This window comes from Neofelis nebulosa, chromosome 13 (assembly GCF_028018385.1).
Source record: "Neofelis nebulosa isolate mNeoNeb1 chromosome 13, mNeoNeb1.pri, whole genome shotgun sequence".
Lineage (NCBI taxonomy): Eukaryota > Metazoa > Chordata > Mammalia > Carnivora > Felidae > Neofelis > Neofelis nebulosa.
Window position 1 is genome coordinate 25,970,819 of NC_080794.1, and position 288,358 is coordinate 26,259,176.

The 288,358-nt window shown below is 40.8% G+C and overlaps 3 protein-coding genes, 1 long non-coding RNA gene and 1 other non-coding gene across 10 annotated transcripts; all 5 read right to left on the bottom strand.

Annotated features, from left to right (window-relative positions):
* Positions 1 to 12,624: 12,624 nt before the first annotated feature.
* Positions 12,625 to 72,669, bottom strand: SLC16A9 (solute carrier family 16 member 9). Of its 3 annotated transcripts, XM_058696382.1 has the most exons (6): positions 72,411 to 72,669; positions 48,243 to 48,475; positions 30,324 to 30,467; positions 18,451 to 18,546; positions 15,000 to 15,917; positions 12,625 to 14,600 (listed from the first exon to the last, which is right to left on the bottom strand). In XM_058696382.1, the coding sequence occupies exons 2-6, from the start codon at positions 48,436 to 48,438 to the stop codon at positions 14,422 to 14,424; spliced, it is 1,533 nt and encodes a 510-aa protein (XP_058552365.1). In that variant the 5' UTR covers positions 48,439 to 48,475; positions 72,411 to 72,669; the 3' UTR covers positions 12,625 to 14,421. The 3 variants fall into 3 exon arrangements, with proteins under 3 accessions (XP_058552365.1, XP_058552366.1, XP_058552367.1); XM_058696383.1 differs by lacking the exon at positions 30,324 to 30,467; XM_058696384.1 differs by lacking the exons at positions 18,451 to 18,546; positions 30,324 to 30,467.
* Positions 72,670 to 92,161: 19,492 nt separating this feature from the next.
* MRLN (myoregulin) lies at positions 92,162 to 104,065 on the bottom strand. Of its 3 annotated transcripts, none has more exons than XM_058696385.1 (4): positions 103,698 to 104,025; positions 98,551 to 98,604; positions 93,938 to 94,049; positions 92,162 to 92,398 (listed from the first exon to the last, which is right to left on the bottom strand). In XM_058696385.1, exon 4 carries the CDS (start codon positions 92,376 to 92,378, stop codon positions 92,238 to 92,240), a length of 141 nt encoding a protein of 46 aa, XP_058552368.1. In that variant the 5' UTR covers positions 92,379 to 92,398; positions 93,938 to 94,049; positions 98,551 to 98,604; positions 103,698 to 104,025; the 3' UTR covers positions 92,162 to 92,237. The 3 variants fall into 3 exon arrangements, 2 of the variants coding, with proteins under 2 accessions (XP_058552368.1, XP_058552369.1); XR_009252240.1 differs by lacking the exon at positions 92,162 to 92,398 and adding an exon at positions 93,254 to 93,629 and having other exon boundaries at positions 103,698 to 103,994; XM_058696386.1 differs by lacking the exon at positions 98,551 to 98,604 and having other exon boundaries at positions 103,698 to 104,065.
* A 28,558-nt stretch (positions 104,066 to 132,623) lies between these two features.
* Positions 132,624 to 242,564, bottom strand: CCDC6 (coiled-coil domain containing 6). 2 transcript variants are annotated; one of them, XM_058696387.1, is made up of 9 exons: positions 241,455 to 241,786; positions 190,832 to 190,981; positions 173,103 to 173,231; positions 158,413 to 158,516; positions 156,421 to 156,581; positions 150,636 to 150,792; positions 149,197 to 149,297; positions 137,973 to 138,097; positions 132,624 to 136,932 (listed from the first exon to the last, which is right to left on the bottom strand). In XM_058696387.1, exons 1-9 carry the CDS (start codon positions 241,761 to 241,763, stop codon positions 136,738 to 136,740), a joined length of 1,431 nt encoding a protein of 476 aa, XP_058552370.1. In that variant the 5' UTR covers positions 241,764 to 241,786; the 3' UTR covers positions 132,624 to 136,737. The 2 variants fall into 2 exon arrangements, with proteins under 2 accessions (XP_058552370.1, XP_058552371.1); XM_058696388.1 differs by lacking the exons at positions 132,624 to 136,932; positions 137,973 to 138,097 and adding an exon at positions 143,454 to 147,323 and having other exon boundaries at positions 241,455 to 242,564.
* Positions 141,769 to 141,872, bottom strand: LOC131494228 (U6 spliceosomal RNA). Its single transcript, XR_009253273.1, has one exon. It is a non-coding gene; the product is annotated as a U6 spliceosomal RNA (small nuclear RNA).
* On the bottom strand, positions 169,739 to 173,096 carry LOC131492692 (uncharacterized). The gene is made up of 2 exons (XR_009252241.1): positions 170,520 to 173,096; positions 169,739 to 170,275 (listed from the first exon to the last, which is right to left on the bottom strand). It is a non-coding gene; the product is annotated as an uncharacterized LOC131492692 (long non-coding RNA).
* Positions 242,565 to 288,358: the final 45,794 nt, after the last annotated feature.

The window sequence follows — 288,358 nt, forward strand, 5'->3', positions numbered from 1 at the left end:
CCCTCAGCCAATGGAATCCTCAGTTTCCTCCTCTGTAAAATGGTGATAGCATCATTGTCTGGCCTACAGCATATGGTTGTTATGAGGATCAGATGAGATAGTGGATAAAAATCACTTTGTAAGCCAAGCAGTGCTGTAGAATCAAAAGGGGGTTATTCTGTTCCACACTCACCTATAGCACCTGCCACCCCACAGGCCCAATGGGAATGGCTTGTCCCAATTTGCTCAATGCAATAGAAATAACTTTTATAGGAAATAAAGCCAGGGATCATCTGTTAGACAAACATTTCAAGTTGTTTTTCCAGGACTGTGGATGAGTTCGTAATGATCTGTCCACACTCTCTCAGGCCATCCTCAGGGGTGATTATCCTAGATAATCAAAGTCAGTATTTCATTTTTGGCCAGGAGACAAAGCAAAACTAATTGTCCCTGTATTTAAACTTCCCATATTAACATAAATAATGATTTGGGGCTAATTAGCACCGTCCCAAGTCAGTCAACACAGTTAACAATATTTTCATCACACATAAGAATAAAACTCCTCAGGAGTGATTTGCATTCCTGATCCCCCTCATGTTTCCCCATTCCCTGTTGAACCACTTGAGCAAGACACTCATGTACTGACTGATCCTCCAGACCACTTATCAAGATCACCAGATGGTGTCCACACTGGGGAAGACAATAACATTTGTGGCCCTCCCCTTACTTGTTACCTCCCCTTACCTGTTACCATCAGTTAGCACAGGTGACTGTCCTTCTTTCCTGAATCACTTTCTCCACTGGGCTTCAGAGATGCCATTCTTTTTCCTCCTATTTATTCACTTGCTTGTTCCTTTTTGGCCTTTTTTCTTGGTTCCATCTTATCTTCCGAATTCCTAAATGATGGAATGCCCAGACCCAGTCTCTGCTCCTCTTCTTTTCTCTCTCTCTACAATGACTTCCTAGTGATCTCACCAGACTTGAGGTTTTACTTCTATAGGACTGATAATTCCTAAATGATGGACAGTGACCCTGAACTCCATTCCTGTGTATCAACCATCTGCCCAATATGTCCACTTGGATGTGGAATAGATATCTCAAACAACATTCCGTAGCAGAAATTTGATCTTACAACCTGCAAAATTTCGCTGATTTCAGCAAATGGCAAATCCATCCTTTCAGTTGCTGAAATCAAAAACCTTGGAATCATCCCTGCCTCTCCTTTAATTCCCCATGTCAAACCTGTCAACAGATCTTCCTGCTCTACCTTCAAAGTATATCCAGAGTATGGTTACTTGTCACCACCCTTGATCAGTTCCAGGTCACCCTCATTTCCCAACTAAATTACTACAATAGCTTCCTGCCTTGTCTCTCTGCTGTTCCTCTAGTCTTCCTATAGTCCATGCTCAACACAAAACCCAGAATAATCCTCTTAAAACATTAATCAGATATCCCTTCCTTGCTACACTCCTTCTTTCCTTCACTCCTTCCTTTCTTTCCTCCTTCTTCCCTTTGTTCCTTCCTTCCTTCCTCCCTCCCTCCCTCATCCTCTCTCCTTCTCTCTGCCTCATCACTAGGTGCTGTCAACCTCATTTAGAGAAGAGCCAACATCCTTGCAATGGCATATAAAGTCCCATATGAAAGCCTATAAGCACCTTCACTCTCTGCTTTCTGGTCTCATGTCCTCACACACTCCACTCCATCCACCAGTGCCAAGCACACTCCTGCCTAAGGGTCTTGGCACTTTGTTCCCTGCCTGGACTGATTTCTCTTAGCCACATAGCTCCCGTTCTTGTTCTCACTATGACTCTATTCACAAGTCACCTAATCAGGGAATGCTTTCCAACAATCATATTTTAAAGTTTATTTATTTTCGAGAGAGAGTGAGCAAGCACAAGTGGGGGAGTGGCAGAGAGAGAGGAGACATAGAATCCCAAGCAGGTTCGCATTGTCAGTGCAGAGCCTATGTGGGGCTCAGACTCACAAACTTGCAAGATCATGACCTGAGCCAAGATCAAGAGCTAGATGCTTGACCGACTGAGCCACCCAGGCAACCCAAACAATCATTTTAAAAACTCCTCATACCCTGGCACTTGCATCCCTCTTAACTGCCTTTCATCCATTGTATGCATGCATATATGTACATGTGCGCACACACACACACACACACACACACACACATATGCAGGTAGACATACACATGTGTGCGCATGGGTACACACATGTACCTACACATGTGTACACGTATGTACCTACACGTATGTACACATATACATATACACGCATATTTACACACAAGATATTTGCTTTTGTCTCTCACCCTTACTTAAAATCTATGCTTCTAAAGGATACTATGTGCCTGGAAGATAGTTGGCATTTGGTTATTTTTATAAAAATAAGACACAAGTATATTTAAGCATTCAATTTTCAACACACAAAAAAAACTGCTAGCATTTCACACGACTTCTCAGCATTAGATTCATGATTTTTAAGTTGTATTCCATAGTGTTTGTCTAGGCTTCAGATGGAAAGAGAAATCACATCTCAGGCCCTCACATGTGGACTTGGTAGGTGTGAGCAATCCAATTTCAAAGTGCCACCTCGCAGGAGTTTACATGAGATCATGGACTTTAAAGACTTCATCAAAAATTCCCATGAGATCAGCAGATTTTTTTCCTCAGTGTTTCCTTTTAGGAACTCTCATAAGAGAGCTGATTAAAAAGATATATTATTTAATAAATAGGACATGTAGCTAGTTATTTAGGAAAAAATAATAAGCTTGATCCCTAGCTCACTGCTTACATCAACATAAATTTTAGGTAGATCAAAGATTTATGTGTAAAAAAAAGAAAAGAAACTGCAAAATTACACACTAGTGATTTCTTCTTTCTCTCTTGCTCACAAAATCCAGAGGGTGCTCAGATATGTTGTGATCATTTGCTTCAGGCCCTTCCCAAGTCCCAGGGTTAAATCTTCATTAGTCACTCCTACAGATTTGATCTCCAGGGCCAGTCATTGCATTGGAAATGAGCGTAAGAGACTGTTCAGACTTGAGACTCACCCTGGGACTTCTGAGAAGTATTTTTCATATTCTCAAAACCCGAAGTGTGAGGAGGGACCTCCAATGCCTACATCTGTAGTTGTTTGAATGTGATACCTGAAACAGGGGCGACCCTCTGAGGCCAGCCTGAAAGGTCAACTGTTATGATTGTGAAACAAAATGGTAAAAAGATTCTGTGTTTTTGATGACATTCTCGAGCCACAAAATTAATGAATGCTGGGATTTTCATACCTCCAGATTTTTTGCTATGCAAAATAATAAATATTCTTAATATACTCACAACTTTTAGTTTGATATTCTATAGCTTATAGCCAAAAACATCCTGATGCATTTTTCTATCCTCTTGGAGTTGTGAAAGCCTTCCTAAGCATGACACAAAACTCACAAATCAAAGTATTCATTAAGTTCACTCCATAACATAAAACTTTATAATTATAAGAAGTAAATACATGTTTAAAAGCATGCACATAGCTAATATCTAAAATGTACAAATTTGTATTTAAAAATAAGTTTGGGGCACCTGGGTGGTTTAGTTGGTAAGGTGTCCAATTTCAGTTAAGGTCATGATCGCAGTTTATGAGTTTGAGCCGTGTCGGGTTCTGTGCTGACAGCTCAGAGCCTGGAGCCTTCTTCAAATTCTGTGTCTCCCTCTCTCTCTCTGCCCCTCCCCTGCTCATGCTTTGTCTTTCTGTCTCTTTCAAAAATAAATAAACATCTAAAAAATTTTAAAAATCAATTTGAAAACATTCAATAAAAAAATCTGTCAAATACAAACATAAAAAACTTTCAACAGGGCAAAAGATATCATAAAGTACAAAGGCAAATGACAAACTGGGAAAAATCACTTTAAACTTATAGTACAAAGGGCAAATATCCCTAATATATAAAGAGTTTCTAAAAAATAGAGAATAAAAACACCAATAACCCTATAGAAAAACAGTTTACAAAAAAGAAATTTAAATATCCCTTAAATACATGAAAAGATGTTTAACCTCACTCATAATAGGAAGGATGCAAATTAGAATGGCAGAAATAAACCCAACTGAGTAGCAAGTTGGTGACTTCACACAGAGAGGAACTATTTCTTTCTTTTTTTTTTTTAACATTTATTTATTTTTGAGAGAGAGCACACAAGCTGGAGAGGGGCAGAGAGAGAAAGGGAGACACAGAATCTTAAGCAAGCTCCAGGCTCTGAACTGTCAGCACAGAGCCCCTCATGGGGCTCAAACTCACAAACCATGAGATCATGACCTGAGCCAAAGTTGGACACTTAACCAACTGAGCCACCCAGGCACCCCAAGGAACTATTTCAAAGGACTAAAATATAATAATCTGAGCACACATCTTGAATAGGTTACTTTAGGATGAAATGAACTGAAAAGCAATTTTAAAGTGTTTCAGTAATCATGTTACTAGTAATAATAGTAACATCATTATTTTGAAAATGTTATACACATGATAGGATAGAGCAAATACTATCATTAGAAAATCAGGGTTGTCAACATCAAAGAAAAGAGTTTAAGTATAAAATCAATGAAGTTAGGTAAAAAAAAAAAAGTGACCCTCAATTTAAATTAGAATTATCAGTATTAACACATGATCCATTTCTGTTGAAAAAACAAAAAAATATCTATTTTGTAGAAACAATCCCCAACCCACTAGCGATGAGAATCCCAAGTGCCCAGATTGTGGTCTAAAAACCATCCCCTTGCTGTCCTTGGAGGAATGGCTAATTCCAGATCTGGGGTAGAAAATGTAAGAGTGTGGGGCGCCTGGGTGGCTCAGTCGGTTGGGCGTCCGACTTCAGCTCAGGTCACGATCTCGCGGTCCATGAGTTCGAGCCCCGCGTCGGGCTCTGGGCTGATGGCTCAGAGCCTGGAGCCTGCTTCCGATTCTGTGTCTCCCTCTCTCTCTGTCCCTCCCCTGTTCATGCTCTGTCTCTCTCTGTCTCAAAAATAAATAAACGTTAAAAAAATTTTTTTTAAAAGAAAATGTATGAGTGAGCCTAAAACATTTTGTCATATCAGAGGGTAAAGAAACTGGCAAAGACTACTGAGCTTGTGTTGTTAGTGCTTGTCAACTTGATGGGAAAATCTAGGCATCAAAAAACCTCTGTAATTGCTGAAACCTCCCCCTGACACCCCAAAATTTAAAATCCATAAGTTCATAATGATATATTCTCCCAAAGCAGGGAGGGGACTCATTGGTGACATTTGGGGGATGCCAGAAAAAAAACAACTTATTTTTCTGAAACTAATAAAGAGAAAGAATTAAATCCGTAAAGTAAGTATCTTGCTCTTCTTGTATCCACTATTCCTTGGGGAAAGTGATAGTTGACAAGAGGAACCTTGTCTTTATAGAAGTAGGTCAGTTAATGAGTGAAGGAATGATGGAATTAGAATATCACCATTTGCAACCTCTAAGTAATAATGGACATAGGTAATGCTAATAACTAGCTACAAAAGTCATTAAATGAAGAAAACATGGGGAAATTTATAATGGATAATCACCCTGCTCAATCTTAACACCAAAAAAAAAAAAAAGAAAGAAAGAAAGACAACCAGACATCTAGTGTGTCTTGATGGAATTACACATCCACCAATTACTTTTTCTTTCCAAAACAATAAAACCTAAATGTGATCAAGCTCTAGATATAACTACTACTTTCCAGGTAATACAGGGTAAATATATTAAATGATACCAGGTGGTTGTAATAAACCAGAATAACTCTGCAGGACAAATAATCTGATTTTTTTCAACAAATAAATCAAAAGAAAATCTTTAAAAGAGACTCAAGATTTATATCAACTAAGTATAATGTGTGTAAAAATGTTTAAATGTGTTTTTGGATAGCAATATCTACAATTGCACTGCCCAATAAATATATAATATGATATATAATCTTAAATTTTCTTATAGCCACATTAAAAAAGTAAAAGAAACAGAGAAACTTAATTTCATTAATATATTTAACCTAATATATCCCTATTATCATCTAATCATAAAATAATCATTAAATATATAATCAATATTTAAAATTATTCAGTTATTTTACTTTCTTTGTACTAAGGCTGAAATCCAGTGTACTGTGTATTTTATACTTAAAACACATCTCAATTCAGACAAATCACAGTTCAAGTACTCAGTAGCCCCACACGTTTCTAGTGCCTACCCCATTGGTAGAAAAAAAAGAAGGTTCTTGCTAATAATAAAGTTCTGGTTACATATGAAATGAATGTTCTAAAGGGACAGGAGTGGTGTCATGAATTTCTGGGTATAAATAGTGATGCAGAAGAGCTCTGTTCTGGACCCTGGCTCACAGTGTTTTCTTCTGTGAGGTCATGGGGTTGGATCGGATAATTTCCGTATGCACAGTCACTTCCCCATCTCCATAAATAGACAGGATCTGGGCCTGGGCCTGAGACACTGGCTGGGTCACCTTGAGCATATTGCTTAGTGTGTTTGATTCCTTGGTTTCCTCATCTGTCTCATGGTGATGGTGACTCCCTCAGCAAAAACCTGCCCATGTAGACTGCCTTCTGAGCAATGTCATTTGCAGCAAGCCTCTGAGCAGACGTTTGCCAGTGGCTCTGACCAGTAGCATGTAGCTGTAGCCTGATTAAATTTAGTAACATATTGGGGAGAGAACAGGGTCACTGTGGTCAGCCACAGTGCATTTGTATGAGGATTGCCATGGGGGCAAATATTGTCTGTGCCCAACTATGCACTGTCTAGAGGCAGTTCCTTAGAGTGGCAAAGTTTGAATGAAGCTGTCTTCTCATGATGCTGTTAAAAACTCATACCACTGAGTGAGCCACCACAGCCTCATCCCAGGAACCTCAAACACCTTCCAATTAGTGGTATTTGGCTTCCTGTGACCTTACCTACAGGGAAAGGGATATGACCAGGTGAACTGGAAAGTCAGGTCCTCCTGGCTATTGTATTGCTCATATAAATCAAAATAATTGGCATTTTGGCTTCTATATTCATTCTTTTGGGAATTTTAGCATGAGTCAGAGGTAACAACTCAATTGTGACAACGCTGAAGGGCCATCCCAGCTCCAGAGCTTCCCATAGGAGCTGAGGCTTCTGTTGCAACTAGCTTCGGGCCCCAACAAGCTCCAGGAGGACAGGAACCTTGTCTATCTTATACACAGTTACATATTTGGTGCCTGAGAGAGTGCCCAACACATACTAGGTGCTTGGTTAATGTATGATGGATGAATAAGAAATGAAGTACCTGGACTTCCCACAGGAGAGCCATACCTGAAATGTCCCAAGATAAAATACAGCTTTGTGCCATTTTTGATAGTCAAGCAGCCAGCCTCACCTGATGACATCCAATCTTTGACAGAGTCTGGAAGTTAAATAGGACAATATACAGTTGCGAAGTACCTGAAAGAATACCAGGTATATACAAGCCCTCAAGAATCATGTCTCTGAGGCCCCCATGTGCAGGGCATTATCCCACTGTATTGAAATTACAGGTGTTTTCAGTCAAGTTTCCTGATTAAAAAAAAAACAAACAAAACTATGCAATGGAGTTTGCATGCAGCAAGTTTACTGGGGAGTATTTTCCAGAAAAACACCTGTAAGGAAGTAGGGGAAGTAGCATGGGACAGAGGGAAAAATTGAGATCCTACAGGAAGTTCTAGAGCTGGGATGGTGCTCTGGAGTTGTCCCCATTGAGTCGAAGAAGCCATTCATCAGCCAATGAGGCCAGAGTCACTGAAGTCTAGCTTTCCTAGAGGGGGGTAGAATAATACCTTCACCTGAAGGCAGTTCCCAGAGCAGGACTCAGCTGTGAGCCCTCAGCAGCCAATCCCAGCCCATGGAGGACAGAGTACCCAGGTCCTGAAGGGCATCTGGGTGGCACACTACAGTATCTACTATAACAGCAAGCATACATGTATACCTTTTCCTCCCCTAGGACAATCTCATAGAGAGAACTGACCTTAAAGCACAAATACTAGAGTACCATGGGATCTATTTTTTGCTTTAAGAAATCATTGTGGGAACACCTGAGTAGCTCACTTGGTTGATCATCTGACTCTTGATTTCAGCTAAGGTCATGATCCCAGGGTTATGGGATCAAGCCCCACACTGGGCTCTGTGTTGAGTATGGAGCCTGCTTGAGATTCTCTCTCTCTCTCTCTCTCTCTCTCTCTCTCTCTCTCTCTCTCTCCCTCTGCTCATACCCTCTCTGTAAAATAAAAAAAGAAATTAAAAAAAAAGAAATCATTGTGAACAAAAGGACCACATTTGTCTTGCTTATCACCATTACCTCAATAACTGTATCTGCCACATGGTGTGTGCTAAATGAAAATTTGTTGAATGAATACATAAATTAACAAGCAAATATTTAAAAGTGAGTTCTGCATTTATACTTACTTCAATATCAGTTGGTCCTACTGAACTGTGAGCTTCTCAGGGTAAGAGACTTTCTTATTTATTCTTGTATTTCTGGAATTTAGGACAGCCCCTAGGAGTGATACACTGTTGCCTACCACACCACCACTATGCACACAAATTATTTGCAGAATAGTTTGACAACATGCCCACAACATATACCAGTGAGATTAGAATCCAATCTACCATATATGTTGTGTATCTACTATTTTATCATATGGGATTCACTTTATGGGAGCAGAGGTTAAAAATAATTTCCATTTTTTTTAGAAACACTGGACATTTTGCATCTATTATTTCTAAACCTTCCAGCAATATAGTTCACCAATAACAAAATTGAAGCTCAGAGAATTTAACAAATAAAACTAAGTTTACTCACCTAGTAAGACAGTAGCTAGAGAATCTAGGAAGCCAAGCCTGCTCTGTTGGACTCCAGATCCCATGCTTTCTCCTCTGTGATGGGCTATTGTTAACATCCATCCCTGATGTTCAGCTTACCAGGCCCCAGGTAGTTACAACAACCCTTGGTTCTCCACAGATTTCCTGGGGGTATGCTCCTTCTCCCAGAACTGTTCTAGCTGACTAAGCACTGAACTGCTGTCTCCTCCATCACTGAGTCCCAACCCTTCCTGAAGATTTCTCAAGGAGGGTGGAGTTGGGCAAGTTCCCCTAAGGCGAAGTCAAGAACCCACAAAGGAAGTTTACCTCTAGCTTCCTGATGAAGCCCAGCTGAAAGGAGGCTTCCTCTTGCCTAAAAGCAACCTGAAGCTTTTCAATTTTCTGGAAAGACTCGGATGCTTCACATCCTGAAACAGGTCTTCCTGAGATGTTTCATAGCTGTTGCGTCAATGGGTTGTAGGTTGAGGTAATAGGAGAATCTCTCTCTCTGTCTCTCTGTCTCTCTGTCTCTCTCTCTGGAACACCCACAGTTTTAGAACTCTCTCTCTCTCTGTGTGTCTCTCTCTGTCTCTCTCTCTCTCTCTCTCTCACACACACACACACACACACACACACAAAAATGCACACAGTTTCTCTCAGGTTTCTCTGGGGCATCCGTTCCCAGTTCCATCAGAGCTGCCTCCTGGGGTTCCTTGATGCTTCTGCTGTCACCTTTCCTTGGTTCACACCACTTCCCAGGGCTTTGAGAACAAAGCCCAGGCCCAGCTCTTGTCCCTGCTTATGCCTCTCAGCTAGTGACTGCTAAAATGCCCCTTGGAAATTAGAACTGTTTCCAGTCTTGAGCAGAGGAAAGTCCCATATATTATCCCATTTTATCTGACAGTCTATAGTTCCGTCCAGGGACCTGAGCTCATCCTGACTCTGTTTCTCACTGGCAGTCTCAACTGTGCAGCTCAGTCTCAGTGCAGCCCCTGTTCATACTTGACCTTCAGGGAAAATTTCCTTCAGGAGGGGATCCTGCCCAGGAGTTCTCAAAATGGCACCCTCCCAGCAGCCATAGAGACTATATGAAAATGGACTGTTGAGCCTGGCCTGTCATCTTTTAGAGGTTGATATAGCCAGTCACATCTGTTCTTTGTTGTTATGGTCCTAGAGTCATTTGAGCTACTAAAGCTGTAGGTGGTGAGGGGTTTTCAGATCTAAGCTGGAGGAAAAACAACTTGCCTTAGCACATTAGGCATTTTCCAGGAAGGAAAAACAGTCATGTCCCTGTGACTTTGTAGTTTTAATGTGACCTACAGCAGGACAGCACCTTGACCACAGTTAATTATTCTTTATTGAGAATATGCCATTTACCAATGTTTGTAGACTATCACTTAGAAAAAAACTATAAAAATTATATATATTTTTTATTTTTGCAAGGAGAGAGAATAAAAGTAAATGACTCCTTAAAACAAGGAATCCATACAGTAAGAAGCAACTAATGTGACAGACCTACTAGGAACAGAATCCCGGAAGAACTGGAATCACACTCTCCCAAGAGTAAGTCTGAAGGATGTCCCGGGAAGGCAGAGGGATGTAAGGGCCCTGGGCCGAGGCCAATTAGCGCTCAGTAAACAAATGAGAGCACTTTGCTTTCTGCCTAATTTTAGGCCCGCCTTCCAAACAGCTCGGGTGATGAGTTCTTAAGGAAATAAATAAAAGTCCAAATTCCCATAGCAATTCAATTTACAAAGTGAGTTCTATTTGATTTGTGGAGGAACAGCTTGTGTTTTGTTTTGTGTCAGAGCCTCTGAATGGCAATTCCAGAAAAAATGTGCTGAGTCATGAATCCCTAAGGATAAAAGATTTTGACAAGAACATGCCTGGGGGAGGGTAATAGCCGTGACAGCTGTACAAGTTAGGGATAACAGAAAGCTCATTCTTCTTCTAAATAAGGCCCTTCAACACAAACATTTACCCCACACCTGTGCCCAGGAACACTTGACACGTCCTTCGGATACGGAGAGGGAGGTGTCACACACTAAGGAACAATGATAACAACAAAAATCATAAGAGTTAATATTTACTGAACAGGTGCCAGTAACGTGTATGGGGTTATCTTATTTAATTCCCATAACAGCCCTATGACATGTTTGACAAATGAGGAAACTAAGGCTTTGAGAGGCTAAATGACATGTTCACAATCACCTAGCCACAGGAACTGAGCTAGGATTTGAACCCAGAAACCATAACCTTAACAAGTGTATATACTGCATCTCTGAATATTATCCATGTATTCGTACATCTCCGATCACCTTTACTGATTGTGCAAAGGGGCATTTTATTTACCAGCATCCTTCAGCCACAACTGACAGCAGAGCAAAAGGTCCCAGGATTGTTATTAATGAAGGAGAAATTGTGTGGCACTGCTAATGTAAGCTGTGTATTTTATGTGTTTAAAATAATACTCCTAAGTAAAAGAAAAAATGAGACATTCTTTCCTTCAAAACAGAGCTCTCCTTTATTTTCCAGAATGTCCTGAGTTAAGATAATCTTAGACTGATTGCTAGAAGTTGAGGCTATCTGAGACCAGAGGACTTTCCAGCCAGCACAACACAACTGACCTACCATGTGGTCATGACCTCCCAGCGCTGCAGCTGCAGGTTCTTGGAAATTGTTCCTCATGGGGCCTTTAAAAGTTGGTGGCTGAAACTTCTCTCTTGATGACATAGTCACCCTCGAGAAAATGAGTTCACCAACTGGCTCCTAGGAGGCTCATCAGAGAGAGAGAGAGAGAGAGTGAGGCACGAGGGCTGAAAGGAAGAAAGAGGGTCCCTAACAAAGTTTCTTTCCCCAACTCAGCTCCAGCTGCTTGGAGGGTCAAGAAGTGTCTTTTGAGTCACAAAAGAAAGATTATGTCCTAATCAGTATAATTTCATTATTAAGGATGCTTTTAAAATGCTAATTCTTGGGGCACCTGACAGGCTCAGTGGGAAGAACCTGTGTCTCTTGATGCTGGGATCATGAGTTCGGCCCCTTATGTAAATAAATAAATAAATAAATAAATAAATAAATAAATAAAGTTTAAAAACTTCTAATTCTTAGGAAATGGGCAAGCCTTGAATAATTATTCACATACACATGACTTCTCTATTCACTAAAGGATTGGCTCTATAGCAACACATCCTCCTGAGCCCCATTTCCCAGCCATGTTAGAAACCAAAGCATTCACTAGACACTTTCATTCTGCTTTTGGAAGTTGCTTATATATTTTGTCCATATCATGACAATTATGTTTTGTACCATACAATGAAGATTAGCATCCTCACCTCACAGAGCTATTATGAAGGATAAATAATATAATGTGCCTAAGAGCATAGTAAGAATTCCACCAATGATTGACAAGATCATCATTAAGATTTGCAGAGGAATCTGTCCCCTTTTTCCTCAAAAGGATTCTGTAGGATTGACATGTTAGTTTTTTGGGAGCCAATGGTCAAAATAGTTTAGCAAATTTGACTTTTGAATATGCTGAGGTCCAATCACCAATTCGGGGGTCTGAAGTGAACATGTGATCATTTTTTTTACATTCAAGTGAAATATCACTGTAATTCAGAGAAGGGGGACTCGTTAAGAGAAAAAGCAGCCAAACCAATGCAAAACAAACAAAAAAATATTTTATTGCAACTCAAAATTCATTCCCTAGACAATTGAAAATGCACACGCTGGATGGTATTAGTAGACATGGTGAAGATGCATTTGGACAATTATCAACGTTGATGAACATGGGGATTTTTCAGGTTATTGGACTTCCTGAATATAATGTTGGCAAAAAGGAACTTTCAACATAAAAACACTTAGTTTAGCTTTTTAAAATGTCACTTCTTATATTTATTAACCTTGACAGTGACTGAAGAATGAGGTACAGAAAACTTTCCAGAAGTCTGAGAATGGAGAAGTCCAAGGCACTTTGAAGCCCCATTATTGCATTATTAAGTAGGATTAACTCAGTTATGAAATTCCCCCACACTCCAGGTTTATTGCATACAAAAGATCTATTTACGGACCTCACTGAGGTGTTGTGGGGCTTCATGCTTATAAAGTGCTTCAGGCGCCTTTGAAGAAAGGCAACATACAAGTATAAAATCATATATTTCAAAAGAAATGAAGAGACAATTTTGGCACAATAGGAAGAGTGCGTCCTATTTAAAGAACCACAGTTGGCTATTTATAAAAACCCCTCACCTCAATGGTTTATTGTTTTTTTGTTTTTTACTTAAGAGAATGAATGTTTTCTGTTGCCAGTCTTGTAACCCTCATTTTCGACCTGGCTGTGTCGTCAGAATTCCTTGAAGAGTTCGCTAAAAATACAGACGCTTGGCCCATAGCCAAACCTACAGAATCAAAATCTCTAAGAGTAGTACTCAGGCAACCATATTTTTAAAAGGATCTAGAGGATTCTGACACACAGCAAAATTCAAAAAATATTTCTTCAGAAAGATGCCCATTTATTAAACAGTGATTTTCTTTCAAAACATTTTTCTTAAGATTGAATACAGTTGGATCAGAGTATCAATTTCTTATTGCTTTTTTGTCTTCCCATGTCCCACACAGACTCGGAGTTCATCACACACACATGCACGCACGCACGCGCACACACACACACATTTTAGTTCTGCCCTTGAATTAAAATCTGATAGTGGTAAAATCTCATAGTAGCAAATAAATGCTTCATCAAGAAGACACGCAGGGACTTGCAATTCATCCCCACTGTGCCCAATGCAAATAGATGTTTCCCATTTGCCAGAACGGAATGGTTTACGCATTTCCAATTTGGAAACAGGTAAAATCAGCACTTCCTGGGAAACATCAGCTGAGTGGATGCTGACAGAGAAGAGTGAGTGTGCTTTTGGCAGCCAACCGTGAAGCAAGTCTGTGGTGAGTGCTCCAGTTTGGAGACTGCCTGCCTCTAGGCAAACACCTTAGGAATTGAAACGATTTAAGCGCAGTGGATACCAAACATGGAGTGCTGCCTCAAGGTAAATAAAATCAAATAGTGAAAACCAGTGACTGTAATTTAAAATATCTTTGAGGAAAAAAAAAAAAAGATCAGCTTGCTCCACTGCAATTCTTAACGCCATTTTAGTAACCACTTTCATCTCTCCTGACTGGCCTGAAGTCTTCAACATACTAGCTAGTCTAACATAGAGAAGAGAGTGATTTCGCCCCTGGTGGCCTTCACATATATCTCATCATGCTGCCTACATCAGGTTTAAAATAGAAGAGCTCCCTCTGGGTGCCTTTCAGTGGAACTAATGGATCCTACAGAGAAATTATATTTCTTTACACAGAGAAAGCCTTTCGGGGCTGGCCAAAATGTTTACAATGTCAGGAACTCACGAATAAGGGTAAAACAGAATAGTCCCACTTCTTGGAAAAAGAAAAAAGGGGGGGTTGGTAAATACAGGCGATAGAAGCTACATATACAGTACAAAGAGAATAGGATTTGTAACAAACAAAAAATTCATTCAGAGTCAGCCACAGTGAAATTTCGCTATGAGAAAACAGTCTGTAGTTCCTTCCAGTATCCTCTAAACATTAGAGGTAACTTTGTACAGAAAGGTTGTTGGAGCTGGCTTGGGCAGCAGCCTGCTGCATGTATGCCAGGAGGGTAAGGCGGCCAGAAGCAAGATAAAACCTCCCAGCAGGACACACAAGCCACTGAAATAAAATGCAATGTCATAGGTCTGGGTCCAGTCATAAAACCAACCTGAAAAGAGAGAAAGAAAAAAGTGAATTTGATAGAAATAGTAAGACTTGGAAGCCATCCTCTAATTTTACCAATTTTATATACAGTAAGGATTAGGATAGATAAAACTCCATGTACTCTATAGCAGACTCTTAGGAGTTAGCAGAGGAGACTCTCCCAAATAATCTGAACAAGAATAAGCAGGCATTTTGAGTTTCTCCTGAACACAAAATGAACATAAATCCCTAAGCAAGTATACTGGCTTTTTTATCAAACTGATTATGAGTAAATCATTACCATCAGACATCTATGCAGATTTACTTTGTGCTAATCTGTGCTACTATTGTAATCTGGATTTCTATACCTGGAGATGTTACAAAGAAGAACAGTAAAAATGGGTTGCTTTAAGAAATATCTTACCAACAACTGGTGGTCCAAGGCTATTCCCAAGTCCAGCAAAGAACATTAATATCCCATAGGCATGGGCTAATTTTTCAATTCCCACAGTCTTTGTGGTCACATATGGGAAGATGGACCAGTTACCAGTAAGAAACCCTAGAATCCCAGAAAGTATTGCCAATGTGACATAACTTTTGGCAAATGGAATTGCACACAAGGCCAGGCCCATGATTATTAAGGTAGCTACGTAAAGATATAAGGTATTAATCCACTTGAAGTCAGCCAGTATCCCTAGAAGGAGTTTACCAACTGCTGTCATAATGCCAATAATGGAAATAAGAGGCATAATGAGTTCTTCTTCTTTCACATTTGAACTTCTTGCCACATCTTCCATAAGTAATGAAGGTGGAAATCCTCCAATGTCAAAAAGAAAGATAGCAATGAAAAGTGCTAAAAATACTTTGTTTTTAAAAAGAGCCACAGTCTCTCCACAGTAGTTTTTATATAATTGCCACTTCCTCTTGGCAAGCTGTTTGCAAAAATATGTCTGTTCTGCAACTTTCTTTTTGTACGTTTCAGTCTCTTTTGAATGTGCTATTGTTGTTGGGCTTTTATGAAGTAGGCTCTCCTGTTTCCGGCCACCACTGCCAAAGGTGCTCTTGCATGTTTCCTCAGCACTGTAGCTCTTTCCAAGAATGTTTGTGTTTTCTTCCAGGTCCTTCTCTTTTTCACTGTAAATGGAGTATCTATCTGGTGCACTTTCCAGGGCTGTTTTTTCAGGCAAAGGGCAATCAGAGGGCTGGAGGGGTCTCATCAGGCTGCCACAGGCTAATATATTTAAAGCTAAGGCACCCACAATCAGCAGGCATCCATCCAGCCCATAGAACTCAATCAGCAACCTCTGCAGAGCAGCATATATAAAAAGTCCAACACTTGAACCTAAAAAGAAATGGGAGATGTTCAATCTTAATCTCTTATAATTCAGGGTTCTCAGAACAACCATTATTGATATCAGCCAAAGAAGAATTGTAAAGGAAGGAGCATGGTTATATTCCAATTAACTTTTATTTATGGACATAGAAATTTTTATTTCACATAATTTTCAGATGCCCTTTTGATTTTTTTAACTGTACAAAAATGTAAAAATCATCCTTAGCTCATGAGCTCTCTAAAAACAGGCAGTAGACCAGATCTGACCCATGGACATTAGTTCACCAACCCCTGTTAACCATGGAACAAAATTGCTTCCCCAAAAACCTTTGTTTCATGCTCACGTTCCTTTTTTTTTTCCCAGCAATGTCAGAATATTTCATGTGGGTTTTTTTGTTATTTCTTTTCAATTTTTAAAAAATTCTACTGTGAGGTTTTTTTTTTTTTTTTTTTGCTTGTCATCTTTTTCACTGAAGGTGGATGCTATAGGCTGAATGTTCATGTCCTCCCAAATTCACAGGTTGAAATTCTAACCCCCAATATGATGGCATGAGGAAGTGGGGCCTTTGAGAGGCAATTAGGTCATGAGCCCACTGAGCACTCGTGAATGGGATTAGCACCCATATCAAAGAGACCCCTGAGAGCTTCCTTTCCCCTTCCACCATGCACACATGCCACACAGCAAGAAAATGGCAGTCTGCAGCTTGGAAGAAGTCTGTCACCAGAACCGAAGCATGCTGGCATCCTGATATCAGACTTCCAGCCTCCAGAACTGAGAAATACATTTATGTTTTGTGGAAGTCACCTAGTCTATGGTATCTTGTTACAGCAACCCAGAAGGACTAAGTAGATCCACAATTGTCCTTAATTTTGCTTCACCTAGTTCCCTGTGAGTTGAAACTGAAAATTCCTTAATTCTGCCAAATCTTAACTGTCCAGAGTCGATCCATTTTTATTTCAGTGTGCCATGATCCAGTCTCTTATGCCCTCCTTTCTAGGCAGAGTGAAAGCATGTAGCATACAACTTCTGGCATCTTTGGCACACATACAAATTTGGGCATTAAGGGAAACCCTAGTTCATAATGATAATATCTCATGCTTTTAGTACCCTGCTATGTGCCTTACATGTATGCTTCTTTAAGATTCCCAATAACTTGATGTGATGAGTACTATTATTATCCCCATTTTACAGTTCAGAAAACTGAGGCTTAACTCAATAGTTAACAGGACTGTTAGAAAGTCTGTCTATTTCCAGACAGTAAGTGAGTGACACAGGCAGGATTCAGACCTAGGTGGTCTGGCTCTGGCGTCTGTGCTTGTTGCTACATTACAATGCCTCTACAAAAATGTAGTGTAGGCAAGACCTATTGTCCTTCAAGTTCATGCCTACCTTCACACTAATGCCTACCTTGGCACTCCATCACACTCACACACCTGTGGGAGATCCTGTAAGGTTCTTTGAACTGCATTCCAACTGCTTTGGATTCTCTATCTCCTGTTTTTGCTATTTCTTCTTCAGTTCTGCCTTAGCCCAGCTGTGTCCTCAAGACTCTGGCCCCATCTCCTCTTAGATCATGATTCCTATTTCCCCCCTGCCAATACTTCCTTAAACCACCTTTGGGAAATATCCAGCTCAACTTAATTCAATCGGGAATCACTTTGTTGCTACTAGATTGATCTCAAGAATAAACATTAGTTTGGCTCCTGCTGCCAGACAAATCATTGTATTTACTCCATTTACCTCAAAGTCTGACCTCCCAGGAACACCGGCTCATTAACAAGTAGCATATGTAAATGTGCCACTTTCACTAAACTTGGCAGCTCTATTTCCTAAGCAAACTGGTAAAATACTGGCCACAGAAAATTTTGATAAGTTCTCTAAGGAAAAGTTTGATAAGTTTGATAAGTTCTCTTAGGAAACAAATCCATCTGAAAAGTGAAATGACACTTTAAAACATCAGAGGAAGTCCAGAAGGCTTTTATATTTACATTTCCCTCAGTGATCATCTCTTGATTATTAAAGGAAGAACAAGAGTGAAGAGTCTGTCGTTTAGATATGCACATGGCCAGGGGAATGCATTCATAAATAAGTACTTTAGAAAAATTGTACATTCCACAGTAAATGGAGATGGCAAGATGCCAACAGCAGGCTTTTCGACAGAGCCCTGGAGTCTCCATTTTCCTGGCATTTCTCCTACCTTTCTCAGGGAGAAGGTGCCTTACCTAAGTACAGGCTGCTTCTTTTACTGAAGCTCTCACCAACTTGTGACTCTCAATGTACGGGTCCCATAAGCTTTTCTTTCCTTTAGTATATTGGCCATTGAATGCCCCAGATTTTTTATGTATGCATCCTAGGGTTTTCTGGAAGCACTACTCTTATTTACTGTGGAAAATAAAATTTCCTTCTCAGGCTAGAGTAAAAAAATATGCTACCTAAGTGGTAGCTGGGAAATGGTTGGTTAAACATATCTGTGTTCAGTAACTTTTAACTTTAATTAGAAAACTGAATAGTGACAATGCTGTACTTATTTTGAAAATGTACCTGTTGAAATTAGGCCAAGAGCAAGGCCTCGGTGGCTGTCAAAATACTGGCACGTAATGGTCACTGTTGCAGTATATAATAAACCACATCCGAGTCCTAAACATAAGAAGACATTACATAAATCAAGACAGATTATACTACTTCAATGCAAAAAAAAAAAAAAAAAGAAAGAAAGAAAGAAAAAGAAAAAATAACATCTCCAGTAGGTTGTTCTGTTACTGATTGGCTATAACTCTTCAGAGTATGGACTCGTAGTTTCTTTGATGTCACTCGTACAGCTCCAATGGACATATCTGTGCAGGCTCAGTTTTCACTCCACACCCATAGGGTTGGAATCAAGTGAAAAAAAAAGTCCAATTTCTGAAGCATGAATGAATAATGCAAATTTAAATCGCGACATTACAGGGAGATAGAGATAATGGTTAAGTCACCAAATAACACCAAATAGTAAAATTTAATCAAACTTTCCCATTCAGTCTCACTTCCAAGTTCTTGCCCTCAGTTCAGTGTCCTTCTTCCTCAAAGTGCTCTAAATAATTTTAGAAAGTTCTCTTCATTATTCCATGCTATTTTGTGAGAGCTTATAGCTTGCACACCCCCAGTCTGCAAAACAAAGGCCTCTGGGGTTCTCAGGTCATCGCATCACAGTAAAATATATATTTGTAAGTTTCCTCCTTCAGAGATGCAAACTACCTTATTTACAGTAAAATGTATTTGATTTAGTTTGAAATATGTTTGCAAAAAAAAGGAAGCAAATACACTAAAATCTTAACAACTGTTAAATTTAAGTGGTGAGCATACAGTTGTTTGCTATACTATCCTCTACTTTTCTGTAGATTTGAAATTCTTTTATAACCCAAAAGAATACCTTACTAAATTTCCTTTTTTTAAAAAAATTTTTAACATTTATTTACTTTTGAGAGACACAGAGAGATAGACCATGAGTAGGGGCGGAGCAGAGAGAGAGAGACAAAGAATCTGAAGCAGGCTCCATGATTTGAGCTGTCAGCACAGAGCCCGACGTGGGGCTAGAACTCAAGGACTGAGAGATCATGACCTGAGCCGAAGTTGGACGCTTAACCGACTGAGCCACCCAGGCGCCCCTAAATTTACCTTTCTTGAGACCCAAGGACTATATTCATCTCCAGATCTTCTCCAAGGCTTTTGTTTGTTAGCTTAATCTTTTCTTCCCTATTTAGCACCTATTAAAGCCAGTTGGTTTTTCATAAAATTTTCCTCTAGCTTCTAACTCATGACTTTTTGCCTTTCTTCTGCAATATCATCTGTTCTTGAGGATCATTCTATAAACAACACATAAGCCATAGTCTAAAAACTGGATTTGAAACCACAGCCCATTAAATGAGTTAAGATCATTGTCATTGCCTTTCATTGGCACCTAAACTATGATTAGAAAGAATACATGGGCTTAACAAATATATTACATAAGTGTTTTAGTAAATTAATAATTTAAACAACCTAAGACTCTGAGGATTATGTGTGATTCCATAAAAAGTCTTCTTAAAGAAATGAGATAGACTAAAACAATTATATTTTAAGTAAAAAGATTTTTTTCTCCTTAAAAAAATTTTTTTTAATTTTTTTTTTCAACGTTTTTTATTTATTTTTGGGACAGAGAGAGACAGTGCATGAACGGGGGAGGGGCAGAGAGAGAGGGAGAAACAGAATCGGAAACAGGCTCCAGGCTCCGAGCCATCAGCCCAGAGCCTGACACGGGGCTCGAACTCACGGACCACGAGACCGTGACCTGGCTGAAGTCGGACGCTTAACCGACTGCGCCACCCAGGCGCCCCTAAAAATTTTTTTTTAATTTTAGAGAGAGAGAGAGCATGAACAGGGGAGAGGGGCAGAGTAAGAGAAAGAGAGAGAATTCTAAGCAAGCTCCATGCTCAGCATGGAACTCAACCCAGGGCTCAATCCCACAACTCTGGGATCATGACCTGAACCAAAATCAAGACTTGGATATTCAACTTACTGAGCCACTCAGGCACCCCTAAATAAAATGCCCTTCATGTTTGATTTAAGGGAAAAAATATTATCTCATGAACTAAAACATGAGTTGCACTGATTTATACAGTTGTCATTACTATTCATATATAGGACTCTTCAAGATATGAAACAAAACTGTTTCTGGGGCACCTGGGTGGCTCAGTTGGTTAAGTGTCCAATTTCAGCTCAGGTCACGATCTCATGGGTTCAAGCCCGGCATGGGGGACTGTGCTGACGGCGCAGAGCCTGGAGCCTGCTTCAGATTCTGTGTCTCCCTCTCTCTCTGTTCCTCTTCATGCTCTTTCTCTCTCTCAAAAATAAATGAACATTAAAAAAATTTTTTTTAATGTTTCTGAATAATCAATTTTGAAACCAAAAAATGTCACCCTTGACTAAGACTGTATACCTCAGAAAGCCTTTGGAGGCAGAATGAATTTACTTTTCTGTGATTTGGTTGTCAGGACTCTGTAAAATGTTAGGCATGAGAGACAAAGGGGAAAAAGACATTTCTGATTACTAAATGTCAATGTCAGAAAAGTTGAAACAGCAACTTTTAAATTTTTAGCCTGAAACCAAAAAAAAAAAAAGACATTTAAAAAAATTATTTCAAGGCCCTTCGTTTAATAGTTAATGTTATTTCACTTTTTTTTTTTTTTAATGTAGCAGAAATTTGAAATGCTTTCTCCTTAAACTTTTCAAAAAGGTACTACATCTGCATCAGGACAACCTTAAACTGGAAGTTATTAGAGAGGGGTCCCTTGAATCCCCACGATCTCTCACAGAGTCTGTAAATTCAAAACTATTTTCATAATACACTAGTCCCCCACTTTTCTGCAGTTTTGCTTTCCATGGTTTCAGTTACCTGCAATCAACCACGGTCCAGAATGCTCAGATGATCCTCCTCCTGACATATCATCAGAAGGTCAGTAGTAGCCTAATGCTACGTCACATGCCTATGTCATCCATTTTGCTTCATCTTATCACTCAGGCATTCTACCATCTCACATCATCACAGAAGAAGGGTGAGTACAGCACAATAAGATATTTTGAAAGAGAGAGACTACTTTCACATAACTTTTATTGTAGTATGTTATTACTGTTCTATTTGATTATTTGTTATTGTTGCTGATTTATTATTGTGCCTAATTTATAAATTAAACTTTATCACAAGTGTGTACATATACATAGGGGGTGTACATATACATAGGGTTCACTATTATGAATGCTTTCAGACATTCATTGGTGGTCTTGAATGGTATCTCCTGTGGATAAGTATCCCATGGATACTAATATGTTCTCTGCTTTTTTCACTGTGTTTACAATTATGCTGATGGAGCAAAAGAGATGGTGATAAAACCAGAAGTGCCTTAGCACAAATCAAGGTATTGGTACCAAATTTTGGTATCAAATTATGCTACATAATCATACACTCATAATAAAAACAAACAAAAATATTTTAAAAATTCTTCATTTGGATTACAACAATTGCTGCAAGGAAAACCCTTTACACAATTATTTTAGTAGCCAGCTAAAAGAGCCCCCTTTTTATCTTGTGACCTTATTTTTATTTGAAAGAATATCTGACAGACAAACTAGGGTTACCCAGACTTGGGTATTTGGTATACACTTTTTTGAAAACAAACTAAGAAGGGAGAAAACTGGCAGTAATTGTTAACAATAATAAAATCCAAAGTTTCCAGAAAAAGAATTTTTGAAAACTGATATCCATTACCATGATTTTGACAGCTTTCCAATAAATAAAGATTTTCTGATGAGTCTGCTGGTGAAAGTAACAAAAGTGATTTTTTGATGTTGTATAATGAAATTTGCCAACATTTAGAATTCTTTCATAACTTAGTGAATCAGTATTTTTCAAATAACCAATTCATGATATTACAAAATTAGGTTTGAATGAAGATCCATTCAAAGTGCAGAATAAACAAATATAAGAGTATGAAAAGTATATTGATGTAGTACCAAGTTCCATATTACAATTAACTTTGGAAAATCATCACTCATCAAGTTTTTGTAAAGTATCGAAGAAGAATATCTACAATTACCTGAAAAGGCTATTAAAACTCCTTTCTTTTCCAACTACATCTTTATGTGTGACAAGATTTACTTCATACATTTCAATTAAAAAAAAAAACAGATTGCAACAGATTGTGTACAGAGCAGATATGAGAATCCAGATGTCTTGTATGAAGCCAAACATTAAAGAGATTAGCAAAACTGTAAAATAATGCAACTCTTCTCACAAAAGTTTGTTTTTCTTTTGGAAAGTAGAGCTATTTTTCATAATAAGTACATTATTTATGTTAACATATATTAGGTTTGTTATTATCTTTAAATGAATTACTCAAATATTTTCAAATTTCTTAGCTTTTAATAGTTAAACTTAACAGAACAAATATCAGTAAGTATAATCCATATATTCAAAAGCTCCTCAGGGTCCTAAACAAAAGAGTGTAAAGGGTCCCAAGGCTGTAAAGTTGGAAACCACTATCTTAAAGCATCCCTTGACCAAGGGATTTGACCAATCATTTTTGACCATTTTTTTGACCAATCACTTTTTATCAAACACCTATCAGTGAAAAAAATTCTGACCATCAGCCTGCAGTATAAGCGTAATGATTTTTAAACTAAATACCTATATTACTAACAATTCAAAGCATAAACATTAGTATAATATTATTGTTTCCCTTTACTTAAATAGGTAAAAACTAAATATTTTTACATGTTCTAACATTTCCTTTCCACATCTTATGTTCCATTTCACACATCTCTGGGCAAGATCACAACTTCAGAGGCCACTATTCCCTCATCTCTGCCCATCAAACCAGGCAGAAGTTCTTTATCATACCCACTGCCTAAATTATCAACCTCCCTCCGTCTTTGTACCACCACTGCCTCAGTTCATCTCATGTTTTCTGAGCTGAACTCTGGCTTCCTGATCACTGTCTCAGCTTCCAGTACTTTTTCCAAAAATCTATCTTCTAAGCTGCTGCCATACAATTCTCATCACATCATGCTCCTACAGTAAAGTCCATATAAAAACATTTTGTCATCTGGCCTCTGTTGCATGCCAATCTTTGATGTATTTGCACCTATTCACATGACTTCCTCAGTCCTTAAACAAATACCTATAAAAACACTGTTATCAGGGCATCTGCGTGTTCAGTGAGTTAGTGTCCAACTCTTGGTTTTGGCTCAGGTCATGATCTCACGGTTCATGAGTTTGAGCCCTGCATCAGGCTCCGTGCTGACAGCACTGTTATCCATGGCACCTCACACCTCAGAGCATTTGAGCTCCCACAATGTCCCCCTCCCACCCACTCAACTCCCCTTCAAAACCCATGCCCATCTGACCACATCCTACCTGTCCTTCCAGACTCAGCTCAAGCATGAATTCCTGCATGAAGCCTGCTTCAGCACCCCTCTTCCCACAGGCACAGGATGTTGGTTTCATTTTATCAATGCATTTATTTTGCTGTGTTACGTGTTATAAATTTACACGTTTATTCCTCCAACTAAACAGCGAGCTCTGAGGGCAGGTCGCGTCTTATTCATCCAAGTATCCTGGTTCCAGGTCTGAGCCTGGCACAGAGTGAGTGTTCTTAAAAGTCTGTTGAATGAACCTCCCCACAGAAGTTATCCTACTGCCATTCCCCGTAAATCTCATTTGAGTTCTTGCATTTTTCTCTTCCTGTCTATGTCTCTATTCATATAACAAACACAAACACACTTATATGTATGTATGCGTGTGTGTATATATATTTTTAATAATATCTTTATACCTACTCCCCACTTAAATGATGCTAATTTTTTTACTTTTTACTTTAGCCAGAAACTAAATCTTAGCTTTAAGAATATTAAAGATTTTTTAATTTCGTAATAATTTACAAAGATAACATCATTAGAAAGACAGAATTAGAATTATATGGTTTGAAAAAAGATACAACTAATTTACAAATTCTATGCATTATAGGAGGATGCTTTGGGCAAATCACACTAAACTTCCTCATTTTCTCATTTTTTCTCAATCTTTACCGATAAATCAAAAATGCATAGATCAATTAAACTGGTAAGACAGTTATAAGGAGAAAATGTAACTGAAGTAAAACACTCTGCTATTAAAAAATGCTTCTAATTTAGAATACATAAAGCAAGCATCTCTAAAGAACTAGCATGTGAATAAAAGCATGCAAAGTGGAACTTTGATTTATTTTAGGAAGACAAGCATTAAAACATTTGAAATCGTATACATATTTTTAGATGTCTATGAATTCTTTTAAAATACCCTTTATTATATACATATATTTGTGTGTAAGTGAATAGATATCTATCAAGCTCCTACATCTGTATATGAAACTTCTCCCTGAATATTATTTTTAGGAAAAGGAAACATTTAGTAACAGTGCATTTTAGCATGGCAATCTTAAAAAGCAATATGGGTGAAGCTATAGAATCCAGATTCTGTGTGGGGTGGGGATAGGGTACTGCCCAGGACATTCCCGGTTTGGCCACTAAAAGTATCAGATCCTGGGAAACCTGTTAGCCCTGGGAAAACGAAGATAGTGGTCACTGTAGTGTGGGGACCTGTCTGTCAGTCATTTGGGAGAATTCCCCTTATGTATGTTTTAAAGCAAGTATTTGAATCACCTCTTAGAATAGTTGAGTCAATATGTTTTTTTAACCTAAACTTGGGTTAGGATAAGCAATTACATATAGTATTCCAGAAATATCTACTTCTAGAAATGAAATTGTGGGAAGGTAACTTAGGATGCCAAAAAAAGATAAGTAACTTTAGCATATCCAAATGCAGTTACTTTTATGTTTCTAGCTTCAAACATCTGCGTGGAGAGTTAAGAAGTGCAAGCAATTGGCTAGCTTTTTTAATAAACTGGCTCTGACTTTTGTATGCTTAGCATGAGTACTCATGAGTACTCTGAACATGACATTGACTAGTTAAGAGCACAGGCTTGGAAATCAGGCTTGGATTCAAATCCCAGCTCTATCAGTTACTGGCTAGGTGACTTTGGGGATTAGAGAGTTTACTGAAAGTCTCTAATTCTTAGTTTCTTTATCTTTAAAACAATCTCACAAGACAATTGTAAAGATTAAGAGACATAAGTGTGCCTGGGTGGCTCAGTCGGCTAAACATCCAAGTCTTGATTTTGGCTCAGGTCATGATCCCAAAGTCGTTGGATCAAGCCCTGGGTCAGGCTCCATGCTGAGTGTGGAGTCTGCTTGGAATTCTCTCCCTCTCCCTCTCCCCCACTCACTCTCCCTCCCTCTCTCTCTCAGAAAAAAAAAAAAAAAGATTAAGAGACATAAAAAATGTAAAAGATTTAGTATCTGTGCCTGGAATATAATAAGTACTAAAAAAAAATAACGATTATATTGATATATGTTTTCACTTTTCACCTGAGTATTATGACATTATGTCGATAATAGCTTCAGACTAATTAGAAAATCATAGTTCCTTATTACAATTGAACATCTATGAGAGAAAAAAGACTTTCTTTAATGATATAACCATTAAAAACAAAACAAAACAAAAAAGCTTATAAAACTCTAACTGCTAAAATGAATGCCAGGAAATGACCTTTATCTCATTTGCCATAATTGCAGTAGGAGAATCAGACTCTGCAAATGTGTTTTTTTTCCTCCCAGTCTCAATACACTGTGCAGATTCAGTCCATAGGCAGATATTACCATGAAAACAAAGTTAGAGAAAATTGAACTTTTCCAAAATCCAAAAGGGAATAGCAAGCAAACACTAACCAGGTAGCTAAAGAATAAAGTCTGAAGAAAAGAGAATGTAAGACATTGATCTTGAGTTGTGCTTTCCAGAAAAGCAAAAGGAAATTATTGGGGAGAAGCCTGAGCTCATTAAGCACTGATTTCCTGCTGGCCCCCCTGCACTCCAGCCTCCCACATCATACTTTCTTTTTCCTGATTTGGTAAAGTAGTTGAGAAAATAGAAGCCTGAATTACCAGGATTGGCAGTGTGGCTTACAGTCCCTTGAAAAAGGGGAAACTTCCATTTTATGTTAGCTACAAAAACTGAACAAGATAACATCGTATCTTCAAGATGATACTTTTTAAAGTATCAATTAAGGCGTAAAACAGAATTATGCCAATTAATAAACTTTAGTATTCTTTTTGATATTGTGTATTATAACTAAACATACTAAAAAGCTTTAATTTCTCTTTCTATCTTCCCAATCTGTTATACAAATATTGCTGATTCAATAAAGCTTCCTCATTAGCAAAAAACTGCTGCTGTGGTCTTGAACTAAGTGGTCAGCAAGGAATTTAAGGGAAGGGAAAAACATGTATGAAACACCTCTTTGTGCCTCTGTAGATACATTTGCTCATGAATGGGCATGATAGCTCTGTGAAGTCATATTAGTCCCATTTGATAAAAAATAAAAACAGAAGCTCAGAGAGAATAAATAATTTTCCAAGGTCACAAAACTAATAATAATGGTAATGCTAGCTAATATTATTGCATTACTTCATCAATTCACAAAATCCTGAGGTGGATGTCATTATTATATGTAGTTTTAAAAATGAGAAAACAGAGGCGCACCTGGGCGGCTCAGTGAGGTAAGCTATGGGCTCTTGATTTCAGCTCAGGTGATGATCTCACGGTTTGTGAGTTTGAGCCCAGCATCGGGCTCCACAATGAGAGTGCGGAGCCTGCTTGGGATTCTCTCTCTCTCCCTCTCTCCCCCTCCCCCACTCGCACTTTTTCTCTCTCTCTCAAAATAAATAAATAAACTTAAAAAAAAAGGGAAACAGAAGTTAAATAACTTGTCCCTCTGCATATTGTCTATCTTAAGACACCATCTAGTTCATTCTAGACAAATGAAAATGCTTAGTATACAATTCAGCACAGAGGTGGTGCTCAGTGAATGTTATCATCAGACTGAATCTTTCTTGCTATTTCTAAGAAATTCAATACTAAAAAGGAAAATGAGTTTAGACAGTAATAATTTCCTGTCACTTCCTTTTCAACTGGATACTCTAAAATGGTGACAGAATGGAAATATCATTGTTCACTATTATCTCACTTATTTATCCCACAGATATTGTGAGCCCTGTATTATAAGCCGAAAGAAAGATGAAAGAAGAAAGAAAGAAAGAAAGAAAGAAAGAAAGAAAGAAAGAAAGAAAGAAAAAGAAAGAAAGATGACGTCAACCATGGTAATAAGTATTAATTGTCTGCTGGCTAGGAGTAGCTCATGGGGCCCCAATAGATACCAGAGAGAGTGATTTTTTTATTAACTGAAATCCAACTCAACTCTTTTTACTTATTTTTTTTTTTTATTTTGCTTGACTTCATTTTGTCCTCACAAAACCTGTGTGAGGTAGGTTTCCCAGCCTGCTTTCATAGATGAAGGAACACCATTTGTGATCAAGTGTACTCAGGCTCATAGAATCTATGTCTTCTGACCGTAAGCCCAGCACTCTCTCTTTGAGCTCACAATTTCTTCTCAGCTGCAGGGATTCAGAACCTATGACCAAATCAGAGTCTTCAAGAGCTGAGTCTGTTTTCTTACCTACAATCCACTAAGTGAAGGAGAGGCTGGGATTCCAGGAGGAAGGACATTGTAACAAACACTATGACAAGTATATGGATAACAGTACCCTAAACATTTCCCCAAAGACAACTATGGCCACTTATTTAGGGAAAGTGGGATACCTTTAGAGCACTATTGGACACAGAACATGAGCTGGCATTATTAACTAAGGGCCTGAAGCATTTACATGCCCTTCCCTTAGAGTGGTCATATGGGGGCCAGGTAATATATAGGATCATGCCTCAGGTCTGGCTTACAATGGATCCACTGAGTCCATGGATGCATCCAAGTTCCTGATATTTCATTGGCTCACATATACATGGTGGTTGGTATAACTCCCTACATTGTTCCTTGGCCAGGGTGAGAGTTATCATAGTGGGGAAAGCCAAGTGGAAGGCCTGTAACACCACCACCATCACTACCACCACCACGAGCCAAAAGGGTAAGCCAGACCAATCTCAAACCCTATCTGATTAATTAAAGATTATGGATTCAGGAGGTCAGGAGTCATGGTTAGTTATCAAAAGGTTCCAACAACATAAATCAAATCAAAATTAACTTCACAAGTTGATAAAGCTCCCTCCATTGATACAGAAATTTTGAAACTTAGTTTTGGGAGTTAGTTAATATTGTCTTTTTTTTCTATACATCCTTATTCTTCCAACACAGTCAATTGTATATAGATCCTAGACATTGCAAGCCAAATTTTTCTTCCTAAAAATTCATTTTTATATATAGGTAATGCAAATGCTATATATCACTCACTGCTCATCAATTTTTAAGTCGGTAAAAATTTTGTATGTCTAGATTAACCTTGAAACCAGGTGAAGCAGTAAAATCTTATGCAATTTTAAACATGTAGTCCAGAGTTTGAACTAGATCATATCAATGGCATAATGATTCAATTTTCTATGTAAAAAGGGATTTGTCCTAAAGGGAATAATCCAATATTCATGCATAAACACAGATACCTACATTTTTATTTTTATGATTTTAGACAAGAATGAAAAATGATTATCAAATGAAAACTCTCAAGTTTACACCAGAGATTAATGTGTTTGTACCCACAGGTCCAAAACTGTATTAAGCACCACAGGGAATATAAAATATCAAACATACACTACATGCTCTCAAGGAACTAACATGGGGCTTGCTTATTTAGATTCAGGTCTCAGCAGTATTAGGGTATGTTGTTGCATTTAACAAGACACTTTAAGGGTTCTAAAAGCACCAAAAATAACTACAAAAATGTGAAAGAGGTTGGGATCTGACTCAGGTCAGGTCAGACTGCTCTGACTCAGGATCTGGTGTCAGACTAAGTGCATTCAACCCCAAATCTCCTTTGTAGCTTCAATCCTCTGAGCTTCACTTTCCCCCTCTGTAATATGGGTTCTTGTGAAGATTAAATAAGGTCAGATAAAGCATTTAGCATAGAACCAAGCACATGGTTAAGTATTCAGTGCATATTAGCCACTATTATTTCCATCAGGTATTATTCTGGAAATAGTCCCAAGCGAAAAAGAGGAATATTAATAGCCAACAAAATTAGGTTCTTCCAGACGCTAAGAAAAACTTGGAAAGCTGGAATCATCTGTTTCAAATTCCCCACCAACCGCCCCTAAGAACAGTCTGATCATGTCGAACACCAAACACAATTAGTACAACACATCACAAAGGCCACAAAGGCATCTACCCAGAGCCGTCGGTGCTGTCAGTCACCCTCTACTTTTCCTCTCGTGTAACCAGGATCACCATCAATTATCCCCACCACTCAGTTTTCTTCACCTGTGCTTTATCTTTAAAAAAAAATAATGATTGTGTGTTTTAAAATCTACTTTTTAATTCTGCTGTAACTTTGTGATGTGGGCCCTAGAAGCACAGGATGTTTAGAACACAAACAACCCAACAGAGCCCTGCTTAGCCAGCCAGAATGAAAAGGACCACTTCTTAAGTCAGAGAGAAGTGACATCAGCCTCAGACTCCCTCCTCTTTCTTTTCCTTTGTGTGCATTAGAGACCAGCACTGAAATGAAAACCCTTCTTATGCCTTGTCGGAGAACTCAGTGTGTGTTGATAAAACATGTTTATCCTTTCAAATATGTTGATTCGCTGGGCAAACATGTTACTAAGGCAATAATTTTTGGTGAAGTGGTCATTGAAAGCAAATTATTTTTTTATCATTTTCACACCTTATATTAACTGAATAAACCTGACATTGATAAAATGATGTTTAACTCTTGAAGCTTAGAAGAATTATAGTGACCAGATTTCTTACCTACAACAATGCCATAGGAAAAAAACAGAAAGTAGATATTGGGGGCAAAACTGCTCAACATCAGGCCTCCAGCTACCATGAAGCCACTGAAGATTGTCACAGGTCTTGCTCCAAAAGAGGAGACACAGAGGCTGCAGACAGGACCTAAAATAATAAATGAAACCTTCACTTATTTAACAGTAACCTCCTTCCCACAGTCCTAGGATCCATCCCATCATAAATTTAAAATGATTCTTTCCATCATACAATAACAACACTAACAGTAAACATCTACTGTGTATTTACTATGTGCCGGACACTCTATGAGATACTTCATAGAAACAATCTCATTTCACTTTAATCTCCCTGCAGCCCTGAAAGGGCTATTAACCTCACTTGTTGATAAGGAAATCAAGGTTTCAGGATGGTAAGGCCATGTAGGTAAGAAACAGGCATTCTGGAGTCAGGCTTTATTCAAATTCAAGTTCTACCACTTGCTGGCAGTTCGATCTTAGGCAGCTTATCTGATGTCTCTGGGCTTCAGTTTCCTCATCTGCAGACTGGAATAATAATCATACCACCTTGTGGTGCTACAGGCAGGACAAATGAGAGCACAGGTGTCAAGCTGATCACAAGGCCTGGGACAAGGAAGTCTCTGATTGGGTCCAGCACCTCAGTGACAAGAGCAGCAACAGCAGCCACCAGAGTGGTAACAGAGAGAGAAGTAACAACCCAGGCAGTCTGACTCCTGAGCCCAGTGTCTTAACCACCATACTATTCTGAGGACTTTTCCTCCTGCATGTTCCATGCATATTTCCTCCCCAGCGCTCCTTCTCAGCACGGAGCAGGTCAGGTAATTGATGAGGAAAATAAACTTGATGACTGACTGACCACAACCAGTCGCCACCCTGTAGAGTGATGATGTGGGCGTGGGGTGGGACCAATGGAGGTGGGACCAATGGAGAAGCACCCTACCCATTCCAGCACGGGTCTGTCAGTACCACTGTCCTACATCCTACATGTAATCTGGAATTTGGGGGGTGAAGTGCACTGTTGAGTGGCAGGCTACAGTGACCACTACCTGGATCTGTTCTATGCATACGTGGGCAACTGCCCATGTAACGGGATTTAAGTCATAGTGAAATTCTCTTCCACTAGCAGTGTACCTACAAAGCATGTAACTACAAAGCATGCATATCAGAAACAAAAGGACATTGGGGATTATTCAGCACATTAGTCTCATTTACACGAAGGAAACTGAAGCTCACAGAGGTTGTCCATGCCCATGGTAGAAGGAAGAGCCCAGGTTTCAAAAGCAAAGAGAAACCCTAGTTAAGTTGACAACCTTAAGTTGACAACAACCTTTCAAGGTACAGATTATTATTCCCAATTTTTAAAAAGTATAATCACCAAGATGGCTAAAGGCAGACAACAGTGAGTGTTAGCAAGGATATGGAGCAATCAGAAGTCTCCTAAACTGCTGGTGTTTTCTCCTAAAGCTGAACACAGCACATGGTTCAGAAATTCTGCTTCCATGTATACACTCAATAGAAATACCTGTACCAAAAGTACATAAATGTTCGCAGCAGAACTACTCATGGTAGCCTAGAACCCCAGACGTTCATCAGCAATACAATGTGTAAGTGAATTCTGGTGTAGTCACACAGTGGACTATTGAGAATGAAGGATCTATTGCTACACATATAGAAGTGTCTCATAAACCTACGTGGAGTGAAAGACAACATGAGAAAGTATAGATTACATAATTGCAATTATAAAAAGTAAAAAAAACAGGCAAAATTAATCTATGATTAGAAGTCAGAATAATGGTTATCTTTAGTAATGGGTAGGGAGTTGTAACCAGAGGGAGCCCAGCCCAACTTCCTAGGTAGTGCCAATGTTCTGTTTCTTGATGTGAGTGTGCTTAGTACATGGGTATAATCTGGTTTGTGAAAAATTCATCAAGTAATACTCATGATATGTACACTTTTATGTATATATCTTTTTTAATGTTTATTTTTGAGAGTGAGGGAATGAGCACACACATGCGTGAGTGGGGGTGGACAGGGGCGGGGTGGGGGGGAAGAGGATCCCAAAGTAGGGCTCAAACTCACGAACCATGAGATCATGTCCTGAGCTGAAACCAGAAGCTCAACTGACTGAGCCACCCAGGCACTACTGTATATATCTTTTATTTAGATTTTAAAACATTTTAAGTAACCTCAAACTGAGAAATTAGTTAGTAAGTGATAGAACCAGGATCTAACCACCCAAGTCCAACATTCCTGTCAGGACCAGAGAAACTCTCAAGTGCATTCTTAAAACCAGGTTATGACCACTAAGATACTACATAGCTCTCAACATGCACAGCTCTCCCACATTTCTCCCTGGTCATGAACTGGCCCCTGACATTTCAGGCCTTCTATGTGAGCCAATACAGAAAAGCAGGCTGATATATTTACACGATAAACAGAGGGGAATATTCTGTGCCAGTGTTTTAAAAGGAAAATAAATTTGAAAGACCAAACTTATCATCCAAGAGTTGAGCTGCCTATATACCCAATTAGAAATACTTAGATACTTCAAAAATATAAGTGATTTTAAGGGCCAAATTTCATAAATGGATATCTGACATCATAAAGGCATGACCCTTCTGTGTTGTTTACCAAACTGCACTGACAGAGAATCAGTGTCAACAAATTTAACAGGCACAATAGAATTAAAACAGAGATTATTGCTGGCATACCTGAAAAGTTTCAAGTTTCACCCTCAAAGTAGGACTTTAAATTTATGCTCCTTAATGTATAATTATTCCACAAGGAGACGCAGAGTTTGGGAAGCTAGGGGTAGGGATGGAGGGTCATAATTTTCATAGCATGTACAATAACACTGTAACTATTACATGCTAAAAAGTACATAATTATTATCAATTACATGATAAGTTCATAAATTATTTTGTGTAATACACAATTCACAGAAAACAATCAAGCTTAAAGAAGAAATGAGCAGAAATTCTTTGACCAATAAAAACAGTAAATTGAAAACTCTTTTTAAAAAATTCTCTACTTTCATACTGCCATCTGCTGCTTACTTAGAGAAAAATATCTTGATGTCAGAGATTGAAAACAAAGAATTTTAGAGGAAAGAGGCCTTGGAGAGGGTCCAAACACCTCATTTTAAAAAGATAAAACTGGAAGTCAGAAAGATCCTGCTATTTGACCAAACATTCATAGCCAATCAATGACAGGGCTAAGGCCAAAGTCAGCTTAGCATTCTTCCAAATAAGAACTATTTCAATTGATGCCTTAATTTTTTCCTAAAAATCAAAATATTAGTAAAGAACACCAATGTACTTTTGTTAATATGTTACAACTTAAGCAGTTTTATGAATTGATAGCAAATGAAAGTATAACATTCAAGCTCATCTTCGTGTTTAAAAGTTTAGGGCAAATAATTTTTTTCCCATCCTCAGAACCAGAGTATTTCCAGATTGTATTTACATAGATTCAAACCACATTAGCCCCATATTTCATCAATAACAATTACGGCAAAGTATAACTGGAATTGACCATTAAGTCACATCCGTAAAACATGACACATTCACATGTTTAGCTCTTTGTAATAACAGGCAAGTTTTCCAAGATGATAAACCATGGAGTACTGGACTAGTTTCAAGAGATAAATTCAATAAAAAGACTGCTCTCAGAGGAGATTTCATATAATGCTTCAGGTCTTATGCTTTGCAGAAGGGGCTTTTGGAACAAACATTAGTTAACTCATAATAAGCCAGTGATTCCACTTCTTGAAAGCTGTAAAATTTTAGAAAAAAAAAAAGCAGAGAGAAAGCTTCACCATCTGGTTGCCAGGTTTTTGTTTTAACAAGTAAGGTCATTCTTTGAATGTAACAACTCTACAATATCACTGCCATTTCATTAAAGAGCAAGAAGGAATATTTTAATAAGGAAGTAATGAGCAAGATATAATTTCAGAATAAAATGTAAGATAGTAAGAAGATAGTGGGAACTTTATACACACACACACACACACACACAGTATCATTGCCTTTATATTAATTTCCCCTTCAGTGAAAACTTTTCTTGAAATTACAGTTGTAAGTACATTGGTGTTTGGGAGCCATTATTACTATTACTACATTCTGTTGAGAGATTAATATTGACTGGTTGGTTGAACTGAAAGTCCTCAGCTGAGTGTTAAGTAGCAAAGCTTGCAATAAGCACAGAAGAAAGCTCTAAGGATGGTTAGATGGCAATGTGGGGCACTAATTGCTGAACAGCTCTACCCTTTCCAGGTTATGGTATGCAGACCTCTTAAGAGATATTCTGTTCTCTTGCACGGGGGCCCTGGCAACATTTTTGGCACAATGGGGACACATTCACTCAAAAAATGTAAGAACCTGTGTGTTAGGGAATAACTCTACAAACCAAAAGAAGGAGCAAAGAAAGAAAGGAAGATAAGAATACGATTTTGAGAACTGCAACCTCTTAAATACAAAATGAAACAAAAATATGAAATAATTTCTTAATAATCATCTGCACATCAGACTGATTGGGGTAATTTTCATCCAATGAAGGGAATAAAAAGGGAAATGAAAATGAACATTCTAACTGAAAAAGTGTTTTGTTATGATCATGGGTAAATTTAAAAAATGAGAAGAATGAGTTGTTACAAGGAAGTCAGAATGATCCACAAGTAAGTGATGAAATTGTTTCCTTGAGCCCTCAGGGTACTGTAGGAAGAAACAACAGAACTAAATTGTTGCTGGCTCTTAAAATTAGCATGGAGGAAGAATATACTTCTTAAAATTTAGAAGTATGTTAGTAACGTTCTCTTTAGGTCTGCATTAATCAAACAAAAAACAAAATATTTGATCACTGTCATTCCTTCACTATTGACCAAGTGTCCAGTAAAGCAACACTCCACAATAGAAATACAAGGAGTTACACATGTGATCCACATATGGAATTCTAAACTCTCTAGTAGGCACATTAGAAGAATAAAACAGGTAAAATTAATTTCAGTGATACATTTTATCTGACTCAATAAGCCCAAACATTATCATTTCAATATCATTAATGAGATATTTTACATTCTTTTGTGAATGAATCCAGTATGAATTTGTTGCACTTCTAGCATGCCTGAACTTGAACTAGCCACACTTCAAGTGCTCAATAACCACATGTGACTGGTGGCTGCTGGTGGGACAGCATAGCACTAGAGTCTCACTCATATCATGGTAGAAGACAGAGGGCACACAATCCAATACCTAAATCGCAAGGCAAAATAAACACACAAGAGTTAAATTAAAACCCAAGGTCACGGGCAAGAGGCACCAAAAGAAAGGTTCAAATCATATGTTTTGAGATTTCAGAAAAGGGAGAGCACCATGGGTCAAGAAACTGCACCTTGACCTGATGGACCATAAAGGGTGGTTATATCAGTGAAAGGAATGGAAATACATTCTAAATGGAAACAGAAACATAATGTGGTTTTCCCCAATTTATAATTATTATAAGATACCTTTGGGTAATTATTATAAGATAGCTTTGGGTAAGAAATGATGGAAGGGGCATGCCCCTTCATGCACTTATTTCCCCTAAAAAGTTTCAGAATCCCAAGAGTGGTAGGATGGCCAGGCCTACTGCACTGAAACCATAAATAGGCTGACAGTACAGTGAGAAATAAAATATAGCAGTAACCAGGTTGTATGCCTGCAGCATAGCAAGAATTTCCTAATAGAGCAGATGATGGGGCCCATGAGAGTCTTAACTCTCTACCCACAATGCATGGAGCCCAGCGAACCCTTGTAGATTCCTCACTCCTTGCTCTTGCTGAGACCAGAATTTTAAGTTCATCTCCCTACGGGAAGAGAAAGGCCACACCCACTCAGTCCTTGATCTCATGAATATTGACTAGCTTGCTTGTTGGTTGGTTTGGTGAGATATAGAGAGTAGGGAAAGCTTAACCAAAACCCAGAGTTATTCTCACCAATCCTGGAAAAGCCTACCACACTGGGAACTGGCCAATATGCAACAGAATCCTTGTAGGAGGCAGAAATTCAGTCCTACTTGCAGGAGTTAACAGGACTTGAGAGTAAAATTGTACAGATATCCTCAAATACAATTCTGCCAGCACTCACAACTCACCCAGCAAGCCCAACTGGCTATAGTGACCTACTCCATCAGCCTGGGGATAGATTTATTGACTCATTATCAATTTGAAGAACTTTGGAGGAATTAAGGAGAAGGGGGGCACTGTTAAGTCTGCTTATAGTACAAAAATATAGAACAAAAGGTCTGCTTGTTTCAGCAACTCTGTTATCTGAAAAAACAGCCCCACCTTTCTTGAATTTGAAGAATGACATCTAACTGTGCTTTAGCTCAGCTGAAAACAATGCAAGGCCACGACAGCCCGTGAGTTCACTTAAGTTCCATCCCTCCTGTATCAGTCACATTTCAACCAGAGAAACAGACCCAGAAGTTTTGTGTTAAAAAATTTATTGCAAGGAATTGGCTTCTGCGATTATGAGACCTGGCTAGGCAAGTATAAAACCCACAATGCAGCCTATCAGGAAGGGCAGGTTGAAACTCTCTGGCACAGGCTGACCATACAGCCAAAACATGGAATTTCTTCTGGGAAAGCTCAGTTCCGCTCTTAAGGCATTTTAAAGGATTGAATCAAGTTCACCCAAATTGTCTAGGATAATCTCCCTTATTTAAAGTCAGTTGATTATGGACCTTGAGCACATCTATAAAATATCTTTACAGCAACACCTACACTAGTGTTTGACTAACTGGGGAACATAGCCTAGCCAGGTTGACACTGACCATCACATCTCCCAAAGCAATGCCTCCTTCTCCAGCCAGATATACTCTTCCAGAATGCAACTCTGTGGTGCAGGCTCCAGGCCTTTGCATGGTGCCTGTTCCCTGATGGTCTACCTTGCACAGCCCATCCTCCCATCTAGCCCACCTCACAACCTATCTCTATAAAACTCCAGACATTGCTTTCCCCTTGCCTTTGTGAAGTCTCAAATTATCAGTAAGTCTTCTTTCTGTCTCTTCCCTGAAACTAAAATCCCTTGTAAGCACAGATGATGTCTTCTGTGTTGGAATCCCAAGCACAAAGGACACTCTATGGATGTATGTAATGTTAACTTATATAATGATAGTGAGCTTGTACAACCCAAATTCCCAGCTTTATTCATCCCAAAGATCAGCTGTATAAGCAAATAATTCAGACAGAGGAAGAAGTATTTTCTCTTCAATTATTCCAGTTTCAAAGAGAAGGAATGAAGAATTAAAATTATGAAGACTATAAAGTGAACATATGCATGTCTTGCATTGTTTGCACGTTACTGTGAGCTACCATTCAAATCTCAGTTTGCCAGAGACCAGGGGTGTGCCTTTAAATTCGAGATGCTTAGGCACAATCTCAGTAAAGTTCTAGTTTTCCCTCCAGCCCATCCCCCTAGAAGTATCTTTGTCTTTCATTCTGAAAGGTCTCATTTTTTTGTGGATTCCACAGTTTGGTTGCAACTGCTTGGGAAAGTAATTTTATTTGTGGGTGATTCTTGTTCTTTAATAGCTAAGGTTTGTTGAGCACCTACCATATAGCAAAAACCATCTCAATTACTTTATACAACAATCATATAAGGTAGTACTTTTATTGTCTCCAATTTAAAGATGAAGAAACAGGCTTCTCAGGTTAGAGAAACTGGAGCTTGGGTGCCACTTCTCCTCTTAGAGAATGTGCTTTATCTTGGGCTGCGTCTTCATGTGGGCATCCTGGGCACTAAACTTGAGGACAGTAATGCCTACCTCAGTGCACTGTTGTAAGGACCATACAATCTGTATGCTGCTTGGCAAATAGACTTACTCTTCCATGCCTTGCTCAGTTATAAAGCTCCAGAGTTTGGATCACAGAACTGAGACTCCTACTACGTCTTCTGTGAACAAAACTGGGTAAAGACAATAACTCATGTTTCTCAGATATAATACAGCCTACCTGCATCATAGTCATCTGGGCAGCCAGTTAAAATGAAGACCCCCCCATCCCCACCCCACTGCACTGATAGGTAGGAAATTGTCTTTTTAGACAACCTTGAGTAATTCGTATATAGTCCTGAATGTAAGAGCAAATACACACATGCACACACACATGCACATATACATCTATATGTGTATATACATATGTATAGGGTATATACATATGTATATATTTATATATGTATGTATGTATACATATAAAGCTCATCTTTATCAAAAAGATGTATGAATATAGATATATATACACATATGTATAAACTATATTTTATCAAAAAGATGCAAAGATGTCCACTTATGTGGTTTTTTTCCACCAGAATCAGAGTCACTGGACACTATTTTTCATGTTTTACATGGCACGAGCAGTGCTACAACCAAGCCAAAAAAACCTACAGCAGTCCCTTTTACAAGTGAGTCAAAGCAAATCACACATTGGAGAATTATCGACAAGTGCAAGATTAAAATCTAAGTCAAGAGGTAAGCCAGTGGTGGTTCCCAACTGAAAATCACTTTTTGGGCTTTAAAAAAATTTACATATGTGGGCCTCTTCATAGACCAACTGAATTAGAATGTCTGGGGTCAAATAGAGGCCTTTAGATGCTGAACTGTTTCTATAGATGATTCTAAATATCTTCCCAGTTAAGAATTGCTGATAACCATTTGGGTCACCAACATGAGACCTACTTTTCCCATTTCCAAGGTAATATTAATCTGTTTATTTCTCTGCAGAACAAAGTTGTCAACAAAGGGCTGATGTGGCTCACACATGCTAGACACATCTTGCGAATACTTCATTACCATTGTTTTCAGGATCTGTCTTTTAATTTATGCTATGAAGAGCATAGCATATGGGAGGCCAACATCACACGTGTTCAGCACACACATGCGCGCGCGCGCACACACACACACACACACACACACACACACAAACACCTATAAGTGGTAGCTGTTCAGCCATCATTTCTTTCCTATCACTTTCTCCTTGTTTAGCCCTCTGTCTCTTTATTCTATGGTCATCTTCACAAAGGGTTTCATTAGCTGGGTGCAAGTGCCTCCTCATCTAGCAGATGAAACTGAAGTTAAGTGACTTATACAAGGTAACTCAGCTAACTAATCTTGATGCCAGGACTTAAATTAGCCTCTAACTTCAACCCAATGCTCCCCCCCCCCCCAGTACTTGTTCTCCCCCCTGAACTTTGGTGAGATGCTCTATTTTCCCAGCCCCTGCAAGCAGAGCTGGTTTCAGGGCTTGAGTGCCACACACTTGATTTACTGCTCTGCTGTCTCTGTCTTAAAATTCTTAAGTTTTAACAAGGATCCTTGCATTTTTATTTTGCATTGGGACCTGCAAATTATGTAGCTGGTCCTGCTACAAGTTAAGGGGGAAGCTCCTGGTCCTTGAAGCAGTGGGAACTTGGAGAAAGTGCAAGCTGCTGCTCAGACCACCAATGTCCCATCCATCCCGAAGGAGCTCTCAGCTTCTCTGAACCCTCAATGCCCACCTGGACGGACTTAGTGATAAAATTTGTTCTCTGAATATGTGCTATCATTTCAAATGTCCTTTAACTCTTGCTGGAAGACAGGGTAATTACCTTTCTGTTTAAGTATTTGCTAATAGAAATGGTGACTAATTGGAGGACATTTAAAAAGATTCTGTCTTCTTTGTACCACATCATTTTGTAGAAATCAATGCTTGCAAACTCCTATATTAACATATCAATTATCCATTTGTACTTTGACAGCTTTGGAAACAATCCACATTTTGAAACACTCTTTGAAATAAGTCTTGAGCAAACTTTTCCTGTTTCTCCTGAGTTCCTAATGACAGTATTATTTTCATTTGTTTAGTTATGTTACTTATCTTATCTGACATGGCCACAGTATCCACTATTGTGTTTTCAAGTCTTGCTTTTATTTTTTTATTTTATTTATTTATTTTTTTAATATATGAAATTTACTGTCAGATTGGTTTCCATACAACACCCAGTGCTCATCCCAAAAGGTGCCCTCCTCAATACCCATCACCCACCCTCCCCTCCCTCCCACCCCCCATCAACCCTCAGTTTGTTCTCAGTTTTTAACAGTCTCTTACGCTTTGGCTCTCTCCCACTCTAACCTCTTTTTTTTTTTTTTCTTCCCCTCCCCCATGGGTTTCTGTTACGTTTCTCAGGATCCACATAAGAGTGAAACCATATGGTATCTGTCTTTCTCTGTATGGCTTATTTCACTTAGCATCACACTCTCCAGTTCCATCCACGTTGCTACAAAAGGCCATATTTCATTTTTTCTCATTGCCACGTGGTATTCCATTGTGTATATAAACCACAATTTCTTTATCCATTCATCAGTTGATGGACATTTAGGCTCTTTCCATCATTTGACTATTGTTGAGAGTGCTGCTATAAACATTGGGGTACAAGTGCCCCTATGCATCAGTACTCCTGTATCCCTTGGATAAATTCCTAGCAGTGCTATTGCTGGGTCATAGGGTAGGTCTATTTTTAATTTTCTGAGGAACCTCCACACTGCTTTCCAGAGCAGCTGCACCAATTTGCATTCCCACCAACAGTGCAAGAGGGTTCCCGTTTCTCCACAACCTCTCCAGCATCTATAGTCTCCTGATTTGTTCATTTTGGCCACTCTGACTGGCGTGAGGTGGTATCTGAGTGTGGTTTTGATTTGTATTTCCCTGATAAGGAGCGACGTTGAACATCTTTTCATGTGCCTGTTGGCCATCCGGATGTCTTCTTTAGAGAAGTGTCTATTCATGTTTTCTGCCCATTTCTTCACTGGGTTATTTGTTTTTCGGGTGTGGAGTTTGATGAGCTCTTTATAGATTTTGGATACTAGCCCTTTGTCCGATGTGTCATTTGCAAATATCTTTTCCCATTCCGTTGGTTGCCTTTTAGTTTTGTTGGTTGTTTCCTTTGCTGTGCAGAAGCTTTTTATCTTCATAAGGTCCCAGTAATTCATTTTTGCTTTCAATTCCCTTGCCTTTGGGGATGTGCCGAGTAAGAGATTGCTACGGCTGAGGTCAGAGAGGTCTTTTCCTGCTTTCTCCTCTTTCCTGTCTCACATTCAGGTCCTTTATCCATTTTGAGTTTATTTTTGTGAATGGTGTGAGAAAGTGGTCTAGTTGCAACCTTCTGCATGTTGCTGTCCAGTTCTCCCAGCACCATTTGTTAAAGAGACTGTCTTTTTTCCATTGGATGTTCTTTCCTGCTTTGTCAAAGATGAGTTGGCCATACGTTTGTGGGTCTAGTTCTGGGGTTTCTATTCTATTCAATTGGTCTATGTGTCTGTTTTTGTGCCAATACCATGCTGTCTGGATGATGACAGCTTTGTAGTAGAGGCTAAAGTCTGGGATTGTGATGCCTCCTGCTTTGGTCTTCTTCTTCAAAATTACTTTGGCTATTCGGGGCCTTTTGTGGTTCCATATGAATTTTAGGATTGCTTGTTCTAGTTTTGAGAAGAATGCTGGTGCAATTTTGATTGGGATTGCATTGAATGTGTAGATAGCTTTGGGTAGTATGGACATTTTGACACTATTTATTCTTCCAATCCATGAGCAGGGAATGTCTTTCCATTTCTTTATATCTTCTTCAATTACCTGCATAAGCTTTCTATAGTTTTCAGCATACAGATCTTTTACATCTTTGGTTAGATTTATTCCTAGGTATTTTATGCTTCTTGGTGCAATTGTGAATGGGATCAGTTTCTTTATTTGTCTTTCTGTTGCTTCATTGTTAGTGTATAAGAATGCAACTGATTTCTGTACATTGATTTTGTATCCTGCAACTTTGCTGAATTCATGTATCAGTTCTAGCAGACTTTTGGTGGAGTCTATCGGATTTTCCATGTATAATATCATGTCATCTGCAAAAAGCGAAAGCTTGACTTCATCTTTGCCAATTTTGATGCCTTTGATTTCCTTTTGTTGTCTGATTGCTGATGCTAGAACTTCCAGCACTATATTAAACAACAGAGGTGAGAGTGGGCATCCCTGTCGTGTTCCTGATCTCAGGGAAAAAGCTCTCAGTTTTTCCCCGTTGAGGATAATGTTAGCTGTGGGCTTTTCATAAATGGCTTTTATGATCTTTAAATATGTTCCTTCTATCCCGACTTTCTCAAGGGTTTTTATTAAGAAAGGGTGCTGGATTTTGTCAAAGGCCTTTTCTGCATCGATTGACAGGATCATATGGTTCTTCTCTTTTTTTTTGTTAATGTGATGTATCACGTTGATCGATTTGCGAATGTTGAACCAGCCCTGCATCCCAGGAATGAATCCCACTTGATCATGGTGAATAATTCTTTTTATATGCTGTTGATTTCAATTTGCTAGTATCTTATTGAGAATTTTTGCATCCATATTCATCAGAGATATTGGCCTGTAGTTCTCTTTTTTTTACTGGGTCTCTGTCTGGTTTAGGAATCAAAGTAATACTGGCTTCATAGAATGAGTCTGGAAGTTTTCCTTCCCTTTCTATTTCTTGGAATAGCTTGAGAAGGATAGGTATTATCTCTGCTTTAAACGTCTAGTAGAACTCCCCTGGGAAGCCATCTGGTCCTGGACTCTTATTTGTTGGGAGATTTTTGATAACCGATTCAATTTCTTCTCTGGTTATGGGTCTGTTCAAGCTTTCTATTGCCTCCTGATTGAGTTTTGGAAGAGTGTGGGTGTTTAGGAATTTGTCCATTTCTTCCAGGTTGTCCAATTTGTTGGCATATAATTTTTCATAGTATTCCCTGATAATTGTTTGTATCTCTGAGGGATTGGTTGTAATAATTCCATTCTCATTCATGATTTTATCTATTTGAGTCATCTCCCTTTTCTTTTTGAGAAGCCTGGCTAGAGGTTTGTCAATTTTGTTTATTTTTTCAAAAAACCAACTCTTGGTTTCGTTGATCTGCTCTACAGTTTTTTTAGATTCTACATTGTTTATTTCTGCTCTGATCTTTATGATTTCTCTTCTTCTGCTGTGTTTAGGCTGCCTTTGCTGTTCTGCTTCTATTTCCTTTAGGTGTGCTGTTAGATTTTGTATTTGGGATTTTTCTTGTTTCTTGAGGTAGGCCTGGATTGCAATGTATTTTCCTCTCAGGACTGCCTTCGCTGCGTCCCAAAGCATTTGGATTGTTGTATTTTCATTTTCATTTGTTTCCATATATTTTTTAATTTCTTCTCTAATTGCCTGGTTGACCCACTCATTCGTTAGTAGGGTGTTCTTTAACCTCCATGCTTTTGGAGGTTTTCCAGACTTTTTCCTGTGGTTGATTTCAAGCTTCATAGCATTGTGGTCTGAAAGTATGCATGGTATAATTTCAATTCTTGTCAACTTATGAAGGGCTGTTTTGTGACCCAGTATATGATCTATCTTGGAGAATGTTCCATGTGCACTCGAGAAGAAAGTATATTCTGTTGCTTTGGGATGCAGAGTTCTAAATATATCTGTCAAGTCCATCTGATCCAATGTGTCATTCAGGGCCCCTGTTTCTTTATTGACTGTGTGTCTAGATGATCTATCCATTTCTGTAAGTGGGGTGTTAAAGTCCCCTGCAATGACCACATTCTTATCAATAAGGTTGCTTATGTTTATGAGTGATTGTTTTATATATCTGGGGGCTCCGGTATTTGGCGCATAGACATTTATAATTGTTAGCTCTTCCTGATGGATAGACCCTGTAATTATTACATAATGCCCTTCTTCATCTCTTGTGACAGCCTTTAATTTAAAGTCTAGTTTGTCTCATATAAGTATGGCTACTCCAGCTTTCTTTTGGCTTCCAGTAGCATGATAAATAGTTCTCCATCTCCTCACTCTCAATCTAAAGGTGTCCTCAGATCTAAAATGAGTCTCTTGTAGACAGCAAATAGATGGGTCTTGTTTTTTTATCCATTCTGATACCCTATGTCTTTTGGTTGGCGCATTTAATCCATTTACATTCAGTGTTATTATAGAAAGGTACGGGTTTAGAGTCATTGTGATGTCTGTATGTTTTATGCTTGTAGTGATGTCTCTGGTACTTTGTCTCACAGGATCCCCCTTAGGATCTCTTGTAGGGCTGGTTTTGTGGTGACAAATTCCTTCAGTTTTTGTTTGTTTGGGAAGACCTTTATCTCTCCTTCTATTCTAAATGACAGACTTGCTGGATAAAGGATTCTCGGCTGCATATTTTTTCTGTTTAGCACACTGAAGATATCGTGCAAAGCCTTTCTGGCCTGCCAAGTTTCAAAGGAGAGATCAGTCACGAGTCTTATAGGTCTCCCTTTATATGTGAGGGCACGTTTATCCCTTGCTGCTTTCAGAATTTTCTCTTTATCCTTGTATTTTGCCAGTTTCACTATGATATGTCATGCAGAAGATCGATTCAAGTTACGTCTGAAGGGAGTTCTCTGTGCCTCTTGGATTTCAATGCCTTTTTCCTTCCCCAGTTCAGGGAAGTTCTCAGCTATAATTTCTTCAAGTACCCCTTCAGCACCTTTCCCTCTCTCTTCCTCCTCTGGGATACCAATTATGCGTATATTATTTCTTTTTAGTGTATCACTTAGTTCTCTAATTTTCCCCTCATACTCCTGGATTTTTTTTATCTCTCTTTCTTTCAGCTTCCTCTTTCTCCATAACTTTATCTTCTAGTTCACCTATTCTCTCCTCTGCCTCTTCAATCCGAGCCGTCGTGGTTTCCACTTTGTTTTGCATTTCGTTTAAAGTGTTTTTCAGCTCCTCGTGACTGTTCCTTAGTCCCCTGATCTCTGTGGCAAGAGATTCTCTGCTGTCCTGTATACTGTTTTCAAGCCCAGCGATTAATTTTATGACTATTATTCTAAATTCACTTTCTGTTATATTATTTAAATCCTTTTTGATCAGTTCATTAGCTGTTGTTATTTCCTGGAGATTCTTCTGAGGGGAATTCTTCCGTTTGGTCATTTTGGATAGTCCCTGGAGTGGTGAGGACCTGCAGGGCACTTCCCCCGTGCTGTGGTGTATAAATGGAGTTGGTGGGCGGGGCCACAGTCCGACCTGATGTCTGCCCCCAGCCCACCGCTGGGGCCACAGTCAGACTGGTGTGTGCCTTCTCTTCCCCTCTCCTAGGGGCGGGATTCACTGTGGGGTGGCGTGGCCCGTCTGGGCTACTTGCACACTGCCAGGCTTGTGGTGCTGGGGATCTGGTGTAATAGCTGGGGTGGGTAGGCAAGGTGCACGGGGGCAGGAGGGGCAGGCTTAGCTCGCTTCTCCTTGGGTGATCCACTTCAGGAGGGGCCCTGTGGCAGCGGGAGGGAGTCAGATCCGCTGCTGGAGGTTTGGCTCCGCAGAAGCACAGAGTTGGGTGTTTGCGCGGAGTGAGCAAGTTCCCTGGCAGGAACTGGTTCTCTTTGGGATTTTGGCTGGGGGATGGGCGGGGGAGATGGCGCTGGCGAGCGCCTTTGTTCCCCACCAAACTGAGCTCTGTCCTCCGGGGGCTCAGCAGCTCTCCCTCCCTTTGTCCTCCAGCCTTCCCGCTTTCTGAGCAGAGCTGTTAACTTATGACCTCCCAGACGCTAAGTCGCGCTTGGTGTTGGAACACAGTCCGTCCGGCCCCTCCGCTTTTGCCAGCCAGACTCGGGGGCTCTGCTTGGCCGGCGAGCCGCCCCTCCGCCCCGGCTCCCTCCCGCCAGTCCGTGGAGCGCGCACCGCCTCGCCGCCCTTCCTACCCTCTTCCGTGGGCCTCTCGTCTGTGCTTGGCTCCGGAGACTCCGTTCTGCTAATCCTCTGGCGGTTTTCTGGGTTCTTTAGGCAGGTGTAGGTGGAATCTAAGTGATCAGCAGGATGCGCGGTGAGCCCAGCGTCCTCCTACGCCGCCATCTTCCGGAACTCCCTCAAGTCTTGCTTTTAATTCAGCAAGATAATACATCAATTGCACATGAAAAGATGCTCAACATCGCTCCTCATCAGGGAAATACAAATCAATACCACACTCAGATATCACCTCACACCAGTCAGAGTGGCCAAAATGAACAAATCAGGAGAGTATAGATGCTGGCGAGGATGTGGAGAAACGGGAACCCTCTTGCACTGTTGGTGGGAATGCAAATTGGTGCAGCCGCTCTGGAAAGCAGTGTGGAGGTTCCTCAGAAAATTAAAAATAGACCCACCCTATGACCCAGCAATAGCACTGCTAGGAATTTATCCAAGGGATACAGGAGTACTGATGAATAGGGGCACTTGTACCCCAATGTTTATAGCAGCACTCTCAACAATAGCCAAATTATGGAAAGAGCCTAAATGTCCATCAACTGATGAATGGATAAAGAAATTGTGGTTTATATACACAATGGAGTACTACATGGCAATGAAAAAGAACGAAATATGGCCCTTTGTAGCAACATGGATGGAACTGGAGAGTGTGATGCTAAGTGAAATAAGCCATACAGAGAAAGACAGATACCATATGTTTTCACTCTTATGTGGATCCTGAGAAACGTAACAGAAACCCATGGAGGAGGGGAAGGAAAAAAAAAAAAAAAGAGGTTAGAGTGGGAGAGAGCCAAAGCATAAGAGACTGTTAAAAACTGAGAACAAACTGAGGGTTGATGCAAGGTGGGAGGGAGGGGAGGGTGCGTGATGGGTATTGAGGAGGGCACCTTTTGGGATGAGCACTGGGTGTTGTATGGAAACCAATTTGAAAACAAATTTCATATATTGAAAAAAAAAGATAATACATCAATTGGAAACAAATGATTTTGTTTTGTCTTAAGAAGTCCCCTTTAGATATCAAGAAAAGACAGCATACTTAAAAGAAGGAACAGCTAATGTATTTTGTGTTCATGAAATCATTTCAGAGCTGAAAATTACCTTTCAAATCATCACATTCAATGTCCTTATTTTCTCCTTATGTTCCTACGATGTCTGTATATCCCCACAGAATAGAGATTGTGATTTTCTCAATGAAGCAAGCCAACCTCATAGCATACAGGAAAAGACCCCAGGGATACTGACCCTAAGAAGTCACCATCTTAGCACACCTGTGCTTAAATAGTTTCAAGTAAATCAGATTGATGGTCACTAAACATTACTGCAGATTTCAAACTATTACTCCAGAAATTGAAGTGCCATAATGATTTTCATCCTTTAAAGGTAAATGAAAACCCCTCTACTCTTCTTTCTAAAGATGAATCTAAGATTTCATTCTAGATTCATTCTAAAGATTCTTTCTAAAGAACGAATCCCTACTCCATCATATGTAAACATTTATCAAGAATATTACTTATGGAGATATTATACAAAGGCCACACAAAATTCATCACATCTATACTATACATAACACTGCATTAAAATTCTAAATAGTGTCATCATTGTGAGATGGGACTACCTTTGCCATGTCAAATTTTCCTCATGAAGGTGACACAAATGTAGTTCATGCAATTTGATCACAGTGGACCTGAATCAAAGAGGAGTAATTTCGAATCGAATAGGAACTGCTTACAGGACAGTGAACATCGTGTGGTCCTTTGCTCACCAGCATACACTGGACATGCCAGGTTGGATGCCTTCATCTCCCTGTATCAATCTTACTCATGGAAGCATGGGTGTCTCTCACTAGACTGTGAGTCTCTTAAGGCAGGTACAGCGTGTTTACTGCTCATCTTTTTCTATCTAGCATCTAGCACACTGCCTGGCACACAATGGCAAATAAATGCATCAAGAAATGAATGCGTATCTTATGGAACTCTGTATTTTCACATAGATTTATTATAATCTCAAGGAAGGCAGGAAAATATGTGCTAGTTAAAAAACAAAACAAAACAAAACAATAGCCTCCTATGCCTTGCACAGTGTTGGCAATGCAACAAATCTAATTAAATGATAAAGGAATTAGGAGAAGCATAGATTTATCCACTTACTTGCAAGCAAGCCAACTCCACTTGCAAGGGATCCGACCCAGGCTGTTTTTCCTTTTCCTTCACCAAAGGCATCCAGCCATTCTATGTACAAGACTCCAACAGCCAACGGTGACCCGTAACACAAAAACTGAGTGAAAAAGGAGACAAGCACGATCACCCAGCCCCATCCACCATCAGGTGACTTTTTAAATTCCATCGTAAGGTGAGATCAAGGAGGTGTTCCTCTGTCGGGCCTAAGCAAAAACAAAAGGAAAAGAAAAACATATTTAGAGTGTGGTGGGGCACATTATTTTGGATTAAAAATATCTTCTAAATTAAATCAAAAAGCTTCTCTAAAAATATACATGGATGGGGCGCCTGGGTGGCGCAGTCGGTTGGGCGTCCGACTTCAGCCAGGTCACGATCTCGCGGTCCGTGAGTTCGAGCCCCGCGTCAGGCTCTGGGCTGATGGCTCAGAGCCTGGAGCCTGTTTCCGATTCTGTGTCTCCCTCTCTCTGCCCCTCCCCCGTTCATGCTCTGTCTCTCTCTGTCCCAAAAATAAATAAAACGTTGAAAAAAAAAATTTTAAAAAAAAATAATAAAAATATACATGGAGAAGCATAAAAATCACGGACATATCAAGTTAACTTTAAATTTTGTGCTGATGATTTGAGTAAGTAATATTTCCACATGGATCAAAAAAAATTTTTTTAATTATAAAAAGGCACAGAGTGAAAACCTTGTCCCCATTCACTAGGTCTGGTTTCTTGTCACATGTTGGGTTCCCCAGGAGGCAGACTATTAGTAAGAAGGAGGTTTATTAGGACTGTTCTCTTCCTATGGAAGGTAATAGGGGAGAGAAAAAGTAAGCTGCCACGTGGTGTTAAGGAAGGGGACTTCTAAAGCTGGGATGGCCCTTCAGAGTTGCCCTGAGTTGGGCATGAAGAGTTGCCCTGTCTTCCCCCCAGTTGCTCTTTCACTGGATTTGGACCATCCAAGAAGAGTGCATGACCTTAGGTGAGGCTGTCATTCCTGTAGGACAGTCAGCTGAAGCCCCAGCACCCCCCACCCCACCACCTGCCTTGGCCAGCACTCTCAACAGCTGGGGCAAGGAATTTCTCATTCCCAAAGGGGTCTGGGGGGGAATTGGCAGCACATCACCATGTCCACCAACTTAAGTATCCTCCCAGACTTTGTTCATGAAGGTACAAGCAAAACCAAGCAAATAGTCTTAGATTTCCCTCTTTCTTAAAAAAAAAAAATTTTTTTTTGACATTTATTTATTTTTGACAGAGTGAGACAGAGCACAAGTGGGGGAGGGGCAGAGAGAGAAGGAGACACAGAATCTGAAGTAGGCTCCAGGCTCCGAGCAAGCGTTCAACACAGAGCCCAACATGGGGCTCGAACCCACGAACCATGAGATCATGACCTGAGCTGAAGTCGGTCACTTAACCGACTGAGCCACCCAGGCGCCCCTAGATTTCCCTCTTTTTAGACAGAAAGTAGCATATTGTACAATCTATTCCAAACCTTGTCTCATGCATTTAATACCCCCAAGATTTTTCCCTGTCAATACACAGCTTCCTTAGTCTTTTTTTTCTCAATAAGCACAAAGTAGCTCACCATATGGCTGCACACATGTTCGTTTATTCATTTATTAAATAGGCAAAATATTTACATGGTTCAAAACTGAAAAAGAAGGACCAAAGGTATACAGTCCATACCTATTTCCCACCTAACTCCCATATCCTCCACAGAAAACCAATACTTCTTGTTTCTTTTATATCTTTCTAGAGTTGGTTTATGTATACATTGTTCACTCAAATATAGATTTCCTCTATTTTTTACACAGAAAAATATTCTGAATGCATAGCGACCTTCCTCATTCTCTTGTTTGTGCTGCATTGTGTTTCATTATAGGGCTTTCTCTTAATTCAACCAGTTCCCTGTGACTTACAGTGAAAAACAATGCTGCGATGAATAATCTTACATATCCATAGACCTTTTTGCACATATGCATGTCTGTTAGATAAAACCCAAACGAGGAATTGCTGAGTCAAAAGGTAAGAACATTGTATCTGTAACTAGTATTACGAAATTGGCATCAAAGGATTAAACCAATTCATATTATCCCCAGCAATTTGGGGTGTGTCATAAAGCTTTTGCATTTTTGCCAATTTGGTAACGGTAAAACAGTATTTCATCATAGATTTAACTTGCATTTCTCAGCTTTCCCTGAAAGTTGTGTGTCATTACATAGATAAAAAGCCATTTGTAATTCCTATCTAATTCTTGGGTATATATGTGTGTATTTCTGTAATTTCCATTCTGTTCCATTGATCTGCCTTTCACTCAACATTACAATAGCTTAATTACTAAGTCTGAATTACATTTGTAAGTTGACTTAAGGAAAATTGATCCTTTTGTGATGTTGAGTCTTGCCATTGAAGAACATGGTGTGCTTCTCCATTTGTTCAAGTCTACTATTCTTAATAGAAGATATTAAGTGTTCTTTATGTTTAAAGTTTTCCCTAACATTTCTTTTTATTTTAAGTATTCTATCCTTTTTGTTAATATTAAAATCAGGGTTATTTCTTTGTTTTGTTTGTATGTGTAAAAGTTATTGATGTCTATAAGTTAATTTTGTATCCAATTACCCTACTACATTCTCGTTTGCAGTAGATTTTTGGATGATTCTCTTGAGTATATAAAATACATAATACAATAAAGTTACACAATCATCTACAAACAGGGATAATTTTACGTTCTTATTTTGAATTTTTATACTTCAAAATGCTTTCTTTTGTATTTGCATCTAACAGGGCATACAGAATAATGTCAAATAATAAGAGTATATGTCTTTGGTTCCTAACTTAGAATACCTTCAAATGCCAACGTGCTGCCTCTGGAGCTTAGATAGATTTCTTTCACAAAGAAAACATTCACATTACTCTATCTTGAGTGTTACCATAAAAAAAAATGCTTACTACATTTTAAAAGAATTTGAAAATATTACTTTTTTTGAAGATCTGAAACAGTTTACATGGCAATAGATTTAGAGTCCCAAGCCTTGACCTTCCTGCCCCCAACAGGGCCATCCACTTAATGTATGCTTTTTATATCACTACATCATGTCAGGTTTACAATCAGTTTTAACTGAGTCTTCTTTGACCTCAGATTTTTCCAAGCCATTCCCTTGGCTGTGGAATGGCCACAGCCTAATCAAATAATAGGTGAAGACAGTAGAAAATGTCATTCATCCGTTCATGCACATCTCTAATTAGATGACGGAGCACTTGGCTACCTTAAGAGAGTCATAGTTACACCCATCAATTTATATGGGCTTCACTGAATTTCTTCACTTTGACATTCAGAACGCTAAGGCAAAATCATGTCATGACCTGCCACGGGCCTTTAAAGTGTATAAATTAGCTTTCAGTATTTCATAACTGACAATTGAAAGAGGTTACAATTTGTACACAGAACTGTAGAGTCTAAAAGCCAGTCTTTCAGACCAAATGATTGTGTTAGCAGACAGAATACTCCAAATTTCCAAATATCTAAGTCCTTTGAAATAATCAGCTATGTCTCTTCTTTAGAAGTCAACTCTCTCCAGTACCTACTCTAATGTAAAAGTAAACAATATCATTTTGGTCCTTCGAATGACAATTTAGTCCTTTGCAAATTTCTTGTTCAAAATCCCTTTTAAAGAAAATATAGTCTTAATTCCCTAAACTAGATTACTATACGATAGCAACAGCCAAACATCTAAAGAGACTAAAAGGCTGTATAAGAACAAATGCATATAAGATTGTCCTTCGACTAAATCTTCAAATTATCGCACTTCAGGAAAAGTACACATTTATATAGGCAAAGCACCAGAATCATGAAGAAAGCCAGTATTTTCTTTTTTTTTTTTTTTTTTTTTTTTTTTGAAAGCCAGTATTTTCTGAAGGGTCAGGGGAGGAAAAGGGTGAGGAGTATCTCCCTTGCCAGTTTGCAGACCTAAGTAGACAGAAGTGCTTTTATACACAAAATACCTTGGCCTTGCTTCACTTTGCCTTGCCTTGGGTGACATTTCAACACACAGGACAGGAGCCAGAGAAATTCTTCTCACAGTAAATATTTGGGAGAACAAACCTTTGAAATACAAAGTTCCCATATATATCAACTCTGACTAGAAAGACAAGTTTTTATAAAGAGTTGGCTAATAGCTTCTAACTTTTAATTGTCTCACAGTTTGATGTACATGTAGTATACATAGAACATGGTGGAAAATACCATTTAGTGATGTCTTGTTTTCTGTCAGGGTAACTAATACCTTTCCCCTATAGTTTCTTCTATTCCTTGTTTCTCACCTGCTATTTCTCTGACATTATATATTCTCCAAGGTGATTTCACAAATAGACTAATCTTCATTTTCCCCCTTTTGTAATGGTACCCAATTTCCTTTGGGGGACTTGGGGTCTTCTCTATGAGTGGATAGGTGGTAGGACTGTTGATCAAGATTCTTTAATCTTGACCCATAGAGTAGTATGTGATCCAAGCAAAGCCAGCAGGACCTCTTTCCCAGGACTCTGAATTTTGACTGAAATGCTATAAGGAAATATATATTTGAAGTTTACTGATTTCAATGGTAGTACATTGAAGAGACCACCTTGACTACCTTGGGGTATACCCAAGATGGGTTTCTCCAGCCTTTCATTTCACAAACCTGTTTGTTCCTGTGAACAAACCCAGGAAATTATTTTGTTAATTTGTTTTTGTTTCTTGTACTTGGAACAGAATAAAATTTGAGTGTGAAGTAATTTCAAGCTGATTATTTTACCTTTCTATACCCCACTTGGTCCCATTTGGGCCAAAAGGGTAGGTTTAGGAGCACAGTCTATGACTGCACAATATGGGAAATATAGAATATGCCATATCTCTTTTTCTTGAAATTTCTTATTATCCCTCCTTCTTCACATCTTATGATTCAATATGATAAAATCTCTTCTCTGGCATTCTTTTAACTAAAAACTTCAAATTAACTGAAATTTCCACTAAGTCCACTTATACTAATATTTAGAGAAATACAGCATTATAAAAGTGATCTTTATTCAAGTTTTATGATCACTTACAAATTAAAATATATTGACTAGATACCAAGAAGAAGAAGAAATAGCAGAAGAAATAGAAAGCATGGCTTTTGCTCCCTAGGAGCTTATAACCCAGTTAAGATGTAAGATAGCATGCGAATGAGTGCCAAAGAGGTGGCTGGATGTGAAACGTTTGAGAGTCAGAGGGAAAGGAAAGCAGGAGTGGAAGGCCCTGTGAAGTAGGTCGGTCCTAATGAACAATGGAGAGATTCAGGAAAGCATGGCTCTAGTAAGAGAAACACGAACATGGGTGTGGAATCAGGATAGGCCTGCTAAATTTGGTGAAAGTAAAGAAGGCAAGTCTTAGAGGGATCACAGAGGAAAACAAGATTGGAAAGATGGTACTCTCAGTTGAAATTTAAGAAGAAAATGTCTCAATAATCCTATACTTACAACGCCAAGATATATTATCTAAGTGATGGATTTTTCTTGTCCTAAAAAATAACAAAATCTGTAAGTATCAGAAAGTGTTGTTTTGTTTGGACTAGTGTTCCATGAGTATACTCAAAATTGGGGGCTCTTAATCATATAACTGTATAAAAATATGCTTTTAGGAAACACACACATTCTGGTATATTCTGGTACATTCTTTGAAATTTTGGAAACTTAAAAAAAAATTTTTAACATTTATTTATTTTTGAGAGAGAAAGAGAGACAGAGCATGAGCAGGGAAGGGGCAGAGAGAGAGTCACAGAACCTGAAGCAGGTCAGGCTTTAAGCTGTCATCACAGAGCCTGATGCAGGGCTTGAACTCATGAACTGTGAGATCGTGACCTGAGCTGAAGCTAGCTGCTCAACCGACTGAGCCACCCAGGCAACCTGGAATCTTTTTTAATCAGAGTGTTCACAAACCCAGACTTTGCATGATGAGACATCTTATCAAACTCAAAATTGCAAGCCATTTTGAGAGACCATTTGAAGAGCCCTATAATTTAAGGGCAGTTCTGTCACAGCACAGGATCTAATGGAACATTACAAAATTAACTTTAACTTATAATTTAAGTGCATATCTTATTTTTAACCTAAACATTAAATATGTTATAAACCTCCCTTGGAGTGGGGAGAGATATCATTACTCAAGCAAATGAGATTATCACAGTATGAAGGATAGCAGATCTCTTAAAGCTAGCATTTGTTTTGTGAAAGGACAAATTACAAGACACTTTCTTTGGAAATGTTGATAGAAGTCTACATTTTACTGTTGATTTACAAAGTGATTAGACTCCAATAGTCTATGCATTTACTTCTGCTCAAATAATGCCAATCCTCTGTTATTTTCTCAAATCTACACTGGCTAAAAATGTCTATTCTCCCCACATAGAATGCTAGAATTACATATTTGACGTTTATGAACATTCAGTGTTGACACAGAAGTTTTCTGTCTCTGAGGTGTATACATACATATTACACTATTTTTTGCCAAGTTGGGAGTGATTTACAGTTTACCTTCCTTTCAGTTGATGGTTCCTCTTGCCTTTTCCCCCCAATAATAATCATTCTCTAATAACCCTTTTTGACTGTTACCTATATCTCACTAAAGATTTCTAGGTGCATTTTTCACTTGAATCATAGGAGGTAAAAACAGAACTCTTTTTTTTTTTTTTTGAATCTCAGTCACTGCCAAATTATCTGGTGCTTAAGCACTTTATTTTTATGTCTTCTCTTTTTTGTGTGTTTTTATTGAAACTCTAATTAGTTAACATACAGTGTAATATTCGTTTCCGGTGTATAATATAGTGATTCAACACTTCCATACACCACCCCGTGCTCATTACAAGTGCCCTCCTTCATCCCCATCACCTATTTAAACCCTCCCCCCACCCACTGCCCCTCTGGTGACCATCAGTTTGTTCTTTATAGTGGAGAGTCAGCTTCTAAGTTTGTCTCTTTTTTTTTTTAACCTTTGCTCACTTGTTTCTTAAATTTCACATATAAGTGAAATCATCTGGTATTTGTCTTTCTCTGATTGACTTATTTCACTTAGCATAATACTCTCTAGTTCCATCCATGTCATTGTAAATGGCAAGATTCCATGCTTTTTTCTTAATTTTTTTTTAAAGTTTATTTATTTTTGAGAGATAGAGACAGAGTATGAGCAGGGAAGGGGCAGAGAGAGAGGGAGACACAGAACTCAAAGCAGGTTCCAGGCTCTAAGCTGTCAGCACAGAGCCCGATGTGGGGCTTGAACCCACAAACTGTGAGATCATGACCTGAGGTAAAGTTGGATGCTCAGCCAACTGAACCACCCAGGTGCCCCAAGATTCCATTCTTTTTTTTCTTCTGAGCAATATCGCATCAAAGCACTTTATTTTAAATAAGGGCCTAGGATCATGTGATTACATCCTGGGGAGGTGGGCGCAGGAAATGGTTGATTCCATGTTGATTTTGTCTTGACCTGGTCATCCACCAGGTGTGTCAAAAGTCAAAATCATCCTGGGCTTTGTGAACTTCCTTCAGTTACATTTATGTATCCTGTTAAATGGAAGGTTCCAAACCAGAGGCCAAGCTGAAGAAAGCTGGAACGCTTGTGTGCTGCTGGTGGGAATGAAAACGTGGCAGCCACTCTGGAAAACAGTTTGATAGGTGGGCATGAATACGCACAAGGTTTTTGTTGAGGTAACAAAAAGGTTTTTAAGTTATTTTTTATGGTACAGTTTGCACAACTCATGAAAAAAAAATCCACTAAACCATTCAGATTAAATAGGTGAACTCCAGAGGCACCTGGGTGGTTCAGTCGATCAAGTGTTGGACTTCAGCTCAGGTCATGATCTCGTAGTTCGTGGTTTCAAGGCCCGCGTCAGGCTCTGTGCTGACAACCCAGAGCCTGGATCCTGGTTTGGATTCTGTGTCTCCCTCTCTCTCTGCCCTCCCCCTGCTTGTGTTCTGTCTCTCTCTCTCAAAAATAAATAGACTTAAAAAAAAGTTTTTTAATAAAAATAAATAGGTGAACTTCACCACATCTGATTTATATCTCCAAAAAGTTGTTAAAGTAAAATGCATTCAAAAGCTACTGGAAATTATGTTTTTGTTCTGACTCTAACATGGGTAACAAGTTTTATAAACTACAGAGCAGACCCATTCTGCCAGAAGCAGTTCTAGCACTGATACTGCTGTTTCCCTCCTGTGACACTTGCCCTTCCAAACATGTATCATGCATCCTCCACCGCTGACTGCGGTTTGGGTCAAGGGATGCTAGGAATTGAGAAAAAACTGGGAGGAATTCTCATTTAAAAATGTAGGTAAACAAATCATTCTTTGTGAAAATAAAAAATAAGCAAATAATTATTTGGGAATTCTAATAAAATACAGGTAAAAAAAAATACCCTTTAATACACACAGAGACTCATGATTCAAATATAAGTTAATTAGATTGCATTTAATGGGAGACAAGCAGCATAGAGGCCGTTCTGGTGTACAAGTAGCCACAGCTGTTGCGGGGGCTGGAGTCCGCCTCTACCACGCTACCACTCAGCTGGTACTTTCACTTTCCTATGTCTGGAGGAGCTGCGTTCCACAGCGCGCGCCAAGTAAAAAGTGCAACACGTGCAGTCACTTGCCAAAGAGTCAGCATGGCTGTTTGTTGACCATTTACGGGTAGCTTAAAGCTTTATAACAGTGTCAGTTGTCTCTGGGTCAAAGATACAAACTTCCAAGTGAATCTGCTCCATTTGTTGTTTCGGATATTGGAAAACACACTCACATGAACACCAGTGTTACTCCTTTAAAAGTTATAGACACTGGATTAATTTTGTCCTTTTCCAGTGATATTATTTCATAATGAGTAGAGTTTATGATTTCTCTTCTGAAGCAAAATAAATTTTGGTATAGATCAATGTCATTTTTAAAGGAAAAGAAGAACCCAGCCCCTGTCCTTCTTATAAACTATTAAAACTCTTCACAAAATCACACAAAGAAATCCTTGTTTTATATGTATATACACACACACACACACACACACACACACATATATATACGTATACACATATACGTGTGTGTGTATATATATATATATTTTTTTGTTTTAAAACCAGTTTTTGTTTTAGAGACAGAGTGTGTGCACACAGCATGGGAGGGACAGAGGGAAAGAGAGTCTTAAGCAGGCTTCACACCCAGCGTGGAGCCAATCTCACAACTGTGAGATTATGATGATCAATAATCATCATAATTCTAAAACATTTTCATCATCCCCAAAAGAAACCGAATACCTATTAGTAGTCACTTTCCATTTCCTCCCAAACCTCCTAGCCCTAGGCAACCACTGATCTACTTCCTGTCTCTATAGATGATCTATTCTGGAAGTTTCATATAAATGAGAATCATATAATATGTAGTCTTTTGTGTTTGACCACTTTAATTTAGCATAATGTTTTTAAGGTTCATCATGTTGTAACATGTATTTGTATTTCATTCCTTTTTTTTAATGCTTATTTATTTTGAGAGAGGTTGAGGTCACCATGTGATCACCACGTGATTTTGAGCCAATTACTTAATGTCTCTAAACCACACTTTTCTTGTCTTAATATGGGATAACAGTGAATTTCAAGTGCAAAGCTCAGTGCCTTGCACACAGTAAAAAGCTTTAATAAATGTTAGTGGGGCACCTGGGTGGCTCAGCTGGTTAAGCATTGGACTCTTGATTTCAGCTGAGGTCATGATCTCACAGTTGTGAGATTGGCTCCACGCTGGGCGTGAAGCCTGCTTAAGACTCTCTTTCCCTCTGTCCCTCCCATGCTGTGTGCACACACTCTCTCTCTAAAACAAAAACTGGTTTAAAAAAAATAAATGTTAGTTATTATTACTTTAAAAACCATAAAGGATTTCTGGTAACTTGATAGCCTCTTTAAGAAGTAGTTACTACTCACACCAGAGTTCTACAGCAACTAGTTACTGAATTATATATAAACCTAGGGTTTCTAAAACCTTTTAATCTTTAGTTATTTCTTAATATTTAGAAAATGTAAACCAAGATCTGGATATTTCCAGATTCTAGTTTGGAATAATTCAAAACTCATGTTTACTGCTAGATTTGGTTTCCTTTTATTTTGGGTTCAAGGCTTATGTATTTTTAGTGTGTTAGGAATCACAGAAATCAGATTTTTTAAGAATCACCCTGTGATTCTGACCAAGGTCATCCACAGATACACTCAAAATGGTTGCCCAACCACAATGGTTCTCCAGCCTGAATGCGCTCTGGGGAGCTTAAAACATCTCTGATTGAGGTCCCACCCCAGACTGCTCTGGGGTACAGCCTGACCCTTCCTGTCACTCGAATGTGCAGCCAAGGCTGAGAATCACTGTCCTACAGGAGAGAAGGACCACCTCTGACTAACTGTCACATCCTCTTTCCCAGTGGAGAAGGGACACAGGTGAGGAAAGGAAGAGGCTAAGAGTTGGGGATGAAGTGGGGACTGGAGCATGTGGGAACTCATCGCCCTGAGCCCACCCACCCCAGTGCAGCTGCCAGCACTGTGCTGTCCTTTTAACTCAACCCTGTCATCTATAATATGGTCAAGGACAAAGCTTATTACCCCTAAATCTCCACTGATCAAAGCAAAAATTCCTATAGGAGTGATAACCATGACAAAAGCTATTTTCTTGATCTTCTATAAAATGAGAAAATGCAAAGGGGATCATTGCCTGTGATACAAAATTTAAAAGATGATTATTACATCAATTTATCTGAAGATTTGCAAAAGTTGTTTTTAATGCAAATAGGAGAAAATGGTGTCAGAAAGTGTATTAACTCAAAAAACAACTTGCAACATGGTAATGTGCCCTAGTGAATTGGAAGCCTATAGAAAAGTAAGCATCTCTCTCCAAAGAATCCTAACTTTACAAAACAAGAGGGCAGAATAAATGGACCTTCTCAGAAGAGCATGACTTTTATTTTTCTAAGCACCCTGGAGCGCAGACAGAAAACAAAGGAATGGACGGTTGCCTGCTGCCTCTTCATTTGTGACATTTGGCTATATCCCCACTGGTGGTGGCAATGCTATTAACCCCACACTTTGATGTGGCAACCCCCCAGAATCTGTTGGCTGGTTTCCAGCTGGAGAAGGAGCCCAGTTCCACCCCTGTGGCTCCAGAGAGAGCAAGTACACACCATTGCCAGCCAGAGGAGAGAAAAATCTTTCCCTGTCTCTTTTCCATTGTCCCCAATGGCCAAGCCTAGGCGCTCTACTTCTAGAGAATCATCCAATCGCCCATAATGTCATCCTTCTGCTGTACAGCAGCCCAGGAAAAACCTGGGGAGAAGCAGCTCCAAAAATCTCCAGATAGTCAATGCTAAAATGGTCACTTCACCTCTCCAGATCTAGGTCACATGCCCCAGCCAGCCTCCATAGTCCCCAGTGGAGCAGGCATGCAGCTGGCAGGTAAAACTCTAAGAAGATTTTCATGATCATGATAATGTTGCTGCTGATGGTGATAATTATAATTATAATAAAGCTGTCAATATAATGATGGAGCCACCTATTAATTTGTTCAAATTAGCCAAACAATCTCTGAGTTTGGGAAAGGTAGTGAAAGAGAAGTCAGGATCTTCTAGTAATGGTATTATGTGGTCCCAAAGAATGGTTGATAGGGTTTCCGCTTTTTTGTTATGTCAAAAGCTATAGTTTCATACAAGTACATACACAGATATTTATATCTATAAATATGTGAAGATATCTGTTCTAAAAAACTGAGCATAAGGAATAAGAGTATGAGCTTGGGTCCTAGATAACCTGAGTACACGTCCCACTTCTGATACTAGCCAAGCATGTGACCTTCAGCAAATTACTGCAATATCTCTGGGCCTCACTTTCTTCATCCAAAAAATGAGGGAAATGATATTACTTACCTCATCAGACTATTGTGCTATTAGTACAGTGCCTGGCACACAGTAATTTCAGTGTAAATTATTTCTTATCCTTGTAAACATAATTGTCATAAAAATATTCTTTTTATCTCGGCAGAGATCCTCTCAAAATCTCAAACTACCCTCCCTACAAATACACCTGGCCAGAACATCCACGAGCCCCCTCCCTCCCTGCCACAACAGTGTGCACATGCACACACACCTACACACACACATACTCTGCTATGAAATTCCTCCCTCCAAAAAAAAGGGGTGATATGGAAGTGACATTTTTCAAATCTCAGATAAGAAAAAGTAAATGGGAAGAGGGAAGTCTCAGTGAGGAAAGAGCATAAGGACAAGGACAGTCTACTCTTAGGTCACCAACAGTCAAGAGAAGACAAATCCAAACGAGGGTTGCTTTCATCTTGCTTTGAGGGTTGCTTTGTTCTCTTTCTCCCTTTCATTGCCATCCTTCCTTTTCTTCCCAACTCAGGAAACCACACAGCTTTCCAGCACCTTCCTAGCCACCGGATGGTTCATAGGGTGCCCGTGGGTAGAACGGTGGTGAGCATTGATCATCAGAGTTAACAAGGGCTACAAGTGTCCTTAAAAATCAACTACTTTGTCTCTTAAAGTGCTACATGAACTCAAGCTTCTTTCTCTTTGTATTTTTCACACCCCAGTTTTCTAATCTTCCCAGTTCAAAGAACCCCTTTCTTATTCCAAAATCCCCGAAGATCTTCCTTTCTAAACCAGTTCTCAAGAAAAGGTGGTAACTCAATGTGCATCAGAAGGGCAAATGAAAAACCCCGTTTTAAGGTTGTATCTCCACATGAGCTTGTTTCTAATCATCAGAGCATATTAAGCACGCTTCCTAAGCACATACTTCTATACTAAGCACTTAGCACACTAAGACTTGCAGGGGATTGCAAAGTGGATTACACGGTAGAATCAATCACTTTGGGAGGTTAAAAATCCCTGATGTCTGGGTCTACCCTACAGCAATGAAAGCAGGATGTTTGGAGGGGAGGCCAGGCTATTAGAGCACTCCAGATGATTTTAACATGTGGTTACTGAGCAGAAGGGGACAACAGCACTATAGGTCATCTTAAACAACTTCACGTCCTAATATACAGTCATAAATTGAAAGACTTGGCTGCCCTTAGTTATTTAAATTAATTCTCTTTTTTTTTTACCCACTCCAATCATGGCTATAGAAAAATATTTCAAGTGTCCTTAAACCCCAATAATGATGTCATGTTTTCTTAGGAATCCCCTAAACAGTAGAATTAAGAAAATTTTCTAAGGTTTAAATGTACTGTTATTTAGCCATATCATGAATAACTTCTAATTACCATTTTTTATGAACACTTTCTGTATATCAGACACAATGCCAAGGACTTTCAAATGTTATCTTTTTAATCTATGTACAACTCTACATAAAACCTAGGTAGGTATTGATAATTCTCATTCTATCCCTGTGTCCCTAGGCTTTTTGTTAGATTCTACTTCAAACTCTCTCCATGTAACCCAAGGAGTGACCACCTAATGCAGGTTCTTTCTTAAGTGGTCTGTATAGTTGCATTGCTTTACTTTGGGAAGTTGATGGTAAATTTTTTTAATGGATACCCTTTCATTTTAAAACTTTTTTAAAAATGTTTTAAATGTTTTTATTTACTTTTGAGACAGAGAGAGACAGAGCATGAGCAGGGGAGGGGCAGAGAGAGAGGGAGACACAGAATCCAAACGAGGCTCCAGGCTCCAGGCTCCAAGCTGTCCGCACAGAGCCCAACACGGGGCTCGAACTCACGGACTGTGAGATCATGACCTGAGCCGAAGTCAGACACTCAACCGACTAAGCCACCCAGGCACCCCCATTTTAAAACTTTTTAATGGATATACTTTAAAATGACTGAACTTGCTGACGTCACCCAAGGGCTTATACTAAACAAACTGATATCTAAGTAATAATATTTTGACCACCTCAGGACCTTTGAGAAAAATACACAGAATATCATGGTCTTAAATCTCCTTTGACCTTTATTCTTTTTTTAATTTATTTAACTTTTAGTTAATTAACATCCAGTGCAATATTGGTTTCAGCAGTAAAATTCAGTGATTCATCACTTAAATACAACACCCAATGCTCATCACAAGTGCCCTCCTTAATATCCATCACCCATCTAGCCCATCTTCCACCCACCTCCCTCCATTAACCTTTGGTTTGTTCTCTATCATTAAGAGTGTCTTGTGGTGTGTTTCCCTCTCTCCTCTTCCCCTCTTCCCATACGTTCATCTCTTTGTTTCTTAAATGCCATATATGAGTGAAATTATATGGTGTTTGTCCTTCTCCGATTGACTTATTTCACTTAGCATAATACATTCTAGCTTCATCCACACAGTTGCAAATGTCAAGATTTCATTCTTTTTTATGGCTGAGTAATACTCCATTGTGTGTGTCTGTGTGACACAACACACATAAACACACACCACATTGTATATATATATCCATTCATTAGTTGATGGATATTTGCACTCTCTCTATAGTTTGGGGCCTTTATTCTTAAAAGTCTTTGCCAAATACATTTCTATTAATTTCATAAAAGTTTTTTAATGTTGTCAAAGCACAAAAACACTAAACACTACTAGTCAAATCAATATACATTTAGAGCCAGCATTAATCACTCTATGCACCCATGATATATTGCTTATACCTCTCTTTTCTTATTTCATTCTAGTATGCATTATAATTAGGCATTTACTTGCTTTCTGCCCATCCTCTTCACTAACAGAAAATTCCTGGGATCAAGGCACATCTTATATTCTTTATGTTCTTTCCACATCTATGCATATAGTGGGCACTCAAAAAATGTTTTGTTGAATGTAATAGAAAAGAGTATTAAGCTCTAGTTTGGGAAGCAATGCAAAGCAGTGGGCTAGAGCAGTGTTGTTCAAACTCCAATGTATCATGGGTCATGAAATCAACTGTGGATTATGAGTAACATTTTTTTAAATTGGAATTTAGAATAGAATAAATTAGATAAGCACCAAAAATATAAGAATACTTCCTGCATGGTCATAAGGCTTCAGTACCATTGTGTGAATCTGTGCTTCAGTGTTTGTATGTGTGCCTGTGTGTGTGTGCACGGCCAGGTTCACAAACACATATTACTGCACGTCATATTCTAAAACACTGAAAGTCCCTGGTCTACAACATGAACCCTGGAGTCATTTCTCCTGGGTTCATGATCGAACTCTGCCATCAGCCGTGTGCCTTTCAGTGAGTTAACAACCTTCTCAGTTTCTTCATCTATAGAATGAAAATAGTAAGAACTCCTTCCTCTTAGGATTTTTAGGAGGAATATAGGAAATCATCTCTATGAAACACTGGGCATGGTGCTCAGCCTAGAGTAAATGCTTGCAGCTGCTGTTACTGTTGTTGCATCTTTCAAAGGTCTTAGAAAAACTTGCAAGAACACTCTCCCTGCCTCTGTTTTCTCACATCCTGACGATTTCTCAACTGTTCTCTGGTTTCCATGCATCCAACAAGAGAAATGTTCTTATTGTGGAGCCCCCACTGCCTTATCACTGAGTCAGTTCAGGCCTGCATTCAACCGCCATCTTGACACTGTTCACCTCTCTCTTCTCTGCAAACCAATGCCCCCCCGTGACATTCCTGAGCCCACTCCCACAGGACCCCACCAGCTGTCTTTAGCCTCACCAAGTGATTGCATGCATGCAAAGGAATGAGTCCCAAGTCTCCATCCGCAGGCCTGACCTCCCCTCAGAACTCCAGACCCATATGTCCAACCAATTTCTTACTAGTTTTTATGTCAAGATCCCACCTGGCTGTGCTCAAGACCCTCACAATTAACACATCCATAATTCCTCCTCCTAAATTTCATCTGGAGAACAAACACAACCAGACCTGCAATTGCCCAAGCAGAAAGCCCCTCTCTCCATCCCCTCCCTGTTCCTTCTTCCCAACACCCATGTCAGCCAGGACCAGGGTCCTGACAATGAGCTCTGCAGTCTGACTCTTCCTCTACCTCTTCTTTGCAAATCTTTGCACTATCACAGCCACCTACTCATGGACCCCTCTGCTTATGCTCTCTTCCTGCTGCCATTCATCTGGCAGGCTGCTGCCAAACCATGCTTCTCATCTTCTCCAATTCCACCTCCACTTTTCAAATCTCTCAGTGGTTCCTCACCACCCACAGTGTATCCACTAGCAGAGGGGAAGTTTAATTCATTATTATAAGCGTATAAGAAAACCAAAGATAATTTTTCCTGCCTCATGGAGCTTATAGTTCCCCATCAATAATGTTATTCAAAAATTATAAATGAAAATGAAAAATTGGTTTTACACAACCATGTTTTGTCTATATATTCAATATTTAGATCTTTAAATACCCAGCAAGCTATTGAATTCTGTTTTTTTCTCTAAAGATCTGCAACAATCCAGCCCGCAACTACACCTCTGTAGGATGTCCCAACAAACCAGTGGTCCCCAAGCCACTGCTGCAAGTCAACACGTGAGCCTAGGGAGAGGTTGTAATGCCTGTCTCCAACTTGCCTACCGGCAAACTCCTGCTTTTCCTTTAAGACTTAGCCTAAAATGTCTCCTCTTACTTGATGCCATCTTGACTCTCCAATGGTCAGTCATTCCTCCTCTAAGATCTCACATCAGTTTGGGCAATCTTGCTATTATAACATTCATCACAATATATTGCTACTCCTTGTTAAGGTATCTAACCTCCAAGCCCATCTCACATCCCTAACACTAAGAATTGTGTTTGGTGCATAATAAGAGCTCAATAAATCTTTATGAAATTAATGAATATTGGAAAAGCTGCTTACCTAACTCTCCTGTATATTAAAATGATTAATCAAACATCTCTCATTCAACAAAATGAATTAAGTGCATTTAGAAGGCATCGTGCATTTTTTTAGAAGAAAATGAATGGAATGCACTTAGAAGACAATGCGGTCCCTACATTCGCGGAGCTTAGAGCCTGCTTTCATCATTGAATCGGAAGGACTAGCCAAATACATGGGTAAAAATACAGAAGTAGAGTTTTTTTATTCAAATTTTTTACCAGTATAACATCAAATGGTATGTCTTTAATGGTCAGACAGTAACCTGGCTCTCTCAGATTTGGTTCTAAATGTTAAACATCCAGAGATGCTTCACACACTCTCTGAAGTGCGGGGAGGTGGGGGGAGGCAGGAGGTTGACTCACTACTGGAGCCAGAACAAGGACAAACTGTGGCTGAGAATTGTCATCCAGAGCCTTCTGTTCATTCTCTTGAAATCAGCTCAGTCTCAAGAAGATATGTGGTTTCTCTAAACATGACATTCTTGTTTTATTTATTCGGACACTTCCTTCTCATTGTCAACATCTGCTCTGAACTTTTCAGTTAGAGTCAGACTCACCTGTTTGTAAAACAGCTCATTGACGTAAAGTGAGGAACACATCTTAGCAAGTCAAATTCAATAAATGGAGCTTTTAAAAAAATTATACTAAAGAATTTCACTGCGAAAGAACCAGTGTTACTAAAAATAATTTGGGGTTGGGATCATATGCAAATCTGTTACTTTGGGGCCCATATAAGTATGCTTTCTTAAAAAGAAACCTAAAGTCCTGTATTAACACAACTCAAAAGCCAAACCCTTAATTCAGTTTGCAGTTCAAGAATGTTTTTCCCAGACACTTCCAAGTTTAAAAAGAGAGAGAGACTCCATGGTGAAATCTTGGCAGGGTAAAGACGATGAAGATTTCTTTGAGCACCATAAGTCAGGCTACAAATATACCTTGTCCAATTGGGAACCAGGATCAATTTCCCAACTGGTTATTATCTCCTACTGGGGTGAGAAGGAAGAGCAGAAAGGAAAGGAAAGAGAAATAATTCTGGGCTCTGGAATTGAATCACATTAATTGTCCCTGAAAGGGATAATTAACACAAGTACTTAATTGCTAGAGCCTATGAATTATGAAACCAGCATGGCCATCAAAAAAGGACATCCTTTGACCAATTAAGGCCTTACAGATCTATCATAGTTCAGCACTTGCCAAAGAACTCCTCCAAAGCTAAGTTATCCCCAAAGCATAACTTAGATATGGTGAGTACCAGGCTATGGTTTAGTAAAGTAGAAGAAATAGGTTAGAGATAAAATGGATTCAGTGTAGGATCATAGAAGCCTGAAGCCAGAAGGAGGCTTGGAAATCATTCAGCAAATTGACAGCTCTCAGGCCAGATCTGATCTTTAGATCAGTAGTATTCTGTTTGGCCTGCACAATTTTTATTTTATTTTATTTTATTTTATGTTATTTTATGTTATTTTATTTTATTTTACTTTACTTTTGGCAATTTTGAATGAATTGCCACTGATTTAACACTGAAAGATTTCACATAAAAATCTGAATTTTTTGATTCTTTTAAAAAAATCAGAAGATCTGGTGACACTGGGCTCTTGTTCTTACACAACAATTGGCTGGAACTGAGTAACATTCACCCTCATCGAATGGACATGTTCTCTCCAGTTCCTTCCACTCCCTAAAATCTCCCTGACACAGGACCAAGGTTGACCTGCATTTAGAGTTTCACCTGTGCTCTCCCTTCCCACCACCCCTTATTTACTTATTTATGATGCCTGTCTCCCCCGGGTGAACCCTGTGAACTTGCACCACTGATCTCATCAATGACTCAGTTGCTTCGTCTATATGAAGACACTGAGGTTTAGAGATGTCACTCTAGAGGAAAGACCAGTACCAAGGTCCCTCACTGACCAATCCAGTGAAAGGTCATTTATTTCTAGTCCTGTTCTCAGGCTCAGAAGAGAAAAATAGCAGAATTTGTAAACCACTCAGAGCCTGAAAAAAGATGAAAACATCTAGATTTAACAATTAAATATAGGCAAAATGAGGGCCAGACACTTCAATACAAGTTGGTATAATCATTTCCCTGCCTCCATCCCATACTCTTGCCATGTTCCCTATGCTGCTGGGCTCTTGCTTCAGCTATTCTCTCTTCCACACAAACCATATCACTCACAGCCTGGCCCAAGTAGCAGTGTTCTGAAAGAAATCTATGATGATGCCATCTACACTGGTGTGTTCTTTTGCTTAGTATATGTTTTGCATAATTTGTACATGATTATGTGGAGTCTAGTGTGTTGTCTGAACACACACGAGTATATTGTGTCCAAGCTAGTATATTGCTATATTACTTTCAGAATAAAAAGACACAAGGCAACATTTCCAGGATGCTGGAATACAAAAAGATCTAGTGCATTTGGGGGTGGGGGTTACTGGGAATAATGACAAGAATATTTGAAATTGACACCCTTCCAGAGAATCTGGAAGATCTAGCCTTTGTATTTGATGCTGTCACTCTCGCTAGAGTTTGTCTCATCCATATCCCATCTCTTCTCAAAAAGCTAAAGAGTTTCTTTTGAGTGGATACTAAAAGCACAAGATCATATAATAGTTTAAAGATGTGTTAAAACATTTACACATCTCATTGTTGATTTGTAGTGTGAAATTAATCAGAATGATGGATAATGTACAATATGAGGACTACAGTTAACATATTATATCTTATATTTGAAAGTTGCTGAGAAAGTAGACCTTAAAAGTTCTCAATACCAAAAAACAAACAAACAAACAAACAAAAACCTGTGTAGTGATGGATATTACTAAACTTATTGTGGTAATCACTGCACAATATATACATATATCAAATCATTACATTGTACATGTAAAGGTAATACAAAGCTATATGTCAATATTAACTCAATAAAAAAAATAAAATAAAACTGGGGCACCTGGGTGGCTCACTGAGTTAAACATCAGACTCTTGATTTCAGCTCAGGTCATGATCTCATGGTCTTAAGATCTAGCCCCATGTCAGCCTCCTAGCTGGGCATGGAGCCTGCTTAGGATTCTCTCTCTCCCTCTCTCTCTGCCCCTCCCCTGCTTGCACCCTCTCTAAATAAAGAAACAAACAAAATCAAAATAATGGGAATGAAGGTGAAAATTTAAAAACAGAGAAACACTTCTACAGTTAGTAGGCTCAATTTCTAACTTCTTTTACTTTTTTAAAGTTTATTTATTTTGAGAGAGAGAGAAAGCAGGAGTGGGAGAGGGGCAGAGAGAGACGGAGAGAGAGAGAATCCCAAGCCCAATGTAAGGCTCAAACTCACAAACTGTAAGATCATGACCTGAGTCGAAGTCAGATGCTTAACCAACTGAGCCAGGTGCCCCTATAACTTCTTTTAATTTTTTTTAATGTTTATTTATTTTTGAGAGAGAGAGAGAGCACAAGCAGGGCAGGGGCAGAGACAGAGGGAGACACAGAATCCTAAGCAGTCTCCAGGCTGCAAGCTTCAGCACAGAGCCTGATGCAGGGCTGGAACTCAGGAGCCATGAGATCATGACCTGAGCCAAGGTTGGACACTCAACAAACTGAGCCACCCAGGCACCCAGCCCCTCTAAGTTCTTTTAATAAGTTGTCATGTATTATGCCCTTGTTACATGATAGCACAAAAGCTCAAAGAATAAGCTTTTGAGAGACACTTCTTGGCTTCACATCCTGGTTCCATCATTTACTCAGCTGAGTGACCTCATTAAAATCATCAGCCTAAGAGCAAAATGATGCCTCCCTAGATGAAATAAGGCATGTAGCTTAAATGACATATCACATTTAATAAACAATAATAATAGTCATTATTATTATTGGCAATTGAAACAGAAGACAGTGGCTCTACTCTGCATATTGCCCAGGAATGTGGAGGTGTTTTCCTATACAAAGTTTTCATCAAACTAAGAGTTGGTATACCATAAGACTAGTATACCTTAAGTCCATAACACTGCAGACTTGGGGGGAAAAAAACTGTTGGACTTAAAGCATTAAAGGCTATTTGAAATACATTACTCTTTTACAGTAATGTTTACAGGAAGCAAATACCATTGAGATTTTATCCATTTATTTATTCTAGGATATAAACAGGGGCATCTGGGTGGCTCAGTTGGTTAAGCATCTGACTTCGGCTCAGGTCATAATCTCACTGTCCGTGAGTTTGAGCCCCGTGTCAGGCTCTGTGCTGACAGTTCAGAGCCTGGAGCCTGCTTTGGTTTCTGTGTCTCCCTCTCTCCCTGCCCCTCCCCCACTCACACTCTGTCTCTCTTTCTCTCTCAAAAAAAAATATTATTTTTTTTTATTTTAGTGTATAAACAAAATTGAACTTTAAGGTATAAACTACAGTTAAAGATGCTGTAACATTGGTAGTATAAATACAATAATAACGTTCAAGCACATTTTTAATTTCTTCACGTGGCTTGTTATATTCTCCACAATCTAGCCCCATCCTACCTCCCAGCCTTATCTATCTTAAATTCCAGGCTCTAACCACTCCAAACTATTTTGCTTCCTTTGGACACATCAGACTTCTAGGACTCTGTTCTATTTGCTTCTTCCAGTGAGGATCCTTTCCACGGAGGAAATCTCTTCCTTCTTCAGATCCCAGCTCAAATGCTCCACCTGCCACATAACTTTTTTTAGTTCTTAACCTTGAATGAACCTCTCCTTTTCTCTGCCATTCAATAGCACGCTATTGATGTTACTGCCATATGACTCCATCTATATATACTATCTTGTACTGTAGATATTTGTAAACATACCTATCTTTCCCACCAGACTAAACTCTTTAACAAAATTTTTAAGGTTTATTCATTTTTCAGAGACAGAGAAAGACAGAGCATGAGCAGGGGAGGGGCAGGGAGACAGAGGGAGATACAGAATCTGTAACAGGCTCTGTTACACTGAGCTGTCCACAAGAGCCTGACGCGGGGCCCAAACTCATGGACTGCAAGATCATGACCTGAGCCGAAGTCAGATGCTTAACCAACTGAGCTACTCAGGTGCCCCTAACTAGACTAAACTCTTTAAAGGTGAGGACCATGTGTTCTTTGCTTGAACTCACTTGTAAATTCTAGTTCAATCTCATTATCTACAAGGAATACTTCAGTATCTGCAAAGAACCCCCCAAAGAAAAAGCCAACTAGCTCAAAATATATGCATTCTTTCAATCTTTAATTAAAAGTGAAGTCACTAGGCAAACTTTCTTGAAAAACTATAGTTATACAAGCAAGTCATTGTGGCTTTTTGCACTTCCCACGGTTTTTTATACTCAATTTCTTTCTATAAATTAAATTGAAGAGATATCTCACTTGAGAAAAAGACCACAAAAACTAGGGGTCAAAATATTGGAGTGAGGAAATAAAACTTGAAAATCTGGGAGCACCCGGGGAAGGTTCAGTCTGTTAAGCCTCCAACTCTGGATTTGGGCTCAGGTCATGATTCAGGAGATCAGGCTCCTCCTGGGGCTCTGCCCTGACATCACCACACCTGCTTATGATTCTCTCTCTCTCTCTCTCTGCCACTCCCATGCTCTCTCTTCCTCTCTCTCTCAAAATAAACAAACATTAAAAAAAAAAAACAAGAAAATCTGACCACATGTTTCTAACTGTCATCCTCTAGCTCCAGTTTCATGACCAGATCCAACCCAAAAGCACTGTATCAGTCTGCTCTGACACAGATTCAGGCACCACCCAACACACACCATCACCTCCATCTCTTTAGAGTCACAGCCAGGAGCTGGAAGAGGTTTTCTAGTGTCCTGATGCACTTCCCCATATCACCTGTCCTTCCCTGTATTCATCCTATACATAGGAAAGGTCCTGGTTCCCCTTAAACACAAACGGGAAGCAACAGAGAAGGATGTTCTCAGTCAGTGGTGCTAAAATTATGAGTTGTTGCAAAATGGCAGGTTAAACTATTTTATTATGTAATTTCCATTTTCTAGGGTCTTGAAACAAAAAACTTTTTTTAGCGATGGTATGGATACTAACCCTGTTATCTGCATTCACATGTTAATTAAAAGAAGGTGTGATCGGTCAATGAATATGGGTACTCTCACCTCAGAATCTTCTCTGGCCAGAACAATTTCCCAGAGCTAAAGCCAACCAGAATCAAAGAAACTGTTAGGACTACCACCTGAACACAATGTGATGGAACAACTAAATATCCTACTGCGGGAGTAAAAATCCATCTATAGTCTGAACTACTATCCAGATAATCCAAGATTTAAACAAAATAAACTACTATCCGGATAATCTATCTGATAACAGAAAAAAAAAAATACACTACTATCCAGATAATCCAAGATGTTAAAAAATACACCCAAATTGTAAGCCAGGAAATTGGCCCAAAAAACTGTTATATCAAATAACTTACTGTGTAAGTAATATATTTAGTGTAAAGCCTGCCTAAACCTGCAGGATGGATTGACCTGTGCTGAATTAGACATGGGACCCCGAGAAGCATTGCTTTGTTTTTTTGATGGCCGAGCTTTTAAATAGTTGTCAGCTCTTTCCAAAACCTCTGGGTGCTGCTGAAGCCAGAGTCGGCTACCTGGGACGAACCACAGCTGCAGCGTTAAGCACCAAGTTCTCCCGAGGTCCCGCTCGGCGTCCAGGCGGCCCAGGTGCCCGTGCCTCCAGCGGCGGTCGCCCGGACTGACCCGGTGGTGCTGAACCTGGCGCCGCGGCTCAGAGGCCTCTAGCTCCGCGCGCCGCCTTCCTCCCAGCCCTGCAGCAGCGGGGCGCCCCAGCCGCGACTCTCCCTGGGCAGCTGCGCGCACCGGCTCCCCACCCGGGCACCTGGAGGCCTCGCCGCCCTCTGAGGAACAGGGGCCCACCTGGTCGCACTCCCCACAGCCCCGCTCTGCCACCAGCAGCCCCAGAAGCTGTCTTGGGAGTTCCAGGACAGACCACGGCCCCGAGCCCAGCCCGTGGGTACCGTCCTCCCTCTAGGACCCCCTTTCTCTCTCTGTATCTCTGTCTCTCTTTGCGCTCCGTGCAAAATGCCTCCCTCGGATTCCTGGGGAAACTTGCCCACCGCGGAGAGGCACCCCATCAAAAGGGGAGGGGGGTGTCCAGGGATGGGCGCACCGAGGACGCTCTTGGCTCCCGGTACACAGCCCAAACCAGAAACCCGTTCCAAAGTGCTGGCCGCCAGTGACAGCGTCGTCGCCGCCGCCGTCTCCCGCTGCTCCGAGCCCAAGGAGTCACTTCTCGCCTCCGGGAGGCGAGGCAGCGCGGGTGGCCGCCCAGCGTCGGCGCCCTCCCGCGAGCTCCAGCCCTTTACCTGGGTAGCGGCCTCGGCTGGGGGCTCCGGGGCGCAGCACCGGGCGCAGTGCCCCGGGCAAAGCCGGGCGGGTGGTGCGGGGAGGACCGCGGCCGCAGCTCTCCCCTGCTCCTCGGGGCCCGCCGGGCTGTATTTATCCGGGGCCCGGACCTGGCCCCGGCCCCTGCCGGAGTATTGGGCAATCGGTCCCGCTACGCGCGACCCCGGGAGCCGCCGCCCTCTGCCCCCGCCGAGCCCCGCGGCGGCGGCGGCGGCGGCGGCGGCGGCGGCCGCGGCCGCGTGCAGGGAGAGGGGGATCCGGCCCCCTCCTCTGGGCTCCACCTTCTCTCCCTCCTCCTCCTTCCCGGGAAGTTCTTCCCCGCGGTCTGGCCCCTCTCTCTAACTCCTTTGCGGGGCACCCTGGCCAGTCTGAACCGGTTGTGACTGCGCGGGTGGCTGGGGGGAAGGAGGAGGAGGCGGAGGAGATGGAGGCGGAAAAGCGAGCGGTAGGGGCGCTGCTCCCGCTCTCGAGGCTCGGGCCGGGCTCCGGCCGGCGGGGCGGAGGGGAGGGCACTGCCGGGGCCGCGGTCCCCGCCCGGCCCGGGGCCACCGAGGCCTCAGGAGAGCTGGGCACCGCCGTCCAGGCGCCTTGTTGGTGCGCACACGCGCGCGTCCCCCGGCGCCGCCGCGCCCCTGCCGCCCACCGCGTGCCCGCACCAGCTCGCCAAAGAGCCAGCGCACGTGGTTGGGAGCCGGGGTGTAGAGATGAGTGCGAGTCGCCCCCGGTCTCCCAGGCTCCTGGGGCCGCCGGGCGCCCTCCTGGCCGGAGCTGTATACCCAGCTGGCAATGATCCCAGAGAAACAGGCACCAGAACTTTGTGTAGCCGGTGCTCCTGGGCTACAGGAGTGAGGATGCCAAGTGCTGTCCTTTGTGACAGCTCCATGGGAAAGGAGGGCGCTCCGCAGTGCAACACAGCGGGCCGAGAGGGAGGGCGCATCTAAACACAAGTTCACACTGTCGGGCATGGGAGCTGAACTGGACGTGTGCTGTAACCCCACAGAGGGTCACCGCAGCAGACTGGGGACAGTTTGTAGGTACCAGAGGCTCACTGGGTGAGGGGACGCTTAAAGTGATATGCACTTTTGGTGTTCCCATGTCTGTACATGTTTCTGGGAAGGGGCACCGTAGCTGGTACTAACTTTTCAAACAGGCATAAGGCCATCCAACACTGGAATGAGAATTCCGTTTATAAACCGAGGCCTCTGGTGCTGACCTAGACAAAGACTCTACACCTTGCATAAAGTTGCTTTCTGAAGTCCAAATTAAGCTGTCTAACCTTCCTGAACCTCTGTTTTCTCATCTTGCCTGCATGGTAGAGTCGATGTGAAATGAGAGTTCCAAAAATCTTAAGGAGCCTGATCACGCATGTCAAGTTTTCTTACAGATATGAAAACTGTGGTTCATCCCCTTCTACCCAATTTACTGACTTTCAGGTTATGGGAAAGGGAATGGCCAGAGCTAGTTGATATTACATATTTTGTTTTAAGAGGAAGAAAGATTTCGGGGTGGGGGGTTGGTGGGGATGAAGGTACAGTAAGAATGAGAGGGAGGTGTTCCCAGGAACGGTTTCTGGAAGGAAAAATGGAGGGGTGATGCTGTCCACGCCATCAAAAATTTACTTCTGAGAAGGACAGAAGATAAAAAAGGAGGTTCTCATTATGTTCTATTTTTGAGCTAGTTTGTGGTTACTCGAGTGTATTCACTTTATAATGATTCATTGACCTGTACACTGATAACTTGTGTTTGATAAGAGATATTTTAGAAAGTTTTTTCTTTGTTTCAAATACTCTCTAACCACCAAAGCAAGTGTCATCTTGTCAGTTAGTTTGGTCAAACCAATCCATGCATGTAAAATTATATTTTGAGGACAAGGAATCCCTGCTTGAAAACTACTTGTGTTCACGAACTGGTTTCTGAAGGTGCCTTGTTCCTGTTCTCGTCTCCACCAAGTTTCCCCAGATTTCCTTTACAGATGGTATATGACCAACACTCCCGTGTCTGCTCAGGCCAGTTCACACCTATCAGTTAAGAACAAAATGAGTTCATTCTTAAACACTAGGGTATGGTCCCAATTTTAGTGTAGGACTAGAGCCCAGGGGTCAAAAACTCAAATGGCTAGGGGTCCAGACTCATAGTGTAATGAATGAAGTGGGCAGAAGGCAGCCTGGAGAACTTAAGGAGTGTGTAAGGTGACTCTGGGAGCAGTGGCCACCTGGCTTAGGGAATTGCTTCCTTGCTAGAATGTGAGAATTGCCCCTACCCCCTTGTGAAGTTTCATTTATCAGTCACACCTCAGCAGAGAAATTAGACATGCGAGAGAACTCAGAAATCTAATCCAGCTCTGACACTTTACCTATGAATGGAATTTGACCTGGAGAAGCTAGGGATGTTCTGATCACCTGGCTCCCACACCACCCAGCCCACAGCACAGAATGGGGTAGAGAGCAGGTTGACAGAGACAGTATTAAAACCACCTTGCTACCATCCAGAGTTTTCATCCCCAATGACAGGAAGAAGCAAGATTTGCTAGCAAGGTGAGGATCAGATAGTTTAATATTGCTGGCCTTATAGCTCTGTGCAACCCGTGCCCTTTGGGTCTCTCTTGGGCCCAAAAGTATATGTACGTTCAAGAGAGAAAGAAAAAAGTCATTAAATAAGCTGGATTTAGGGGTGTCTGGGTGGCTCGGTCAGTTGAACATCTGACTTCAGCTCAGGTCATGATCTTGTGTCCATGGGTACAAACCCCACATAGGGGGTCAGAGCCTGGAGCCTGCTTAGGATTCTGTCTCCCTCACTCTCTGCTCTTTCCCTGCTTGTGCTCTGTCTCTCTCTGTCTCTCTAAATAAACAAACAACTGTTAATTTTTTTTTTAATTAAGCTGGATTTAATGAGACTCCCTTGGGAAGAAAGAAAACTGAATGTGCATTTAAAGGAAAATTGATACAGAAGTGATGCCTTGGCCGAAGAACTTCATTCCTTGCCTTGTATTATTATTATTGTTATGGAGCATTTATTAAGAACTTTGTGATTTGTGAAATAGCTTAAGGTCCACCCCTTCTTAGGCCATTTGCTGACTCAATCCTTTAGAGAAAAGACAGAGAAGTTAACCTAAAATTGCTCTGAGGACCTCATCCTAGCCAGGAGGCCAGAAATGCGGAGGGCAGGTGAAGGCATCAGTTGGTCAGGGGAGGGTAAGACATTTCCACAGCACCTGAGTCACCACTCCAGTGCCTGCCCAGCTGAGCAGACTTTCCTCCCTTACTACACCAGGACAGATTTCTTTCCTTTCCACATGCTGTTCTTCCCCTCTTTATGAGTGACAGCATAGCTACGTGGACACTACATTTTAAAATAAAAATAAAGAAAATAGACATTAGAGTTTTTATAGCAGTTGGCTCAAATCTAAAGCCATTAATTCAATTTCATTCATTTATACTCTAACAGATAAAAGACCAAAAAATACTAGAAGTGGATAAATCGTTCTCTCTCATACTTACAGAGATATGTTTAAAGAGACAAATTTTCAAATGTTAGACATGAACTTAAAGACATACTATATCATATTTTTGCTTGTAATTCTCCAGAATGTTGTTTCATCTTTTTCTTCCCTTTACTTTTGTCATGTTATTGGGCTGAGATGTTTTTAATCTTAGGAGATTATTTAACCCTCTTAGGGTTAAGAGGGATAAATGCTGTTCTCTGAGTGTCTGGTAATTGCCAAGAACTATGCTATCTCCTGGCGTTTGGTATTGTTATCTTCATTTCACAGATCAGAAAACTGGAATTCGGTTACTTGCTTAGTGGGTAAGTGATGGAGTAGGGTTCAGGCTCTGGTCTGACTGATTGCTAAGTCTGTGCCCTTCCCACTCTACCTTAGAAAAAGGATTCAAGGCTGGTAAGAGCTAACACTACCAGCTCACTAAGCTCACTATGACCCATAATAAACCTAAGAAGCAGGTACTATGATTATCATCCACATTGGCTGCTGATGAAAATGAACTAGAGAGAAATTAAATAACTTGCCCCCAGTCACACAGTTCACAACAGGTAGGCTAGAGTTCAAATCCAGACATCCAGGGTACAGAGAACCATGCTCTGCACTAGCATTTTATATTCTTAAGAAAGTGGAAATAAGAAACATAAAACTACATGGAATGTGTGTGTCCTTCTGTGGTGTGTGTGTGTGTGTGTGTGTACACATATATATATACTTTCCACCTTGTATCCTTCTGGCTAGCATTGCACAGTTCCAAGGCCATAACCAAAAATAACTTGCATTTTTATATGTACCAATTTCCAAAGCACCCAGCATATATCCACGTGTAGGACTCCCAACGTCTATAATGTACTCATTATTTGTTTGCATAGAGAAACTATAAAATCTTGGTAGCAGGTACTTGGTTGGCCTATCCTGTTAATCACTACTCCCTAAAGTACAGTGGCAACAATAGAGTAGAAGTTTGTTTAATGAACTTTTGTTGAATGAATAAGTCACCAAAGGAGCAATGAATGCATGAATGCATGCTCAAACATTTTTTTGTGAAAAGTAAGTGACTTGCTGCATCAGACCATTAATACTCTTCAATTGCCTTACTCTGCCGAGCTTTATTTTATTCTATTTTTTTTAACTGGAGACAATTGACGTATAATATTGTATTAGTTTCAGGTGTACAACATAGTGATTCAATATTTATGTACATTATGTAATTGCCACACAATAAGTCTAGTTACCCTCTGTCACTATACAAAGTTGTTACAATATTGTAATAACCGTGCTGTATACAACATCCCTCGTGTCTTATTTATTTTATAACTGGAAGATTGTACCTCTTAATCCCCTTCACCTATGTCATCTATCTCCTACCCTCTTCCCCTCTGCCAACCACTGGTTTGTTCTCTGAATCTATGAGTCTGTTGCTATTTTGGCTTTTCTGTTGTTTTTTTAGATTCCACATATAAATGAAATCATTTAGTATTTGTATTTTTCCGTCTGACCTATTTCCGTTAGCATAATACCCTCTAGGTTCATCCATGTTGTCACAAATGACAAGATCTCATTCTTTTTTATGGCTCGGTAATATTCCATTATGTATATATGCCACATCTTGACCCATTCATCTATCGATAGACATTTAGTTTACTTCTATACGTTGTAAATAATGCTGTGATGAACACAGGGGTGCGTATATATCTACCTTTTCAAATTAGAGTTTCCATTTTATAGACGGTAAACTAAGGCCCCATGAGGTTCAGTGAGCTGCCCAAAGTCGGAGGGCAACAAAGCAGCAAAGATGGAAGCAAACAGGCAGCATGAGTGCAGGGGCCATGCTTATGAGACTAGGCCATACGTCTGCCTATAGTGTATTGAAGGAGGGAAGAGAAAATCCCCTCCGGTGTCCAGGACAGTTTCAGACCATTTCTTACATTTTAATCCACTCATGGAATTGTTTATGTTGCAAATTCAGCTCATATCATCTAGGATGTAATCAAATTGGATAATAGATCACCAGAGAAGGGTTTAATCCCAAAGGCAGCCTATCAAGTTCAAAGGTACCAGTGAATTCAATTTCTTTTTTTTTAATACAGGTGGAATTGATTATTATTTTAAAATAAACATAAGACCATTGAATTGAATATTTTTTGTGAGACAGTGCCAATTTTTTTAATGTGCCTCTGCCTGAGTGTCTGACTTATGTGCAGTATATAACAACATTTCAGACAACCCCAAACAATATTTCAATTCCAAATGTTAAGTTTTAGCCTTCTTCTCTTCTCTGTTACATGATGTAAGTGAAAAAAGCCTGACTTCTACATTGTGCACAGGATCTATACAGTCCAAAATCTGTGGACAGTCCAAATAGTTTGTCCCATGGTTTCAGAGAGTAAACATTTTTGTTTTTCTTTCTTTTTTAAAAAAAAAACATGGTCACCTTAGAACTAATCAGCATGCTGCAACCTTGGCTTATTGAGCACAATTTTGAAGATGATACCTAACCCATGAAACTAGAAGTTATAAAGAAAAAAATCCAGTTTGGACATGGACTGGGGCCACTGCAGACAGAATAAGCCCAACAGTGCTAGTATATTTTCCCCCATCGACCAACCCCAGGCTGTGCTCACATAAAAAGGTGCTCAGCTCTCTCCCTCCCCCCTGCACACTGTACAGCTTCTTTAATTTTCCATCCAGGTACTCAACAGTAATTCCAAACCACAAGCAAAACAACCAGCTATAGAATTGAAATGTGTTGGAGGTCCTCTGCTTTCCTTTAAAGATGTATGTGAACCCTGCTTTGACTCAATAGCCATAAGTGTTTTCATATCATAACAATATTCAGTAGCAATAATTATCTATTTTATTTAATTTAAATATTTCCATTAATAAAATTTAATATTAATTTTTTAATTTAATAATTAAACAGTTAACAGAGCCAGGAGCCTGCTTCAGATTCTGTGTCTCCCTCTCTTTCTGCCCCTGCCCCCCATCTCTCTCTCTCTCTCTCAAAAATAAATAAACATTAAAAAGTTAAAAAATAATACTAATTAAACATTTAATATTTATAATTTACCATAATAATGGCTCACATTTCTTTGGATTGTTTTAAGTTTATTTATTTATTTTGAGAGAGAGTGCACAAGTAGGGAAGGGGCAGAGAGAGAATCCCAAACAGGGTCTGCACTGTCAGCACAGAGCCCAATACAGGGCTCAAACTCATGAACCGTGAGATCATGACCTGAGCCGAAGTCAAGAGTCAGATGCTTAACTGACTGAGCCACTCAGGCACCCCAATAGCTCGCATTTTTAAGCAATTTATATATGTAGTGTATTAGTCAAGGTCCAGGCAGGAAACAGAATAGGCCCAAGATAGTCTTAAGGGAAAAAATAATTATAGCAATGTGGGCAGGATTAAAGGAATAAACAAGAAGCAACCAGAGACTAGACAGTGGGAAGTGATTACTACCTCTGGGCTTTAATAAGGGAAGACGTAGTATTACCAGCACCTAGGACAGCAGAACGTGCAAAGGAGGGACCCCCTGAGGGGAGATGGGATTGGGAAGAGATACAGTTTAATTGCCAGACACAAAGTGCCAAAATGAGTGTGGAGAGAAGTCCCCTGCCTCTCTTTCTGCTCTCCAGTCTTTTGATGGTGCTTACCATTGGCCAAGGCCAAGCAGAATCCAGGCACTGAGGGAGCCCAAGAGGTGTTGCCCACAAGTGGTCAGCCTCCCAGGCACAGAGCAGGACAAAGATGGGCAGAAATTGAATTGGGTTGGAGAGAGTGGCAAATGGAGATGACCAGAACCTCTAGGCACTGTGCTAAGCACTTAAGGAGTAGATACCGTTTTACAGATGAAAAAAACAAAGATATGGAATTCAAATCCAGCCTGATTTTGGAGTCTGTGCTCTTAAGTACACACTATTTAACCAAGCTGTATTTAAAATGATGTTTTAAAATTACTTACTTAGTTAAAAAAAAAAAAAAAAACTTCACTAGTTAAACAAATGTCCTGTGTTTGTCACAAAACTTAGTGATCACCACAACCCTTAGTCTCATAAATTTGCCTTAATCTCGTCAGCAATTTATCTTATGGTTAGTCTCACGCAATTTATGTTGATTTTATGATCTACAATTTGCAACCCATTTCTTGAAGTCTGTTGTCTATAACATAAATCCCCATGCATGAACTACAAAATATACTGTCAATTGTTATTTATTCTTATTTACTAATTCATCTAATATTTCTTAGTCATTTATTTTGAGCCAGACATTATATGAAAACAAAGCGTCTCACCATCTATGAAGGAATACTGACAGGTAAATAGTTACTGGAATGTGCCAAGTACCTTAGTCAAGGTATTCATGCCACTTTGACAGAACACAGAAATAGAAACAGCTTGGGTTGAGAAGGAGGCATCCCAAGACAGAGTAAAGAGCATTTGCAAAGCTTTAATGTCATGAAAGCTTCTTATGTTAGGCTAGAGAACTACAATGGATAACTACACAGGATTAAAGATAAGGGTATTTGTGAGAAATAGAAAGTAAAAAAGAATAGGGCCTTTGATTGCAAGCAATGGTTCCCATCTCTGGACAGGATTGCATAAATGGACAACCCAAGAGGACATGGGTCCACTTAGAGATCAAGTTGGCAGGGACTCATAGTCTTATCAGCAAATGAATGGGCTCTATTTTCTCCATTCTTACAGGCTTTTGTTCAAGATTCAGAGTCCCAAAGGAAAGAGTTAGTGATCTGGCTTGGGCACTATAACCATTTCCCAAGGGAACATGGGGCACTTTGAGAGCACTCAATGAAGGAGAAGTAATTCTCCAAAAGCAAATTGGGATGCTAACTAGCCAAAACACACACACACAAAATGTCTTCTCCAGTGGGTTAGACCATGTGAGTTCTTATCTCTGTATGAAGGCTTTAGCAATGAAGCATTGAAAGGTTGAAGGAAGCATTGAAGGATTCCAAACAGCGGGATGACATGGTAGGATTTGTCACAATGATCACTCTTCAAAACCACATTGGAGGGTACACTGGGAGGAAAACTAGTTAGAAGGCTGATCAAATAGCCAAGGAAAAAACTTATAAAAATGTAAAACCTCTAAAATTATTTAAAAATTAGGGGGACCAATTTGAGAGATTACAAAGTACCATACAAGGAAAAGAAAGGTTGGTAAAAAGAAAGGTTTGTGATGGCATCCAGGTTTCCCATAACAGCTTTATAGGGAATGGTGGGAAAATTAGGGAAGTGTGCCTCTACACTGCAGGATCCTCCACAATAGTCCAAATTTCAAATACTTTATTCATTGTTCCAATAAGACCCCCAAAATTCAAAAAAAACCTCCAAATCTAAAGTAGATCTCCAAGATTTATTTCACAATTTGAAACGGTACAAAATTCTCTTGTCAGATTCAAATTTTCAGATTTGTGGTCTGGATAACATGGCGACAAATGAGTGAGCACATGCAACAGAAACAGAAACTGAGGAGTCTATTCAGTACCAGTACTGTGAGTAGTGGTGTCTGCAAAGTAAATACTAAAGTTTCACTAGAAATAGAACTGACTTGAGCAAGAAGAATCAGGGTTGATTATTAGGCTAAAGAGACCATAGTGGCAAGCCAGATCCTTTGTCAGTAACAGGCAAACATCAAGCAAACACCAGGTGTACAGCTGGCTCAGACAGAGGCATGCCAACAGCCCCATTACCCACAAATCCAGCATTCTGTACTTAGAGAAAAGTCATTACATCTCTAACCTGAGAGTGGTATGACCCACAGTACAAATACTTGGATTCATCACATAGACTCTGGCACCCACCAAGGAAAAGCTGAATTAATTAACTCTCAACACTACAATGATAATGATGGGCATTTCCTTCCCCTGAACCTGGTCCTTCAAACATCCTTGGAGGCTTGAAGTGGCTGCTTTTGAGTATTTTAGCATTCCCAGGCTACTTCATGGCTTGATAATTTCTCTTAGCCACCCATGGTCATGAATGCTCCTTTTGGGACTGCTGGATCTGAACAAGAGTCTTAGAACTGGAATGGACCTTGGAGATTAGCAGGTACAACCTCACACTCAATGTAACACTTACTCTACTAATTTTTCAGATGAAGAAACAGAAGCTCCAAGGGGTTGAATGATAAAAGGCAGAGGGAATAGAGGGTAAGAGCACGAGCCAAGACTCCCTGTTACTTTGTAACCTTGATGACACTCCTTATCCTTTCGTGCTTGTTTCCTCATCTACAAAATGAAGAGAATAATTTCATATGGTAGTTGTGAAGGTTCAGTGAATGAAACCAAATTAAATGCTTAGAATAAGCCTAGTACATAGTAAGTGCTATTTGATGTTCTCATGTGTACACCAAAGAAACCCAACAAGAGTTCAGATCCCACGTCTCCTGCACAGAGTTAGAAGAGGAAACTTCTATCCATTAACAAATTTACAATGGTTATGAATGGTTGTCATATATAATATCTTTTAAGGTGCCTCATCAAAAAACCTGCATCTAAGCTCTTGAAATTCATTTAAGAAGAGTTTCTCTAGTGGCAGTCAGGTATGATAACCACTCCAGGGAATCAACAAAGTCCAGCGACTAAGTCTGAAAATTAGCCTTTTAACCAAGAAGACTTGAGTCATTCCTCAGGTGTCAAGATGGGTCCATTCTCTGTCAACTGTGGTCTTAATGAACTCAAGGGCTGGATTCTGGCTTAGATGTAATTCTTGGAAAGGCTGTTAGCTCAACTTTTCTTTGGAAGGTCAAGATTGTTTTTCAACAGATTCTTTAGCCAATAGTGTTACAATATACCACCAAAAGAAATGAAGATTGCCATGGGGTGGATAAAGAAACACCTATTAGAACTCTTGTCACGCTGGAAACTATAATCTGCAGTCAGTTTGACTCACTAAGTGCAGCCCAAATAGTATATTTTATAAAAAGCATGCAGCCAATGAATACTGAAAGCCAAGAATTCAGTCTGCAAAGGGTCTGCTTATGGAAAATGAACGATAAGAATCATTTGTACTACACAGTATTCCTCCAACCACACAACTAATAAAGTGAGGCTTCTGAAATAGAAAACAGCAAGGAAAATATCCAGCACCGTGAACGTGACTGGCTTGAAGTAAGTGTCCAAGGAATAGTAGTCAAATAAATCTAATCTCCATCAGTGAAAAAGTGTCTCATGTTAACTTGGATATTTTTTATCAGACCTAACGTACTCAAAGGAAATGTGAGGAATTTTTTACATAATTAACTTCTTGAGATGAAATGAGTAATAAAGAACCCAAACAATAAGCTGTAATTGCCAGAGAGATAAAATAGAGATTTAAAGAAAATACTTGAGGGTTTTGAAACTCAAATTAAGAGGAAGGGGAAAATGGTTTCATCTTTAGCCTTTATTTTGTAATCTACCTAGTTCATATTTGAAATCCTGAGGATTATTAAGGTGACAAAAATGTTCTTTTTCCCCCTACATATCAAGACAAAACTTTTTCAAAAATGGTAGATGTGGGGCAGCTGCTTTGTTAAATAGTCTGGCAGTTCCTCAAAAGTTTAAAAAAAGTAAGAAAGAAAAGTAAAGAAAATTAAAAGAAATGAGAAAAATTTAAAGTAAGAAAAAATTAAAAGTAGAGTTATCATATAACCCAATAATTCCACTAACTGATATATACCCAAGATAACTAAAAACATATGCCCTCACAATAAATGTATACAATTATAATTGCCAAAAAGTGGAAACAATCCAAACATCCATCAACTGATGAATAAACTGTGATGTATCCATATTATGGAGTATTATCTGGCCAATAAAGAAGCCAAATACAAAAATACTATATGTTTTATGATTCTATTTATATTAAATGCCCAGAATAAGAGATCTACAGAAATATAAAGTCTATTAGAGGGGCACCTGGGTGGCTCAGTTGGTTAAGCCCCCGACTTTGGCTCAGGTCATGATCTCAGGGTTCATGGGTTCCAGCCCCGAATCGGGCTCTGTGCAGACAGCTCAGAGCCTGGAGCCTGCTTCAGATTCTGTGTCTCCTTCTCTCTCTGCCCCTCCCTCCCTCTCTTTCTCTATCTAGCTCTCAAAAATAAACGTCAAACAAAATTTAAAAAGAAAGTCGATTAGAATTAAGCTGTTATTAAAAAAAACTACAGTAGATGCAATTTTTGCTCTGCTTATGTTTTTTTTAATGTTTATTTTATTTTTGAGAGAGAGAGACAGAGTGTGAGTGGGGGAGGGTCCGGGAGAGGGGGACAAAGCATCTGAAGCAGGCTCTGCACTGTCAGCACAGAGCCTAATTCCGGGCTTGAACCCACAAACCACAAGATTGTGACCTTGGACACTCAACCCACTAAGCCACACAGATGCCCTTGCTTATAGTTTTTAAAAGCTGTCTGGGGCACTTAGGTGGCTCAGTTGGTTAAGTGTCTGACTCTTGATTTTGGCTCAAGTAGTGATCTTGTGAGTTTAAGCACCTTGTAGGGCTCTGCACTGATAGCAGGAAGCCTGCTTGGGATTCAGTCTCTGCCCCTCCTCCCACTGCTTGTGCATGCTCTCTCTCTCTCTCTCAAAATAAATAAATAAACTTAAAAAAAAAAAAGCTGTCCTAAAAGCACAGCTTTTAAAATTAATGAGTAGAGGGGCGCCTGGGTGGCGCAGTCGGTTAAGCGTCCGACTTCAGCCAGGTCACGATCTCGCGGTCCGTGAGTTCGAGCCCCGCGTCAGGCTCTGGGCTGATGGCTCGGAGCCTGGAGCCTGCTTCCCATTCTGTGTCTCCCTCTCTCTCTGCCCCTCCCCCGTTCATGCTCTGTCTCTCTCTGTCCCAAAAATAAATTTAAAAAAAAAAAAAAAAGTTGAAAAAAAATTAAAAAAAAATAAAATAAAATTAATGAGTAGAGCAATGAAGCTGCTTAATGTTGTGACAAGTTAAGAGCAGACACAATCAGCCTAGAATAACCATGGAAAAATGGCAATCCCCACAGAAGGAAGGATTGTTGTTTAATGTACACTGTGATGTGTACCAGTACAAAGAATGCAGAATATGACATATGCTCACATTCTTTCTATAGTTTGCCATGAGAAAATTTCACTAACCATCTAGGTTGTGCGACAAATATCAGAGAATTTAGGTAGAAGCTGATTTTTATCAATGCTGGAAAACTAACTCCCTACTTCGTCTCTAATCTGTAGTCACACTGGCCTTCCTGACTTCTACCTACCTCAGGGCCTTTGTACCTACTGTTGTCTATACCTGAAGTCTTTACTCCCAGCTCTCCATCTAGCTTGTTTCTCATTAACCAAGACTCTGCCCCAATGTTGCTTTTTTTTTTTTTAAAGTTTTATTTATTTTGAGAGAGACAGAGAGAGCCAGTAGGGAGGGGCAGAGAGAAAGGGAGAGAGAGAATCTGAAGCAGGCTCCACGCTGTCAGTGCAGAGCCTGATGCAGGGCTCAAACTCATGAACCTGTGAGATCATGACCTGAGCTGAAATCAGGAGTGGGTTACTTAACTGAGTCACCCAGGTGCCCCTCCAATGTTGCTTTCTCAGGAAACATTTCTTAGATCCTCGTAGCTAAAGTACTTTTACCCCACATAAACCCTCTTTCTCATTGCTTTGTTTTCTTCACAACACTTAGTACTACCTGAGATTCTCATGACTTTATCAGATTGTTGTCTCCCTCCCCCACCCACCAGAAGGCATGCTCCATGAGGACACGGCCCACAGTCTTTCCCTGTGCCTACACCACCACCAGATAGGCAATGAGTGCTTGCTAAATTTTTATTGAGCAGATGCTCTCCATGGTGCAAGTCATAACCAACTTTGTAAACAACACCCAAAAGGTCAGTTCCTGTACCTTGAGGTCATACCAGTCCAGGGACACTGACCATCCAGAAAACAGTCTGTAACAAGCTCTTGGCTGAAACAGCAAATGGTTCAGGCTGGAAACCCAGTTGGCCATCAAGGACTTCCCGTGCTCTTTCACTAATCTTCTCTCGCCATGGTCCCAGGTCAGAAGGCAGGAGCACACTCAAAGGGCCTTTCCTGTGGGTTTATAAATAAGTCTGGGCTCGTTGCTGATCCTAGACTGACCTACATGGCAACTTGCCTTCCGCCTGCTCAGCTCAGTTAGTAGGACTGCTCCCAGGAAGCTTAGCAAATAACAGTCATGCAGAGAGCAGCCCAGAACAAAAACCTGGTCTATGTGGTCACACAAACACCACACAGTTAGAAAAAAATTTTTTAATGTTTATTTATTTTTGACAGAGAGAAAGAGACAGAGCATGAGTGAGGGAGGGCAGAGAGAGAGGGATACACAGAATCTAAAGCAGGCTCCAGGCTACAAGCTGTCAGCATAGAGCCTGATGTGGGGCCTGAACCCACAAACCATGAGATCGTGACCTGAGCCAAAGTCAGACAACTAATCGACTGAGCAACCCAGACGCCCCACAAACACCACACATTTAAGATCTTCTCTCAAATCTTCACCCCAGGCTCTACAGAAGCAGATCAGCCCAATCCTACCTCAGAGTTAGCAACTGTCCACTCAAATGCAGAATGGCCATCTGGCTTATTTTGTGTGTGTGTGTGAGCCATCATTCAAGTGAACATTTAAGTGCTGCATACACTGTAGACTGCTTGTTACTCAAAAGATGCTATTATTAAGCCCCAGAAAATGGCACATTTATCAAGATATCACTTTTGTGAGTTCTTTGGGAGCAAATTGCTCAAAATGGTATTTGAGACTTGTCAGTCATTACAAAATTCACATTAAGTGATTTTATGGACACAACTTAAATTTCTTTGTATGTTGAATGCAGAACAATGATCCGAGACTCCCTTTTATAAAGACTGACTTCATATTTGGTACCATCAAACAGTGGAGCTCAACCACTGGAGAGTGAGCACATGTGCCATTTTACTACAGAAGCCTTAGGAAAGAGAGTTACCTGTAAGATGGATAGTCATTGCAACACAATAGCTTATATGCAACAGGTCGTATTTTACTTGTATGATTGGGACACTTCATTTAGTGCACACTTCTTGCCCTTCCAAATGAAGAGCCAGTGAGGTAATTAAATTCTTTTGTTTGACCTGAGGCATATAACCAAATGGTCAAAACAGGGTTCTAGCGGCAGATAGTTTTCAGTGGAGGGTCGTGTTTCTTTCACTTTTAGCTCTATCACCACAATCACGATATCCTATGCGAACTTGGGCCTTTAATTCCTCTGAGTATGTATCTCCTCATCTGCAAAATGGAAATACCTCATTGATCTGTTAGTCAGACAAAATTACATAATGTATGCAAAACACTCAGCACAGTGCATTCCAACTCCAGGTATTGGCATTTATAAATTATGAGGACCCCAGCAGGCAACTTCTGAACTCTCCACTCAAATTTTTCAAGGGCCACAGAACTGGGAAGGATGCAAGGCCATTTGCATTGATATCAAGAGAGATTATAAAATTAACAGCATGGAGGCACCTGAGTTCACGTATGGCCAGAAAATTCATATGTGTTAATGGCAAGTTAAAAAAAAAAATCCAGTTCAGCTGGAGGGTTGATTATAACAGTGCTTGTGGACCTTAAGTTCTATGAAACTCCACAGAAATGCATCCAGGAAAAAGCATGTTACCTAATCCAGGCTACAGAACACATCCATGCTGTGGATACTGTTGCCATTGATGAGAACCATCCTTTTCCAGTTCTCCTGAAGGGAGTTACAGATCTCTTACCTCACAGAGCGCCTCCTGTCTTCTGGGTGCTTATAACAACATCTTAGACTTATATAACTATTTTCTGTTATGCATTTCTACGTGTTTCAGTTCAGTTCGCTTAAAGTTCACAAAATTTCTATGTGATATGCAAAGTCGTAGTGTTAATGCCATTTTTGGGTTTTCTTCATTCTGTTCTATTTTAATGCAGGAGGAGTATGAGACCCAGAGAGTTTAAGCAACTTGCCCAGAGGTCACATGTCTTTCCAGTAGCCAAACAGTAGGAACACTTAGTCCAGTGGGCCTCCCTCCACATAAGTGCTTGTCAACCTGTAGTGTGCATATGAATCACCAGGGATCTGATTACAATGCAGCTTCTGAATTCAGTAGGTCTGGGGGAAGCTAGGGTTCTGCATGTCTAACAGGACCCCAGGACTTGCTGTTCCTGGCAGTCCCCAGAACATCCTCTGCCACACCTTTCATAACAGCCCAGGCATGTCCTCCTGCTTCCTCCAATTTGGAGTCCCATCATCTGGGTATCTACTCATTCCCCCCTCCACCACCACCACTGGACTATGAACTCCCTCAGAGCAGAAACTATGTTTTGGTCGTTATTTTGACATGACTGTTCAGGACCACACCTGGCAAAAAGGAAATGAATGAATATTTTTGAAGAGTGAAAAAGAATGTGTTGTATTTCCAATTAAAAAACCCCAACTCTTGGGGCGCCTGGGTGGCGCAGTCGGTTAAGTGTCCGACTTCAGCCAGGTCACGATCTCGCGGTCCGTGAGTTCGAGCCCCGCGTCAGGCTCTGGGCTGATGGCTCGGAGCCTGGAGCCTGTTTCCGATTCTGTGTCTCCCTCTCTCTCTGCCCCTGCCCCGTTCATGCTTTGTCTCTCTCTGTCCCAAAAATAAATAAAAAACGTTGAAAAAAAAAATTTAAAAAAAAAAACCCCAACTCTTGCATATTAAGGCTGTGATTACTTATTGCAAAAAGATATTTATCAATTTCCTTCATTGTCTCCAGTTGTATTATATCTAACTGTAATTGCCAGGTCCCAAATAACATAACCAGAAGGAGCCCTGCAGGGTCTACCAGTTAGACCTACACCTTGGGCAGAACTATGCTAGGGTCCAGTGGAAAACCATCACAGTTTCTGGCTAAGGGAATGGGTCCATGTGAGGTCATTCCAAGGGCGAGAGGGAAGTGTAGTATAGGCAGGTGACTGAGATCCGCTAGCCTTCAGCTTGAGGAAGCCATGTCACCTGTGATCCCAACTGAGGATGCTGATAACACCAAGTTACGGTTGCAGGTTTTCCATATGGCAAGCACTGTGCTTAGCACTTTGTAGCAGTCATCTTTCATCCTCTCTACAAACCTACGACATAGGCACTTACTTTGTAGGTAAGGAAGGGGACACATAGGATTATTGAACTGTAAGAGGTGAAGCCAAGATTTGGACCAAGCCAGTCTGGCTTCAGAGTCAGTGCTTCCAACCATGTCCTAAACTGGCTGAAACCAAACGGCGGGAGGCAAGAACCAATTTTCAGAAGATGGAGTGATTTTACTTTCTTGCCAGAAACCTGATAATAGACCCTAACAAATCCCAAATAGAAGTGGGGAGAAACACATCACATCAACAGGACGTGACCCTTATATCCAAAAGGAAGGGTGTGAATATAATGTAGAAACAAACAAACAAAAAAACCCAAGATTTTCTGTAACAGCAAATGTTCAAATAGTTTGACTCTATTTGGCTTATGGTTAAATATACAATTCCACTGAAAGGTTAAGTAAGAGTCAGTTAAGTAATAAGTCTCAAAGGTCCCAGATTCCTTTCACACTTCATTAGGCCTCTTATGAAATCTTGCATTAATGATTGGGCCAAATCTGAGAAAATTGTCATCACATGAAAGAAATCAGAATTTTCTGAAGCATCTGTGTCCAATGTAAAAAGTCAGAAAGTCTAAAGGACAGAGTGACCTTTGCTTTTCAGAAGCTTAAGAAGCAGAAATCCAACAGTTATATTTTAACACCGTCAGAAAATGAGGAAATCAAAGAAACAAGTGAAGAGAATGCATTGTCAAACAGGGTAAATGAGCTGTCTCTTCTTTCATCAAAGATTTTTAAATGTGGAATAAGAAAACAAACAGGGGCAATGCTCAAATACAGCCCTAGGGTCTTGAATAAAACATTTCCATGAAAAAAAGTGGAGCCTTACAGATTGCTTTTTAACCACACTTGTCTTATTATTGACCTTGGGATGGCAACATGACATGGATTGCCAAGGTCCAAGACCTGGTTCTGCTGCTTCCTGGTTTTGGCCTCAAGCGAGCATATTTCTCCCAAAATTCTCTTTTCTCTTCTGTAAAATAAGGGCAACGAACCCGCCTCCTAGGATTGTTGTGAGCTTTATGTTGAATGACACACTGGGAGAGTTTAGACCCAAATAGAAAACCAATGTACATTGCACCTGTTTTCTCTCCTCCCTTATGAGTTCTATTTTCTTAAAACAATCTCCTTTAAATATTTTTATTCTTAAGTTTTTGTTTATAGAAACATAAAATTGTCCAAGGTTAATAATACCATATCTACACCTCCACGCAGATGCAATATGTGTATAAGAAAATGAGTATAAAGTGTTGGGATATCGTATGGAAAGCTTATCATATGTTAAGCTTGGTGTGTTAAAAATAGAACCATATAAAATTCCACATAGGCATGCATCCTGAAAAAGATCACTCGCAATTACACCTACAAATTTTGGTCAATCTACGAAATTACAATCATGTTAAAAAATCAAGAAGTTTTAACTTGTATGGAACCGCAAAAGACCCCGAATGGCCAAAGTAATTTTGAAGAAGACCAAAGCAGGAGGCATCACAATCCCAGACTTTAGCCTCCACTACAAAGCTGTAATCATCAAGACAGCATGGTATTGGCACAAAAACAGACACATAGACCAATGGAATAGAACAGAAACCCCAGAATTAGACCCACAAAAGTATGGCCAACTAATCTTTGACAAAGCAGAAAAGAATATCCAATGGAAAAAAGACAGTCTCTTTAACAAATGGTGCTGGGAGAACAGGACATCAACATGCAGAAGAATGAAACTGACCACTTTCTTACACCATTCACAAAAATAAACTCAAAATGGATAAAGGACCCGAATGTGAGACAGGAAACTATCAAAACCCTAGAGGAGAAAGCAGGAAAAGACCTCTCTGACCTCAGCTGCAGCAATTTCTTACTTGACACATCTCCAAAGGCAAGGGAACTAAAAGCAAAAATGAACTATTGGGACCTCATCAAAGTAAAATCTTCTGCACTGCAAAGGAAACAATCAACAAAACTAAAAGGCAACCAATGGAATGGGAAAAGATACTTGCAAATGACATATTGGACAAAGGGCTAGTATTCAAAATCTATAAAGAGCTCACCAAACTGCACACCCTATAAACAAATAACCCAGTAAAGAAATGGCAGAAGACATGAATAGACACTTCTCTAAAGAAGACATCCAGATGGCCAACAGGCACATGAAAAAATGCTCAACGTCGCTCCTCATCAGGGAAATACAAATCAAAACCACACTGAGATACCACACCTCACGCCAGTCAGAGTGGCTAAAATGAACAAATCAGGAGACTATAGATGCTGGTGAGGATGTGGAGAAACGGGAACCCTCTTGCACTGTTGGTGGGAATGCAAACTGTTGCAGCTGCTCTGGAAAACAGTATGGAGGTTCCTCAAAAAATTAAAAATAGACCTACCCTATGACCCAGAAATAGCACTACTAGGAATTTAGCCAAGGGATACAGGAGTGCTGATGCATAGGGGCACTTGTACTCCAATGTTTATAGCAGCGCTTTCAATAATAGTCAAATTATGAAAAGAGCCTAAATGTCCATCAACTGATAAATGAAGAAATTGTGGTTTATATACACAATGGAATACTACTTGGCAATGAGAAAGAATGAAATATGGCCTTTTGTAGCAACGTGGATGGAACTGGAAGGTGTTATACTAAGTGAAATAAGTCATACAGAGAAAGACAGATACCATATGTTTTCACTCTTACGTGGACCCTGAGAAACTTAACAGAAGACCATGCGGGAGGGGAAGTAAAAAAAATAAAGGTTAGAGAGGGAAGGAGCCAAACCATAAGAGACTATTAAAAACTGAGGACAATCTGAGGGTTGATGGAGAGTGGGAGGGAGAGGAGGGTGGGTGATGGGTATTGAGGAAGGCACCTTTTGGGATGAGCACTGGGTGTTGTATGGAAACCAATTTGGCAATAAATTTCATATTTTAAAAAAATCAAGAAGTTTTATGACTCAGTAATATAGGTTTTTAGAAACAAAATACCTCCATGTCAATTTTTATGATGTTTTATAAGTCTTAAGGTAGTAAACAATACACAGTATTATTTTTATTGTAATGTCCTATTGGCTTCTAAAACAATTGGAGATCAAAATCACCCAACATATTAAACTCCAAATTTTTATTCACTAGAATTAATGTGAAATTTACATGTAAAGTAAGGAAAGTAGGCTCTCTAGGAAGTTATAGCAACATATATAATAGACATACAGTCAACAAAGATAACAAATAAAATTTTTAGGAGTCTTCCAACAATTTCATCCTCCAGACTTGTGGGAGGAGTAGTAGACATTAATATCCAGTTTTTACACGTCATATCCAGGCTGCTCTTGCTCCCTAGGGGAAAGAAAGAGAAAAATATCCTCCAATAAATATATTTATAATCTTGATCCTTTAAACTCAATTGAATATTTGCACTGTAAAAAAAAATAGTAATGAGGAAACATCCATACACATCTGTAACCCACTAATAAATTAAAATACTTTGCTCCCTAATGAATTAAAATATTTTCCATCCACTCATTTTGGCCATTTTATATCATAATCATACATTTTTCTACATGGCAAACATGCCTTTCTTTCTAAAAAGACACAGCTCGAGGAGCTATCAGAATGACCACTCTCTTGTCATGTTATCAGTAGTCTAGTCATGAAATCTTCTCTGCAAAGTTATTTACAATCATTTATATTGGCATTGGTGAAATTGCCATTCTTCCAACTTGTATGGACAGTATTAAAGGGAAATGAGAATTTGGACACATGGAAAAAGGTAGATGATAAATTTTTTTTTAATTAAACAGCAAAAGGTCTTTTTAATTTTCTTGATCTTTCCTCAAGATCCTCTCTCTCATTATTTGATGTAATAAAACATCAAACATTTAATTTCCTCCACATTTCTGTGTTAACCAAATAATTTTTAAAAATAAAGTATTTTACTTTAAAATGCTTTCCAAAAAGTATTATGGAATTTTAAAAGGTATTAACATGCTCTCTGTTTAGCACACTGTTGGAACATCTTACCAAATGCCTGTCAGGTAGGGAGTTTAGAACCATTCTGAACTCCTTTTTCAGGAATGCAAGGTCAAATAAATGCAGTAATTTTCAAAGCCTTGCATCAAAGTTCCTTTTATATACTCAAAAGGAGCATCAGTACTTTTTAAAAGTGGCAATATTGGGGAGGTGCCTGGGTGGTTCAGTTGGTTAAGCATCCCACTCTTGGTTCCTGCTCAGGTCATGTTCTCACTGTTCGTGAGTTCAAGCCCTGCATCTGGCTCTATGCTGACGGCGTGGAGCCTGCTTGGGACTTCTCTCTCCCTCTCGCTTCTCTCCTCCCTAACTCATGCTGTCTCTGTCTCTCTCAAAATAAATAAATAAACTTTAAAAAAAATTTTTAAAGTGGCAATATTGGGGTAGGAAAATATTTTTTGCTATTTTTACTAAAAAAACAAAAGGCAGGTTGAGTTGCAAGAGAGAATGAGGCGGGGGCGGTGGATAAATGAGGTTTGTGCAGTGTTACCTTCTTCCATCCTAGCACCTTGGTTAATTTCTGTAGTAACCAGCCCCATTCCTGGAGGAGGGAATGGCATGCTCCAAATTACACAGCAGTCACTAGCAAAGTAAACACCTAGAATTTCCCCGACATTCAACAATTCCTTTTGCCTATGTTTCAGAAACAAAGGGTGAGAATAATATATGGATTTACAAAATGCCTTTCCTTCCCTCCTATAGCCATGGCCCCAAGCTTGTACTTCTTTAATCTGTGTTCTGAGGGGCACCTTGAATTTCCTTCAACAACAGCAAGAGACCAAAATAGGAAGTGAGAGAAAGACCAGACAGCTGGTGGGGACTGAAGAGTGAGTAGAAACCTTTTCTCACCTGATTTAATCCCGGGTAGTGGTAGATAACACGGCTCCTTGGTTTTCTCTCTGTAAGCTTTTGCTAGAACAAAGTGTATTCAGCACAGGTGGTCTCTTAGCAACCTTGGTTCCTGTGTCAAAGCACATTAAAAGGTTTTATTGGATAGTAAGGTTGTGTATGAAGTGGAGGACCAGGGAGCCTACTTGGAGAAACTCTAAAATTACTCTCAAAGAAGTCAGAAAGGAGAGCTCAAAGAGTGGACTTTGGAAAATATGACAGTTAAAGTCTAATTTATCACAGAATTGTACAGCAATTCTGTACAGGAATTGGCAAACATGCACCATACTTTTTAAACAACAATTCTCAGGGGGTGGCAGAATGGCAGAGATGTTTAAAGATAAATACTTGGAACTACTAAGTAAGTTCGGAAACCTAAAACACAGTACAGTGATTATGGACAATAAAACTATATTATAAACATTAAACTTGCTAAGAGACCAGGTTTTAATTGTTTTCAATACTAGAAGAAATGATAATTATGTGATGTGATAAAGGTGTTAGCTATTACTACTACAGCAATCATACTGCAATTTAAATGTATCAAATCAATATGTCGTACACCTCAAACTTATGCAGTGTTATAAGTCAAACACCACTCAATTAAAAACTTCCCTAAAAATTATTCTAAATATATTTGTTTCAGTATCTTCTATGACAACTCTTTATGTAAGACCATAACCCATGCACTTGTGTGTCTGCTATAAATTCTATAAGTTTTCAGACTTTGTATTACTTTTATGAACAAGTTAGAAAGTGGAGGAGTACATTTATTACAAAAGACCAGGCTGTAAAATTTAGGCACAAATGAAAGATTATGTATCCAATGAAATGATGGTTATTGCAACTATGAGATAATAAAAATGCTACTTAGAAAATTATGTTTAAATATTTAAATAACATTAAAAGCCATCCCTTATGACCACCCATTACACTCCTAGACATATACCCTAGGCATGGATATCCTGCACCAGGACACAGATCCAAATATTGTTCATAATATTCTCCACTTAGAAACAACCCAAACGCCCATTAGTACATAAATAGATAAATTCATATAATGGAATATTATTCAATAATGAAAATTAAGCTACAACTAACACAACAGCAGGGGTAATTTTACAATCACAATATCGAAGTTTTAAAAAGCAAGGCACCAAAGAAATACACAGTGTACAGATACATAAAGCAAAGAAACAGCTAAAAGTGCACAGTTTAGGGGTGCATATGCAGATGGCAACAGTGTTGGAGGTAAATTTATCAAGAAAAGCAAGGGATTGGCTAGCATAAGTCAGGATAGTGGTCAGTGAGTGGGGGGAAGTTGTGGCCGGATGAGACACATCCAGCACCGTTTCATTTCTTGCCCTGTGTGGCGGTTACACTGGCAATCACTTTTTAACCACTTGACAAACAGTACATGTAAGTTTTATGTGCTTTTCTATATGTATGTTAGACTTCACAAGTGAAATAATTAAAAAGAAAAGAAAACCGAGAAAGATCTATAAATGATCACAAAGCCTGAGTTTGGAAGGAAGGACTCTGTGATTTTTTATCCGTGCTTTTTCCATTTCTCACATTTTCGTTTAAAAGGATGTTGCTTCCCTTAGAAAATAAGGAAAGTAGTTTCAAAACTGCCAGTCTTCTTCCTTTTCCATATAATGAAAAGTAATGTATACTGATTTTTTGTCAAAACAATCACTTAAACAAGTATGAGCTTGGGAAAATTAGATCTATCAGTGAAACATTTTAATGACAATATGCAACTTATGTGAAAAAGTACAAATAACATATTTTTAATTAAAATGTTTCACTGACAAATTTAATTTTCCTTGAGTTCATTCTAAGTCTGTGGCTAAAGAACATGTTCTTGTCTCAAAGTGCTCATGATAAACAGGAATATGGGCATTTCCTGTTTGGTTCTTCTGCTTGATGATAGGTCTGTTTCAAGATCTAAATCAGTGGAAGGATGCAGATTTGTAACATCGCAAGTTTACTGAAGCACTCAGATTTTACTGTGGATTAAAACTATGAGTGTAACTACTCTTTGATTTACATTTTGCCTAATTGGTTCTTACTTACCTAGAAGCTTCATAATCAGATGTTTTTTTTCTCCAGGATTGGAGGGACATTCCTTTTGGGGGAAAAACTATTTAACAGCAACTTTCAGGGGGAAAAAAGTGATTGCTAGTGTTTTTTATTGGCTATAACATGCACCCAAAATACAAATTTCAAACAAATTAGGACACTTCTAGAAGTATGCTATAACATATTGAATGTGACTATCTCAAGAGCATGGTCTTATCTTGAACGTGGTATTTAAAAATCATAATTAAAATAATATCACCTCCAATTTCTGATGTAAGACATCCAAGATTATCCTGGGCCAAATATATTTCATGTTGAAATTTCAGATGACTCCAAATTATTTATCATCTCATTTGAATGCCTCTACCTACCTTTCTTTTCCCTATTTCCAGAAGGAAGTGGGAATCAATTTATTATTTTATAGAATGTTGTACTGAAAATACTCTGTTATCTAGTTTTTTTTTTTTTTTTTAATTTTTTTTATTTATTTTTGGGACAGAGAGAGACAGAGCATGAACGGGGGAGGGGCAGAGAGAGAGGGAGACACAGAATCGGAAACAGGCTCCAGGCTCCGAGCCATCAGCCCAGAGCCTGACGCGGGGCTCGAACTCACGGACCGCGAGATCGTGACCTGGCTGAAGTCGGACGCTTAACCCACTACGCCACCCAGGCGCCCCTCTAGTTTTTTAAACTTGTATTTATTTTATCTTCTGACCCCACTAATAGTTCAAATAATCTAATTCAAATTGACCTGTTCATTGTTTACTGAATGGTTGAAAAGTGGTATCCCACAAAGTAAGTTAGACAAATGAAGAGTAACAACAAACTTTGGTCTCTGGAAGTTGAATTTCACTGTATTCCTTGTTCTTCACCCTGCCATCAGCTTGTACGCTCTTGCCTTTAAAACCTTTACAGTCTTGTTTTTAAATAAAATGGGGCTTCTCAAATCAACTCTGACTTCTATGACCACAAGAAGAATGCATTTGCTAAATGGCTTGGCCCTCCAGTAAGGCTCACCATTTTTTCAACTTCTTTCAACCTCTACTATTTCCCCTTATTAGGCATGGATTCTTGGTCAAGACAAAGAACAGAACATACTTTGGAAAGTCTCATTTTCAATCAAAAGAAAAACACTTTTCATTGGATTAAAGTTTATAGTCTTAAACTCTTGAGTCATGTTTCAAAAATATTTCCTTTTTTGACAAGAATTTGCTAATCCTACTCATGTTTCCATCAGTATCTAATGGTCAAGATAATATTGACCAAAGTTCCCTGGAGATACATGTTGAAAAATGACAAATAATGGAAATCTGTCCATTTTTATTTAATAGGTCACTTAAGTAAAATACAATAATTACTATTTATTGAGGGTCTAGCATGTGCCAGGCTGTGATTATGTGCTATTAGGAGATGTAGCAACTATCCAAGGCCACGCAGTATTCTGTGCTGGATCCTAGATTCTACTAAGCCAGGACTCTAGTCCCCAGATGGCACCATCTTTCAACTACACAGATTTGTTAGTGTTTTCAAGTGAAAAGTTACTTTTGAGGGGCACAAGGTGGCTCAGTCAGTTGAGCAGCCAACTTTTCATTTCAACTCAGGTCACAATCTCACGGTTCGTGGGTTTGAGCCCTGCATCCAGGCTCTGTGCTGACAGCTTGGAGCCTGCCTGGGATTCTCTCTCTCCCCCTCTCTCTCTGCCCCTCTCCTGCTCATACTGTCTTTGTCTCTCTCTTTCAAAATAAATAAATAAATAAACATTAAAAAATAAAAAAGAAAGAAAAGTTACTTTCGAAAAGATATGTATTACAATGGAAATTGACCATACTGAAACGGAAATACCCACACGTAATTATTAATGACTACTCTTCCTCTTTGGTCCTGGCTCCTTTCTGTGTATAAACTGCTGGTCGAATAATGGGCTAGACAGTCTTGCAATTCTGAGAATGAGAACCCTGAACTTGCCAAGATATCTATACAACAGCCAGTTGTTCATTTATTCACATCAAAATAATCTGGTCTTTGTAAGCACTCACAGACTACCAATGTGAGCTTACTGTCTAGCAACCAGGTTTGCTGAAAGCAGAGGTTTTTAAACCTATTTTATTAGCTCTCTTATTTGTAATTTTATTCTTGTTTATTATTACTTTGCTATCTACACACTGATCAACTTGTGACTGACAAGCGTTTCCCCATGACCTCCTTAACATTAGCTATACAAAGAAATAACAAGAATGTTTTCAGCCCATAGTGGTTGAGAGACGGGTCTGAAATCACACTGATGGGGTTTCATTCAAATCTGCTACTTACCATGAGACCTTGGACAAATTATATGAACTCTGTGCCTTAGCCCTTCTATAAAAAGGGGATGAAAATAATAGTACTTATTTCTTAGGGCAGTATGAGAATGAAATGAGATGATACTTATGCCTGGTAAGTACACATAACAAGCAGCGATAACTATTATTAATTATATTCTAGCATATTACCTCCTAGATGGTATCCCTTGAATGAATCATTCTTCTCAGGTTCTCCTTAAACACCTAAACACACAAAACCATGGCACGTTTACTCATCCTTTGAAACCCAGCATAACCCCCTCTGTGATCCATCCTGACTTCCTCAGGCAGAATTTAAGACAGGTCGTCTATTGGGGCGCCTGGGTGGCGCAGTCGGTTAAGCGTACGACTTCAGCCAGGTCACGATCTCGCGGTCTGTGAGTTCGAGCCCCGCATCAGGCTCTGGGCTGATGGCTCGGAGCCTGGAGCCTGTTTCCGATTCTGTGTCTCCCTCTCTCTCTCTGCCCCTCCCCCGTTCATGCTCTGTCTCTCTCTGTCCCCAAAATAAATAAAAAACGTTGAAAAAAAAAAAATTTTTTTAAAAAAAGACAGGTCGTCTATGACATTGCACTTCACTACCTCGTATTATATTCATTTGTTTGCATAGACCACCCCATAGGCTGTTGCTGGCTTCCTAGCAAGTGAAGATGACGTTACCCACCCTGGATCCCAGTGCCTTGTAGTATATGACACCAATTCATCTTCAACAAATAACGATTTAATAACTGCACGTAAAGTAGAGGCTTTTTCAGAAGACTTAAAATTCACTTTGTTTAAATGACAATTACAATAAGAAAAACACATATATTAAGTGTACCTTTCCAGAAAATATTTTAAAAATAAAATCTCAAAGTCGGGTGTCTTCTGTTTGTCTCTAAATGGAAAATATCTTTCTCATAAAACTTATGTTCAATAAAATTATCTTTTAGAAACTTGATAAGTCATATGGGAGCTATGTTTTGCTAGTGTTTTTGCTTCTGTATTTGTTTTTTGCTTGTAATTAGGGAACTAAGTCAAGTTGTTGGAAGGCAACAAAAATGTGGCACCAGCAATATGGGATTTTAGGATAGGAATGACTTGTTGGGATGGCTACCGTTTCTACAGCATAATGGAGATTTGCCCCTTTAAGACTCCAGAAATGGATGCTGGTGTGGCAAGCAACTCTTCAAATTTGAGTCATTCAGAAGTTAACTAAAAACTCAGGCCTAGTCAAATGGATTTTGTGTGTTAGGTAAGTTTCTAAAATTTGTGTTCAAGTTGCATTTTCTGAATTAGATTCTGCCCAAAGCTGAATCATGTAAGAAAGGAAATTGAACACAAATCTGAGAAATTAATTCAGCAATGATGAGTCTTGTATGAGACAAAGCTTGTTGAATGAGAATCATAATAAGCAGCATATGGATTTACACTTAAACGTTTGCAGGCACGATTGTTGTTCCTTGTTTCCTGATTAAGACAGGATTTCCAACAGATTTTTCTCTTTCCAGCTAAGAAAAACAATAGTAGATAAAGGCCTAAAATATGCGTGGAAATGTTGGCACTGGAAGAGATTTCTGAAATTCCGTAAACTTCCCCTTGGACAAACGAGGCCCAGAGAAGTACAGGAAGTACAGCAGCTTGCCTGAGGCTCCACAGATACTTTTGTTAAGAAGTACTATCATAATTGTCTCAGCAGTTTTCTGACATTTGAGATAAATTGGATTCTGCATTTCACCAGACTTGGCCACTTAGGTTCTACCTTCATTACCTCCGAAATTCTTTGATACAGGCCAAGGTAAGACCAGAGAGTCTAAAACAAAGTAAGTCACAAGTGAAAACTGGAACACTTGGCAGGTCAGACTCATGAGGCCAGAACTTGACAAAGTGGACTTCGATTGAAAAAAAAAAAAAGCACATTTTGTCACAGATGGTCAGTCAACAGAGGAGAGCGAAGAGAGAGCATAGGTTTTAGAGCCAGACGGAACTGGTTTTAGATCCTGGTTCTGGCTAGTATTACCCTGTAGCCTTGGACCTGGCATTAACCTCATCTGCTACCTTATCTGGAGAGCAAAGATAACATCTGTCTTGCAGGGAGTTGAAAGGATTTTATTTGTAACTATCTAACTATTGTTAGGAAGGGCCTGCAAATGCTTTGATTTAAATCTCATAAAACCTTATATCGTGAGTAATTAGCACTCCTATTACCTTAGTTAGGGAAACTGAAGAGCAGAGAGGTTAAATAAACTACTCAAGGTCACACACCAGGGACAACCAGATATTTGGATGAAGGTCTGTCTGGCTCCAAAGCTTTAGCCACTGCAGTATCTCAGGACTGGTAAAAAGGTAAGCCAAGAGCCCAGCATGCCACCTCACACTTGATACAGTAGAGGTTATTACAGTGAAGCAGCAGAATCAGAAAAATGGCCACTTCCCCGCAGCCCAACTACAGGGAACAGAGAAGAGTGACTCAGATGAATGAGAGGAAACCAAAGGACCTAGACAGGAAAGGCCCAGGAAGTTGAGGCAGGTGTGCAGACATGTGGGCAGCAGGGTGCTGGCTTGCCTGGCAGCACTCACGATGGTCCACCTGATCCCCAGTGGGGTGGGGGCAGGTGGGATTCCCAGATCTGTGAAGTTTGGGCCTTCCTGGGCAATCCATGACCATTCCTCAAATGTTTTAAGTACGTATCTTGGCCCTAAAATGAGCTATTTTTCTACACACGAACCAACATCTCTTGCTAATCATCCATTACAAGACTTCTGAAGGTTGAGATTTCCCACTGCCACATTCCTGCCCCAAATAGGAGATTGTGCATGGCCCCTAAGAAGACATAAATTGCCCAGTTACAGGCATTTAATATGAAGAAATCTTCTGGAACCAAAATAATCAAAATGTTATCAACCTTCTCCCTGCCAAATTCCCCAACCCTCTTCATGAATCACTGCTGTAGAGCACACTTACCAGGCCCGATGAACTGCCCAGAGCCTGGCTGGGGGCCAGCCCTGCACCGTTTCAGCAGGAAGCCCCAGCACAGCAGTGCATCCAATGTGTGTCCTGCCATGATGTGAGGAAGCAGGAGTGAGACCGGGGATGTCTGTTTGTTAGGTCTGTGTTTTTCACCTGCAGAATTCATAGAGCCAAAGCAGTGCCGCTCCGAGTCGGGGGCTGGCAAGTGGAGGAGAGTGGAGAATGTCTGCGCCTGTGGGAGTTCTAAAAAGCATCTGGCAAAACCTTTCAAACTACTTTCTTGGCCTGCAACACACACTCTGCATAAATTCACTGGTGGCAATTTTTTATTCATTAAGGTACAGATTTGATTTCAGAAACCAGCTAAGTGCTTTTCGGAGTCCAGTTTAGCTGAGAAGGTAGATGGCTAGGTTGGAGAACAGAATTTCAAGTTAAATGAAAGTCTGTGGCCTTTTTTAAGGCAGAATTATATTTCCAGCATTTAGCACAGACCTGAGAGAAAAATAGGTGCTGAGTTAAGAAATGATCAGGGAGGTGGGGGGTAGAGGGGTGAGGATGAAATGCAACTTTAAGGTGCAACTCTTCTATGCCTTTCCAGCTCATAACTTAGAAGTTGAACCCAAGGAGGAGCCCTGAAAGCCTCTGAATCGCTTTCCAAGAATGTACAGCCTTCCAAGGCGATGTGCAACCAATAATGCCTGTTTTTTGGTGAATCAGTTTTGCATGTGAAGGCCCTGTGGAGTCTGGGCCCTGTCTGTATTCTGCCTGTACTTCTCATGTCCCATGAAACAAGCCCATTTTGACTGGTAGCAAAATCACTCGTGAAATGACTTCTTTCTTCTAGTACCGTCAGAGCTCATTGAAGCATTGTAACCTGGCTCTATGTCTTGCACACAATAGGAATGAAATAAACTTGTGCATAATGAAAGTCCGTAGAGGAAAGAAGAAACCTCATACCCTAAGTTACAAGGGAACACTTTGGGAAGCAGGTACTCTTTGAGACAACCTTTCTTTCTGTCTCATCTAGTCACAGAATCGATCTAGCAATGGGGAAGAACTGGTCCCTTCAGACCACAGAAGTACATAACCAAAGGAAAAATTTTAGAATGCTGGTTAACGTAGAGCAGGTAAGTTTATGGAAATAATAGCCTACATGTGAGGTTGTTTGGGGAAGTTTGTTGCCATCATTGATCTTAGCTAGAGCCTAATGTCCCTAACAGCTAACCATATGCCATCTTCAACATTCATATGGCTTACCCATCCTAAAGATGAAGTTCTTAAAAACAGTAAAAACAAATTATTGTCTCTACCATTTAGATTAGTATTTCCCACCAAAGACCACACTGGGGGCCCTAGACCTGAATTTGAAACAAACAAGAGATATAAAGAAGATTCAGGACAAATTCAAATGAGGGATTTCATAAATAATGTTATAATACTTGGCCATTTATATATATTACGAGTAAACCCCACTCCCTTATAAAAGAAGTTATGACTCTCATGAATGAGGAAACTGAGGCTCAGAGAGGTTGAGTACTTGCTTAAGCTCACACAATTTGTCAGCGATCCAAGCCAGGGTTCAACACCAGGCCATCATCTGCCTCCTTCCAATTCACTCTTATGTCTTCTTTACACATTTTATTTAGAAGCCTGATACACATGTTAAAGGACACTGAAAATATGTAGCCAAAACAAGAAACTATATTAGTCCGTGGTCCTGAAGAATGACTGGATTGTCCGGTTTCAGGTCGGCACACAAGGACTGAGAAGGGCATTGGCCTTTCTGAGCTTCAAGGTCCTCCTTTTCCAGACAGAAAACACCGTGACCTACTTTTCAGGACTCTCAGAAGCAACCATTATAAAGGAGGCTGCAAAGACAAAGCATTTGGCTAAAACAAGAAGGCAATGAATCGCTGGAACAAGACAGGTGCCGTGTCTGAACCAAATCTGAAACATGGGAAAATGACAAGACCCATGTCTCCCGTCCAGCTCTCCCTTGCACACACTTCCCATATGTGAGGTTCCACCTCGAAACCACCAGAGCTATAGGAATACCAAACATATCACAAGGTGTGGTTGAATAATTTAGGAATTATTAATCCCTTGCTTCTTGCCCTGCCTTTTTTTAGCCAGAAGGAAATGAGAGGAATACAATTCTAATTCATTAATCTACAACAAGCCGTCCAAAAATTGGAGAGCTGTTGAAACACAGTGAGGGGAAATGGTCTTTAGGAATCCCAGTTTTAGCTTTCTGTATTGTCCCCCTACGAGAAGCAAACAGGGGTTACACTAAACTTCCCTCCTACATCAACATTTTCCAATACCGTATATTTTAAAAACCAAAACTTACTGTACAGGGTCTCAATAGGTGAAGTCCAAAGTCAAGGAGATGATCTCTCTTTTGTGAAAAACACCATATGCTCTTAGGTGGATCAGAAGGCTCACTGGGCTGTTATTAATAACTGGCTTAGAGCTTTATGAAGAAACATGAGCCAAACTGTCACGGGAGGAGGCAAATGGGAAGGAACTGACAGGCACAGGTGGATAACTTATAACAAAAATACACTTAGGCCCACATAAGAGCCGGAACAAACCATTAGAGGGGAGCAGCTCCCCGACCCCAGCAATCAATAGACCCTTATGTCAAATGTTCTATGAATTAAACAATAACTAACAAAAATAACGTCTTACTCTCTTGGAAAGCACAATGACTCATTTAATGTTACGCTGTCCTTTGTTCTTCCGAGCTATTCTTTTCCATGGATATCTGAATGCCCTTTCAAATTTCTACGTTTTGCCTTGTTTACTTTGACTTCCCCCTGTTTTGAAAATACATAAACAAATGGATTTTCAAATGCACATTATCATTATGAGATTTGCTTATCTGTAAGCATATCAGTCTCTCCCCCTTAGGAACCCAAAACAATTCCTGGAAAAGTGTATGTATGTGTGTGCCTTGTGGGGGAGGGGCAGAATGGATCTTGGAATAGTATCATAAAAGTGAACTCATAGATTGAGAGTCTGAAGAATGAAAGCACAATCACAGCCTGGTCACTGGTTTGTAGGGGTTCTCCTCTTGAAAAACTGTATTTCAAAACAAGCCAAAAAAGATATGTCTCCCCCACCCCTAGCAATGGATGTTAAATTCTCGGGATCATTAACAGCATGCCTTCAGACCTAAAATATATTAAACACTGGCTCTGCCTGTCTGTCTGAAGTTTTAAAAGAAAACTCATCATTGGACAAAGTTATTGAAATATTGAAGAATACAAATTAAAGGGAAAAAATCTTGTCAAATTGCCTTATAAGTGTTCTAGGGGCCTGTCATCTTGGCTCAAGCCTGGTAACTGTTCTTTTTTCAAACTAAACCTTTCTCAACTAAATTCTGGGGATGGGAAATCAAAATACCTCACTACAATTAGTGGAGTGTTATTTTGCTGAGGTAACTGCTGAGAGAAGAAGTAGTATATGGGTAAAGGGAGTACAGAAAGTACAGGGCCTTAATTTTTTTTCCTGTACTGATCAGTTACAATTCTGGAGTGCCCACTGAATATATGTATCTTTATAGAACACATTCATGTACTATTGTAAATACGTTATGCACATCATAAAACACAAGTGGGAATCTTTAAAAGATGAAATTTTGAAATAGACATTCTAATATTCCCTTAACACACCTAAAGGGTCACTTTTACTGATCCCTGGGGCATGAAGATCCCCCTCTGCAGATGACTAGGGAGTGGTACAGAGCCCCAGCTTCATTGCTTATTAACTGGTGTGGGTTGAATTGTGTCCCTCAAAAAGATACGTTCAAGTCCTAACTCTCAGCATCTGTGAATGTGGCCTTATTCAGAAATAGGACCTTGCTCATATAATCAATTTATTTTTTTAAGTTTTTTCTAATGTTTATTTTTGAGAGAGAGACAGAGAGTGAGTGGGGGAGGTGCAGAGAGAGACAGAGACACAGAATCTGAAGCAGGATCCAGGCTCTGAGCTGTCAGCACAGAGCCTGATGTAGGGCTCGAACTTATGAGCCATGAGATCATGACTGAGCTGAAGTCAGGCGCTTAACCGACTGAGCCACCCAGGCACACCTCATATAATCAATTTAAGATGAGGTCATACTGGATTAAGGTTGATAATACTGGGCCCTAACCCAATGACTGGTGTCCTAGGCAGAAAGGGAAATTCAGACACAGACACACAGTGATAACACCGTGTGACAAAGGAAGCAGGCACTGGAATGATCTGTTTGCAAGCAGCAGAACACCAGGAATGGCTGGTGACCACTAGAAACTATGAAAAAACAAGGAAGGATCCTCCCCTAGTGACTTCAGAGAAAGGATAGCCTTGCAGACACTTGGATTTCGGACAAAACTGAGACATAAATTTCTGTTGTTTTAAGCCCCCAAGTTTGTGGTCATTTGCTCTGCAGCCCTAGGAAACAAATATATTAATTATGTGCTATTAGCAATGTGACATTAGTAGTGTCATTTACTCTTCTTGTGCCTCAGTTTCTTCATCTTTGAAATGGTAACTAAAACCTCTGCTCATGCAATCAGGTTATTTTGAGAAATAAGTGACATAAGGCATATCGTGTCCTCAGCGTGGTGCCAGGAACATGCAAACAATAGCTCACACTTATCGGAGCTTTATGAATGACGATGGGGCTAGCCAGCTTTGGTGGAGCACTCCTTTAAACACTCACAACTCAGAAACTTGTGTCAGGTGGAGGAGCGAGAGCAGGTACAGGGCGTGATAATGTTGAGTTCCACCTGAATCCTGTGCTCCTGGAAAACAGAAATTCCTCACCATTCTGTGCTCCAGGAAAAGGTTTACTGCAAAAAACCAGCCTTGTTCAAACAAGACTTAGATGAGACTGTTGGGTAACTCCCTTGTTCACCTACAACAGGGCCAGACACAGACCTCTAAATTCCCATTCCGTGTCTCATAAATGGTCAGCTGAACTGTTTGTTACCACTGATTAATCTGGAGAAAATACCAATGTGTCTTAACCAAACTCTATTCAGGCTTCTCCTCTCCAGACAAGCCCCTGAACTTTGACCCATCTGAATGAGAACACAAGCCCTTCCTTCATGAATTCTTCCGAAAATGAGCTGACCACAGACTTTCTCTGATCAATTGTCCAATGACACACCCTCTCACCCAATTGTGGACATGCAGTCCTTTTAGCTTTGTTTACTCCTCTTTATAAAAGAAAGCCATTTTCCGCCTGACCTTTGAGATGCTTGTAGATCTTGTGGTCAGAGTGTTTTCTGAATTGCAACAGGACCCCTCCCCATTTATGCCTTTCCTCTTCTTTTTAACAATTTTCAGAATTTTTAAAATTGTGGTCAAATCTGAACATCATAAACTTCACCATCTTAATTATTTTAAGTGTGCAGTTCATCAATGTTAAGTATATTTACATTGTTGGGCAACAGACATCCAGAACGTTTTCATCTTGCAAAACTGAAACTCCATACCCCTTAAACAACAACTCTCCACTCTCCCTTTCCCCCAGCCCCAGCCCCTGGCAACCACTTACAACAGTCTTTTCAAATATAGTCTCTCTTTACCTGAATCTGGATTTGTTTTTCTTTGATAGTTTTCTGGTGCCATATCTCATATGGAGTGCTGACAATCCCTCTTGGACCCAGCTGTGTTCACCCCACTACTTGTGCTGACTTCTCAGACCCTCTGTGTCCTGGGGATATGGGATCCACAATAGTGAGTGGATCCTGTGCTCTAGATCCGTGTCTGTTGTAACACGTTAAGGCATCACACTGATTATTTCAGGCAAAGAGAGCTTTCTGGCTTTTCTTCATGGCTTCTGTTTTTCCTGTTTCTCTGGTGGTTTATTTTGCAAGGAAGTTCCCTCTGTTCTTCCACTGAAAATTGAATGAGGGAGGATTGGGATTGCACAAGGAGAATTGGAGGAATAACACAAGGAGTAGTGTCTTTTCTGCCTTCTTTGTCTCAGACATGGAGGTTGGAAGTCTGAAATCAAGCTGTCTGTGGCTCTAAGAGAAGACTCCTCCTTGTCCCATCCTGGCATGGCGTGATTGCTGGTGATCCTTGGCATTTCCTGGCTTGTAGCTACAACACGTCAATCTCTTCCTCTGTCACCACATGGTCACCTTCTGCCTGTGTGTCTCTATCTTCTCCTCTTATAAGGCCCCAGTCATTGGATTAGGGCCCACCCCAATGACCTCATCTTAACTTCATTACACCTGCTCCTGTAATCTGCATAAGGCCACATTCACAGGTCCTGGGGTCAGGACATCAACATACCTTTAGAGGGGACACAATTTGATCCAGAACAATAATTCTCTATCTGGCACTCCCCTCCTCTTCTCCCTCTCTCTATATGCTTTGCCACTATGGCAATAATTCAGTTCAATTTCTTCAGTAATGGCCACATTCTCCTAAAGACCACTTGGAACTTCAGTAGCCTGTTGGGGAAATGAGACAAGTCCTCAGTCTGGCTCTCACCTAGAATCTTCCTTCCTATCATTTCCTGTCCCTCACAGCTCCTCCTTTCACCTTTTTGCTAAGTCTGACCCTCCCTTAAACTCCCTTGAGTTGTTTGACCCATTCCCCTTCAAAACCTTTCCCTCCTTCACCCCTCTGTCTACCCTGCCTCACCTCCCCCTTCCCACTCTGGCCCCTTTAACCCCTGTAGTCACTGGAGCCTTAGGTGGCTCTCCCCTTGTCAGGGTTCTCAAGGGACTCAACAACCCCAAAAGCAACACCTGAGTCTGAAAAAAACTAATTGGAAACCGATTAGATATTTAATCCACTTTAATGGGCTTTGAAGACATCCAGAGGGCCACTTGGATGCCCTTTGCCCAAATTTAGTCCACAGCACAGAAGATCACTTATCAGGGTAAAGGAAATCTTAAAAAATCTCCTCCACAAATATTGGTGGGTACGCTTTCCTCCTTCATGTTGAGCAGATAATCTCAACTTGCCCCATCTGCCAGAAACTCAATCCCTGTAAAAATGTAACAGTGCGATAAAGATAAAAGCCAGCTCTCTTATGTGAACCAGTGAGTTGAAATTTTATAACTGAAGCTATAAGCCTTCTATTTTTGTACCTATCTGTGTATATGTATGTATGTTATGTAGGTGTAATGTTTTCCTAATTCCAGATGATATTATCAAATTAGATTCTAAGATCCTTTAAAGGAGCTTTATTTTGATTGGTTTAAAACTAAATAAGCCCTTACATAAAGTAAATATTCCTAAAATTTCCAGAAATTAAGAAAATTGTATTTATGATACTTTGTTTTTTTAATGTTTACTTATTTTTGAGAGTGAGTAGGGGAAGAACAGAGAGAGGGGAACAGAGAATACGAAGCAGGCTCCATGCTGACAGCACAGAGCCCAATGTGGGGCTCAAACTCATACTGTGAGATCATGACCTGAGCCAAAGTTGGATGCTTAACTGACTGAGCCATCCAGGATCCTGTCCCTTGTATTTCTAATATTTTAAAAAGGATTATAATAAAAACAAGACAAAATGTTTTAAGAATTCAAGTTTACAAAATTTAGGTAAATATTTGGAAAATAAGACTAGTTTAATAATGTTGGTTTAATAAAAAAGAGCCATCCTCTGAGTTATTAGTGCTAAGTATAATACAAGCACACATCTTATTCTATTTGGGCATATTCTTCCTGAACGTATACAGGTTTACTGATCAAATAAATTGCATTATATCTACTAGATGTTCAGGATTATAAAAACTATAGATTTGTGTTTAACCAAATTACATCATTCAGACAAATTTATTTCAACAGTAACTATGTTTTCTAGTATGGGTTAGCTTGAAGAGAGTCTCTAAGATCTTCATTATTAAGCATAATTTTAAGGTTCTCTATATTTTGGTCTGTTAATGAATGTGTTAATTTTTGCCCACATTGAGAAGTTGTACTGTAAGGATGTATATGGCTATAAAAGGTTATGAGATATATGTTCATAAGCTATACACAAAATGTTGGTGTATAGAATGCTGATTCATAGGGGCACATGTAACCCAATGTTTATAGCAGCACTATCAACAATAGCCAAATTATGGAAAGGTCCCAAATGTCCATCAACTGATGAATGGATACAGAAGATGTGGTGTATATATATATATATATATATGTATATATATATATATATACATACATATATATATATATATATATATATATATATATATATGATGGAATACTACTCAGTGATGAAAAACAATAAAATCTTGTCATTTGCAACAACATGGATAGAACTGGAGAGTATTATGCTAAGTGAAATAAGTCAGTCAGAAAATGACAGATATCATATGTTTCAGTCATATGTGGATCTTGAGAAACTTAACAGAAGACCATGGGGAAAGGGAAGGGGAAAAAATAGTTACAAACAGAGAGGGAGGGAGGCAAACCATAAGAGACTCTTAAATACAGAGAACAAACTGATGGTTGATGGGGGTGGGGGGTGGGGGGGCAGGGAAAATGGGTGATGGGCATTGAGGAGGGCACTTGTTGGGATCAGCACTAGGTCTTACATGTAAATGATGAATTTTGGGGATCGGATTCCTGAAGCCAAGACTACACTCTATACACTTTATGTTAGCTAACTTCACAATAAATTATTTAAAAAAGAAAAAAAAATGTAAATGTTAATGAATGACAGACAATTCACAATTATCTACCTTACAGTTATCTCTGTGAAATAGGAGTCCCTGTGGTTGAGAGTTTTGGTCAATATATGTGAGTGAGTCTCTGGGAGGAACAATTGCAGAGAGAAATAAATTTATATGCAAGGTATTCAGGATGTGCATTTGTTAAGGGAAAGGAGATTTGTCCTAAAGTAATGACTGGTCATTTAAGAATGAGGAAGAGGAATGTGTAAGACAAAATCTGAATGAATACAGAATGTTGTAGAAGTTTCATGGAAAGGGAATTTTATTTGTCACGGTAAATGTTGGCTAAAGTTTAATGGGTTTATTTATAAGTTTTTCTTTAAAAGAGATTTAGCATCAATTATTATACTGATGATGGGGTGCCTGGGTGGCGGTGTCAGTTAAGCCTCTGACTCTTGATTTTGGCTCAGGTCATGATCTCACTGCTTGTGAGATTGAGCCCTGCATCAGGCTCTGCGCTGACAGCATGGAGCCTGCTTGAGGTTCTGTCTCTCCCTCTCTCTCTCTGCACACCTCCCAACTCACACACTGCATGCTCTTTCTCAAAGTAAATAAATAAGCATTTTTAAAAATATTATACTGATGCAAAACTGAACTTTTATTTTGTCTCTGTTAAATAAAAAAGGTGTTCCTACTTTAGGAATAGCCAAGTTTCTTTATGATCATATTACCTCCCTTTATTATTTTTTAATCCTTTTTTTATCACTTTGATTTTAGACTGATTTTGTTTTGTTTTGCCTGTCACTGGAACTACCAAATTTCCTTGTCAATTTGCATTACTTTTTTTTAATGAACTCTTATCAGATGTTCTGCTTTTGAAAGTTATCATTAATAAGCTAACCACAACAATTTTAAGTCTTTTGTGACCTACAGATAGTTCGTTGTTTTACTCTGATGCTTCTCTGAACATGTTTGCAAGTTGCAAATCATCTACAGGCCAGAGTGCCTTTTCTTTTTCTTTTTTTTTTAAGTTTATTTCTTTATTTTGAGGCAGAGAGAGAGGTAGCATACCCATGAGTAGGGAAGGGGCAGAGAGAGAGAGAGAGAGAGAGAGAGAGAGGGAGAGAGAGAATCACAAGCAGGGTCCACACCGTCTGCTCAGAGCCTCATACAGTTTTGATCTCATGAACCATGAGATCATGACCAGAGCCAGAATCAAGAGTCTGACACTTAAATGACTGAGCACCTCTAGAGTGCTTTGGCTCTGACAACAGATGGTCTCAGAGCCACACAGGAAAAGGCTCAGCCAAGTACCCTTGAGCACAGGCTTCTAAGGTCATGCCTTAAACAATTTTGAGACAATACCACTGGACTGAGTCAGGATTTCAGCACTAATGAAGAAGCTAATGGGTTCATGGGACTGCTATCCCAAGATGGAGCAGAATAGGAATTACATAGAACCAAGTGAGCTGTTGAGGGATGATTTGAGGTTTTGGGGGGAATTTTACTAATACCTTAATAGTCTGTTCTCTGGATGTAACCAACTCCTTTCCCTTTTCTCTTAAGCTATCTATAACCATTTTTGAAAGCTATGTTTTTGAAAAAATAGAAATAAAACATTTATCTTTTTTACCTTCTCTGATTCCTCCAGACTTTGGAAATTCATATTGAGTATTCGTATTTTCATGGCAATGTAAGTTCAACAAGAATATGACCTCCTTTTTAATAGGCTATAATAGAAAATATGGGTTATACAACAAAGGCTTTGTCCAGAATGTTCTATTTGAGAATGAATTAGGTGTGGCCAGTTAGTTTTTAAGGAAATAAGGTTGAGTTTCTTGAGCCAATGCTTTCTTGAGAAAACCAGCATGGTATGTAGCTTACAGGGTTCCCAGACTTACAAGGGAGTAAAATGTTCTTTTCCTGGCAGGCCCAGGATACGGACTATTGGAAGGACCTCAAGAAGAGAGGAATTCACCCAAACCTATGAATAATAAAGGTGTAATCTGATGATAAGTTCTGGGCTAGACTTCCTAAACTTAAGAAGCTTTTAAAAGTCCATTCTGAGATTTCTTATGAAAACTTCCAGCCAAGCAAATTTAAAAAGGCCTATACGTTAAATCATCATTCTTACTGCTCCTGTGTAAATAATCAGGTCATCTAATAAGACTAGTTTTATTTTATGATCAAGAATCATCTTTTTTGTGATTATCTTTGATCAAAAGAGGGATAACTGTTGAGACAATTTTTGTGTTACGGTGGAAAACAGTAGCACAACCTGTGAGCTATCAGCCTCTGGCCCTGTTCATTGTTCCTGAGCTAGTTTGAGCCTCTTTGCAAACTTCAGGTAACTGATGGATATGAACACCTATAAACTGGACTAGAGCCTATCATCCTACACATACTGTCAAACTTTATTAAATTTTTTATTCTTTTATCTTCCTTCAGTATCTGTCTACAACCATCCAAACTAACATTTCCAATTCTTCTCCTTCTCTCTTGCCTCGGCATCACCAAGATCTAAAATATGACTGACCAGATCCTTCCGGGGACTTTAGGTTGCCCTGTAGTTGGCTTCCTGCCCCCCAGCATCTAAGAAAGTATTGCAATCTAAAGCCTCTGTAGACCTCAAAGGATTCATCCTCACAGCAGCAGAGGCCAGATTTCCCCCTGGAAAAGGCACTGTCTGGAGTACCAAAGAAGTATGGTAAAATGCTCAGGTCAGGTGTGCCCCTATATATGGGACAACCAAGGCCACAAACAGTATTTTCAAGAGCACTGACATCTTAGCCTCAACAAATTCAATGAACGATGCTGTATTATCACCTGCCTCTTGGAATCCACTGGACTAGACACTTCCAGGGTGCAACTCCTGACTCTCTGCCTAAAATAACTATTCATATTAATATTTCTCTATTTAATTCTGGTCATCCCTCTTTTAAGGTGTCTGAGCAGTAGGATCCTAAATCAACTGATCATAGCCACTACCTGTCAATAGATGATTTAACTGATTTTGCAGAAACAACACCAACAAGAGGTCTCAGGAGATTATTTTTTAGATGATTTTTCCACTGAGGAGATTTAAGATCACCTCTGAGCTGTTCAGTAATGAATGATATTTGTTTATCTTGAACAAAAGAAGGGACTGACAATGTTGAATTTTAAGGGTTTTTTTTGTATTATAGTAGAATACACACAACATTAAATATACCATCTTAATCATTGTTAAGTGTACAGTTAATGCTAAGTACATTCACATTGTTGTACAACCAATCTCCAGAACTCTTTTCATCTTGAAAAACTGAAACTTCATACCCATTCAAAAATAACTCCCCACTCTCCTCTCCTCCCAAACTCTGGTAACCACCATGCTACTTTCTGTTCCTATGATTTTGACTATTCTAGATATCTCATGTAAGTGGAATCATAAAGTATTTGTCTTTTTGCAACTGGCTTATTTTACTTACCACAATGTCCTCAAGATTGATGGGTGGGTATTGTAGCATGTCAAGAGTTTCTCCTTCCTTTTTAAGGCTGAATAATATTCTATTAAATGCATATACCACATGTTGTTTATCCATTCACCCATCAGTGGATGATAATGTTGAAATTTAACTGAGCCCTATGCTCCTAGAAAACAGTAGTCAAGAAATCCGCCTACCCTTTGGAGTTCAAAATGGCTTTTTGCAAAGAACCACAGTTCATGTGACTTAGATAAGACCCATGGATGCCCCTTGGTTACCTAAGACCAGACCAGACACAGACTGTCCAAGTCCCACTTCCTTGTGTCATAAAATGATTATATGAATTGTTTGTCCCCACAAACCAATCTGGACAAAATACTGTCTAACATTATTAGTATTATGTCTATTATTACTGTCTAACATGATTTAACCTCATTTCCACAGACTGAAAGAGGTTTCTTTAAGCTCTGGGTATTCTGTTTATTTTTTTTCACTTTGGATCCATTTTCCTTTTCTTAGAATATTGGAGAATGTCTTCTTCATCTACAAACATTGACCAGGATTGGGCATGTTTGTGCTGGAAAGAGCACTATTTTGTATGAGATCAAAGATAGCACTGGATTCCCACTCTGTCATTGGTTCTGTGACTGTCAGCATGTCCTTTGACCTTCTTATATCTCCCTTGCTTTACCTGTAAAATGGGACTAAGAAATTGTTGTCTGCATAAATGCTGGGACCACACCCATGGTCCTCAAAGTTCACATTTAATGGTACACTTTTCAGCAGTTTCTCACTAATCCCTGTCAAATAAAAACAATAAACATACTATTATTCAGAGGTTGCTCTAGCAACATCACTTACATTTGGCAGAGACTCAGAGGCAAGCAGAAGACTGGGAAAGTCTTATAGTGGAAAAAAAGAAGGCTTCAAGTCTGACCTGATTGGAAGATGCAGGCATGGGGCAGCTCTACAGAACCCCCCAGGGCTTACGGTTTGGCTTCTTGGACTGCTTACTATTGTTAGCCGGCTGGCTTCCAAGGCTGCTGGCTACAGCAGGTTGTAGGTCCGAGTCCTATTTTTACAGATAGTCTGGCCATTGTATATTCATTCTGTCAGGAATCTCATTTATAAGAGGCCTTCAGACATCTGACCAGCCCCACAGATGACCCCTCATTCAGACCAGGGATGGCAGCAAGATGTTTTTCCCTTCTGTAGGAGAGAAAGTATGTAGCGGCTGTTTGCCTCAACTACCTTCCACTAATCATTTTTTTTTCTCTAAAAGGTGAAAATCAGGGCCTGAGCATCATCTCTGGATTTCCAGGGCTCTCAGACAATTCAGAGACTAAGGTCCTCCTACTTGGTTTCTCTTCTTTATGTGGTTCACAGAAGCTCAGAGAATCCAAAGGACTTCATCAGTCTCCTTGCATGGCCCTTAGATTTAACAGAAAGGGAGAGAGAGGTCCAGAGATTACAGTGTTTGGGTTCTAGTCAAAACTCCTTGAGACAAGTGAGGGGACTGGACATCTCCAAGGACCTCAGCCTGTGGGTGAGATGAGTATATAAACATACTAAACATGTCCCCAGACCTGCCATGCGCTGTCTCAGCTCTGATCTTGTAAATGCTGTTCCTTCTGTCTAAAAACCTTGCCCTTCCCTAATTCATTAGCTTTCACTGCTCAGTTCCTAGTTACAACATTACCTCTAGGAATACATTCTGCACGCCCCATATTCCTCAACCCACATATGTCCCCACAAAGTGCCCTGTGCTTACCTTTCCTGGACTGCTCATGCTGCTCTGCTCCAGGGTATTTTGCCTCTTTTCCCCAAATAATCATAAGAACCTGAAGACCACCCCTACATGTAGTTTCTGTTGTCTGTCTCCTTCCTAACGCAAAGCAGCCCATCAGACATTTGGAGTTGTGCAACACAGAAGGGGTGTGAGGTGGAAAGACTTGACTGATGGAGGAGGGGCGCCAGGACCAAGTCCGAAAGGAGAAATAGGAACTTGCCAAGGAGTCAATGGGGGAAGGCATTCCAGGCAGAGCTGTCAAGAGGAGACGAAGGTTGGGGAGGACAGGGAGTGTGTATGGCTAGGATGAGAATGGCTGGCAGCTAGCATCACTGGAGGATAAAGAACAAGTCAGAGGCTGCCAGACATAAAACTGAGACTTGAGGGGTTGGATTGGCACAATAGGTGAAGGGGAAGGGGAGGGACAGGCTTCCAGTTGTGGAACAAATAATTCACGGGGATAAAAGGCACAGCATAGGGAATATAGTCTGTGGTGTTGTAATAGCATTGTATGCTGACAGATGGTAGTGACACTTGCAGTGAGTACAGCATAACATACAGAGATGTCGAATGTTGTACACCTGAGATTAAGCCAACATTGTGTGCAAACTACACTCAAATTTTTAAAAATTGAGACTGAGCCAGGGGTCTGTAAAAACTTTGATGTTCTGCTTCATCACATACTAGCAGTTTAACTCCAAGTAAGTGATTTACCCTCTCCATGCTTCAATTTTCCCCCTCATAAACTGAAGGTCATAACAGTCATCCTCACGTAAAGTTGTTGTGAGGAGTAAGTGAGTTAACATGCATGGAACACTTAGAAGAACTATGAACATGCCTGCTAGTTTTATAGTGTGTTAAAGACTTCATCCCATAGGCAAGAGAAGGTTAACACTTCTATTCTCAGCAGGGGTAAGACATGGTCAACTTTTGTCCAGAAAGACAAAAGAGGAGGAAGGGGTGGTGGATCGGGACTGGAGGCCAGAAAAGCAGTGATGAGGACAGAACTGGATTGGGCGGGAGTGGAAAGGACCAACAGGATTGCATAGCATTCAGCAGGTGCAGTTGGCAAGATGTACTGCCTGGCTAGGACTGGGCAGGGAGAGACTGCAAGAAGTCCAGGACCCCCCAGATTCCTGGTTTAGGCAGCTAGGTGAATGAGACACAGAAATTCCACTTGATCTTAGCCAAAAGGCTGAGAAGCGATGGAGACACAGAAATTGAAGGAGTCTATGAGCACTTCCTATGTGTCAGATCCAGAGCTAGACTTTGATGCAAGAGATGCTGAGGAATTGGTCCTGGGACACAGTGAGCCAGCCAGTGGCCAAAGGAGACTTGAAACTCTGTCTCCCAGTTTATGCACTTTCCAACACATCCCTATGCAATCCAACAATGGGTCCTTCCCAGGGATAAGATTTCTGACCCACACATCACAGTTCTTAACCCTGGGAAATTCGGGCACTGAGGGAGGTGCGGGGTGGGGGAGGCATAGAACTTCTCAGGCGGTCCACACCAAAATAATAATAGTGTCTTACCTCAAGCCACCCCCTACTGGCATATTTCCCTCATTCCATTCATTTTGATGCAAAAGATGTTACAGAAACTTTACCTCTAATATCTATTTATATCCTTGCAGACAGAGCTCTCTTGTTTATTTTCTAAATTTCAAAAAGGGTGGTTTAAAATTGCCATTGAGGTTAAATAATGAAGAAAAATCCTATTGGAATTATGTATTCAAGCTGTTTTTCAAGTATTTTTCCCCAATTTTACCTCAAGAAGTTGGTTTGCATTTTTTTTATTAAGGAGAACCTGGCTTTATAAATGTGTGTTGAATGAAGGAGTCAGTGAAGTTAGTAAGAAAACTAAGCAAATCCTTAAACAGTAACATTCAAGAACCAAAATGTTCCATTCTCACAAGTCCATGGCCCCTCCAAGGACCCACAGAACAGCAGAAGGAAGTGTTCTTCAAACTCTGGGCTCCAAACACCCCTCGACGATGCCTCTTGAGTCAGATAGAGCCTGTTCATGTCCCTACGCAGCAGAACGCACATGAGTCTGTGGACCCACATGGGTCCCACGTGAAGGCAGCTTTGTTCGGGGAAGGGACTGGCTTCTTGCAGGAAGGTTCCTCCAGAGTGAAGGTCACTGGCAATATGCAACTGAAGGACTGCCGTTCGGTCCTTGATAATATTTGTCAGGAAGCTAACTTCCTGAACTTCATCAGCCCAATATTTTTTTTAAAGAGATACGAATGGCCTGGGCATGGTGGCGGGCGGTGGGGAGGAAGTGACAAAGAACAGTAATCAAAAGCCCTTGCCTGTTGTCTCATTCCAATCCAGCTCCATGTGGCCCAGTTTCACTTTCTGGGCACATTGGGGGAAAGTTACATGGTTGATACAGCAGCAAGAGGTGGAGAGTTCTGCTCAGTTTTCAGGACTGATACATCATCACATTTTGAAGGTGGGAACTTAATAAGAATCAAGCATCTAAGCAATTCATTAAGAGAATTTATAAATTACTCAGTAGAATCCTGAAAGGAATCTTACAGCATTCACAAAACACTACTGCCAACAGAAAATAAGTGGATGTGGAGGAAAGCAATTGTCTTCTTTTAATTGCAGGTTCAGAAAAGAAAAACTTAGACATATGTCAAGCTAAATTGACATCTATCGCCAGAATTCAGTATCCTGGCCATCCTCTTGTGGTAATGCCGTGGAACAGAGGAATATAACAGTTCTCGGATGTCGAGGGCTTGCCTTTTCCTAAGTTGTAAGTCCCTGTTTTTAGAGCATCATCTCTGGGAACACATCTGTTGTACACAATCCGTGGGGAAGTGTGAGGAAATGGACGCCTAGCGGTTACACAATTCATCCAAGGTCGAAGTGTCAGAGCCAGTGTGTGACCTCAGGCGATCAGGTCCTGGTGCGCATCTATGCTCTCGCTTATGCTCTCAAGATGTATATGAGTAGCTAAAACAAAAGTATGTTCTGATGAAAAAAAAAAAAAAAGGAGCCACACCTCATATCAACTGAATTGTTTACTTAGGGCTCCTTGTTGCCAGATTTGACAAGCCAGTAAATCCTAGGGAAGGAAAATTCTCAGAAACTGATTAACCTGGAGAGGTCAAAAAGAATGAGTTGCTAGTACCCTCTTTAGATGTAGTCTAAACTTTCCTTCAGAAACCTAAAAGGACTCATCCAAGCTTATAGATAATTCCATGCATCATGCAAAAACAAACAAAAATGCAACTCAGTAGGGGCTCATAGATACCTCAGGTCAACATGGCTCAAGGTTTAAAATGTAGGATTTTTCCCCCTTTGGAGGGATTCTCAAAGCCTAAAAAAGGCCAATAACATGAGTAACCTGTACTTTGTCTTCTAAATGGTGGTAAAGTTTACTTAACAATTGAACATCTTGATGCCAATTTAAGGTACTTGTTTTCCTAGAGTACACGGAGAGTAAGTAACATAAAAAAAGAACTTGGCTTTTAAGTGATTTACAAATACAGTCGCTCCTTTTGTGCTCCAAGCTGCTATGGTTCTCATCTCAGCAAAGCAACTCTAGATAACTGAGCCAAACTGGTCTCTCAAGTATTTGCTTTAGGACCAAGGAAATCTAGGACCTCTTCAAATGAAGGGATGGAATTTGGAGACAAGGTTCCTCAGATTAGGAAAATGACTGGAAATCTGGGTACCAGTAGAGTCTAATCCAACTTTTGCTGGCTTATGTCTCAGTTGTCATTGTCCTAGACTCTAATCCAGTCAAATTAATAAAGTCTACCTTTCTGGAGAAGTTAGGAGAGGAGAGAAAATTAGAGTTTTCCTTCACTTCACATTTCTTTTTTTTTTTTTTAATTTTTTTAAATGTTTTTATTTTTATTTTTGAGACAGAGAGAGACAGAGCATGATCAGGGGAGGGGCAGAGAGAGAGGGAGACACAGAATCTGAAGCAGGCTCCAGGCTCTGAGCTGTCAGCACAGAGCCCAACACGGGGCTTGAACTCACAGAGCGTGAGATCGTGATGTGAGCTGAAATCAGACGCTTAACTGAGCCACCCAGGTGCCCCATCACATCTCTTTACATTTAGTTTTATTAAACCATTTGGTTTAACAACCAAGGCTAAATAGGTGATGATCCCTTTACAGAAGGAGCTCAAAGTATCAGAAATGTGCTGCCCACATCCATGTAGCCATTTAAAATTCTTTTAAATTGCTACTTTTAAATCCTGACCTAGGGCTAGTGAGATAAGCACCTTAGAAGCTTCTGCAAAGGTCTGAAATTGTTAAACTGGGCATGAAACCCACTGGGTATGAAGTCAGACCCTCAGAGGACTGACCCCTTATTCTGCTTGCCACCTTGATTTGTGCCCAGTCATGCCACTCAAACTAGGGTTATACATTGCATAATGTTAAAGGCTATCCAATAAGTCACAAACACCCACCACAGAAAAAGGCCAGGAATTTTTAAAGCACCAAAAAGTAGAGCCTCATATTTCCACAAAGAGATTGAAAAGCCAAAGTGAAATAAAGCCCAGCGATTTCTTCTCTTTTATCTCATTCTTAAACTCAGACATACCAAAGGGGGTCTCACTCGATAGTTGGCTAAGTAGAGACTAATTCTTCAGAAGCCTCATTACTGATGTCCCTTATTCAGGACTGCCAGGCCTCTCACAGTCCAAAAGTTACATAAGGTCATCCTGAAACATGACAACAGCAGCACATCTTGAGTACAAAATTAGAATACCCTGGGACAAAAGCAAGGAGTGGCCTTTCCCAAGTAAAAGGGAAGCCCCCACCATGTGAGCCCTATTTTCTGTGGAAATGTGTACATGGGGACAAGAAAGGAATAAAGGGGAGAACATTTCCTTGTGTCTAATGTTACCAGGATATCAATTCATTTGCTCAGAGTCCAACACTCACAAACCCATAAACTTGTTTTCGGTGCAGAGCAACTTCTCAACATGTTTCTTTCTTTCTTTCTTTTTTTTTTTTTAATATAATTTATTGTCAAATTGGCTAACGTACACTATGTAAAGTGTACTCTTGGTTTTTGGGGTAGATTCCTGTGGTTCATCACTTACATACAACACCCAGTGGTCACCAAGTGCCCTCCTCAATGCCCATCACCCATTTTTCCTCTCCTTCACCCCCTCATCAACCTTCAGTTTGCTCTCTGTATTTAAGAATCTCTCATGGTTTGCCTCCCTCCCTCTCTGTTTGTAACTATTTTTTCCCCTTCCCTTTCTCCATGGTCTTTTGTTAAGTTTCTCCAGTTCCACATATGAGTGAAAACGTATGATATCTGTCTTTCTCTGCCTGACTTATCTCACTTAGCATAATACCTTCTAGTTCCATCCACATTGCTGCAAATGTCATGATTTCATTCTTTCTCATTGCCAAGTAATATTCCATTGTATATATAAACCACATCTTTATCCTTTCATCAGTTGATAGATGTTTAGGCTCTTTCCATGATTTGGCTATTATTGAAAGCACTGCTATAAACACGTGCCCCTATGAATCAGCACTCCTGTATCCCTTGAGTAAATTCCTAATAGTGCTATTGCTGAGTTGTAGGGTAGTTCTATTTTTAATTTCTTGAGGAACCTCCATATGGTTTTCTAGAGTGGCTGCACCAGTTTGCATTCCCACCAACAGTGCAAGAGGATTCCTGTTTCTCCACATCCTCGCCAGCATCTGTTGTTTCCTGACTAATACTTTTAGCCTCTCTGACCATGGTGGCTTTTGATTTGTATTTCCCTGATGATGAGTGACATTGAGCATCTTTTCATGTGTCTGTTGGCCATCTGGATGTCTTCTTTGGAAAAGTATCTATTTATGCCTTCTGCCCATTTCTTTACTGGATTATTTGTTTTTTGGATGTTGAGTTTGGTAAGTTTTTAATAGATTTTGGATACTAACCCTTTATCCAATATGTCATTTGCAAATATCTTTTCCTATTCCGTCGGTTTCCTTTTAGTTTTCCTGATGTTTCCTTTGCAGTGCAAAAGCTTTTTATCTCGATGAGGTCCCAGTAGTTCATTTTTGCTTTTAATTCTCTTGCCTTTGAAGATGTGTTGAGCAAGAAATTGCTGTGGCTGAGGTCAAAGAGGTTGTTGCCTGTTTTCTCCCCCAGGGTTTTGATGGTTTCCTGTCTCACATTTAGGTCCCCCATTCATTTTGAGTTTATTTTTTGTGTATGGTGTAAAAAAGTGGTCTAATTTCATTCCTCTGTATGTTCTGTCCAGTTCTCTCAGCACCACTTGCTAAAGAGACTTTTTTCCGTAGGATACTCTTTCCTGTTTTGTCAGATTAGTTGGCCATACATTTGTGGGTCCAATTCTGGGTTCTCTATTCCATTGGTCTATGTGTCTGTTTTTGTGACACATGCTGTCTTGATTACAGGTTTGTAGTACAGGCTAAAGTCTGGGATTGTGATGCATCACGCTTTGGTTTTCTTTTTCAATATTACTTTGGTATTTGGGGTCTCTTGTGGTTCCATACACATTTTAGGATTGTTTGTTCTAGCTTTGAGAAGAATGCCAGCGCAATTTTGATTGGGATTGCATTGAATGTGTAGACTGCTTTGGGTAGTATTGACATTTTAACAATATTTATTCTTCCAATCCATGAACATGGAATGTTTTTCCATTTCTTTGTGTCTTCTTCAATTTTCTTCACAAGCTTTCTATAACTTTCAGCATTCAGATCTGTTACCTCTTTGGTTAGGTGTATTCCTAGGTATTTTATGGTTCTTGGTGCAGTTGTAAATGGGATCAATTTCTTGATTTCTCTTTCTGTTGCTTCATTATTGGTGTATAGAAATGCAACCAATTTCTGTTCATTGATTTTGTATCCTGCAACTTTGCTGAAGTCATGCATCAGTTCTAGCAGCCTTTGGGGGGCATCTTTCAGGTTTTCCATGTAGAATATCATGTCTGTGAAAAGTGAAAGTTTGACTTCATCCTTGCCAATTTTTATGCCTTTTATCATTTTGTTGTCTGGTTGCTGATGCTAGGACTTCCAACACTATGTTAAACAATAGTGGTGAGAGTGGACACCCTTGTCGTTTTCCTAATCTCAGGGGGAAAGCTCTCAGTTCTTCCCTATTAAGGATGACATTAGCACTGAGCTTTGTATATATGGCTTTTATGACGTTTAGGTATGTTTCTTCTATCCCGATTTTCTTGAGGGTTTTTATTAAGAAACTATGCTGTATTTTGTCAAATGCTTCTTCTGCATCTATTGACAGGAGCATATGGTTCTTATTTTTTCTTTTATTAATGTGATGTATCACATTGATTGATTTGTGAATATTGAACCAGCCCTGCAGCCCAGGAATGAATTCCACTTGACCATGGTGAATAATTCTTTTTATATGCTGCTTAATTTGATTTGCTAGTATCTTGTTGAGAATTTTTGTATCTTATTTGAGAATTGTTCATCAAGGATATTGGGCTGAAGTCTCCTTCTTTGTGGGGTCTCTGTCTGGTTTGGGAATCAAGGTAATGCTGGCTTCATAGAATGAGTCAGAAAGTTTTCCTTCTGTTTTTATTTTTTAGAACAGCTTGAGAAGGATAGTTATTAACTCTGTTTTAAATGGTAGAATTCTTCTGGAAAGCCATATGACCCAGGACTCTTATTTGTTGGGAGATTTTTGATAACTGATTCAATTTCTTCACTAGTTATGGGTCTGTTCAAATTTTCTATTTCTTCCCATTTGAATTTTTGTAGTGTGTGGGTGTCTAGGAATTTTTCCATTTCTTCCAAGTTGTCCAGTTTGTTGGCATATAAGTTTTCATAGTATTCTCTGATAATTGCTTGTATTTCTGAGGGATTGGTTATAGTAAGTCCATTTTCATTTGTGATTTTTATCTATTTGGGTCCTCTTTTCTTTTTGAGAAATCTGGCTAGGGGCTTATGAATTTTGTTTACTTTTTCCAAAAACCAACTCTGAGTTTCATTGATCTGTTCTACTGTTTGTTTCGATACTATATTGTTTATTTCTGCTCTGATCTTTATTGTTTCTCTTCTTCTGGTGGCCTTGCGGTTTCTTTGTTGTTCTGCTTGGAGTTCCTTTAGGTGTGCTGTTAGATTTTGTATTTGAGATTTTTCTTGTTTCTTGAGATAGGCCTGGATTGCAATGCATTTTCCTCTTAGGACTGCCTTTGCTGCATTCCAAAGGGTTTGGACTGTTGGACTGTTTTCCTTTCATTTGTTTCTGCATATTTTTTAAATTCTTCCTTAATTGCCTAGTTGACCCATTCATTCTTTAGTAGGATGTTCTTTAAAAAAAATTTTTTTTAACATTTATTTATTTTTGAGGCAGAGAGAGACAGAGCATGAACGGGGGAGGGGCAGAGAGAGAGGGAGACACAGAATCGGAAGCAGGCTCCAGGCTCTGAGCCATCAGCCCAGAGCCTGACGCGGGGCTCGAACTCACAGACCGCGAGATCATGACCCGAGCTGAAGTCGGACGCTCAACCGACTGAGCCACCCAGGCGCCCCAGTAGGATGTTCTTTAACCTCCATGCATTTGGAGGTTTTCCAAACTTTTTCCTGTGGTTGATTTCAAGTTTCATAGCATGGTGATCTGGAAATGTGAATGATATGATCTCAATTCTTTTATGTTTATTGAGGGCAGTTTTGTGACCCAGAATGTGATCTATCTTGGAGAATGTTCCACATTCACTCAAGAAGAATTCTGCTGCTTTAGGATGAAAAGCTCTGAATATATCCGTCAAGCCCATCTGGTCGAGTGTATCATTCAGGGCCATTGTGTCTTTCTTTCTTTCTTTTTTTAATCTTTATTTATTTTTGAGAGACAGACAGAGTGTGAGCAGGGGAGGAGCAGAGAGAGAGGGAGACACAGAATCCGAAGCAGGCTCCAGGCCCTGAGCTATCAGCACAGAGCCCAATGCGGAGCTCGAACTCACAAACCGTGAGATCATGACCTGAGCTGAAGTCAGACACTCAACTGACTGAGCCACCCAGGCGCCCCTCAAGGCCATTGTTTCTTTATTCATTTTCTGTCTAGATGATCTGTTCATTGTTGTAAGTGGAGTATTAAAGTCCCCTGCAATTACCACATTCTTACCAATAAGATTGCTTATGTTTATTGTTTTATATATTTGGGTGCTCCCGAATTCGATGCATAGACATTTATAATTGTTAGCTCTTCTTGATGGATACACCCTGTAATTATGATATAATGCCCATCTTTATCTCTTGTTACAGCCTTTAATTTAAAATCTAGTTTGTCTAAGTATGGCTACTCCAGCTTTCTTTTGACTTCCAGTAGCATGGTAGATGTTTCTCCATCCGTTCACTTTCAATCTGAAGGTGTTCTCATGTCTAAAATGGGTCTCTTGAAGACAGAAAATAGATAGGTCTTGGTTTTTTTAATACATTATGATACCCTTTGTCTTTTGGAGCATTTTAGTCCATTTACATTCAGTGTTATTGAAAGATATGGATTTAGAGTCATTGTGTTATCTGTAGGTTTCGTGTTTGTAGTTATGTCTCTGGTAATTTGTGGTCTTTGCATCATTCCACTTACAGAGTTCCCCTTAGGATCTCTTGTAGGACTGTTTTAGTGGTGATGAACTCCTTCAGTTTTTGTCTGGGAAAACCTTTCTCTCTCCTTCTATTCTGAATGACAGGCTTGCTGGATAAAGGATTCTTGGCTGCATATTTTTCCTATTCAGCACATTGAATATTTCATGCTACTCTCTTCTGGCCTGCCAAGTTTCAGTAGATAGGTCTTCTACTACCCTTATGTGTCTACCCTTGTAGGTTAAGACCCATTTGTCCCTAGCTGCTTTCAGAATGTTCTCTTTATCTTTGTATTTTTCCAGTTTCACTATGATGTGTCATGCAGAAGATCGATTCCTGTTACGTCTGAAGGGAGTTCTCTGTGCCTCCTGGATTTCAATGTCTGTTTCCTTCCCCAGATTGGGGAAGTTCTCAGCTATGATTTGTTAAGTACACCTTCTGCCCCTTTCTCTCTTCTTCTTCTTCTGGAACTCCCATGATACAAATATTATTATGTTTCATGGAATCACTTAGTTCTCTAATTCTCCCCTCGTAGTCCAGAATTTTTTTTCTCTTTTTCTCAGCTTCATCTTTTTCCATAATTCTATCTTCTTTTTCACTTATTCTCCCCTCTGCGTCTTCAATCCTCGTTGTCACCACCTCTAGTTTATTTTGCACCTCATTTACAACATTTTTTAATTCATCATGACTATTTTTTGTTCCTTGATCTCTGCAGCAACAGATTCTTTGCTGTCTTCTATGCTTTTTTCAAGCCCAGTGATTAATATTATGACTATTATTCTAAATTCTTGCTCAGATATATTGTTTAAATCTGTTTTGAGCAATTCTCTAGCTGTCATTTCTTCTTGGAATTTCTTTTGAGGAGAATTCTTCCGTTTTGTCATTTTCACTAGTTTTCTGTCCCTTATGTGTTTTCAAAGTTTGTTATATGTCCTGCACCTGAGAGCTCTGCTATATTAAAGAGTGGTCATACACTGCCCAGGGCCTGGCCCTTCAGGAGGTGTTTTTTGGAGTGTGTTACTTGCTCTCTGTTTTTGTGACTCTGGTTGCTTTATCTCCCTACTCATAGTTTGTTTTGGACTCTCCACCAGGTGTGCTTTGATTTGTTCATTGAAGTAACCCTCTGTTTCCTTCTCAGGTGCACATCCTCCACTTAGCATTTTTAGCCATAACACAATAGACATCAGTTGCATTTATACAGCAGCTTTACAGACTGTTCTCAATGGATTTTCCTTCTCTGCTGAGCTTCAAAGCTTCTAAGATCTTGGCAGCTAGGAAGTGAAAGGCAGAGGGAGGGAGTGCAGGGCAGGAGTGGCATCTGGGTGTGTGCCCACTGGGGAGGCCACCTGAGGAACCCAGGATCACCATGTTCCTTATTTTGGGGGGGTGGTGTATGAAATACTTTCACTTGATTGCAAAAATTAGAATTTCCTATGGTAGCATCTCTAACACTTTCTCAAAACTCCCTTCTTCCTTTCCATCCTTAAAATCTCTTGATCCCCTTGCCTCTATTTCTGAAAATTTTACTGTAAAGATCTTAAACATACAAAAGTGGATAATGGAATAATTATCTCGTAATTTAGGCAATCAACATACTGCCCATCTTGTTTTCTCTACACTCACACCCACTTCCTCACCCTCCCCCATAAATTATTTTAAAGCAAACCTCAAATACCCTATCATTGCATTTGTAAATATTTTATTTATGTATTTCTAAAAGGTCTGCTCTAAAAGATGCATCTAAAAGATGCAGACCTTTTAGAAATGCTTTTATTTACAGAAAAGAAATAGGCCAAATATATTATATACATCAATAAGAAGAAGGAAAAAAATAGCAAAGGAAAAGTAGAGGGATTTAGAAACCCCATAATTCAGGACTCAGGTAAGAGTTAGCCCACCTCAAACCCACATCTTTTGCTGCTTCAAGGTCTTCCCTTTTCCAGCCATACTCTGGGGCCCCACTGGTAACCCTGTCACCGCCCTGATGGCTCTGCCGAGTCAGCCTTTGGACTCATATTTAAGTGGAAATCTCTGCCAGGTGCATAATCTGCCTAAAGCCCTGGAGAATCTTCCCCAGATGGATTTCTGTTTCTGTGGCCTTCTCCGGCACCTTCCTTCCAGAGTCCTGACATTTCTCAGGGATCTGGGGCCCAAGTTCTCAGGGAAATAGCCACTGACAAAGATAAAAACCTGAAAGAAAAAAAAAAGGCAATAGCCACAATACCATTATCATAGCTGGAAAAGAAATTAACAGCACATCTTTCATACCAACTAACCAGGGAGTGTTCATTTCCCCTTTGATTCAGGCACCTTGGTCTCTTGCACATATGCATACACATAGGTCAGGGGCCTCGGTAAATAAAGTTCACAGGTTTTCCTTCCTTCCAGTCTGAACCACCCCCAACCTGTTTTGCTACTATACTCTAGACAACTTCCCAAAAATTTTGTAGCAGCTGCCAATGACCATGGCTCTAGAATCCCTTGTCTGTGAGGTCTGCCTCACAATCATATGTCCACTTTGTCCCCACATTTCTTTTCCATCAAGAGATCACATGTCCTAGAGCCAGATGACTTGGCCTTGCCACTTAACAGCTTGATTCACCCCAAGTTCATTAAACATGTGTCTTAGTTTATAGTCCAACAAAAGGGAACACTATACAGGGCAGCCTGTCTAGTCTAGACTGGCTTCCAACAAGTCAGGGGAAAATGAGCACCCTGCAAGGCTCCTCAGCCCCCCTCATGATGCGTCTGCTTCTGCGGAATAAAGTCCTGGCCTCCTGTCTTGGCTGCAGGATAGGGTGGTGGGGAGGGAAGGTAAAGGCAGAGTTGAGCGGAAAAGACCCGTGGTGCCTTAGAACCCAAGTGCTCAGGCTCCTGAGGTGAGTGTGCTGGATCTAAGCAACAGTCTTGTACTTGACACGTGGGATGCTTCCCACAAGAGCAGCTGCCTCACAGCCTTGAGACTCCTGAGGGACTCTCACCCATCTTTTGTCCTCTGCTGAGTCCAGACCCCAGCCTGTTCTCAAGCCTGCAGCTGGGCTTGGGGTTTGGGGTCCCCCAAATAAATGACTTTCCCCACTGTCACCACTGCTTTTGCAATAGGACACACACACACAGAAGAGGCTGGAGCCTCCTCTGCCCCCTAACCCCATCCCTCCATGCTCCCAGCCAGAGGTGCCCTACAACTGCCTCAACAGGCTCACAAGAGCCGACTGTCACATTTCCAGGAATTCTGTCAGCTGGCTGTTAAACACAGACACTATTAAAAATTAAAGTATACAAATTTATAATTTAAAAGACTGTATTGAAGCAGTTAATAAATACTGAAAATATCTTATATCCTAATTGTTTTGCTACATTTCACTATTAGTATGCTTTTAAGGTTATTTACAACTAGCATGTCTCTGTGGTGAAAATACCACATAAATGGTGTGCTACTGCACGCTTCTCTCCAGTGATCTTCCCCTTGGTGGCATGAAAGCACATGGTGGGGAGTATTTACACCACAAAAATTGGCAAGCAATGCAAAGAAGGGCTTAATTTTGAGACAGCAGAATGTTAAACACTTATAAATACAGGCCTGTCTGACTCATTGCTAGAATTCTAGACCCCTGGGCACACCCTCTTCTCAGCCTGCTAAGACCATGCTGTGTACTGAATTTAGAGAGAGCAAGGGACAATTCAGATAGTATCACAGCTAAGAGAATCCAGGAACACTTTAATCCTAGCTCCAATCTTGGCCAGCCTTCCCGATGGGCCTCACAAGAAGGATTGATTCACAGCCCATTGGGTGTCCTTAGACCACTTTATCATTATCCGTTGGACTTGTGCCAGGAACTTCCGGTGTGGGCCTCCTTCCAAACTGGGCTTCCGTGTCCGCCTCCCACTCACCCACTCCTTGCCCTTCTTTCTTCTGCACAGACATAGCCTTTGGCCACATCAAACTTCAATTCTTCAAATACCTTACGCCAGGGGCGTACAAACTCAGAAGACTGTGGGGACCCCACAGTAATAACTTGTATGATGGGCAGAGGGACCCCCGAGGCTCTGAAGAAGGACTGGCATTCCCTGCTTTCTGGTACAGCTAATGCTCAGCCCAATCTGATTGTGCAATGGAGAGATGAGGCCCTGCTGTGATCTTATTTTTTCAAGAGAAATTAGGAATCTGGACTTTTAAATAAAACTTTTTAAACAAAAAGTTCCCTCATTTTAAGTTAAAAAGTATTTCAAGTTTTCATAAATTGTAACTATGTGAGGTGATGGATAGGCTAACTAGCCTTATTGTGGTAATCATTTTATAATATATACACATATCAAATCATCGCACTGTATTTCTTAAACTTACACAATGTTGTATGTTGATTATTTCTCAATAAAGCTGGAGGGGAAAAAGTGGGAAATAAAACACATTGCATTTTCAACTCCTGGGGGAAAAAAATTTTTTTTCATCAATACTCCAGGCTAAACCAAATGCTTGTGTGAGGTATTGAGCTCTGAGGCCACCAATGCAAGACCTCATATCCTCTCAGCCCACCTGATTTCACCAAGAACACTTACCTTGTCTTTCTTGCTTTGCTGCCTCAGGCTTTTGAGAAAGTCTCATGCACAACCTAGAAAGTTCAAATGTGGGGGTCATTCTCTCCAGGATGCCTTTAGTCAACAGGCAAAAGGAGTTGGTAACTTCAAGTCCCGACATTCCTGCTCTCTGGTGGGATAACTCTGAGGCACATTCTAAATTATGTCTCAGACACCTGGGGTTGAACTCGTTTCCTATAAGGCCAACAGGCTCATCAACACACCCTTCGCTGGTCTTAACTTTCTCTGAACTCTCATTCCACGCCCTGGAATCATCCCCAAGCAAGCTTCCTACACCCAAGTCCTTGACTTAGTTTGTTTTCAAGGAACCCAAACCAACACCACGTGGATGGATGCTCTTACTCCAGGTTTTCCCACACACTGTTTCCTCTATTCCAAACACTCCATGTCATTCCCACCTGTTCTTCAAGAATGTGCCTGAAGACCAGTTCCTCTGGAAGTCTTCTCTGACCCTCATCTCTTCAAATGCTGTGGGAGTCTGCTGCGCTGTTCCCCAAGAGCACAACACTCCCAGACTTGCAAACTGTCATGAAGTTGCGATACAAGGAACCTTGTACTCTCTAAAGTTTTAACATCTTCATTGGATCCTACTGACCCCATTCCCATTCCTCTTTTATAGGTGAGGAATCCAAAGCTGAGAAAACCAGAGTTGGGCCAGACTTGAACTCACAGGACACCTGCTAGTGTACTGGCTCCCTTAAACCTGAGGCTTGCTGCCCAGAACTGCAGTGACTAATAGGAACAGTCAGTTCCCAAAGTTGAAGATCCCCCAAGAGCAACTCACCACCACCGCAGGAACACACACACCAGGGAAGGGGGGAGGAAAAAGGTAGGTCAATTAGGCTGAACTTGAATTTTAGGAGTGGCCTTTTATTTTATTTTTTTGTTTATTTATTTTGAGAGAGAGAGACAGAGACTGAGAAAGAATCCCAAACACTCTCCATGCTCAGCATGAAGCCCAACGCAGGGCTGGAACCCATGAAGCATGAGATCACGGCCTGACCCGAAGTCAAGAGTTGGACGCTCAACCGACTGAGCCACCCAGGCACCCCTAGGAGTGGCCTTTTAAAGGAATAAAGAGCACAAACAGAAATCCACAAAAGATGTAAGTAGCAAGTTTGTTGTTGTTTTAAATTCCAGATATTGTATTTTTTTGTCTCTAGAAATTCAATTTGGTTATATATTTTTCATTTTTCTCATCATGCTCATGCTTTCTTCTGCCTTCCTAAACACATGGAGAAGGTTCTCATATTCCTGTCTACTAATTCTATTGTCCATTTCACTTCTGAGTCTGGCTTTTCCTTTTTAAGATGAAAAAAACATTAATTACTAAGATCTCTTTTGGGGATAGTTATCTTGAAAGTTGCACTAAACCATTTATAGAGTACCAGAAAATATGATCTTCAGAAAAAGGTCTAAATATATTTAGTTCAATAGCATTCAATGTACTATGGAACTAGGGATGATACCAGAAAACTTCAAAGGGCAAGAATTCAATCTCTCAACATAAACATTAGACACAAAATATAATCTATCACACGCTGACTTCTTCCTCTATTTCCAAAGAGAATATTAAAAACGTTTGGGCCTGGATTAGACATTAGTGACTGAATACAATTGCATTTCCACAAAATTTTTAATACTCAAATGTTAAAAACAAAACCCCAGATTTATGTAGTTTTATTTACCTAAACACAAAGTTTCTATCAAAACTGTTTCAATTTCAGATGCACCAGGTGGGCATACCGCCTCTAAAAGATATCAGAAGAAAAAAAGCACACATGTAGCTTAAACTTTACTTACTTGTTGTTAAAGCACTTTGTTTAAATCCTGTTTTCATCAAACTCTACCTAAAATAAGAATGGCTATCCCCATTATACAGATTCAAAAAATGAAGCTTGCAAATGAAGCCAGGACTTGAATTCCAAGGTCCTGGGTAACTCCTCGGGTAACATTTTCTGCTAAGACCTAGCTGCCAGGAGTACAGAGGTCTTCATCAAAGGGCTAACAAATTAAAAACTCTTTCATTAACTAATAGTTAACATGGAATCTGCCTTAAGCCAGAGTGAGTCAGAAATTACTCAATTCATTTAGCACTTTTATACAGAAAAAGGCCTAGATTCAAAGTCTGCCCTCAGAAGACTGTACCACACCTGGGTTCTTGAAAACTAGACTCCTAATTAGGACTATGCTCCTAAGGCAGGATTCTGCTCAGTACTGCGCTTTCCCTCATTGGATGCTAGGGGCTCACAAAAATGCAACTGACAAATGATACTGCCCCCAAATGTGTGAAAAGTCAACCCCAAACACCCATTCTAAATTTCTTCCCAAATGAATGGCTGTGGGGCTAATCTGTGTCTTATTGTGTGAAGGACAACACTAGAGGCTCCCATCTTCATCTTCTCATGTTAGTAAGGCAGATAATGGTATCTCACAGGTGAGGGACTGGAGTTCCAGAGTGGTTAAGTAACTGGCCCAGTTAAAGAGCTGGTACTCAAACCTGGAAGTGATTCTGGAGCCGTGCTTCCTAAAAAAGTAAAAGAGTATAAGAGTAAATCACAAGAGACTTTAAGAATAAGCTCACAAATATACCAGATGTAATATCCAAAGCCTCAATGTGTGTGCATGTGGGTGTCTATATATGTATGAATCTACACACAATATAAACACACATATATATATTCGTGTAACATTTTGGGAATGAGTGTCACTTTTCATAATTTCCTAGGTTTATGGTTTTAAATTGAAATATAACAGTTATGGAGCAGTGCACACAAATCATAAGTATACAGCTCAGCGAATTTTCAGAAAAACTCAATACATCTAGGTAACCAGCACCCCATTTAAGAGACAAGAACAGTCCTAGCTCCTTTTGTGTCCTGTCCTTAAGTTTACTTTCTAGGGGTGCCTGGGTGGCTCAGTCAGTGTTGGACTCTTGGCTTTGGCTCAGGTCATGATCTCACGGTTCATGAGTGCATGCCTCCTGTTGGGCTCTGCGCTGACAGTGTGGAGCCTGCTTGGGATTCTCACTATCTTCCTCTCTCTCTGTCACTCCGCTGGTGGTGCACTCTCTCTCTCAAAATAAATAAACTTTAAAAAGAGTTTAAAAAAAAGTCTACTTTCCAAGGCAGCCTTTAGTATCTAGAATCAAAGTTAGATGTCCATCAGAATCAACATGGAAACAATGTTCATTTTTCTGACTCAAAGACCAGAAACAAAGAGACAGGTTTTAAGGCTCAATAGGTACATTTTAAAAAATTATCTTTATTTAGGTTTCTGATTCAGCACATGTATCAAAGACTAATCAACATAAAGAAGTAAATAAGACATTAATTGGAAGTCTTACAGCTCTCTAAACTCTGACCAAGTATGTCAAGATTGCCACTATCACCAGAACTCCAACCTAGTCAAGTTGTAAACAAGCTATCATGAACAACATACAGTGTGCACGGAGATGCAGAGGCAAAAGACAATGCTAGCACTTGGCTCTCCTCTCTTCCTTGTTGATGTCTTTCTATTTGACAGTCCACTTTTGTTTTCCATGCTAAGTTCCAAATGAAGTCCAAAGGCTCAGGGTCAACCTGATCAAACACTCTTCTGGAGGAATGCATTCTCAAACTGTTGTGCCTGCAACTTTGTTTTTGCCAGGATGAAGTTCAGATCGAGATGTACAGTACAATCTCGATGACGGTGCAGACCAAGTCAAGAACTAAAGTTGAGCAGTAACTCGAGTTAAGGCATGAATGCACACACACACACACACACACATGTGCACACACACAGCACCCACGCGATCATGAACGCAGGATTCCTTCCACTGCCTAATGAGAGACAACCAGAGCTTGGCAGTTAACTGTAACTGCTGAGCATTCTGGAAGATGCTCCTCATTTTATGCTAACAGGTGTGTGTGTATGTTTTTAAAAAAATAGAAAAAAGAAAACAAGAAAAAAACAAAAACAAAAAAGAAACTAAAAACCCCTTAATCTCATACAATGGCTCTTGAGCATGGAACTCATGTAGCAGCGTCAATGGCTGGTTCTTTAATAAAGTTGGAAATAAAAGGTTGTTTCACTATGTATTTCTTTGGTAGTTATCACTACAAAGTTTTCAGTGTTGGTTACCTATAAGACAAGTACTAGACAGAAGATCAAGTTACACAGAAATGACTCTTCTGTACTGGTAAGATAAAAATATTGCGCTCTCAAAGCACAGTTACTATGCTTTTTCTTGCCTTATTGAGCATCCTCTATAAGCAAGGCTTCGTGCAGGAAAAGTTCATGTCTACCTAACAAAGGGCGATACATACTCTATTTTCCTACAATTGAACAGTTAACAAAAATTCACATTATCAATTATCTCTGGTCAAATCAGTTAGAAGCCAATTACAAAGGGACAGCAGCACTTGGTGTCAAAGCCACATTCTGGTCACACATTCATTCCATGGTTGTGGTATCTCAGGAGCTCAGAATTTAAAACTCCTTTCAATTAACAAAGGAGCAAGTTAAATTAAACCTTAAATACTTCCACCCTCTGCCAAATTTCTAGAATTCTGCCCAGAATGCCAGCACGCTTGATGAGAGAAAGCAGTTCAGAGCCCAGAGAGGTGTCAGGTATTACAGAAGTTAATTTGGTTTTGTATAGAAGGCATGGTAGTCTGGCAACAGAGTACTTATCCTATTAGCAGCACAGTGGTAGCCAAGGGTCTCTGTCGGCAAGACAGGAAAAGGAAGTTACTGAAGCTACTGCTGTTCCCGCCTGCCTTCATGATGGCTACGGATTTTACAAAGGCCTTCGGGGCATCAGTCCAGGGTTACCCTGGGTGAGTGAGCAACAGGAATGGCAGGAACCATATTTAGCCCCAAAGAGAAGAGCCTGAGGTAAGGCAGCTTCCCATGGGTGAGGGGACTCCTGCCTCTACAGGCTTGGGGTCTGAATTTTATGGGTCCCTCATGGCTAAACAATCACTAAGAAATGGCCCTAGCATGTGTACCGCCCATGCGGGACAGGCTCTACGTGGGGTCAAAAACCCTTTAGAAGGACACAAAACAGCATAAATTCAAAATAGTAGTGTTTGTTCTCTCAATTCTGAATGTCTGCAGGGAGAGGCAACAAGATTTGTGTTGAAAAGTGCTGTTTGAAGGAGCTGTGGTCTATATTGAAAGGAACTGACTAGTCCAAGGGCACCAGCACTACAGTTCTGCAAAGTCTGAATATCAAGAACCTGTTTCTAAAAGGCATTTGTCAGGAACGGTCTGCTCACACCAAGTGCTTTCCATTCACCACACGGCAATGTCTGGACTAGTATGCTTTCAGGAGGTAACTCAATGGACAGGAAGCAGAGGAAACTCGTTGCTTTATGGACGTTCCGATGAGAGTGCAAGCTGCTATTCAACAGCATTGAATTCTATCATCTCACGCAAGACTCTTGTAAACACAGACCACGCTTTTCCTAGGAGAAAAACCAAGAACTGTACCATGAAGGCAAACCTTGTTTGCCCCTTCTCAGAATTCCTCGGAATGGCAATGTACCGGGAGGGACAGCGGGCTGTTGGTGAGATCCCCGGGTTTGATATGACCTCGTCTGATCGAATTAAAAACCTAAAGCCTCAATAATTAAATGCCGAACTTCTTCCCCATATTTGAGAACTGCACTATGATTATGCATATTACGTACACATTATAAATAACATTTATATAGACCAACTGGGGAGAGAAGTTCTCAGTTCAGGGGTGGAAGCAGGAAGAGGTGAAAAATCCTACTGTTGCTTTTACTCTCAAGTTCTTAAAATGCTAGTCAAACACTATTATCCAACAAGACTTGTTTCATTCTGTAATTCTTAAATATGCATTCGAAGGCAAAAATGGAAGTTTCTATACTGTACACTATTAAATATCTACAATGTCATGGTTCCTTATTTTTAGGAGTGTGTTCAATAAAGAGCTAGCTATTAGAGATGGTTGTCACAAAACAGGGACTCTTAAAAATTACTGATAAATTAATTTTCAGTTCTCTGATTATATCCAACAGATACACATTCTCATCATAAAATATACATTCTCTAGTAAGTTATTTTCATCCACAGCATATATAAATATGCAAACACAAGTGGTAAAAATCACTTTACTACCAAAGTACAAAACAGTAACTGCTGAAAAGCAAAAAATAAAGATGTTGCAAGTATTAAGAAAAGAGTGACTCACAGTGTTCCACTTCAAAGTGAAACCAAACAATTTATTTGTGCTGAATGAATGGAAATAATGTATTCAGAGTATACTTCTTTGTACACTGCACTTGCTTATACTGGGCGACGTAAGCGGTCATCGATGCTAATGTGCTACTTTCTTCTACAACTCTTCTCTTTCCTGCCAAGCAATAAAGTATTCTGTGGCCATTATGCCAAGATATTCCTATAATGTTCATTTCAAATAGTATTTTCTAATATTTTGCACCTTTAAAATATTTGTTCAAACTCTATTTTAGGGGAACACAAAGAATGGAAAGGTAAATAGCTGTTTTTGTTACAATCACATTGCCCTTTGCAGCAGAAATCAAATAGCATGTTCTAACCAGCCATCAAAACCATTGGTTGGTAGGACAACATTTATCGACTCATGTTAGAGGGGCCCGGTCTGGGTAGATTAACACTAAAGATAAGGAAAGAATCACACCTTAATCTACAATAATTATCCATCCCACATGTGGAAAAGGTACAGCCACGTGATCCATCACTTCGGCCTGTTTTACAAGAGAACGGATGTTGACATATACTGAAAATAACCTATAAAAAGTGTATCTGTAAAAAGCTCTATTAAAGAGTTTATGGTCTTGGGCACTGATCCATCTAACTTTCCATTCCACACCGAAAGCTAGATTTTCAAAGGTCTGAATTGTAGTGCTGAATTACTGGGATGTTTGGTAAACACCATTATAATGGGGGTTGGGGGTGGGATTAACAGCTCAGTAATTTTCTGCAAATTTATGAAAACAAACATAAAAAAGATATCCCTTTTTATTTTACAAACCTAAAAGCCAGGAAAATGAAGCTCTGGGGCCAAGCAAAAATTGCACGCTGCTTCTGAATTACCAAATATTGACTAGCAGATGCTCCAGCCAGGGAATGGACGTACATGTAGATTCAAGTAAAACACTGATGGAAAAAGTCGTCTGTTTAGTGTTGTAGACCCACAACACTGGCTGCGTTTCCGACAAACACTTACAACACAATTAATAGTGAAGCCTAGATAACCTCAGTGCAAATAAGTCAGATCCAAATATGCCAGGGAAGGAAGCCTTTGGCGTCGAGGAGACGGCTCCACTGTACGAGTCCCAACGTGAGATGCAGACCAAGCACATGCATTAAGGCTGGGAGGAGGGATGCCCCGGATGTTGCGAAGGGGCGGGTTGCGAGGTGGCTGCCGAGGGGGCCGCAGGCTGCATGGGCGGCGGAGGTGGAGGTGGAGGGGGCTGCACTGGGGTCTGTGTGTTGGGAGACGGAGGAGGCGTAGGCCGTTTGAATTTGTCAGGACTGTTGCTTCTCCGTGGTGAAGGCCTCTGTAGACAGGACATAACAACAGGAGGTCAATCTGGGTCCAGACAGCTCATTTCTAACACAGCCTGACAAGCAGGAGCTAGTGAAAAAGGGGAGCAACAAAGACCAGAAACTAGGGATTTCCTAGTCTATCCCTACTGGTTTCTGAACTACTGATGAAAACAAGGTGGAGTTTGCACCTACACTCACGAAAAAGCTATACATAATTACTATGAAACTTGAATTGACCAAACAATTGGACTTGGGCCCTTCCAGGAGACAGCCCTAGAATTAAAAAACAGCTGTCTCATTCTCCACTTAAATCTTTTCTGTCCATTGTATGTCCCCAAGTTCCTTCCATCACTCAAAGTAAGTTTTCAACCTCCTATGAGCTACAGCTCAACCAAATGTTTCTGCTTTTACATAAAGCCATCAAACCAATAAAAACAACTTCAGAAATACCTTACTGCTTTTCCAGAATAAAAGTCTTCTTTTAAAGATTCCCTTACTGGACATAACCCTCACGTCTCTCCTATTCTCAAACCCATTAGCTACATTTCCAACTGCTCTATTAGTCAACTAAATAACCAGGTCTAAAGAAAAAACTCCCGAGTGAAGTCCTAACCAAATGCACTTAAGTTTCCTTCTAATCCCAGGAGAGAAAATTCTGAGTGAAACAAGAAACAAGGCTAATTTCAGAAAGAATACTGGGGATCAGTGAACTGTGAAGATGCAGATATTGTGGCAACCAGCAATGATTCGTTATGGCAAAGAGCCGGCCAGAATCTAATCGAGGCATTGGCCAGAGTTCAAATAACATTTCACAAAGGGCAATTTTTCACAGAAAGTGAAGCTGAAATTTTTGTCTCCCAGGAAGGATTTTACTTTCAACACCAGAACTCAGTAATAAACTGCTGGAAGTCTCTACAGTTTGAAGGTGAACTGATGGTGGGAGGGAGAAGAAAGGTAAATGTCTAAGGGCAGCGGGCCTGGTCTCCTGAGGAGGTCCTGTTGCTATCAGCAGCAGGAGTAAAGTGTGGCTTCCTGCCCTATAGCTACTTACTGTGATGCCATGGGATGCTCCCATGTGCTGCACATGAAGACCCGGGGAATTGTAGTAAGACATTCCGGCTCTAGTCAGTGAAGTTGGTGGCGTGAAGCCAACTGTGTGACTTGCATATGATAGACCTGAAATATGACAATAACAAGTATTATTTCAAACTCAATTATCTGCTGTCTTCAACCATCTAGAAGACCTTAAAATGCAAAAGTTCTCCATCACCAATAAAAATGAACACATATGAGAAGAGTGCTGGGCTCACTGAATGGCCTGCTGGGTCAAAGGGGAAATGATAGTCAAGTCCTGGAACAGAACACAGTGCCCAGAGATAGGTCCATGCATAAACGGTCAAATAATCTTCAACAAAGGGGCCAAGAATTCATAATGGGGAAAGCCTAGCTTCTTCACCAAATGGTACGGAGAAAATTGGATATCCACATGCAAAAGAACGAAACTAGACTTCTATCAAATACCATACACAAAAATCAACTCAAAATGGACCAAAGACTCAAACATAAAACCTGAAACAATAAAACCCTGAGAAGAAAACACAGAGGAAAAGCTTCATGACATTGGTCTTAGCAATGATTTCTCAGATGTGACACCAAAAGCACAGCTACAAAAGCAGAAAATAGACAAGTGGGACTATATCAAACTCAAAAGCTTCCAGAACGAAAGAAATAGTCAACAGAAAGGGAACCTATGGAATATGAGAAAATATTTACAAGCCATGTATCAGATAAGGGATTAGTATTCAAAATATATAAAGAACTCCTACAGTTCAATATCAAATAAATAATTCAATTAAAAAATGGGCAAAGGATTTGAGTAGACATTTCTCCAAAGACATACAAATAGTCAAAGGCATATGAAAAGATGCTCAACATCATGCAACATAATGTTGCAAGAGCAAAGATGTATAAACAACCTAAATGTCTATCAACAGATAAGTGAATAAAGAAAACATAGTATATACATACAATGGAATATTACTCAGCCTTTAAAATGAATGAAATTCTTTTTAAGGAGAACACGGATGAACTTGGAGGACATTATGCTAATATAAGCTAGTCACAGAAGGGCAAATACTGCATGATACCAATTATATGAGGCATTTAAGTCAACTCATAGAGGGAGAATACAGAGGTAGTTGCGAAGGGCTAAGAGTAGAAAGAGAATTATTGCTCAACAGGCATAAAGTTTCAATTATACAAGAAGAGTAAGTTCTGAAGATCTACTGTACAACACTGTGCCTATAGTTATAGTTAAATTTTTGTTAAAAGTAGATCTCATGGTAAGTGTTCTTATCCCAATTAAAAAAAAACAAAACAAAACCAGACCTTGTTAGGAGTCCAACTAAGATGTAGGGAAGTAGTGAAAAGACAGGAGAAGAAATAAAAATCAAGGAGAAACACAGAGCAAAGGGGTAAAAATCAGATGCAAGAAAACAGGAAGTGTCAAAAGAGACACCAACAATGAGACAAAACCACTGTGTGTGTGTGTGTGTGTAGCTGTTATAAAGGCAAACAAAAAAAAAAACAAAAAATCACCACGGAGAACTTCGCAACTTGAAGATACTCAACAAAGAAAACAGAAGCCCTATATATGTCACTGCTCCCCCAAAGCAGCTGATATTTAGGAAATAAACAACCCCCAGCCCACTATCATGTTCTACATAGTCTCCATCTAGGACCCCAGAATCATCTCCAAAGTGTTTTTAAAATACTCAAGCCCAGACTTTTCCTTAGATAGGTTTGGGTTGGGGAGCAAACAGCTGTGTTTTTCAAATAATCCAAATGTTCAACCTAAGCAGCTCAGGAACTACTGGTCTAGTGGTCTGGGGCATTGCTTATTTATCAGTGAATAAATACAGCTATCTTTACATCTTTGAGTTCCCAGCATCTACCAGGGTTATCCAGCACGGAGTACATCCCATATGAATCAATGGAATGAAAATGGAAACAAAGGGGCAATTCGGGGAGTTTGGGCAGAACAACCTATTTTCAATCACTTTGGTTTTGTTGTTAACTCCCATATCGTTAACATACACTGGTATATTAGTTTCAGGTGTACACTATAGTGATTCAACAACTCCACACATCACCCTGTTCTCATCACAACAACTGCACTCCTTAATCCCCCCATCACCTATTTCACCAATCTCCAACCAACTTCTCTTCTGATAGCCATCAGTTTGTTCTCTATAGTCTGTTTCTTGGTTTTTGTCTCTCTTTTTTCCTTTGCTCATTTGTTTTGTTTCTTAAATTCCACATATAAGTGAAATCATATGGTATTTGTCTTTCTCTGACTTATTTCACTTAGCATTATACTCTCTTAGAGCCATCCATATCATTGCAAATGGCAAGATTTCATTCCTTTTTATGGCTGAATAATATTACATTGTATGTATATATACCGATCTTCTTGATCCATTCATCAGTCGATGGACACTTGGGATGTTTCCGTATCTTGGCCATGGTAAATAAGGCTGCTATCAACATAGAGGTGCATGTACACCTCCGAATTAGTGTTTTTGTATTTTTGGGGTACTCAGTAGTACAATTACTGGATCATAGGGTAGTTTTACTTTTAACTTTTTGAGGAACTTCTATACTGTTTTCCACAGAAGCTGCACCAGCTGCATTCCCACCAACAGTGAAAGAGGATTCCTTTTTCTCCACATCCTCTCACCTTTTATTTCTGGTGTTGTTGATTTTAGCCATTCTGATAGGTTTGATGTGATCTCTTATTGTAGTTTTTGATTTGCAATTGTTGTGCATCTCTAATAATGAGTGATGTTGAGCATCTGTTCACATGTCTGTTGGCCATCTGTATGTCTTCTCTGGAGAAATGTCTGTTCATATCTTCTACCCATTTTAAATTGGATTATTTGTTTTTTGAGTGTTGAGGTTTTTTAATTAAAAAAATTTTTAATGTTTGTATTAATTTTTGAGAGAGAGACGGAGCAAGTGGGGGAGGGGCAGAGAGAGAGAGAGAGAGAGAGAGAGAGAGAGAGAGAGAGAAAGAGAGAGAATATGAAACAGGCTCCAGGCTCTGAGCTGTCAGCACAGAGCCTGACTCAGGGCTCAAACTCACAAGCCATGAGATCATGACTTGAGCAGAAGTCAGATCCTCAACTGACTGAGCCACCCAGGTGCCCCTGGGTGTTCTTTTATAAGTTCTTTATATATTTTGGATATTGACCCTTTATCGGAAAGGTCATTTGCAAATATCTTCTCCCTTCCATAGGCTGCGTTTTAGTTTTGTTGTTTCCCTTGTGGTACAGAAGATTTTATTTTGAGGTAGTCCCCATAGTTTATTTTTGCTTTCATTTCACTTGCCTCAGGGGATATAGGATATATCTAGAAAGAAGTTGCTCTTGCCAATATCTGAGACATTATTGCCAACTTTCTCTTCTAGGATTTCTATGGTCTCAGGTCTTACTATTAGGTTTTTAATCCATCTTGAATTTATTTTTGTGTATGGTGTAAGCAAATGGTCCAGTTTCATTCTTTGGCATGCAGCTGTCCAATTTTCCCAACACTGATTTGTTGAAGAGACTTTTTCCCATTGGATATTCTTTCCTGCTTTGTTGAAGATTAACTCACCATATCATTGTGGGTTTACTTCTTCTGGGTTTTCTAATCTGTTTCGTTGATCCATGTGTCTATTTTGGGGCCAGTTTTTGATTTTTTGATTACTATACTTTTTTGATTACTATGGCTTTATAATATAACTTGGAAGTCTGGAACTGTGATGCCTCCAGCTTTGCTTTTTCTTTCTCAGATTTGCTTTGGCTAAAAAATACGGGCACTCCACAAATTTGCATGTCATCCTTGTGCAGGGGGCATGCTAATCTCTGTATCATTCCAGTTTTAGTATATGTGCTGCTGAAATGAGTGCCATTTTCAATCACTTTGAATCTAAGATCAGCCAACGGATGTCAAGCAACATGAACTCCACTTAGCCTCTTTTCTGAATTACATAAAAACAAGAAGCTGTTAAGTATGCTTTTTTTTTTTTTTTTTTTTTTTTGGCTTCCATGGCTGAGACATGCAGCCACCAAGCCTACCTTTAGTTGTCTTTATTTATATAAAATAAAGGTTATTTCTTGGTTTGACCATCAACTAGTGCTATTTCACATGTTTCTATTACATTTGTGGATCTTGAGTTGACATTTAAAAAATGGAGGGCTGGGGGTGCCTGGGTGGCTTAGTGGGTTGAGTGTCCGACTTCAGCTCAGGTCAAGATCTCACGGCTTGTGAGTTCAAGCCCCGCATCAGGCTCTGTGCTGACAGCTCAGAGCCTGGTGCCTGCTTTGGATTCTGTGTCTCCCTCTCTCTCTGCCCCTAACCCACTCACATTCTGTCTCTGTCTCTCTCAAAAATAAACACAAATAAATAAATAAACAAACAAACAAACAATCTTAAAAAAAATGGAGGGCTAGAGTAAAGTATAAGTCTTTGGAAACTAAGTGATCATGTTTATTTTTAACCATAAGGGCTTTGTTCAGCTGGAGGAGGAAAGAAGAGGTTCTGTTTCTTATGCAAGTGATGAAATTTAAGAGATAAACTATGGATCCTTATCCCAAGACAGAGAAACTCATAATAATAATAATAGTAATAATAATAATAATAATAATAATAAATATCTAGCCTATTTTGTAGCATTACAAGGTTATTGGTATGTTAAACACTAATCAAGAATCTTCAAAGACTCCCTGTTGCCTACCTAAATTGAAGAAAAAGAATGTCTTCTCTGGCTATTATAAAGGCCTCTGCACTTGGCTCCAAACTATCTCTTGAGTATCAAAGCCCTTGCCCAGCCCCATATCCAATGAAATCAGAATCCATGGGAGCAGGACCCAGAACAGCCTGTGGTAAGAACCACAGTGACCTTATCACTCTTGATTCTCACCTCTACTGCTCAGTTCACACCAGCCCTTTGCCTGGGATGTCTTCTCTGTACCTTCTCTCATGTCAGTCAGGACCTCGATCAGCCTCTGAAGAGGCAAACGGCCCAGACACTCTAGAGCCGACTGTCATATTAGCTCAGACTCTAGTTCTGCCTCTTGGCACCAAGTGACAGTGGACTTCAGATCCATCAACTGTAAAATGAGATTACTGTAGTGGCCTCATAAGGTTGCTGTGGGGATGAAATGAGTAAATATCACAAAGTGCTCAGAGTGCCTGGCCAACTATGGCCTCATTAAGCTTCAGCTCATTAAGCTCCTTTAAGGCCCATCTCTAAAGTGCTCTAAGCTGGTAGCTCTCTTTGTTTAATCTCTTCTTAAACTATATTTTTTTCAATTATAACTTTTTATTTTGAAACCATTTACCATCCACATGAAGTTGCACACACACTACATGGGTCCTGTGGACCCTGCAGCCAGCCTCCCCAGGAACATCTTCCATAAGCACAGCACAGTGTCAACCCAGAACACGAACACAGGTCCACCACTAGTGACCAAGGCAGAGACTTGAGTTGGATTTCATCAGTTTTTATTGTACTCTTCCTGTGTGCATGTGTGTACACAACTCAAAGTAATTTTATCACATGTGTAGATCCAAGTAACTCACCACAACCAGATGCAAAACTGCTCCAACATCACAAAGAAAGCCAGTCATGCCCATCCTTTCCCTGGTCACACCCTCCCCCTCATCCTACACCCTGGCAATGACTGGTCTGTTCCCCCATCACAGTAATGGTGTCATTTTGAGAATGTTCTAGAAATGAAATCGTACAGCATATAACCCTTTGAGAATGGCTTTTTTCATCCATCATAACACTCCCCATGCTCCATCCAAGTTCTCACACGTTATCAGGTTGGTTCCTTTTTACTGCTGAGTAGTAAGTATTCCACAGAGTAGATGTACCACTGTTCAACTACTCAATTTTTACATAAATTCATTATGCTTGGCCTTATAAAGTTTCTTGCAAAGAATTTGTTTATCGTATTTCACCCCCTTCCCCAGGCCCTATTGTTTGTTGATGATAAGCTCTTAGAGGCCAGAGACCAGGTCTTAGTACTTTTTGTTTTCCCTTAAGTTCTAATCATCTTGCATCTGACCCGTGTGTGAACACAGCACAGGAGGAGATGGCGTGCCTGGGTGGCTCAGTCGGTTGGGCATCTGACTCTTGATTTTGCCTTAGGTCTGAGCCCCCTGTCAGGCTCCGTGCTAAGCATGGAGTTTGCTTGGGATTTTTTCTTTCTCTCTGTCCTTCTCCCATGCTTGCACAAAAAAACAAAAAAATAAAAAACAAAAGAAAAAATACAGGATGAGAACACAAATACCTAGGTTGAAAATGCCAACCCCCAAATACCAGTCTACTAAATCGAATACTATGGCTTTTCAAAGTTATTGCTACGATAAATTTCTCTGGCTCTCATAGAAATGCATTAACTAAAAAGTAAAAATGTTAAGACTTATTTCACTGTCCACAAGCTCAAGGCTGCAAAATTAAAAGATGATTAATTAAAAGCAGTTCATGAGAAAAACTACTAAGCAAAATGAGGCAAACACAAAATATATATAATCTGTATGAAACCACCTCTCCAAAGGAACACTGTAAGAGGAGGGGGTAGGGAAAGGACACACTTGGAAACACTAAAATATTAACTCCACCTTTGGATAGAGGGATTCTGGACTCTGGAAAGAGGGACTTTATTTCTGCTTATATCCTTCCGATTGTCCCCAAATTTTCTTTAGTATCTTTTTGCTAATGAAAAAAGAAATGTAAAACTGGACTAAAGGCAGATACACCTTTTCTTCCTTTTAAGATTATTTTAAATTACAATTTTAAGAGATTTTAGTTCTACAAATCACACATAAAAACATTGTCTTTGCAAAAACACAGACAATATAGACAGGATTTCCTCTTTAAATCTCCCTAATGTGGCTCTGTCTCCATCCCTCCATCAAGACTGCTCCTGCAATGTCAGCAGTGTTTCTGCTCTGCCAGCTGCAATAACCATTCTCCACTCCTCATTTTACTTGACCTTGGAGAACATCTGATGAAGCTGACCACTCTCTTCTTGTTGAAAGACTCTGTGAGATCGTATTCCTATTTTTTCCTTCCACTCCCCTGGTAGCCACTTCCCAATCTCCTTTGCCAGTTTTTCCTCCTGAACTTGACCTCTAAATATTGCAGTTGCTTCAGGATCAGACAGGAGGGTGTTTCTCTGCTCCTTTTATCTATTATGACTAGGTGAGATCTCATCTATTTCTGCAGTTGTTTGTTTTGTTTTTTAATTAACTTTTAGGGGCATTTGGGTGGCTTAGGTCAGTTAAGTGCCTAACTTTTGATTTCAGTTCAGGTCATGATCTCACAGTTGCTGAGATTGAGCCCCATGTTGGGCTCTGCACTGACAGGGTAGAGCCTGCATAAGATTGTCTCTCTCACTCCCTCTACCCCTCTCCCACTCACACACTCTTTCTCCCTCTCAAAATAAACAAACATTTAAAATAAGTAAGTAAATGCGGCACCTGGGTTGGTCAGTCGGTTGGGCATCCAACTTCGGCTTAGGGCGTGATCTCACGGCTTGTGAGTTCGAGCCCCGCATCAGGCTCTGTGCTGACAGCTCAGAGCCTGGAGCCTGCTTTGGATTCTATGTCTCCCTCTCTCTGCCCCTCCCCCACTCGTGCTCTGTCTCTCAAAAATAACATAAACATTAAAAAAACTTTAAGTAAGCTTCTAATTTTAGAATAGTTTTAGGTTTACAGAAAAGTGGCAAAAACAGTACAGAGAATTCCTATATAGACCACATTCTGATTTCCCTATTAACATCTTATGCCAATATGACACATTTTTCACAACTAGTAAACTATTACTGATACATTAGTAATTATTAATATTATTATTATTATTATTATTATTATTATTAGCTCAGGTCCATACTTTTCTGGACTTCCTGAGGTTTTACCTAATGTCCTTTTTTTTGTTCCAGGACCCCATTTAGGATGACACTTTATATTTAATTGCCACATCTCCTTAGGCGCCTCTTGGCTGAGACTGTTCCTCAATTTTCCCTGTTTTTGAGGAGCTTGTTAGATTTGGGGTATACTGATGAGGTATTTTATAGACAAACTATCCTTCAATCAGGATGTGTCTGATGTTTTCCACATGGCTCAGCTGGGGTTACGGGTGTTTACAGAGTAAGACCACAGAGGTGAAATGCCATTTTCACATCAAGGATACACACTCCTGACAAGGCTCCCCATTGTCGATGTGGACCCCGATGGCCTAGCTGAGGTCACATATATCAGGTTCCTCCATGGTAATGTTACTCTTTTTTTCCCCTTTCCATACTTATTCTTTGGAAGGAAGACCTTATGTGCAGCCCACGCTTAAAAGAATGAAGAGTTATTTCCACTGCCTTGACAATAGAGTATCCAAAAATTATTTGGAATTCTTCTGTATGGGAGATTTGTCTCTTCTCCCTTATTTACTTATTCAGTCACTTATTTATATTAGTATGAACTCATGGATGTTTGTTTTATGTTTGGGTTATAACCCAGCATGACATTATTTCTTGTGTTGCTCCAACGGTTCCAGCTTTGGCCTCAGGGAGCTCTTTTGGTTGGCTCCTGCGTCTCTTTCACATACTTTCATCTTGTTTCTTGAGCACCTCCTTACTTGGCAGCATTATCAGATTTTTCAGGTTCATCCTGTATATCCCCTTCTCTAAGCCCTAGAAACATCCAGTTCTTTTCATTGGAGAATGGAATTAAAAACCAAGATCTGAGCAGTGAGTATGCTTGTTGCTACTGGGGTGTAGACCCTTTTTCAAACTTCCTTAGTCCCCATCTCTGATTTAGGCACATCAAAATATGCTAATTGGGAGTGTCTTTTGTCAGGCTGCATCAAATAATGGACAACCTGAAAGATAACTGTTGACAATACTTTGCTCATATATAATCCACATATGTAACACCACATATTATTAAAAGGATCTTTCATAAATTCTAGGAAATACACTTTTCAGTCAAACTGAAAGAGAACTTAAAACATTTCAACAGCTTGATGAAACCCGAGATTGCCAATGTTAATCAGAAATGGTAAAGGAAGAAACGAGCCAAAATGCTTAGCATGGAAATGGAAACTATTTTTATGAATAATATAATTCTACTAAGAAAGTGATTACAGATTCTTAATACAAAGAACCACAACTTCTTCCAATAAAAACTAAATTGAAAAGCAAACTTGAAAATTCACGTTCTGCTGATGAACTACGTATGGGACAGCAAGGGACTAGATTAGGAGTAATTCTGCTGCCAAGTACGAGATAAAATCAACTTCGATGATATTATCGAGCTTAAAATAAGACACACATGTTCTTCTCACTTAGGCTGGCTGAAAGAAAAAAAAAATCTAGGTGTTACTTATTACTTAGTTTAAGGAAAGAGCAAATGGCTTATCTATACAGGCACGTCCCACACTACAAGGACAGGTGCAGTGACAGTCAAAATTATGTACACAGAGTAAGATCTTCCTATAGAAGATCTGTTACAATAAAAGTTAATATTCCCAGCCAAGGTCTGACTTTTGCTTTTTTTTTTTTATTCAATGACCACATTAGGTTTAATGAATTGGAAAATACATGTCTCTAAGGATTTCTTCAGGTTTAAATAAATCAAACAGAAGGCTAAATTATACTTCATATGAATCAACATCACCATCAACTATAAAAGCTACCCCCATCTTGCTTCTTCCTAATGCATGCCTTCCTTTTATATCAATAAATCAGAAGGCAAAGACTTTTATCATGGTAATGAAACCCAAGCATTATTTGGGGAAAACTGAGAGGCAGCAAGGCAGAGGAGCTTTTGGAGAGATTTAAAGGCCACGAGAGAACAGGAGAAACAGATTCCAGAACATCCTTTTGGGCAAGAACCAGGGGGAGATGATCATGCATTGATCTATGATACGAAGTCCTTTTGGTTTGCAAACAGCTCTTCTTTACCCTGCCTGAACCAGACAAAAGTTGCCATGCTTTGTGCTGGACATGCTTTTGATTTCTCCTCTTAAAAAACAGACAAAAAAAGGTCACAGCAGTATAGCACAGGGCTGAGATCCTAACCTCACAGCATGTCTGTGGCAACGTGCATTACTGTAGCATTTCCCCTCATCCACCTGAAGGGCATTCCTCTTTGTCAGTGTTGCAACAGACAAGGTGAAGCTGTACCTAACATGTAGCTGTTTTACTTTCCAAAACCACAAAGCCTTTCCTGTGCCACTCTTCCAAGCAGGCACCTCGCGTTATTCCGCTGTGAAACTCCTCCCCCCCACACTCTTTTTCCCCAACTCTGTTTAAAATCTGTTTACCAGCAAGGACAAGAAACTCAGACTCGTCCCCTCAGTCACAAGACACAATCCTTTGGCTTGCTACCTTTTCTTTCCTCCCTCCGCTCCACTCACCCACCCCCGCCCCCGGCTTCCTCTTTCTTCCTTGCTGGATCATTTACTTGCCCTCCTGGCCCGAGAGCCCCACGCTGTGCTGGTTCTGAGCCAGAGACCCTGGGGGGAGAGAGTTTTCGGGGTCAGATGAAGACAAGCACGCCTTTGAGGGAAAGGCTTCTGAGGAGCAAAGCCAGATGCAGAAGCAAAGCCAAAAGCAAGGCCAGTTCCTTCTTGCATGGCCTGCCTACTAGGGCCCGGTCCCACTCACCCATCAGTGGGACTATCAGGAGGCAGCTTGTGCTCAAAAGAATACAACCTTTGGAAATAAGAGCCACCCTGCCTTGCCATTTCCTTGGATCTAAGACCAATAGCCAATGAATTTCTGAATCACTGCTTCCTCAATTTTAACATGAGAAAAATGATGCCTACATGAACTATTCTGAGGATAAAAATGAGATAACATACGTACAACAATAGAACCCACAGGAGATATGCTATGATCCATCTTAGAAAACATCTATCCAATGCTTTGTCAATCCACAGGCACTTAAAATCAGTCTAAGACCGTCTTTTTAAAAAGAATTTTTGGAGTTAAATTCTTTTTAAACAACAACAATCTAAAAACACCAGCTGGCACAATAAAATTTATGCTTAAAAATTTCAGATTAAAACTCAGTCTTGATAGTGATTTGTTTTAGCTGTTTCTGAAAAACACAGGACCATTCTCCCTCTGTTTACAAGATTACGCTGGAGGGGAACATATTTGGAGATGCCTATTAGATGTCCCAGATATCAGTCACAGAAGTAGCTGAGGACGTGTACTTACCGGGTGATATAGGCCTGCTGGAACTTGGAGAAGGTGTGTAAGGGATCGGGCTTGACACAGTGCGAGGTCTTAATCCTTGTGCAGACATCTCATTGAAATACCTAAGAGGAGAGGGGGGAGATTATCAGAACAGTCTGCACTTCAGTAGTTCCTAAGAGAGCTCCTATGAGAAAATGTTGGGGGTTCATATTTTGAGGTCAGACTCTGGGTATTTAGAGAGTGATGTATAAAGCTAGGAGACATGTATAAAGTGGACTTGGGGGTCACACAGCTCCACCGCTTGGCAAAGTCCTCTCTCTAGGGGTACGGGCTAGGGAATTTGGAATGTTCTAGCTCCAGGTGGAGGCTTGCCAACAGAGCTGCTCCAGTCAACAGAGAGGACTGGGCTTTCCTTCCTCACACAACAGCCATGTAGAAGTCTACCTCTGCTATCCCAAGAATTACAGACACATCCATGCTTTAATGGCTACATTTAAATTATTATTTGAAACTCAAAACCAAACAAGCCCTCTAAGATTTATGTCATCAAATTAAAGCTTAAAGATAATGGTATTCCCATGAACTGGAAGTCAATCATTTACAAGACAAGCTTTGCTTAACAAACAGTCACACGCTAGAATGTAGTAACAGACACATGTACTAGCACAGCACATGTACCGCAGCCACACTTGGCCACGCCATTCCTCCTGGATGTGGAAGTCACATCAGACCTGAGAATACTCAGGCGTGATTGTTAGGGAAGTCAGCCTTTATGCTGTGAACAAGCAGAGAATGCTGACAAGGAGACATTTCTGCTTGGGAGACCTCCCAGTAAGCTAACCTTCAGAGGCCATACAGCCAAAGGAAGAAATGGCCGTGTGTGCAGACATCTTTATGCCAGGGAAGATCTCAGCCTTGATTGTCAATCAGTTTATGAGAACATGAACACAGCCATTTCCATGCTGGTTTATTTGGCTTAAAGAAAACCAGGCTCCGAAATTTCACATGCATCTCTCAGCTACCCACTGTTGACTCTTCCTGCCCCTCCAGGGCAGCCCACCGTGGTGGCACCTACATCCAGCTCGGCAATGAAAAACACCTCTTCATCTCTAAGGAATAAACAACTTGGAGACATCTCAAGTTTCCAACTATTTTCTTTCTCTCAAATGTGACATTGTCATTCCTAGTTCAGTATAGAGTATAGCTGCTCAACTAAGACTACTACTACCAAGTAGTAACTTTGAAAAGACCTTTTTTTTTTTTTTTTTTTTTTCTTTTCGGTCTGTGATTAAGGAAAATGGCCAATGCTCTTCACTTCCCCATCCTCAGCATCTGCTTGGATGCGGCGGTCACCACGGCGAGCGCGAGCCATCTCCTTCCACATCCAGCGGGATGCGAAGGGAGACCTCTCGGGGCCTGGTTTCCTTTATTTTTCCACAAGGCTCAGAGGACGTGCACACCTTTCATCATCCATTTCCAGGCTGGACTCGCTCTCAGAGAGCTGCCGACAGAGGGCTTCCCTTCTCTCCATTTCCCTCTGCAGCTTCCTCTGCAGCCGTAAGTTCTCTTCCCGCATGTGGCGCTCCTCCTCCAGATACTGCGCCATCTTCTCGGAATCTGAAAGGCCAGAGCTCTCCATTAGACCACGGCCAGAGCAGGCGCCGTCACACCCCAACGTGTACTGTGAAGGCCGCCCAGCAGCAATGCTGAGGCAGCGGCTCTCCCCCACCCCTACCCTCTTGCCCGGGGAGATCTGGATCTAAGGCTTCCCCTTCGTGTTGAAGTTTACCCACGGTTTGCATTTAGAAAAACACATGCATACAAAGCGGCACTCGGAGTAGTTAGGTACCTTCACTCCCACTTACTTGCCTTCTAAAGTGATGTTTGTGGAAGAGGAAATGGTGGAGCTGGAGCCAAGGGGGGAGGGGGCCAGCCAGGGAAACTGCGTCAGCCCTGGGCTCCCCTCGAGGAGGCACCAATTCTGCTGCCCCTCAGCTCCAGACACAGAGGGAGCCCATCAGCCTGTTAGCACACCAGTGAGAACCAGGCTACTAGAACACGCGGTAGGTTAGAATTCTCTTTATAAAAATAGAAATTGACGTAGTGAATAGCTTTAGATGAATAGGTCACGTCTAACTTCCCGGGTGTGTGTGACTCTACTTCCCTGACTCATGCACAGCCTGAGTCAGACGGCAGGTACAGACCCGTGTGCAGGTAGGCTCCAGGAACGGAGTCCTGCTTATGACAAATTCCCGTTCCTCAGGAGCTGCCCCACAGAGCGAGGCCTCTGCTACAGTACCCATCTCCTGGACCAGGGTCAATTAGCCTCAGGGCTAGATGGAACCAAGCCAAGCCCATCAGATTCTCCATACAGAAATCTGAAATGTGGAACTGACATCTTCATGGGGCTCTACAATGTCCTTGTGCTGAATTCTCTGGAGCTTTCACAACCCCCGCCCTACTGATATCACTCTGTGCAGGACTGTGGGGTACTTTCTGGCACCATTCCAATTAACAGTAAAACGTGACCACCCCCAGCCCTTTGCTGGTTTACATCTGACAGAATGTGTTGTTACTAAGTCACCAAAATAATGTTAATACAAAATGTAGGGTCAACCCATCTTCTTGCTTCCATCCTTTTTCCCTCCCTCAGCCAATGAACATCCTGGGAAAAATAAAATCTCCACCTATTTCTCATTTCTAAAAAATAGCTACAAACTCAGAGCGGTCATGGTCATGCTGAGGAAACAGTCCTATAAACTATTGCTCCATATTACTAGCCCACTCCAAATTTAAGAAGGAAGGAAGGTGTGGAATGCCACACTGACCACCTCTTCCCCACAAAGTGACCCTACTTCAACTCTCCAGTCCAAATTACTTTCAGTTTTAAGCACTTCTATGAAGTTCTGATGTTTTAGCAAATAATGACTTTTGATGCTAAGTATTCAATGATTTCTAAGACCACATCATTACAGAACATATAAAAGTTCTTGAATACCCTTATTTTAGAAATACAAATAAAAATACCAAAATTATTAAACAGTTATGTGCACTAAACACTAAATCCCTCAGTTGTTTTCAATATAACCAGAAACCCTGCTGTCTAATCCAGATGCAAAAATCTCTTTAATTGAAGGCATGCTGGGAAAATATTTACAAAGTACACTTTTAATATAAATGATTTAAATTATTTCATCCCAAATATGCAAGCATGCAGAATTTTTCACTAGCTCTACAGGAAGCACTAGATTGGCCCCTTGGAGTATTATTGTTTCTAGAACAAGAGGGATGGCTGTTGGAGCAAGTTGCCTTTCTTTTCCATAAATAGGAAAGCTTCAGAGAACTGAGGATTTATGAGGCTTCAAGAACAATCATTTAAAGAAACACTGTCTTTCAGATGCAATCCTTTAGCATCCGAGGAAATCAGTAGGGGAATACTTAATAATCTATACACAAGAACATCAGTCAGCAGGAGTGATGGCTGGAGGACTTTCATGGCAGTTGGGCAATTAACCCAGAAGCTAGAGGACAGAGAAAGCACCAGGCCCAACACCTCTGAGTGTTACAGCGCTAGCAGCAGATGGCTGACACCACGGTATTCCTTGGGTGCCCTCTGCTGGCACACCACCACACTGGATTTCAAGAGACTGGATTTACTCCCATGAGTGAGTCACCACCCTCTCACGCTCTCTCACAGAGTTCCCAGGACTCAGGGGGCACAGTCGATGCTTCCCCCATTTTCAGCCATCTTGGAACACTTAGTCACAAAGTTAGCATCAATAGAGGATGACTTCCAGACAGACTCCAAAGAGGCAGTTCCCATATGATCCAAAGGTGGCCTGTACATTTTGCATCCCCTTTCAAGTTTACACTTTTAGAAAATGCGGATGCCCGGATCCTACCCCAAACAAATCTGAATCCTGAGGATAAAGCCTCTCTACTGGGATATTGAAAAGCCCCCAGGGGATTTTCATGTTTATCCAGAGCTGAAGAACTATTGGGAGAGAGGTTCAAGTTTTGATACCGCTGGCCTTGGAGCGTAAGGAGCCAACTGTCCCAGCAGCATGGCAGAGAGGTGGGGTATCTGACCTCTGGAGGATGAAGGAAAGTCACTAACTCATCTTCTCAACCAATCCAGACCAAATGTGAGCAGCAGGGAGCCACATGCCCCTTCTTCCATTCAGCTTTCTCTGCCCTCATGAAATTGAAATAGCACTTATGGATGCTCCTGTAGTCATCTGCAGTCTCTTCAAAGACCAAATAGTGCCCTACGAAGAAAGTTATGGGAATGAAAAATTCTTCCCCAATTTCTTCTAAAAGTTTTGTCTGGGGCATAAGTATACATGAGAAAGAACTGTAAACTGACAGCACTGGAGGAAGTTCAGAAAGGGGCTAAAAGACATCTGTCTGACACACCAAAAACTCAAAAAATATCCTAACATAACTAGTATTTGAAAACTGATTTGTTTTCATGTAATATATGTAGTGGTTTTCAACCCGAGGTACACATCAGAATTCTTTGTATTAAAACAAATGGAGGACCAGGTTCTACTCCTAGAGTAAGCCCAGAATCCTGTATGAGGTTAGACAGAATAACGGACCCTCGAAAGATGTCCACATCCTAATCCCTGAAGCCTGGGATTATGTCACTTTACATGGCAAAAGGGACTTGGTAGCTGTGACGAAGTTAAGGACCTTGGGGTGGGAATTTATCGTGGATTATCTGGCTGGGCCCAAGGTAATCAAAGGGTCCTTGTAAGAAGGAGGCAGGGGAGCAGGAGTGAAAAGATGTAATCCTAGATGCAGGTAGAAGTGATGCCAATGCAAGAAGGAACTATGACCCAAAAGTACAGGCAGCTTCTAGAAGCTGGAAAAAAACAAGGAAACAGAGTCTCTCTAGAGCTTTTTACCAGAAACCAGCCCTGCTGACAGCCTGAGTTTAGCCCAGTGAGAGATATCTTGGACTATAGACCTCCAGAACTGGAAGGTAATATATTTGTGTTGTTTTTAGCTACTAAATTTGCAGTCATTTGTTACAGCAACAAGAGGAAATGAACATTGTTTTTTAAAGGTTCCAAGGATGATCCTGAGTCACCATCCCAGATGCACTACTGGACTAGAATCTGCAGTGAACTTTAGAGAAGACAATGTTAAGGTATGAATCACCAAAATTTTAAATGCACATTCACGTGACTCAACAAATCCACTTCTGGAGTTTCTCCTGAAGATGCTCTTGCTCAGGTATCAAATGTGTGGACACAGATGTCCACTGTGGTTGCAGCATCACAACTGGTGTTAACTAAATTATGGTATAAGGTATCCAAGGGCGATGTACTCTAAGATCCCACAGTGGATGCCTGAAACCAAGGAGGGCACCAAACCCTACATATACTAGGTGTTTTCCTCAATATACACACCTATGATAAAGTTTAATTTCTAAATTAGGCACAGTAAGAGGTCAACAAAGTAATAACAAAATAGAAAAATTATAACAACAATTATAGCTACATGAAGTTGTCTCCATCTCTCTTGTAGGGAGGGCAGGCCACCCAAGATGGGCCACTTTGGCACGAACATTATTTTGAAGTAAAAGAAATCCAAACCCAGCAGATTTAGGAAAAGCTCTTTACCTTCCCCTCCAATGCCTGCTTGTACCAGAAAGAGAGCTATAAACAGAGATTCCTCTTTACCTAAGAAACTTCTCTACATAATAGGGCTTTGTTTTCCAAACATCTCCTCTCACCTTCCTCCTGATGGTCTGTCTCTCCTTTGTATCTTCAGAACCCTCCTCCCTTTGTCCAAATAAGCTTCATGTTGCCTGTAGATTTCCTGTACGTATGCTATTAAATTTGATTTTCTCCTGTTAATCTGTCTCATGTCAATTTGATTCTTAGTCCGACTAGAAGGACCTTGAAGGGCAAGGGAAGGTCTTCGTCTCTGACACTCTCAAAATATCTTACTATGCGTACTCACCCTTCTTGTGATGATGTGACATGATAAAATGCCTACATGAGGAGATGGAAGTGAGGTGAATGACACAGGCATGTGACATATCATCAGGCTACTACTGACCTTCTGACGCTAAGTCAGGAGGAGAACCATCTGCCTCTGGACTGCAGTTGACCACAGGTAATGGACACCACGGGAAGTGAAACTGGGGGTACGGGGACACTAGTGTATCCACTTAACCAAATACCAAGCATCCTTTTAGAAAAGGAGTAAGATTGGGGCGCCTGGGTGGCGCAGTCGGTTAAGCATCTGACTTCAGCCAGGTCACGATCTCGCGGTCCGTGAGTTCGAGCCCCGCGTCAGGCTCTGGGCTGACGGATCGGAGCCTGGAGCCTGTTTCCGAATCTGTGTCTCCCTCTCTCTCTGCCCCTCCCCCGTTCATGCTCTGTCTCTCTCTGTCCCAAAAATAAAATAAAAAACGTTGAAAAAAAAAAATTAAAAAAAAAAAAAAAGAAAAGGAGTAAGACATCTCTATGTATTAGCAAGGAAAAAATTACAAGATACAGTGAGTAAAAAAAAAGAAAAATACAAGAGTGTGTTCATTGTGCTACTTTTTGTATAAAATAAGTTTATCTGGAAGAAGAAATAAATTAAAACTGTGTAATTGTGAGACCTGGGTGGTTGGGGTCAGGGGTGAGAAGGACAGCTACTTTTCCCTGCATACCTTTCACTACAAGGTCTATTCAGACCCATATGAGCAACCCAACTGCATAAACAGGAGAAGCCCAAGCAAATACATAGTGTCCTAGGCAAGTGTTCAGAAATCTAGTTCCTTTGATTTCTAACTCAACATCTTGACCTTTTCCAAAATAATCAGTATAAATTTTTAAAGCATTTATTCCTCAAGTATGAACAGCTGTTATCTGATGCTAAAGTTTAGTAGTAAGGAAAATAAATACTATATTCTCTGCCTTAATTCCCCAAAAGTACATTTGTTACTGCAATCTTAGAGATGAACATGGGGCAGAAGATTAATAATAGTGCCTGATTCTGGACTCTCCTCAAATTATTTGATTTTCTAGAAGTATTCTAAACTATTTGCCTTGTCCCACTGTAATACTTTCAAAAATAATCTATTCCAGGATGATAGAAAGATTTCTAGACACATGTACTGGTAATGAAATACAGTATGGATTTGATTTATGCAAATTCAATGGTAAATACTGGTAAAATCCTGTAACTGGGAAATGGATTAATTCTGTACTCAGAAGACCAGTGAAATCAGAGGCTACATACGCTGTAACTGAGCGGCTCTCAGCTGCTTCTTCAGCCTCTCCACTTCATTCTTTAAAAACCTGATGTGGCGCATCATGTTTTCTGGAGAGTCTATCTCCATGGAGATGTCTCTAGGCGACGGGGGTGCAGAGACCGGCTGGTCTAATTTCTCCTGCAGGATTCTTCAGTGAAAAGAAAAATTCCAACAATGAAAAACAGTTTGCCTTAAAAGACAAAACAACCTACTAGCTGGAGGGTTTGTTTTAATAGCAAACTCCTGTAAATCACCGGAATTCACAGGGTTGCCAAACTCCTCTGCCCATTTTATATCTACTTCTGAGCTCCCTTACCTAGTAGGATCCAGTCAAGGTCAAAGGGCAGGGCTGTAGGATCCACCCTTTTTTTTCTTTTCAGGGACCACTGATAATTAAGCATTAGCGAGAAAGTCTGCAATGTCTGCTTCTGCTTATTATGCCTGGCATACAGTAGGCACTCAGAATTATCTGCTACCTAAACATTCATCATATTGATTTGTATGGTTGACTAAAGAAATTACACTCAGTGCTGGTGAAACTTACAAGCTCCATATTATGAACCCCCTTGGAAGGTGGCTTCACATAGACTCCACTTATAAAATTCCCTCCTGAAAAACCAATCCTAACGGCATGACAAACTGGGCTGAAGGCCCTTTGCTTTTGGCCATAGCAGAGGCAAAAAGATAAAGAACAAAATAAAACCAAAATCACTGGGTTAATAATTGGTGGTCCCACCTTCTCTACCAATTATCATTAGTTTGAAGCACATGGAATGTGAATATTCAACAACTTTTGACCTACAGATGATAATTTCATATTACTTAACACAATACTCTGGTACTTATCTATACAAAACCTCCAGCTGCATTCTGCAAAGGAAGGCAGACTGACAATGGACCTCCAAGTCCCCTTTTATAAGCTGCTAGGGTTTTGGTTTGGTTTTTAACTTTTCACCTTTAAATTTGCCCAAATGCAAACTGTGAATCACCTTCAGGCCTGCCCTTGTTGAGAAAACTGGTATGTTAAATACTGTAATGATCCCTGCATTTATTATATTAAGTAACTTTTAATAATTCAATTTATTAGTACCACTACAATAATGCAAAACAGCCAATTCACCTACAGCTTGAATATTTCCCCCAGGGATAGAGCTCTATTTTTCACTTAAAGACAGGACTATATTTTGCAAATTTAGAGATGAACTCAAAATAACTTATGGATGTTCATGCAGACCAAATAGTTACAGCAAAAGGACTCTGGTTAGCAAACAAAAGATCCTAGTGAAGTAGCTTAATGAACATTTTTAAAAAACTCCCTTTCCATACCCATGAACACATCCCACATACAGAACCTCCCTGCCATTCTTCAAGCCCTGCTCCATCACCCCCGCAAAGTACATAGTACTTAGAAATTAGGGCCTGACAGTGTTTTGCATAAAGGGGTTCAAGAAACATTTGCTGTTGAATGACATTTCACATCCATGTACCTACTTTTAGCACAATTCCTAACCTTAACTACATCAAGTTTTTCACAGTAAGTTTTAAAATCGATAATTTTCCTGTTAAAATCTCAGCCTTCCTCATGAAATACATTCTAGAGATGTGTAATCATTAACTGTACACAATATACATCCTAACCACTTTAGAAAACTGGGGGAGCCAGTTCAACAAGGTAAAAAGTTGAAATTGCAACCATCTTTCAAACAATTTAAAGGTGAAAAATAGCACCTTAGCTAATCTCTTCATAACCTTTAACCCCAAATGAAAGGAAATTTTACTGGGACGATAAGAGAGAAATATAAAGAGGTGACCAGCATGAGAAGAGTTCAGAAAGCTGTCAACACTTTTTTGGTTTGGCAAATTAATGAATGAGTGCATCACCCAGGGCATCACAATGCCCCTTCTGTTATCCTTGTCACACCCAGCTCAGCACCCCAGACATGCACACACACCGTACTGAACAGCAAGACTAAACAAACCGCTTTTCCGCTTCAAGTTTGTCCATCCTTTTCCAGAGACGATTAACTAGTGCTTCTTGTTCTTGTTCCAAAGTATTTTCAAGGTCGATCTTCTCTCGTCTCAACTAAAGGAAGGGAAAAAGTTTTACTGAGAATAGTAGGCCATTTAAACCTTGTTAATGAGGTTTTTTGATTGGACCATTAGGACTCCCTCGCTTGGAGAAATCTGCAAAGAAATGGCCAGTTTCCTGGCACAGACACATTAAGCGCATCTAGTTCTTAAACTTCAACTGGGAAAACTGAAACAGGTTCACTCTTTGATGTGAATGCTTCATTGCCCTCTGGTACATGAATCACACTGCTTGTTTCAGCATTTAGTCAAGACACACGAAAATCTTCTTTAAAGAGGGTCTGGGGGAGCTGTGCTTACCACTCACACCAGGATTTATCTGGGTCTGTCCCCCCCAGGTTCTGCATGTAGCTCAATGTTAAACCAGAAAGGTTATATTACCATGTATATAAAGAACTCAAACACCTCAAGACAATTCTACATACTGATTAAAGGATGCACAATACTAGTAACTTCTGAGGAGGTAGGGAAGAGAAAGATCTGATTTGGGGGAAAGTATGCAGCTGCAAAGGAAACCCCCAAATGCACTCTACTCCATGAAAAGAAGCAAACATGGAAAAATTCATTTAATCAATCAATACTGGACAATATGCGAATACTGTGAACAAGGCCACTGGCAGGGAACCAAAAAATCAGAATTTTCTGCCCTTCATGACACTTACATTTTAGTGGGGGCATAGATAGTAAGTGAAATAAGTTATATACTTTGGTGGAGAGCAAAAGAGAGATGAAGAAAAACAAGGATGGCAAGAGGGATAGAGAGTGCAATGCTAAATTCCACAGCCACAGTAGAGGGAATGTGTTATATCATTCTTACACTTCTCTACATGTTTGAGATATTAAATAATTGTAACAGATTTTTTTTTTAAGAGAGAATGGCTATGGTACTGCCCCTGTGCTGTCTCTTCAACCAGTAGCAATTCACTTTTTCAATCACTGAGTCAACAAATTATTTCTGATTGCACAGCTGCAAAGATGTCCTTAGCAGGTCACAGAGACTCCTCACTGATCAGAGGTCCCTGTGTACACAGTAAAATGAGACCAGTACCATGTATAAACCGTAGGCTTTTAAAGCAACCAGAGCAGATCTTATTAACAGTGAATAAACCAAGATCACATGGTCAAATGAAAATACAGCTTAGAAATACCTTCCCTGCATGGGGGTGGGGAGGGTGGTGGGGATTCAGAACAAGTCAGAAGCATTCTGTGCAGTGAAGCTGGGAGCACGCGAATGCACAAATGCTCTTCGGAATGTCAGATACTTTCAACCTGCAGCAACCGGGAGAAACCCTGGAGCAGCTCATGGAACACCTATTAAACTGCGTGATTCTCTGCACTGACCACATGTTTAGCCAAGCTTTGAAGTACAATTTACAGCCATTTTTTTAAAGAAACAAAGTTCCAAGGCATTTACCCTGTAAGGATCCTGTTCCCATGTTTAACTAAAAGCATTATAGAGAGTACTTGGCAAGCAAGGAAAATTTCAAGCTAGGAATTGTTTTACCATAGGGATGCCTAGTAAACTTATACCAAATTGCTTTTAATTTTAGAGTAATCATGCATAATGCTAATCAATAACTCTGAAAAGCAAAATCAAGACAAAGCTGTCTCTACCCGTGTACAACTTACTAAGCATGTGGCTGTGAGCAGATCCTTATCCACTAAATGAGAAGCCTGGCCTACCTGACCTGTGTGGTCCCCTCCAGGACTAGCCACTATCATTCTCTGTGAGGCTTAAGATGGCAGCTGTCTTCAGTCTGAGCCAGTTCAGCTCCAGACCCTTAGAGATGGGGGGAGCAAGAGAACCATCTAAGGCCATCCTTTCATTTCAGCGCCAAGGGACCACTGCTCTGGGAGATCGTGTGACTCTGGCAAAGCGATATCACCAGGATAGGAGTGGGAGCAGTCACCACGGTGGCCAAAAGAACTGGGTCCTGTCCAACCCTCAACTATGGGGATCCTGAAGGGAAAGTAAGATTTAGGGTAAGTTATTCTGATTCGCGAGCCAACAATTCTTGGGAGCAGCAGAGCAGAGGGTAGTTTAGGAGTCTGACACGATGCCGACACAGGTAAGAGAGCGGGAGAAACAAGCAGAAAAGGTACGTGAGTCTCAGGTTCTTTTCAGCACCTACTGGTTGAGCTACAAGTTATCAATTTACTGCCTTCAGCGAACCAAGGCTTCCTGTGAAAGCTGGGTTTGCTGTACCAATGCTCTATGAACTTACTTCCACGGAGCAGACAACACAGGAGGCCCCAGCTCAGCGGCTCAGACGCAGGGGTTTCATTACACAGGCGGGCAGTGCTGTAGGAGTCCACATTATCTTTAAGCCTTAGAAAGGGTAGGGTCTTTCAGGGTTTTTTCAGTTTTAAAAAATCTCAACTTTTCAATAAATGAATTATGAATGAATGAATGCTTTTAAAAAATTAAAAATCTCAACTTTTCTGCATTGCTGAGGAGCTCTGACACTAAAGGGCAAAGAAGTTAGAGGAAATGATATTATCATGATTAATTATGATTATGATTAATACTCTCTTAAGTTCTGGATCAGAGTTGCCCTTCCACCTCTTGTCTAATTCCACAACCTATACATCTGGAGCCAGAGCATACACACCAGCTCTGCCGATTCAGACAGAAGTAGATTTTTCCATGCTTGCACTGTCCTGATACCAGACAGTCCTCAAAACTGACAGTGTATGTTGAGTTTACAGAGTAGGAAGTCAGAGAGTCTTGCCTGAATGGAAACATCGGCCCAGTGACACACTGCTTTCCTTATGCTGGTCTCTAACTGTCATCCTCTCCCCAACTCCTTCCTAGTAATACCTGAGGGCTTTTTACGTTCAGTGTTCATACAACAGGCGCCCATTCATCTATCGCCAACATCAAATTCTCGGGCAAACCCAAGCCACTCTGCTGATTCTGCGAGCACTCAGCACCAATGGATATCACGGATTTGTATGATGCTCATTTGAAAGCCTGCTTTATAATTAAGTCAGTTCAATGGACTGCCAAATTCTTTTCTTCTCTTCAGTAGCTCTCCTTTCCATTGCAAGTTAATTAATGTCAGACCAGGAGTTCTTATTATGTTCCCAAAATAAATATAGAAACTTTAGTGGATAAACTTTGAGTATAATAAATCTAGCTGGCTCATCTGAATTCACAGCCCATCCTATCTGTATCTTCTCAGTGGGCAGATACTGACCCATTACCAAAAAAGCAAAAGGTAGGGGGTGGCCGAGAGATGGCTCCAAACACCATCACACTTCTTTCTCACTGCAGCATTTTCTGATTTAAAGAGAACTGGGACACTGGGGGCAGAGGTATGAGAAAGAAATGGTTAGCCAAAAAGCCTCATGAGAACTTCGGCCTAACAACCATCGTGTTCAATCCTAGAATCTTGGAAGGTCTTAGTGAACTTTGTTCAATCTATATTAAAAAGTTTTAGTCTAACAATATTATCCTTGTTTCCATGGGAAAATATATTTTGAGCCCCAAACCTATGGCTTAAAAAACAAATTTTGGAAGGCAGCCCATTACAACTAATCCAAGATAATAAAAGAGAGGGAAATGCTCATGAAATAAGAGCTATCATACAAACAGAACACAGACACACAGTTTGTTACAACATACAGGAGAGGGTAGTTTAGGTGGTGACAATGTAAGGAGAGTACCCCATGTTTAAAAAAGAAATCACAGGGGCGCCTGGGTGGCTCAGTTGGTTAAGTGGCTGACTTCGGCTCAGGTCATGATCTCACAGTCTGTGAGTCCGAGCCCCGCGTCGGGCTCTGTGCTGACAGCTCAGAACCTGGAGCCTGCTTCAGATTCTGTGTCTCCCTCTCTCTCTGACCCTCCCTCATTCATGCTCTCTCTCTGTCTCAAAAATAAATAAACATTAAAAAAAAATTTTTTAAATAAATAAATAAATAAAATAAAAAAGAAATCACAGAGTCCTCTAAGACCTATATTAACCAAACTCTTAGTTGACTAGATTTTTTTTTCCTAAAAGAGAGAGATAAATCCTAAGAAAACAAGTGGGTACTATGGATTAGCACAACAATCCCCCCGAACTTTCCAAGTTAGGTAGTATCTGAAGGCTATTGATAATTTAGCCCAATTGCCAATCAATTTGTTATATAATACCATTATAGATGTTCAAAGTGGTGACCCTGGAGATACAACAGAACCACTTGGGAAAATAACAGTAAATATTCAGAAAATGACTAAATTACAGTAAAAAAAAAACAAAAACAAAATGTATTTTTTCAATGGCTGAATGTTTGTGTCCCCCCCCCCTCCCAAATTCATATGGTAAAGCCTTAACCACCAATGTGATGGTATTTGGAGGTGGGGCCTTTAGGAGGTGATTAGGTTTAGTTGATGTCATGAGGTCATGACCCCCTTGATGATGGGATTCATGTCCTTTCTAGAAGTCAAGAGAGACCCTGAAGCTTGCTGCTGTCTGCTCTCCCCCACATGAGGATACAAGGGGAAGTGGGCAGGCTGCAACTTGGAAGAAGGCCCTCATCGGGACTCCATCACACCAGGATCCAGATCCAACCTCCAGAACCATGAGAAATGAGAAACAAAGCCAGTCTATGTTGTTCTAGCAGCCCCAATGGGATAAGACCCTTTTGTTTCTACTACAAGGAGTAGAGCCAATAAAAGATCTCATCCCATCCTACTTTGCCAATACATTCGAGTTAATCAAGGTTTTACATAGACATAGGAAAGAACAGGATTCATGAGGGGGCTATTAAAACAGATCAGGGGCAACTCACATTAAAAGAGTTGAGTATAATAATACATCATGGTCCTTACTCTGTGGCAAAGCCTTGTTTGCAAATTAAAGCAACAGACATAGAGTAAAACTTAAAAACACTCTGTTAGTGCCTCTCTTGGTGTCTGTTCAGGCAATCATTGGAATTTTGCTCAGCCCTGACAATGCTCCTCCTAGGTGGAAGATATCTGACCCTTGCCTTCTAAAAAAAAAAAAAAAAAAAAAAAAAAAAAATTTTTTTTTTTTTTTTTTTAAAGAAATCGAACTGCCAATTTTTATTACAGATTTTATTACAGATGAGTTAAGACAGGTGTTCATAAACCACAGAGCCCCCAGGTACCTATCTGATTAACCAAGCTGCAGGCTGGTTTCAAAATTAAAACCAAGTTCTAGGTCATCACCACTGCTAGTGTAATGCAAAGCCAAATAAGAACCGAGGGAAGCTGGTCAGTGAAGAGCAACAAAAAAGGAGAGAAAGGCTGCTCACTTTTAAGTCCAAGAAGTCAAACTCACAAGTGAAAAATCTATCTATGTACATCAGGAATATACTGATAGAGGAAAAAAAGGAAAAAGATGTTAAAAAAAAACATAAAGAACTATACAGCAAGATAATTAGGGCTGCCCCTTGGGTGAACAGAATATTGGTGATAATTTCTCTTCCTGCCTTTTCCTGCTCCCACCCAATTCTTTAATGAACACTTACTATTTTTGTAACAGAAGAAATTTAAAGATGTCTGATCTTAAAAGTGAAAGTTCCCAGTACAATTTAACAGTACATCCATTAACTGAAGATGATAATTTATATATACAAAATCCAGAATAAGCCAATAAAATCTCAGAGGATAATAGTGAAGTGTCAGCTACTTGAAATACTGAGAATTTTCCAGATAACCCAGAGTCAACCTTCTATACTACAGCTTCCAAATATATTTTCTCAAAGACTTCTCCTATAAAAATTAGATTTGTTTTCTGATGAACTGAACTTCAGGACAATATTAATATCGCATCAATATTAACATGTAAAAATGACATTATTTCATCATTTTACCAGCTTAATAAATTTTATTAAAGTTTAAAACTTTTATTCAGTGATGTTGAGAAATGAAGGCCTTTTATGAAAAAAAAAACACACACACACAGAATTATTCAGATTCATATGGTTTCTGGACTTAAGTTTTCATCACTTAACCGGGATAATATACAAATTTGCATAGTGGGTAAATAATTCTAGGGGACTTTTAACATAAGTACCATTGATGGAACAGGGTGTACATTCTTTTGCCACATCCAGACTGCAGTGGAGAAGACCTGGGAAAGAAGTCATAACACAGTGTATGTTGTAGATACAGTATCACATCAGTGGCAACCACCAGTCCATTATCTAAAATAAGCTTAAGAAAATAACATTAGGGAAACTTCTCTTGATATGCTTTATCCAAAATGGAAGTTTCCATGAAAAGTCATTACTGCATCCATCCCACTTCCTTACGCAGAGATGTTGGATTTACTTAGACATTCATTCATTAGCCATGCATGTTTAGCTAAGGAAAATGCCCTTTCTAAGTCATCAACCAAATTACTGCTCTGGTCATAAACAGATTTCATGCATCTCAAAATCACAAGCAACGAGAAAGTTTGAGTACAGTACTCTCTGGATGTTATTGCCCTTACTGTAACATACCAATGGACTTCAATTTAACTGGCGAGAGTTTTTACATACATACATGCATGCATGACCAGAAATACACTGTTGGATCATGGGGAGGTATCTCTTTCCTTACACAGGAAACACATTTTGAATTTTTTCCCTGCCACTATGCAACATCATTTGCACCAACTGATCCACATAGCAGGTGTTATCTGATACTTCAAAATAAAGTCTGACAAGATGAAACACAGTGCGTTTTTCTACTTAATTGAAATGAGATCTAGCAAAGAAATTCTGAGGGATTTTTTCCCCCATATCCTGCAGAAAGACTTCCTTATCTGTGTCCCTGACAGAACTCAGAGTTTACTTTCCCAAGTCTGGAGTTGGGACCTCTCAGTTGGCTTCATGACATCCTTGGCTTCATGACATCCTGTTTTCTGCATTACAAATCAACTGAAAAGAGAGCCCACTGATGCTTCCTTTGACTACTGGAGGAGTGCCCCCAGCTTGCTTGCTTTCAAGGCACAAAATTCCACTAATTTTTCAGTTATGCTTTGAGGCTTTTTCCCAGCTTTCCCAAATAAGCAGTAGGTAAGATGCTTGTACCCAGGCTTCTCAAGCAACCCAAACACCCTCAAGGATTTGCTACAATCAAATTGCCACCCAGCTAACTTCAGGATTTACTATGATTATGTCTGGCTGTACCCTAATGCATTTTGCATAAATGTGCAGGCACAAGTTATGATGTTTTATTAAAAAATAAAATCAGGGTAGCAAATTGTAATACCCTACAGTTTTTTTTAAAAGAAGAACAAAGAAAAAAAGGGGGAAGATGAAGAAGAAATATGAATAGTAGTTATTTGAGGGGTGGATTGTAATCCAGGTAATGTTTTTATCATTTGTGTACTTCTGTGTCTTCCAATTTTTCTTGAAAGAGCAATAGATTATTTTCATATAAACATTAAATTAAAAACTCCCATGATTTCCATAATTTGAGATTAGCACTTGAAATCAAATTTCAAAGTATGCAGTGGTCACTAAATTTCATCTCTTTAATGGAAGTAAACCCCAAGTAACATGGTTGTTCTTTGGGGGGAAAAACGGCACACAGAAATCAGCAGGTACTACCCAGATTCCTCGCACTGCCAGAATCTGCAAGGGCAGCAGTTAATGTGAATGGAATTCTAATAGAACCCAGTAGGGCCACATTCCCTGTGAATTTTAAAAATACCTTGGCTCCACAGCAACTAAAAAAAGATCAACCAAAGATGCAAAACTGGTTTGTATTTTGAATGAATTACTTTGTATACAAGTAAGTCAGAAAGGCCATCTTGTATCCTTGACTAAGAGCAACTATTCTAAGAGTTGGAAACCTAAAACTTTCCTTTCTTTCTTTAAATTTTTATTTTAGAGAGAGAGAGAGAGAGAGAGAGAGAGAGAGAGAGAGAGAGAGAGAGAGAGAAAGCACACATGCTCAAGCAGGGGAAGGGGAGAGGGAGACAGAGAATCTTAAGCTGGATCCACATTCAGCATGGAGCCCAATGCAGGGCTCCATCCTATGACCCTGGGATCATGACCTGAACTGAAATCAAGAGTCAGATGCTCAACCGACTGAGCCACCCAGGTGCCCCTCCTTTCTTCCTAATAGAACTTAAAATACACTAAATGTGTCCTTGTTTCACTTAAAAAAAAAAAAAAAAAAAAAAAAAACAAAATTAAATCTTGTCCTAAGGATTGAAATGCATCGCTCTAAACCCCAGCCTCTGCATTTGCTGGTTACAGATGGTGAGAGACACCAGGATAAGTGGGTGTCACCTCTGCAATGATCCTGTAAGCTGGGGTCTTGTCAAGCCTCTGTAAGCACCTGATGCTGCCAGGCTGAAGGTAACCACTGAGGCCTACAGCCACGTGGTTGCCTCATGCAAAATGCTGACTCTAAAGATAAACTATGCCCTCAAAGACACCAAAGATGCAACTCCTTCTCTTTCCTTGCCCAGTACCAAAGAGGAAGGATTCAATTTCACATCTTCTTCATGAGCTCTCTTCTCTGTCTCCAGTATCTCTGCTCCACACAGTGCTGACACTCACTTTTTACTTCATGTCTTCTCTCCCATTGTCTCCTCTCAATCTCTCCTTCTCCGCAACAAGGCTGGATTTAGATCTATCCAACCATGTGTGTCCATTAACAAATAATTAAACCCGGTGCCAAGGAGCTTTGGGGTGTCTCCCGTGGTTGTAGGGGAAAGGGTCGGGGCCACCACAGAGGCCTCATTGCTCCCCTCCACCACAGTCATGCATACAGCATCCCTCTTCACTGGCCTTCCTGGAACAGGAGATCAGACTGCATGAGGCTGGGACCTAACATCATCTTTGTTAGCAGAGTTTGTGCAGAGAGCAGGCACATAACAAAGATGTGCTGAATTAATACAGGATATGTACCATACAAATGCACTAACTATAGCATGGGCACAAAAGAAAGCCAAAGGGGCTGGGTCACAAATGACACTTGAGCACATTCTGACTCATAAATTGAGGAGACAAGGTCAAGGAAGATGGTGAGACATTTGTGGCTCAAATAATATGCATTCTCATTTTCCTGGAAAATGGGTAGGGTAAAGTACCATAGTAATTAGATGGAAACTTTCATTATTAACAGCAGCAGCTACCATTTTTTGGAGAGCTTAATAGATGTGAGTCACCAGGATACGGTGGTGAGGTCAACATTGTGCTTTCCCTCCTTCAATTTATTAGAAAACTTATAGGGAAGAAACACTTCGTATAATTGTTTGCTAGTTGCTGTTTGTGTACCAAGTATTACAAGAGAAATAGTGATCATTATGTAAATACTTTTACAGCAAACGCCCCTAACTGCCTGGAGGAGGAAAGTCAGGTAAGATGAAGGACAACGGGGCAGGCGAGGGAGAAAAGCGGTCCAGGCAGAGGAAACAGATCCATGGAGATGTGGGGGCAAGAAAGCATGGCACACAGCAGAACATGATTTTCAAACTGCAGATCATGAACCATTATTGGATTGTGAAATTAGTCCACTGTGACCTACATTTTGCTAAAAATGAAATGGAATTCAATAGAGAATCAAAAGAAATGTTGTCTTATAGAACTTGTCCCAGTCATATATACGGGTACAAAAACATCAGTGTACTGGGTTGCCATGTTAACTTATCTCTTGCTGTGCAGTCCACACTGGAAGGATTCTGAGTGGAGGAATGAAGAACTTCAATATGCATGTAGTGTGAGGAAGGGCAGGATGCAACATTAATCCCCTCAACACACCTAGGAATTAGGTACTAATGTCTATTTCACAAAAGAGCTCAAATTGCTTGCCTGAAGGCATACAGTTTATTCAGATGGAAGGAAGATTTGAACCAAGGTGAGAGTTTCCCTAAGAACTACATGGGATACGATGTTTATAAACGGATGCTAATGAGGGGTGCCTGGCTGGCTCAGTCAGAAGAGCAAGCAATTCTTCATCTCAAGGTCGTGAGTTCAAGCCCCATACCAGTTGAAGACATGACTTAAATAAACTTTAATACAGATAGATTAAAAAAATGGATCCTAATGAATGAAATTGCCATCCAATTCTGAATACAGTTTTAGACAAACAGTGTCTTTGCTTTGGGAACAGGATATAGCTCAGATAAAAGATGATGGACCAAATTCCAGAAGTAACAGAGAAAACTATACTCACTATGCCAGCTAGAGAAAAGAAAAAGAGTAAGGCATCTGGTACTTGGCAGGCAATCCTGTTCACGATGTAAATGTTAGCTGAATTATGGGACTAATTCTCCATTAACTTATTCCACTTTTTTCTGTTGTACTACCTAACAATGATTAAGTATCTAGTGCACCTGCTTATGGCCACTATTTTCTTCTTTCCCATAGTTTTCCATGCCAAGTGCACAGAGGGCCCTCCAGAGCTGCTGAGTTGAACTTCACTTAATAAATAGGCTAATGTGGACTACCTTTTGATGCTAGTTATCTTTCTCCAGAGAAATAATAAAAACTCTTCCTGGTTGGCAGAAAACATTCAAGATTAAGATATCTTGACACTAAAAGAATATTCCAAGTTCTAGATATTCTTACTGTCTCCTAAGAAAATGTGAATTCCAAATAAGAGACAAACAATGACCGTGTTTAAACAAAAATTCTCAAATAAGGGTTTGCAGGCAGTGACCACCAGTTAAAAAAACAAAACGAAACAAAACATAAAAGACTAAAGTCATGTTGACCAGACTAATCCTAGTCTACAGTGAGGGTCCCCTGGCATGTGAGTTGCAAATGATATATGTGATAAGGGAATTGTACCTAGAATATATAAGGAACTCTTAGAATTCAATAATAAAATGATCCTGAATGGACATTTTTCTCAAAGATATAAAAAATAGCCAATTAGCACATGAAAAGATTCTCAAAATCATTAGTCACCAGGGAAATACAAAACCACAATGAGATACCAGTTCACATTTACCAGGATGCTATAATCAATATGGCACAGCCACTTTGAAAAACAGTCTAGCACTCTCCCCAAAAGGTAAACATGGAGTTACCATGTAATCCAGCAAGTCCACTCCTAGGTATATGCCCAAGAAAAATGAAAACATATATCCACATGAAAAACTGTATGTGAATGTTCACAGCTGCATTATTCCTAATAACCAAAAGATGGAAACAACCCAAAATGTCCATCAAATGATGAACACATACACAAAATAGGATATATCCACACAGTGAAACATTATTCAATCAGGAAAAGGAGTCAAGTACCGATACATGCTATAACATGGATACAAGCCTTTTATTAAATGAAAGAAGCCACTCACAAAAGATGACATACTACATATGATTTCATTTTTATTAAGTATCCAGCATGAGCAAATACAGAGTAGTGGCTGCTTAAAGGGAATGGGAAATTCAGAGTGACAGCTGAAGGGTACAGGGTTTCTTTTTGAGGTAATGAAAATGCTCTAAAATTGTTTGTGGTTTTGGCTACACAACTCTGAATATACTAAAAGCCAATGAGTTGTACATTTTAAATGGATGATTTTTATGGTATGTGAATTATACCTCAATAAAGCCACTACCACCACTACTACCCACCCCCGAAAAGTGAACTAAGATATGAAGCAGAAGAACCAGGTTCACATCCAGTTCCTCTTGAATCCAGTATCCAGGCCCTGAACACTATACTGTCCTCCTTCCAAAACACAAATGACAGTTACCTGGCCAAATCTACACTTAAACTCTTCCAGCAAAGCAGTGGTATACCATAAGACACATGGGATAATTGCCTTCAAATAGCTTACAGTTTAAAAACTATGTTTATTGGGGCGCCTGGGTGGCTCAGTCGGTTGAGTGTCCGACTTCAGCTCAGGTCACGATCTCGCGGTCCACGAGTTCGAGCCCCGCGTCGGGCTCTGGGCTGATGGCTCAGAGCCTGGAGCTTGCTTCCAATTCTGTGTCTCCCTCTCTCTCTGCCCCTCCCCCGTTCATGCTGTGTCTCTCTCTGTCTCAAAAATAAATAAACGTTAAAAAAAAAATTAAAAAAAAAAAAAAAAACCTATGTTTATTGTCAGAAGAGCAAAGCCATGCACTACATATAAATCTATATAATACATAATATAGTACATGCCTTTGCTCTTCTGATAACCTATGATACAGAATATATTCTATAACAGAGACTGTGACATATAGTATATCATATGGATGATAATCCTAAGAGAGGATCAGATCACATTCATAGAAACAGAGATTTATTTCTACTGGAGGGGAAAAAACTGTTCCCCCCTAAGCATTGACTAAAATTATTTGTAGCTAAACAAAATACAGCAAAAGATCCCCAACATTTAATCATCTTGGACATACTAAAACAAAGCAGGGGTCGGGGTGGGGGCAGTTTCTCATCTTAATTAAAACAGGACCTTGAGGGGCCCCTGGGTGGCTCCGTCGGTTAAGTGTCCGACTATGGCTCAGGTCATGATCTCATCCTTTGTGGGTTTGAACCCCGTGTGGGGCTCTGTGCTGACAGCTCAGAGCCTGGAGCCTGCTTCTGATTCTGTGTCTCCCTCTCTCCCTGCCCCTTCCCACTCGTGTGCACGCATGTGCGCACTCTCTCTCAAAAATAAGTAAACACTTAAAGATGTTAAATAGAAACTTTACATCCCAGATCTGAGGCTTATTTTCAGGATAGGGCTTTACAATGCATATATTCCATTGTGGAAATCCATTTCTTAATTGTTGAGGTCTGAAATAACCCTAAATGTGTATTAAGTCATTAACCTGGCAAGAATGTATGCCTTGGAATCATTTTAAAGGGTTTCCATTATGAAAGTCGCTGGAGCCTTTAGACAGTACAACAACTCGTTCTCTCTCTCCCATAGACTAGAAGACCAAACTGTCCTCTCTCTGATGCCAGACCACTACCTCCACCTTGTGGCCACACTAAACCCTGGGTCACAGCCCCTGTCCCACAGACTCCTTAAGAACTGCAAATACAAGAAAGAAGCCATTACACTCAGCCATCACCATGAATGCTGTGACCAAATGAAGTTCTCACAATACAAAGCACTGAGAATTTCACTTGGTCAGCTCTTGATGAACAAGTATCAGTGACAAGTATTTGGTGTGTCAGAGACCTTCAACAAGAATCTTCAAAGCTTTAACTTGAACGGAACTGGTTGTCCCCTATCCTAGGAATTAAACAGGTGAACTCTGGAACAAAATGTTTTCCAACAGCGTGTGGATTTTTCCAAATTTAGATACTGCATCTGAATTCCAAAGATGAATGGTAAATATAGATTACTCTGGATGTATATCAAATAGCCAACCTTTGAAAATAGACCTTTTTTTTCTTTTACCTGGAAGGGATAGAAAAATGTTTTTAGGACCATTATTCACAATCTTAGAAAACCCAGTGACATCCCTTTCTTTTGATATAGGGAGATACAAGAATAACACAGAAAACAAAAGTCAGTTAGATGAGTTTAAAGCCAACCTGGACTTCTTCCCAAACCTGACATTCCCATCACCATTTCGTTCTCAGGTAAAATAATGGAACTAGAACGGCCCTGGGTAGATTTCACAATCAGTCAGCATGAACTAAGATACAGAGAAAGACCCTAAAGTCGGGATAAATCAGACAACTTTGCATGAAAGGCTTAGCCAAACCGTCAAACTGACAATCAGGATTGAAATTACAAAGAGCTAAAAGACCTTCGTCAATACACTGAATTTTACATGGAAACCACATCGCTGTACAGTATGGTCAGCTTCTTATAATTAGCTTAGGGAAAGTAAAATTTCAGGACATTCGATTGGGGCAAAAGCATTAGGGAGCATCTAGACTAGGGATAACAGGTACTTTTGTCAACATACTAACGCAGATGGGCTGACAATGGCTGCCCACAGTTCTGTGTGTTGAAGGAGCACAAGACCCAGTCTGGACTCCCAAGGCGAGGACCCGGCTCAAACACCAACATGTGCGGAGGGCAGTGGACAAAGGGATTGTACACTATGACTTGCCACCTTTTGTACCTGGTTAAGCTCGCCATTCCTGATTTTAGTTTGCCCTTCTCTGTTTACAAATGGAAAAGCTGGGCCCAGAGAAGGTAATGCAAGGTCATACAACTAATGAGAGGCTGAGTCAGGATAAGCAACCAAATCTATGCCTCCATATCTGTACCAACAAATCACATTGGGAAAAGATAGCGTTCATATCATATTGCTAATAATTCAAAGAAGAAAAATGCTAATTGCCTCTTCTCAAGAATCCCTGAAAAAAAAGTTTTAGTTCCACAGCAACACTGTCTCAGGAACTTTCACAGAATCTATCCTGTGGTTAAAAACACATTGTTCCCCCTTTGTAAAAGGAACCTAACATTTCCTACCTGTAAGTCAGTACATCACAGTATATCTCCAGAAACTTTATTAATTGCAGTTAAAAAAAGAGAAAGTGTGAGACAGAGAGAGCAGGTGCTCCACAGACTTGTCAATCTTACTACAAAAATGAAGTCTCCACTGTGGGAAGAAACAGCTGAAAAATATTTTTCACTCACATGCCCCAGGGTATCTGAGGCCAAAAAGAATAAGGTGAGGGAGAATAATATGAGGAAAAAAGTGTATTGAGAAAACTATAGATTCTTACCTGCTCTAATGTAAGCTGCTTCGAAATGGTATCATTCTCCAGTTTTTTAATTTTCTTCATCAGTTTGTTGACCTGGAATTCCTGCTCTTGTTCGAGATGCTGTTCTAGTTCGGCTTTCTCATGCTGCAACTGGAAAATGGAAAAATCACAGACATGGGAATTGAGACACTCAAAAGCCACAGAAACACCGGCTCCATAAGCTGATTACACCGAGTAAGAAGTATCATCACAGAAGCTACAATCCTCATTTCTGCTGATACCCAAGTGCACACCTAGTGTGTAACCTGCTCCGAGGGTCCTCTAATTCACAACCACAAGTTAGAGTCCACGTACATAAGCTCCTGGCCTGAGCCAAAAGGCCACAAGTGACAGGGCAAATACACCTGAGCATCAAACCATGATTAAATACAGATTGTTTAGTTTTTAAAAACATAGAAGTTGTTGCCTCTGTAGAGAGGAATTGGGAAGCTAGGGATGAGGTAAGGATGGAAACTTCAAATATAAAACTAACGTTTTCAAAAAATATCCCTATTCAAACACACACACACACACACACACACCCTTCAGTACTTTTCAAACTATATACCATAAAAATTATATTAAAAATAGAAATTTTACACAGTCAGTTTTAATTAAATGAATTAGTTTACTCAGATTTATATATATATTATATATATATATAAATAAAGTTTATTTATATATATATATATGTGTAAAGAAGGAAGAGATGTCACAATCACAAAACATATTTAGTAAATTATTCTGAATGCTATGTCTCAATATACTAATAAGCATCCTTTGGCAAAAACCAGTAGAATTAATTATCTTTCTATAATGAGACTGTACATCACACCTCCTACGTCTTTCCTAAAAGCCCAGGAGGGAGGCTTCTTATTTATGCAGGTAAAACATAAGGTTAGGGTTGCCTGTGTGGCTCAGTCGGTTGAGTGTCCAACTCTTGATTTTGGTTCAGGTCATGATCCCAAGGTCATGGGATCAAATCCCATGCAGGGCTCTGAATTGAGACTGATTAAGATATTCTTTCTTTCTTTCTCTCTCTCTCTCTCTCTCTCTGCCCCTCTCCCCCTGCTCACGCTCTCTCTAAAAAAATAAAAGAAACAAAAGATAAGGTTATGGTGTCACTGAAAAGTATTTTTAAAAGGTCCCCCAACCATCAAAACCAAAAGGGAATTGAGGAAATGACAACTGGGGTTCTAATTTCTAACATTCTCAATTGGGAGTGTTCATTCACAGCAGGGGTTGGAGAGAATGACAGCAACAGGGCCCAAGAGAGATTAAGTAAAAGCCATTAAAAACAATGAAACACATGTACTTTTATGTGGGGGTCTAAGAGGACACTGTTGCCTACTTTCACCCTCAAAATCACTTCTTCAGGCAGACACTGTGTACCAGGTTCTTCATATGCATTAGGCAGGCGTGATCACTCCCATTTTCTATGTGACAAAACAGGAGACTGGACCAAGATAATTCAGCTGAAGGCAGTGGAGGCTGGGACCCACATTCTGCTCTGAACCCCAAGCCAGTATTCTCCCACTGGATCCTGAGCAAACCTAGGAGGAATCAGCTTCAGACTCTGCTAGCATCTAGTGCATCTTTAGCGTTTAAAAAGTCAAACGACCCGGGGTGCCTGGGTGGCTTGGTCGGTTGAGCGTCCGACTTCGGCTCAGGTCACGATCTCGCGGTCCGTGAATTCGAGCCCCGCGTCTGGCTCTGTGCTGACAGCTCAGAGCCTGGAGCCTGTTTCAGATTCTGTGTCTCCCTCTCTCTCTGCCCCTCCCCTGTTCATGCTCTGTCTCTCTCTGTCTCAAAAATAAATAAATGTTAAAAAAAAATTTTTTTTTTTTTTTTTTTTTTTTTTAAAAAGTCAAACGACCCAACAGAAAATAAGACGCCACAGACACTTGCCTGGAGGACGCTGTGTCTCTGGGTAAACCCTGCATATGGCATGACGGGCAACCCAAAAAGATTAGCCAGGCCTGAGCAACCTCTATACGGCTGCACCGAACCCTCACCACACCGACACAATTACCACTGCTCTGCAAGCACATACTTGGTTAAAAAAAAGGTTAAAGTCTGACAGTTTTCTAAGCTGGAAATGTTGACGAAACAGATGCTTCTTTCTCCAACTGTTTTTGATGTGCAACTTCAAGAAAAGCTGGTCAACCTTGCAGGAACCCAGGAAAAAAGCAGATGCAAGGAAGCACTTACAGTGACAAGTCTATTTTTAGCTCGTTCTTTAAAACTCAGGTTCTGCAGGATCAAGCAGTAATTACAAGAAACAAGAGAAACCAACAGAGAACAAGAAGAGCTCCTGGCACTTCAGACACAAAGACCCTGATGCAACAAGACCACTCACGAGGAAGAAACAGCAAAGCATGCCCATCCCCACCTAACACTTTTACTCTGTAACATACCTGTGTACCCTCCATCTGTAGGTACTACGTTAGACGCAGGGGACATCTTGAGTGAAGATATCACCCTTGCCCTAGAACAGTTTATGACCACCAAGCTTAAATGGTGTCTACTGGTTTTAGAAAAATAAACTTTAGTCTTAAAACCTTTAAACATTCTGCATAGTAGTTTTTACACCAGGTATGTTTTCCTCCAATATGCTTTCAATTGCTGCCATTTTTATTTAAAAGAACCCCCCCCCTTTTTTTTAGCATTATTCTTCTGCCCTGAGGTAAATTAAAACAATCAAGGATGCAATCTAACATTGAAACATGTCTGGCCCACAATGCCAGAATGTTAATCTGAGAAAAAGGTAAGGCTGTCATTGGCTTACAGAAAAATATTCCTATTTAGACAGATGGTCTATATTGTCAATATCTGATGAGGTATTTCCTTTAAGAATACAGATTAAACTAGTAATAAAATCCATAAAAGCTCTCCATTTTAAGAGGCTTTTCCCTCTCAAGAGATATCCCCTAAGGAAAATTTGATGGTAAAGCTGTTGTCACCAGAATTCAAGTGAGATCCCTGGGTTACACTAACCCATTTGGGAAAGATCAAGCCATCTTGAGATCTGTCTGCCAAAGATGCCTGTGTTCATCATCCCCCAAAAGATGCGCGTGTTCATCATTCCCCGAAAGTCAGGGCTGGAACAAACAGCTTTGCTGCTTGCTTTGTTCTGACATCTCTCAGGTGACAGCCAATTAAGGGCAGAGCGTGTTAGAAACAGGAAATAGGTTCTTCCTTGGAACAAAGAAACCACCAATACAAAGAGAAACACACAGATACAGAGACACCCCCTTCAAAGTCATGAGAGTTCAGATGAGCAAGAAGGTGAGAGAGCAGAAAGGGATCTTGAGGAACTAACAACTGCAGAGTCCGCCTGAGGAACATTCAGAAATTGTTGGTTTTTTAACAGATACCATGTAAATCCAAGTCATTCGGCCCCAACAGGGCTTGAACCAACATCCCGAATCCACCTGCCTAGAAGCCACAGCTCATGACACCAAAAACCCTAAAAGGAGCCTCGTTCAGGCTGACACAAGCCAGCTCTCAGAAATAAATTTCCTACGTGTAGGCATAAAATTCAAGGCATGATTTTAAATTTCTAATCAAAGGTCTTAACATTTTATGAGCAACTTTAAATCTTCCAAGAAGGTCAGTGATCCTAAACTAGAGCAAAAGTCATTCAAACTGAGAAGTAAACAGTCAAGCAAATTCTATTAATGTGTTTGAAATAAACTCACGTGTGTGCCTTAAATATATCTAAAGCAAAAGGCTTAGGCGATTAATTTTTTAATCAGAATTTTCTATAAATACACTTTATAAAGTCAATCACAAAGATTATGCAAGGGTTTTATGACTCCTATTTGTGCAATATAGTTAACATTAATTTAAAAAAGTGTAGAATGGAAATTATATTATGTAACAAATGATCCACTGGCAGCACATTTTCAATGGAATTAGGGCTATATGAATAAGTTTGCTACTTAGGTTTCACCATCAAAAACAAAACAAAACCAACATAACTGAAAGCCATAAGCAAAGATACAAACTATAAACCTATGAATTCCTAAGTATTAAAACTTGAGCATTTTGTTACCATATCAACTCATTATATATGAAGCCCTAAAGCAACCTTCCAGCCTGTTAAAAAAGACAAGTATAACATTAATTTGATCTCAAATAGGCTAGGCTTAAACATCATTCGATCACTCACAACTGCTATCTTACAATTTATAAAGACTTTCTGGAGCCACTTCTGTGAACCAGGCCTCCCTCTTGTGTAAGAGACTCCAGAATTCTTCACTGCATGACCTTTATTCTGGGTCGAATTCTCACTAGCAAGTAGAAGCACTGCAAACTGTTCACCTAAGAGAACCATCACAGGTGCACATGTAGGTCGGCTGTCGAGCCAAGCCTCCCAGCCGGCATGCAGCAAGTTTGCCAAATCCCAGGCTGGGCGAAGCATGTTTGCGAGTCTGGGTTTGTTGTCCATCTAGCTACTGCCAAGTGAGTCAAGCCTCCAGCCACGAGCCCCAGGACCCAGCTTTCTCAGTGCAATTCAGAATAAACCCAAGATGCTCCCACCTTCTTTGTCACTAGTCCAGGCTAATACTTCTGTGTACTCAACACCCCCATCCCACAGCCAGCATCCTTGGTTTACCGACAACTACCAAAAGCTAGAACTAACTGCACTGGGCCAAGTAAAGGCCACCATAGGACAATAACTGCATGAAGTCATTGGGATGTCAAACACAATTATATTATTCATAGAAGCTTTGCAAAAAAAAGTTCAAAACTAGGTGAAAAGACATTGAGTCTTTTATGAACCAACTTTTTAGCCACTCTATTGAGGAGTGTGAGCAGAAAGTCAGCTTCCCGTTTCAAATTCATTATATCACCACTAAATGCCTCTTGGGCCCACACTTATTCCCACCTCCAAACCCCTTCTGTTACTGGTACAATTGTTCTCAATCAACACCTCATATCAGTTACCAGTTGGCATTTAGTCAGCCTCCAGAGCAGCTGTCAAACCACCCTCTTCTTTGTATGCTCATGGCCCCAATCTAGTTCAAGTCTTTTATTATTCTTCACTGGGCCACTGCCAAAGCCTCCTAATAAATCTCCCCAGATTCAGTGTAGATCATCCTGACAGACAAACCCTATTAATACATCAACATTCTGCTCAAAACCCTTCAATGGTTCCCTACTTACCTGCAAAGGTATAACATCATTGGCATGACATTCAAGTCCTTCCATGATCCAATCCTATCCAAGTTTCCCATGCTTTCCTCATGCTATTTCACATTCTGCCCAAGTGACAGTCTAAGGTTCATGAGCATAAATGCCTTCAGGGTCCAGACACCTAACAAAGAATGGATGTGCCAAAAAACAGCACATGGTTGTAACTGTGTTAAAGGCAAAGTTCATGTCTTTTACTCTTACTCTTAAAAGAGTAAAGACTCTTTTACTAAAATAATAAATTTAAAAAACTGAAACCCATGATGCTGGGCAAACACTTCTGGAAACCACTCCAGTCCAGGGGTTGCACACCCCTGCCTCCACAACCCTGGTCGTGCTGTACCCTCTGGTAGAGTGCCTGAATCCCTCCCTCCAACCTATTCAAAGTGAGCGATGGCTCAGAAAACATCTTCCACAGTACAGTACCTTCCCACATGCCCCCAACATACTGTATCCTCCCTTTCTTTAAGCTGTGAGGAGCACATTGTACCTGTGTGCATGATAACGTCTAGTTCATGTTTCGTATCTTTCTATTAGCTACTTCTAAAAGCAGCTAATACTTTAAGGCACTAGTTACTATGTACCAAGCATTTTATATGGCCATAACTCTGTGGCAGATACTATCTTTTGCATTTTACCAAGAAGAAAACCACAGCTTAGGGAGGTCAAGTAACTTGCTCAAAATCACACAGCTGATGAGGGGTAGATCCAGGGTTGAAACACAGGTCTCTGACTTCACAGCCTTCGTCCTTAATCCCTGATGTGTGCTGCCATCCTCGAGCTCCTGTATACATTCTCGATCACTCTTACAGGACTGCAAGCTCCATGAACAGCAGTGACCAGAACATAGTGAATTCCACTCCAGATCATGGACAAATCTCTTGTCCATGCAAACACTGACTCACTTCCTTTACACTGTTCCCTTAGAGTAAGCGTCAGGATGAACAAGACAACTAGGTAAATATAAAGGGTGCCATTACTACATATATAGTACTCTCAGGTGACCATCACCTAAGTCAACAAATGTTAACACTGCCCGCTCTCTCCCAGAGCCTAGTGTATCCTTCCGAATCACAGCTCTCCATCTCTGAGGGGTGATGGCTCTCCTGATTCTCACTCATAGTAAGAACTCCTTGCATTTTTTTCTTTAAAAGAAATTTTATTGCCTATGTATTTCTAAACATTAGTTTTGCTTGGTTTTGCATTCTTTTTTGTCTAGCTTCCTCTGCTAGATAAACTTAGGATTTCATTCACCTGCATTACTTAGTTGAACAGTATTTTTACTGCCCTATGATATCCCGCTGGATGAGCACAATTTGTCTACTCTATGGACAATGAGTATTTGGGTCATTTCTGGTTTTTTACTATTACGTGCAATGCCACAAAAAACATTCTTGTATACATCTGGTGTACATATGCAAACATCATGAATATATCCAGGACTGAAACTGCTGAGTCACACACCGTGAATATTTCCAGTATCATTAGGTAATGCCAAACTGCTCTAAAAGCAACAACCATTTCCATTCCCTGAGAGCATACAGAAGACTTCTCTAGTAATATCTTCTTGTGTTTTATTTTGCCTTTCTTGATTACTAATGTGTACTTGTTCATTTGTTTCCTGCTCATATGCCTACCTGCTTGTGCAAAGAGTCTGTTCAAGTCTATCCATTTTCTTTGGAGCAGTCCATTTTTCATACTGATTTGTAGTCTCGTGTTAGTTATACAAGTTGCAAACACCTTCTCTCACACTGTGGCCTGTCTTTGCATTCTCTTTATGTGATTTCCAATGACATGTCTTTGTTCTTCTCTAGGCATTACTTAATGGCAATACTCCCAAATTTCTCTGTTAAAAGAAATCTATCCTGCTGCCTATCTGTAATCTCCATATGGATGTCTAGACCACTCGACTGAAGTTCTGACCTTCTCACTCCAAGTCTACTCCACTTAAAGCCTTTCCCATCTTAAATTATGGTTAACTATATTCTTCCAATCATGGAAGCCAAAATCTCCAAGTCTGTTTTGAGCCTGTCTTTTGCTCATGCCCACTTCTAATCCATCCTCAATCCAATAGGATATTCCTTCAAAATGTACCTAGAACCCAATGGTCACCATCTTTACTACCACATCCTAGAACAATCAACCCTATCTCAGTGTGGATTATGGAATAGTCTTATAATAGACAGCCTAGCTCCCACCTTGCCTCTACTCCATAATTTCTTCTTGAGATAGCAATCAAGGCAAGATCATTTCACTACTTTGTTCAAACCCCTTTCCTGCCCCCCATGGCTCCCACTGCAGAGTGAATGCCAAACTCATGATTATGGCTCAATGGCTCTACGTGATCTGCATGCTGGCCACCAAACCCCCAGTACCCATTACCTCCTCAATCTCAACTCTTACTCCTCTCCCTCCAAGACTCCACTCCAACCACATTGGCCTCTCTGCTGCTCCTCCAACACAGCAGGCACGATCCCACCCAAGGCCTTAGCACTTTCCTGTCCCTTCCAGCTTCAATGCTCTTCTCTCTGAAATCCACTTATAGGCATAGGTTTTTTTTTCCCCCTAACAAATACAGTACCATACTATAAATGTATTTTCTTTTAAGTTTATTTTTTTTATTTTAAGAAAGAGAAAGAGAGCAAGCCCGAGTGGGGAAGGGGCAGAAAGAGAGGGAGAAGGAGAATCCCAAGCAGCCTCCAGGCTCTCAGCACAGACGGTGATATACGGCGAATTCTCACAAACTGTGAGATCATGACCTGAGCCGAAATTAAGAGTCAGACACGTAACTGACTGAGCCACCCAAGTACCCAAGTGTCCCTCTTATGATTTGTTTAAGAACATTTTTTCTCTAGCTTACTTTACTGTAAAAGGATGGTATATAATACAAATACCATAAAAAATATGTGTTAATTGACCATTTATGTTATAGGTAAGACCTCCAGTCAATGGCACACTATTAGTGGTTAAGTTTTTCAGGGGAACTAAAAGTTATACACAGATTTTGATTGGGGGAGGAGAGAGAAGGATGGGAAGGAGGAGGTGGCACCCCTAAGCCCTGTGCTGTGCAAAGATCACCTGCATTTTTTTCCTTGAATGTTTGATACAACTTGCAGTAAAACCATTTGAGCCTGCAATTTTTCACTACAAAAGGTTGTTTCTCACCTACTCAATTTCTCTAATGGTTACAAAGCTCATGTTTTCTATTTCTTCCCCAGCCAGTTGTAGACAGTATGTTTTTCTATTAATTTGTCCATTCCATCTAAAATTTCAAATGTACTGGGCACCTGTGTTGCTCAGTTGATTAACCGTCCAACTTTGGCTCAAGTCATGATCTCACAGTTTATGAGTTCAAGTCCCACATGGGGCTTGCTGCTCTCAGTGCAGAGCCTGCTTTGGATACTCTGTCCCCTCTCTCTGCCCCTCCCCCACTTGGCACTCTCTCAAAAATAAACATTAAAAAAAGACTAAAAACAATTTAAAAATTTCAAACATATTGCCATATATGATTATTCATGAGTTATTCACTCTCCTTTTGAATAGCTACAAGAAAAACTGTGATATGTTTCCTGTTTCCTAACAAAGATTTCAAGCTTGATCTTTGTTTCTTTGAATGTAGTAAGCATGGCTGCTCTGGAGTCTGTGTCTGATAATTCCAGTATCTAAAGTATTTGTGAAGTCCATTTCTGTTCTTTCATTTCTACTGGTTGACATCCATGAAATCTCATATCTCCATGTGCCTGGTTCTCCTTGAGTGCTGGGCAACATATTTGAAATTGTATTTGTAGGTGAAATTTGTGGTCTAGGATGATGGTATCTTCTTCCAGAAAATTCTGTTTTCTTCTGCCAGGCACCAGAAGACTGGGTCTACCTTAATCCAAAACAAAAGCTTCATGATTTACAGTTCACCAGGTGATACAAAACTAGTTTGTTCTTGGGGCACCTGGGTGGCTCAGTCAGTTGAGCGTCTGACTTCGGTTCCGGTCATGATCTTGCAGTCTGTGAGTTTGAGCCCCGCATGGGGCTCTGTGCTGACAGCTCAGAGCCTGGAGCCTGCTTCATATTCTGTGTCTCCCTCTCTCTCTGCCCCTCCCCTGCTCACGCTCTGTTTCTCTCTCAAAAATAAACATTAATTTTTTTTTTTTTTTTAAAAACCTGGTTTGTTCTTATCCTAAGGTTCATGATTAAAGTGTAGGTCATTTATCGCTGTCTCCATCTTTGGCCAACGCTGAGCTTTAACTTCTGTAACCTCAGCTCCACACAACTACCATAGCACAGCTCAGTTTCTCTGCTGTTCCATAAGAAGCAGCAAATGCTCAGGACAAAACCAGCCCTGGGAGTTTAGGTCTTCCTAATCCCCACCTCCCCCAGATCATAGCCCAGCAGGCCTTCTCCATCTTGATAGTTCTTCATGCTTTAAAAAATATTTAACAGCATTCTGTGTAGGTTTTATTGATCCTCAGTGAGGTTTGTCTGAATTACCTAATCTGTCATTTTCTAGAGGGGAAGGTATAAGCAATTTTTGCAAGGCAATAGCTAGGCTCTTCCATAAAATTATTTTTTAAATGCTATTTTCTTGTCAACATTCTCAACATCAAGGACAAGCCCTCATATTTCCTTTTTTTTTTTTTTTTTTTTTTTTTTGAGAGAGAGGACACAAGCAGGGGAAAGGAGCAGAGGGAGAGAGAAGAAGAGAGAGAATCTTAAGCAGGCTCCATGTTCAGTGTGGAGCTCAATGCGGAGCTCGATCCCACAACCCTGGGATCATGACTTGACCCAAAATTGAGTTAGATGTTCAACCGACAGAGCCACCCAGGAGCCCTACAAGCCCTCATGTCTGAACAGATGGCTCCACTACAACATGGGGCTTCCCATCCACCCAGAATACCTAGTGGGCTAAGTTTGAGTTTGCCAGATTCCCCACAGCACAAAGCTGTTTAAAGCATTAACGCCTTTAGAGAAATCTGGTTAGGAGAAAATTAAAAAAAAAAAAAAAAATTAACATTTTTTGTGAGAGACAGAGCATGAGCAGGAAGGAAAGGGGCAGAGAAAGAGAGAGAGAGGGAGACACAGAATCCAAAGCAGGCTCTAGGCTCTGAGCCATCAGCATAGGACCCAATGTGGGGTTTGAACCCACGAACTACGAGATCATGACCTGAGCTGAAGTTGGACACTTAACCGACTGAGCCACCCAGGTCTCCTAGGAGATTATTAAAAGATGCTCCACAAATAATATAAAGAAATCCTTTAGGGCCTGGAGTCGGCCTATTGCATTGAAAATGCAATTTGTAAAACCTAACACTTCCTTCTTCTGAGGAATAGAGTGTTCAGTCCAAATAAAGAATTCATTCTAACTTGAGACATTACTGTGAACTAAAACAAGGCCACACCTTTATGAATAAAGAGGAAGAAAGTGAAGGTAGCTCCGTATTTTAAGGTAATTACTGACTGGGCTGACTGTAAACGGTTTTGAAATAGAAAACCTACCCAAGAGGTGCAAAACAGGGAACATTTAGAACTGCAGTGTTTTAAAGTCATTTAAAAAAATGTTTCCAATGATGGCTCAAGTCCGTCTACAGTGGAGCCAGACTCATCTTTTCACCTAGAAATAACCATGCTTGCTCCTACCCTGGAGAATAAAGTAAGCTCCCACTCCAGCTTCATCTCATTATTTTTAATTTCATTGTCTGTCTACTTTTGTTTTCTCTCTACCTGAGTTTTCCCACACTTTTCAAAGGAAGTCAGCATGGGAAGCCTGAAAGCCTCTACTCTTGCCCTTACATTTTTGGAGTCCACACTGGCACATCCAATCTAGACCTAATGTCAACACACATGCATACACTTGGAAAGAAACTCCATGATTTGGTAGAGTCTAAACAACTGTATCACGTTCATTTTATTTTCTAATCGTAATGCAAATTGTGTTGGACAGAGATTTCTGGCAGGCTACTAAACAGGAAAATTCTGGCTCATAATTTGGCCTCTGGAGGCTACATCATTTAAAATGCATTAAAAACATCCCAGGAGCCTTTGCAGATGTATTGGGAAACACAATGTACAAGCCCCTTGCTCCATGAAAAGAAAAAAAGAACAGACAACGCTGAAATTCAGAATTTTTGTAATGAAAAACAACAACACACACACACACACACACACACACACACACACACACACTCTGACCCTACTGTTCTGTGAGCTATAGGTAACAGCAAATTTTTCAGATCAGCACTAATAGCCCTGAAAAAAGCCAGGAGGGCCACTGCTCTGGCCACCTTAATGAAGAACATATTTCACCGTCTCTTCTCCTCTTCCATGGGGAGGGCAGAAACAGTGTTCATCCGAACTGATGCGAAGGCCATCCCAGCCTAGGTGCCTTTAAAACTAACTAGAGTATCTCATGTGTATTTATTGCCCTGACTTGAGATTTTGCTGCCTGCCCAAACAAAATCACTACACTGCCATCCTAGTAACTAGGCAGACTCGGGGTGAGAGGCAGGCAGCCTCACATTCTGGTGCACATGCTTCACAAGAAGGGATCTGAGACGCTATGCTCACTGGTTGTGCCCGCGGGCATGCCTGCTACCCTGAGACACAGCCTGTCTGGGGCTGGGGAAGCACGCACTCCAGAGAGCACAACCAGTAAGATGGTACTTGAAGGAGAAACCGCTTCTCCAGAACTGAGGCGAGGAGAAGGAAAGGGTAAACCAAGTGGTAAACCTTTGTCTAGATGAACAGGCAGGTTCAGGGACTTACTTGAAATCTTCCCGTCAGTTTTATTCCTGTGCAAAGAGACGGAGGAATAACGCTGTCGCCTGATGTCCCTCTGAGCTGCTTGGCTATCAGTCACTTGCTAGCGGCAGCTTCAGCAGTGGCTTTTGCCCTCAACTTCCTTCCTTTCCTGTCTCACCTTTCTATGGATGCTAGGAAACATTAACTACATGTGTTCCAGAAGGCATTCTAACCTCAAGGACCAAGTCAGTAATAATAAAGCCATGGCATTAAACAAGAGATACAGAAAAGTGTTATTCTTAAGTACTTTGAATCATCAATAAGAATGTGCCCTTCCATAAGGATATAATACTCTCTACTGTAGCGACAGTGGCATTATTTTCTGAGGACCAGATCCAATTTCAAATATGAATCAAAAGTACAAAACTATTGGGGTGCCTGGGTGGCTCCATCGGTTGAGCGTCAGACTTCGGCTCAGGTCATGATCTCGTGGTTTATGGGTTTGAGCCCCACGTTGGGCTCTGTGGTGACAGCTTGGAGCCTGCTTCAGATTCTGTGTCTCCCCCTCTCTCGCCACCACCCCTGCTCATACTCTGTCTCTCTCTAGTCTCTCAATAATAAATAAATGTTAAAAAAAAATTTTTTTTAAGTACAAAACTATTAACCTATTTGTTATTTTAAGGTCTAAAATTTAAAAGTTGGATTAGATTGAAAAAAGTCAGAGACATATATGTAATACCCAGTACCCTTCTTATCTTAGCCCTGTTCCAGGGCTTTAAAAAAAGAAAAAGTATTCATTAGCAATTGGCAGCAGTTGAGAAGATTGCAGACAAAAACAGGACTTCCCAAAGAGCAGAAGTAAACTTGATGCATCAGGCTTGCATCAAAGCAAGTGAAAAAAATCCAGGATTGCTAAAGCCATTATCAATCTCAGCAATGACAGGTCTTCCAATATGCATGATTGGTGATTGGTAGTTAACAGGGGAGTTAAGAATTATTTAAAAAACTAGTTTTAAGACTGAGGTCCTGTGGAATAAGTCATATTAGGACTGACAAGACAGTTAAGCTAGGTATTAAAGCAGTCTGATAATACTAGTTCTTAATGATTTGAGCATTCCAGAATCTTCTTTCACTTGCAAACACACCCAAAACTTCAGCAGGCTTCACTGCACTATGATGCATGACAGTCACAGCTATGATAGAACTCTGAGCTCTCAAAGCCAATGACACAGAAGGTTCCAAAAGGTAAGGACAAAACAGGCATCAGAATTTTTTAATTTCCTTTTTAGGAAATAAGACATTTTCTATTTACAAAAGTAATGCAGGTTGCTTTTACAAAATAAGAAGGAAAAGGATATAAGAAAACTAATATAACCCAAAGCTTAGCACCCAAGTATAATTACAACTAACATTTTGGAAAATAGTCTTTTAGATTGTTTTTCTAATGTACATGTTATATATCAAAATCTGATGAAGAGTTTGCTCACAAAACATTTCTTGTAAATTTTAATTATAAATTCTGGTTAAACTACAACTTCTGTTTAAGGCATTCCAGAGCTGAATCTGGTTCAGATGCAGGCTTGTGCTGAACTTAGCAAAAGTACCAGAAGGTTCTTTTCGGGACAGTTCTCAATCAGATAATCAATTCTATGGTCTGGGCTCAAAAGGATGCAGATGTTTCAAATAAGTTTTCATAAAATGAAAGTATAATTTTCTGGCCATCTAGGGGATATATACAAAAGCAAGAGAGAAAGCATGCTTTTTGTGTGTTTTTGTTTCAGTGATGCTTAACATATGTGAAAATATTTAGGCTATATCCCAAACTTGATCTTCTAGGACAAAAGGATTTCCTCTCATCCACACTGAAATAAACTTCCATTTGTAAAGGTATTAGATACCAGTTCTGTTATGGCAGAAGGGAAGGGGAGGGGAGGGGAGGGGAGGGAAGTGTGTCCCCCACAGCAATGATCTCAGTTTGTTTTCAGATCCAAAGAATCCCTTTGAAATGCACATAAAAGCACTGTCCAATCACTATGAGAGACAACAGTCAAAGCATGGTGACAAAACCAAAATTGTTCCACAAATGGCCTCAGTGGCCTTGGGGTGAAAAAGGCAAAATACTTTCATGGTGAACAGGTCAATTCACTCTTTTGTCTATCAGGAACACCTGCATACAGTTTCTCTTCTCAGGCTTTTCAAAAAAAGGTCTATCTAGAAGCACCATCCTAGAGAGCCATGTTAAAGTAATTACAAAATTAGAAAAGTCTACTGGTACCAATTAGCCTAAAAAATCTCCAGATGGAGATCAGTTCTTCCACACTGTGTGGCAGATTATGTGAGCCTTCAACAAAGGGGCTGATATCCTGAGGCAAGCCTCAGGATGGGTAACAGAGGGTGGCAGACCCTCCCGCAGCCAAATGAGCTCTCTCCAACTGGCCAACAACAGAGGAGGGCCTTGGGGTTCTACCACAAAGGTATGCTGTGATAGCTGAAGTCTAAAGTGAGAGATCATCTGTCATGCCACAGAACACACATAGGTCTAGAACTTGCCAGAGACGTCAACCTCAACTCCCTGCCACCCAGGGAGAACCAGGAAGGGGGCATGAGGAGTATCTGTTTAATGGGTACAGAGAGTTTGGTTTTCAAGAAGTTCTGGGGATGAATAGTGGTGATGGGTGCACAACAGTGTACCTAATGCCACCACGTTATACACTCAAAAATGGCTGAAATGACAAATTTTATGTTATGTATATTTTGCTACAATGTATATATGTGTGTATATACATATATGTGTGGTGTGTACACATACACATATGTATCGCCTAAGAACCAAGCTGGGATTCCTGAGAGATGGTCTTGAAGACATGCTAAGTATTCATTTGTCCAGATTCTTTAAGTTCGACCACAAACGAGCTACAGTCTTACTAAGAGCTCCCCCAGCAACAGAATCATACCTTCATACTATATTCCTTGTTTTGACTTGGCCACATGAAGGCTAGTGCTACATGTTATATACTACTTTTGGTAAAAAAAAGTTTATTGCACTGTTCCATCTGCATATTGTTCAATCTCTGTAGAAAGATCCATGCCTCTGGAAAAGTTTAAGTTTTTAATATATGAAAATTATTTTTCTCCTGATCAAGTATAAAACTACTTAAAAAAATTTTTTTTTAATTTTTTTTAATATTTATTTATTTTTGAGAGAGAGAGAGAGAGAGAGAGAGAGAGAGAGAGAGAGAGAGAACGTGAGTGTGTTGGCGAGGAGGGGCAGAGAGGGAGGGAGACAGAATCTGAAGCAGGCTCCAGGCTCCAAGCCGTCAGCACAGAGCCTGATGCCTGGCTCAAACCCACAAACTGTGAGATGGTGACCTAAGCTGAAGTCCCACGCTTAACCTACTGAGCCACGAGGCGCCCCCCCTCCCTTTAAAAAAAAAAAAAAAATTTTCTTTTAATGTTTATTGATTTCTGAGACAGAGAGAGACAGAGCATGAGAGGGGGAGGAGCAGAGAGAGAGGGAGACACATACTCTGAAGCAGGCTCCAGGCTCTGAGCTGTCAGCACAGAGCCCGACGCAGGGCTTGAACTCACAAACTGTGAGATCATGACCTGAGCTGAAGTCTGTCACTCAACCAACTGAGCCACCCACGCAAGCCCGCCCCCCGCTTTTTTTTTTTAATGTCTATTTATTTTTGAGAGTGAGAGCACAAGCAGGAAGGGGCAGACACAAGAATCCAAAGCAGGCTCCAGGCTCCAAGCTGTCAGCACAGAGCCCAATGCAAGGCTTGAACCCATGGACCGGGAGATCATGACCCGAGTCAAAGTTGGATATTTAACCGACTGAGCCACCCAGGTGCTCCAAACAATTTTTTTTTTTTTAGATATAAGAATTATGAAAAATTCTGTATTTCTCCAGGTTATAGCTAGCTTTAAATTCACCTCCTTTTTCTGTTGCACATGGCTCTTCTGTTCTTTTAGTGCCTTATTTTAAGGGATATCAATGTCTTTGGGAAAAAGGTGGGTTATGATAATAAACTACACACTATAGAACCATTCACAGTGAAGATGAACCTTTATAGAGAACAGAAGCATGATCTGGCTAGGTTTTGGCTGCTTTCTAAATAATTTGGTAAAAGACTCTAAATACTAATAGCCATTTAAGTTGAAAGCAAACACTGCTTCTTCCAGTGTTAAAAATTAGAGCACCTGATTACACGCTAAACTAAGAAAAACAAACTGTAATTGCATCCCTCTAGTTCTAGAAGCAATATGCAGAGTAAGTTGTCTGATGCTGCCAAGGTGAGAGAGAGCCAGAGGTCAAACTAACCTTGTCCCTCATTTTTTCCTCTAAATCTGAATGCACACGAATCAATAACGAGTTCCACACAGAAACTGTGCCATAAATCTCTGCAGGACAATAATGCCTGGCTACCTCTACACTTCACATTTCAACAGCGGCCATCGAAACCGAATTTTGTGTGAGACGGTAACAGTATCTTTGTTCAGTAATTAGGCAGAAAGATGGGGTCAAAGTTGACTGAAGCACTGTCCAGTCTTAACATTAAAGTTTCTTTACCAAAGCTTCCGGCTTTCTCTTACAGGACTGTCCATGTTGGAAGGTAAGAAAAGGATTTGGGAAGTTTTTTAAAAGCCTCAAATATCCTTTTATTATAACTTCACTAAAATACATACTTCAACCAAATCAATGAGTGAAACAGTCAGCAATGCCGTTGCATGGAGGGTACAAGCGGTGCGTCTACCTAGCTTCTACACTCACCTGACAAAGTTCATCCTCCTGGAATAATTTTATATCTGCTAGTGATTTTGGACAATCTGTGCTCAGTAATGAAACTTAATATCCTACTTATTCTTTTTAAAAAATTTTTAGTGTTTATTTTTGAGAGAGTGAGAGCGCAAAGAGGGGAGGGGCAGAGAGAGGGAGACACAGAATCCAAAGCAGCTCCAGGCTCTGAGCTGTCAGCAGAGCCCCCCGTGGGGCTCAAACCCATGAGCCATGAGACCATGACCTGAGCTGAAGTCGGTAGCTCAACCGACTGAGCCACCCAGGCACCCCTCCTACTTATTCTTAAGTTCATGGTAAGTAGCATACAAAATATTTGCCCTAAACAAATTTTACTTTTGTAATTTATAAGCTTTGAGGGGAAAAGAAAGGAGAAAAGGAAGGACACTCTGGGTGAGAAAAATCAAACCTTCCTGTATGTTTTGTGTTGTGTCTTCTATAACCTATCCGAGATTAATGCTGTTTTAATAGCTGTCTGATACTTATTTGCTCAGTAACCTATTACTCACCCATTTGAACACACCTGATTGTATGTAATTTTAACTACCGATCACGGATATCTTGTATTTCCACCCCCCAAACTGACATTTCACTTTACAGCCTCATATTTTAATGCAGAAGACCCATTTTTGCTACACAAATGTTGATTTATTCCTTACAGAATCAACATAAAAGGAGGAAAAAATTCCACATTTACTGTTAATCCTCCTATTTCCAAAACACTACTTACAGCAATTACTCCTGTGCTAAGGCTTCAGGCTCATCAGAAACTTCTTCAGGTGCCCATAGCATAAAATCCCTTACCCAAGCAGATGAGTCACAGAACCAGTCTGGAGTATTACACTGCTTCCATCTTTACCTGGTCTTTTTAATCTCCAAAAAACTTTGGCTATAAATGTTTCAAGCAAAGTACTCTATCAAAGTCATTTTTTCCTAGAGAGGAAAACAGGCAGAGAAGATGTAAGGCAAGAAAAGATAAATTTACCTGCATCAACTTTCTGGAGAGCTCATTAGTGAGGAACTCTTCTTCCTTCTCATAATTTACAGCAAGGGTTTCTTTCTCCTTCTGCAAAGCCTGAATTTTCTTGAATAAAGTGTTACTGATGAATTCTTCTTCTTGCTCAGCCCTGGCTTGCTGTTAAAAAAAAAAAAAAAAAAAATTAAAACAGAGCAACAACAAAAAAATATGTTAAACAAACAGGAAATTTACAATGGAAATAATGTTCTTATTTGCAGAAAGGGCACTCATTTTAATTAGATCTCTATTTTTACCTGTGAACCAGTGCACCCCAAGACACATAAACCAGAGGGGCTGAGCGGCAACCCTAAAAGAAAATATGGCTATTCCCCCAAAGAGCCTCCCTAAACTACAGATGGCCTTCTTCTTAAATTGACGTTTTGAAGAAATTCATAAAGACTGTTTTACTGTTTTTAGAATCAATCCCCAATCAGAATACAGAGAGCTCATCAGATGGCACACAGGTCCAATTCTGTGCATCAATTCATGATAACTCTCTGCAAGTCACTACATCTCAAAGGTTTGTAATAAAGCTGAAATATCTAGGCAACATTTTTTTTACTGAAGCAGAGTTCACCTTTTGAGGATGTTACTGAAAGGATTTGGATAAGCAATTGTAAAAGCAATGCACACTGCATGCTCAACGAATAGTAATTGGAAGGAAATACACCAAATGGTGATAAAGTAGCTACTGAGGTAGGAATCCAATGGGTGAAAAGTAAGGGTGGATGAGAGGAGTTTTATTTTTTCTTTATTAATTTCCCTACTGGGCATTTTTTGGAGGTGAGAGCAAGGACAGACATTACTGAATTTTAAGAACAGAAGAAAAGAGGGTCAGAATAATTCGAGAAGAAAATATTCTTCTGAACCACTTCCCCAAACCTATATTTTAACAGAATACACACCAAAAAACTAACCATCCTTGAAGGAAATTAATCTTTTCAGAAATAGGAAACTTGTTTCAAGTGAACTCAACTCTACTCAATGCACTTTTTAAACCCCATCATTTTGAGGCATTAATCCCAAACAATGTGTTCCTGTTTTATCAGCCAAGTCAAGGGAGAAAGAACTATATCAATTCCAAGTTGCCAGCACCTGTCACTTCAAGAATATGAAAGCCAGAGAGCAGAAGACAAAAGGGCACCAGCACTAAACAATTACCACCTTTATTGTACAGCCTCTGACAACCACTCCCAAAATCTGGTGGCTTAGATTTCTGGACATATTCTCTAGCTTCCCCAGCATCCAGCATCCGTGCCCAAACAGACTGCGTTTCTGAGTCTGTCCTCTGTGCTCTCCTGTCAGTGGCTGAAAGGAAGTCCTTCAGTCCCCAGAACTGCTTGTCAAACAATTCTACAAAAGAGAGTAGCATGTCGTATTTCAACTGAGAAACAGAGCTATAGAAAAAGTGAGAACTTTGGGACCAGGTCCAGCACTCAAGTTCTTTAAGAAACCATTTGGGATATGCCCGGAGAGCTGAACATAGCTAATAAATGTTTATTTCCATCCAAGAGCGCCCAGGGAGATATCCCTAGGTTCCCGAGGGCTCCCAGACACTTGATATTTTGTTAGCCCTTCCCAGGGCCCTACTCTCCTCTCCTCTCCACTCCACGGCCGAAGGTACTTACTCTCCCCCTTGAAATGAGTCCCCACTCCTCTTTACAAGTCACACACTTCCAGGTGGGCCAATGGGCAGGAATCCCAAGTATGTATGGAGGCACACTTAACTCACATATATAAGCCTGCAATCTGTTTAAGCTACTTGTTTTTCTGGTTTTGACTGACAACATCCTACACAATTTGATTTCTGATTATTCTAAAAGTTACAGAACAAAAAGGTAGAGGGGAACTGTAAGGCTTTTGCTAGTGATACCGCACTTACTATTTAAAAGGGTGTTTGCCATAAATTATTTTTCTTATCAGGTCAGACTCAACTTTCTTGCATGTTGCCACACACTCGGTATTTTAGACAACTGGTGTATATGATCACAAGCAAGAAGAGCCAGACTCAGGCTCAGCAGACCACCCTCCCCTTCTGCACTTGAGGCCTGGAAGTAAGAAGCTGGAAATAAGAGGCTAAGCCCCAAGTGTGTGTTCTTGTAGCTTCCACCCCTGCCTCCCCCTCCATCTAACCATTAAGTTGCAGGGACAACAGATTTCAGTGTAATATAAAACAGTACTCTGCGATAAAAAGTAGATTAGTGGTTGCCAGGGGCTGGGGGAGGGGATGCATGGGAGATGGGGAATGACTGCTAATGAGTGCAGAATTTCTTTTTGGGGTGATGAAAATGTTCCAAAATTAGTGCTAACAGTTTACACAACCTCGTGAATATACTAAAAATCAATGAGGTGTACACTTTAAAAGGATGAATTTTATTGTATGTGAATTGTATCTCGATTAAGAAAAAGCACTCTGATAATTAGCAGGGCCTGTATTTCCCGGGGCACCTGGTCTCCTTTGCAATTCTTCCCAGGGAAAGCAGCAAAATGTTAAAAGGATGGGGGCGGGGAAGTGTTGAGGAGCACTGGATCTGCTCTAAAGTGCCTTCCAAAGTAAGTGACACATCGCTGGTCATGAGAGGCTGAGGCTTTAGCTAACAAAATTATTCACCATTTAGAATAGCTGCTTAATTCCAGGCAAAGCCCATTAATGGAAAATGCGCGCTCAAGGAGCCCTGAATAACAGGAGGAACTGCTGGTGGAAGCTGGTTACAGCCTATCTAACTTCACAGGGGTTACCGGGGGTTACACAGATTCCATCAAAGGCCTCCTTTAGCGAAGTTTCTGGCACTTTTTGGTTCTATGTGTTACCCTGCCTCCCACAGCATCTGACATCCAGAGGAGAAGATAGGGGAGCACAGGAGTCCAGGTGCCCAAGCTGTAAAACCTCACTCACCCTTTTTCTAGTTGGTCACAGGTCACTTTAGGAAGGAACACATAAATGAGGACAAAAGATAAGATGCTGTATCCAATATAGCCTCAGAGGAAATTTCTGAAAGATCAGACAGAGTGTACTGACAACCAGGGGTAAAAAAAACTTGATTATCAGAGTATGAGCCGTGAGTCACACAGGCAGTCAGTAGCCACTGACTTCCCCACGCAGCTTTCTCCCATGCCACATGCATCAGGGGCCCAATTTCAGCCTTAGTCCTGGCTTTTTCTTCCCCTAATTCCAAAACAAGCCTTTTAAGCTGTAAATGAATTATCTTCCCAGTGTGTTCCCCCCACAGAAAAGCCAAGAGCTCAGTAAAGAGTGGCCCAGGTGCTAAGAAGCAAGCCCCAGGCACTAGCAGTCAGAAAAACAGGGGGACAGAGCAGAGATAAAACAGGCTACCTCAAAAAATCTCATCGGTTTTACCAATCTATCTCCCTTTTTATCTGAAATGCTTGACAATGTCAACATACTTAAAGACATCCAAATTCAAAAACAAAATTGTATTTCAAAAGCTAAATAAGTGAATCATGGTTCACCTATAACTCCATAAACTCTGAAAAGTAAATATGAAAACTTAGGAATGCTTTGAAGGAGGTTGTGTTCTGTATATGTCTGTAAAGTTGAGAACTGGGGAAATCTGTGGAAAATTTTAAGATATCTGTAACCATATCTGCATGTTCAATATGGTTCTAGATGCTGTGTGTAGAAACTGGGCGACTCTGTATACTGTACTCACATATTTGCACCGGCTATTTTGACACTCTCCTAGCAGTAACCATTGGGATCTATAAATATGAGGACCAGAGCAGAAAGCAGGTCTCCACCATTCCTTCCCCATCCTACCAGAAGTCCAATGTTAAAAAAAAAAAGGGGGGGGGGGGTACAGAAGAGAAATAGGGAAGGGGGCAGGACAGGAGAAATTTACCAAGTACTGTGGGAAAAACAAACACCAAAATTCTTAGAAAAATTATCTTCTCCTGAGTCACCACATATTCAGGCAACCATACTCTAAGTAAGCACTTAGATTTTCTGTGAATAAGGAAAACACAGCTCATTCTGACCCACTGCTATTATGATCAGAGCACAAATTTCATAGGATATTTCAGGGTGATTGTTTAGTTCTTCTGTTCTTTATCAACAGTACTTTGGAGATCAAGGGTAGGCGGAGAAAGCAGAATTCAAAAACTCTCAGCAGCACCACTCACTGCTGACAAGAAAATCCAAGTGCCAAAACCAAAATCATGTGGGATGATGCAATTCATGATCTATCAAGCACAAGGAAGAGAACAGTTCTCCAAAGCAAGAAATGCAGGCAATATTTAATAGCAGCCATAGGTAAAAGATATAATCAAGAGAAGATACAAATGACTACCAAGATTACACATTAGTATTTGTGTGTTTTTTTTAATGTTTTATTTATTTCTGAGAAAGAGAGACAGAGAGAGAGAGAGCGAGCAAGCACAAGTGGGGAAGGGGCAGAGAAAGAGGGAGACACAACCCAAAGCAGGCTCCAGACTCTGAACCCTCAGCACAGAGCCCAACACGGGGCTCAAACTCACGAACCACAAGACCTGAGCTGAAGTTGGATGCTCAACCCACTGAGCCACTCAGGAGCCCCAACATTAGCATTTGTTTTTAAAAATTACTTTTAAGTTGACTGCTTAATTGTTTTAATAACAAAAAACCATAAAACTAAGATACCTTGAAGCTCTCATGCTTAAGAGCCCAGGCAGGCTCTATTTATTATTTTAATTATTTAAATTTAGGAATCTATTTAAATGTATTATTAATTTAAATTGACTATTCTGTTGCCTAGTCACATTTTAATGACCCACAATTTAATGATCTTAACATCTCAGTTTGAAAGGGCTTTGGAAACCAAACTGTTATGATAGCAGGAACCAACCCAGCACAAAGCCAGGGAAGTGAATAAAACCCTGCGCTCCGTCCACTGTCCCTCCACTAGGTTCACCAGAGCACACGTGGCTTGCTCTGGATGACGCTCAGAGTTCAACAGAACTCATGACTGATGGCTGGTGCCTCTTCAGGGATCAGTCAAGTACCAGGCATACCAGTGGGTTTGTCAACACCAAACACAGTCCTGCAGTGGTTCTGCACCAGCACCAGCAAGGGAGGGGTGGGTGGCAGGTGACACAGTCCATGAAGTACCTTTGTTTCTTTGACTAGGAGAATGAGAGAGATGATTTCAATTACAGGTGTCAGAACTGGAATTTACCACCTAGTCTGTGAGAGCACAAGGTTACATACACACTGCACTCCAGGCCTATCGTAAAAACAATGAATAATCGGTAAATTAAAGAGCTTATCTGTTCCATTCCAGTATTGCCAGCCAATCAGTAAGCACACAGGCATCACAGCAGAATCTTTATTAGCCCTTCCAACTGTGCTACTGTAACCCAGATGCTTAGGTCACTTACAGAACTGCAGGCCGAGAGAGCAAACAGCAACAAAGGGTGACCTGCAGGACAGAAGAACTCGAGGATCTTGAGGTTATGAAGGACTCTAATTGCTACCAAGTTTTTTTATCAATCAACCTACAGTGCCTCACAAACCAGCTGTAGTGGAAGACCAGTCCTCACCATTCTGGTGTCAGGCTGCTTGGTTTACAAGATGCCTTTGCCCACGTCCAGCTGTGTGACCCCCAGGAGAGCCATGTGACCTCTCTGGACCACTGCCTTCTCCTCTGTAAAGTGAAAATAACGGCACCTCCCTCTGGGTTGTCTGTAAAGATATATTCATATAACTCACAGAAAGAGTTTATTAGTACAGTATCTTGCATAAGAAAGCACTCAAAAGACACTTACAAAAAGGCTTGGGGAGAAGCATGGAAGGATTACATGGAGGATTGATGAGAAAACAGTCAAGTCTTACAGAGTCTCTCTCCATTTAACTAAAAAGTTGAAATGGACATAATTATGGTACATCCATAGAAAAACACATAGTGGTCAAAAAAAAAAAAAAAAAAAGAAAAACACATAGGGGAACCATCAAAAATACATGGTCTGCACTTACTGCCATGAAAAGATGTCCAACCACAAAACGTTAGGTGAAATACCAAAGTTGAATGTTTGTATTGAAGGTGGAACAAAACTATGTTGAGTTCCCAAAGAAAAACCACATATCAAGGACACAGTGCATTATGAATAAGTTAACAGAAACGATCTATTTACAGCTCTACACATTCGTACTAACCACCCTACCCTCAGATCAGCTAAGGTTTCAGATATTCAAATTCTCATAAAGTATAAAACAGTATTATCTGAAATGTTTCAAAGAGATAAAATATGAACAAGCAGCAAGAGAATAGATCAGGCAGATTTGAAAAAGAAAACAGAACTTCTTGAAATCAATGTTTAAATTCATCTTGCATTTTGTATTTCAATAGCAAATTTGACACAGTTGAATCACAAAGACTGAAAGAAAGACTTAAGAATCAATCCAGAATGTAACACAAAGAAACAAGAAAATGGAAAATGTGAAGGATAGCAATAGATACAGGAAGGAAATGAGAAGATTTAACACACATCTTACTAAAGATCAAGAAGGAAAGAATATTGGAAGAGATGATGGCTTCAGATGGTATATCTCAGAAATACTACCTGAGAATCTCCCAGAACTAATGAAAAACATGGACCTATAGATACAGAGAGCACCAAGAATTGGTGCCTAGACACATTTTAATCAAACTGTACAGCATTAAGACAAAATCCTAAAAAGAGTCTAAAGAAATGACAGATGATCCATAAATAATCAAGTAGACTGGCCATCACTCCTCAGCATCAATAGAGAAAGGAGACAATGGAGAATTCTCAAAATGCTAAAACTGGCAAACTATATACAAGGTTATCAAGAAAAACTATCTTCCAAGAAAGAAACAAAACCCATATTTCTCATACAAACCATAACTGGGTTTATCACCGACAGACCTACACTAATAAGGCTTCTACAGGATGGACTTACCCCAGAAGAAAGGTCTGTAGTGCACAAAAAACTGGAGAGCAAACAAATCAGTAAAAATGAAGGACAATCTCAACAAAAACAGTGTCTAGTCTGTGAGGTGAAAATGTCAGTGACCCCTTTTGCTCACCTACAGACCCCAATAGTTAAAACCAGAAATAGACAAGCCCGCCTAACTCATGCTCTAACTATATAACCCATGGTGTTCATTTCTTACTGCACTTTCTTGCGGCATTGACAAAGCCATTCTACAAGGACCACAGCATTCGGACCACCAGGCTAGGAGAGAGTGCCCAGAAGACCACACCCCACCAAATCACCTTCCCTGCCCCTAATCATGGCTGAACACAGACCAACCCCCACCCATGACCATGTGCTCCCTGCCTCCCTTCTTGAAGGACCCTCCTATGGAAACTACAGCTATCACCTCACACAGTGCTGGAGAGGAGGCAGAATGCTGCTACCACTTTGCAAAAACAGTCGGGACATTTCTCCAAGTTAAACCTAGAGTCACCAATACAACTCAACCTCCTAGGTATACACTCAAGAACACAGAAAACTTTTTTTCCTGCAGAAACTCGTATACAAGTGTTCCCAGAAGCACTGTTCATGATAGCCAAAAAATGGGAACCCAAATGTCTATCGAGTGATGAACAGACAAAATGTGGTACGGCCATAAAAAAAATAATAAAATAATGTCCTGACAGTACAACATGGATGAACCTTGAAAATATTATTTTTACTAAAACAAACCAGATGAAAAAGGCTACAGAATGTATGATTCCATTTACAACAAATGTCCAGGACAGGCAAATCCAAAGGGACAGAAAGTACATTAGTCGTTTGACTAGGGATAAACGTAGGGGGAAATGAGAAACGTCCACGAAATAGTATAAGCTTCAGTTCTGGGGTGATAAAAATGTAATTAAACACTGGTGATGGTTACATATGTTAGTAAAAACAACTGAATTGTACATTTTAAAAGGGTGACAGTTATGGTATGTGAATTAGATCTCAATTTAAAAGGGGGTGTGGGGGGCATGCTTAAGCCACTCTGGGAGACACAGCAAACTCTTCGGTCCCCAGGGCCAAGCCCAAGAGCCCCTGCTTCAGGAGAAGAGGTAGAAGCAAAACCAGTCAGCATGTGGAGCAGGAGGCGGAGTCCTCCCTCCAGGACTCAGGCAAAGATCCACTGCCTCTGGAGAATGGGTGGGAGACTGTCTTGAAGACCCACAGCAGATTCAAGTCAGAGACTGGCTACCGGAAAGACGGGCTGAAAAAAACGGTATCTCCAGGCACACAAACCTAAGACTAGCCCTGAGGAACTGAGAACCACCCCTTCCTCTACAAGGAGCCTAGAGAGGAGAAACCACCACAGTGTTGCTGAACAAGGGGCAAAGGCATGCAGATTATTATACCGTAGCCCAGGCATTCAGGCACTTCTGAAAGATGAGAAGGCAGAGCAAGAACACTGAGGAAAACGGGGTACCCCAGGCCCCACTCTACGTGTAACGTACTGGAGGAATTTAAAGCCTGTGGTAGGGGCGCCTGCGTGGCTCAGTGGGTTAAGCGGCCGACTTCGGCTCAGGTCACGATCTCGCGGTCCATGAGTTCGAGCCCCGCGTCGGGCTCTGTGCTGACAGCTCAGAGCCTGGAGCCTGTTTCAGATTCTGTGTTTCCCTCTCTCTGACCCTCCCCCATTCATGCTCTGTCTCTCTCTGTCTCAAAAAAATAAATAAACGTTAAAAAAAAATTTTTTTTAAATAAATAAATAAAAAGCCTGTGGTAAAAGGACAGAAATACAACCACCAAGAAAACTCAAACCCAGTTCAATTACTGATTAGACTGACTCAATCGCACACTGATGGGCTAACAAAGAGACATGCTCATTTCCGGGCATAAATAATTTTTCTCAGTCTTTTACAGACAATGTCTGTAGTCAATCAAAAATTACAAAAAAAATTAGGGGTGCTGGGCTGGCTCAGTCAGAAGAACGTACGACTCTTGATCTCAGGGCTCAAGCCCCACGTTGGGTGTAGAGATTACTTTAAAAATAAACAAACAAAAGTAAAAAGATCCTATACAAGTAGGATAAAGGTTTTTTTCCCCCCTCTTTACGTATGGAACCAATTCAAGGCACAGTCTTCAAAAGTATCTTGTATTTTCTCATTTTCTCTCCTATTGATCCATATTGGTAGTACATTCAAAGTGCTCTCAAGGCCCCGCCCTGGTACAGCACAATTCCCAAACAGTACTTTCCCCCAAATGAATCACGACACCAAATCAGCTGCCTTCCTTTCCTTATAAAACAAAGCTCTGAGCACTTAGCAGCCCTTTCAACTGACAACTGAGAAGCAATCGGACTGACCTAAATTATACTAAAATATGAAAGACTGTTTTCCTAACCCTGAGGATTTCCTACGAGAGGAAAGGAGAATATAATAGGATCCCTGGCTGAGTACTTTCACTGAGAAGTTCATTCCATCAATTATCTTGCTACACTATGTAACAAACCATCACAAAACACAATACTCATAAAGAACAATATATTATTTGTCATCATTCTATAGGTGTTCCCTTGGCTGGTTTCAGTGAGCTTGGTCATGCTGCTGCATTCAGCCAGAAGTTCAGCTGAGCTAGTATGATCCAAAATCAAGGGAGTAGAAAAAGATTTCATCTTTTTTTTTTTTTTTAATGTTTATTTATTTTTGAGACAGAGAGAGACAGAGCATGAACGGGGGAGGAGCAGACAGAGAGAGAGGGAGACACAGAATCCGAAGCAGGCTCCAGGCTCTGAGCTGTCAGCACAGAGCCCGACGCAGGGCTCGAACTCATGGACCATGAGATTGTGACCTGAGCCGAAGTCGGACGCCCAACCGACTGAGCCACCCAGGCGCCCCAGATTTCATCTCTTAATGAGAGAAGCAGTAAAATATTACTCAATCAGGATACTTCCCTTTTTTCAAAGCTTCTTCCCTTCTTTTGAAGACACAGATTTCCTAAAATCTCTCGAAGTTTTTCTGTAAATGATTGGCATGAGAGAGAAAACAACTCTAGAATTTGGTTAGTACTTTAGGTCAGTGTTAAGTTGGACCACCTGGATTGTCAATGACCTAACTAAATATAGTCAGAGCCTTTTTTTTTTTTTTTTTGGATCATACACGATCAATTCTTCCTGCTAAGACTCATTTCCTTGCTTGTTGACAGCACTAGAGGATATAGAGTCTCACACTGGAATAACAACATATTTTCCCAATTATAAACACAGGAACTGGTCCTGCAATAGCATGATGGGTAATGTCCTCAGATCCTTAAGGAATATATAGAAAGAGATCAGACCAAAAAAAGTCCATGCCTGAGTCTCAAGGCACACACATCTGTAAGAACTGTCATAAACTAGACAGAACAGAAATACAAAGAGAGAAATGACCACATCAGTGTTCTGTTGTGACTCCCATCACTCATCAACTTACACCCATTGTCTTCTTCGCCTTGAAGATATTACTACCACCAGGGTACATCGTGGCTCAGAAGTCAAGGGGAAAGTTATCCACCACTCTTGGGAGACATGTTCTTAAAACTGAGCCTCTAGGGGCACTGGCTGGCTTAGTCTGTATGGCATGTGACTCCTGATTTCAGGCTTGTAAGCTCGAGCCACACATTGGTTGTAGAAATTACTCAAAAACCTAACCAAAGAACTAAATAAATAAATAAATAAAATCTTAAAAACAAAAACCAACTGAGGCCTCTGTCATTTTTTCCCAAGAAAACCACTAATGCCACACCCTTTATACCTCTACTGATCTCCAAACACCTCGAGGTTTCCAAATTTAGTGCTGGGGCAGTAACTGAGGCCTGGAGAACAGGAATTTGAAATATACACAGCTCGACATGCTCGGAAAAGGAGCATTACTACTCAGTTGCCAACCGAGAGAAAAGGTGAGCAGCAAGCACGTCCTACTCCAAAGGATCCATAGGGGGAGCTATGGTACAGTGGTCTCAATGGAACAGGATGGCAGGCCCACTACAGACAGAAAGACAGGTATCCTTCCTCCCAAAGGTATATTCCCAAAGACAGAGGCATAATGAAGAAAATTAAAAATGATAAAACAAGTTGTTCTTCGAGCAAAGACTAAGGTCACTGGTAGTCAATTTCACAATACAGGTAAAGTTCACTGCAGATGATTATTATCCCAGATTGAATGCTGGACATGCACCATTCACTGTGTGCCTAAACTCACAGTTTCCTTGTACCAGGAACCCTGCATGATTAAACATGTCCCCACTATTTCTGACATGGGCAGGGGTGAGCCTCAACACTACTCCTAGAAGTCATCCCTTGTCAGTAATAGGCTTCCCCCTCAATACTAAAGTTCCCAACCAGAATACCTGACAAGTAGAAGCAGAAACTAGTGATTCAAGTTTTTAAATTTAATTCAATACATATGACAGAAAATCCTACATGGCAAGCACTCTATGGATATGGCAGTGAATACCACTGACCTTGTCCCTAGCCTGAAGGGGTACATAATCCTCCTAGCAATTAAAGGAAAGTAACATCATTAATCTATACATTTAGCAGTTGGCCTTGGAGTGATCTTGGCTGCATAAAATAGCCTAAAGAATCAAGGGATTTAAAAGGAGATTAAGCTGCACAGAAGAAAAAGGCTAAGTATTTTATCCACTACAGTAACAGAAGAAATGGCCAGCACATAAGCACTCAAACACGTGCTAAGGGGTATAAATGTACACAAATATACAAACTTTATATTATATACATATATACGTATGTACATAAATATACGTATATGTGTATCTATAATGAGGAATTAACTCTATGGCAGGAATTAACTCCTATACTATATGGTAACGTCAGTCAATATTTAAGTATCGATTATATTTCTGGCACTGTAAGAGACCCCTTCCAGAATTATCTCATTTGATCCATACATGGGCTTCACACATTTCAGCCCCACATAAAAACAAGAGCTGAGAGAGGTCAAGCAACTTGCCCAAGGATCCAAGCTACTAAGTATCAGGACTACAATTTAACCTAAACCCTGGACTGGCTCCAAAGCTCCTGGTCCTTTTACAGCCTGCTCCACCTTTCCAGTGACAGTGTCTTCCCCTGGTGCAAGGGATGTAGCATCATGATCCAGAAAGAAGTCAAAACTCTCCCGCTCACTATTAAAGCCAACACGTGTCATTCACAGAGCCCGAGAACCACAAAGCAACTCCTCTTTGGGAGGAGATACCCTATAATTTCCTTCCCCAAACAAAGTAACTGAATGTTGGGTGACTAACAGGTAATCTTTAAGAAAGGCACAAGAGCCACTGTTTGCTACAGCTACCCACCACTGCTCCAAGTGGGAGACCACACATTTCCTGATGGTACACACACTGTTGTTCCCGCGCATGTCACGCTCACAGCACGCTCTGGCAATTTAGCTTTACTCCATCCACATGTGTTCTCCCCTAATCTTTCAGGGTGAATAAGGGTGTATGTGTCAGGGTGAGGGAAAACAGGTCAAAGAAATCATGGTAGCAGTTCGGCCATAAGCAGGCCAGTGAGGATATAGATTCAAGTTTATTGGGAAACTGCAAGATAAGAAGAGTCACCCTCTCTATGTGTAGAAAAGAGCTAACGTAGCAGCAGCCCTAACCACTATCCTTTTAAAGGCTGTTTACAAGCTCAGCCCTTGACTGGTGATGGAAAACTTGAATTTGGAAAGGATCCCCACCACCCTGATAAAAGGGGCTCATTGTGTCAAAACTTTACAAACAATATCGTTTGTGATGAGCACCTGCTTTCCTCTGGGAGACTGGAATTTTGGTACATGCTAAGCAGAGGGTACCTATGTGATCAGTCCCAGTGAAACCCTGGGTGCTGAGTCTCTGTTGAGCTTCCCCGATAGAAAACATTCCACGTGTGTTCTCACCTGTCACTGGGGGAAAGGAAGTACATCATGTAGGACTACTGGGAGAAAACTCTTGGAAGCTCATGCTGGTTTCCTGCAGACTTCACCCCTATACCTTCTCCCTTGTGCTGATTTTGCTTTGTAGCCTCTCACTTAGGCATCAAGACTGAATACTGAATCCTGTGAGTTCTCCTAGCAAATTATCAAACCTGGGGGTAGTCTTGGCAACCAATGACTTACCCTGCATCTAAAAATAATCTTTCATCTGTCTTTCAAAAACCATGGGAGCCACAGAAAGGGACACACCTCACACCCATCACACCCTAATGATTTTGGTGTAGTGGTATAAGCTATAACCCAAAGTCTGAATTTAAGTGCACCCTAAGAGAGCCATGACACTACTTAGCCAGAAAAATCTCCCCCAGATCTCCAGACTCTTAACCAACTGCCTACTTACCAGCTTCAACTGGAGATCATGGAACTGTTACCTCAAACATAACCAACACCAACCAAACACATCTTGAGTAAACCTTGGTTCTTCTTTCCCTCGCTGCCTTGTGCCCATTCAATCCATCAGAACACCTTGTTTCTAACTGAAATAGGTCTAGAATGTTTCTTTCTATTCTTGCAGTTGCCTTTGTTGCAGCCACCATCTTTTACCCAACTGACAGACAACAGCCAGCTAGCCAGCCCTGTTGATTCTTCCCCTCTTGCTCTCGAACAATCTATGCTCTCTGCTTCCAAAGTGATTTTAGAGACAGAAAACTGAGCACGTCACTGTCTTGGTTCAGGCCCTCCAGGGGCTTCCCAGGATACTCAGAAATAGTGATTCCTTCCCATAATCTACCAACCCTCCATGATGGGAGTCCCCACCTGCCTCTCCCACCATGCTCATGACATTACCGCCACCCAGCACATCTACTCCCACACATGCCCAGCTCATGATTCCTGAGTGGGACCCCTCTGCCACATGGCGGACCGGCTATCTGTCATTTCACCTCCCCCCCAAAGAGGCTGCCCCTGTCACCGAACCTAAAGTCAGCCCTCAGTCACCCAGCCCATCACATGGCTTCCTTTTCATCAGAGTATCCACTGCCACTCGAATGTTTTTCCTTCTCTGTCTCCCTGTCACTGCTCACCAGAATGTGGGCTTATGAAGCACAGCGGATCTGCTGGTGACTGCTGCAGCTTCAGAGTCTAGATCCATGCCTGGCATATGGCAAGCACTCAAATGCTGGACACATGGGCACCTTCTAAAATGCAGGAAAAGCCTTCTCTGAATCTCTGAACCTTCTCACTCTTCTCTTGGCTAGCTGATGGCCACAGCAGCGAGTCAAGTTCTTGTGACCAAAAAATGAATACGGTACTATCACTGCCTTTGGAGCAGCTGGTCTAGTAATTCTATATCCTTCACAGCCTTCCACACCCCACATCAGCTTCCACAGATGCCAGTGATACCAAAACACAGCCCTGTACTTGGCAGCTCTGACTTCCATTCTCCCCTCCTAGCCCCACTGCTACACACTGCTCGGGATGGCTGGCCATAGGGGACTGTCCCCCCAGCCTGAACTTTCTTCTTCCTCCTTTCCACAGCAGGACCTCCTCACACTCTAGTTTGACCCGTGACTATCCAGCCAGACTGAATTTCCCTGCCTCTCTGTGAGTGAGGTGAGCCTGAGCCCTGAGACCAATTTCTGGTCTAGAGGAGGTGAATGGAAGCAGCATGCGACTCTGGAGTCACATCTTCAAAAAGGAAGTGTTGTCATCCACATTCCTCCTTCCCTCAAGTTGGACTCAGACCTGGTGGTTATGAGGCAGCTCCTGCCTCAGAGGCAGGCGAACCCCACACAAGATGGTGGAGCAGTAACACGGGACACACAGGCTGGTGAACACTGTGGAGCCCGGGGCTGGTGAGTGACACTGCCTCCATATTCTGGGTCTCCCTTTCAGCAATTTAGATGCTGCCCCAGTACAATTCCTGAGATGCAAACTCATTGGCATGAGAGAAGCAGATCTAAGTTTAGAAATTAAAAGCTCCCACAAGATACAGTAAATTAAAATGGCAAAAGGCAAGAGGATGTATATTATGATCCCATGAGTAAAGTTTTATTTAATAAGGATACATAAAATGCATTCATCTAATAATAAATAAAAATTGTAACTTTATTATACTATATAAATGCATATAAACATCTTGCATATAAATCATTGTAAATATTTTAAAAATTAATAGAATTGCACCCAAGAAATGTTAACAGAGCCTCTGGAATTGTTAAGAGGCTAATTTGTCACACAACATCCACAGGGCTGAGAACACTGCTTTGTGCATACTAAGCACTAAGTTCTGTAAATATGACTATTCACTTTGCATTTGTATGTGTAGACACACACACACACTGGGAGGGGCTGCCCTGCCTACAAGCCCAGTACCAACATTACATTAACATCATCTATTATTAAAAAAAAAAAAAAAAAAAAAAAAAAGATGGGGCACCTGGGTGGCTCAGTCAGTTGAGCAACCAACTTCAGCTCAGGTCACAGTCTCACGGTTTGTGAGTTCAAGCCCCACGTTGGACTCTGTGCTGACAGCTCAGAGCCTGGAGCCTGCTTCGGAGTCTGTGTCTCCCTCTCTCTCTGCCCCTCCCCCACTCATGCTCTGTCTTTGTGTGTCTCAGAAATAAACAAACATTAAAAAAAAAAAGAAAGAAAAGAAAAGATAAACTACCCCTCCCCTGACACAGTGGGCCAGCTCTGAGCAGGGGGGCCCTGGGGTTCTGAGCAGAGGAAAGGACACTGCACTAGCAGTTGGGAAACTTTGGCTCTGGTCCTGGCTTTGCTGTTAACTCCTAATTAACCTTGGCAAGCTTCCTTCTTCCCTAAGCCTGCATTTCTTTCTCTATAAAACGTGAGAGAATCGTAAGTCCCTTATGACACAGCAACTGACAAAAATCAGTCACATTCTCCAGAAGAACTCTAGGGAAAACCTTTTGTCATCAGAGGACACTAAGGACAAGAAAGACAGCCAGTCAGTGGGGAATGAGAACCAAATTATTCCCCCATTCAGTGCTCTTCCCACATCCTCCTCGTCCTGCCCTGGCCCTTACTCTGCTTTGAACAGCAACTCTTACAAAGTATCCTCCAAACTCAGTGGACAATTGGCAGCAAAAGAGTAGCACTCTGATTAAACCCTAAGTAAATATAGTACTCTGATTAAACCATAAGGGAATACAATTCTCCCCCAAAAGTAAAAGGCTCCTGGATCAAGGGACTTAGAGGGGAGAAGGGGGGGGGGGGGGGGGGGGAGGGGGGTTGAGATAGAGAAAGAAAATAGATTTCTTACAAAATAGAAAATACTTCCAAGAAAATTAGTCCATTATGAAAAGTACTGTTAACACGGTTATCCATCCCTTCTAAACTCTATGCCTATACAATTTGATAAAATCAGTTCACATTATAGGCACACCACATCACTTCACCCTGCTTACTATGTTGTAAGTATTCTCTGTGATTAAATGTTCCTCCAATGATTTTTGATGTTGGAAATATACTAGCTCACTGATGTGCCCAAACAATCTCCCTGACATTCCAGATGTTTCCAATGCTTCTACCCTAAGAACCATTACAGTGAACATGCTTGGACAGTATCCAATACTGTACTAAGCTGGATGCTCCTTCCAGCAGATTCCCCAGCGCTGGATTTCAATACAGAGTTAAGATATGGGGATTTAAAGCAAACTGCTTCCGACATTCTTCGCAGCTACAAAGCTGTGTCTGCTTCCTGCGCAGTTGCAGGTGAGAGAGGGGTAGCCAATTTACTCCCCAGTTTGTCATTTGCTTGCTCCTTCAAATGTGTCTGGGGATTTGGTTTCTACGCTGACTTTCTACAGAAGCCAATTCCTCTTAAGAGGGGAAAGGCATGATGCTTTGGTTAAACTGAAGAATGGCTTTGGATTTGGGGGTTGATGTGTGAAGGGTCTCTATTTTTCTGTGAGGGAGGAGAGAGAGCTGGTTTAGCTTCTAACAAGGGTTTACCGTGCAGCATAAAATTTCTAATCTGGTTGCACATGAAGATACAGTGGTCAAACTACATTACCTCCTTGATACCCAGGCCTAAGTCTGTTGTGTCTGGTCAAAGAGTATAACCCTTAAGTAATACACGAGTAGTCACTTCCCCTGATAACAACTTCCAAGAAAGCTCACTAACCTGCTGTCAGCAATTAAGGTGAAAACCCAGCACAGGTCCTCAATCTTTTAAACGCGACTCCAAAATCCAAAACACTCTGCAAACCGAAAGCTGCAACCATTGGGCAGGAAGCCAAGTAGCCTGAACTGCATTTGCTTGGGGGCAAAGCCTGATCTAAAATGACATGAGGCAGCATGCAGCTTTATCACTTAGTGTGGCTCGTCGCATGTTCCGCTGATGGACTGTGATGCCAACCCATTCAGAGGGGTCATATACGGCAGGTGCCCAACACTACCTTTCCACACCCTACCTGTTAGGAGCTGAACTGTCTCCCTGCCCCCCTGACAAAAGATATGCCGAAATCCTTTCTCCAATTACCTGTGAATGTGACCTTATTTGGAAATAGGGTCTTTGCAGATACAATCAGATGAAGAGGAGGTCATTAGGGTGGGCCCTAATCCAGTATGACTGGCATCGTTATAAGAAGGGAAAACGCACCGAACAAGGATGTGCCATGTGACTGTGGAGCAGAGACTGAAGCGTTGCGGCCGCAGCCAGGAGCGCCCAGAACTACCAGAAGCTGGCAGAGGCATGGAACTGTCCTCTCCTAAAGGTTCTGAGGGAGCCCAACCCTACAACATCTTGGTTTCAGACTTGCAACCTCTAGAATCCTGTGAGAGAATAAATTTCTGTTGTTTTAAGCCACGAAGCTTGTGGTGCTTTGTTACGCCAGCCGTAGGAAACTAACACACCCCATCCTCGCCACCAAAAATCCTGAACTCTAAAACACATCTGGCCGCATGGACAAGAGACGGTAGGACTGTACTTTCAGGTGCCATTTTATTCTGCCCACTTCAAAGTAACTCTAGGTTCCATTCACGGTTTCTGGCAACTGGTATTTATAAAATCTTCACAAATTTATATAAAAACTGTTTTTGTATTAAGGGGGGGGAGAAGCAGGAAGAGAATATACAGGACACATAGTTAACCTTCAAAATTAGCAAGACAGAACAGCTAAAACCATCCAGATACATCTTAACTGCTTTTCACAAGAATAAATGTCCCCCATTTCAGTGATATGGAGGCAGTATTATACTTAAACACAAACAGCTGCCAACATCCAAAATGCTGCAAAATTAACCGAGGTTAGTCTTTCAGAGTCCTTATTGACATGTAATACCGGAAAGGAAACAAGGTGAAAGAAGGGAGTTTAATAATGAAGTGTATGCATATGTAATCAGTGTATATACTCATTTCCTTACTAATAAACGTGTACACAAGTGCCAAAGATATAGGGAATATAACAAAGCTATAATGAGAGACAGAACCTTAAACTCTAGCAGGAATGCAACAAAGGAACAAATTGGTCTCCTCCCAGTTCTGAAAACTTCTCTTTGCCTTCTGTTTTCCTACCACTCAAGACTGGAATTCTAGTAACTTGATAATTTCTGTCAAACATATTACAATAATCACACTGAAATATTCCATTTATAGAAAGGTGGTCCATGTGTCAACCAGAGAGATACACAGAGACTGAGGTATGAAGGTGGTCACTGAATTGTCATCCACACAAATGCAAAGAACCAATTCATCTAGGAACAAGAGATTAACATGGGCAGAATAATGCCTTCCTCTACCAAAAAAAAAAAAAAAAAAGATGTCCTTATCCCAAATCTGAGAACCTATGTCCATATTACTTACATGACCAATTGGAATTAAGGGAAGAGATGGAATTCAGGTTGCTAATCAACTGACTTAAAACAAGGAAATTATCCTGAGATATCTGGGTGGGCTCAGTGTCATCACAGCAGTCCTTGCACAGTGGTCAGAGTGACACCACATGAGAAGGCCTCCTCCTGCCATTGTTGGCCTTAAAGATGGAAGAAGGGACCAGCAGCCAAGAAATACAAGTGACCTCTAGAAACTGGACAAGGCAAGGGAATGGTTTCTCCTCTACAGCCTCCAGAATGGAAGGCAGCTTTGCCACATCTTGATTTCAGTCCAGTGAGACCCATGTTGGACTTCTAACCTAACTAGAAGAAAATAAATTTGTGTGGTTTCAAGTCTCTTAGTAATCTGTGGTCATTTGTTACAGCAGAAACAGGAAATACAGGCACTGATAAATGGTCATTTATCCTAACAATGGAATAATTATGCTGCCATAATTAAGAACAAGGGACAATTGTGATGATACACCTTCAACAAGAAAGAACAGGCTGGGAGCCACACCGTGACCCCAATTTTGCTTAAAAACTTCACCCCAGCCCTCAAATGAGTTAGAAAGAACCAGAAGCTCAAGCAATTGAGGTGGTTCTGAGGCATGGCACTGATGACAGTCTTTGTAGAGTGAAGCCGGTTTTCAAAGTTGCTGCAATAAATAGTTATTTGTCATCAGAAAAAAATATTTAGAGTCTGGCAGAGATCTGCTCAACCAAGGCAGCTGTGACAGGCTCCTTGGTGACTGAACCAGGGAAGGCCTGGGATGGACAAACTCTGAGGGATGAGGAAGAACATGCACAGGAAAAAGGAGGTTCAAAGAGCACAAAGTTGAAAGATTCTCGTCCAGGTGAACTTCAAGAACAAAGACCTTTACTGAATCTTTCCGAGTCTCGGGTACACAGCAGGTGCCGCAAGCACTGGCAGATCATCTGGAAGTTGCTGACATGCCGAACTCTACTCCCCACATCCAACTGAGGCTCTCCAAGGCACAAAAACGGTCTGCTTAGTTCTCCAGTGACAACGTCGCACAGTTTGAGGGGTCTGCCCCAACGCTATTGTTCCCTCAAGCCCTAATATTTTTAGTGATTTTGCAGAATGCAAAGTCTTTCAGGAACACATATATCATGTCAGGGCAGAAACCCCTATATTCCATTTGATGTTTTAAGACCTATGTAGGCACCAAACTGGCTGAAACAGACCCAGCCCAAACCTCTGGCCACTCCATGCCTGCCACAGGGCATTCTGAATGTGTTTGATGATACTATGCAAAGAACATTGATATTTGGGCATAATTTCGTACTCTGTACTTCTACCAGAATACTCAAATAAGTTCTGCAGTCCTGAAAAAATAGTGGTTACTACAAAATCCTGAAGAGCAGTTTCACCATCACAAGCACGTACGTGAGCAGTGTGCACGTACAGACACAGATGTGTGCAGACCTGTTGTTTCTTTCAAAGCAGCACCACTCAAGTGTGACATGCCAGCTGCCTCACTGAATGGGCTACTTGCCACCACTATTCTCCCAATATGGCATTTTTTTTTAAAGCCTCTCCTCTACCTAGGAAGGATACCAGCCCCACATGTTTTTGACAGGAAGCGCTGTGTTATACAAACTATACCTATTAAAAACAAACAAAAAAATCTAAGAAAGCTACCCAAAAGTGACCCCGCTTCCAAAACTGTACAAGAAAAAGCTAAAGGCCACCTATATGTAATACACGTGCAGATATCTTGAATATATTAGCAGAATGCATATGAATACAGTAATGTATTAAAATTTAAAAATTACCTAGAAGGGCTTATCCCAGGAGTAAGAGGCTAGTTCAACATTAGATGATGTATTATTGTATTTCATTACATTAAGGTTTTGTAAATATCATCTCAACAGGTGCAAAACATTTGACAAAACTCCACTAGCTTGTGAGAACAGACAAAACAAAGCCAACATCCTATGTCCAAGCTTCCACCAAAAGCTTTCATCAGACACCATATTTAAGAATAAAGTACTGGGGCGCCTGGGTGGCTCAGTCGGTTAAGTGTCCGACTTCAACTCAGGTCACGATCTCGCAGTCCGTGAGTTCGAGACCCGCGTCGGGCTCTGGGCTGATGGCTCAGAGCCTGGAGCCTGCTTCAGATTCTGTGTCTCCCTCTCTCTCTGCCCCTCCCCCGTTCATGTTCTGTCTCTGTCTCAAAAATAAATAAACGTTAAAAAAAATTTTTTTTTAAAAGAATAAAGTACTAGAAGCACTCCCATTAAAGCTGGGAACAAGAGAAGGATGCCTGCTATCATCAATATTATTCAAGGTTGTACAGAATGTCCTAGCTAATGCAATAAACAGAAAGGAAATACGGCCGAGATGCTTCTTATGTTAGGGTTAGCTCCCAAGGCCAGCATGCAAGTGGGAAATGGCATAAATTCAGTTTTCCTTTGATTACGATATGGTCAGGGTGGGGCTAGGGAACCCTGTTCTATTATTAAAAAAAAAAAATGCAGCAGTGGAAAGGTACAAGAAAATATGCATAGCCAACTGGCAAGAGGAGAGACAGACCAGGGCCGCAAGGCTCGTGGAGTAAGAATGAAGAAGCCAACACTGTTTAAATTAGTAGTCTCTTCTGTTTACTAGGTATAAATAGCCAAACATGTCAAGTTAAAAATGAGTATGACCTGGGGCACTTGGGTGGTTCAGTTGGTTAAGAGTCCAACTTCATCTCAGGTCATGATCTCATGGTCCGTGAGTTCGAGCCCTGCATCAGGCTCTGTGCTGACAGCTCAGAGCCTGGAGCCTGCTTCAGATTCTGTGACTCCTCTCTGCCCCTTCCCCACTCGCACTCTGTGTCTCTCTCAAAAATAAAACATTAAAAAAAAAATGAGTATGATCTAATTCTATGGTAAGACACTGTGAGATGCTAGAAAAGGAGGGACTAGAAATCTGTCATTCCAGATGACATCCACCTAGAAGGTGCTAAAGAACCAACCAGTAACTAACTGTTTAGCAGGTAACTAGAGGTCAAGCAACACATTAAAAACACAAAACAAAATCATTCATAAATATGAGAATGTAAAATAGAAAAAATCCTGCTCACATTGGCAAGAACAAGGTACCTAAGAAAAAAGACTGAAGCCTGCACATGCTAAACCAAGTATTTTTAAAAGCGTCACCAGAGGGTTAAAATAAAGAAACACAAACCTTAACAAATGGATATATAGGAGATTTAGAAGATAAAAATTCTCCCCAACCTAAAATCCCCACAGGATTTAAGGGGTGTGACATGTGGGAGGGAAATCATAACAGCCAGACAGTACTGAAAACAAAAGGTCAGAACTTGCCATATAGTGAAACCTACTATAAGGTTGTAATAATCTGAACAGAGTTATTAACACAGGAATAGAGATTAAGGAATCAGAAAAGAGTGTTCATAACTAAATCTGGATACTTACGTGATTTAGATGCTATTTCAAAGCATTTCAATAGGATAAATGACCATTTATTTATTTATTTATTTATTTTAAATTTTTTTTTTCAACATTTTTTTTTATTTATTTTTGGGACAGAGAGAGACAGAGCATGAACGGGGGAGGGGCAGAGAGAGAGGGAGACACAGAATCGGAAACAGGCTCCAGGCTCCGAGCCATCGGCCCAGAGCCTGACGCGGGGCTCGAACTCACGGACCGCGAGATCGTGACCTGGCTGAAGTGGGACGCTTAACCGACTGCGCCACCCAGGCGCCCCGAAAATGACCATATATTTAAACAAAAACAAAACTAGACAGCATCCCAAAACATGCACAAGAAGTGCCACACCTGGCAGAAGTGTCTACTTCCTAGCTCCTCTTTTTTTTTTCACCCACTTGCATTGGTTTGAAGCTCTTGGACAACTGATCCAAGCACGCCTCATCTTTTTCCCGTCCTTTTCTTTATTGTCAGGGGGACGTTGCAAGGTAAAACTCACCATTCTCACTAGCCAGTTTCGCATTCTGATCCATTCATACACAGCTGCGGCTCACAGATAAGGCTACGTTTATAAGCATTCAAGAAGCAAAACAGAAGGTGCCAGAAATCAGAAGGTTAAACGCTGTGTTAGACAAGAAAATGAGAAAAGCATGTGCTAGTTAAGTCCCATTCCTAGTCCTTGTGACAGGGTCAGGAGTCTAAGGTGACCCAAAATGTGACATCCAAGCCCCTAACTCTTCCTAACCAGAATGCTGGGCTCACCAAAGTGCAAGTCTTGTGCTCACCCTCCTTTAAAAAGCAATCACATGAGATATTTCAGTACCTCCACCAGGCATCCCCGGATGAAGTTTTCTTAGATGAAGACCACCCCTTTCCAGAAAATGTTTCTCTTTGTGGGAAAGAAAAGGAAAAGATGTGGCTACAGTGCTCAGAGAAAGTTTTGCACATCATCTTGGCCACCTCAAATCTCTTTCAGAAGCAGGTACGGTACAAATTAGCAGATACCTTCTCATTGTGAGATCAAACCATTACATCACAAGGGGTCATTAATAAATTTGGGTCCCTGTTATAATTACCCTCACTCAACAGGTAAGGAGAGAAGGGTCAAGTGTGATTAAGCAATTGCCAAAGGGCCATGTGACTGCACAAAGATTACCTAAAACCCCTAAAAACCAGTCCACACAGGGCAACCCCAGTCACCTAAGCAGCTTGAAAACAGGGATCTAAAGGGTAACGTTCTAAATACACTTTCTGTTCAGAATTCTTATTTAGTATTTTAAGGAATAAGTTATCTGCTGAAAGTCAATCCTATTTTTTTTTTTTTACATTTATTTATTTTTGAGAGACAGAGACAGAGCGTGAGCAGGAGAGGGGCAGAGAGAGAGGGAGACACAGAATCAGAAAAAGGCTTCAGGCTCCAAGCTGTCAGCATAGAGCCCGATGCAGGGCTCGAACCCACAAGCTGTGAGATCATGACCTAAGCCAAAGTCAGACACTTAACCAACTGAGCCACCCAGGCGCCCCAAGTCAATCCTATTTTAAAAACACCCCTATTATAAGTGCAGATTTCTGAAAAACAAAACCTACAAACTTTCCTTGAGAAAGAAAGAAAGAAAAAAAAAAAAAAGCATCAGTCTCTGATATCCAGGAGCTGGTGTGTGACACTCATAGCTAAATCTCTGTATTACTACAATCTCATCTGACACAGTGAGGTCATGTTGTTCTCCTGGAGGATAAACAATCCCACAGAACATCCACATCAAACAAGGCCACTCTGGGACCACGACAAAATGAGACAAAACAAGATCCCAGTGAAGCCCACAAGATGCCAAACATCCCCCTCTCTCAGCTAAAATGAGTGACTGCAGGGGCACCTGGGTGGCTCCGTCGGTTGAGCATCCGACTTTGGCTCATGATCTCACGGCCTGTGAGTTCAAGGCCTACATGGAGCTCTGTGCTGACAGCTCAGAGCCTGCAGCCTGCTTCACAGTCTGGGTCTCCCTCTCTCTCTGCCCCTCCCTTGCTCATGCTGCCCCTCTCTGTCTCTCAAAAATAAATAAACATTAAAAAAATTAAAAATAAATAAATAAAATGAGTGACTGCAGCTTCTTTACCAATTACAGCTGTCATCGACTCTAAACTGCCCTCTCCACTGGTAATATTTCCTGACACAGCCAATCAGAAAAGTGCCCCCGCGTTTTGAAAACACCCGATCTGGAGAGAACCTGTGCTTTTGCAGACCATCCCAAGATTACCCAACCAAAACCCAAATCTTATAGTAGGGTCTAACACCCTCTCACTCCCAGGCAATGTTCTCTCTCACCACCAGGGGTAATATACTCACCTGTTCCTTGACAGGTGTGTTCCTGCTGGTCTTTGGCTAAAGGGCACAAATTCCATTTTGCAAATTTCTAATTTCTTTTCCCACCTACGCTTACATCTTGGTAACACCAAATTTAACTTCATTAACAAACTTTTCAGAATCCTAGCTACTGCATAAAAGCACATTATATCCACAAGACAAAATGTGTCTGGCAGAAACATTAATCCCATCAAGAGTTTTACTCCATTCTTTTAAAAATACAGAAATGCATTTCGTTATTAATAACAGAATCTTTCCTACCAAGGACTCTGAAAATTCAGACAGCTTTTTCTTCTCAAGTTCAAGACAAAGCAAACTGGGACGACACCTCACAGACTACATTTTCCAAATCTTCAAGTTTTGAAACTACACACACACGGGACTGTATAGCCCTGTAGCATAAATGGTTTTTCTAGACACTCTAGATCCTGAGACCTCATTTCAGAAAAGAAGATATCAACAGCATAGATGAATCTCACAGACATTAATGCTGGGGGAAAGGACTCAAACACTAAGGAACACATACTGTAGGAGTCCAGCTAAACAGAATTCAAACTCAGGACAGGGGTTAGTCTTGTAGGGATGGTGACTGCAGGGAGCAAAGCAGGGTCCTGGGTGTTAGTTATGTTGTTTCTTGATCTGGGCACAAGTTATACAAGTGCCTTCAACCTGTGGAAATTTACCAAGCTTACATTTAGCACACACGCATACTAAACAAGTTAGGATTCAAAAAGAGTTTCAAAAAAAAAGCAGGAGGGGCGGGGGAAGGATGAAGTGTCAGCATGTCAGAGAGCAGCATCCACTTAACTGAGACTCTAGAGGTAGCACATGCCCACCATTCGGGCCAGGTTCTCAACCTCTCCAAGCCTCTTTGTCCAGCTGTAAATGAGGATAACTGATTACACTCCATAGGGTTCTTCTGAGGGCACAGGAGAGGATGCCACATCTGGTGCACAGTACATGGTAATTCAACCAGGCGGATGTCCTGCCTACCAGGCTTTGCCCAGCATCATCTCTGTACAGCTTGGGGAGGAGTGGTCATCTCTGACATGACCAGAGGGGATGGCACAGAGCAGATCAACGTCCGGATGACCGCTTCTGCCCTCCCTTTAACTATCCCCTCCTTGCCCATTCTCGCCTTCTAGGCCCATTCGGGTCTCATGAGGCTCTTCCAGTCACCCGTGCCTTCTGTCCTCACTACTTCTCACAACATCTACCATTTCAGAGAGCACGAATTCTGTCCTCAACACTCCAACTGTGCTGTACCATTCAAGCAATACCTTCCTGTGGTCTTCCCTTTGTTCTCACAGACACAACCGTTTAAGGGGTGCTTGCCTCCCAGCAATGTCCATGACCCCTGGTACCGAGGGTCACATTGGGTCAGAGAGGCAGAGCTGCCCTTAAGAGAATGTGAGGCCAGGGCCCTCTGTGAGGGGTAGGCGTGCACCCAAGTGCAGCACGGCCTGGAAGACTACAGATGAAATGCTTTTAAGATGAACATCAAGGCAGCATATTCAAAAGAAAAAGGAAAGTATTGGGGCTTCACGTGGGGGAAATTCTGCCTGCTCTGTCTGGGTGTCCCAGAAGGGCAAAACGAGGTCAGACAACTCTGACCCATTCCTCTCTTCGGGGCCAGCTGAGATCTACTGCAACTGCAGAGTCACTCTGAGCTTCTTTTTATACACTGATTTACTCCAAAATTTCCTGGGGTTCTTCGCATAAATATGTAAGATTTTAAAAGGGAAGGAAGCATGGATGGCCGGAGGGGAAAAAGAGAAAGTCTAACAGCCAAATAAAACTAAAAGTTACACAGGTGCTCATCAACAGGTCTTTTTACATTTTGAAATTTTAGCTCTGAGTGTCCTAGATGCCTAGTAGTTTTTGCTGCCCCAAAACTGAAGAACTTTACTTGGTAATAAGACATGAGAAAATAGTTTCTTACGTGAGTCCTCATAAAAGCAACACTGTGACAGGGCAGATAGCACTCAAAAATATGTGCCCTCCCATGTCCCTGTTCCTGAGATACACACTGAATACTCAGGAATGGAGTGACCTGATATCTGAAACCTCCTCTCAGATGGTTGGGCAAAAGGGGGTGGGGGGAGGAGGGGGAGGGAGAGGTTTGTGTGACGTGGGAGTTGTAGGACACCAAAAACTGGTGAATTTAAGTTAAGTGAGGAGTATAAGGGTACTCATTGATCTGTCTACATTTTAACTGAAAAACAAAAAAATTTTTTAATTCAGAAGGAAAAAGAAAAAAAGAGGATATATTGTTACTCCCAAAGCACAGTAACAGGGATTCTAAAGGGTCCCATCAACTTTTAAGTAAGCAGTTGAGTTCACTGCCCACTCTCTCATCTCCTTACTCTGTATTAACAACTCCCCTCAGCACCCTAGTCTTTGAGTTAAACACCTCGTGTCTTTGCAACAGCCACACAGCATTATCAGTCCTGCAAAAGACTAAACGTACAACAAGTCCAAAGTGATACTGGAAGGTGGCGACAAGGAACTAGGAAAGGAAATAAACTCCCCTTTTGTGACTTCCAGGTGAGACAATGGCATCAATACCCTGCAGAGGATGAAGGGGTCAAACACTAAGATGCACTCAGCTGTAGCAGATGACACAAGTACCAGGAGTGAAACTGGAAACAGCACCAGCCTTGGTGGGAGCCGTCACCTCCTTCCCGAGGCTCTGTATTTAGAAACCCGGCTCCCCTTTTCTTCCCTTCACTCTTCCCTATTCTATCAACTGAACTCATGGAAGCACGGGTGAATGATAGGAAAAATCTAACTAGTCAGTACATTCCATTGCAAGGTTGCTCAAATTATAAATCTTGTCCAACGAGACTGTATTAAAAGCCTGTGTTCCTTTTATTGGTTCTACTTACAGAAAGTGGAGTGAACTCAATTGATTGTGTGTTTCATGGGGAAATCCATTTTATTCTTAAACTTCTAAAACAGATTTGAGAACGTGGGCTAGGACCTATCATGTGAACTGATGGTGACTGGAATGGAAAGCCTGTCTTAAGAAAACAGATCTATAGACTCTGAACACAGTACATGCCAGAAAGTGTCATGTACTGTTGTTAGAGTTCAAAACCCTCAACAGAGAGCCCCAAACTTTGAACAATCATAATACTTCCTACCATTTTACAAAGACTGTCACCTTCTTATATGACCCAAGGGAGTGATCTATGCTAGCCAAAGATAGGTCTTTAGTGCTACTCCAAAAACAGTTTGAAAGAATGAGAGGTATGTCATTAGGTGAAAAAGCAGGATAGAGAAGAACACATGCAATGTGTTCCCACCGCTGTATGTTTTCTTAAGGGCTCAGCCAATATAGCCCCACATAAACTACGTGCATAAACGATATCCAGAAAAACACTTAACAACTAAGAAAATATTAACAGTAGTTACATCTATGAAGACAAACCAGGGTCAAGGATAAGAAACTACCTACTCTGGGGCGCCTAGGTGGCTCAGTCAGTTAAGCATCCGACTTCAGCTTAGGTCATGATCTCACGGTTCGCGAGTTCAAGCCTGGGGTCGGGCTCTGTGCTGACAGCCTGGAGCTTGCTTCAGACTGTGTGTCTCCCTCTCTCTCTGCCCCTCCCCAGCTCATGCTCTGTGTCTCTCTCTCAAAAAATGAATAAAACATTTAAAAATTTTTTTTTAATTTTTTTTTTTAAAGAAACTACCTTTCATTTTAATATGGCTTGAATTCCACATGCACCAATTACATGTTTTAAACCTACCTTTCCAAAAAACATAAAACTCGGTCTTTCAGTTTTAACACGGATCAACGTATGCATTTTATGTTGGAGGAACAGAAGTCTCAGGTGATCTCCACAAAGAGTAACAGCAAGCAGGCTCAGTGGTTGGGGACAAGTGATGAGCAGTTAGTATTATTTAATGACTGAATAAAGAAAGAACACAGGACGCATTTTGGGGAAAATGCCAGTAGGATGTTCCTGCTTATCGTCATCTACAGACTTAAACCCACCAAGTGCAAAGAGACAGAACAGCCGTGAGCAGGAAACACAGAAGAGCTCTCTACCTTACAAACTTGCTATATAAGCAAGCCCTGTGGGGTGGGGTTCCTGGTGCCCTCTGCAGACCCAGACCACACCCTAGATAACCCAATTCTTCTCCACTCCTCTCCCCAGGCACTAATCCTTGCATAAGGAAGGGAATTTTCCTACATCTGACCCTTACTGAGGCCCAGTCCAAGACTCTAATATTAACTGATCCTCCCCACTCACCTTTAACCTCCACTCTGGCCCCAGCCTCTAGCCTACCTCACTGGTAGTACGAGCGAATCCACCTTTTCATCCAGGCTCTCTTTCCATCTCCAACATAAGCAGTCAAAGTCTGAAATATGCACAGGAGACATTTCAGAGACAGCTAGAACACAAAAATGCACAGGCTCCAATAAGGAATGTCTAAAGTCTCTGACTCCTTCAGTGTACAGATTAAAGGGATCCTCGACACATTTCTAAGATTCTAAGAAATACCACTGAGGACATGTGAAGAGTCTACCACCTAAGGATCTAAGATTCTAACAGATGTGAGAACATACCCTCTGCCATCTCCGCCTTTTTTTCTTCCCTTGTACAACGAAAGCACAAAACAGGCTACTCACCTTTCATCTAGAATGAGCACAGAATAAAATGTGACCCGGGGCAGAAGGGAAAAATCCATTTTGGATACATTTAGTCCTGTATCTACAGATTCTCCACCTTCATTCCTTCTCTAATCCTCCAACCAAGTCAGAAAGTTTGTTGAACAAGCAGTAAATCTTTTTGCCATATTTGGATATTAAAACATGAAGACTACTGGCAAAAACACATCCTAATGAAAAACTAAAAAGGAATGGATTAAAATGGTATTTTTGCAAACCAAATTAATTCATCTGAAGAAAGTTCTAGAATGGCATAGTCACTGGAATAAAGACTACTCCTAACTTAAAAGCACCTATGCCAGCACTGCTCCTTGAAGTAGAAGCTCTAGATACTAAATGTTGTCCTGAAGCTGCAGGATGAGAAGCATGGATGTGGCCTCGGCAGAGCCCACATTCTAGAAGACAGTCTCCTCTTTTGTGTGACATTTTTAATACATGTTATTCAACAAAATTCTCAACTGATTTAATTTGTATATCCTCATAAGATTTGTCATACAAATCAGAATAAAACCACCCATCACAACACATTTCAGTTTTTAGTCAGAACATGTGTTTTCTGAAAGAAGAGGAAGTGTAGAGTACAAAGAACAGTTTACAAACCAAGAGACCTGGGTTGAAGTTCTGACAGACACTACTACTGGCTTCCATTGTGGACTTGGATAAGTCATTTCCCTGGTCTATCATTTGTAAAAAATAAGCATTAGACTAGCAGTAAATGGCATTTAAGGTATTCTCAGCTCCAAAATTTGAAGACGGCAAGAGCTAAAGCTAAGGAAGTCTCTTCCCTTCAAATGGATGCCTTACATATTTCACCACTGGTTCAGGTTTTATTCACAGTAGCATCAGAAGACAGACTATGAACCCTGTCAAAATCTGCCCCACCTACTTCCAGATCCTTCCTCAGGCCACATCCAGATCGCACCCTGACCACAATCTCTCAGTTCCTCAAACTTACCATGCTTCTGTGGCCATCAGGATTTTTGCATGGCCTGTTCCCTTGGCCCAGAACGTGTTTTTACCAATCCTCTCCATGGTTGACTTTTATTTATCATTCATATAATGGCAGCCCAAATGTCACCACAGAAAAGGTCTCCCTGGCTGCTCTAAACTAGTTGAGTTCCTGATTGTATCCTCTGAAAACCATATGCATGTTTCTTTTTTTGTTGTTTTTAAGTTTATTCATTTATTTTTGACAGAGAGCAAGAGAAGAGAGCACGTGTGCGAGCAGGGGAAAGACAGAGCAAGGGAAAGAGAAAATCCCAAGTAGGCTCTGCACGGTCTTCACAGAGCCTGATGTGGGGTTCGAACTCACAAACTGCGAGATCATGACTTGAGTCCAAGTCAGGAGTCAGACAGATACTCGACCAACTTAAGCCACCCAGGTGCCCCTGCATTATCTTTCAAGGCATCTATCACAGTCTTAACTGTGCAATGTGAAATTAGTTGTCTGATGTCTATCCCCTTCTGCCTCACCCCCACCCCACACCCAGCTAGAACACAAGCCCCAAGAGGCAGGGAATGTCCCCTAGACCCTATCACAGTACCTGGCACACAAAATATCCTCAGAATTACTTATGAGATGAACAAAGATGACTGGCTAAATGTGAAAGAAGGTTAAATTCAATTTAAGGTCCAGAGCTTTCAACCTATCTTTAAGTAGGGGAAATGGAAAATACTGCAAAGTAAAATAAAACCACCAGATAAAGAGTCTGAAACTAACCAGGAGAGAGAAATAATGACAATTAAACAAGTCCATTTAAGAAAGTTCTGGAGAGAGGAAAGGCTACCCTCATAATACCCAAAATGCAAACAATTCAGTAACTGATCAATTCATCACAGGAGACTTATCGTAATTCAAGATCGTAGACAACAAATGAAGTGATAGTATAAAGACAGACAAGGGAGAAAAAGGATACCAGGAGATGTGCCCCTAATATTCAGCCATGAATTCAAGTCATTGAATGCAATCTGAAAGAATACCTAGCATTGTTACCTCTAGGATTTCTTCTGAATCTCTCTTTAAGATTTTAATTTTTAAAGTAATCTCTACATCACGTGGGGCTCTAACTTACAACTCTGAGATCAAAAGTTGCACACTCTCCTGACTGAGCCAGCCAGGCGCCCATGAATCTCTCTTAAATGCACTATGTTACCATTTCAATAAAAACACAGTAGTAGCCACCCTACGCTTTTTTCCAAAGGAGTAAATACACAGCAAAGTTTTACCTAATATGGTAATAATATTTCCTGTAGATTATGACATTAAGAAAGCATAAAGGTAATATTTCCTGTACATTATGACATTAAGAAAGCGTAAAGAAACTTCACTGTGGCAAACAAAAACAAAAACAAAAAAAGACCCAATGCCAAAAGCCAAGTCAAAAGATAAATGAAAATGGGGAATTTTTTTCCTACTCAAAACTAGAAAAAAGGGCAAGTCCCTGTAATATATGGAGTGCTAAGAAAATGGCCAAGGGAAAGACCAACACCCCAGTAGACAATTAAAAACTGTGAAGTGGGCATTTGCAGAAAAAGAAACGCATATGCTTACCCATCCCCTTGAGAGAAATGCAGACTACACCAAGATGCTATTTTTCCCCAGACCAGCAAAATCCAGGTTTGATAAAAGCATGGTATGGGGCCACCATTATCTCACTCATATCCTACTAATGGAAGTGTAAATGAGTACAAGCGCTATCAAGGGCGATTTGGCTACATCTGTTCTATTACACATCGACAGTACATCTGAAGCAGCAACATCACTTCTGGGAATTTACCCAGGAATTCAGTACTGTAAAGTGGAGTCATTTTGCACAGGTGTGATTTCTGGCTCTGCCCCTCTCTGGTTTAGGACTTTAGACAAGTTACCTAATGCTTGGTGAGCCTCAGTTTCCTCATCTATAAAATGGAGACAATACTGGCTACTTCACAGGCCTAATTTGAGGACTGAACCAATTTAAGGAAAAGGTTTAAGAGAGTGGCTGGTACGTAAGATGCACTAGATAAGCATTAGCAAATGCAGTGTATCCTCTTAGATACATTCACCCATATGCAAAATGATCCATGTTCAAGGTTACTGTAACAACATGAGACCAAAGACTGAAAACAAACTGGATGCCCAATGGTAAGAGACAGCCAGACAATGAATGACAATGCAACTGTAAGAAAGAATGAAGAAGTTAATGAATGTACTGTTATGGAAAATTCTCCAACATATAGTTAGGTAGAACAGAGAAAAGGCACAGAACAAAAAATCATCTGTACCACCTTTTGTGTAAAAGGGAAGGGGAGCGCATATCATGAGATGCCTTTCTATTAAAAAAAAAAATGCCAATTAAAAAATTAGAATTTTTTAGGTAATTATGTGACGTGATACAGACATTAGCTAATGCCATGGTGGTAATCATTTCACGATTTAGAAGTCTACCAAATCAACAGGTACACCTTAAACTTACACAATGCTTTCTGTCAATTAGGTCTCAAGAAAGCCGAAAAAAAGAACAGGGAAGGGGCACCTGGGTGGCTCAGTCGGTCGAGCAACTGACTTCAGCTCAGGTCATGATCTCACAGCTCGTGAGTTTGAGCCCCGCGTCGGGCTCTGTGCTGACAGCTCAGAGCCTGGAGCCTGCTTTGGATTCTGTGTCTCCCTCTCTCTCTGCCCCTAACCCACTCGCATTCTGTCTGTCTCTCTCAAAAATAAATAAGCACTTAAAAAAAAAAAAAAAAAAGAACAGGGGGAGAAAAAGAACATTTTTAATGGCAGCATCTTTTTCAAACCTTAGGTGAAATTAATATCTACTCACAATTGTATACACCAACGATTCCCAAACTTTGTTGCTGGTAATTTTGGAATTACCTGGGAATCTTTAAAATTACTAATGCCTGGCTCCTATCCTCAGACACTGAAGTATGGGACCCTGGGTATCACGACTTTTAAAATTCTCCAGGTGATTTGGATGGAGAGGAAAGTCTGGAATCCACAGACTGGAAGGTGAGAGGCTACTAGTTAGAGAGGTCAGATGAGCGTCCCAACAGAGAGCCACTGCTCTGAAAATAAACGAAGTCCCAAGCCCCCAGGTCAGCAGCCCACTTCAAACACTAGCTGACTTAAGGAAATTAAGAGCAAGATAAAATTGTCTAGACCATCCCATGGAGGTGATTTCAACAGCCAGGACTCCACACACTTCTTTTTCTATGCCCAGGGCTTGGCCACCCTGCACCAGCCCCCACTGAGGCCTCTTATCACATGGAGTGGCCCTCCTGCAGAGCCCAGCACACATTTGGATAACTTCTGGTAAAAGGAGACTCACTCCCTTCACCAAACTTCAGCCAAGGAGCTAACAACCCAGGCCATCTACCCTGCTATCTGCCCATCCCATTTGTCAGCACTGCTGCACGGCCAATAATTTAATCACATTTCACCTGATTCTTTATTTTTAAGTTGAGACTCCCACTACCCCACCACCACCACCCTCTTACACACACAGACTTCCTGTGAGGCTCAAATGAAATAACCATGTTAACACCATTCTGTATCTGCTGCACAAGCTGCAGATTTCAGAGCTGCAGACTCTGGGCAAAGATGCTCATTTTTCTACCTGTCCAGAAGACATCTGTCTGCACACACTGCCCACAGCTTCCTGTCTGGTGCTCTCCAGCCCTGCATGGCTTCACATAAGACACTACACCAGACTTTCTAGAAGCCCTAGATGCCAGCCCATCTTCCTAAGGCATGATTTCTCCAGAAAGCTCATCAGACACTTCCTAGCGAAAAACCAGGGAAGACTGCAAAGGACACCTCACTTCATACCTTCTTGCAGCAGACCTGCAAAAGCTGTGATTCTTGCCGCACACACACCAGACAGTGACCAGAAGTCCACACCACTGGGCAACATGAGGGCTGGGAAGCCAGACTGCATACCTTCCTGAGAGCAGAACACATGATTGGGATGCTTGGGGACTAAGCACCAAGAAGCAGAGCAGCAGGTAAAAGGTCCCAATACCAGCTGCCAGCACACTTAGCAGGAAGAGATTTAGATCTAGGGCTAGCAGGCTCAAGGCACAGGGGTAAAGGCTTAAAGCAGAGAAGCAAGGATAACACATTTGATTCCAGAAAAGTCTCTCCTGTTTACCTTTCAAACACAAATTTACTACAGGAAATACTTTTTTTTCTTAGATGTGATACATAATGGTATGTGGTTATAAATCCTTATCAGAGATGCAAACTCAACTATTTATAGGTGAAACAATCTCAAGACTGACCACATGTTGATAATTGGTCAAGCTGGATGGTTTGCAAATTCATTTTCCTTTTGTGTATGCTTAAAATTTTCCATAATAAAAGTTTAAACAAAATCCTCTAACATCATAAAAACAAACTTCACAGCAGGAGAATGTGAGAAATGTATTCTAACAGCATGATCAAGTGCCAGACATTCAGCAGGAGACAAGGCCACTAAGCCACTAACTTGAGCAGCTATTTTTCCTCCCAAGGCATCAGCCTCCTCATCAGAGCCCTGGGGCCCGTGACAGGACTGCCACTGGCCATGAACTCCTTTCTGGTGCTGGCCAGGCATCCCAAGCTGTTTCCCACTGTTGAATGCCGCATGCTCTATCAGAAGTGGCTGGTCTTGAGGATATTCAAGGTGTCAGCTCCCCACCTGTCTCTCCTCTGTGAGAAAATTCATGTCAGCCATAAAGGACGACATGGACACACAAGAAAGCATTCTAGGAGAGGGGCTTCTGAGGCTCAAGAAAGACACACAGGAAAGGCCGCAAGTGTTGATTCAGCCATTCAGAGCTGCAGGAGCTGCTGCAAGCGGAGCCTGTGGTTTCCAGTGGCCATGCCTCCGTCCATGCAGATCTCCCTGGCATGTCCTTCACTCACATCCTCCTGGGGAAATAAAAACCTACAAGTCCGCCAACACTCTGTCATCTGTGAAGTGTTCGACAACAGCCCAGGCCAAACATAGCCATTCCATTTTCATTTCTTCCTGAGCCAGTCCCAGGTCTGACTGGCCCCAGATCCCCACTGCCCTCCTCCCACTCTGCACGGGGTGACCTCTGAAGGCTGAAACTCCCAGTCCCCTGAAGCCAGCTAACTGCCCCTGGGTGTAGCCAGGCAGAGGTACTGGCAAGAGACCGGAGGCTGGGAGAAGGGAGAATCGGGGTGTTCTTCCCCTTCTTATCCACCCTAGGCAGCATTCCTGTCTCAAGGCCCAGCTGGCTCCAGCTTTCTCTTGGTGCCCCCTGCCCCTGGGTTGATAACACTTCCTCCTCCCTCTGTCCTCCAGAGGAGGATGGGAGTGATATCCTGCTGTTCCAAACTCTCTGCACCCCCAAGGAGTGGTCTTCTCTACAGCTCCCCTACTGGGGCAACCAGGCCCTGGATTACATCCGCTTCCTCTCATTCCACTCGGTTTCCTCTTTACTGTGTGAGCCCTGCATGGGTGACTCGCCATCTTCCTTCGACTGTGCCATGGTCGCTGCTTTCTCACCAGTCCCTCCTACCAGCCTCTCAGCCTCTTCACAGCAGGCCTCTTCGGTGCCCTTAGCTCAGGGCCAGGCACTCAGTTATTCATCATACCCCGCCGTGCTCCTAAAAGGACGTCTCAAGCGTAGAGCCAGCACTTGGTAGATATCCAAAATCGGCTGAGTTAAATAAACACCAAGGATACCTCATAATCTTTTAAAAGTTAGAAGAAGGTCACAAGAAAACTCTCAGAAACATCTTTAAGGGACAGAAAGAAGGATGCTTTTGAGAGGAAACTGATTCTACGGATTCACCACCCATGAATTACAGCAACTTCCCAGACAACAGGCCAAGGACTAAGGTCATGAATTTAAAAAACAAAACTGTGCTATGTTCCCAGCTCCTACAAGAAATTTCACAGACCCTTATAGCTGCAGGAATACAACCCAGTGGCTAAGAGCAGGGGCTCTAGGGGCAGGCTGCCAAGTCCTGGCCCCACCACCTATGAGCTGACTGACCCCAGACCTCAGCTCCCTCAGCCTGTAAAGTGGCACGATTGTGCCCTGTGGCTTTGTTTCCGGAGCTAACTCAATTAAACAGGGCGCACAGTGCCATCAGTCACTATCCACAGCATAGCTCCAGGGTCTCCAATCCAAGTACCTTTGGAACAGGAAGGAAATAAGCAAGTGCAGCTGCTGTAGGCGTGAGAAGCAGCAGAAGTGATGCCCAAGACAACCAGAGCATCCGTGCCTGTCCCACCACATTCTCTTTCAGAAGTCTTCTAAACCTCCAAAGCTAAACCACTTGCTGTGGGCCACACACAGGCTGCCAGTGAGTCATCCCTGAATCCTAAACAAGCCTTCCCAGGGAACAGGAGAAGACTGAGGCCCCAAAATAATACGCGATCATCGCCTGGCCCCAGGAACTGTGAGAAGCCAAGAGGCCCCATTCTTCCCATGCCATCTCAGGTTGAGAAGGAAAGGAAAAATGAAATGAGAGGATTGGTAACACGTGGCCAAAGAGAAGGGACACCTGATGCACACAAAGGTGGCTTCCAGACAGGAACAAATAAATACATGGGTGGTGGAAGAGCAGAAAAAGTGAAAGCAAACAGAGTAGTTGAGGAAGAAGAAGGGCTGAGGTCCTGAAAACCCCGACAAGCCACACTAAGGAAAGGGCACTGGGTTGGCTTTGTGAAAGAAAAAGAAGATGGGCCAATCCATAATAACTGGACAAAGAGGGAAAAGGAAGTCACGTGGTGCCTGTGTCCTGAGGGCTTTCAGAAGTCACCTCATTCATGAGGCAAACCTGAGAGCTAAGATAATATGATCTGTTTTTAAAGAAGGCATGTTGTCTTTGGGGTCAGGTAAAAGGCCAAATGATCACAGAACCAGGAAGAAGCAAAATGGAGATATTTTTAAGTCCTATGGGTTTTAAGACTGCTGGATAAAATACAGGATGCGTCATTAAATCTGCATTTCAGGGGCGCCTGGGTGGCGCAGTCGGTTAAGCGTCCGACTTCAGCCAGGTCACGATCTCGCGGTCCGTGAGTTCGAGCCCCGCGTCAGGCTCTGGGCTGATGGCTCGGAGCCTGGAGCCTGTTTCCGGTTCTGTGTCTCCCTCTCTCTCTGCCCCTCCCCCGTTCATGCTATGTCTCTCTCTGTCCCAAAAATAAATAAAAAACGTTGAAAAAAAAAAATTTAAAAAAATAAAAAAATAAAAAAAAAATAAATCTGCATTTCATATAATTTCTTAGTATACCTCGTTCCATGCAACACTTGGAACATACATATACTAAAAAAGTATTCATTGTTTATCTGAAATTCAAATATGGTTCCTCATCCTGTTTTTATTTGCCAAATCTGGCCACCCTATCTGGTTTCCAAATCTCTCTCCATTATATCAAGTTCACTCAAAGAACCTTGGGGTATGGGGCGCCTGGGTGGCTCAGTCGGTTAAGCGGCTGACTTCGGCTCAGGTCATGATCTCGTGGTCCGTGAGTTCGAGCCCCGCATCAGGCTCTGTGCTGACAGCTCAGAGCCTGGAGCCTGTTTCAGGTTCTGTGTCTCCCTCTCTCTGACCCTCGCCCGTTCATGCTCTGTCTCTCTCTGTCTCACAAATAAATAAACGTTTTAAAAAAAAAAAAAAAAAAAAAAGAACCTTGGGGTGGAAAAACAAAGGAGCTTATGAATAAAACTGAAAGGAGGGATAATCCACACAGATGGCCTAGTGGAGAATGCTGTTCTGCAACACATAAAATTGAGAGCATAAAAACGAAAAAGGTGAGCAGTGGGACCCACAGGAAAGTAAGAACTAGAGAAAGAATACACTGTGGCAGTGCTGTGTGGCAAAGCCTAAATGGTTTTCATCTGTGGGCTAACAAGTGAATTCCAATTGCCTTTTCACATCACCCAACAGAAATTCCAATGACCCAGAGCTACAAGGCTCTGGGCCAAGCAAGAGCGAACCAAATAAAGGATTAAAGTCATTAGTGCTAATCTCCCTTACCTGAAAAAGAATGGGAAGGCATTCAAAGTACTTTGGGAGGGGGACTAAGACAGACCAAAAGACTCCAACAGTCTTGGCTTATGGCCACACCTCCTCAGCAAAAGTAGTAAGGGCTTTCCTGGGTTCAAGAAGGCTTACTTTAACTTATTTACAATGCTGGCTGAGTCCCTGAATTATACCAACTGTCCTCCTTGCCCCCCTTCCATTATACCAAAAGCCTTCACACTGGGACAATAAAACCACAACCGTGCCCTGGTGAAAAGCATGTTCCTTCATCCTTCAAAAAGTCCCATTTCTATTGCTAGAGAGAGAGATCCAGAGGCAACAGAAAGAGTACAGGTCACTTGAGGAGTCCCCTGCAGACAGAAAACTACCGGCCTCCCACAGACTGGTCCTGGCTCACAAGCTGGAGCTGTCCTTCATCATTCAGGAACCGCAAACCTGCAAAGTCAGTCAATTTCAAAGACATTCATGTTTTGGCTTCTGTTCTTTAGACCAGCAGCTAAACAGGAGTGGCACTGGTGTCTCAGCCATCAAAGCCCACCCTCTGGAATCCACACTCCCTTGAAACAGGGTCAGAAGTCACAAAACAGAGAAGCAAGCTTTGACTGTCTGCTGCCCACAGTGCTAAAGACAGAAAACTAGGAAAAGGCACACGTCGGCTCCTATTTCAAGAAATGACGGAAAGAGCCCTACAACCGACCTACAAGGAAAAATGCATCTCTTTTAGGAAACATGTTTGCCTCTTGCTCTCCTTTTATTTTTACGCCACCACACAGGCTGGCTTACTCCTGACTCACCAAACCCTAGGAAACCGGCCAGGTTCCCAGGCATCCCAAACTGCCAGAGAAACACAGGCCCTAAAAAGCCAGGATGCAGAGCTCCCCAACTTAAGGCCTCCAGACAGCTCAGGGCGTGGGGCCTCAATCGCCTCCCCCCTCAGCTTTCCAAATGTTATTTTGATAACACCATCTTACGAAGAAAAGTTTTGATTCTGAAATATATTTTGGAAAACAATAGGAAGTATGGGGGTACTAATAATCTACCATATTCCACAGGAATATTAGGTCACAAATTATCAAAACACTCTGATGTGCATGCTCTCATTTCACACCTACAACAGCAGTAGGATAGAGGTATGCTAAAGAAGGTAGTAAGCCCACCAAGGTTCACAGGCTCTGAACGCAATGTAACTTAGCTAGTAAGGTGGCCGGAGCCTCCAACGACTGGGAGCCACGTCCCGCAGGGCCTCGCATCCTCTGGTGTACCACCCTCCTTTCCCACTGCCCAGTGAGCACTGCTGAGGGAAGGGGTGGGGTGACCCAGAGGGCACACGCCAGAACAGTTCCACAGACACACAAAATGGGGATACTGCACAGCTTTAAAAAACCCTACCTCTATATGCAACAACAGAGATACTGTTTAATATCAGTAAATATACAAACTAGGATATCAAAGCAAAGAATCCAGACACACAATAAAAACCTTCCATATAAAACCACTTATGGGAAGTTTAAAAATAAGCAAAACAAATCTACAGTGACAGAAGTCAGTGCAAGGTTATTTTTTGGGGTGTGATGACTAGAACAGAGGACAGGGGAGGATGGTGAAGGAAATGATGATAATAGCATGTAGCTTGAGCAGGGTGATGATGACACTGGTGAATTCATTTGTTAAGTTCATAGAGCATAAATTTGTGCATTCAGACCTTGTGCACTTCACTGTAAGCATGTCATACTCCATTAGAGTTTATGAAAACCTGGGCACCCCCAAAACAAATCCCACAAAGTTTACGGAGCATCTCCTACAGCGTCAAGGCTGTGGGAAAAATGATCCTTCAAATGGCAGAACTTTTCTGCACCAGTCGCACGTGAGGTACCCTCAGATTGCCTATGTTCAAATCCCTGTTCTACCACTTACTGTGACCCTCAAGGTGTCACTGACACCTACACCTCATTTCTTCCTCCGAGACGTGGAGATGGCAAAGGGTTGCTAGGAGTTCCCACAAAAAGTGTTTTGAAATGTACCAGGCACACAGTAAAAGACAGTACCATGTAGCTACTACCATGGAATAAGACAGATCATCTCACAGGTGATAAATGACAAAGTACGTGCCTTCAAATAGCTTAGGAGGAAAACACGAAGAAATGTCAGCACTAAGCAGCCAGAGCAGATTATGAAAATACAGAACTGTTCCTATTGTTCCCCTGCCCCCTCCCCACCCCCCTTCTGCAGTCAGCTCCTGGATGGGAGCCAGAAATGGCACCCACCAGGCTTGCCTAGCAGGGTCCTGCTCTCCTCCCCAGTTTGCCTCCTTTCCCCAACACTCAGGTTCTGAGTCAGGGAGGAATGCCCGTCTTGCCACGCCTCTGCCCCCATCTTCCTCTAGATTAACTTCCATTTATCCTTCAGACTGTAGCTTAAAAGTCACAACCTGGACTACGGTCCCCACTTGCAGATTGAGTCAGGGGCCCTTCACCAACTTCCCAAGTGCTGTCTCATCCCACTGATATATATGGCACATTGCCTAGTATACAGCAGGTGATCAATACGTTTGTTTAAAAAAGAAAAAAAATCCACTATGACTGCGCTTGTCAGACTATTTTTAAGTAGAGGTTATAAAAGAAGTACAAAGAGACTGATTCCAGACTGGGACAGGAGCAAAGGGAGGGAGGAGAGGGGAGCCCAGATGGCTGTGCTATAAGCACAGGGGCAACCTACCAGGGTTCCCTGGATAGGCCACAGGCTGCCCCCTCCCATCACCATTTCTCTTCCAAGGCTGCTACCCTGGAAACACTCCCTTAGGCCTGGCATCCCGGGAATTTGCCGTGGTGACAGGGCAGCCGTGACTGCCCTCACTGAAGGAACAGGAGTGCAGAAAACAAGGAGGAAAACGCCCACAACAAAATAAAGACAAAAATGATCATAAATTGACTTGTACCCCACCCTCCCCAGGCTGTGCAGCCTGCACTTATGCTCTGAGGACAGGCCTGCATTCAAATTCCGCCCCCCCCTCCACCCGCGGCCTGCGTTGGAAAGCTGGCAAGTTATATAACCTGTCTGAGCCTAAACCTGCATAGCGATGCATTACAGCAGTACTGACCCCACAGGATGGTGCTAAGGGTTAAATAAGAAAATACAAGCAGATCCCTCCCAACAGTACCTAACCCCACAGTAAGTGCTGCATGAATATTAGCTGTTATCACAGCAACACAATCTGCTTTGGAAATAGAGCAATGCTGGTAAATATGAATTGTTAATTAATTTTTTCAATCTTTTGGGTTTTTTCAACCTTTCTTAAATCGTGATCTATTCAAAATGCCATCAAGGAAATTAAATGCTTGCAACACACACACACACACACACACACAAAGAGGGGCGCCTGGGTAGTTCAGTAGGTGGAGCATGCGACTCGATCTCAGGGTTGAGTCCCACGCTGGGTGTAGACATCACTTAAAAATAAAATCTTTTTAAAAGTTAATTAATTTTAAAAAATACAAAATTTAAATTAAAAAAAAAAAAAAAAAAGCACCCATGATTAATGAGGAGTCAGGGCAAAGTCCTGTCCCCTGACAGTGGGTTACTCCCTCCCAAGGTTCTTCTTGAGAGGGTGCCTCCTCTAAATGCAAAGTAGGACAAAAAGTGCTGAGCCCAGGGCTGGGGTACCATCCATGTTTGCTGAATGACAGAAAACCAGATGAGGGAAAGCCCCAATAACAATAAAAACTGGAGATGGAGCAAGATAACAGCACTTTAAAATCTTTTCAGTCCCAATTCATAACTTTAACACCAGGATAATAAAAAACAGCTAGCTGCTTCTGTAGATCACTATAAACTTTTCCTTTAAAAAATTTTTAAAAGTAATTTTTAAGTCACTAAGAATAGAGGTTATTAGGGCCTAGAGGGTAAAGGGAAATGAGGAGGTATTATTTAATAGAGACAGTTTCTGTTTGGGATAGTAAGTTCTGGAAATGGATAATGGTAATGGTTGCACAACACTGTGAATGCACTTAATGCCACTGGATTGTACACTTATGGTTAAACTGGTAACTTAATGTTGTGTATATTTTACTGTATTTTTTTAATGTTTATTTATTTATTTTGAAAAGTGTATGGGGGGGGAGGGGCAAAGAGAGAGAGGGAGAGAGAGAACCCCAAGCAAGCTCCCTGCTGTCAGCACTGATCCTGAGTGGGCTCGAACTCACAAACTGCAAGATCATGACCCGAGCTGAAGTCAGACGATTGCGCCACCCAGGCGCCACTATGGTGTATATGTTTAAATTGTACTCTGGTTAGCAAAGATGTTAAAAGCATCTAGCCAATTTTTTTCTCCTCAAATTTTAGTGTTTCTATAATCAGAAGCTCCTAAGTGAAGCAGAGACACAATGTTTTGACTCTCAGCAAATGTCTTTGTTTAGATAAATTAAGGCCTGTCTAGTGAAGACCAAAAAAAGGAAAAAAAAAAAAAACCACCAAAAACAAAAATCTCAATAGAATAAAAGTTATTATTTGAGTTGGTATATTAGGATAACAGAAAACAATCACCACTCACATGAAAATAATGTCACAAGTTGAGAAGCTCTTTCTATAATTAAACACCAAATAAATTATTTTTCTCAAGACTATTTTAACCTTTCTAATTCAGTCACAAAAGCCAACTGCACAAAAAAGACTCTTTGCTTAGGAAAGCAACACATGAAGTGTTTTATCTACTGCAGGTACTAGATTTCAAAGAACTTTCTTTAGCTCATACAGACTTCCATGTTGTTTTCACTCTGTCACTTTCCTCTTTCCTTCTATGGAAAACTTTTTTGAATCATGACCAATGTCTGGCTAAATATCCTAACTCTGCTCCTCAGTACCAAATGGCCTCATTTGATCTGAAGTGCCCTGAGATGCCCTGGAGGGTATTAGCCAGATCACCCTGGACACACACCTGGCACCCACAGGAGGCTGGTCTGATCTGGAACAGATGCATGGAAGATTATCCCGTCAATCAACACTGCTTAAAAAAAAAAAAAAAAAAAAAACTGGAATTTGGAATTGCCCATAAACTAGTATCTCTAATTAACTTTACTGTATGAAGTCTTTACTTTCACATGGTTTGGGATTAAAGACTTAGGAAATTCGATCCATCCAACAATATTCCATGAAAGGAATGTGGGTGGGCCTCAGGGAATAACAGGAATAGAGGAAAAACCACCTAGATCATTTCAATCTACCGGCAGATGCAAATTATAAAATTAAGACATCAGTGGCATTTCTTTTCAATCACCACAAAAAAAAAAAAAAAAAAAAAAGAAAAGAAAAAGAAAATTAAAAACAAACAAAAACCTCCCAGTACCACCTCAACATAGACAAACTGAGCAACCCGTTCTCCCCATCTTGGCCTTATAAAACCAACTACAAGCTAATTAAACTGTGAGTGAAGAGGGCACATCATTTCCCTTGAAGGGACTCAACAAGACAAAGAGGGTGACATAGCCCTCCCTGGAACCCCTACAAGAGTCTGCTGAACCTCCTTTCTTGCTTGCACCTGCACTTCACCACTCTCTGGACTGGAAAGTGCTGGAGAGGGAATGGCTGTTCCTCTGCTGAGTTCGCTACATCAGCAAGCCAGGGCCAAGCTGACTGCAAGTCCAGTGTAATGCTTGGGAAGCTGCTAGAGAAGCCCTTACACTGCTTCTGAGTGCTTCAGAGCACTGGCACCCAGGAGGCCAGTACTCCGAGAAGTACTGGGGGGTTGAATCGTGCCTATTTTTCAGGCTGTACTCCTCACATACCATTTTGTGCCTTACTGACAAGGCAAAGGGAGAAAGAAATCACAGAAAATTTCCCATCATTAAATAAGTATTATAAAGAATTTTAATCACTAAACTGTACCCCATACATTAGAGCTAGGGACCAATAATAAGGGGGTGGTTATTTCTAAATAAACCATAAATCAAACAATCAGTCTTTTTTGAACATTCTTCTCACCTAAACGAGAACACCTCTGCAAAGTAAGGTTTGTAATTTACTGGAATGAACACTGAAATAAAACTCACAGCTGTGAGTTTCACACCCATGAAAGATAAGAAAATTTGACAATATTGGGGAAGGAAGAGTTTGCAAGTTAACACCACTCTGAGATCCTGATGATTAGAAACATTTTCCAGAGCATTAGTTTCCCTGTCAAAAAATTTGAACCCCCACCAAGCAAGAACACACTGAACCTGTGAACACTGACTTCATCAGCTTTGACAATAATTCAATCTATCTAAAAGCAGCTGCATTGTGATTGAAAACAAAAAGCAACACCTACCCACTGAGGGAAGAAGTATGGGAGGGAAAGAGGAAGAGGAAGGTTACTCCTGGTTCAGCCTGGCTGTAGTTGAAAAGGTCAGATGAGCATTTCTAGGTGTAAATGCAACGATCGCTGCAAAGCATTTAAGAAGAAATGCAAGCACACTGCGTGTGACACCATTACCAAGCCCCTGCAACTCCACCCTGCAAGCCTCCCATGGACATCTACAAGGATTCAGCCAAGTCTCCCAATCTCCTTTGCAGATACTTCCCCAAATAGAGCTTCAGGTCACGGGTACTTGCAGAGATGCACGACAGCACACTGTTTCCCAGAGGCAGCTGTGGGGCATTTCAAAACTAACGAAAGTCATGAGAAAACACTGAAATGATCTGTCACCATTACCAAAACTGAAGTGGTAAATCTGAACATGCCAACAGAACCACATTTTCCCCCTAAAAGCCTGGCTCAAAAATCCTTGGAAAGGTGAAACTGAAGACACTTTGTCCCCCTTTCAGAGGTGAAGTGTATCTTGAACATCTAGATATAGCTACAAGGTAACCTATAACCTCACCCACCCTTAGAAAACAAGAGCTTGGGTTGCATTGATTGTAATGGTCCCCCAAAGTATACACTGTATTCATTCATCCATCTAGCCTCTTTAACCAACCCCTGCAAAGACCATATGTGCTGTTGTTCAGAACACATGCAGCAGGAGAGTGACCCTATTAGTACAAGGTCAAGGCAGAATGGGCACAAAACAACAACCACTGCACTACCCAGGGCCTCCTGAGTCAACTCAACATACCCTTGAGTATCTACCACATGCCAGGCACTGAGAAATGGGAGTGAACAAAGCAAAATCTGCCCCTGGAAGAATGTATACCCCTGCTGCTGAGGGGCACCTATGTGATGGGGTGGTAGAGGGAGTGACAGATGGGTCCTGTGGGAGCACATGAATGGGCACAAAGCCCACTGTGTGGCTGGTACAGAGGCAGTGGCAATGTGCACTGGGGTGGGGGTGGAAAAGGTAGTATAGTCTACTAGGATCTACGAGGTAGAAGGGAAGGGAGGAGTCAGGGATAGGATTAAGGGCGGGAAGTCTATCCCAGAGGAGTCAGAGAGACCTATTGAAATTCCAGCAACTAGCAGTTCAACCAAGTGAGAGCTTCTAGACGTTGAGAGGTAGGTGTGTGAAGCAAGCAGGGGCCAGAGCAAGAAGGGCCTGGTAAACCACAGAAAGTTTACCTGGATCCAGAGGGTAATGGAGAGCCACTGAATGTTTTTAAACAGGCAATGACTAGTTTCAGATTTTTGCTGTAGGCCAGTGTCTCTGGTCTTGAACAAGAGTCACTGCAAACCAGGTACTGGTGATTCTCCCACCCCAGCAAAACAAAAGGAACACTGCAAAAGACTGTCACAATCTCCTCTAACATTCTGTGTTTTTTTAATCAAATACAATTACATTACATGAAACAGAAGAGACATCAACATGAAGAATTTCAACTGCAGAAGAAAACTAACCATACAGCCTTTGTAACAAAACTGAACCATGTACAATTAGACCTAACTGTGAGGTCAGACTTTCTCAAAGTTCTGTCTAAAGCTGGGTGTTTTCCATTAAGCATCTAAGGGGGGGAAAAAATTTTTAACAACAACAAAAAAAGACATACACCACACCTCTTTACAAGGGCAATGTCAATCTGACAGCTTCAGAGTCTGCCAAAATGAAGTCTTAAAAATGGAAAATAGTGTATTAAGCTTCCAGAGTAAATAACCCGAAATCCACAACATTTACTATATGGAAGATTTTATTGGTTAATGAAACGATTACACTGTTGATGGTTAAAATAGCCACGCTTTCTAATCATGCCATACAAACCTGTTTTTCTACTGTAACTTCAAAATTCCTTTGTATTTCTGTATTTCCCTAAAGTTCTATAATAAAGAACTAACTTTATAGTTAGAGAAAGATACTCAAATACTAGGCCTTTATTTTCAAACCAGACACATGCTATTAGGTCTGAACCAGTCTAGAAAAGGCATACGCCTTAGAGACCAGCCATGCCAGGTGAAAGCTCCACTTATACTGAGAATACTAGCAGCTCATCTAGAACTGTAAAACCATCCAACTAACGCCCATTATAGCACTTCCTCATCTCAGAGACCACCACCGCTGGACACCTCTTACTACAATGAATCAGATCATCTCCAATTACATTTTCACCCACAATAAAAGCAGGATAAATCTAGCCTAACATATAAAAGCTATTCAACAGACTGAGCATTTGCTTTTTGTGTATTTTCTCTATGCCAAAGAAGAAATTATGAGCTATAATCAGCATCCTGGTTCCACTGCTGATTTACTGGGAGAAATTGGATAATCACTCAAAACATTCCACTCTTCACGAAAGCCCCAAGTGAAACATACTAGAGGCAAGCTCGAGACTCCCAGATGCACCAGGCACTTGGACACACGGATGAAAGGCCTCATCCAGTTGATTCTTCCCTAGAGATAATGTTTAACTTTATCATACAGATGCTGAGAACAGGGACCCATGAAACCAGTCCTTTATTAAATAGGTAGCTTGATCCAAGTAAGCATTCATATACCAAAATACACAGAAATGATCACTAGTTAAGATTTCTACTAGCCTTTGGACTGGTTTTTAAAAGAGGGCACAACAATGAGGTACCTACACACCTATCAGAATGGCCAAAATCCAAAACAATGACAACAGCAAAAGCTGACAAGTATGTGGATCAACAGGAATGCTCACTCACTCCTGGTAGGAATGCAACATGGTACAGCCACTTTGGAAAGACAATTGAGCCGCTGCTTAACAAAAATACTCTAACCATACAATCCAGTAATTGCACTCTTTGGTATTTACTCAAAACAGCTGAAATCTTTTGTCCACACAATGCCCTGCACACAGATGTCTGGTGCAGCTCTACTCTTAATTGCCAAAACTTGGAAACAACTAAGTCCTTCACAGGTTAATGGATTACTATGAAGACAGTAAAAAAAAAGATCAGTGGGTGCTAGGTTAGGGAGGGATGAGAAGGCAAAGCACAGAGGAGTTTTAAAGTACTTGGTCTACTCTGCAGGATACTACAATAGTAGATATGTGTCATTATACATTTGTCCAAACCCACAGAATGTACAAACACCAAGATGAACCCTAATGTAAACTAAGGACTTTGGGTGATTATGATGGGTCAAAGTTGGTTCATCAGTTGGAACAAATGCACCACTCTGGTGGGGAGTGTTGATAATGGGGGAGGGGAAGGACAAGGAATATGTGAGAAATCTCTGTACTTTCCCCTCAATTTTGCTGCAAACCTAAAACTACTCTAAAAAAATAAGCTGCTAAAAAAAAAAAAAAAAAAAAAAAAAAAAAAAAAAAAAGAGCCACACTCTTCCACAGTGTGGCTGATTAGCAGTGTACCTTCCTGGACATATGCAGGGAAAAGGAAAGACACTCACAATCACCTTTAGTGCTCAAGAATATTAAAGTTAATATTGTAAGTAAAGGAACTAATAAGCGCCAGGAGAGCAAGTAATAGGATTAGGATACCATCTTCCCTTTAAATTAACTAAAATATGAAAAATCTAGCAAGGCCTTCATTGAATTGAATATAGGCCTTATCACAAACTTTCTAGGCAACTACTAATAAGGGCTATGTTTAACTTAGAGTTGTTAGGAGTTGTCCAGCTTAACCTTGACAGAAATTACGACACAGTATTGTTCAATGGGCTCCTTACACCCACAGACCCATTTCACATAGTCACACACATCTCTCCTCCCATATTGCATACATGAGAGGTCAAGCCCACTTCAACACAACCTGGGTCCAAAATTCTCAAAAGCTTAAAAGAACTCTTCTCTGCATTTGCCTTAATAACACCTGTCAAATACTAAGGAACCAGGTAAACCACAAGCATTTTTGTTTCCTTGAAAGTATGTATTAGAGATCAAAGAAGAACTGAGTACCAAAAGGTACTTGTAGGCTGTCATCTAAAACAATATTAAAACTCTACTCAGTACGGCCACATTTCACAAAGTATATCTGGTGGGGTGTCAGTTTTAGCTGAGGGTAAGTGCTAAGAAATAAAGCTACCACCTCACACACTCTTCAAACCAAGTGTTCAGAAGGCCTCCGATCTTATGCACCAGGAATGAACACATTTGTCCATGTGAAGCCAACGTGTTTGTGTATAATTTACAGACCTACTTATAATACGGTCAACTGTCAAACAGATACCCTTTCACAGTATCTCCACCCCTAATCCTCTCTCCCAAACAAAAACAGCCTGTATTGCTCACTCTATACAAGAGGCTAGAGATTCTGTTTCATATAAGTTTTACTACTTTCTATGGTTCACATTCTCCAAGAGACTAACCCTCTCATTTACTAACTCAAACCTTAAATAAACTGCTTCCACCAACTTCCCCCTCTTCTCAAACCCCCACTCAGCAGAGACCTCTCTCTTGGCCAAGAAAGCTAGAGAAGGCTTGGAAGTGGCTGCCTCTGCATTCCTCCCTCTTCCTACCAAAAGGGCACTTCAAGAACTTGACAGTCTGGAAACGCGTGAATGTTGTTCCCATTCCATTCACCAGGACTGGATTTGAGCATGCAAAGTGTCTTTCTATAATCAATTTCTATTTAGGCTGCCAATCACACTGAAACTTTGGTGGAAATCTGCTTCTTAAGCAAATTCAGAATGCCATCCAGGTCCCATGTATGAGCTAGCACTGGGGGAGCATACACACCCACTCACACATACACACTCACTTCTCTGCTGAAGACTTTTTCTGGCACAGGGGCATCCTAAACTTGCCCCGTTTCATTTCCAGACTGTCATCTTTGATCCATTCCCAAATTCATGCTTTTTTCTCCATCTGAAGGTTCAGTCTCATCAGCTATGGTGCAGCAACTATGGTAATTTATGCCCTTGATTTCTTGACATTTTCTTCTCAGCTCCTGGCTGGGAAACTGTTTTGATCTGAATAGAGTTGTCTGTATGGGGATTCTGCATGTTAATGATGTGGCTAGCTGGCAGGGATATTAGGTGAGAGCACACGGTGTACTTTTTCCAGTTATGTTTCGCCTCATCACGGCTATAGTGGCCTTTCTAACCGCCTGCTTCGCTAGGAGGGAGACTACACACCTAATCTTACCCTCTTCGGGTGAGCCTCGGGCGCCAGGTGGAAACAGAACAGACAGTCTGTTCTCTCATCAAGTATCTGGACTCAGAGGCTAAATATCCCTAGACACTCCACCACCAATGAAGCAAACACACGTACATCCTCCTCCGCAAGGGAAAAGCAGTCGATACCCTTCACGGTTTCAGCCTGTCCAAGCTGCACACCCTTCACTCTGTCCAGGTTTAGTGTAAGATGCTGCATTCTCCAGGCTGTGCACTGCCGCTGGCACCCCCTACACTCAACCCGAACCAAGGAAAGGACTTCCAACGGAGGTGGAAGCATCAGCTCCGGTACCCGCCCTTCCCTCTCAATCCTGGCCAGAAAACTCCACTTCCCGGATTCCCAGCCACTCTCTCCCGCCCCCTCCCCGGGCGATCAAGCTAGCGCCGTACAGATGCCAGCGAAGTGCCCAGCCCAGCTACGCAACCCCCGCACCCTAAGGCAGGCCCCCGGAACCTAATCCGGCTTCCTCCCTCTCCCACAGCCTAGGGGTCCCCAGATTCTGCACGTACACCTCAGGCACGCTGTGACTGAAAAAAAAAAAAAAAAGTCCCACCCCGCCCCCCAGCCACGCCACCAGTCTCCAGCACTGCCCGGGAGGGGCCTCCTACCCAGTGGCGAAAAGAAAATGTGGGTGGTTGTCCCAGCAGCTTTCTCCCGCACCCCGCGAGGGGCCTGACCCCTGAGGGAGGCCAGACTCGCGTGGCCCCAAAGGGACACCTCCCTCTCCCCCACCCTCCAGGGGCCAGCAGTTCTTGGCAGAGTGTGCTCGCTGCAGGTCCCCGGAAGGCTCGGGGAGTTCGGGGGCTGCCCGGTCCAGGTGCAACCTCTCCCGGAGGCGGGCGGAGGTCGGCGCCGCGGCGCGCCCCCCGGGGAAGCAACTCACGATGGTCACGCTGGCTTTGCGCAGGTCGCGGTTTTCCTCCTGCAGCGCCTTGCACTTGAGTTTGTAGGTCTCCAGCTCGATCTTCAGCACCTTGTTCTCCTGCTGCAGCGAGGCCAGGCGGTTGGTGAGCTCCTCCAGGCGGAACGGCGAGATGACAATGCCCCCCGACTTCCCACCGCCGCCGCCTCCCCCGCCGCCACCGCCACCGCCGCCGCCCGAGGTCGATGAGCAGGACGACTGCATGGCGGCCGAGCTGCTGCTGTTGCCCCCCGCCCCGTCCGTGTCGCTCTCGCTGGCGCTGTCCGCCATGGCCGCGGCGGGCTGGGGAAAGAAGGAGGAGGAGGAGGAGGTGGAGGAGGAGGAGGAGGAGGAGGAGGAGGAGGAGGAGGAGGAGGAGGAGGAGCAGCAGGGAGGCGGCGGCGACGAAGGCCGGGCTGCGAATGAGTGGGCGCCGGGCGAGCACAGGGGAGCGCCGAGCTGGGCGCCTGGCAGCAGGGCGCAGACTCCGAGCGGCGGCGAGAGAAAGAGAGGGAGCTTCCCGCTGCCAAGGGACCTCCTCTGCCAGAGAACAGAGACCCCGCCCGGGCTCGGGCAGTACTGCACTGGGGCTCGCTCCAGCCGGGCCTGGTGCGCTCGCTAGGCCGCCCTAAAGAGCTGGCCGAAAGCTCCGGGACCCGCCCGCCGCCACCGCCGCGGCCCGCCTCCCGGCGCCTGCCGGCGGGCCAGGGACTCGCGGGCCCAGCCGGGGCGGGAAGGCCAGGTCAGCCCTCGCACCAGCTGCGCGCTGGCCGCACGTGTTCCGAAGGAGGGCCTCCCGGCCCCCCACCTAAGCCCCCAGACGCCCAGCCTCTTCCGGGCTCGCGCCGGCTCCCGGGAAAAGGAAACCCGGTGCCCCGCTAGCCTCGCAGGTGTCGGAGACACGTGGAAAGGTCACGCCGGCTCCCGCATTCAGCCGTGGCCGGGCCGTGGCGGGGCAGTGGCCCCGTCTTCCGCCGACTGCGTGTACTCCTGTCTCCCTCTGTCTGTTTGAAACATACACGCAGCCCTTTGAGTTTTATCTTCTCGGAGAGCTCAACTGGGAAGCCTAGGATAGCGCTAAGAGAACAGAAAGTTCCCCTGCCAGGAGCCCGAGTGGGGTGAAACAACAGCAGCCACAGGTTAACCTCGTTAAGAATTTGCGGAAGAGACATGCCACTCTCTTTGCTCCTCCTCCTAATAATCTCATAAACCACACTGCGCTCAATCTTTAAACAAGGTGCAACTTTCTTTTCTTTTTCTCTTCACATCTTGAGAACAGTGCCAGGACGTGTCACGCAATAGGATTAAGAGACTAGCGTTTATCTAATCCAAAAAGAAAAAAGAAACACTTTCTGTGGATTAAAACCCATCTCTTTAAGTGCCAGTTTTCTAAGGTAACTGCAGACAAAGCATTATGCTGTACAAATAATGATGATTAAGTGGGAATACAGCATAACCATCACCCTCTTGCCCACTTCCAGAAAACTTTAATAGGTTAAAAATAAAGCATTAATTACTCTGATGTGATCTAATTCAGGGTTCTAGTTTTGAAGCATAAGAAATTCTAAATAACCTTTTATTCCCCCTCTTCTCTCCCAAAGAAAGACTTGCAGGAAATCCGCCCAGCAGGTGAGACGATTCTAAACATCTTTAAACTGTTGACACAAAACAGCTTTCACTTATGTATAAAAATTGGAAAGTGAAACTGACCAGACTAGTTATTACCAAGCTTAGTCAAGGGAAGAACAAACACTTGGAAACAGAAAACAGGAAAGAAAAAAAAAAGGTGTGAAAATTTTCTATTGCTTTGAACTTTTGGAAAAGTTTATAATGTGCTATGAAGGATTAAGAGGTGGAATTTAATGATTTTTATTCCTACTCCTGTTATCTTTAAACCTAAATTTGATCTAATGATTAAGCTGTTATTCTGTGGCTAATGGAAAGTAGTACCTCGGAATAAACTAAAACCCCAAGTGTTCCAAATGACATCATCTTTTACCAAAAATGGCTGCTTCTGGCAGAGAGCTGAGAAATGCCAACTGCAATTAACCCCCAGATTTCTCCTAGTTATTTTTTAGTGCTAAAGGACTTCTGAACTTAGTCATTGTTGGTGTGGCAGGAGAAAAGAAGAAAGAATTGGCTTTGCTCTTAAGAAATATAGCCAATGTAAATTGTTAGAAGTGATCCAGTGTAATTTTCATTGAAACTTATTTCTCTCCCTCACTTTTCTTTTTGGGGATCTGGTACATGAGACCAGCAGCTCATTAAATTAGAAACGGCTTCTGGAAAACTCACTTGCTGGGTGAAATGGAAGAGTAAAGCTCGCAGGGAGCAGCACCACAGGGAGAAACTCAGATTTAACAGCATTCTTTCCGCTTTATTCAGCAGCGTGATAGAATCTTAGAGCAGGTCTGGCTTCCATACTTCACAAGTTCCTATTGTTTCCTATCCCATACTATCTTAAAACTTCCACTTTTAGAGCTTATTGCAACAGAAACATTCCTTCCAGGCAGAGCAAGGGGCAAGTCGGCTCTCTTAGCTTTATCACCAACTAACTGCTTCAGAAAGACCGACGGACTCCTTCAAGTCAGCATAGGGGTGGGGTTTAAAGTGCCTGACTTTCTTAAAGGGCCCACATTATGATAAGCTTAAAAATGTATTGGTCTTGAATAGGATGTGGAGGAAAACTGCATTTTGACATGGTATTTGTAGGCAGTAATTGTGTTTAGAAGACTTTGGGGGAAAGCCATCTTCTAAAGCTTCCCTGCTGATACAGATGGGAATAAACTGGGGAATATTTTTTCACTGTGGTTTTTATTGTTATTGCAAAGCAGAAGCGTGTCTAATTTTCTACTTCTTGTAAAAGTGATTCCCCTTATAAACAGACCATTTATCACAACATTGGTTCAGTAATAGCATTACAATGGAAACACTAGTTACAAAACCAATAATATCATTATAAAACTCCTTCTCAGCTATCTAGGGGAAATGAATCAGAAGAATAGATGGCAGTGTGTGCTGCCTGGAGGAAGAAGAGACAAATTTAGATAATCACTTCCATTGGAGAAATAATGAAATTTACCTTTGCCCTAAAGTCAAGCTGCAAAATGTAACAACAAAGGAAAAAATACCTTATAGTCTAACTGCAAGGCACAATGTCAAAATCTTTCTTTGTCTAATGCTATTTGTGCAGATGATCTACCCTATGGCCTTGAACTTTCAAATAGTAAAACTAAAATAATGCCATAAATCATAGGGAAATTTTGTTTAATTTTTTATTGCTATAAATAAATTGCTGTACATATCTAGTTACATTACTGTCACATACTAGTAATTTCATTCAAACTCTAAATGGATTTGGTGGTTGCAGGCTCCATTGTTACAGTTTTGAAAAGAATTGGAATGAGCCAGGCATAAGATGGCTATTACGGAGTGCCAGAATTTGGATAGAATCATAGAATAATGAGCCACTCTGGTGTTATCATTTCTTGAAATGTAGTTGATATTGAAATATAGCTTGTTTATTGAAATATAGCTTTGATTTAGAGGCTATCTATGGTCTCAGAGTCTAGCTCAGGGCTTCATAACCTTAGCACTACTGACACGTGGATCTGGAAAATCCTTTGTTCGGGTTGGGGTTCAGAGGGGGTTGTCCTGTGCACTGCAGGATGTTTAGCAGCATCCCTGGCCTCCACCCACTAGATTCCAATAGCATGCTAACCAAAAGTGTCTTCAGACATTACCAAATATCCCCTGGAGACAAAAGTGAGAACCACTAATCTAGTAGAACAATTACTTTTGCAGGGCAAAAGCAGATCCACTTTGGACTGGCTTTTCTAGCAACATGTTGATTACATACCACAGAGCCATGAAGAGAGCCTTCTTCTCAACTCATATTTCCAGTGTCAACTAACCAGGAGATCTTGGACCCAAAGAACCACATCCACACTTAATACTATTGGCTTTTTCAATATTTTACACTAATTGATGTCAAACTAGTCTTGCTATCCAGCATCCCACCCTGGCAAGAGACCATGACTACAAGATTAATTATATATATGATCTCTAGCCTCCTGTTTGTGTTCAGTCATTATTGGTTCAAAGGAAACAAACCATTTATACAAATGGCAGACAAAAGAAATATGTCATCAGCTAAAGTAAATTAGATGAGAATCAAGTAAGAATTTCAACAAAAAATGAAACATGATTTATATGTCTGGAGATTTGACAACCTACAAAACCTAAAATTTGTCTTGACACAGATCATATTGAATTGCTGACCTAGAAATGCTTCTTAAATGGTACTAAATAAAGAACTAGAAAAAAAGTAAAGGGAAATCCCAGGCTCCAAAGCAAAGAGGAAAACTAGAAATAACCCAAATGTCCACCTACAATATAAATCCTGTTATATTCATGCAATGGAATAATATACAGCAATGTGAATGAGCAAACTATAGCTACATGAATGAAGCAACATGAGTTGCTTGGTGAAGGAAGCCAGACACAGAAGAGTATATGCTGTATGATTGCATTGTATAAAGTTCAAAAATGTACAGGGGCGCCTGGGTGGCGCAGTCGGTTAAGCGTCCGACTTCAGCCAGGTCACGATCTCACGGTCCGTGAGTTCGAGCCCCGCGTCAGGCTCTGGGCTGATGGCTCAGAGCCTGGAGCCTGTTTCCGATTCTGTGTCTCCCTCTCTCTCTGTCCCTCCCCCGTTCATGCTCTGTCTCTCTCTGTCCCAAAAATAAATAAACATTGAAAAAAAAAATTAAAAAAAAAAAATGTACAAAATTAATCTATGAGGTTAGATGGCAGAATAAGGATACTCTTTGGGAGGAGATAGTGTTTGGAAAGGATACTAAAAGATTTCTAGCAATGTTCTTTTTCTTTTTCTGGGTACTTGTTACATAGGTATGTTCTCTTGTGAAAAGGTATTGAGCTATCTATTTATGATCTATGTACTTTACCATATGTAACTTGCACTTCAACAAAATGTATTAATCAAAAAAGGGGAGGAGTGAGGCACTATAAATCAGAGTAGTAAACTGGCAGCTGAAACTGGGACAGCAGCATCGTAGGTCTTGTTAGTCACAATGTTCGAGTTTAATACCCATCAGAGACAGAATATGAGGACATGTGGCCATACCAGGAAGGAAGATGTAACTAAGATGCCTACAAAATGCCAGATAGTCAAAAAGCTACACTGCACTGAAAGTCTTCCTACCAGCAAACAGGAAGACAAATAGGAAGATACAGAGTTTAAAAAAAAAAAAACTCTTCGGAAACATTATCTCTAAACCTAAGCCTCATGAAGTTAGGGACTTCACATGTATACTTATACTACCTACATGGTCCAAAAATCCCCAAACTGACATAGTATCTTAAAAGTTGGGTTTGCTCGGGAAGTTTTTGGGTGATGGAAATGTTCTATAGTTTCACTGTGGTAGTGGTTACACAAATGTATGCATTTGTCAAATATCATCAAAGATACTTAAAAAGGGAGTTTGTACTCTATGTAAAATCCAACCAAGAAAATAAACTGATAAAAAAAAATTGGCATAAAAATGGTAGCATTTCCAGTGTACCTGACAGAAACAACAAAAATTTACTCTGGAAAGAGACTCAAAATGAAGATGGAGTTACAACTGGAAATTATAAAACACACAGAGAAATAATCCCTCTCAAATAAAAATTAGCAAAAATAAGGGCATCTGAGTGGCTCAGTAGGTTGACCAGGAACACACTTACAGCCAAAAAAGCTAGCTTTATCTAGCTTGCTGCAATAAAGGAGAATGTACATCACAGAAATTATGGGTGGGAGGGATTTATTACAGGATTTGTCCTTGAACTGGGTGATTCTAAGCAAGGTTTAAGAAGGCAAGTGTCAGTTCTGAATTAGATACTGTCAAAAAGTGGATGAAATTTGGTATTTGAGTATCTTGGTAATTTTTATCTAAGAAACAGGAGTATGAAAGTTGGGCTAGAGTTATCATTTGGAAAAAAGCAGTAGTCACTCATATTCATCAAGAGTAGGATGTTTACCCCAACTCTTATTGTATCACTATCAATTTCTTCCTTTATGTTTGTTAACAGTTGCTTTATGTATTTGGATGCTTCCATGTTGGGTGAATAAATATTTACAATTGTTAAAAAAAATAGTAGGATGTTTAGTTATTTTTATGGCTGCAGAGTATCTTTCTTTCTGTCTTGTTCCAAACACCAACACGGAATGGCCTTATCTGATCATTGCTTTTATTCTGTTAACATTGTCTTCTTTCTTTTTTTTTTTTTTAATTTTTTTTTTAATGTTTGTTTATTTTTTGGACAGAGAGAGACAGAGCATGAATGGGGGAGGGGCAGAGAGAGAGAGACACAGAATCGGAAGCAGGCTCCAGGCTCTGAGCCATCAGCCCAGAGCCCGATGCGGGGCTCCAACTCACGGACCGCGAGATCGTGACCTGAGCTGAAGTCGGACGCTTAACCGACTGAGCCACCCAGGCGCCCCAACATTGTCTTCTTTCAATTAGGAATACCTGAACTGCCATGTGAGCAGTTTTTCATTTCATTAAGTGATTAATTTTAAAAACACTCAAGGAGTAAATTAATTAGCAGATTGGACACAGCTGAAGAAAGAATTAGCAAAGTAGAAGATAGATCTGAGGATATTAGAATGCAGCACAGAGATATAAGAGCAGAAGTTAGAAGAGCAAGGTGCAATACACATCCAATGGGTATTCAGAAATTAGAAAACAAAGCAAAAGAATAGAAAAGCAATATTTAAAGTGATAATGGCTAAGAACTTTCCATAATTGATAGCAAATATGAATGGTCATATTCAGGAGGTAAGATAAGAATGGAATAGGATAGGGGCCCCTGGCTGCCTCAGTTGGTAGAGTGTGCAAATCTTCATCTCAGAGTCATGAGTTTAAGTCCCACATTGGGCATGGAGCCTACTTAAAAAAAAAAAAAAAAAAGAATGGAATAGGATAAATAAAAATAGAGCTATAACAAGAGAAATTCAAACATATGCTGGTAAAAACTCTGAAGAATAAGTGCAAAAAAATTAAAACAATTCTATGTAAAACCGGAAAGAAAAGAGAAAACAAGAACTATCTAGAAAGGACAATTATCTACAATTAGAGTGTCAGCAGATTTCTTAATACCAATAATAGAAGCCAGAAGGCAATACAGTAATAACATCAAAGGGCTAAGAGAAAATAGCTGTACTAGAAATGTATTCACAGCTATAATACTTATTCAAGAATAAGAGTAAATTAAAGACATTTTAAGACAAATGTATTACCACTAACAAAGAGAATTTCTAGATGTTCTTCTAGAAGTAGCAAGATACAAGAAAGAACCATGAGCAAAGAAACTTGGAAGAAAGTGGATAAATTTAAACAAATACTGACTATATAAATATAAAAAATAATGATAAATAATGGGAGTTTAAAAACCAACAATAATCATAATAATTACTATTTTAAGGAGAACTAAAATATTAGAAAACAACAACAAATGGGTAGAGAGGAATTGGAGTTAAGGCATTCTAAAGACTGTAATGTTCAAAGGAAAACAGCAAATACTTCTTCAATCCACAAGGAGATTTTAAAAATAAATAAAAGGTGAAAAGAACCAGAGAAAATCAGTATAAATAGAAATCACACACATACACACAAAGATGGTAGAAATTTATCAGGAAACATAATAACTGTAATTGAACTTACCTATAGAAACACAGAGATAATCAGAATAAAAAAAACAAGTCAAATCATATTTTTATAAGCCTGTAAGACATTAAAGCCAACAACTTAAAAAAATTGAAAATAAAAGAATGAAGATATATTCTACAAATACCTACTAAAAGAAAACTGAAGAAGCCATATTAAAATAGGCCCCTCAAAGAAATCAAGTGTTACAAGATATAAAAGGAAGTAGGCATCCCATAATTAAAGGAACAAATAACCACAAAAATAAAACAATTAAAAAAAATGTTTTTGAATGTTTATTTTTCAGAAAGAGAGAGAGAGCATGAATTGGAGAGGGGCAGAGAGCGAGGGAGACAGAGAATCCCAAGCCGACAAGAGAATCTGTCAGCGCAGAGCCTGATGCGGGGCTCGAACCTAAAAACTGTGAAATCATGACCTGAGCTGAAATCAAGAGCCAGATTAACCAACTGAGCCACTCGGTGCCCCAAAACAATTACAATTTTCATGCGCCCAGTAATATAGCCTCAAATGTATGTATTAAAAACTAACAGAATTATGTGGATAAATTGACAAATCCATCATAGGTGACCATAGCACATCTCTCTATTGAAAGATTAAGCAAATGAAAAATTACAAAGAATGTGAAAGATCTGAACATAATTAACAAGCTCAGTCAAATGTGTGTGTATACCTGTTCCCAATAATTATAAAGCAAGCATTTTATTCAGGCACACAGTTTACCAAAACTGATAAGGAACTAAGCCACAAAGCAGGTCTCAACACACAGTATCTCATATTTACTAGCTGCTTACCTCATGCCAGGTGCTGGCTGAATACTTCAGTGCTTCACATGTATTAATTTGTTTAATCCTCACAACAACCCTACTCAAATAGGTTCTATGATTAGCCCTGTTTTTAAGATGAAGAAACTTAGGCTCAAAGAAATTAAGAAAATTGTCCCAGATCATCAAATGATAAATTGGAAGACTGGGGTTCAAACTAATACAGTCTGCAGACATTCACTTTCCTTCTCTTAGGGAGAAAATGTTATAAGATACACACAAGAATGAATTCTCAACACCATAAATTAATAAATTTTGCTATTTGGTCATATTTCTTTTACTATTTTTCTTTTTCCTAAAAGACAGAGAACACTTATAGTTAGCCCTCTTAACAACTCAGTTTGATTCCCTGGCTCTTCTCCATGATAGATATGTTTCCTTCCAGTTTATATTTTATACATTTATAATGGCCAATACTTGGGTTAAAAATGTCTTACATTGGTTTTGGTGAGCATGCATATGCAAATGTGCACATACACGTGGGAATCAACTTTTTCAGTTATTTGGGAAAGGAAGGAAAGGACATTTTGATGAGGAAAAAATAGCTAATGGTATAAAACAAAAACATTTAGTGAGGCCAGAACATGAGCTGTATGAGAACAAGTGACTAAAGATGTAAATTGTGACCAGATTTGAAGCATTATTTTTTTCATGTCACAAGAATAAATTTGGATTTTATCCTGTAGGAAATAAATCAGAACAGTTGTCTTTTTCTTTGCTAAGGAAGAGAATGGTAGGTTTAGATATTTTGAAGTAAAATAGAGACATTACAATGTTTCACTCCAAATAATTTTCCTGCAACAGTAATTCCCTTACTAGTATACAGTACCTTATTATTTCCAGGTAAGCTCTACTCCCATTGTGGGGCTTGAACTCATGACCCCAAGATCAAGAGTCACATCTCTGCTGCCTGAGCCAGCCAGATGCTCCTGGTACCCAGTTGATATCATAATTTTCCTGATTGTCACCAGCACATCTTTTACAATTGTGTTATTCAGACCAAGATCTAATCAAAGACCACACACCATTGCATTGCATTTTTCTGTCTCTTTAGTGTCTCATTTTAATAAAGCCCTTCCATTACTTTTCTCATGTCATTAAAATGCTGAAGACTTGAATATCCCACTTCTAGATTTGCCTAATTCTTTCTTTTGATATTGTTTTAATTTTTCCCTCTGCCCTTTGTGTTTCCTAAATACCAAAATTTAGCTCTAAAACTTGTTTAGGTGCAGGTTAAATATTCTTAGCAAGAATACATCATTGGCGATGCTGTGTGTTTCCCACTGCAACATATACAGGAAGCACATAATGTCTGGCTGTTGACTAAAAATGGATGCTGAGATTAGTCCCTGAGTTGAAGTGGTGATATCCAGTTTGCTATTGCAATGCTATGCTTTATCTTTTCCTCCCAACAAATAACAGGCAGAGCATCTTGGCAATGGATTCATTGTCATCTTGTCTCCTATCATCACAACCTAATAGTTTCAACATCCGTGGATGATCCTAGTTTCAATCAGTAATTTCTATAAGGGTTGCAAAATGGCAATCGTCTAGTTTTGCCATTTCTTCTATATCAGTATCAGCTGTCATTCTTTTGTAAAGAAGAGTCTTTTTCCATTAGCTAAGATTATTTGGTTGTCCTGATACACAATTCCTACTAGACGTATACTCCTAACAGCCATGATTTCTTGCCTTGCCAAAGAATCAGTATCAAGCTTTCCAATCATAATGCAATTAAATGATAAATTATTAATAAAATACAACTAAAATAACATATATATTAAGAAATTTAAAATAGTTTCTAAGTAAATTGTGGGTCAGAAGTGAATTAAATACGAAAATTAACAGACATTTGTAACAATGATCATTTAAAATCTACTTACAAAAATATAGGATGCTGCTAAAGTAGCAAAACACCAGATAAACAAATAGTAAGATTCAGCAAGGAAAAAAGATAAGGGGCAAACACCTAAAAGCAATTGTAAGTCAAGAAGTAGAAAATTTAGGCAAAATATACAATTTTTGTATGAAAAAAATGACTTGCCAAGAACAAATAGAAAACCTGAAATATAACCATTGAGCAAATTGAATCAGAAGTTTAAAATGTTCCTCCAAAAAATACTCTTCTCTGAGGTCTGAAAGATTTATAAGAAAGTGCTACCAAACAATCAGAGAACAAATAATTCTTGTCTTACACAAACTGTTCCAGAGAATAAAAAAACAAGGAAATAACTCACAACTATTTTATGAGGACAATAAACCTGATGCTAAAACCATAAAGGGCCATGTAAAAAGAAAAGAAAAAAGAAAAAAAACAGTTAAAGGCTATTAGACTAACTATTCACCAAAACTATTCTCTCCTTTTTTAAGTACTCAATCAATGTCTCCCAACCTCCCTGGCCCCTGGGTGTGAGCATAGGTCAGTGTTCCTCAGAGTGGAATACAAATGGAAGTGACATATGCCACTGCCATACATGAAAAATAAAAAATTTAAGCACCATCCTCCTTGCTTTTCTGTTTTACGACTAACCATAGTGGTAATCCCCAGGGCTACCATAAAGAACATAAACTCAAGGTGGCTGATGCCCTGTCAGCCTGGATCCCTAAAAGACTACATGTAGCAGGAAAGATACCTGCATCTCATATAACTAACAAAGTATTATTATCCATTATATAAACAAGTCCTATATGTGAATAAGAAAAAAACCAGTCCATTAAAAGGCGGCGGGGGGAGGGGGGGCGGGGGGCGGCGCCTGGGTAGCTCAGTCGATTAGGTGTCCAACTTCTGCTCAGGCCATGATCCTGCCGTTCATGAGGTTCATGAGTTCGAGCCCCGCCTTGGTCTCTGTGCTGACCTCGAGTCCCGTGTTGGGCTCTGTACTCACAGCTCAGAGCCTGGATTCTGCTTCAGATTCTGTGTCTCCTCTCTCTGCTCCTCCCCAACTCGTGCTCTTTCTCTCTGTCTCACTCTCTCAAAAATAAATAAACATTGCACACACAAAAAAAAGAAAAAAAGGCAAACCATATTAATCAGACAATTCAACAGAAGTAGAAAATCAAATTGTCAATAAACAACTGACAAAATGATCACTTTTACTACTGAAATACAAAATGATACCACTATGAAGTACCCTCGCATAGGTTTCAAATTGGCAACAAAATTTAAATCTAACAGTAGTGGGGCACCTGCATGTCTCAGTTGGTTGAGCATCCAGCTCTTGATTTTGGCTCAGATCATGATCCTAGGGGTTGTGGGATCGAGCCCTGCATCAGGCTCTGCACTGAGTGTGGAGCCTGCTTAAGATTCTCTCTCTCTTTCCCTCTGTCTCTCTCCCCCACTCACACTCTGTTTTTCTCTAAAATAATAATTTAGGGGAGCCCGGGTGGCTCAGTGGTTAAGCGTCCAACTTCAGTTCAGGTTGTGATCTTGCAGTTTGTGAGTTCGAGCCCCACATTGGGCTCTGTGCTGACAGCTCAGAGCCTGGAGCCTGCTTAGGATTCTTGTCCCTCTCTTACCCTCCACGGCTCCCCACTCTGTCTCTCTCTCAAAAAAAATTAAAAGTTAAAGAAATAATAATAATTTAAAAATCTAACAATAGCATATGTAGGCAAAAAATTAAGCAATGAGAACGCTCTTCTCTTATTCATTGTTGATAGAATGGTAAACTGAAGAACAATCTAGTAATATCAATAAAACTGAAAATGCATATTTCTTATAATCCACCAATTCTTTAGTATGCATTCTGGAAAACAACCACACATGTACACTAAGTACATGAAAGTAACAAGAATATTTGCAGAATCATATGAAACAGCAAAATATAGGAACAAATAAATGTTCATCAATAGGACAGTAGACAAACTAATTCTATACAGCTAGAAAAATAAATTCTCTAGAACAATATGTATCAACACAGATAATTCTAAAAAACCTGTAAAGAGGAAACAAAACAAACAGCAGAAACATAATACATATAATACAATTTAAAAGTAGGCAAAACAATGATCATTTGTGAGTACTTGCACATATACTAAATATATAAAGACATGCATATTGATAAACACCAATTTCAAGATAAACACCAATTTCAAGATTGCCTCTAGAAAGGGAGAGAAGATAAAAAAGGGCTTCAACTTTGTAAAGTTTTATTTCTTTTTTTTAAAAAGTTTATAAATTTATTTTGAGAGAGAGAAAGCATGACCACGAGCGGGGGAGAGGCAAAGAGAGAGGAAAAGAGAGAACCCTAAGTGGGCTCCATGCTGTAAGTACAGAGCCTGATGCAGGGCTTGATCCCACAACCCCTGGGATCATGACCTGAGCCGAACTCAAGAGCTGGATGTTCAACCAACTGAGCCACCCAGGTACCCCTATAATGTTTTATTTCTTTAAAACCTAAGTATATAGTGCTTGCTTCAGTAGCACATATACTAAAAAACTAAGTGTATAAAAATATATATACTGAGCCTGGGTGCCTCAGTTGGTTAAGCATCTGACTTTGGTTCAGATCATGATTTTGATGTTCATGAGCTCAAGCCCCACATTGGGCTTTCTGCTGTCAGCACAGAGCCCACTACAGATCCTCTGTCTCCCTCTCTCCCTGTCCCTCTTGAACCTCTCACACACTCTCTCTCCCAAAACTAAATAAACATTATTTTTTTTTAATTGGATGCCAATGTAACAAAATGTTGAGATTTGACAAGGCTGGATTGTGCATGGCAGGCTGTTTTAATACTTTTCTGTGTGTTTCAAATACAATTGATCATTATTATTTGTGGATTCCATATTTGTCTATTTGTCTACTCCCTAAAATTTATTTGTAACCCTCAAATCAATACATGTAGTACAGTTGAGGTACATTGCAGAGGTGGAAAATTTGAGTCACCTGGTACACATGTTCTCAGCTATGGTAGAACAAGACAACACCCCACCTTTCTGTCTCAGCTTGTATACTATAAAGTGTCCCTCTCATGGTCTGTCTAGTGCCTCATGTTTTGCATTTTTGTGCTTTCTGCTGAAAATTTCACTATTTAAATGGCCCTCAAGTGTAGTGCTGAGGTACTGTTTAGTGTTCCTAAGCTCAATAAGGCTGTGATGTGCTTTAGGGAGAAAATAACATGTTACATAAACTGCTTTTGGGTATGAGTTACAGGGCTGTTGGCCGTGAGTTCAGTGTTAATGAATGAACAAGATATATTAAATAAGGTGTCATTACAGAGATACGTACATAAAATAAGATTACATACTGATAGGTTGATGAAAACTTTGTGACAAAAAGCTCACAGGAACCTAAATCTGTATTTCTCCTAGAAACAATGGCTCCTACTTTAGTGTTTACTAATTCAATAATTCAGTGTATACAAAGACAGTATAGATAATAACTACCATGAACAATAACAATTAACTGTATTTAATTAAAAATATTATAGTATCTATTTCCAAGAAAGATGCAGGCTGTGGTATCTCCCTGATAAATTTGAAAAAAAAAAATGAAAAAGAATGCCAATGTAAGAAAGAAGATAGTTTACAGGATGGATCTAATTTAACTATGGAATGATTTGGACTATATTTCCTGGTTCTAAGATGTGTTTTTATATCCACTTTTTACACTTTTGAAACTGGGATGCACCCTATAATCTATGTGTTTGTTTCATGTGGAATTGTTCTTTTTATTTCCCTCAAAATGTCATTAAACTGACGGTAGGTTGTACTATTGATGATATTTCATAGTATAGTAAATATGGTGCATTTAAGTAATTCTGATCAGTTTTATTGATATCCAATGATTTCAAGGAGGGACACGTGTGTGGTTGGTGATTAGGGACACACCCTGTATGTATGTTCCATCTGAAGCCTCTGCCAAACTCTGCCCTATGTGGGCAGTAGGTGTAACTAAGCTTCATCATTACATTTTCCCATCTCCTGATGGAAGACTTAGGAGTAAAGAGGGAAGAGCCTCTGAAGAATAACTCAGGTAAGAAAGACTGAGAGATGTGACAGCAATGCAGAGTATTACCAGATTAGAGACAGGAGGCGTTCTTTAATTTTTTTTTTTTTTTTTTTTGAGAGAGAATGAAAATGAGGGAGGGGCAGAGGGACTAGGAGGGACTGAATCCCCAAGGCTCATGCGGGGCTCCATCTCACCACCATGAGATCATGACGTGAACTGAAATCAAGAGTTGGATGCTTAACCAACTGAGCCACCCAGGCGCCCCAGGGGAGGAGATCTTAAAGGGAAGAAAAAACACGGGAAGATGAGATGGTATGAAAACCACATCTTGTAATGTACCTGGTTATATCATTTTGACTTTGGAAACATGTAAATGCTTTGTATAACTAACAAAACAAAATGTTTTAATTTTTTAAAAAAGAATTGCTAAAAATCAAAAACTAATTCACACAAAGGAATACAGAAACCCTCTAGACTCTCCCTACAACCCTTCTGTAAGTCTAAAATTATTTTGAAACCAAAAGTTTAAAAAAAAACTAAGTAAAAAAATAACCTTTTTTAAAATGTTTATTTCTCTTGAGAGTGAGAGAAAGCACAAGCAGGGAAGTGGCAGAGAGAGAGGGAGAGAGAGAATCCCAAGCAGGCTCTGTGCTGTCAGTGCAGAGCCCGATGCAGGGCTTGATCTCGCAAACCATGAAATCACTACGTGAGCCAAAATCAAGAGTCAGATGCTTAACCAGTTGAGCCGCACAGATGCCCCCCAAAATAAATAATCTTAATTATATATCAAACTGGTGGCACAACAAGAGAACCTTTAAATGTCTATATATGGAAGGCAGAACAGCAGCCCCTTGAAGATGTCCTCACTTTAATATCTGAAGCCTGTGAAGAGGTTACACTATAATGGCTAAAGAGACTGTGGGTGTGATGAACATTATGGACTTTATAATAGGGAAATTATCCTGGATTATCTGGGTCCAGTATAATCACACAACCCCCTAAACTGAAGAACTTTGTCTGGGTGGAAACAGAAGAGCTGAAAGGGATGTCAGAGAGATTCCAAAAATGACAAGGATTCAGCATATTTTTGCTGGCACTGAGATAGAGAGACACAGGCACACAAAGTAAATAGAGGCTTCAGGAAGCTAAAAGCGGCCTAATGCCCACAGCCAGCAAAAGAATGGGTACCTCAATTCTACAGTCACAAGGAACTGATTTGTGCAACAACTGGATGAGGTTAGAAGTGGATCTTCTTCTCCAGAGCCCCCAGATAGGAATCCAAGCTGGCCAACATCTTGATTTTGGACTTGTGAAACCTGGAGCAGAGAAACCAGCTAAACCAAATTGGACTTGTGACCTACAGAACTGTGAGATGAGAAATTTGTGTTATTTTAAGCTGCTATATTTGTGGCAATATATTATGGCAGCAATAGAAAGGGATACACTATATTTTGGGGTCATCGGGTAGCACAGTTAAGCATCTGTCTCTTGATTTGGACTGTGGTCATGGTCTCACAGTCCTGAGATCAAGCCCCACATCAGGCTTCAAGCTGAGCGGGGAACCTGCTTAGGATTCTCTTTCTCCCTCTGCCCCTACCCAACCTATGTGCATGCTCTCTCTCTCAAAAATATTAAAAGATTAAAAAAATTAAGCACTATATTTTGGCTATATACCTGGAGGAATATATTGTTAGGACAAAAAGAAGTAAAATAATTGTGAAACTTCATATGAAGTAGTCTTATTATTAGTAACTACATTGGCATTATTTTTCTTTATTAATTTAATTTTATTTTTAAATTTACATCCAAATTAGTTAGCATATAATGCAACAATGATTTTAGGAGTAGATTCCTTAGTGCCTCTTACCCATTTAGCCCATCCTTCCTCCCACAACCCCTCCAGTAACCCTCTGTTTGTTCTCCATATTTAACAGTCCCTTATGTTTTGTCCTCCTCCCAGTTTTTATATTATTTTTGCTTCCCGTCCTTTATGTTCATCTGTATTGTCTCTTAAAGTCCTCATATGAGTGAAGTCATATGATATTTGTCTTTCTCTGACTAATTTCACTTAGCATAATACTCTCCAGTTCTATCCACATAGTTGCAAATGGCCAGATTTCATTCTTTTTCATATATACTCAATTGTGTGTGTGTGTGTGTGTGTGTGTGTGTGTATGTGTGTGTGTGTGTGTGTGTGTATCACATCTTCTTTATCCATTCATCCATCGATGGACATTTGGCTCTTTCCATACTTTGGCTATTATTGATAGTGCTGCTGTAAACATGGGGGTGCATGTGTCCCTTAGAAACAGCATACCTGTATCCTGTTGATAAATGCCTAATAGTGCAATTGCTGAGTCATAGGGTAGTTCTATTTTTAGTTTTTTGAGGAACCTCCATACTGTTTTCCAGAGTGGCTGGAGGAGCTTGCATTCCCACCAACAATGCAAAAGGGATCCTCTTTCTCCGCATCCTTGCCAACATCTGTTGTTGCCTGAGTTGTTAATGTTAGCCATTCTGACAGGTACGAAGTGGTATCTCATTGTGGTTTTGATTTGTGTTTCCCTGATGATGAGTGATGTTGAGCATATTTTCATGTGTCAGTTGGCCATCTGGATGTCTTCTTTGGAGAAGTGTCTATTCATGCCTTTTGCCCATTTCTTCACTGGATTATTTGTTTTTTGGGTGTTGAGTTTGAGAAGTTCTTTATAGATTTTGGATAGTAACCCTTTTCTGATACATCGTTTGCAAATATCTTCTCCCATTCTGTCAGTTGCCTTTTAGTTTTGCTGATTGTTTACTTCGCTGTGCAAAAGCTTTTTATCTTGATGAGGTCCCAGTAGTTCATTTTAGCTTTTGTTTCCCTTGCCTCTGGAGACGTGTTGAGTAAGAAGATGCAGCGGCCAACGTCAAAGAGGTTTTTGCCTGCTTTCTCCTCGAGGATTTTGATGGTTTCCTGTCTTACATTTAGGTCTTTCATCCATTTTTAGTTTATTTTTGTGTATGGTGTAAGAAAGTGGTCCAGGTTCATTCTTCTGCATGTCGCTGTCCAGTTTTCCCAGCACCACTTGCTGAAGAGACTGTCTCTATTCCATTGGGTATTCTTTCCTGCTTTATCAAAGATGAGTTGGCCATACGTTTGTGGGTCCATTTGTGGGTTCTCTATTCGGTTACATTGATCTGAGTGTCTGTTCTTGTGCCAGTACCATACTGTCTTGATGGATACAGCTTTGTAGTATAGCTTGAAGTCCGGGATTGTGATGCCTCCTGCTTTGCTTTTGTTTTTGTTTTTTTTTACAAGATCGCTTTGGCTATTTGGGGTCTTTTCTGGTTCCATACAAATTTTAGGATTATTTGTTCTAGCTCTGTGAAGAATACTATTTATTTTGATAGGGATTGCACTGAATATGTAGATTGCTTTGAGTAGTATTGACATTTTAACAATATTTGTTCTTCCTATCCAGGAGCATAGGATCTTTTTCCATTTTTTTGTCTTGTTCAGTTTCTTTCATAAGCTTTCTATAGTTTTCAGTGTATAGATTTTTCACCCCTTTGGTTAGATTTATTCCTAGGTATTTTATGATTTTTGGTGCAACCGTAAATGGGATCGATTTCTTGATTTCTCTTTCTGTCACTTCATTGTTGGTGTATAGGAATGCAACCAATTTCTGTGCATTGATTTTATATCCTGAAACTTTGCTGAATTCATGAATCAGTTCTAGCAGTGTTTTGGTGGGATCTTTTGGGTTTTCCATATAGAGTATCATGTCATCTGCGAAGAGTGAAAGTTTGACCTCCTCCTGGCTGATTTGGATGCCTTTTATTTCTTTGTGTTGTCTGATTGCAGAGGCTAAGACTTCCAATCCTATGTTGAATAACAGTGGTGAGAGTGGATATCCCTGTCTTGTTCCTGACCTTAGGGGGAAAGCTCTCAGTTTTTCCCCATTGAGTATGATATTAACGTTGGGTCGCTTGTATATGGCTTTTATCATCTCGAGGTATGATCCTTCTATGCCTACTTTCTTGAGGGTTTTTACCAAGAAAGATGCTGTATTTTGTCAAATGCTTTCTCTGCATCTATTGAGAGGATCATATGGTTCTTGTCCTTTCTTTTATTGATGTGATGAATCACGTTAATTGTTTTACGGATATTGAACCAGCCCTGCATCCCAGGGATGAATCCCACTTGGTCGTGGTAAATAATTTTTTTAATGTATTGTTGGATCCGGTTGGCTAATATCTTGTTGAGGATTTTTGCATCCATGTTCATCAGGGAAATTGGTCTATAGTTCTCCTTTTTGGGGGTGTCTCTGTCTGGTTTTGGAATCAGGGTAATGCTGGTTTCATGGAAAGAGTTTGGAAGTTTTCCTTCCATTTCTATTTTTTGGAACAACTTCAAGAGAATAGGTGTTAACTCTTCCTTAAATGTTTGGTAGAATTCCCCTGGAAAGTCATCTGGCCCTGGACTCTTGTTTTTTTGGCAGATTTTTTATTACTAATTCGATTTCCTTACTGATTATGGGTCTGTTCAAATTTTGTATTTCTTCCTGTTTCAGTTTTGGTAGTGTATATGTTTCTAGGAATTTGTCCATTTCTTCCAGATTGTCCATTTTATTGGCATATAATTACTCATAATATTCTCTTATTATTGTTTTTATTTCTGTTGTGTTGGTTGTGATTTCTCCCTTTCATTCTTGATTTTACTTATTTGGGTCCTTTCCTTTTTCTTCTTGATCAAACTGGCTAGTGGTTTATCAATTTTGTTAATTCTTTCAAAGAACCAGCTTCTGGTTTCATTGATCTGTTCTACTGTTTTTTGGTTTGATAGCATTAATTTCTGCTCTAATCTTTTTTATTCCCTGTCTTCTGCTGGTTTGGGGTTTTATTTGCTGTTCTTTTTCCAGCTCTTTAAGGCATAAGGTTAGGTTGTATATCTGAGATCTTTCTTCCTTCTTTTTTTTTTTAATTTTTTTTAACGTTTATTTATTTTTGAGACAGAGAGAGACAGAGCATGAACGGGGGAGGGTCAGAGAGAGGGAGACACAGAATCTAAAACAGGCTCCAGGCTCTGACCGTCAGCACAGAGCCCAACGCAGGGCTCGAACTCATGGACCGCAAGATCGTGACCTGAGCCGAAGTCGGCCGCTTAACCGACTGAGCCACCCAGGCGCCCCTCTTTCTTCCTTCTTTAGGAAGGCCTGGAATGCCATATACTTTCCTCTTATGACCACCTTTGCTGCATCCCAGAAGTTTGGGTTATAGTGTTATCATTTTCATTGGCTTCCATATACTTTTTAATTTCCTCTTTAACTTCTTGGTTAGCCCATTCATTTTTAGTGGGATCTTCTTCAGTCTCCAAGTATTTGTTACCTTCCCAAATTTTTTCTTGTTGTTGATTTTTAGTTTGATAGTATTGTGGTCTGAAAATATGCACAGTATGATCTCAATCTTTTTGTACTTGCTGAGGGCTGATTTGTGTCCCAGTATGTGGTTTATTCTGGAGAATGTTCCATGTACACTGGAGAAGAATGTATATTCTGCTGCTTTAGGATGAAATGTTCTGAATATATCTGTTAAGTCCATCTGGTCCAGTGTGTCATTCAAAGCCATTGTTTCCTTGTTGGTTTTTTGATTTGATGATCTGTCCATTGTTGTGAGTGGGGTGTGGAAGTCTCTTACTATTATGGTATTACTATCAATGAGTTTCTTTATGTTTGTGATTAATTGATTTATATATTTGGGTGCTCTCACATTTGGTGCATACATGTTTACAATTGTTAGGTCTTCTTGGTGGTCAGACCCCTTGATTACGATATAATGCCCTTCTGCATCTCTTGATACAGTCTTTATTTTAAAGTCTAGATTGTCTGCTATAAGTATGGCTACTCTGGCTTTCTTTTGTTGACCATTAGCATGATAGATGGTTCTCCATCCCTTTACTTCCAATCTGAAGGTGTCTTTAGGTCTAAAGTGGGTCCCTTATAAACAGCATATAGATGGATCTTGTTTTCTGTTACCCTATGTCTTTTGATTGGAGCATTGAGTCCATTGATGTTTAGAGTAAGTACTGAAAGATATAAATTTATTGCCATTATGATGCTTGTAGAGTTGGGAGTTTCTGATGGTGTTCTCTGGTCCTTTGTAATCTTTGTTGCTTTTGGTCTTCATTTATTTGTTTTTTTTTTTTTTTTAATATTTTCATCTTTTCTCCCCTCAGAGAATCCTTGTAAAATTTCTCTTAGGGCTGGTTTAGTGGTCACAAACTCCTTTAATTTTTGTTTGTCTGGAAAACTTTTTATCTCTCCTTCTATTTTGAATGACAACCTTATTGGATAAAGAATTCTTGGCTGCATATTTTTCTGATCAGCACATTGAATATATCCCGCCACTCCTTTCTGGCCTGCCAAGTTTCTGTGGATAGGTCTGCTGCAAACCTGATCTGTCTTCCTTTGTATGTTAAGGACTTTTTTTTCCCTTGCTGTTTTCATGATTCTCTCCTTGCCTGAGTATTTTGTGAATTTGACTATGATATGCCTGTTGATGGTCGGTTTTTGTTGAATCTAATGGGAGTCCTCTGTGCTTCCTGGATTTTGTTGTCTGTGTCTTTCCCCAGGTTAGGAAAGTTTCCTGCTATGATTTGCTCACATAACCCTTCTACCCTTATTTCTCTTTCTTCCTCTTCTGGGACCGCTATGATTCTGACATTCTTTTTTAATGAGTCACTGATTTCTCTAATTCTTAAATCGTGCTCTTTTGCCTTAATCTCCCTCTTTTTTTCTGCTTCATTATTCTCCATAAGTTTGTCCTCTATATAGCTGATTCTCTGTTCTGCCTCATCCATCCTTGCTGCTGTGGCATCCATCCGTGATTGCAGCTCAGTTATAGCATTTTTTTATTTCATCCTGACTTTTACTTCTTTTATCTCCACAGAAAGGGATTATAATCTATTTTTTACTCCAGCCAGTATTCTTATTATCATGATTCTAAATTCTGGCTCAGAAATCTTGCTTGTATCTGTGTTGGTTAAGTTCCTGGCTGTCGTTTCTTCCTGCTCCTTCTTTTGGGGTGAATTCATTTGTTGTTTCTTTGAGAGTTTCAATTTTCTTTCTCTGTTCATCATCTTTGCAGTTTTGAATTTTGTCATCAAAAAGCTTTAGTTGTTCTATCAAGATTTGTAGGTAAGCATTGACCTCTGTAAGTTTCTTATCAAAGTCTTGGACACTAGGAACAAATCCTGAATCCAAACCTCCACAAGTGGCCAGCAAGAAAACCATTTGCCAAGGCCTCTTCCCTCAGTGCTTCCAGGGGAGGGAACCAGGGGCCACTTCCAAGCACCCCTTTTTTTATCCCCTAGTCCATATCCCCCAGAATGCAGTGAAGTCTGTTCCACTATCTTGACATTATTAATTGGAAACTATTAGCAGATATATTAGTCATGGTTCTGGCAAAAAACAATCTTAAATTAGGATAATCTGAGGAGAGTTTAATAAAAACACTACAGAGATGTGGGCAGAGTGTAAGGCAGTGCACAAAGTCTTGTGCAGGAACCTATCACCCCTATATGTGAAGAGGCAGGAAAGTCATTCCCAGAACCTGTGAGGAGAGAGCTGTGAAGGAAGCCACCTGAGAGAAGCAGTAAATATTTGTTGAATGAATGAATGAACTAATTTGATTAAATAGCAGATCTGAAAAAAACTTCCCATGCAAAATACATAAGGAGAAAAATAGAATTCTATGGATCTAATAAGTTTTCTCTAACCTGTCCCTGACTCCATCTTTATGCCCAGATTTAAAAAAAATTTTTTTAATGTTTCTTTATTTCTGAGAGAGAGAGAGACAGAGCATGAGTGGGGGAGGGACAGAGAAAGGGAGACAGAACTGGGAGCAGGCTCCAGGCTCTGCGCTATCAGCACAGAGCCTGATGTGGGCCTCGAACTTGGGAACTGTGAGATCATGACCTGAGCTAAAGTTGGATGCTTAACCGACAGAGCCACCCAGGTGCCCCTGCCCAGATTTTTTAAAATTGGGCCTACTGTTCCAGTTATTTATTCCTCTCTAATAAAAATATACATTCACCCCTTTTTCCACTCACCTTTACAATGTCCTCTCCCCATGAGCAGAATGTACTTCCTGTCCCAACGATATGAGCAGAGGCTTTAAAGGTGTTTTCATAGTATGGGCTTGGTCTCTTGCACACTTGTGATTCACCAATCATTGGTAGCTGCAAGTTCAAACAGAATGTGGAAACATGTGGAGTGGGCCTAAATTCAACTTGCAATCAATCTGGAGTCTGGAGCATCTCTACAGTGCTAAGAGATACCCAATCCAGTTGAGCCCAGACAAACACAACTAAACTAAAGGCTAAAGCAGAGCCTCCCAGTCCACACAGGTTCATTCACACTGACTCAGAAACACCATACCAGAGGCACTAGCCAGAGCAATCAGGTAAGAACAAGCAATAAAATGCATCTGGATTGGAAAGAAAGAAGTAAAAACATGTCTATTCACAGGTGACATGCTCTTATATAGAAAAGTGTCCACTAATAAATTATCAGAACTAATAAGTTCAGTACATTTGCAGAATTCTACATCAATATATAAAAATCAATTGTGGGGCACCTAGGTGGCTCAGTCAGTTGAGCGTCCAACTCTTGGTTTCAGCTCAGGTCATGATCTCATGGTTTGTGGGTTCGAGCCTCACACTGGGGTCTGTGCCAATAGCATGGAGCCTGCTTCAGAGTCTCTGTCTCCCTCTCTCTCTGCCCCACCCCATGCTGTCTCTCTTTGTCTCTCCCTGTCTCTATCTCTCAAAAATAAATAAACATTAAAAAAATCAATCGTATTTCTATATAGTAATGAACAATCTAGTAATGAACAATCCAAAAATGAAACTAATAAAATTTCCAATAGCATCAAAAAGAATAAATAATCAGGAATAAATTTAACAAAAGAAGAACAAAACTTATACACTAAAACTATAAGACATTATTGAAAGAACTTAAAGAAGACCTATGTAAATGGAAAGATATCATTCTATTAGAAGACAATATTGGGCAATATTCCCCAAATTGATCTACATATTCAATGTGATGCCGAACATAATCCCAGCTCTCTCTTCCATAGAAATTGTCCAGGTAACCATAAAATTAATGTGGAAATGCAAGGGATCCAGAATACCAAAGCAATATTGAAAAGAAAAACAAATTTGGAGCAGTTACATTTCCCAATTTCAAAACTTACTGCAAAATTATATTAATCAAGACAATATGAGGGATGCCTGGGTGGTTCAGTCAGTTGAATGGCTGACTTTGGCTCAGGTCATGATCTCGCAGTTCATGAGTTTGAGTCCCACCTTGGACTCTGTGCTGACAGCTTGGAGCCTGTGTTTCCACCTCTTCAGATTCTGTGTTTCCATCTCTCTCTCTCTCTGCCCCTCCCCTGCTCATGCTCTGTCTCTCTCTTTGTCAAAAAAAAAAAAAAAAAAAGACAATATGATACTGCCATAAAAATAGATGTATAGCTGAACAGTACAGATTTATGAGTCCAGAAATAAACACTTATATTTACACATAGCTGGTTTTCAACAAGGATGCTAAGACAATTCAATGTGGAAAAAATTGTGTTTTCTACAACTGGTGCTAAAACAACTGGATATCCATAGGTAAAAGAATGAAGCTGGACCCCTACTTCACACCGTATAGAAAAATTGACTCAAAATGGGCCACAGACCTAAATATAAGGGCTAAAACTATAACGCTCCTTGAAGAGAACATCTTCATGAATTTGGATTAGGCATTGGTTTCTTTGACACGGCAACAAATACACAAGTGACATAAAAAAAAGTAGAAAAGCTGAAATTCATTAAAATTAGAAAGTTTCATGCCTTAAAAAATACCATCAAAAAATACAAGTTCCCACATAAGGAGAGAAAATATTTGCAAATCATGTATCTGATAATGGAATGTATCTAGAATGTGCAAAGAACTCTTACTATCAATAATAAAAGGGGATTACTCAACTTAAAAAATGAGCAAAAGGAAGAAGGGCAGAGTGGCAATGTGGCAGTGCTGGTTGCTGGTGACCCTCTGGAAATGTAGAGTTGGAAGGCTTCTCCAGCTCAGCATGTCAATATGACTTGGGAGAAGCTGATTCAGCTCTAATTCATGTAGCAAGTGCAGCTCGCCAGTGGCAGAAGACTAGAATATCATGACTGATGTGGTTACCAGGGACCTGGTATTAGCTATTTGTGGTTATACCTTCTACTCCATGTCCCAGGAGCATTTCCTAGGTAAGCTGGAGGACAAGGCCAAAGCTGCTGAAGCCAAGCCCTGGTGGGGGCATCAAGACCTTGAACCAGATGGGCCCTCTGCCTCTCCAACCTGGTAGAGCCCATCACATAGTGGATGATGCCCCATGACCCTATAGAAATCCAAGCCTGCCCACAGCACTGCTGGCCTCAAACCTGGACAGTGATTGAGACCAAGAAGCCAGGTATTTATACATTTGGCCATGTCAAGGGAATGTTGCCCACCTCACACTCACTGTGTCCATCACTGTGCCCTTCTTACAGTTTCCTTGTTTGAGAGTTGTACAACCTTGGCTTTTCTCAGGCTTTCTAACTTTGTGGTTTATTACCCTCTTCACCTTCCAGGTGCTTAGGTATTGTGGGAGTGGGGTGGCAGCTCTGTGTAGTGTTGGAACCTAAAGTGGGAAAGATGGGGCCAGGCTGAGGGTAATATGAGCAAAGGATTTGAACAGATATATCTCTAAAGAACATATAAAAATGTCTAATAGCACATGAAAAATGCTCACTATCATTAGTCATTAGGGAATTGCAAATCAAAATTGTGACATAGTATTTTACACTACTAAGAAAGAAATAAACAAAAACAGACATATCAAGTGTTGTTGAGGGAGTGGAGAAATTGGAACTTCATACATCACTGGTTGGATTGTAAAATTGGCAGCCACTTTGGAAAACAGGTTGGAAGTTTCTCAAAATGTTAAACATAGAGTTACTATGTCACCCAGCAATTTCATTTCTAGGTATATATCCAAGAGAATTGAAAACATCTGTCCATATAGAAAATTGGATGCAGACGTTCATAGCAGTATTACTTATAATAGTCAAAAAGTTGAAAACAACCCAAATGTCAATGAATTGATGAATGAATAAATAAATGTGGTATATCCATACATTGACTATTATTCAGCCATTAAAAGGAATAAAATACTGAGACATGCTATGACACGGATGAACCTTGAAAATATTTTGCTAACTGAAAGAAGTCAGATAATAAAAGGCACACATGATTCCAATTCTATAAAATGTCCAGAATAAGGATAACCATAGAGATAGAAAGTAGATTCATGGTTTCTAAGAACTTGGGGGAGGGAGAAATAAGGGATGACTATAATGAGTATTAAGGCCACATACACAAAAATGAAAGCTTCACAGTTCATATTTTAAATGCATATTCTCATAGGATAAGCCAAGAATCACAAAGCAGGGTCTGGTGAGTTTGAGTGGCATCTTATCCAGGTTCGTTACTCTACTCCCTCCTCCTTTCTCTCCCTCCCTCCCCTCTCACCTTCCTCCCATCCTTCCTTCCCTCATTTTACTTTGAACTTTTCACAATGGAGGTTTTGAAAGATTTAAAATAGGTAGTATAATGGACTTCCTATTTGTTTGAGAGTATAGTGGATAGTCAGATATACCCATCACTTACCTTCAACAATTATCAATACTGGGCAATTTTTTTCTTCATCAATAGCCCCATTGATCACCGTGTTAGGTTTGGTACCCTGAGAAGGAAATGTGAAGACAGGATTAGATGGACAACAGTTTTATTGGGGAAAATAGCTCTGAGGGAAAGGAGCCAGAGGAGGCTAGGGGAACTGTTAGACTGTGCAATACAAAGTTCAAACTTTGTGGAGTAAAGAAAGAAGGAAGGAAATTTCAGTAGGAAAAGTTTTAGGCATCAGTACAGTTTTAAGAAACTTTCAGCAAAGCCAATGGAGAATCCTTGAGCCAATGTAACATGTCAAAGGAATCCCTGGTCTCCTAGGAATGGGCCTGCCTTAGATCTCTGCTGCACTTAGTCATTGGCTGGCAATACTCTGTGAGAATCATGGCCTCTGTAGAAACTGGTGATGAGTCAGTTTCAGAGTACATGTCAGCTGGATACAGTTTTCTACATTCACCTAGTGTTTTCACAGACAAAATTACACATAAGCAAACGCAAAATTTGCATTATGGTTGAATTATTCCCTTATCGGTTGCACTGGAATAAATTCTTAGTTTCAAAACAAGCATAACAGAAGAACAGACAGAATAGCAAAGTTCCACCTCCATTTCAAGTAGCATTGAAAAATTACATTGTAAAACTATGGAAGCCTGGTAGGTCATTAGACTCAGAAAGATTATGTGTCATGGATGTTCCTGGCTGGGGTTCAATCTCATTTCCTTGATATGCATGAATTGATCAATTTCTACATGTTTGAAAGAATGATGTAGAATCAAACACGTCTTTAATATTAAGCTTATAAGGTCAAAACTGAAAGGGAATTCTCTAGAGAAGTTTACGCCATCTGAAAAATGGCTTTTTCCTTTGATTTTTCAGGTTGTTCGCTGTAAGCACTTTATATATTTTTCTTGCTCTTTCGCCCATCCATTCCTAATGGAATTTGAAAGAATTCCATTAGGTTCCTCAGGAATGGCTAACCACTTGGGAATACATTTCTTTTGTCCTTGAAGGCCTTGAGTTCCCCATTCCCCACAGGAAAATAAAAAACGATAAAGCAATGTGTAGTGTTGGCAATATCAGTGCAGTGTTTCCTTAGTGTAGCAAATTTATGAAGAAAGTTTCTTCCTATTTCTGTAATTTGGGAAGGAATGGGGCAGTACAGGAAAAGGTGCCAAACGGACATAGGATATTGTGTTATACAGGTTTTGTTTTTAGTTTATTGTGATAGTTTTATAAATTTAGGCCCTATAAATTTCCCTGGAATGAATACTTATTGGAGTCAATTCCAAAATTAATTTTAGAGACTATAGAGTCTTCTGCACTAAAATTTTAATTTTTTTTAATTCTGTGATCAATTATTTAAGAAATATTAGTTTACTTTTTAACCTTCACATATGTATTTTATTTTCCTTCACAACTATTAGTGATTTGGCTTTTTAAAGTATGACTCTACTGGACTATAAAAGGCCAATAAATATAATTTTATGGGTAATAATTTCACATTTTTGCAAATAAAACTTCACTTTTTACGATTGGTTATTCATTCCTTTAATGAAGGATATTCTAATATGTTTCTTAAAGTAATGTTTGCAGCAGTAATATATGATAATTAGTTATTAGTCAGTTAATTACTGCTTTTTGAAACTCTGTTCTTGAAGATGGTGGATTTTCAGTTTAATTCTTATGTAATGACATGATAATTACAGAAATAAATTGCATTTTTTAGATGGTAATTAAAATTCTGTTTTCCTCTTCTTTTACTGAGAAGATTAGAAACATTTTCTTGCTTTTGGTTTTGAGAATTTTTACTTTATTTCAAAGAGTAGAAACTGTCTTCTTAATAAAAACCATTAAAAAAAAATCCTCATTTTTTTAATTAAAGTGAAAGAAGGAAACATTTACTCTGCCTTTTTTAGAAGGAAATATAGTTCAGCCCTAGTTAATGATGATGAATGCTCCTTTACAAAAGAATATCAGATAATAAATGTAGAAGAGACAATCTAATTAGAAAGTTAGAATTCTGCATCCCCCTGTTCCATTGAGATAATTGATGTAGGCAGGGGTCATCAATAGTTACTAAATAATTGAGTGAAAGTTTGTTGAAAAACAGAATACTCTCATGATTCCAAAGCTATCTTTACTATGAAGCAATCTGACAGTCACCACCTTAACCCAGTCATCAAATTTAGAAATATTAATAGTAGGATGGCTGTACATCTATTGTTAGATGCAATATGACATACACAGAGCCATCTATGAAAGATACATGCCACAAATGTTTAACCCAAATTGAATTAAGTCTTTGGATTTAATTTCCAGTTTAAAATACAAGTGATAGACGATCAAGTTGAACATACTGTAAGAAAACAATAAATCAAATCCAGAAGGTAGGGCATTCTACAGCACAACTGCCTGCTCTCAGAAAATACTCAACATCATCAAAGATGAGTTGAAACAATGTTCTATATCAAAAATATGTAAGAGACATAACAGCCAAATGTAATGGATGGACTTGATTGGATCTAGTTTGAAAGAAAAAATACAGCTATGGAAGATTTTTTAGAATTGTTAGAGAAATTTGGGTGCCTGGGTAGCTCAGTAGGTTAAGCATCTGAGTTCAAGCCCCACATCTGGCTCGCTGCCGTCAGCACGGAGCCCACAGTGTCCCCCTCTGTCTCCCTCTCTCTGTCCCTTCCCTCTCTGCCCCTTCCCTGCTTTCACTCGCAAAAATAAACATTAAATTTAAAAAAATTGTTAGAGAAATTTGAATTTTGATTGGGTGTTGGTTGATCTTAGAGAATTGGAGTTAATTTTTTACATATGGTAATAGCATTGTGATTATGTTGGATTTTTTTTTTTTTTAATTTTTAGGAGATGCACACTGACATAATTAAAGGTAAACTGATCAGTTGTCTGCAACTTCTTTTCAAATGGTTTAGCAAAATGAAATACATACATACATATATATATATATATTTACAGATGTACATGTAAAATATATTTTTATAGGGTAAAGTGCTTAAAAATTGTTTGAATACAAATGGTTGATATATGGGTGATTATTGTACAATTCTTTCAACCTTCTGCATTTGAAATTTTGTTCCTAATAAAAGTCGAAGTGAGATGCCTAAAGCTTCAATTTTTATTTGTTAGCTGGCCATTATTTCCCACAACTTATAAAACTTAAGAATATGTAGAAACTCTTGGGAATGCAAGCTGGTGCAGCCCTCTGGAAAACAGTGTGGAGGTTCCTCAAAAAACTAAAAATAGAACTACCCTAAGACCCAGCAATTGCACTACTAGGCATTTATCCACGGGATACAGGGGTGCTGTTTCGAAGGGACACATGCACCCCAATGTTTATAGCAGCACTATCAACCATAGCCAAAGTATGGAAAGAGCCCAAATGTCCATTGATGGATGAATGGATAAAGAAGATGTGGTGTATATATATATATATATATATACACAATGGAGTAATACTTGGCAATCAAAAAGAATGAAATCTTGCCATTTGCAACTACGTGGATGGAACTGGAGGGTATTATGCTAAGTGAAATTAGAGAAAGACAAAAATCATATGACTTCATTCATATGAGGACTTTAAGAGACAAAACAGATGAACATACGGGAAGGGAAGCAAAAATAATATAAAACAGGGAGGGGGACAAAACAGAAGAAACTCATAAATATGGAGAACAAACTGAGGGTTACTTGAGGGGTTGTGGGAGGGAGGATGGGCTAAATGGGTAAGGGGCACTGAGGAATCTACTCCTGAAATCATTGTTGCACTATATGCTAACTAATTTGGATGTAAATTTTAAAAAAAAAAACAAAAAATAAAATTAAAAAAAAAAAGAACATGTAGGAACTCAGCAACCCAGAGAAAAAGTGGAAAGAAGATAAAAGCTTTAGTCTCTTAGCATCATACATGCTATGGACCAAGTTCCTTGCATAGAAGAAGTGTTATCTGAACTGAGATAATTTGTGTAGTGTTACCTCAGGACAGTTTCCTATGGGAGGAAAATAATTCTCCACCACACTAAAATTATCCAAGAATATAAATATATATAGACAAGAAGGAAAGGCAGGCTCAAGACTGAGATGCCACCCTCAAAGGATTCTATTGTCATGACTCTTACTCAGGTAAATACTGAGAATCCCGGCTTATAGATATCATTGTAGCTTACTGAATCCTCGAGTGAAGAGATCTTAAAACATTAGTTTGAGTTCTATGAAATTGCCAAATGTGACCATTTCTGACCAACAAAAATAGAAATTTGATATGGTTCGACTTATTACCTGACTCTCCTCTATGTACTTGACAAAGGGTCACCCAGTCTTTTCACACACAATGGAAAGATTAGGGAGGCCCATTTCATTTTCAGACAGCTTTCTTGGGATGGTCTTTCTTTTATTCACATAAAATTTGCCACCCTGTAAATACCACCTTCTCTCCATGACCCAGCTTGGTCTTTGACTCTCTTCAGATTTTCAAAAGCAGTTCTCATGTTCTCCTAAGTTTTCTCCCTTTCCATGTTAAACAGCTGTGGTTTCAGCCATTCCACAGGTGGTACAATTTCAAGTTTTTAAATTTTATTTATTTATTTATTTATTTATTTATTTATTTTGAAGAGAGGAGGTAAGGAGCAGAAGGAAAACAAAAGAAAGAGAAATGGAGAATCTTAAGCAGGCGCCACACTCAGCACAGAGCTTGACACAGGACTGGATCCCATGACTCTGGGATCATGACCTGAGCCAAAATAAAAAGTCAGTCGCTCAACCGACTGAGCTATCCAGTTGCCCCCTCAAGTTTTCTTTTTATTATCTTCTTTGAATTTCCTCTGGAGTAGCTTCTGTTCTTCAGTGGCCCAGAGTTCATCAATCTTGGAACCATTGACATTTGGAATCAGATAATTCTTTGCTGTGGGGGCTGTCCTTTCCACTGTAGGTAGTTTAGCAGCATCCCTGGCCTTCATGAACTAGATGACAGTTACAACCCTCACCCCCACTCCCATCACCAGTTTGACAAACAAAATTATTTAAAAATATCCCTGGGGGACAAAATTGCCTTTGCCTGAGAACTACTGGTCTAGCCACCAAAGCAACAAATGAGAAATTCCAAATATAACAAAGACTAAAACTTTCTATTTGAAAAACAAAAGATCCTTGTGCCTTGGGAAGAGCAGATTGCTCACCATAATAAAGGAAGAATTATTTGTAGTTCAGAAGGGAGAAGATGAGGATGAGAGCAGAGAGAGGAAGGTGTCAAAAAAAATTCAACTACTGAGGAAATGTGAAGATCTTACTGGTTTTATTCACCGAGTCGGGAATTAGGCAGCATTCCATCTAACAAGTAGAAAGGAGGAGCTGTACAAAATGGAAGACTTTTATAGGCAGAAACTGGGTGGGACAAGGAAGTTATTAGTAAAAGGAAAGAAAGGATTATTTCAGACAAGGTCACCTTTTGGGGGGAGGGTGGGGGTCTATTATGCAAATTACTTCACTAGTGCTGATCAGGAAATTCCAGATTGACTGGTTAAAGGTCACATTCCCCCAGTTAAGTCTTGGTTTGCAGTCCAGGGGGCAGGGAATTCATTTTGGGCCTGTTTTGTTTGTTTGTTCGTTTGTTTGTTTTTAACAAAGCATACCCCAGGGAAAGTCCTGGTGTTTCCTGCCTGTAGGAACTGCAGCACAGAATAGTTGAAAGTGTGATTTTTAGAATCTGGGGCCTTGTTTACTCCATAACAGACTTAAATGACATTTACTATACCCTGGAAAGCTTTGGGTCAGGTTGTTATGATTTGTGACCTTAAGAAAGGGACTCCACTCCTCATCTGGGTTGATGTAGTGCAAAAAAAAGTTTGTGCACAACAGAAGCCTGGAGACAGTGGAATCTACAGAAGTCTCATGGAAGGGCTTTCACCTTCCTCAAGACGCAGACTATAGATTCAGACCCATCTGATCAGGTTCTTCAGAGCCTGTGCCATCCCAGCTGTCACCTGTGAGTTAGGTATGTCCTAGGCACCAGAGCAGGAGAGGACTCTACTCTCTCATTTTGGACATCTATTAATATACCCTAAAATTTTTCTCCCAGCCACATTACAGTGATGATTCCTGTGTGTGTGTGTGCGTGTGTGTTATTAAGTAGTTAAAAGCATTGACTCTAGCATTAGATTGCTTGAATTCAAGTAATGGCACTGCCACTTTACCTCTGCCACTGTGTTTTGCTACCTCTTCAAGCTTCACCATTCTCCTGTTACGGAAACTGGTCTGGATCACTGGCAGAAGAACCAAGCGGCACTCAGAGATCTTGGAAGGAAGGAGGTTTGAAGGAGGATTATTTTACACCGGTGGGCCTGGTGGGGACAATTTATAGTCTGTTAGTTTGCATTCCTCCTAAGTAGTAATTTGGCGCCTGAGGCAAGCAGGATGGGAACAAGAACCAGGAAGAGAAGTCTTCAGGCAGGGACTGAAATTCCCTTATCAGTCCTGTCAGCCAATATATGACAGAGTTTTCCCTAACATTCCCCACTTTGATGCCCCTTTAAACGGATCAACTCTGTATTAGAGGGCATCATCTTCATTTAAATATATATATTTTTAACGTTTATTCACTTTTTGAGAGACAGAGACAGAGTGTGAACAGGCAGGAGCAGAGAGAGGGAGACACAGAATCTGAAGCAGGCTCCAGGCTCTGAGCTGTCAGCACAGAGCCCTATGCAGGGCTCTAACTCACAAACCGTGAGATCATGACCTGAGCCGAAGTGCTAGGCTTAACTGAGCGACTCAGGTGCCCCAGGCATCATCTTCATTTATTATGGGCTGGTTCTTTTTCTTAGTTCCCTGGTTTTGATTGTGACTATTCCTGACTGGTTTACAAAGTAACAGCATTTTTTTCCAAGGAAGATACTGGTGCCCCCTTTCTCGACAGTGAGGAGGTCATCTGTTCTAGAAGGCAACTCTAGAAGTGCCCATCTGTTCTAGAGGGCAACTCCTGCCAGGGAATTTATTTGCCTCTGTAAGGACATTAGGGAGTCTGCCACTCGTTAGTCCCACAGAAGAGCCTATGCCTCCTATGCCAGTCCCTATTCCCGTGGCTATTCCTGCCCCAGGTGAATGGGTAGTACCTCCACTCATTTAGCCTAGGCCTTAAGGTTGAAGGTTATTTTAGGCACCAACTTTGAGAATTATTTAATCTTTTTCCTGAAGCTTGAGGCACATGCATCATTGTAAACACTTCCCGAAAATGGCATTGTTAACCTCCTTACTGGCAGGCAAACCAGCAGACCGAAAGAGGTTACAACATATATGAGCTTTTAAAACCCCCAATTTTTTCCATTCAATGTGCCCCACACTTACAAATGAGGCCCAGATTAGAGGAAATCAATACCAACAAAACATCCTATCCATAAGAGGAAGGTGAGTGCAAACAGGAACCTCTCATTATTTCCCCAGCTTCCTGGGGCAGCCTCTGCCAACCTGATGGCAAGGAGTAAAGACAGTCTATTTATTTTATCAGACTGGCAATTCCTCAAGCTTCTGCCATGCGTAGACCAGCCAGCTTCCAGGGTGTGGTTGGAGCAGGGCTGAAGATCGGACTTGGGTCAGTCTTCCAAGTCTGGGGCTCCTCAGGCTTGGCCTTCTTGACTCTGGAGTGGTGGACCCCTGGGGTGATGCCTTTAGACGCCCAGTCCACTGTGGTTTGAGAGGGTCTTTTTCCAGTCTCTAACCTTAACCAAGTCCCCTTGTGAGAAGGGGTATAGATGTGCAGGCAGCCCCTCAGCACGAAGTGCAGGCTTACATCCTGGTCCCCTTGGTGGGTGATATGGTGCCAGCTTTGGCATGATGGGGCAAAACCCTGCTGTTCAGGAGGGAGTAGTCACCGGGTCCTCTGCAGGTCCAGGTAGTGGGGCCCCAGTGTGGTCAGGCTGCTGGCCAAGAGTCTCCCTTGGCTCCTTGATAGCTGAGGCACTGACCACCCGCTTAGAGCCATACACGGGGCTGGTGCAGTCCAGAAGGCCAGGGCTGGGGACGAGGCACAGGGGCTGGATCTCGTGGCTGAAGGTCCCACTGTAGCCTCACCATGATGATATGCACCACCTGCACCAAGCTCTTGGGGTACTTGGTGAACATGGCAGAGAAGGCCTCCACTGGCAATGCAGCACCGTGGAGTCTCGGGCCGCCCAGGCAGACACAGTGCCCCGGGGGTGCTGGTGGCCAGTGATGATGTCCAAGATGTCCAAGAGGCTGTCGACACTGTCCCCAGGGACCACTTCCTTCACCACACACTCCTTCCCATCAGGCCCTGGCAGACAGAGCTCTGGCAGCCCATCCTGCACCACATAGATATTGGCATCCAGCTGGTCTGGCTGGAAGACTAGTCACTCTGGCTGAGCTGCAGGAAGAACATGTGTTGGCAGAGATCCAGGAAGAACAGCTTCTTGAAGCGCCCAGCACCCGGACATTCTTGAGCATGTAGAGCACCTCGGAGGGCAGGTGGGAGTTATCCAGGTCACCCTCATCAAGTCAGCTTCAAGCACCGCGGGTGGGGGCTCCTTCCGTTGCAGTGTTGGTACCTCTTTCTGGATGCGCAGGATCTTTAATACCTGGGGACATCTGGGGCTGGAGTTTTCTGCACTTACTTAGTCTGCATACCAGCAGGAGGATGAATATGGCTGTGACTAGCACCGCAACTCCAGCCCCAATCATTATGTCCAGCACGTCCTTATTAGCTGCTTTCTTGGCTGCTCTGTCGGCTAGATGATTTCCTTGTGCTGTAGGGTTGTCTCCATTCTGGTGTCCTTTGCAGTGTAGAACTGCAACTTCTTTTGGAAGCCAGACAGCCTCGAGGAGTTTTCTTCCTGCTGCAGTGAGGCCCCTTTCTTTGTAGATTGCCTGCTCTTTGTATGTGTATAGTAGCAAAGGCACACTGGGAGTCGGTTGAATCTCTTGTCCTTGCGAATGGTCAGGGCTCAGATTAAGGCATGTCACTGCATACCCTACCTTTTGAACGTCCTCCAAGATGAAACTGCTACCATCATTTAACAAGGTGAGGTCTGGGTTCAGTCCAGCTTGGTCATGCAGATCTGGGCAGCTTGCAAATACTTTATCAGTCACCTTATAACAGTCATGATCTGGTTTCCCTTCCTCATAAGGTAGGAAAGTTGCAGGGTTCAGTGTCTGCACTGTTTTAAGAGTGACCAGTGGATTCTCACAGAGAAGCCCCTGGTATTGTGCTAACCGAGATTTGGAGAGGCACGAGAGTTTCTTCTCATGCACAAAAAGACTCCACACTGAACCAGTCTGTGGCCAGCCAAAACCTGCTGGCAAGGGGCCCTCAAGGATGCCCAGTGGTACATCGACCTCATCCCCTAGAATCTGAGAGCAGCAAGCCCCCCACCAACCTACCACACAACTGTCTATCAACTCTCCTCCTCCCCCAGGATGAGCCCAGTTCTGGCTCTGCAGACATTGGCAGCAAGGGGTGACAGTCCCTGGGTCTCTGTGGCCTTCCTTTTCCATCCAGGGCTGAGAGATTCCACCTCTCCCAGGCTGAGAAGCAGCAAAGTTCTCTTAAATGAACACCAAAGCATAAATCCACTCAACCATCAAGAGTCACCTTAGGGCACAGTCTCAGCCCCCTCCTTGGGGCTTCTGAAACACACATCTTTCTGACCCAAGCAGGTATTGAGATATGACTTCACAGAACGAATCAACCTCTCAGCCTTCCATAACACTGTGCTCCTGTGGACGGAGAGGCATCCACACCCTTGGACATAGCTGGAGATGTAGGAAAATGTAGGAGCAAGGGGCAGGGGGCAAAAACAGAAATGGCTGTACCACATTTTCTGAAAGTCACTTTAAAAGGCTTTTCTATATTCAGCAGACCAAGGGCTGATGCCTGCCCTGAGGCAGCCTTTATCTCTAGGAAGGTGGCTTTGTCCTTTGCCCAGAGGGTTCTTGATCTGGCCCTACCAAGAGATTATAGAGGGGTCTTGCTGTTGCTGAAAATCTGGGAATCCAGATTTGGCAGAATCCCACAGCCCCCAGGAGCTCTTTTAGCCCCCTCTTAGTTTGGGACTAGGGTAGGGAGGTGATGATCTTTTTTTCTCCGGCCCTAGTGCTCTTTTTCATGAGACCCCATACCCTGAGTCTGACAGGAGTTGGAGGGGGGGCTCTTGTGCCCTCTGTGCAATTCTCTCAGGTATTGCTGGCAAAGAGGAGGTTATACACATGCTGGAGAAAGGTGCAGTGTATGGCCTCCCTTGGAAAGCCAGCAAGGCCTCCAGCCAGTGCCTCCCCAAAGAGGGCAGGTGAGTTTTTAAACCTCTGTGGGAGGTGCATCCAAGTTAGTTGCATTTGACGCCCTGTGTCTGGTTTGGTCCATTCGAAGGCAAACAAGGGTTGGCTTGGGGGGCCAAGCAGAGGCAGAAGAAGGCATCCTTTCAGTCTAGGCAGGTAAACCAGCTGGCAGAGCCTGGAATCTAGCTGAGGAGGGTGTATGGGTTCGGGACCACCGAGTGCCAGGCTTGAATTGTCGGTACCCTCCTCTTGGCTTCTTGACCAGCAAAAGTGGGGTGTTCCAGGGTGAGTGGCATTCAACCAGAATTTGATTGATTTCTTGGATGCCTGCCCTTGCCTCTTGTGGGAGGGGGCATTTCCTTCTGCAGTTGAACCCCTGGGATTAACTCTACAATGATGGGGGCCCGGTGTGGGCAAGTCTGGGAGGGTTGTCCTCGGCCCATACAGCGGGGAAGGTAGTCCTGAATTTGGGCAGCCCACTTCATGCTGTACCATGTGGCCCCTGGATTCACATAATCTATTCCTGCTTTAAAGTCCTTTCTCCTTGTAGCAGGTGCATTGATCTCTTGCTAAGGAGGTTTTGGGCTTTCCCCCTTTTGGGGCTGGACCTTCCCCGTCCTTTTGTCGTGGCTCTCTTGTGCCTTGGGGTCAAATGGAGTGTAAGCCTTGCATAACCTCTCATAATAATCCCTGGGGGATTCCCCTTGGGCTGGGCATATTCATGGGCTTCTTAACACCTGTTCAGATTCCCCAGAGGAGAGCCTCTTGGTACCAACAACTGTGGACCAGCATCTGGAGAGCACCTGTGCTTGGCAGAGGGCACAATCTGGCCACTGGTCCAGGGGGAGAGAGAATCTGCCAAGCCGGGAGGTGGTGGGGAGACTGAAGGTGGGGGAGTATTGGGAACTGGGAGGTTCATATGGTGGGGCAAGATTGGTTCTTCCTCCAGTTCACTGGAGACAATTTGTGGAGGTCGGGACTTATACAGGAACTGATCAGGGTAACCTGGGTCTCTGAAGACAACGTGCCAGATGCGGCAGATGGTTGGGACATCCAAGTTTCCCTCAAGGGCCCTCCTACACCAAAAGTGGGCCATTCTAACTCACATAGGGTCCTTACCTTGCCGGGGGTTATCTTAATTCCACAGTCTCCCAAAAACCCCTTCTTTGTTTTGTCCCAACCCCATAATGTTCCCATGAGGTGGAGGAGCAAAGACAGACAGAGGGATAGGGGTGCCCTCTCTAATGAGGAGACCAGTCAGATGCCTGTCTGGCCGTGTCCCGAAGGAACTTAGGTGATGCTTAGCCGTGGCAATCCCAGCTTTGTGACTTACGACTTCTGATGCCGCCATAGACTGTATGCCATTTACCATGGAATCACAGACAGGCCCACTCAGACTCCGAGGGTTTTTGGGGACCTTAAGGGTGCCGACCCATGGAGCCACAGAATTGAACTTGGCACGGAAGCCAGACCGAGTTGCACGTTTACACTCACATATACACCAGAGGTTATGACATTCCCTCTCACAGAATGTCTACAGATGAGACCACTGAGGTCTCTGGGGAGTGATCAGGTCCCCCTTCCACCACCAAGGGTGGGCAGGACAGGACAGAATTGGGTCCCAGGCCTTACTGATATCCAACATCAGGCCCAGATCCTCCATTCCCAAGTCTCCTCGAGTCTGGTGGGAATAGCGGAGTGGGGATGGCTTGAGGCGACTGAGCAGGAGACTGCCAAAATTCAGGCAGGGTGCGCCTTCTCCACTGCAATTCCTCATTCCATCACTGCCTCGCTGTTTTCCCAAACCGGTGGCAACAATGAGCCAGCGCAGCTGGGTTTCCTGGTCAGGGAACCAAATGTTATGGGAACTGGTCTGGATCACCCAGCAGAAGAACCAAGTGGCACTTGGAGATCTTGGAAGGAAAGAGGTTTATTTTACACCGGTGGGCTCAGAGGAGATCTTTCTCCAGAAATCTGAGCCCTGAGTGCAGGCGGGAAGGGTAATTTATAGCGTCATATTCCGCATTCGCCGCGGCTTTTGCATGCACCACAAACGGGGCAGGAAGAACCCGGAAGAGGAGTCTCTAAGCTAGGAACTAGAACTTGTTTTAGTCCAATCAGTCATCTTATGGTGCACAACTTTACTTATTTTCCCAACAGTAGTAATTTGGCGCCTGAGGCAAGCAGGGTGGGAACAAGAATCTGGAAGGGAAGTCTTCGGTTAGGGACTGAAATTCCCTTATCAGTCCTGTTGTCCATCATATAACAGATTTTTCCCTAACACTCCTCCACTAAAGTAGGAATAACAACAATACTGTCTCATGGCACTTCCTGTGAGAATTAAATGTGCTTGTGTACATAGCACACATTAGAGTCTGAAAAAGCGCAGCAAACCATTAACAGATGTTTGCTACCATTATTTAGTCCTTACTCATCTGAAAGCAGCTTTTCTTCCACATGTGCTAGCTTTCATACTTCTTCCGTCATGGGCTTATGGTTTCGTTGTTTGGCTCTAAGTGCAGTAATACATCATTTCCCCTTAATTTCATCTTGTTCAGAGTGTGGCACCCTGAGTCAGATAGCTTTGGTGTCAATGTCAACTCTACCTGCCTCTTACCGGAATTATGAGAATTAATAAAAACAATTGTGGCAAAAGACTAAATCAGTCATTCTCACCCAGGGGTGATTTTGCCTTCTAGGTGACATCTGGCCATGTTTGGAGATACTCTTGGGTGTCACAACTGAAGGCTGTTACTAGCACCTAGTGGGTGATCCTACTAAACAGATTACAATGCACAGGGCAGCTTCTCACAACGAAGAATTATCTGGCCCAAAATGTTAACAGCACTGAGGTTGAGAAACCATGCATTAATTTGCAAACATCAGTTGTTACCTGTTCTAGCACCAAACAAACCTGTTGACATAATCTTGAATCTTGACTCTGACCTCTACTATCATAGCTTCTCCTCCCTGCCTTAGATTATGCCTAAATTTGATCAGCATACCATCTATATTGTCATCCAAATTACTAACAAAAATTGATAGTGTATAAGGATGGAGTACTCCAGTCAGACTACTGTTGAAGCAGGGTACATGGAGGTTACATATGAGTGTACCGATATGAAATCTGCTAGAGTCCAAGTCTCATCTCCATGATTACTAGCTGTGTGAGTGTGGAAGTTATCCAACTAAGATGTGCTTCCACATCCTCATTTGTAAAATGGAAAGTAATAATATTCCCATATAGTTGCAGTGAGGATTAAATGGTATTAAAGCAGGTAAAGCATTTAGTCTGGTGACTAACCCATAGGAAGTGTTTGTGTTAACCAACTGTTAACACTAACTGAGTGAGTATTCTTTAGGTGTATTTGCTCAAGGAGTACGGGCCCTGCTCTGTACCCCAATACAAACCACACTTTGTCATTTTGTCAACATAGTATTAATACTACTTGTCATATACTTTATTGAAATACTCACATTATGCACATTTTATTAAAAATATTAACCTTAATAATTTTTTTTCTAAAATCACTGCTGTACTTCAGAAATAATTAGGGCTGTGCCTGGGCTTGCAGTATCAGCTCTACATGTTTACTCACTGGAAGGTACATTCATTCATGTGAGGGGGCCAGTGGCAGGCCTTCCCAAGATGGCTGCTTTGGCATGAACATTATTTTAAGTTAAAAGCAATCCAAGCTCAGCAGATTCAGAGAAAGTTCTTTGCCTCCCCCTCAATTGCCTTCTCGTACCAGGAAAGGGACTATAAATGGAGATTCATTTTTACTTAAAAGACTTATCTACATAATAGGGCAAACTTTGTTCTCCAAACATTTCTTCTCACCTTCCTGCTGATGGTCTGTCTCCCTTTTGAATCCTCAGACCCCTACCCTTCTTATTGTTCACATAAACTTCATGTTGCCTGTGTTTAGAATTTCCACATCTATGTGGATTCCCCATACATATGCTATTAAATTTGATTTTCTCCTGTTAAACTGTCTCATGTCAATTTGATTCTTAGTCCAGCTAGAAGGACCTTGAAGGGAAGAGTAAATTCTTCCTCCCCAACAGCAGAGAGATGAGGAAGATCAAGTATGCTTCCTGTATGCCATTGAAATGATTTTGGATTTTTGTTTGAATGAAATAGGAAGTCATTGGAGGGTTTGAACAAGGTTCCACTGTGGTGGAGAGAAGGTGCATGGGGACATAGATAAAACAAGAATGACCAGGCATTCATAATTAATTGTTGAACAGTGAGTAAGTACAGGGTTTTATTATGCTATTCTCCCTCTTTTATGTTTGTTTAAAACTTTCCATGATAAAAATGAAAGAAACAAAAAAGAGCTCTTTAGCTGCTGTGTTAACAGTAGATGGAAGATGATGAGGTTTTGGAGTGATGGTGGGGTGGTCTGGAGCTGACAGCCAAGAAAGAATTCTTGAAGACATCTTTGGTGCAAAAATGTGATTTTATTAAAGCATGGAGGCAAGACCCATGGGTAGGAAGAGCTGCACTGGGGTTGTGACAGGTAACTCATTATATACCCTCAGGTTGGGAGGGGGTCAGGGATAGAGTAAGTCTCTAAGGAATTTTGGAAGCAAGGTTTCCAGGACCTTAAGGGGCTAGCTGTTGCTAAAGAAGCACCATTTATTACCGTTAATCAAATTTCAGTCATGAGATCTTTCAGATGTAAATCAGGGGGCCATAAGCTTGGAGTATGATTGCCAGCATATATCTTTGGGCAGTTGAGATAAAGAAAGTAGACTTATGGGATCCTTGAGGTTGGGATAATGTTAAACCAAGATTCCCTTTTGCCCCTAGTGAAGTATCATTATCCAGGCAGCTGAGCTCCTAGAGGGAGTTTACTCTGCCAGTTTCAAGGACTTGTCAATGGGCTGTAGGCAGTAAGGGAATTTAATTTTTCATTTGTCTTCATTTCCACATTACAATGGTAAGCACTTAAACCCTTTCCTCTGTTCTTAGGTAGCCAGAAGTGTCCAAGAAATATCACAGACATTCCTTCTGGGGAGAGGGTGTGACAGCCTGTATTTTACCCTCAGCTTGCCCTATGCTCCCTCATCAGAAGATGGGCAAGTGGAGAAGAAAAGGTGATGAGTTAGAAGGCTCCTGCACTTATCCAGGGGACAATTGGGGTGGTTATGGTGAAGGTGTTGAGAAGTGAGTGGGTTCTAAATATATTCTTAAGGGAAAGCAGAAAGAATTGGTTCATGGATGTGGATATGGAGTGGGAGATAAACAAGACTCAAGAATGACTAAGCAACTGGAAAAGCAGAGTCTTTATTAACTGAGATGGAAAAGAATGAGGGATGCAAGGAAAGAGCAGAAGTTCAGTCGCAGTCTTGGGAGGTTTTAGATGCATATTAAAGTAAGTAGAGATGTCAAGTAAACAGTTGGCTCTAAGAATCCAAACTTTGGGGGAAAGCAATGGTCAGAGATAGGAATTTGGAGCTAGCAATGTATAGAAAACATTGACAGCCTTGAGACTACATGAGATCACCAACTGCAATATTCTGTGATTCTTTTGAAAAACAGCTCTTCCTCTTACAAAGCTCAGACACACTGAGGTTGGTTCTCTGAATGTAGAAACAATAGACTATCTGAAAAATGACTCCTCAGAGCTCTGAGTGCACATAGATTAATCACTTTTATGAGAGTTTCCAAGTATCATTTAATAAATTGTATGGTCCTCGTCCACATCAACTGGAGTCCACTTGTTCTGGCCGCATGAAAAGAAGTAATTTTACATCTTGAAGGGTACAATGGAAGATAAATTCAGTCATTCTCTTTTTCAATGTCAGTAATCTCAGCAGTTTTATCAAATATCAATTGTTTAGTTTGTTAATATGCCAGTCACTCTTCTAATAATCTGCTGATGAAAATGGCCACAATTATTGAAGCCAAAAACCATTTATATGAGGGCTTAAAAGAGTAAGATTGTGCTTCCTCAGTCTGAGCCTGCTAATCAAATGTTCCATGGGGTCTTCTAGATTTTCCCTCACAGATATTTATAATGTTTTTGAAACAGGTTGGTCATTATAATCACCAAAGGTGATTGTTGGGCCCCACCTTTGGAAACTCTGAGTCAAAATGTCTGGGGTGGAGCACAGGTATTTGTATTTTTAACTAATGCCTGTGTTAGGGAAATATTGCTAAGCAAACAGTTTCAAGAAGCACTTTATTTCTTCTTTCTTCACAAGTGTGCTTCCCACGCCCCATTTTCCTGCCCTATTACAAGGCATTTTTTGTGTCTGCTTCCCTTTTGCAGTTAGCAGCAGGGAACCAGAATCTGAGATGAGCTGGAGTGGGTTATAGAAGTATTGAGTTCAAGTTATGAGGATCCTTTTGCCCTGATCCCAAAGTCCCTCTTAATCTGCTCGGTTCGTGTAAGGTTAGCTTTGTCTTTGAATCTAAACCTTTTAAGTTAGTAGGCTTCTGATGGGGTTTACATTTAAACACTCCCCTAAGAGAAAAAACAGAAAAAAGAAGCTACTTCCTGTCAAATTGAGATCCTGCCACTATGGCACTGGAGAAACCAGAGAGGATGATTTTGATGTTTCAGGAAAAGGAACTGGAGAATAAACAGAATAAAATAATTTTGAGAGTTTGACTTCTCCAAGGGCCTGGGCCAGGTAGTTTTCTCCCTTTCAAGGTAATGAACCCCTTGAATTCTATCTATGAACTTCTTGGGAGTGTCTGTGGACCTCATGCTGGGAATCTCAGCTCTAAATATATTCTCCACAGTAAAGCCAAAAACATAGATAGAGCTTATCACTTCCCTGGTAAAACTCTTCAGTGGCTTCCTGTTGCTCTTAAAGGCCAGGCTCTTTTGACACTGTCCTCCCCAAAAGCTCTCTGTCATGTGTCGCTGGCTCACCCCTCCAGCCTCATAACTCTTTCTCTCCACTCCCACCATCTGTAGAGCCACACTGGCTTTCTTTCTGTATTGACCACATGGCCTTTTCCACTACTTTTCTCTGTACTTGCAATATCTTCCCTCAGTCTTCACTGAGCTGATTTTAACTTTACAGTTTAGTCTCAGATATAATATTGCCATCTTATTTTTGGTATAACATTTATTGCCAGCTAGTATTTTTCCATGTATTCATTTGTTTACTGGTTTATTATAGGTCTTCTCTCACTACAGTGTAACCCATGGGAATAGGAATCTTATCAGATTTATTTAGCAGTGAAACAGCTACATTTAGAATAGAGTTTCACTCAGAGTGCCCATTCAATAAATTTTTGCTGAATCAATAAATGGATAAGCGAGAGAGAAATTGGCAGGGCTGATGAGGACTAAATTGATGAAGGTGATTATTTTAGGGATGGGGTTGGTGAGATTGGAGGGGAGGAGGAAGAGTCTTACAGGTGTTACCTTATATTTTTTCCCACCATAAAAGGAAAAAAATGTTTATGGGTGATTTTAAGTTTCCTCTTTTTTTTAGTCATTTATTTTTTTTAAGTTTATTTATTTATTTTGAGAGAGCCAGAGAGCGTGAGTCAGAAAGAGGCAGAGAGAGAGGGAGATAGAATCCCAAGCAGGCTCTGTGCTGCCAGTGCAGAGCCCAATATGAGGCTTGATTTTGCAAAACTGCAAGATCATGACCTGAGCCAAAACCAAGAGTCAGGTGCTTAACCAATTGAGCCTCTCAGGTGCCCCTTTAATCATTTTTTAAAATGTTTATTTATTTTTGAGAGATGGAGAGAGCACAGGAGGTGGGAGAGAGGCAGAGTGAGAAGAGGAACAGAGGATCCGAAGTGGGCTCTGTGCTGATAACCGAGAGCCCAATGTGGGGTATAAACTCATGAACCCTAAGATCATGATCTGAGCTTAACCTACTGAGCCACACAGACGCCCCCTAAATTTTCTAAAATAAGCATGTTTTAGTTAGAAATCAGAAGAGTGAAATACAATGTAAACAGTTACTTATCAAGATTTGCCTTTTCAGAGAACTCTGACCTTCACATTCTTACATACACACCATTGCTTTTTTTTCTACCAAGGACTTAATCATCTATTTTGGAATAAAGTCATATATTAGAATATTTTATGAATAGATATCAGCCTGAGTTTTCTTGGACATCACTAAGGAAAAGCGTGAGATTTAGATGGTCTCCATGGTAACTAGCTCAGAGACAAGGCTGATCCTTGAGGATAACAACAGTGGTTGTTTGAGCACTGGAAAATTTCTTGGATTTAACCCAGGTTGGGGAGCACCCTGTGTGTTTAGTTATCTGAACACCTGTCTCAGGAACCTTCTTTAGCCAAAGATTGCCTTACAAATGTGATCTGAATCCAAACTGCAGAAGAGCCTTTTGTGTTGAAGCTGCTTCCTGTCTGTAAGATCTTGCCCTCACTACATAAGTCTCCTCCTATCAGAATCTTACTCATCCTTTGCTCCTCCAATAGAAGTTAACTGTTAGATGAAGTAAAACTTACATCCTATATACCCCTCATTAGCCATATTTCATTCTGCTTTACAAATATGATCCTTACATGTCTATTCATCCTCTAAGTTATTGATGGCAAAGACCAATGCAGACAGAGAAACATTGATAAATGTGGTGGTTAATTTTCTACAACCTGACCGGACCTCAGGGTACCCAGATATTTGGTTAAACATTGTTCTGGATGTTTCTGTGAGGGTGTTTTTGGATGAGTTTAACATTTGAATTGGTAGATTGAGTAAAGCAGATTACTCTCCCTAATGTGGTTGGACCTCATCCAATCAGTTGAAGGCCTGAATAGAACAAAAAGGCTGAGTAGGAAAGAACTCCTCCTGCCTGACTGCTTTCAAGCTGGGACATCAGTTTTTTTCCTGCTGTTGGACTAAATTTGAACCACTGGGTCTTCCTGGGTTTAAGTCTGCTGACATTTGGACTAGAACTATACCATTAGCTACGCTGGTCCTTCCTAGGCTTCTAGACTCAGACTGGAATTACACTGTCAGCTTTCCTGCGTCTCCAGCTATATATCTCCTGACTAATGCAATAAATACAATTCTATCATGTGTCAGGTTCTGGGCTAGAAGCTGAGTTCTCCAGCTCTCTAACTGAAAAAAGATGATAGATTAACTTCAATGTGATAAGTGCTATAGTTGAGTTGCATACCTACAAGAGGCTATGAAATCACAGAAGAGTACCTAATCACGTAAGGAATTGAGAGCGCTTCACTTAAGAGTTGACATGAGCAACATTGTGAAAAATGACACTCTGTTGAGAAGATTGAAGAAATTGAACTCCTGATACATTCACCAACATGGATGAATTTCAGTCATAATTTTGAGTGGAATTAAAAATCAGACACAAAAGAGGACCTACGAATACAGATACTATAGGCCTCCTTTAAAAAGAAGCCCTTGATGCTGAACTTGGGAGGACAGTATCCAATGTGTCATCAGTTAGTGTGGTGTCGGCAGTGATTACCTACTGTATATATAAAACCTGAAGAAGAACATCATTTGTCTTCTCAATATGACAAACTAATTATTTTCTTGATTTGTTCTTCAGGTTAAAACACAATGAACAATTTGAAAAGAATACATTTCAGTTGTACAGATATTATTAAAATTTAGTAAAATATTTCATTTATGGATTCAAATTTACCCTTAGCAAAAAAAATTACACTTCACAGTTTACACTGTTTCGTTGTGTTAAATTTTAAACACAAATAAAAACTCCAAATGGTCACATGGAATTACAGAATTGAAGTAACTTGAGTTCTTATTTATCTTTATTATGACCATTGCTATATTGTATAATATACATACTATATCATTATTATCTTCATTATCTTTACTATAATCACTGCTATATTGTATTATTTGGAATCCACTGTTTCTTTTTTTTAATGTTTATTTATTTATTTTTGAGAGAGAGAGCAAGCATGAGCAGGGAGGGAGTGGAGAGAGAGGAAGAGAGGGAATCCTGAGCAGGCTCAGTGCTGTCAGCATGGGGCCTGAAGCCAGGCTTGATCTCACAAACTGTGAGATCATGACCTGAGCTGAAATCAAGAGTTGGATGTTTAACCGACTGAGTTGCTGAGGTGCCCCTAGAAACCACTCTTTAAATGTAGGAGTATGGGGGTGCCTGTGTGGCTCAGTCAGTTAAGTGTCCAACTCCTGATCTAAGCTCAGATCTTGATCACAGGGTCATGAGTTCAAGCCTCTCGCTGGGCTCAATACTGGGCATGAAGCCTATTTCTAAAATTTAAAATTTAATTTAATTTAATTTAATTTAATTTAATTTAATTTAACTTTTAAAAAAGGTAGGACTATGTGTTCTCACAGAGGTGGAAACAAGAACCATACATGAAGGAT

Excerpts from the sequence above, each read along its gene's own strand:
- SLC16A9 (XM_058696382.1), bottom strand. The coding sequence starts at position 48,438 with ATGGAATTTAAAAAGTCACCTGATGGTGGATGGGGCTGGGTGATCGTG. Across the intron at positions 18,547-30,323 it reads TTCCTATGGCATTGTTGTAG|GACTCGGATGTGGTTTATTA; the intron begins GTAAGAAATCTG and ends TCTTATGTTTAG. Across the intron at positions 14,601-14,999 it reads CCTTGGACCACCAGTTGTTG|GTTGGTTTTATGACTGGACC; the intron begins GTAAGATATTTC and ends CTCTCTTTTCAG.
- MRLN (XM_058696386.1), bottom strand. The coding sequence starts at position 92,378 with ATGACGTGTAAAAACTGGATATTAATGTCTACTACTCCTCCCACAAGT.
- CCDC6 (XM_058696387.1), bottom strand. The coding sequence starts at position 241,763 with ATGGCGGACAGCGCCAGCGAGAGCGACACGGACGGGGCGGGGGGCAAC. Across the intron at positions 173,232-190,831 it reads TCTCCAGAAAGTTGATGCAG|TTGCAGCATGAGAAAGCCGA; the intron begins GTAAATTTATCT and ends TCCATTTTCCAG. Across the intron at positions 136,933-137,972 it reads GAGCATCCCATGGCATCACA|AGGCCTTCACCACGGAGAAG; the intron begins GTAAGTAGCTAT and ends TCCTGTCTACAG.